This window comes from Podarcis filfolensis (assembly GCF_964270895.1).
Source record: "Podarcis filfolensis genome assembly, chromosome: 3".
NCBI lineage: Eukaryota > Metazoa > Chordata > Lepidosauria > Squamata > Lacertidae > Podarcis > Podarcis filfolensis.
This window is the reverse complement of record NC_139606.1, coordinates 4,559,691-4,848,048: the sequence shown is the minus strand read 5'-3', so window position 1 is coordinate 4,848,048 and position 288,358 is coordinate 4,559,691. Positions and strand designations below refer to the sequence as shown.

General features: G+C 43.1%; 2 protein-coding genes across 3 annotated transcripts in view; both read left to right on the top strand.

The window, feature by feature from the left end:
• Positions 1-2,931, top strand: part of LOC310759478 (interleukin-17F-like) — a 4,809-nt gene extending 1,878 nt beyond the window's left edge. The window contains exons 2-3 of the mRNA XM_083606768.1: positions 106-335; positions 2,162-2,931. Of these exons, the coding sequence (XP_083462894.1) occupies positions 106-335; positions 2,162-2,411 (480 nt within the window). The 3' untranslated portion in view covers positions 2,412-2,931. The remainder of the gene's footprint in view (positions 1-105; positions 336-2,161) is intronic.
• A 45,511-nt stretch (positions 2,932-48,442) lies between these two features.
• Positions 48,443-286,782, top strand: PKHD1 (PKHD1 ciliary IPT domain containing fibrocystin/polyductin). 2 transcript variants are annotated; one of them, XM_083606347.1, is made up of 63 exons: positions 48,443-48,671; positions 52,072-52,224; positions 54,513-54,590; positions 55,982-56,105; positions 58,955-59,054; positions 62,622-62,679; positions 63,440-63,518; positions 64,379-64,453; positions 66,342-66,406; positions 67,151-67,190; positions 69,635-69,705; positions 70,751-70,852; positions 71,045-71,140; positions 71,403-71,541; positions 73,693-73,807; positions 78,396-78,671; positions 79,422-79,511; positions 81,505-81,595; positions 82,711-82,849; positions 82,933-83,069; positions 83,944-84,128; positions 85,640-85,762; positions 86,152-86,257; positions 87,712-87,990; positions 89,851-89,981; positions 90,663-90,798; positions 91,356-91,551; positions 92,690-92,757; positions 93,082-94,710; positions 95,683-95,823; positions 101,929-102,163; positions 105,080-105,230; positions 135,693-135,849; positions 151,683-151,895; positions 162,670-162,877; positions 164,943-165,100; positions 167,028-167,222; positions 169,385-169,510; positions 170,215-170,348; positions 175,266-175,378; positions 177,856-177,961; positions 180,043-180,177; positions 184,997-185,132; positions 185,861-186,107; positions 189,357-189,531; positions 191,459-191,654; positions 198,336-198,401; positions 199,654-199,788; positions 206,319-206,456; positions 211,160-211,273; positions 212,543-212,630; positions 214,269-214,423; positions 215,222-215,368; positions 216,287-217,171; positions 219,017-219,185; positions 221,720-221,877; positions 259,025-260,036; positions 268,291-268,426; positions 270,453-270,540; positions 277,843-277,950; positions 279,219-279,377; positions 280,119-280,256; positions 286,368-286,782. In XM_083606347.1, the coding sequence occupies exons 2-63, from the start codon at positions 52,173-52,175 to the stop codon at positions 286,706-286,708; spliced, it is 11,643 nt and encodes a 3,880-aa protein (XP_083462473.1). In that variant the 5' UTR covers positions 48,443-48,671; positions 52,072-52,172; the 3' UTR covers positions 286,709-286,782. The 2 variants fall into 2 exon arrangements, with proteins under 2 accessions (XP_083462473.1, XP_083462474.1); XM_083606348.1 differs by lacking the exons at positions 48,443-48,671; positions 52,072-52,224; positions 54,513-54,590; ... (10 more) ...; positions 71,403-71,541; positions 73,693-73,807 and adding an exon at positions 75,981-76,045.
• Positions 286,783-288,358: the final 1,576 nt, after the last annotated feature.

Genomic DNA, 288,358 nt, shown 5'->3' with positions numbered 1-288,358 from the left:
TAAACTGTTTTATGCAAAAACCTATTTTATGTCAGTTTCAGATTATACCTCTGGCTAACCTGCACATGATAAAACAACTCATTTTGTATCTGTTCTCCCTTTCAGGTTGGGTTGTTGCTACTGCTGCTTTCGGCTATGAATTTAGCTTCTGGAAAAGCAGTTAAGCCTGGGAAAAACAGCGAGGAACCCAGCGAGAACTGTCCACCCCAGTCTGGAACCCAAGAGGATTTTCCTCCAAAGTCCCTGACATTTCAGGTCCACATTGGCCGCCCACAACCAGCCAGTGAGGTGCCTCAGGACATCAGGAACAGATCTGTATCTCCATGGGATTACAGGTACTGTATTGTCCTTATTCTCATTGAATCAAATGTGTTGGCTACGAAGCAGAGCATGCATAGCAAACCCACCGTGGTTCTTCAATACTTTAAAATGTCTAGGGCTGCCGCAAGAAAGGACACAATTTTGTAGCTATTGTCAAACCCAGGAGCCAGCCAGGTTTTCTGGGAAACAGACTGGAGAGAGAGGGAGAGCTGAATTGTCTCCATGAAGGGAGCAGTTTTTTCTTGCTGAGGTGTTTGGACCTTCCCCTGATCCTGCTTCTGCTACTCCCAGGTTGTGCTTCCTTGATAAATGCCAAGGCTCACCCCTATCTGGAACTGTAGCCTCGGACAGGGGCTCCTCATACAATGAGGGGCTGCTGGTTCAATTTGCCCTGCAATGGGGGAAAGTCACTCTGCACATGCCATGCTTCACATTGCTACTAATTTGTGTCTTCTTGAATGGAGCCCAACCAACCGGCACAGAGGAACTCTTTGGCAACCTGGGTACCTGTTGTGAGGGTCCTAAAGCTTAAATCACCAGAGGTGCATGGGTGCTTGGATTTTGTGCCCTTGCCCACAAAGCTTTCAGAGCCACAACTCTATAGTCTGCACCATGGTAGTTACAGACAACTGCCTTTGAAATGGAAGTTATTTGACTCTATAGCAGGCTTCCTCAACCTCGGCCCTCCAGATGTTTTTGGCCTGCAACTCCCATGATCCCTAGCTAGCAGGACCAGTGGTCAGGGATGATGGGAAATGTAGTCTCAAAACATCTGGAGGGCTGAGGTTGAGGAAGCCTGCTCTATAGTGTGGAACACAGAGCGTTTCTCTGATGGCAGAATGTTTCTGAGAACATCTTTCCCCCATGGCTGCTCCTTTTACTCCCTATGTTTACTGGTAGTAATTGGCTGCTTGGTCTATGCACAGTCCCCTTGGAGTATATCTGCTGCTCAGTTTGAGGGCACTCAGTTTGAGGTGCCCATTTACAGGTAATCATGGTAGCAGTCCCAAGTAAGAGACTCTTGATCAACGCAGTCTGTGCATGTTTCTGATCTCACATTCTTTTCGGCAGCACTTGCTTTGAGAACCTCCCGTTGGATCGCCCTCCTCTGCCTGCTTGAGACCAGGAATGGGTCTCTCTCACCTTCCCTTGCGTCACAGGGCAGGAGTAGAGAACCCTTTGCAGCCCAAGGACCTGATTTCCCTTAAGTTAGCCTTCCGGGGGATATATGCCAGGTGCAAGAGCCTCCTGCCTCCACACAGTCAGGAGTGTTCCCACCATGCAAAAGCCACAGGTTTCTAAACCCACTCACCTCTCCATCCACAATTCAGGCAAGCAAGAGGCATTCTCACATTCCAGTACTAGAGGGAAGTAAAGAGCAGAACCAGTGAGGGGGGTGGGGTGGCCTGGAGAGTCTTAAGAGACCGGAGGGCCACATTTGTACCCCCAAGGGCAGTGGCTGAGGCTCTCGACCCCCGTCATGGAAGAGGTCTGACAGCAGCAGGAACTGGCAAACTGACAGATTACATTGCATATCATGGTAATATATTATTGATATAGTAGTCAATAAGCAGCCATTTCCTTCACTTTCTGATAACTTGCAGCCTCTCTTCCTTGAAGGATTGGGATGTGTGAACCTCTGGAAGTCTCTTCCATGCGAAGAGACCCTACCTTCCCCGCTCACAGAACTTTCTACAAGCCAGCCATTCCTGCTTCTCTTTGGCCAAGAGTCTAGAGAGAAGCAAACATTTAGCTTCCCATTGTATGCAGCCAGTTTCAAGGCTCTACGGTGTTCTGATGAACTAACAGTCTCTCCCTCCTTTTGCCTCTGTATTTGCAGCACCCACGAAGATCCCAACAGGTTTCCCCATGTGATTTCGAAAGCCACCTGCCGCCATGCCTTCTGTCTGGACAGGAAAGGCAAACCAAACATAGCCCTGAATTCTGTTCCTATTCAGCAGGAGATCATGGTTCTTCGACGGAAGCAGGTTGGCTGCCAGCAGACCTTTTGGCTGGAGAAAGAAGTGATTAATGTTGGTTGCACCTGCGTCATGGCGAACACCAGAACCTATGCTAATCGAAGTGCCTGAAAGAAGCAGAGAATTGACCAATGGAGCTAAATGACCCACTCCAGGCTGATGCTTTCCGAATCCAAATCACATTCTTTGATGACTCAAAAGAGAAAGAAACTGCTATCTCAGGGATGAGCAGAAATAAAGACAACATAGAATTAGGAAAGATTTTGTGCAACTTTCTTACTAGGTGACACAACTTTAAAATGCCATTTGTTTCAAAACATTTAAGTAGGCCATGAAAATGTTGAATATATATTCCTCCTGGCCTTAGGCCATGATGACAAAATAATCTCTCCTAGCTAAAATGGCCTCTTCTCTTGACTTGCCAAAAATGTAAAAGTCCTCCCTTGTAACGAGTGTTGCATCCTTTACCCCCATGCTATTGGTCAGTCTTATTGAATTGTATGTTCTATGTCACGATATAAATGCATATGAAATGTGAAACTCATGGAGAAGCAAAGAGAAACTTGCTTCCAGCTGTATTTATAAGACCTATTTATATAACTTGTATTTATGCACCTGCAAATTATAATTCAAAAACATGAGTTATTTGTATTTATTCAGTAACTTAAACAATGAATAAAAAGACAGAAATATGGAGTTGTCTGTTCACATTTTTCGAATTGAAAACTTTCTTAGTGGTGAAATATTTAAGAGAACTGGCGAGCCAGGCCAGGGTCTGGTTTTATGCATTGTGGAGGCAGCTCAAGGCCATAGATCAGTGACTGGAGCATCTGCTTGCAGGCAGAAGGTGCCCAGTACAATCCCCGACTCTCCAGTTTGGGCAGCTTCCTAGGCCATTGAGCAATCAGATGCAGATCTCTTGTGACTTAAATGCAAGCGGAAGACTCCAATAGCTGCCATGCACCTGTCATGCACCACAAACATGAACCTGTTTGCTTTTCCCCAGGGAAAGGCCGAGGGAGGAGCGGGAGTCCGGCCCTTCTCAGTGCTTCAATCCAACCGGCTGCCTCTTCCACCTCTAAGACCCAGCTACAATGCGATACGATAATCTTTATTGTCATTGTCCCATACAGAACAACAAAATTGGGGGGGGGGGACTACATAAGACATTCAAAACCAACAAGCCTAATATCCCAGCTATCCCAACCTGGTTAGCCCCCTAAAAACTCTTGATACCCCATTTTTAAAATACAATATACTCCCATAGAGACGCCTTAAAAAGGTAAAGGGGCCCCTGACCATTAGGTCCAGTCGTGGACGACTCTGGGGTTGCAAAGCTCATCTCGCTTTATTGGCCAAGGGAGCCGGCGTACAGCTTCCGGGTCATGTGGCCAGCATGACTAAGCCGCTTCTGGCAAACCAGAGCAGCGCACGAAAAGGCCATTTACCTTCCCGCCAGAGTGGTACCTATTTATCCTACTTGCACTTTGACGTGCTTTTGAACTGCTAGGTTGGCAGGAGCAGGGGCCGAAAAACAGGAGCTCACCCCGTTGCGGGGATTCGAACCGCTGACCTTCTGATCGGCAAGCCCTAGGCTCTCTGGTTTAACCCACAGCGCCACCCGCGTCCTGAGAGACTTATTACACTGCGTTTAAAACCAAAAGCACATTTGGATAGAAACTGTTTCTCAGGCGGCTAGTCCTACAAATGGCAGCTTTCTTTCTCAAATGCTGCATGCGATTTCACTGAACAGTTGCCATGCCAATGGAAAGGGGAGAGAGACACAATTAAGCAAACTTTCTCTTTCCTCTGATCTCCACTTTGCTCAGCATTCCTGCCAACTCTCTCGAGCTTTGTTCAGATCACAACTTCTTTCTGAGACCTCTTCCCCCTTCTCTCCCTTCAGAAACCATTTCTGACCCCCCCCCTTCTGCTAGACGGCCACTTCTCGGCTTCTGGAACTTTGCCGGAAATTGACCAGCAGCCGACAATTGACAGGCCTGCATTTGCCTCAGTGTCTAAGGCTGCCATACGTCCAGGTTTTCCTGGACACGTCTGGACTGTCAAAATGGTGTCCAGATGGATTTTTGATTAATCAACCAAATGTCCGGGGGGAAACCCAAATGTATGGCAACTAGGGTGTTTTTTTTAAAAAAGAAAAACTGTTGTGAAAATCCAAAAACAACAATAACCACCACAAAGACTACGTTTTTGGGGGGAGATGTCTCCAACGAAAAGCTCAACAACTTTGCTGAGGTGTAAAAAAGAAAGGGGGGGAGAAAGGCAGCCCTATCAGTCTCTCTCTCTTTTGAATGCCTATTTGTGTGGTGTTGGTGAGGAGGAAGAAACGCTGGTGTTTGTGATTTGGTTTGATTTCATTTAGATTCCATACTCCATCCCGGGGGCCCAGAGCAGCTTGTAGCAAGGTTTTTCTCTCCTTCTAAATGCTTAATAGTTCTCTCCCTAAGGGGCTCACAAATATGGCATTGAAGTTAAAGGTAAAGGTACCCCTGCCCGTACGGGCCAGTCGTGTTCGACTCTAGGGTTGTGCGCCCATCTCCCTTAAGAGGCCGGGGGCCAGCGCTGTCCGGAGACACTTCCGGGTCACGTGGCCAGCGTGACGAAGCTGCTCTGGCGAGCCAGCGCAGCACACGGAAACGCCGTTTACCTTCCCGCCAGTAAGCGGTCCCTATTTATCTACTTGCACCCGGGGGTGCTTTCGAACTGCTAGGTGGGCAGGCGCTGGGACCGAGCAACGGGAGCGCACCCCGCCGTGGGGATTCGAACCGCCGACCTTTCGATCGGCAAGCCCTAGGCGCTGAGGCTTTTACCCACAGCGCCACCCGCGTCCCCAGCATTGAAGTTAAGAGACATCAAATAAAGGAAAAAGTGAAATTGTTCCCTTTTTTGAAAAACAAACATACCATCACACAATAAATAACCAATTTTTAAAAAAAGCTACCCAGGGGATAATGCCTTTTGCAATCACTCACCTGCTAGATACTGAGCTGTTACAAGGATGCTGCAAAATGGGCCAGGTGTGGAGCAGAGCTCAGTCCCAGGTGTGATGGTGGTGCCTTTGCAGCTCTGCTTGGGAGGCAAGTGGGTCTTCCCAACTCCCAGCTGCCATTGCTTCAGTCTTCCGCATACAAGGGTGTCCTCTGGAAGCAAAATCGATTTCTGCACCAGCTTACGTGCTGGACATTGTTCCTGAGCACCTCCTCCCTCCTCCTGCGCTTCCGAGTAGAGGTACGTGTGGGCTTCTTGTTAAAGTTATGTGAATGCAATTCCCCGATCTGGACCTTGCGCAGAGTATGACTCGGTAAGCTCTCCACACCAAGAAAAGAGTTCCAAAGTTTGACTGCAAACTGTCCTTAAACTTGTTACAAAAAAGAGGTGTAAATACAAATAAACACATTGCTCTGAAACAACTAGCAATGCAGTCCAGTTTTCTTTAAGTTCTTACTGGTTAATATACCAAGGAGCCTCGCTCTGTGCCCAATAAGCGCAGGGCACCTTTGCTCGGCCGCACTGTGACCCACAGATTGCCGCAAAATACTGGGCAAGGTTTTGCCCAGTATCTTGTCTGTGCAATGGGCTCATGAGAAAAAGCTGTCCCATCAGCCCTTGCAAAGGGGAGGGAAAAGCCTATACAAAGCTTCTTCTCCTGGAGCTCAGAGCCACTTTGCTCTGAGAGCTTGAGGTCTGCTCATCATGCTTTGGTAAGTTACCCCCACTCCCCACCCACCCCAAGGCCATAGCTCAGGGGCAGAGCATCTGGTCTGCATGCAGAAGGTCCCTGGCTCATCCCTGGCCCCCCAAAGTAGGGCTGGATGGGATATGGCATTTTAATTAAAAAAAAAAAATTATTGGAAATTTATTTACAACATAACATAAACCCCCCACCCCCCAATACAGAAATACAATAAACATAACATACAAAAATACAAACAACCAAATAAAAGGCTTCATTTATCCTGTAGCTGACCTCCTTATTTACCTCTTACAAGATGTTTCCTTTATGAATAATTATTAAGATTTTTCTAATTATAACTTAAATATCCTGCAGACATTAATCGAAAAAGTCCAGGTATGTATTTTAGGGCACTGTTTCGTGAAGTATTCTCTGCATTTTCCCCATGCTTTTTGAAACTCTTGTCTAGTGTGATCTCTAATTGCCTCTGTTAATCTAGCCAGTTCAATAGACTCTAACAGTTTGTCTTGCCATTCCATTTTTGTTGGCACAGTTTCTTTTTTCCAGTTTTTAGCAATTAGGCATTTTACATTGGAATACGGGACAATCCTGTATTATACAGGGCAACCCTAGCCACAAGTTTTGGGTTCTCACCCCCCATCTCTCTCTATACTGTTTGTGTGTAAAGGTTAAGGTTAAGGGACCCCTGACTGTTAGTTCCAGGCACGGACAACTCTGGGGTTGCGGCGCTCATCTCGCTTTACTGGCCGAGGGAGCTGGCGTACAGCTTCCGGGTCATGTGGCCAGCATGACTAAGCCGCTTCTGGCGAACCAGAGCAGCGCACGGAAACGTCGTTTACCTTCCCACTGCAGGAGCAGGGACCGAGCAACGGGAGCTCACCCTGTTGCAGGGATTTGAACCGCCGACCTTCTGATCGGCAAGTCCTAGGCTCTGTGGTTTAACCCACAGCGCCACCTGCATCCCTGACTGTGTGTGTGTGTAGCAGCTTTTAATTACGTAAAATGGCTGATTATATTTACAGTGGTACCTTGGGTTACAGACGCTTCAGGTTAAAGACCCTGCTAACCCAGAAATAGTACCTCAGTTTAAGAACTTTGCTTCAGGATGAGAACAGAAATCGTGCTCTGGCAGTGCGGCGGCAGCGAGAGGCCCCATTAGCTAAAGTGGTGCTTCAGGTTAAGAACAGTTTCAGGTTAAGAACAGACCTTCAGAACGAATTAAGTTCTTAACCCAAGGTACCGCTGTATTTCTAATGCGAAAGTGCCACCTTGTAATCTTGGTGGATATTGCGAACTAACAAAGATTGTTTGTATGCATGTGTGTGTGTGTGTGTGTGTGTGTGTGTGTGTGTGTGGTTTGCCTGCTACAGTGTCACCTTGTAGTCTGGCTGATATTGCAGCCTAACCAATAAAGATTTCCTGTGGTTTCCTGTGTGTGTGGCCTGGGCCGTTTTAAAGAGGCCCATTGGCCCGCTAGCCAACTCCTGTTGACTGATTACAGTAAATGAATAAAGACCTAGCAGTTAAAGTAAATAATCATTATTAAATAAATGGAAGTAAATCAGCAAAGAGAGTCAGAGCAACGTCTGAGAGCGACGTTCGATTTCTCTTTGAGTCCAAGGGAGAAGCAAGACCTTTATGGGTGTTGAATGCTGTGAACCCCTCCATTGTAGGTTCAGGTTGTACAGAGCTGCAAATAAACCATATATCATGAAGACCCCACAAATCTCTGCTGCCCCTCCTTCTGAATCCTGCGCGAGTGCCCAAAAGCCCTGGGACCTTGCACCGCTCGGAGATTGGGGTGGCGTCCAGCAATACTTTGGGCCAGATCTGCATAGGGGTAGTTTGGGCAAGTACACATTTTGTACCTGTCCCGGAAAACCCTGCTGGTGGTCCTGCCCTGTGGAAAGCTGATGGAGGGCATGTGGTTGCTTTTCTCTTGCATATTTCCCTGAGTGACTTCTCAGGAGGTTTCTGTTCACTCATAACAGTTAAAAACCATATACAGCTTTTCAAGCTCCTTCCAGGAATGTCTGCTGAAATGAATCTATGGCAACCAACCCAGACCTCTAAAATATGGGCCATTTTGTGTGTGTGTGTGTGTGTTTCAGCCAACAAGTGCTTTTAACGGAGCCCATGTCTAGCTCTCTTCCCCTCCTACGTAGGTGCCTAGCTGTGTGGTTGCAATGCTGAGTCAGCCTGCCCTACATTCAACACTTTTGCAGAACACCTCGGGGTGGAGAAGGCAGCCTTCTTGGGAAGGGGGAAATGTGTGGCATTTCATTTGGCATCGTGGCTGATCTCGTGGGCCACCGGAATGGGGGCTGCTTCGAACATTTCTTTTCACCCCACCCATAATCTGTGAAGGAGACAAGCTTGCGTTTCGAAAAATATGTGCAATGCATGTAAAACACCTGCACAGCAGCCATAAATGGCTTGGACTCGCTTTGCATGCACTCCTTATAAAAACAAGCATTTGGTATCTGCAGAGATGCCATTTTGGATTTCATGGAATTGGGAGGAGTGATTCAAGATGGAATTTGAGCAACTCCCTTGTAGATATATATTCAAGATTAAACGTCAACAATATGTTTCTAAATGCCATTTGCTGAGGTAACATACCTCTTAATAACTATAGCAATGATAGGTAGAAATAACTTTTCCAAGTTATTTTGAAAGGTCTTTCCTATTTGCCTATGATAGTTACCATAAACACCCAATAGTTAGTTATTAGATGCAGTTTTATTGATTGCAAAATTATATAATGCAAGGTAACTGATCTACTCATATAATGCATACTTTCCCATTAAGCAGATGCTGTATTAAACAGGTGATAAAAAAGGAATAGTTCTGAGGCCAGAACTAAACTGGTAGAGGGACGCGGGTGGCGCTGTGGACTAAACCACTGAGCCTCTTGGGCTTCCCGATTAGAAGGTTGGCGGTTCAAATCCCTTTGACGGGGTGAGCTCCTGTTGCTTGGTCCCTGCTCCTGCCAACCTAGCAGTTCGAAAGCACGTCAAAGTGCAAGTAGATAAATAGGTACTGCTCTGGCGGGAAAGTAAACGGTGTTTCCATGCGCTGCTATGGTTCGCCAGAAGCAGCTTAGTCATGCTGGCCACATGACCCACAAAAACTGTCTGCGGACAAACGCTGGCTCTCTCGGCTAGTAAAGCGAGATGAGCGCTGCAACCCCAGAGTCATCTGCGATTGGACTTAACGGTCAGGGGTCCTTTACCTTTATGTATTATTAATTTTGGGTCAACTGGGATGATACCTAGCTCACTGAATAAAAGGAGGATAATGGCAAGGTGATAAAGAACATTATTTTGTCGCTTGAATGAAATAAAGTATAAAACTTTTAGGTATCTCTTGGATGAGGACCAGATTAAAAGACAAAGTCACGTCATCAGCATAATGAAATGCTGAAGAGAAGAACAATGCCATCACAATAGATGTGGAATTATAAATATTGCTGGAATGTTTGGAAGAAAATCGACTGCCTCAGTGTGATCTGAGTAAGGAATTTCTGGAAAAGTAGCGGCCCAGTTGCACTTTCCACAAGGTGATGGGTAGTCAGTGCTATTTTTCTAGAAAAAGAGGTGCCGGAACTGACCATGAACACCTCCCTCATTCTCTTAGAATGATAATGGCGCCCACCTGAGGGTGCCGGAACTCAGTTCCGGTGAGTTTTGGCTGAAAAAAAGCCCTGTTATTGGGGGTGCCTAAACCACAGAGCCTAGGACTTGCTGATCAGAAGGTCGGCAGTTCGAATCTCCATGACGGAGTGAGCTCCCGTTGCTCGGTCCCTGCTCCTGCCAACCTAGCAGTTCAAAAGCATGTCAAAGTGCAAGTAGATAAATAGGTACCGCTCCGGCGGGAAGGTAAACGGCGTTTCCGTGCGCTGCTCTGGTTCGCCAGAAGCGGCTTGGTCACGCTGGCCACATGTACGCTGGCTCCCTCGGCCAATAAAGCGAGATGAGCAACCCCAGAGTCGTCCGCGACTGGACCTAATGGTCAGGGGTCCCTTTACCTTTACCTTTATGTAAGAAATGAAATTCACATAAAAGATGGAAAATTCCATTACCCTGGTTCAGAATAGAATAGAATAGAATAGATTTATTGCGGCCATTGGCCCATATCGAAAACAATACATCAAAATTTATCCATAAACAATACAATTTAAACAGTTCCAAGTTAAAACACCCATATAAAACCAATTTTACTTCAGTTAAGTAAACACTATACACAATAAGCTCCCTCTATGTAAACCGCAATTCAAATCAATCAGATTTTGGGGGGTATGCGTCTTAGTTCTGGCACTTATTGATGCTTCTTAAGTTTAGCTAAGCTGTCAGAGTCATACATTTCTCCTCTTTTGAAATAAAACATTAATCAGGTATCTAGCGATTGCAAGGGATCTACTTGTATCTTCGTCGTTTAATAAGTATATTATTTGGGCTTCCTGAGGTCTGTCAGCACTTCTCGATAAATATGGGTCCAGAAACTTGGACCGTGAAGCCGAATATAATGGACAACAGAAGATTATATGATATCCCTGGTTCAGTTCCTGTTCAATATAAAACCTCTATCCTTTCCTCACTGCTTGTTGCTGATCTCACTTTATGCCACATGCTCTCACATGAGCCTGGCCTAACACTATCTACGAACTTGATTCCGAAATGGAATGTATGCTAGGAAACTTGCAAATCAAGATATGCTGTGGTACGTAGAATTTCTGTTTCACAACTAGATGATCTGGAAGAAGTTAGAAGGAGGCCAACACTTTAGTTAAGATAAGGAAATAACACAGATCATTTGTTTTGTCAGTGTAATTGTATTTTTTAAACGGCTTATGTGGCTATATTACACTTAGTCAAGGTATTTGGGTGTCCCCTAGTTTGTCCTGTATTTCTTGTGTTGGTATGGGTTTGTTGTTGCTATAGATGTCTTTTTAGACTGTGTAGGCCTTTGGTTTGCCAATTTTTTATCTGGAGGTTTTGTGCTGCGTCTTGGAATAGTGGGTGGTGGGCCAGGGGGGTTAGTGGGGACGAGAATCAGGATCGTTTGACTGCTTTTCCTTTCCATGCTTTAAGCATGGACTGTGTGAACCTGTTCAGTGTGGTGGGGATTTTCTTTAGTTTGTTTGGGAGAAATGGGTATGCTGTTGTGGGAATGTTTTCGATGGTGTCTCTCCAAGCGGACCTATTGTTTCGTCTCATCTTCTAGAATATACAATATTATGTGGCGTACTTGGTTGGTGATGTACAGTGGTACCTCAGGTTAAGAACTTAATTCGTTCTGGAGGTCCGTTCTTAACCTGAAACTGTTCTTAACCTGAAGCACCACTTTTGCTAATGGGGCTTCCCACTGCTGCCGCCCCGCCACCATGCAATTTCTGTTCTCATTCTGAAGCAAAGTTCTTAACCCGAGGTACTATTTCTGGGTTAGCGGAGTCTGTAACCTGAAGCATCTGCAACCTGAAGTGTCTGTAACCTTGAGGTACCACAGTGATATGATTCTATGTTGGGGATTCCACATCCTCCTTCTGAGGAGGGGAGGTGCAGATATTTTGGGCTTATTCTTGGCTTTTTGTGTGAGAAAATAGTTTTTTTCTGCCACTTCTGGGGTTGGGTTGGGGGAATCCAGACTGGGAGAGTTTGGAATAAAAAGGTTAGTTTTGGGAGGGTGATCATTTTGATCATTGCTGTTTTGTCTGTGAGGGTAAGGTTGGTGTTGTTCCATTTCCTCAAGTCTCTGTTGATTTGTCGCCACAGGGGCTTGTAATTGTGGAGGTAAAGTTTGTTGAGGTTTTGGTTATTTGAACCCCTAGGTACCTGAATTTGGTGCACCAGTGTTTTATCTTTGTGATGTTGGTGAATTCCTTTTGGGTATGCAGTGTGTGTGTGTGTGTGTTGAAGCACAAAGCCTCAGATTTTGCAAAGTTTATTTGTAGGTCCAACACCATTGCGAATGTGTTGAGTTCTTTAGTTAGGGTGGTTGCTGTGTTGTGACTATCAAGTCATCTGCAAAGAGCCCAAGTTTGTAGGTTTTACCTTTTATTTCTACACCCTTGATATCGGGGTCTGCTTGGAGTCAGATTGCCAGGGGTTCCAGGGCCAAGATGAATAGGAAGGGAGACAGTGGGCACCCTTGTTTTGTGCCTCTGTGGATTGCTATGGTATTGGAGTCCATATTGTTAATTCTGCATTTTGCGGAGGCTTGGGAGTAAATTTGAGAGTTTGTAGGAAGTTGGGGCCAAATTTAATGTTAGTTAATACTGCTAATAGATACAGTGGTGCCTCGCAAGACGAAAAGAATCCGTTCTGCGAGTCTCTTCGTCTAGCGGTTTTTTCATCTTGCGAAGCAAGCCCATTGACGGATTAGCGGATTAGCGCTATTAGCGGCTTTTAGCGGCTTTTAGCGGCTTATCGGCTTATCGGATAAGCGGCTTAGCGGCTTAGAAAAAGGGGGGAAAAGGAAAAAAAACCCGCAGGAACTCGCAAGACATTTTCGTCTTGCGAAGCAAGCCCATAGGAAATTCGTTTTGCGAAGCACCTCCAAAATGGAAAACTCTTTCGTCTAGTGGGTTTTCCGTCTTGCGAGGCATTCGTCTTGCGGGGCACCACTGTATGTCTATTCTAAGCAATCAAAGAAGAAGAAGAAGAAGAAGAAGAAGAAGAAGAAGAAGAAGAAGAAGAAGAAGAGTTTTGATTTGATATCCCGCTTTATCACTACCCGAAGGAGTCTCAAAGCGGCCAACATTCTCCTTTCCCTTCCTCCCCCACAACAAACACTCTGTGAGGTGAGTGGGGCTGAGAGACTTCAGAGAAGTGTGACTAGCCCAAGGTCACCCAGCAGCTGCATGTGGAGGAGCGGGGAAGCGAACCCGGTTCCCCAGATTACGAGACTACCGCTCTTAACCACTACACCACACTGGCTCTCTCTCACACTGGCTTTAAGGATGTCTAGGGATATGATCATCAGTGGGAGTTTGGTTGTTTTGCTGTGTTCTATCAGATTCAGTAGTTTCCTAAAGGGATCTGTTATGTTGTGACCAGGAACAAAGCTTGCCTGGTCCGGGGTGATAAGTTGGTGAAGGAACTTTTTTAGGCCGTTAGCCAGGATTGATGTGAATATCTTGTACTGTTGGTTTATCAATGATATTGGACAATATGGTTCTATTTTGAGGCTATCCTTGAGTTTTTTTTGGGATAGAGACTATTTTGGAAAAGGCCAAGGTTTTAGGGGTAAAAAGGTAAAGGTACCCCTGCCCATACGGGCCAGTCGTGTCCGACTCTAGGGTTGTGCGCCCATCTCACTTAAGAGGCCAGGGGCCAGCGCTGTCCGCAGACACTTCCAGGTCACGTGGCCAGCGTGACAAAGCTGCTCTGGCGAGCCAGCACCAGCGCAGCGCACGGAAACGCCGTTTACCTTCCCGCTATAAAGTGGTACCTATTTGTCTACTTGCACTTAGGGGTGCTTTCAAACTGCTAGGTGGGCAGGAGCAGGGACCGAACGATGGGAGCTCACCCCGCCGCGGGGATTCGAACCGCCGACCATGCGATCGGCAAGCTCTAGGCACTGAGGTATTACCCACAGCGCCACCCGCGTTGCAGTTTTTTTGGGATAGAGACTATTTTGGAAAAGGCCAAGGTTTTATGGGTAGGGGGCCCTTTTTATGATGTTGCTAAACAGGCAGGCCATGTAAGGCATCAAGGGTTCTTTTAATTTTTTTTGTAGAATTCTGCAAAACCTGGGGTTTTGTGTGGTTTCAGATTTTTGAGTACCATCTCTATTCCTCTGGGGTGATAAGGCTGTCCATTAATTCTTGTTCCTTTGCAGTTAAGCTTGGCATGGTCAGCCCTGTTAAGAGTCTTCCAATTTCCTGTTCAGGTAGGTTGCGGGAGGTGTATAGGTTGGTGTAAAATCCAGCAAATTCTGAGGTTATTTCCTTGTGGAGGATGTTATGTTACCGCCTTTTTTTAGTGACACAGTGTATTCTTGTTTTGAGTGATATTTTCCTGCATCTGTTTGCTAATAGTCTGGAGTTCTTCCCTCCATATTCGTAAAAGCGTTGTTTAGAATATAGGATGTTAGTCATTGTTTTATTGATTTCTAGAGAGTCAATTTCCCTTCTTTTTTTGTTCTAGGATTTTATTGAGGTTTTTTGGCTCCTGTTTGTTTGTAGTGTGATGAGAGGGTTGTAATGTCTTGTTCTAATTTACCATTTTTAAGGAGGTTTGTTTTTTAAAGGGATGCCCTCTCCTTAAAGCACACTCATTTGATGACTGCTTTCACTGTGTCCCAGAGGAGAAGGGTTGCAATGTCGCCCACATCATTATCCTTAAAGTAGTTTTGGAGAGTTTTCAAGAGACTCTCTCTAGCTAGTTGGTTTGTGGTTAGGATGGGGCTGAAGGACCTTGATGGGGTCGTTTGTACTTTTCCTATTTTGAGGGTAGCTTCTACTGGGGCATGGTCTGTGATTTTAAAATAACAACAACAACAATTTATTATTTATACCCCACCCATCTGGCTGCGTTTCCTCAGCCACTCTGGGCGGCTTCCAACAGAACATTAAAATACAATAACCTATTGAACATTAAAAGCTTCCCTAAACAGGGCTGCCTTCAGATGTCTTCTAAAAGTCTGGTAGTTGTTTATCTCTTTGACATCCGCTGGGAGGGCGTTCCACAGGGCGGGTGCCACTACTGAGAAGGCCCTCTACCTGGTTTCCTGTAACTTGGCTTCTCGCAGCAGGGGAACTGCCAGAAGGTCCTCGGCACTGGACCTCAGTGTCCGGGCAGAACGATGGGGTTGGAAACATGTTAACAATGTTTGTGGTTTCGACCAAGGGGATCAAGCCTTGTGTTAGTAGAATGCTGTCCAGTCTGGACATTGTGCCATGGCGTCCAGACTGGAATGTGTGGCTGATGTCTCCTGGGTTATTTTCTCCCCAGATGTCATGAGGGCCTCTGTTTTTTAGCATTTTCATTAGTTTGTAGGAGTCTCTAATTGTTTGGGGTTTCCGTCTTTCAGAGAGGTGCCTCTCATATTTAGGTTGAGGTCACCTACTAGGATTGCTTCCCCTTCGGAGGAGAGGAATTTGTTTAGTGTTTTCTGGAAGAACTCTAGTTGTTTTGTGTTTGGGGCATATATGGAGCCAATTGTCAGTTTAGTTTTGCCATCTAGTGTCTCTTTAACAAAAATGAATCTCCCTCTTTTGTCTTTTAGCACTGTTGTGGCTTTGAAGGGTATCTACTGAGTCCTATGGCTACTCCGTGGGCCTTTCCTGAGCCAGGTGCCACCCATTGTTGACTGAAGAGGGGTTCACTCAGGAGTTTGCTTCATTGGGGTGGGTTGTGTATTTCCTGTAGGAAGGCAATGTGTGGTTTCATGGTGTTTATGTACAAGGTGATGCGTTTTCTTTTGATAGGGTTTCCCAATCCCCTCACGTTTAGTGTAATTGCTTTTAAGCTAGTCATTTTGTATGTCCATTTTGCAGGATGATTCCCTGCCAACCCGACAAGGTTGTCCTGTGTTTCTCATTTTATATTGTCTATAGAACCTAGTTTATGGTTATTGTTTTGATATAAAAGTTGTTCCCGCCTTAACTGAATGATCAAGCTGGGTATAATGCTTTTAAATAAACACTCCTGTCATTCTATTACTTACCCTGCATGAAATCTAAATATATCCACAGGAAAGAATAGGTAACTGGAGATGGCATATCTGAACTAAGAATTATTCAAGATTACCGTACCACATTGTTTATCCAGACTTAATTGGAGCATTGTGTAGACGTAATCTACACAACAAAATGAAATCGTGTACAAAATTGCACCCTCACTGCTGCTGTTAATAATAATAATAATTAATAATTTAATACCCCACCCATCTGGTTGGGTTTCCCCAGCCTGGGCCCGCTTGTAAATAATGTAATTTATAGAGGGCAAAATCTGCATACAGTTTCTCTTCAGTTATAAAATGATTTCTAGTTTATTGGAATAGACATATTCTTACTGATGGTATTATTTATGCACTATATGTATGATCCTCCTTTTCTTGCACATGAGGTTGTAATGGAAGTGTAAATCGATTAATCAGAATGCTCACTTTCTCTGAACCAAAGCAGATGTGATGGAGGCATCCACATTTAGCGTACTATACACAAACAACCACACCACCTAAAGCAGCCCACCTATGGAATGTTCTCCATCGGGAGAATTTCTGGTGCCTTCTTTTTGGCACCAGAGGAATATCTTTTCCTTTCTCCTGTCCTTTTAACCTGTGAGGGCTTAGTAGCAAATATTTCTGAAGTTTTATTCCAAAGGTTTTTGGATTTTATTTTCATCTAGTACTGTAAGCCACCCTAGAAGCTTTTGTATTGAAGCCAGGCTTTTGGCGAAGTTTCCCATGATATTCTTGGAGCAAGCTGGTAAAATTGGATTTGTAGCTGTTTGATTCAGCACTTATCACTGGCTCTTCCTCAGCCCAGAAATAAGTGATAAATGGGGTGCCACAAACTTCTGTTTGAAGTTGTTACATCTTCCTGAATGACATGGCAAAGAAAGAGAGTGGGGTGCCCATTCAATTTTCAGATGACATTGAATTGTGTGGATGGAGACAAAGTTTTGCATTTGGGTAGGAAGAATCAAATGCATAAATACCAGATGTGTGGCACTTAGGGACTTTAGCAGATCACATACAAGACACTGGTCAGCTGTGCAACACAGACATTAAAAAGGGCAATGCAACGCCAGGCTGCATCAACACAAATACTGTTCATGAGAAGCTTGGTACTATTCTGTTCTGGAGTGCTGTGTTTGGTTCTGAGCACCATTATTTTGAGAAGGACACTGACAAACCAGGGCATACCCACAGGAAGGGAATAAAGATGGGTGATGGTCTGGAGATGCTGTTCTACAAAGAAAGGTTGAAGGAGTTGGGTATGTTTAGGTTTAAGGGACTATTAAGAGGCAATATGAGAGGGATGCAGGCAGTGCTGTGGTCTAAACCACAGAGCCTAGGGCTTGCTGATCAAAAGGTTGGTGGTTCGAATCCCCTTGATGGGGTGAGCTCCCGTTGCTCGCTCCCAGCTCCTGCTAACCTAGCAGTTCGAAAGCACGGCCAAATGCAAGTAGATAAATAGGTACCGCTCTGGCGGGAAGGTAAACGGCGTTTCCGTGCGCTGCTCTGGTTCACCAGAAGTGGCTTAGTCATGGTGGCCACATGCCGCGGAAGCTGTATGCCGGCTCCCTCGGCCAGTAAAGCGAGATGAGCGCCAAAACCCCAGAGTGGTCCACGACTGGACCTACTGGTCAGGGGTCCCTTTACCTTTAAGAGGCAATATGAATTCAAATATTTGAAGGGCTTTCACAAACATGGAGCAAATTTGTTTTCTGTTGCTCTAGAGGGCAATACCTGAGTCAATGGGTTCAAATTACAAGGAAAATGATTTAGGCTTTGTGTGCACTATACCTTTAAAGCACACTCATTCCCTCAAAGAATTTTGGGCACTGTAGTTTATGCTTCACAGAGTTAAAATTCCCAGCAAGCCTTAAAAAACTACAGGGCCCAGAATTCTTTTAACGGATGTGCCTAAAGGTATCGTGTGTACATAGCCTTATACTAAATATGGGGAAGCTGTTTGACAGTGGGAGAGACTTTCTCAGAAGCTGGTGGACTCTCCTTCACCATATTTTTTTAAAACAGAGTCAGGAAAGCCGCCTCTCAGGGATGCTTTAATAGTAGGTTTCCTGCATCAGCAGAGGACTGGATTAGATGCTAGATGACCTTTGAGGTCTCTACCAGTTCCGACTCTATGAAGGGCAGGACAGAAATTTATAAAGTAATATTAATAACAGTTCCCTCGATGTATTCTTGGAAGTAGTTAGGCAATGCTTATTCATCGTATGTACACTTTTTTCTAAGGATCCTCTAGGCGCCAAGCTTGCTGGGATATGGGCCTTGGCAAATGCCTGATAATCTTGGCTGCCCACCCTTGCTCTGGGGCAAATGCTAACCCCTCTTACCAGCTGTGTGAACGGCTTACTTGTAATAACTGAATATTTCTGCTACTTGGCAATTGGATAATGTTCATAGAATTTTTACTGTTCTGATAATATAGCAATGGTGCTACAATTAACATGTTAAAAATTGAGTGTTTGCATGCACCCAGTTATTGCTTATATTCCCAGTTGATGTAGGAATATACAACTGAATTGTTCCCCCCCCCCCGCCCAACAACTATTTCTAGGAATGTTAACCCGTATGGAATCTGGTAATCCTGATTCTTTGGTTTGGAAACTCTGTTTAACACCAGCCATGTCAAAACTGTGTACCAGTTTACCACATTAGAACAGAAAACACAATTTCCTCTCAAGAGTTCTGAGCAGAGAGGGTAATGGAAACTCTTCCATCCGAGAGAGGGTGCTTTCTCTTTAGCCATTTACGGAAATATTCAGTCAATATGGGTCACATTCTTTCTGGCTAGGAGTTAGTCATGTGAAACCTAACACTCATCCTTCCTATAGGACATTTTCTCATATCATGTTCTGGAGCATCTTATGTTTCCCACGACTGTAAAGAGAATACTGGAGTTTGTGAAATAAGAGTTGCTTGCTTGGTATTTTTGTATATTTTCACGTCCAAATACGCAAACTTGCAGTAGCACAATAAACAAATGAGTGAATACCCTCGTACCTATGGGACCACCTCTCCTAGCATGTCCCACGGAGGACCTTACGGTCTTCAAACAAAAACATCTTGGAGGTCCCAGGCCACACAGAGGTTAGGCTGGCCTCAACCAGAGCCAGGGCTTTTTCAGCTGTGGCTCCAATGTGGTGGAACGCTCTGTCACAAGAGACTAGGGCCCTGCGGGACTTGACATCTTTCCACAGGGCTTGCAAGACAGAGCTGTTCTACCAGGCGTTTGGCCAGGGCACAGCCTGACCCCCTCCTTTGGCAATCCTCACAGAACTCTAGCCCAATATTTGCCATCAATTTGATTTGAACTGATTTTATAATGAAATGATTTTAGAATGTTGTATCATTTTACTGTTGTTAGCCGCTCTGAGCCCAGCTTCGGCTGGGGAGGGCGGGATATAAATAAAATTTTATTATTATTATTAAATGCACTGGAACATCCTTCTCATTGTTCAGGGATTATAAAAAACCAAAAAATGCTCCCTCTGTATGACATGATTTCCTGTAAGTATTTTGTGATAGCAAAAGTGGAATATAAATTTTATACAGCTGAATCTGTCACAGAGCCTCTGATGTGACACGTACCTAGCTTCTTAACTTCTCAGAAGAGGAGGGTTCAACCAATAAATGCCAATTAGCCCCCAGATGAGTCCTATTCAGGCGTCCTGCTTGAGGTTAACTGTACATCCTAGTAGGAATTAGACCCACATTGAGTAGCCATCCCACTGGTATCTATGCAGAGAGCACAGATGTCTGACAGGAGGGAGGGACCTTTCTATGCAGTCTGGAACCCTGGGTGGTCAATGCTTCATCCTGTACGGATGCCAGGACATGCCACGCAACATGGGTCCACTTCCAGCTTGTACATGCAGCTTATCCACAAGTAGGACACCTGCACAGAATCATAGAACTGTACAGTTGGAATGAAGTAATGGGGCTCTTACCTGTTCCATTGGCTCTGTGGGGAAATAATCTCAGGAGCAAACACTAATTGACAACAGGCCAGGAAAGTGCATCAATTCAATATTTATTGGAGACCAGATATTGGCACAGACTCAAGCAATACAGGCTTGAGTTAGTTACCCCTATTCAGAAAGTTCTAACTCACACCGGAAGCTGCCCTAAATCAAGACAGATCATTGGGGTCCATCTGACTCAATAGTCTACACCAGGATTCCTCAACCTCTGCCCTCCAGATGTTTTTGGCCTACAACTCCCACGATCCCTAGCTAGCAGGACCAGTGGTCAGGGATGATGGGGACTGTAGTCCCAAAACATCTGGAGGGCAGAGGTTGGGGAAGCCTGGTCTACACTGACTGGCAGCCGTTCTTCTGTATTTCAGACAGGCAGGTCTCTCCCCGGCCCTACCAGGAGATCCTAGGGATTCAATCTGGGGCATTCTGCTACTGAGCCATCGTTCCCACACCACAAATCAAGAATGCCCACAGTAATGCGCATTGCAAAAGAAAACAAATCGTAAGTATACTTCACAAGGAACAGAGATGAGACATAGACTTATTGCTGTGACACATAATGCTACTTTATTATGTACCTGATTTTTATTTTTTTATTGTCAAGCTCAGAAAAATAGATTTTATACTTCAGGTGTGGTTTGGTGGTAGTGGTTGACACATTTGTTGAGTGGCAGAGTTGTGACAGATACGTCTTCGCAGACAACAACAGAAATGGCAGGAAGGAAACCCTCATTACCCACAGAGCAGCATAATGACTCCTAAGTGCAAAGTGAGTGGGAAATGAGAGTTTCAAGAAAAATTGGATGCATCTTCACTGTATTGTTTGGGCTGGCTGGATATTATTCAATCTGTAGAATAAGCAAGCGTTTGAGTTTCGCTTGTTAACATGCACAAGTTAGGAAAGGCAATTGACTTACAGTCTGATGTGCAGTAGCTCTTCCTTGGTAGCTCAACAATCATTGACAAACTATTTTGCTTCTTGACAATTAACATTAAAAATAGCTGGGGAAATATAATTTAATGTTCCATACGACAGCAGCAAAGCTTTGAAGGACTCCATCCTGATGAAATAGATTGCTTGAGACTCCATGCTGAGAGCAATGAGGTGGAATCAGCTATATTGATTTAAATTTGCTTACTGAACCAAAAATACCTCTTGATCTGCAAAATATCAGTAATATTGCAGAGCCAGGTGGACCTGTCCCTCACATGAAAGTCCACTGTGATCATTTGAATGAGTTGATGGTCACTGTAAGGTCCACTCTCTATCATAAAATCAGGGAGATAATAAAGGAAAATTGATCTAACCCTCTTAGTTTGTATAACAATGTTGAACATGAAGTATTCCAAATGAATACTCTATGCTTTGCAACAGTACCTGTGATTGGCCCCAAATCTCATAAAAAAAATATTCCCCACAAATTAAGAGGATTGGAATTTTTATTAAATAGAGCCAGATCTCCCGCTCTCCAATTTCTAGTTCTTCCTAAGTGTTATAGTACTTTGGATTCTGTAGGGGAATAGAAACATATTTCATAGTAGCCCCCAGTTTAATAGAAGTGTATATGGCTATTCACAATGATTTCTCTACCCAAACCAATTAGCTTCCCCACTGCGACTGAAGGAACTGCTGAGACAGTTTAATAGGATGTTTTAAAATGATCTAGGTGGTTTAGAATTTCGAAATGTAACCAAGGAGATACTTACTTTGTAATTAGCTCATCCTGCAATATTCTACGACAGGATCTTCATCTTCAAGGGGTCTGTTTTCTCAAGGGTTTGCTACCTATACTGGTGGACAATTTAACTTTTGTGTCCGTTACTTATTTCAAAGGTTAGATTTCTTACTCCAGGTGAAGGGATTATAAAGAGGAATAATTTGGATTTTCTGTCATCACAGCACAATAAACTGGCTTCCCTTTGCGACTGAACACATTCATCCCTGCTAAGGATTTGATCGGTTTGTGGCACTGACTGATAATACCTGTGCCCCCACCCTCCCTGACAGCCACGCAGCATAGAAAAAGTAAGGCAAAACCAAACGCAGATAAGGGGAAGAGAGAGAAATCTGCAGATGGATGTGTGATGGCAGCACTGCTATAGCTGGTTGAAGGGGACCAAACCTCCAAGGAAGACGGTCTTGGTTCCATTTGACCAGCCAGAGCAGCACTCAGCGTCTGCTTTTGTGTTTACGCACTCAAGTCGACGTCAGGACCATCTTCAGGATCTCATACCTGCAACATGTAAAAATTGAAGTTTACAGAAATGCAATGGCTATAAAACACAGCCTGGTTGATTCTTACAAGTAAGCATACATCTCGGATCCTTTGTCAGATCAAAGCCCTCATGATTCTTTTCCAACCATGAAGGGAGCTATGATTGGGGCTAACCTTACCACTAGGAGAACTGAAGCAGCTTCTTAAGGCTTTGTTGTTGTCTCATAAAAAGAAGAAGAGTTTGGATTTGATATCCCGCTTTGACACTACCCTAGGGAGTCTCAAAGCGGCTAACATTCTCCTTTCCCTTCCTCCCCCACAACAAACACTCTGTGAGGTGAGTGAGGCTGAGAGACTTCAGAGAAGTGTGACTGGCCCAAGGTCACCCAGCAGCTGCATGTGGAGGAGCGGGGAAGCGAACCCCGTTCCCCAGATTACGAGTCTATTACTCTTAACCACTACACCACACTGGCTCTCAAGACTTTCCTGTCCCAGTGGATTGTGTCCTTTTGCTGCTCAGAGGGACTGATGTAGCAGTCAGTAAACTGCTAATGAATCACCGCAGAAGAAGGAGGGGAGTAGATGAGGAACCCACTGGACCCAAGTTTTAGCAATAGTACATACATGTTTTCTCCCAACACAATAGATTAATCTGTTCAGAAAAGCGTACAAACCTTTTGTGCTAATACTATGGATATATGAATGTTAAAACCCAATATACACCAAAATAGTGTATGTTGGTGGTGAAAAACCTTTCATGCCTTGATCTGTTAAATTAAAAAATGCTGACATTGCAGTTCTACACACAACTACTGAGAAGTAAGTCCTATTGAGTTCAATGAATTTTGCTTCCAGGTGGGAGGGTATAGGTTTGCAGCTTTAGTGAGCTGAATGCTAGAGGCAGAAAAGGTAATAGAATCATTGAGTTGGAAGGGGCCACAAGAGTCATCTAGTCAAACTCCCTGAATGCAGGAATCTTTAGCCCAGGATGGGACCCCGAGATTAAGAGTCTGTTTCTCTACGGACTGAGCCACCCTCCCTACATCATACAAGGAAGTATGGTAGAAGCTGACAGAGAGGTATGACTTACTGTGAGGCAACATGACTAGAAAACGGTTCTAGTAGGCTGGCTGGAATGAAAAGAGGACAAGCCTTCAGCACTTATAAGCCTCAGGATGCAGAACTGTATGTGGATAATAGTTACGAGGCTCTCTGGGATCTCGTGGAGATACTTTAAAGCCGGGACACTTGAATGTTGCTTGGCTCTGGATCAAAATGCCAGAGGCCGACCCTGAACCTTGCTTTCGCCTCTCTGAACTGCAAGCTGATAGCCCCACTCACTTGGCAGCTGGGTTATTTGAGAACATTAAAAACTTCAAGATTTGGCATCTGTGGACATGCAGGGTTCAAGCACACGACACAGCCCCAGTAGCAACAAAACGACACGTTATCCTTAAACAAATAGCAAAGAACTTAAAGAGACCCCTCTTTTGTCATCTGAATCACCTGCCAGTTGTCACTCAAGCTTCAGTTTTCACAAAGCTGCCCAGCTGTACCTCTGTGACAGCTGCCAGGGGCTGTTGAACCAGACGACACGTGGCAATGCCTTAAGCAGGACAAAAGAGGCATTTTTTGAGATGATACCAAGGTGGCATGCCAGGGGGGTGTGGGCGTGCGGCTCACCAGGAGCTTGGCAAAACTAGCTCAAAAGAAGATTTTAATCAGGGAGTTTCACACTCTCTATACCAGGGGTCAGCAAACTTACCGAGCCTTAGACCAGTGTCTCCAGCGCCGATCGCGTGGAGGGCAGGGGAGTGCCTGCCCATACGCGTGCGCACACACTATTTCTGGCACACTCTTGGGTCGGAGGAGAACCGGAAATAGCTTGTGCGCATGTCCACGGGCCTCCTCCAACCTGGATGTGCACCAGAAATAATGCTTGTGCATGCGCAAATAACGCTTGTGCATTCGCACAAGCTATTTCCGGTGCTCCTCTAACCCAAAAGTGGGCAGCTGCGTAGCACAGCGCCGGTAAGAGTGGGTGGTGGCAGCGGGCAGTGGGGGTCACCGCGGGCCGGATAAACGAGTCCCTCGGGCCTTATCTGGCCCGCGGGCCTTACTATGGGGACCCCTGCTCTATACCAGCAGCCTCCTCTTTTCCTAGAGCCAATGTAGCCATTTGTTAGCTATGGGGATGTACCGACATCTGGGGGGCTTCTACTGATCTCAGTAAGGTCTTCGTATTAGAAGATGTTCTTTATGAATGTTTACCTATACCAGGTAGAGGCATAGGAATCAATATTCAGAGAGTCACTGTCATTTTAACATTTGAGTAGCAAACCAGCGGCGTAGCTAGCCACTCGGGTGCCCAGTGCAGGGCGCGCATCCTGCAGCTGGAGGCGGGCTGAGCCGCCATGGGGGCAGGGGATGCTGTGTGGAGCCTCACCGCTGCCCCACATGGCTTGGGCACGCTGCAGGCCCCGCGGTGTGGTGCCCAGTGCCAGCCGCATTTCTTGATGTTTGTTGACTGAACTAAAAAGTTTCATGAACCCCATTTTTATTTTTTAATACTCATATTTTTGTCATTTTGTCACCCCCCCCAATGATGACACCCGTGGTGAACCACACCCCCCACCCTCTGCCACTGTAGCAAACTGACTGCTCTTTTATCTCCACTTATTCCAAGGTTCTGCTGCTCAGGGTTGAAGCCTCTCTAGATCAGCTTTCCCCAACCTGATGCTCATGGTTGTACTGGCTGGCTCTGATATGAGGTGGAGCCCAAAATATCCAGAAGGCAGAAGCTGCTAAAGACTGTTCTAGAGTGACCAGATACAAAAGAGGGCATAGGAGAAAATCCGCTAGGCCTTGCTTCTCTACTCCCTAGAGCACAAGGTGACAAATATCAGATTTCCTGATAACTATCAAAGTGGTGCAAAAGGGTTCAAATATGTCATTCTTCAAATGGAGCACCAATATAAAACATATTAACCATGTTTAAAGAAATCTGAGAACAATCCTTCATCAATGTGTGTGTGCAAAGGGCTCAGCAGAGTCCTCCATGTGTGTTGGTGCGTACATAAGGGAGTGTATCAGAGTGTTAAGGAGAATGAGTAGTTTGTGAGCACCTCAGATCTCTCCTCCGGCTCTCCTCCTCCACTCAGGGCTTATCCCCACATACTGTTTGCCTCTTCTCCTCCTCCTCCACTTCTTCTTCTTCTTCTTCTTCTTCTTCTTCTTCTTCTTCTTCTTCTTCTTCTTCTTCTTCTTCTTCCTCCTCCCCTCCTTCCCCAGAGCTTTCCCCACGAAAGCTCTTTAGTGCTCCATCAGAGCAAACATCAATTTAGGTTTTCCCTGGACTGCCGTTTCCTTTGGTTAGTTTTGCAGGAAAAGCTCTGGGGCAAAAGTAAAAATGAAAGGTGCTTGGACACAGAGCTTTTAAGCGCAGACCATGCCTAAGTGTGGCTAAGCCTTTGGTTAAGTTTTAATAGCACCCCATGGGGCTGGGGGTGGAGCTTAATCATGTAAGGACTTCAGCACTGGTCTTTCCATATATACACCCTTATGTTCCAGAGATAATAAAACATGGCCACTTCTCTTCAAAGTACATTTCGTGGACCTTTGTCCCCCCTCAGGTACATTTATCAGGTCAATTGCACCCATGTAATGCTGTATGTTTTGGTTCTGTCTGATTTCGGTGACTTTCTATTGATTTCAGTGGTAAGTGATTTCACATTTTGCACTTTCTAAATGAAACCACCATTTCCATTCTCCAATTGCAATTGTTCCTTTCCCATTGTTATTGTCTAGAAGTTTGCCAGCAAAAAGACCAGTTAAATATAATTTGCACTTGCTATGTAGTACGAAGGGAAATGATTCAAAAGTCAGCAAAATCAAACAATACATTTCAAAATATCTTGGGGGAGTCTGTTAACAGGTTACAGTATGATTGCATGCATTTCAGTGAATGGAAGCGGTTTTGGATTTTTGAGCAAGTGCAGAAACCTTAGCAGACTGTAACGGACACCTTAAATCTATTCACTCAGACAGATGAACAGGTATGTGTTTGTGTGAAAGAGGACAGACCTTTCCGGTGGTTCATCTTCTTGAAACCACACACTTCCTTACATTCCATAGCCGTATAATTCATATGGGGATATAAAGAAGCATGTCATCTCAGAAAGAGAAATCTGTTGTTCTCCTCTTTGTAGCAGGAAGCCAAAACATGTTCACCTCAGTTTTATTAAGAAAATATTGTTCAGAAGATTGAAATCTTATGCATGCCAATTCGGAGGTAAATCTTACTGAACTTCACAAGACTGAGAGTGCTATTCTATAGATATCTACTCAGAAGCAAGCTAAGTATAAGGAAAGTCACACTAATACCAATGAGTTGGGGTATGTTCACATTACTGCTTGCTCCACATCCAGCGCACTCCCATGGCTAGCTTTGGAAGCCACATTCACAGAACATTAGCCACAATCCATATTGTCCCTGTAGTTTCTCAACAAATATCGCTGTTGGCTTGGTTTCCCCTCAAGCCAGCTTCAGTCCAACTGGAAAACTTAAACCACATTCACTTCATGCTTAAGAAGAGTGTGTGCATCATTTTAGACAAGTGTCGTGCACACATAGATGAGCGCAGATGGCAGCTTCATGAATAGAGTTTCGGATACATGACAAATCTGAAGAATCGTGAATTGTGCAGGCTGTTTATGTTAGCCAGATTTAATATGTTTCCCTCGATGATAGTGAGAGGAAGATATTTTGCTCTCCCAGAATCAGAGCGTCTCTGTAAATGTAGTAAACAGGAACCTGATACTTTGGAGCATATTTTCTTTTCTTGTGATTTTGGCATTTATGCCAGAAGACAATTATTAGAGGCCTTACAACTCAATAGGCTGAATTCTACGATACCAATGGTTCAGGACCTGCTTTCAGACAGGAATGATCAAATTACTTTAATAGTGGCTGAATTTTTGAGTGCTGTCCATGTAGAAAGACTGGGCCATTATAAAGAGATTTAGTGGTTCTTAACTGATCGGTGATGTGGTAGTGTTGTATTGTATTATTTATGCAAACTGATTTCCTCTGAAGTTAAAGAAACCTTGTTATGCTGAGCTCGTATTTTGCACAATTTGTATACGGTGTCTGTTTGATAATGTGTGGTTTGCTATGCCTAATAAAGGATATTTGATTGAGAATAGAATTTCCAGGCAGAAGCAGGGCTGGTGGGGGCAGCGAAGCCAAAGTGCACTTCAGGCGATGAAATCCCCACCCTCTGATGTGTGCAAATGTGTCTTGAAACGCAGTGCAGAGAAAAGGACCATGCTGCATTTTAAGCTGCTAATGTGGAAATACCCTTAACTTTCAGATAAGTGTGTAAAGGATTTCAGATGTCAGTACCAGCTAAGTGTGATAGAGCAGCAGCCTCCGTGCATCAGATCCTATCCCCCCCCCCACCTTAATGTGATAGTTATACTTCCTTTTGTTGACATTGGTGAGAAACAGTATGTGTAAATCTGTACCTACCCTTTTTGGTTACACATACAGTACTGGTTTCCCACATGTGCCAAGTACTTCAGATTCTATGAGAACATTGAGTTTTCATGCACACACAGCAAGTGGAAATAGAACTGGATCCAGTTTTTAAGTGAACTAGTGCATGTAGCATCCCGACGCGATCAATTTGTGCCATGCCCTCATGCCAGAGATTCAGACTGCTGTACCTGCGGTTCCCATCAGTCTACTAGCCACAATCAGACTATGCACAGGCAACAATATTTATGGGACAATTGGTCTAAATTTCCCTATTATTGCAAGGACTGGGAGGGTGGCCATTGCTTGAATACCAAAATGCCCCTCGGTCTATTGCAGCTGTGATGGCATATTGCTAAGAGCTCGTTTCAGGTCTTCCCAGGTTTTGCAGAAATCTGCAAAACTGATTTGGTCAGGAAATGTTAGCTCTACAAAACCACCTTCAAGTATCTGAAAACCAATACCCTGTGCAGAGCTCCAGGGCTTGCTTGCCTTCAGGTGTGGAGCTGAATCATGTGCCCTCAAACTATTCTTCGTGGTTCAGATGTTTTTGGCAGAGTTCTGAGAAATGCAGCTTTCAGCTGAAAGAAGATAGTATGAGCAAAGTCCCTTCAGTGTTGAATTGCTTTTTCAGTGGATGAAGTGATCATGTGAAACAGTCCGATGTTTATATAATGAGGGAGGTCTGCAATTAGATATCCTATTTCTTTAAATTTGAAAATGCAGGGCTTTGCCAACTGGTTTGGGCTTTCTTTGCAGATAGCAATGTGAATTCTTCGTTCCTTATCTAAACTGCCCCATCCACCCCCATACTGCAAAAGAAGCTCTCTCTCTCTCTCTCTCTCTCTCTCTCTCTCTCTCTCTCTGTGTGTGTGTGTGTGTGTTATAAACTGCTGTCAGTAAATCCAAACAACTATTTACAGTGGTACCTCGGGTTAAGTACTTAATTCGTTCCGGAGGTCCGTTCTTAACCTGAAACTGTTCTTAACCTGAAGCACCACTTTAGCTAATGGGGCCTCCCGCTGCCACCGCACGATTTCTGTTCTCATCCTGAAGCAAAGTTCTTAACCTGAGGTAATATTTCTGGGTTAGCGGAGTCTGTAACCTGAAGCGTATGTAACCCGAGGTACCACTGTATGCTATTATCTAGTTTTCACAAAAGCAATGTCAATTAAGGGATTGAGACTCACTCTCACCGTTTTGGAGATGTGTTCCTATGGAACTAATAGTGGGTGAAATCCAAAGTCGCACATGAGTGGACTTCCTCTCCTTGATGGGGGCAGGGCTCCAGGGGGCAAAAGAGCAAAGAGAAACCTTGTTGCAGAAGTGGAAGCCCACTCCACCTGTGCATGGATGTGAGGGGCTTTCACCCAGAGTGACTAACTTCTACTTTAAGCCAAGAGGAATGCTTGCTTGAAGAGCCTATTGAAGTGTGAAATCTCTGCTAGCTAAAGTGCTGCACCCACCATCATTCATGGTATTTTCTTCAAATACCTGGATCCATTTCCTTCCCTTTCTAAGCTGGCTGGGTAATTTTGCATCGCCCACTCGCATCCAGCACCAGCTCTTTCCTTGGCAGGTGAGTTTGTGGAATCCTCCATGCCTTTGTGTGGCTGCATCCTTCTGCTGCACAAGAAGATATCTGGTTTGGGATGCAGGGTTGTTAAAAGATGGATTTAGCAACACACTGAACGCTGTTTTCCTCAACCCTCTCCTAACCACTCTCAGCTCCTGTCCCACACTCAGTTGCAAAGCCCAGAACCAGATTGCATTAAAAAGCCTAAGGCTGAGGTCACATGAGTTAGAAATCTGTGACTGTTCACCGAGTTCACTGCATGTTTTCTATACATATGCAAAAGCATTACTAGACTGCTTTGAGTGCAGTCACTTGAAGTGGTGGCAAGGCTTTCCCCCCTCTATTTAAGAGAAAAAGTTGGGGAAGGGACACCCCCAGCTACTTCACTTTAAATCATAGAAGGGACCCCAGGGGTTATTTTGTCCAACCCCTTGCAATGTAGGAATCTCAACAAAGCCTCAGTGAAATTTAACCAGCTTTGTACAGGTCCTAAAGATGACAATGATGATTTAGATTTCTTACTCATCCTTCACCATGAGGTCCCAAGGGGGGTTTATAGCAATTTAAAAATACAATATAATAACCAACTGAAATGAATTACACCGAAGAGAAAATTATATATTGAGTGTTAACGGCCAGAGTAAAGAAGTGTGTCTTCAGCGTACAATGAAAAATGAATGATTTTGTAAGAAGGGAATCCCACAGCTTGGTGGCTGCTGCAGAGATTGCCCTCTCTTGGGTATCCATCCCCAAACTTTTATGGGTGGTGGAACTACAAAGAGGGCCTCTGCTCACCCACAAGATGGTCTGTAGGAAAGGGGCCAGCTTTTCAGATATTTAGGGTCTAAGTCATTTAGGGCTTTAAACACGAACGTGAATAGGGTCCAGAAATGAACTGGTAACAAGTGCAGCTGGTCATGCGAGTTCTAAATGGAACCCCAGCCAGTAATCTGGTGGCTGCATGTGGCTCTGTAGATATTTCTGAGTTGTCTTCAAGGTGGGCCCATCTAGAGCATGCTGCAATAATGCAGTCTAGAAAGCACCAGAACATGGAATACAGTGGCCAAGTCTTCTCTGTCTAAAAGGGACAGAAGAAACTAGCCAGAGGTGAAATCAGACACTCCAATGCAACCTGAACCTCCAACAAAAATGTTGGCTTCAGGAGTGCTCCCAAGCCACAGACCTGCTCCTTCCAAGGGAGTACAGTGCCCTCCAGAACAGGCTGCCTCCCAACCTTCTGAACTTGGGAACTCCAAATAGATAACATCTCTCTCTTTGCAGGATTCAGCTTCAATTTATTGGCCCACTGCCATGCCATCCCCACCTCCATGTACCAATCTAGCACCTCAACTGCCTCTACTGATTCAGATGGAAGAGAGAAAGAGAAAGAACTGGATGTCATCTGCATATTGGTGGTACCTCACTCTAGTTCTCCTGATGATACTTTCCAGCTATTTCAGATAAATGTTAAATATCATGGGGAACAAGATGAAACCCTGTTGGATGCCACAGGGCAGCTCCTATCATGCTGAACAGTGACGCTCACACAACTTATTTCTGGAAATGGCTCTGGGGATAGGAGCAGAACCACCAAAGTACAATGTCCCCCACTTCAACTTCCCTGTCTGCTGCAGAAGGACACCATAGGCAATGGTATCAAAAGCCACCAAGAGGTTAAGGAGAACGAGCAGGGGCACACTCTCCATCGCCTTCCCTTCAAATGTCCTCAACCAGTGAGACCAAGAAAGTTTCAGTGCAATGGTCTGGCCAAGCTGAAATGGATCCAGGTGATCAGTTTCCTCCAAACATATGTGAAGGTGGGCTGCTGCCACCCTCTCAAGGACCTTGCTCAAAAAGGAGACATCTGCCATGGGCTGATAGTTATGTAACACTTCTGGGTCCAAGGAGGTCCTCTTAAGTAGCGGAAGCACTGCCTCCTCCTTCCAGGTAGATACAAACTTCCATTCCTCCAGTGAAGCATTAATCACTTACTGGGTGTCCCCAGTCAATTCACCATGGGTAGCTCTGAGAGAAGCGAAGATGGGCAGGGGTCAAGGAAGTCCACTCTTCCTCAAGCAGCTTGTTCCACATCCTCAAGCCACAATAACCAAAAGTGACCCAGTCAAATGGAACGGACTGTGCTCTGGACACCTCCACCAATTTGGTCTGACTGTGATGTCAACCTCTGTTGGAATCTGAGAGATTTTGTCCCCAAAGTGCCTTGCAAATTTGTTACAGCAGGCTGTATAGGATGTCAGAGCCACATTCCCTTGGCCAGAGGACAAACTCACAAGTTAGAAAATCTCTGCTTGATGGCTACAACTTCAGGGGCTGTTTTGCGCTTCCTTCCACCTCAACCAACAAAAGGTCTGAACTGAATACTATTGTGCAACTCCCAGAGGTTTTTTTTTCCAGCCAGAACACACCGGAATTCAGTTCCAGCACCTCTTAAGTGACCATTGCCATTATAAGAAACAAGGGAGGCGGTCATAGGGAGTTCTGGCACCTCTTTTTCTAGAAAAATAGCACAGGTAAACCCAGTACCTACCATAATGCTATGTCTTAAAATTACGGTACATTCTTACCTATGAGAAAGGTATAATTCATTTAACTCTTATGCAAAAGCTTTCCACTGAGTGTGAAAACATGTATCCCCCTTTAATCAGAAATATAATCTCAACGTCTACTGAAAGAAAACTTTGCTGTTGTATATTTCTCCTTCTCTTCATGTATCCATGATCCTACATCTTGCCTATGAACACACTTGTGTGACTCTGAGGTTTCCTGTTTCGTAGGACTGGGAAGAGGTTGCTCAGTACATAAAAAACAACAGCACAAGCAGATAAGAAATGGAGATGGGCCTAGGAGGCTGGTAATGCCATAGCTGAACTCTGACCCACAAATAAATGTGTAACAGAGGGTGTTTAATGGGTAATGGATTGAGCTTGATCTGATGACAGTAACCCAATCATCTCTGAGCTATAGAGTGACACATCTGTCCATTCTTGGCATTTAAGATACGATAGGAGACAGATAGGAGCAGCTGTTTCAGTTTTACACTGTTAAGCGTGGTGATTTTTCCATTAACGTTGGGAGATATTTTAGAACTAGGTGATTGTACCCAAACAGAAGTTTATGCATTTGCTTGTCTGTTTGAAAGCTATCCTTTTAATCTGGTGGCATGTGCTTGCAGTATGGTACCTTACATTTGAAGGACGGCAACAGACAATAAATAGCTCATGCACGGGATTAGAATAGTCAGCTGTTGTGCACAGGGACTGCACAACTGAAATTCCTGAAGCCACTGAATTTAAACGTAGCTTAACCCACCTATGCCAGCCCAATAACCTGTACTTATGTGTACCTTTCCCTTTATCCTGCAAGAGCCTGGAGAAGTGGCTCCAGATGACTTAGTAGAGACTTACATGATTTTAACAGCCACCCAACAACTTCAAATTACGCATTAGCAGTAGTTTGTAAAGAGCATGTAAGGCGACTGTTGCAACTATATCATTTCAGACTGTTGGTAGGAGAAATACATGTGTGAAAGCTTTTCTACATGGAAGCGCACACCTGCGCCCCCGCTGCAAAAATCCCTGTATGAATGAAGCTCACATTTTACTGAAACACACCGAGTTCTCCCTCATGTACACCATATGCTGTTATTTTCTGCATGGAGGAGCATTTAAACAGGCAGTTGTCCACCTGTTGTCCAAAGTGATTTCTGAATGTATGGCTTGGCTCTCCAAGAATACACTTAGCTGCTGGGGGAGCAGGGATTCCATCTCTGCTCTCTCAGCCATGATGTTTAAGGCACTCCAACAATCCTTTGAGATATCTACTAGGGAAGTATTGATTGCCAGTAATGAACTTCAGTTTGGGAATCGAGGTACACTCAGAAGGTCTGGAATGGCTCTCTGAAAGAAGGACCTACCACAAGCTGGGACTGGAGACTACACAACAGCAGAAAGGGTCTAGTCTATGCATGCTGTCCTATTCTTGCTTTAAACTTTTCTTGAACTTTTCAAATGGCTGCTATGTCACTGCTCCCCTTGCCTCTCCCTTAATACATCCAGTGTGGTGTTCTTGCCTGTGACTTATAGGGCCCCACTCTTCCTGAAACCAATATGAGGGAAACCTTTTTGAAGCTGTCTTGCCTTTAGAAATTATCTCATGCTTTGTTACTCAGTCCCAGATTTAGGCCAGAGGCAGGAACACTTCAGAAGGGAAGTCAGGAGAGAGGACCAATGCTAACTGTTGCTTCAGTGTTTTGTACACTGCTTAGATATATATTTAATATATTAAGCGGAATAGAAATTAAATAAGCAAAACTAATCTAATCAATGTGGACAAAGGTTTAAATGCCTACTCTCAGATATAGTTGTGATTAAAATGCAGTCTATATTGAGAACATTAGTTGCAGTTCCTTTAAAAAAAGAAAAGAAAAAACCCATAATAAAGCAAAGTAATGATATTAACAGAAGTCAGCCTCCTTTTTAAAAAAGAAAGGAGAAAACAAATTTCTATTTTTTCACATGCACTCCTAATAGACTAATTTAACTGTTTATTATAAATCAGTGCACCAGACAGTGAGCTGACTAGAAATAAATGTGACGCTGACATTGGTCCAAAACACAGGTGGTTGAAGGAACCTTTGTCTTAGCATAACTGTATGTAACAGATGGTGGCAAAAGTAGGTAAAACAATAATATAGCTTTGAGGTTGTAGAGAAGGCCACCAATTAGATCCTGATGGGCCCTTTTACCTCACAAGTTGCCTAGTCAGAATCCATTACTTTACATGCCACCTACATGCCGTTACAGCTTCTTCCTAAAATGGCCACCTGTCTCCAACTCACTTCTGCTACTCCTAAATACTACAACATACCCTCCAACATTTATCCAATGAAAATAGGGACGTACTATTCAATAATAATAATAATAATAATAATAATAATAATAATAATAATAATAATACCATGCCCATCTGACCGGGTTGCCCCAGCTTCCAACATATATAAAAACATAATAAAACTTGAGACATTAAAAAAAAATTCTATACAGAGGTGCCTTCAGATGTTTTCTAAAGGTTGTATAGTTGCTTATCTCCTTGGCTTGGGGGTCATACCTCATGTTACGTTTGCTTCATGTTATGTTTTTTCAGGTTGCGTCCTGCGGCAACCTGGAAGTACCGGTAAGGGTTACTTCCGGGTTTCACCGCTTGCGCAGTAGTGCTAACTCGCGCTTCGCGCATGCGCACAAACACCAAGTCGCGTTGTGCACCTGCACAGATATGGCGCTTCAGGTTGCGGGCTTTTCACGCTGCGAATGGGCCTCCGGAACGGATCCCATTCGCAACCAGAGGTACCACTGTACAGCAAAGCATCACAGAGAAGTAAAAGTATTTTGTGTTTGCCACTGCAGCCGCCCCATGTAAAACCAGCTGAGTGCATTGTTGAGGGATAATGCTGGACCCAAAACAGATAAGCCTAAGACTTATCACCAGGACTGCTTTTAATACTGATGGAACTTGGAATTATAATATGAAAGAACACCAAGCGACAAACACCTTAGAGATGAGACAAATTAGTAGTGACTTAAGGATTCCAATCAGTGCGAAGCTGGTTTCAGAAACAGCACATCAAACAATAGGATGCTGTAACAAAGTACAGGATACACATGCATTTCGGATAATGTCCCGTGAAGGCTGCAGTGCAGTGAGTGCACAGGTAATGGGCGTCTGAGCACCATCTATGTCTGTTGGCATTACCGATGTGGGCACTTAAAGAATACAGCACGGCCACCACAGAAGGGAACCACTGTTCTGTGGGAGGCTGCACTGGAGGATTTACCTAAAACCTGTAAGCAAGAATTTAAATATGATGCAAATCACAATTTCCTCTGAGCCTCTGCTGCTTCAGTCAGAATGCCACCAAAATGTTCTGCCCCAACTTTTACTCTGCCCTGGGTAGAATGCTAAGCTCATGGGGAGGAGCCTTTGACTCTCTGTGAATATTGCAGGCAGAGACTGGCAAACCTTTCCTTAGGTACAAGACGGAAGACTTTGATGTTTAGAGAATGTCTATTTATAATATTTATTTGAAAAGTTTGTTTCTTGGTTTTCAGTATCTAGGTCTCAAAGCAGCTTACAGCAATAAATATATAAATTTAGGGTAATTGATTAATAACTTTTTCATACTAATAATTTGCCCTCAGTCAGGAAACTAAATGAAAAACGGGAATTGTTTTTTAAGGCAAGGACTTCAAGAAGTGTAAATGACAGGTGTTTTTGAGCCCCCTGGAGGTTAATAACACCTGCCATTTAAGATGGTGATCGTGGGACAAGAATTAATGCACTCTCTAAAAACAAAATATGCTTTCCATTGAAAATGTTAACTGATTAATACATTAAAATTCATTTGACTGATCAGCTACAATTTATTTAATTGGCTTAATGCCTAAGAAGAAGCTGAAACAGATATGGTCCTTTAGTTCCAGCACTTGAAAATCTACTCAAAGTGCTATGTCCAGAAAGCAAGAAAGAAAAAGCATGTAGATTTGCAAACAAATAAAAACAAAAAATAAATTCATGCTTGGGATTTGAGGTGAATTTGGGTGCTTTTTCATTAATGTTATGTGTCATGGTTCAGTGAATAATGTTGTTACTCACTGATTATTGAAAACACAATGTTTGCCAAGCCAAGACTCAGGGCTTGTCTATGCTTCTGCCTAGAAAGCAGTTTCTCACTTTCCCCATGCTTTCTAGGCATGAGCCAGAGTGGTTTTGTGTTTGCCTGGAAAACACATTCTTTACTGCTGAATTGGAACTAATCTCTAGAAAATCTGATTTCTGTTTTCAGCAGAAAACCATGGGTTTTCCCAGGGAAAATGGCAGAGCATACCTACATGGGAGTAAGCATACAATGGTACATTTAACTTATAAATAAACCCATAGCATCCCTATGGAGTTATTATATAACTTATAAATAATAACTTATAAATAAACCCTTAGCATCCCTATGGAGTTATTACATCTTTGCTGAGTGAAGAAACACAACCGATTGGCTAATGAAGTTGTACTCCAACCCCTTGTAATTTCACATTGTTTAGCAGATAATCTCCACATTTTCAGGTTTTCTTTTTCAGCCAGGAGAACATTAAAATATTTCTTTAAAATATTTCTAAGGGGAAGCGCTCAATATTGTTGTCACAGCTATCAGATTCTACATTGCAGATGTGATCGTGTTGTATGCTCTTCCATTGTGACTGTGGCCCTACAAACCCAAGATCATGGAGCGGGTCCCTTTGCTTCCCTTTAAAGGTGACTTTTAGTTATAGAATGTACCATTCATCGTCCTAAGATTTCATAAAAACTGTGTTTCCCCTTGACACAGTTTTTCATAAAAACTGTGTTTCCCCTTAGTTTGCCTACCCATGAGACAGCCCAATACAGTTAAGCCATGTAATAAACATTAAATAGGAGGTGGGGTGTGCTGATTTCCTCCTCCACCTCTAAGGCCTGTGCAAATGACCTGATGATGAAAAAGATACAACTTATTTTAAGTTTAAGTACAAAGGAAGCAAACATGTGGTTGGAATATGCTTATCGTAATCCTAGCCAGAGAGTCAGGATTGGCTGCTGTTCTCTATCTAGAGAGGCTTGGTGGTAAACCTGGATTTGCTATTGCATAATGTGTGAAATACGGTTCTGCCTTTTCCATTTGGATGAGAATCACTTTTAAAAAACTTATTAGTGCAAATAAAGAGAGTGAAGCAATGATTTGGCATAATAGTCCAAGAAGAGGTTAAATATGAAAATTTCAAACATTACCTCATAGATCAGCAGAGTCTTCCTGAAGTGCGTATCTCGTTCTGCACGGTGGGCCATCGTTTCACCATCCAAAGTTGGAGGAAGGGGTGTTAGGGGGCATTTGAAAGGGGGTGTTAAGACACAGAGAGGTTTGCTTCTCCCGGGATATTTTTTCCTGAGACGCTTAAAATTCTTTCAACTGGTTTTGTTCAGAGACCTTGATGACCTTTTAAAATTAAAAAAAAGGAAAAGATTCTGTGCAGTCTTTACTATTATCACGCCTCTTGCCTGTTTATAAAATTACTTTTCTCATGCAACTTCCAGCCCCTCTTCCCCAGTCTATCCACACCCTCTGCTTGCCACTTCCTAATCTGCATCTTACTTCAAATCCGTCTAAATTTCTGCCCCTCCTGTGGAATCCTCGACCCCGTCACAGTTTCTTTAAAGAGCGCTGCTCCTTGCAGTATTCCTTGCTGCGGAACGGCTCCATAGTTCTTCAAGCCTCTCTGCTACACTCCCCTGTTTTCATGCTGCTAATGTCATCTCCAGTTTATCCTCCTCCTCCTCCTTTCTCCCCCTGGGTTCTTTTCTTCCTCTTCCTCTCAACTGGGACTGGTCTGGAAAGGCCGGTGCGGTCCTTTTTTGTACTAGATGCTCTTACCCGCCCCTTAACTTGGCCTCCCACCTGTCTGCGTCCTTTACTGGCCGCAGCCGTATCCACAACTCCTGTCCACCTCAATCACTAGCAGTGACAGCAGCACAGAGGACGCTTGAATTACAGCTCTTCAGCTGTCCTAGACTGGGAGAGCAGGGACCCTCTTTAGATTGCATTTCATACATGACATTGCTGCTCTCCTCCCTGCCTGGATGTACAAAGGCAACACATTCCTGGAAATAAGGACTTCACTTGCCACACATCTAAGGCGCTTTTAACAGTATGCTTGTACAGGGATACCCGGATATGCCTTAGCATATGTTCTGCATGCCTGATCAAAGTTACTGAAATAAGCCAAGAAGGCAAAATACAATTTTACAAAGCTGGAAATGAATGGCGAACTATCCCAGTGGTAATAGACCTCTCCCCGCCATTTTTGTGCTGGCAAGTTCTAGTAGTCACAGAAAAAAGGTCATTTGCTATCAAGGGGACCCAGGGGTATATCTATGTCCTAGACCTTAGAAATACCAAGGATTAATAATAATAATAATAATAATAATAATAATAATGGCATAGAATTCATGAGCCTGCTTACAAAGTGGTGGACATCTGCCCTACTTTACAGAAGGCAGCCCTATGTTTGAAGGGCTGTCCAGTCAATGTCCAATTGAAAGATAAAGAACAAGGAGGCAGCTGAAAAGCTTTTTGGGGGAATTTTTATATTGTGCTGCTCAGTTTTTGCTTTATATTTTATTGGAATTTTACTGTGTTACTTTGAAATATTATTTTATTGTTTATTGCTTGTGTATATGTTTCCTTTGAAAACTGCTTAGAGACTATCTTTATTACGTAGCATGTACAGTAAGCCAAATAAGTAACTATAAGTATCATCAGAAAAAGCCAACCACTTCTGGCCAGTAGACTGAGCTGCAACACCTCACCTCATCGTCTTTCCTGTTATGGTAAGAGGTATTGTTTTTCTGTTTAAATTAATAGTAATTGTGGCAACAATGGCTGGGGGTGGGAAAGAAAATCCAGAGCATCCCAATTTGCCCTTTGACTGCCTTTTATTTATTGTAGCGCCATTAACAAAACAAGAACTAAATTGTTATTTAGTCGTCTCTGGAATGAATTAGGTTTATTTGCTGGTTTGCCATCAAAAGATGCTGTGTCCCAGAATCAGGAGCTAAATATTCCATAATCGTGATATTTCCAAGGTAACTTTATAAATCTGGGATGTGAGTTAACTTTTTTATATAAAAAATTTGAGATGCTCTTGAAGCACTGTAGTTATTTTTTTCTTTCAACCAATGAATGTTTAACCTTAATTTGAAATAATTGTTTTCACAGATTTCTCAAACTGCAGTGCCTGTGAAATACCTGCAATAACTAGAATTGATTCATTACATGAAATATTTACATTACGGTAGTTCCCGCTTCACATTGCTCTCACTTGCTGTACATATTCTTGATGTATTTAGAAGTCAAGCTGCACCACAGTCTCTGATCTGGTGAAGGAACCATCCAAAGTCAGCACCGAGCTGCTTCATGAAAGTCGCTGCCGTTGTTCCTCGTGACTGAAATTCTTTGCAGAACAGGTGGGCTGCTACATCTAATGGGTCAGGACTGCAGGAAGGAGGTCAAATATAGGACTCAAAAGGACAAATTACATATTTTTTGTTAGGAGATCAGCAATTTCAGATTTGAATTCTTTAAGATGGTGGGTACCAGTTATGACATATAAAGCTCTGTGTGGCTTAGGTCCAAGCTATCTGAAATGCTGTGTTCCCTCATATGAACTTGCCTGGGTTTTGAGATCTTCAGAGGAGGCCTTCCTCTTGGTCTGGCCACCTTCACAGGCATGTGGGAGAGGACCTTTTTGGTGGTGGCTGCTCCCAGACAACTTTGGAACTCCCTCCCTGGAGAAGCTAGATCGGCTCCCTCCTTGTTGTCCTTCCGCCCGTCGGTGAAGACTTTCTTGTTCCAACAGGCTTTTGGGAACTGACTACTTTTAATGAAAGCATTGTTTTTATTCTAATTATTTGTATAGTTTAAATAGATTTTAATATAGTTTGAATTCTATAAAAGATTAATTGATTTTTTTTTAAAAAAAAATGATCCCCCCTATGTTTTTAGCTGTTTTTATCTGAAATCCACCTTCAGTCCCTGTGGTCACTCCTCTCAATTGGTTCAGTACTTGCATCTCACCCCAGGTCCTGGGTGCCACTCAAGATAAAGTGTTATGTACTGATGTTCTCACCCTGGGCCAGCAGGGGGATACTGTAGATAGTTATGCAAATGAAGGATCGAAAGTGACGTTCAGTGATTGGATAGTTTGTATGCAAATGAAGGATTGAAAGTGACGTTCAGTGATTGGATAGTTTTAGAAAGTTGCAACAGTTACGTTGTTCTGGAGCTCTATATAAGCAGGCTGACTGAGCTCCTCAGTTCAGTTCTGTTCTGGCCTCTGAAATAAACAAGAGCTGTTTGAAGAATCGCTGTGTCGTCTGATATGTTCGCCCACAACTTAACATAAAGTGTGCATGAAACCTTCTAGGGAAAAGAGAAGAGAGACTGTAAAACAGCATCAGCTACTGAACTCGTTTGGTAATTGTGGCTGTTAGAGTTGTGTTCAATCTGTCAGTTTGCATAAAATGCAATTAATTAATTATAAAATGTAGAAACCCCATAAAATGTAGTGTTGGTGCAGAATTCAGCTTCCTAGTGATTTGCTTTCGTTTTAATGAGAAATAAATTTTTTTTTTAGCTCTTTTGGACACAACGATAGATTTGAAAGTGTTTAGAAATCCGAGGAGGGGAGCTTTTCAACTAGTAGAAGCAGCATCAATGATGCAAAATAAATAAATGTGTTTGATTTGCCTAATGCAAACCCAGCATCATATTTTGTACAACTTTGCTCCTTCATTCAGACCCACGACAGGGTCAGAAGCAAGAGTGTTCTGGAGCAATTGTGGTGTCCCACACCTGCTTGCACACTTGTGAGGGGAGTGGAAACAGTTGTTGGTTGATGCAAATTCTAAGAGTTCTTTTGGAATGTGAGGCCTAACGCAGCTGCTCTTTTTAGATGGCCTTTTTAGAATGATGTATAAGTATCTTTGATTTGCCTTAGAAATTAGGAAGATTTCCAGTAGGAACTAAGCCCATCTGTTTACACGGTTTTTATCAACGTTGTATTAATCACCTCCATTACAGTGAATCACCGTGTGTGTGTGCAGGGATGAAATTCACATGGTTGGCAATGTCATTTGGGTAGAATATGAGGAAAGTAGCTTCTTCAAGGATTATAAAGATACTGGTTTATTGGTTTTACTTAAAAGGCATTTTATACCCCCTTTTAAAACATTCAAAATCAGTTCTGTGATTGAATGGAAGGTGTGATTCCAGAATTCAACACCATATGTATTTAATAATCCTTCCCAGTGCGGCTCAACATATATTCATGGATGCATCTGGAAGTGAAGATTAAAACATGACCCACCCAAAGTTCCTACTAAATTGTTGGGTTTCTATTTCCTTTCTCTCCTAGGAGTCTGAAAAAATAATAATTACCTCATCGCAATGCAAAAGAAGGGGGATGCACACATATAATTTTTTTAAATGTACATCATTCTGACCCTGCAATTAATGTTAAACACACTCACAGAGCTTTTTGGGTATTTGTTTTTATTTTTTAAAAACAAGCATTCTAAGAAGCATGCCAATCTGCAAAAGGTTTGAGCTTTTTCTTGCAAGGTCCAAGACGTTGGCGTTGGTGCCCAGCAGCTGTTCTTCTTGAGGTTTATACAGCTGCTGTCGAGGCAGCAAGCAGAGCAGGCAAATGTACAGAATTACCGAAACCGTGTACCGCTGGGACAGAGAAGGTCAAAGGGGAAAACGTTTTGTGTGAGAGACAAACAGGTGAAAATGGGAGGACAAAAGGACAATAATACTTCCAGTGTTTCAAGATGTAACCTGGCTTTATTGAAAATCATTTACTGCTTGAGAACAATACCAGCAGTAGCACAGATATACAACAACACCTTGTTTTGATAGACTAGTCCTTAAATGTGTTAATTTATTTTCAGAAATCCAGCAGTGACACCAAGTCCTTGTTTATTATGGAAACCATGTTGCCTTGAGAATGCCAGCTAAGCAGGAAGAATTTGGATAGCCTCTTTGTTACACCTTCTCTCACATCCGCACAACTGACAAGCCTTTGCACATTTCCCTCTTCACTATCTCCAAATTCTGCCTTCCCCCCTCTGTAGCTATTGCTGTGTGAGTGTGTGTGTGTGATTTGCAACTACAATTCCAGATTGTTGCCTGCTTGGGTTTGTACTGTCACACCTCACATAGTATTTGGCGAGGGAGGGGAGGCACTGCGACTGCAAAAGAGATGCATCCGTAGGCTCTGGGAAACCCAAAGGTTTGCATAAGAATGATTGATATTTGCGCATGCTATGCGACCACAAAATACTCCCTGACTGAATGTTGGCAGGGGGTGGACATGAAAACCAGTAGGATGGAGGAACAGAGTGTTTTGTTAAAGGACATGGCTGGCTGGATAGGATGCTAGACAGAAGTACAACATTTTGCTGCAGGTCCTACTTATTTGATTCTCCAAAGTGCGTTATGAATTCCCTTAAAGATGCGACCAAGAAAGAATCTTTTGGGAAGGCTTCTTCAGTGGGTGGGAACTTTTTTCACCACCCCCCCAGTCCATCTGCAGTTCCTTCTGCCTGCTCTCTTGTGAGGGAAGGGCCTGGAATGTGGGGTATGTCATCAACTGCCAGAGAAAAGAAAATATGGCAATAAACGTTCCCATTGGGATTCACCCCTAGCTGGACCTGAAACCTGGCCTCTCCCAAGAGAAGGAGAAGGAAGCAAGACCCCCCAGAGCAGATCCTTGCCCTGTCCATGGCCATGAGGAGGATCCAGAGCCAGATATCCCAGCTACAGGTCTCCACAGGCGCAGAGGAGAAGAGCCTAAACTGGGTAACTACAAGTTGCTATCGTAGTGTAAATTTTGCATGTTTTTAATTATAAGCTGCTTTGGAAGCCATTCTTGGCTGAAAAGCAGGGTATAAGTGAAATACCTAAATGAATGGGATGTGGTTGGTTAGCCACACATACTCAGTGACCAACACAGAAGGTTGGAGCTGAAACAAGCTGTCTCTCGAAACTGGAGAACGCTCCAACCTGTTGCTAAAGCAGCTGTGCCAGCAGTAAATTTAGCATTTAAAGAAATTCATTGGCTGAAATGTGACAGGGGCAATTTGTTCCAATTGGTCTTACGATGCTTTTTAGAAACAGTGCTCTTAAGACATCCCAAAATATATTTTTCTTAGCATAAATCAGAAGAAATTGTGGTGATAAGTGATATGAAAAACCAGCCATATCAAGTGAAACTGGGTGACCTTGGGCCAGTTACTCACTCTCAGCCCAACTTACCTCACAGGGTTGTTGTGAGGATAAAATGGGGGAGAGGGAGAACCATGTATGACATCTGGGGCTCCTTTAGAGGAAAGGTGGAGTATAAATGCCATAGATCCATAAATCTGTTTGTGCTCAATGATCAATAGACTGAAAATTTAGCATGTCTGCTCTTGCTGACTTGGGCTAAAGCACCTCAGCAGCATCCAACGGTGGAGAGAAATGTTCATGTCAGTTCCTTTGTTGGAACAGAAAGGCTGAAGAGTCTCTGATACAAAAATGGGCCTGAGTGTTGGGATGAGTTATTTTGTGGAGCCTAACCTTGATCCTCAGCAGAGGCTGCCAATCAGACTGAATGAGAAGCAGAGATTTTCCATTGTGAGCAACTGTCCTCTAGTCGCTGAGCTGGATATCGGGTGACAGGGGTGGGGGAAGGAAGGTGAGGAATCCCAGGTCAGGGTGCAGTGCTGGGCTTGGTAGAGTTCCTGGTCCTGAAAAATGGCCGAGTGCTGATCATAATGACTCATAAATGCTGTTTTAAAAATCTGGAGATAGTGCTATACTGCTTTATATTTCCAAGGGAAAAATACCTCAAATCCATTTACAACACATTAAAACATCAAATAAAACATTACAGAAGAAAGTAAAAAAAAGTATACGTTCAAAGCAACACAATAACAGGAAATGAAAATATTAAAGGTTTCAAAATAAAACATTACAAAGGAGTTCAACTGCAAAAGGCACATTGAATGCAGAAAAGCTAGCCAAAAATTGCAGAAAACGTTACTAGAGGAAGTCAAATATAAAATGCACCTTTAAAACAGCACAGTTAGCAAAAGAATAAAATATTATCCAAAGCATAGAACATGGCTGCTGCTGTTGCTGCCAGTCCTACCTACCCAATGGTGGTTCATGGCGATTGGTGGCTGTGGAAGCTCAGGCTCCATGACCTGGGTCTGCACCAAGGGGCAGCCAAGATAGTCTTTGGCCTCTTCAGCAGCCTCAGCTTTTGTAGCTGGAGTCAGTCCGGGTGCTGCCCTCCCAGGCCAGGTGGGAAAAGGCCTGCAAGCAGGGAGGCTATGCCTTGTGAAACAGGATCCCAGCAGGACTCATTGTGCCTCTTCCTCCTCATCCTTCCCTTAGACACCAATGCATTTGTGGTGTTCTGCTGGCAGATGTGTCATAGTGGAATCACGCCTTGTTCCTTGGCCTAGTGGAGTTTAAAACTAAATCCTATGGCATATTTTCAGTATACGATTATGCCCTATAAGCAGTGCCGGATTTACGTATAAGCTAAACAAGGTATAGCTTGGGCCCCACTCTCTTGGGGGCCCCCAAAAAAATTAAAGGAAAAAAAACCCTGGATGTACATTTCCAAAATATAAGATAAAAACAAATAAAATAAAGCCTACATACAGCAACAGTGTTTTGTGTTGTGTAGGCTCTTATGATGTAAGCAATGGCCTGCTAGCTTGCTCCCTAAAATATCACTGGTTTGCTCATTTCTATATATAGGGTGCCTACATCCTGCATGTGCAAATGGCTTTAGATACCTGTTAAGTCCATAAATTACCATATATTCAACACAAAAACCCAACAATTTGCTGTTGACAAAGAACAGCTGAACATATAAAGGGCCCCATTACCTTCAGTAGCTTAGGGCCTCATCAAACCTAAATCCAGCCTTGCCTATACACGTTATTACATTGCAACGCTGCAGTTATTAGTGCTGCACCATGGTGATTCTGAATATTTAGAAGAAGCCCCCTCTGCAGGAGTGCCAAGTTGCCCCACCCTGCAACTGTGGGTGCCCGGGGCTGTGGGTGCCATGCAGCGTGCATGGCCCTGGCACCAAAATTTGTGAGTGCCTGGCCCCTTCACGGGGAACTTTGTGGGTGCTCAGGAACTCAGGGCCCCAGGGAGTTGGCACCTATGCCCGTCCATTGTACACAGTATTTATTGCTGTATTACTTTATAATTATATATTAGGCACAGATCAGACAAGGGTTTCTCCTATCTCTCTTGTTCAGTCTCAGTATTGGAGTGCTGGCTCAAAAAGTGCACGCAGATTCATTAACCTAAAATAAATCAAAATTAGGGATTAATGAAGATGAATGGGGGGGAGGAATATTACAATATCTAAACAGAGAGACAACAGGATTCACTATCTTGGCATTTTAGTGGATAACAAAATTAATAAATTAACTGAGCATAATTTAGCACCAGTAAAAAAATAGCCAGAGGTAGATGAAATATCTAATGTGAGCTGAGATGAAACTTCTGCAAAAGTTTTTGTTCATGCTTTTAGGATGTCCTTGGTTAGTTCTGCAGACAACCCTGTATAAAATACAAACAATAATAATTCCAGTAAATCATGGCAGTAGCTGAGCTATAAACAACTGCCATTTCCCTCTCCAAATCCGATAGCGGCCAGCATTCCCTGCCTGAGATATCTAAGTCAGGGGTGCGATGTCCCTTTAGGATGGAATTCAGATGGAGTGCAATAACAAGAAGAATTTACTGGCAAAGAAATGCACCAAATCAATCAATCAACCAATCAATCAATCAATCCCAACACCTCACCACTAGGCACTGTACAGGAATTAGGTTTAAGCAAAACAAAGCTTGGCTGCTGTCTTACAGTGATCCATCGGCTTTCTCTCTAGTTCTTCAGTGGCTCAGCACTGCCACCCTGTGCCCCAAATGCTCCCCATCATATGGTGTGATTTTAGAAAACTTATTTACCACTGAGATCAAGGCGTTCATTTCCCCCCTTTCTGAAATGTGGATGGAGCTATTTTGGGGCTACTCTTTAAATGTCCACTTGTTTTCCTTTAGATTCTGAATTTTATACTCTTAGAACTATTCCTAGTATCCCCCTGCCCTGCTGCTTTACTGCAATGGCTGAAAATTGCACCAGTTGCTCTTCCCCAATGGATCTGTTAGAAACATAAAATCATAGAACTGTCAAGCTGGAAGGGATCCCAAGGGTCATCTAGTCCAACCCCCTGCAATGCAGGAATCTTTTGCCCAACATGGGGTTTGAACCCACGACCCTGATCTTAAGAGCCTCCTCCTCCTTCTTAATATCTTAAATGAAACCATATGAAGAATACGTAAACGATTGGCTGCATTACTTTCAGATTAATGAAATGTTTAGAAAAGAGGTTGCAGAAAGAGGCTAATTTGAAAAAGAATCTAGGTTTCAACAAGAAGTATTGAATAAGGAAGTTAAAAAATTATCTATGATGTATAAATTATTATTGGAATGGCATTTGAAGGATGAAGAGGTTAAATCAGTTATGATTCAATGGGCCAAAGACTTTGGATATAACATTCAATTTGATGATTGGATAAAATTGTGGAAGGAAGGGATGATATTTACGGCATGTACTACAATTAAAAAAAATGTTATGAAAATGATATATCGATGGTATATAACACCAGTTAAATTAAGTAAGATGTATAAGGTGAGTAATAAATGTTGGAAATGTAAGGAGAAAGAAGGGACATTTTATCATATGTGGTGGGAATGTAAAAAAATGAAGTGCTTCTGGGAAATGATATATAATGAGATATAATGAGATAAAGAAAATACTGAAATATACATTTGTTAAAAAACCAGAAGCATTTCTATTAGGAATATTAGGTGGTGAAATAAAAAGGAACGATCAGAAAGTATTCCTGTATGCAGTAACAGCAGCCAGAACTCTTTTGGCCCAGAAATGGAAACAAGAAGAAATGCCTACGATTGAAGAATGGAGATCGAAATTAATGGATTACGCGGAACTGGACAGATTGACAGGGAGGATTCGCAACCGACGAGACCAAAGATTCACTGAGGACTGGAGTAAATTTACAGAATATATTAAAACTATTTGTGATAATGATATAACGTTTGTAAGTTTTCAAGAAGCTCTGTAAGAAGATTTGGTAGAAATATTGTTTAAACAACATGGTAAGATAAGATATATATAGTGCAATATAAATTAAGAAAATTATCAGACATGTTGATGGAATTCTAAAAGAAAAAAAGATATGTGATGAGTTTTTGATGTTTAATGATGTTATAAATTTGTCTTTATTGGAAAATTAATAAAAATCATATAAATATAAATATAAAAAGATATTAAGAGCCTCCTGCTCTACTGACTGAGCTATCCCCGAGACAACCTGTTAGTGATTATGGCATTCTGGTTCTTCCTCACCCATCTCCATAATTATGGTATTGCGTACAAATGTGCCCATTCCATTATGGGATGTTCTAGGCCCAAAAAATCACAAACATTTCAAGAAAAATCTTTCGGGGGGAGGGGGGCAGTCTGGGCAGCATGTCCAGGAAACAGTTCAGGTCTGTCAAAGGGGCATTTTAGGGGGCGGCGGTGGAAAAGTTCACCTCAGCCTTACACATATTGGATCAGCAGTAAGACTGCCAAGCAAGGAGCTGTTGGTTGTGGGGACTCCAGCACTGCATTGAACAACCCTTCCTCAACCTGAGGCCCTTCAGGTATGTTGGACTGCATCTCCCATTAATGCCAGCCAGCATGAGAAGACATGATGGGAGTTGTATTCCCCCCCCCCCCATTTTATTAAATTTGCTTAATAACAAAACATTATTATATATATTCTATAAAACAAAGAATACAACACAAAATTCATTCATACTACAATGCATAACTACATAACATTAATATATATGGTTTCTGAAAAAGGCTTACATAACAAAATACCATCCGGTTTACCTTAAAAAAAAAAAATCCCCTCCCCCCTGATCAGGCCTTCCTTTTTCATATCTTTATCCATGTACACATTCTGGTCTTTCGAGCTTGTATGTTAGGGTTGGCTTCCCCCCTTTCTATCCAGTTCCTGTAAAATGCCCATTTATTTGTGATTGGCATTTATTTTCCCATCTATCCTCTGCCACTATCTGTGCAAATATTTCTACTTGTACATAATCATTCCATTTTTCCATATTCCATTTGGCCTTTTCTTTCCATCCCAGAGCAATAACTGCCATTCCAGCTAGAATCATAATCTTGTACAACTCTTGCTTATTACGTTTTACTTTGTTATTTCCCAGTATTCCCGAAAATAACAAATCCCTATTAACTTCTATGTTTATTTGAAATAATCCAGAAATTATCTTTATAATCTTTTGCCAATATTCCTTAACCATGGTGGGAGTTGTAGAGCAAAATATCTAGAGGATACCAGATTGCGGAAACCTACGAATCATCTATATGTTCCTCACATGTAGAATAGTCCTCAAAACTAAAGGACTGTTAAATGACAATTGCTTATATTATTTTCATATGTGAAAAATAAAAAAAAGTTAGAATGTATATTTCAAATTGCGTTTTTCTCTCTCTTTAAAATTATTAAATAAGATTATGAGAAATGTCCGAAGCTACTTCTGTATCACCATGAAAAAAAGGCTTGCGGCAAGCTGGCTTAATGGCATAAGTAGCTTACGTTAATAAGTAAGCTTGCCCCGAGAAAAATCACCCACACCCGTGCTATCGCAAGCATTCAGATTGGTCACACACTAGTTTTAGTTACAGTACAGCTTTTTCCAGTTTCTGGAAAAGCAAAAGCTATTGTTGGCTATTTAGAAAACCCATCATCCAGTACCAGTTGAAACAATGGAACAGAACTAAATTATAGGACTTTGAAAATGGTTAATTTCGAAACTCCGTATACCACTGTCTAATTATTGGATCAGAAAACTGGAGGAAGAACAAGTACTATAAAGGTATGCAAAGGCAGAATTTTGAAGCATATAAACTCACTGGTGATTTTGGCATATTGAGAAAATGCTTGTTTGTTGCAGATGTATCTCATGGAGGACCAGTCTGTCTGTCTGTCTGTTTGTCTAACAAAATGTCTATACTGTTTGATTGTAACAAAACATGGAAGTGGTTTAGAAGAAATATTTAAATTGTCAGTAAAACAGCTAAAAGCAAGTATTGAGAAACTTTTGAAATATCTGCATATCTGGATAGGCTTGCATAAAGAAAAGTACTTTAAGCAGGTGCTGAAAAGAATACCATGATGGTGTCTGTTTGATGTCAATGGGCAGGAAGTTGCTGCCACAACAAAAGAATGATTTCTTACAGGTGTAGAACTGGCACTGTGTGGATCTTGTCACATTGCCAGTTCTGCAGAGCCAAGCAGCTGGTCTACTTGATTTCGCTCCCGGTTGTGAGAGCTGGAGAAGTGTGCTTGCACACGAAAACTTATACCCAGAACAAACTTAGTTGGTCTCTGAGGTGCTAATGGACAATTTTTTATTTATTTTGACGGCGTCAGACCAACACGGCTACCTATCTGAATTGTGAGATCTGTTTGCATGCTGAGGTCCCCCAAAACACCCCTACCCCAATAACTCACACATCACTCATAAATTTTTGTTGAAGGTTTTTGGCATAATTTTGGCCACAACTTTATTAAACATACAAATTGTGAGTGGTTGCTTAGGCATTGGTTATGACTATCTGCCCCCAGTGGCGTAGCATGGGTTGTCAGCACCCGGGGTAAGGCAAGTAATTTGCGCCCCCTAACCCATGGATTTGCGCCCCCTAACCCGTGGATTTGCACCCCCTAACCCTAACTCCCAGATGTTGCGCCCAGTGCCGCCGGCCCCCCTGCACCCCCCATGCTACGCCACTGTCTGCCCCCCCCCCCGCCTTGGGGGACAGCACTGACTCCCGGATTCCAGCGAAAGCCAGTGTGGAGGAACAAGATCAGGGATAACTGGAGCTGCGGCACAGACCCTCAGCTTCTCCCCGCATGCTCCCAGGGGCTTACGCGGCCCAAACCCAATTCCAGGGGTTTGGACGAAAGGATGGTAAGCCCCTGAATTCCTTTAACGGAATTCCCGTGCAGCAGCAGCATTGGAGGGGCAGGCACAGCCAATCCATACCCCTCCTCCAACCAATTTAAACCAATGCCTAACCGCCAACCTTACAAGTTGTGACGATTTGCTACGCAGTAGGCAAAATCCAAATGGCACACACTAATCAGCCAAATGGAAAAAATTCCTACCAGGCCCCCGCACCAAGGCGGACGACCCCATGACAGGCATAGCAAGGTCAAAACACAAGCCCAAACAAGGGAGGGCGGGCGGGCGGGTGATCCGGTGCCCACAGCGAAAGAGAAAGCAGCTTGCTGTGAACATTGTTTAAATAACCTCTGTTCCCACCCCCAAATTGGCAACATTAAATTTACCCCAGCTACACCAACCACCAATCCAAGCCAGGCCCCTTCAATCTATCCTGCCTGGCAACTACGGGGTGCTTTGCCTGGCCCCATCCGCAACACGTGCTCTCCTTTAGTGAGAACACGCTTTGTCTTTAATTAAATTATAAGTTAACTATACAACTTCATCTCCAAATGTGTCTTTAAAATAAAACCTATTGTTAACGCATCCACCCACCCATCAATATATTTATTTATATGCAGCCTTTTCCCCTGACAGGAACTCAAGGAAGCTTACAGATCAAATAAGAGCAGTTAAAAACAGAGAACCCCCCCCAATCGATAAAAAACAGTGAAACATTAAAAGAACTAAAACTCTTTCTATATATGAATGATCTATTAAAACAATTTAGATAATTACAACAAAAACATCACAGCACCAGCCCTTTCCTTTAAAGAAGTCAGTTCCCAAAAGCCTGCTGGAACACGGTCTTTTTCATCTGCTGGCAGAAGTACAAGGTGGGAGCCAGACTGGCTTCTCCAGGAAGAGAGTTTCAAGGTTGCCTGGGAGGAACCACCACCAAGAAGGCCTTCTTCGCACCCCCCCCCCCCAAGTATGAGGTACTAACATTCATGTAATTGTAATATACCAAAACAAAAACAAAATGGCAGAACACAACATTCAGTTCAAATCAGCCTAGTAAAGGGTAAAGGTAAAGTAACCCCTGACCATTAGGTCCAGTCGCAGACGACTCTGGGGTTGTGGCGCTCATCTCGCTCTATAGGCCGAGGGAGCCAGCGTTTGTCCACAGACGCTTGGCGAACCAGAGCAGTGCAAGGAAACGTCATTTACCTTCCCGCCGGAGCGGTACCTATTTAACTACTTGCACTTTGATGTGCTTTCGAACTGCTAGGTGGGCAGGAGCAGGGACTGAGCAACAGGAGCTCTCCCTGTTGCGGGGATTCGAACCGCCGACCTTCTGATTGGCAAGCCCTAGCCTAGGTGAACACAAATGTTTGGACCTTGTTATGTACTGAGTTGAATAGGATCCAAACTGCAGCAGTCTAATTCGTCCTAGAACAATAGGATCCAAAATGCAGCAGTCTGATTGGTCCTAGAACAATGCAGCAGTATGATTGGTTGGCAGGAACCACCCAATCATGCTCCAGATAGAAGTGAATCCACAACCTGATTGGCTTACAGTAGAATTCTGGAATTAGCCAATCATGTGCAGCCCATTGTGTAAGTAATGTATATAAAGCAGATACTTTGAGGGGACTTTCATTCATTCCTCCTCACCACTATGAGCTGAATAAAGAGCATGAAATCACTTTGCGACTCTGAGTATATTTCAGACCTCATCCCTGAATGATAACAAAGGTGTTCCCCCTTGGGAAGAGAGTTCCACAAACAGGGCATGGGAGCTGGAAAAGCCTCCTATCCAGTTGCCACACCTCACTTCGGATGGCAAGGTGGGCACCCATGCCCTCAGCAGATGACCTCAAAACACAGCACCTTAAATGGGAGCTTAAATCTACCAGCAGAGTAGATTTCTCTCTCTCTCTCTCTCTCTCTCTCTCTCTCTCTCTCTCACACACACACACACACACACACACACACACACATTCATACAAAGGATGTGGTAACAGACATCTATCTGTCTGTCTATCGTCATCTATCATCTATCTATCTATCTATCTATCTATCTATCTATCTATCTATCTATCATCTATCATCTCCCATATATTCTGATTAAGATAATACAAAAGCTTTCTTTCAGGCTGGTGTTTTTTTTTTTTGGTTTCGTGTAGTAATTCTGAATTGGGTGTAGATGCTCTTAAGAAGAAGAATTCTGAATTGATATTGAAATGTCTTCTGGGCATCAAGCTGTTTGCCCCAAAGGTCTTTAATATTAATAAAGAAAAACAGCATATAAGACATGTTTCTTTTGCAGTGAATACATGTGGGAGAACCAACCCTCTGAGCTCTGATTATGAATGAGGCAGGGATCTCAATGAGAAAGTCTATTGTTGAAAGCAGAGGAAGAGGTTAGAGATGGAGTTTCGGATGCCATCCTTTCTTGAGGCTTTGCTGCTTTTCTTTGGAGGTGAGTCTTATCTTTTTTTATAATTTTTTTAAAATAATTTTTTAAATTAGTTTTAACTTACAGAGTTTTAAAGGCATACCACACAAATTATTACACACATATTCTCATTTGGACTTCCTTCAGCCCCTCTGATAATCCTCCGTCGTAGTCACATCCCCTGCAATTCTTAACTTAATATTGCCTTTACATTTCTTACCAAATCATCTCTCCCTTTTCATTTTTACAATATTTCTTAAATTACTCCTCACAGAACGTAGTTTGATCATCACAAATACTTTTCAAATACTCTGTAAATTTAATCCAGTCGTCTGTGAACCTCTGGTCCCGCCGGTTTTGGATCCTTCCTGTTAGCTTATCCAATTCTGCATAGTCCATTAATTTCATTCTCCATTCTTCCAACGTTGGTAGTTCTTCTTGCTTCCATTTTTGGGCCAATAATATTCTTGCTGCGGTTACCGCATATAAAAAAAAAGTTTACAGTCTTTTCTATTTATCTCATTTCCAACAATACTCAAAAGGAATGCTTCTGGTTTCTTTATAAATGTATATTTCAACATTTTTTTCAATTCATTATATATCATCTCCCAGAAGCCTTTCACCTTTTTACACTCCCACCACATATGATAGAATGATCCTTCTTTTTCTTTACATTTCCTGGAGGTGGTGAGTCTTATCAAGCTGCACTACTGAGCTTCAGCACCGTGGCAAAGAGATAAGAGTTTGCCTGTGTGCTTTGTAGAAATTCTGTCACCAGCTTGGCCTGTCAAACTTGCCTTGGTCAATCTGCTATACAAATTTAATAAATAATAATAATAACAATAATAAGCTTCCAATTAGCGACCTTCTTTACTGCCTCATCATGTATTCAGTTGCAATAGTAAAGAATTTGTTGTTAACTAAAACGTGAAGTAAACCTTGCAATTACTTTTGAAGCACATGCAATTATGATATCCCACTAGATCAAATACTCTTTAATAAGGAAATATGCTGGCATATTCAAGGGATGCTCAGTATGTCTGCGTTTGCTGAAGCATGTTTTTGTGACCAATATCATACAGTACAGTGGTACCTCGGTTTAAGTACTTAATTTGTTCCGGAGGTCTGTTCATACAGCACCACTTTAGCACCACTTTAGCTAATGGGGCCTCCTGCTGCCTCAAGCACCACTTTAGCTAATGGGGCCTCCTGCTGCCTCTGCGCTGCTGCAGCACAATTTCTGTTCTCATCCTGAAGCAAAGTGCTTAACCCGAGGTAATATTTCTGGGTTAGCGGAGTCTGTAACCTAAAGTGTATGTAACCCGAGGTACCACTGTATGTGTTTTGCTTATTGCAGCCCAACATAAATATTTTTCTTTTTTAAAAATGTGAGCTGGGAAGATTTCTGGCTGCTCTGGGTCCACCCCTTGCCCCGGGGGAAGTGTCAGAGATCCTGCTGAGACCCTAGTTCCACTATGGAGGCTTGTAAGGCCATGGGCATGATTGTTCCTGAGTGCGCACTCCTGCACTGCGGAGTCTGTTTTGCCCCTTAGTATACTGAGGAGCGGGACTTGGGTGGCGTTGTGGGTTAAACCACAGAGCCTAGGACTTGCCGATCAGAAGGTTGGCGGTTCGAATCCCCTCGATGGGGTGAGCTCCCGTTTCTCAGTCCCAGCTCCTGCCAACCCAGCAGTTTGAAAGCATGTCAAAGTGCAAGTAGATAAATAGGTACCGCTCTGGCGGGAAGGTAAACGGCGTTTCCGTGCGCTGCTCTGGTTCGCCAGAAGCAGCTTAGTCATGCTGGCCACGTGACCCGGAAGCTGTACGCCGGCTCCCTTGGCCAATAAAGCGAGATGAGCGCCACAACCCCAGAGTCGGTCACGGCTGGACCTAATGGTCAAGGGTCCCTTTACCTTTACCTTTATTCTGAGGAGCTGCAGTTGATGAAATGGACTGGGCAAGGACTGGACTGTGAGAGGCATATATCTCACCCAGGAGCTGGCCAAGCATGTGTTCAGGTTCCTAATCAGGCCTGCCACGTGGCAGTGAGGGTGCAAAGACAACCAGCGCTGCTGCCTCCATTGCATCAATGCTCTGTCCAGCAGGGCTTTGTTTTTTCAGAGGGAGGTATGGAACACGCAGGAGTCTCTTTCATAGGAAGAGACCTTAACAAACCTTTCACGATCTCCCAGTTTTGCTCAGTCTGCATCCATATGCTCCGAAAATCCTTTACAAATAGATTGTTCTTTTAAGAAGAAAAGCGATTTGCTGTACCATTACATAATTCACTGCATGTTTTTTTTTATATATAGTTACGTTGGCAAAGGTAACCATGGAGCCAAAGGAAGGCAGCCTTGGCGGTGGAACCTGGATCACACTGAGATATGAGGGTAGATTTTGGGGCCCCTCAGAAACTGTTGGTGGTATTTCTAGACAAAAAGGGGCAGTCATAAGACTAGCTGCTCTTTGTGGCACCTCAACCCAATTTTTTAAAGAAAATGTTACTAGATTAATCATGTGTGATTTTGTCCACCAATGGTAATTTATCAATTAATCTGCTGATTAAATTTGCATGTGGGTGAAAACAATAGTTTTAAAGCAAGAAGCACACTTTAATTACTGCTCACGTGTGTCAGCCCACATAATCCTAGAGGAGATATTCTCTACTATGTGAGAGACAATGGGAAATACTGCAAACAAAGTATTCTAAATGCAATTGCACTGTTGATTCCTAAAATGGCATTATTATATTGATAATTTTATTTTCAGTCCCTTTCATTAATGTTTCCTAACTTGAAATCCACTCTTTCACAGCTGCCACATTGTGGTTCAACATCCTCATTGAGCTGTCTAGCACAACCCCAAATTCTCTTTCCTGGTCAGTAACTTCCACTTCAGATCCTGTAAGTGAGGTTAGAATTTTTTTTTTTGCCACAGATTGTATCACTTTGCACTTGTGTACACCGAATTGTGTTTGCCATTTTATGGCCAATTTGCCCAGTTTGGAGAGATCCTTTTGGAGCTCCTCATGGTCTGTCTCTCTCTTAACACTGCCTTGAATAATTTGATACCAGCAAACTTGGCTATTTCACTGCTCACCCGTAACTCCAGGTCATTTATGAGCAAGTTAAAAAGCACAGGCTCCAATACAGATCCTTAGGAGAATCCACTTCTTATATCCTTCCATTGTGAGAACTGGCCATTCCCACCCCCCACCACCCCCGTTCTCTGTTTCCTCCTCTTTCACCATTAGTGATGCACAAGATGATCTATCCTCATGTCCCATGACAAGAGGCAAATAAGATTCATTGTAAACATATGTAAAGTGATCCACATTGTGCCCCCAAAAATATTAAATTCCCCTATATGCTCATGGAGTCCAAACTGGCAGTGTCTCACCAGGAATGAGATCAGCAGCTTGATGAAAGGGTTGACCTGGTGTGCAGGAGCTGTGAAAAAGGCTAATTCCATGCAAAGGATAATTAGGAAAAGAACTGAAAATAAAACTGCCGATATCATAATGCCATACTAATCTGTGGTATAACAGCACTTGGAGTACTGTTCACAGTTCTAGTTGCCTCTTCTCAAAAATGATATTGTAAATTGGAAAAGGCACATAATTTATTAAGGGCTTGGAAGTGTCTGGATTGTGATATATGATGGTGCTGTTATGCACAATATCATCTGTGCCCTGCACATATTGATCAGTGTTTATCCCGTTTCACATTCTGTGCCTTAAAATGTTGCTGTGTTTGCTTGTTGCTTGGTTGCCCACCATTAGGCCTCTCATATCCCATCAATTGGTCTCACCTGGAAGTGTCGTTCTTGAATTCAGTGCTGCCTACAGTACTGTGCGACATTCAGCCTGTCAGTTTTGATCTGTCCACCACAAAATGCCAAACAAGGTAAGGAAGGTTCTTTGCAGTGCTATTATCGGGGGCAGAGCACAATAGTAGAGATCCAGATTAGTCAATCTGGAGCCATCCAGATGCTGAACTGCAGGCCCCATCATCCCTGACCATCTCCCTGGCTGGGTCTAATGGGATTTGGCACCCAACATCTGGAGGACACCATTTTGGCTACCCAGGATATATGTATATGTCCTTCTGGTTAAAATATTTGCTGTGGGCCAAGAAGGGATAGTGGAGTCAGACCATCCCAAAACCATGTTAGAGAAGCATTCTGTTTATATATGTGAGTTTACAATGTGCTCTTGTAGGTTGTGGAAATGGACCTACATTCCTTACATGCTTCAACCTTACTAATGAATGTAATGGACATCAGTTCAGGAAGTGCATCTTATTGCAACAAGCAATAGTCTCCTACATGGAGGAAGGGATCCAAACCCAACACGGAGGCAGGTTCTCAAGCAGGAAATGTCCTCATCCACTGCCTCCTGCCCCTTTTCACGTGCCACCGATGATTCAAACTGGGACCTTCTCAAAGCATGAAGAGAAAGTAAACATTGTCCTGAGGCGACTGCTCCATCAGGGCAAGCATTGTGGCTTCCCAGACAGAATGATCCCTCTCTCCCCCCCCCCGCATGATGCTCCTGACAGCCCCCGACAGCCCCCAATTTGAGGCAGCATGGAGGGGGGAGGGGAAAAGGCCCCATTGCGCAAGCAGAAGTCCTTGCTCAGGGTTTTATTTTTCATATATTTATTTACAGCATACTTTTCAGAATTTCTAAGCGGTGTACGTAAAAACTTAAAAAACACACCAATGACTTGTAGAGGATAAAAACAATAACAATTCACCATAAAAGCATAAAACTACACCAATAGAGCTAGACTGACATCAGTAAGGACAGACATATTATAGGGCCTGCAGGATTACTTGCCATATGTCCTCTTTTCCCAGGACACATCCTCTTTTTCATGGGTAGAGTCGTCATAGCGATCCATAGTTACAAGTAGAAGTCGGCAAATGTCCTCTTTTTTGCTCTTCAAAATATGGCAACCCTGGATGGTCTTGCTATGGTGTTAACATTTTTCCTGCTTTTTTGTTATGCTTTAACTCCACTTCTTGATTGTTTTTTTTCTTTCTATGCAATATTTCTCCTTTTTTAATTATTTTCAGTTGCAGTCCTTCTGAAGATATACCATAGGGTTGTACTGTTAACTTTCTATATATCTATACTGTTGTCAGCTACCATGGACATGTTTCAAGGATAGAATGTCTGTCTGTCTGTCTATATCTATAAAACCTCAGCGCTTTTTGGTGTGACCATACTCACTGATATCAGCACCTCTTTCTTTTTTGCTGGCACCATTTTTTGCTGGCACCCTTAGCATATTAAGATAAGAGTACCAGCATTTCATTTTTTACTCAAATAAACTTGCTCTTCAGAGCTTATTGCAAGCCTCTTGGTACCAGCCCTTTGCTTGAAACACCAGCTTTAAATACAGGTCTTGTTACCACTCAGTAACAAATACGAGAGTCATGTACCCCCTATTCCCCGCTTTTATGGCTTGGTTGTGAATTTATTAATTTTTGTCAGACAGTGACTTTAATAGGAAAAGTATACGTGGATGAGAAAAGTTATAAGAAAAGTAGCGTTAGTTTATATTCCAGACCGTAACAAGGATTTCACCAAGTGCCAAGCAGGAAATCAGAATTTAAAATGTTAACGACAATGATTAACAAGTGTGGCGCATACCTGTGCCCTGAAGAGAAAGAGAAAAAAGCTTAAGTTTAAAGACTGGGTTTCTGGATAATTATTACTAAGTTAAAACTTTGACCCGCTGCACTTGGGTGGCAATTTGCAGCTGTCTCCTGCGCTATTCTTCCCCACTCCCAACCCTCCAGTAAAAATATCACACCACTGTTTTTCTGGGAGAGCAGTTTTTCTTTTAAAAGCTGCATAATGAGCAGCAATCCAGAAGGTGAAGATTTTCATGTTACTGTACATCTGTGTGAAGAAAAGCTTTACCTGTTCAATGACTACATGCCCTTAATTGTGAAAGACACAACCCTATTTCTAGAAAAAAAAGGGGGAAACCCTATATCACCACCTGAATTTGCAAAGTGGTGGCGGTGGAGTTAAGTGAATTTTATGTAAGTTTAGAAAGTCCTGTGTTAAGTTGTGGGTGAATATTAGATGACACAGCGATTCTTCAAACAGCTCTTGTTTATTCACAGGCCAGGACAGAACTGAACTGAAGGGTTCAGTCAGCCTGCTTATATAGAGCTCCGGTACAACGTTACTGTAACAACTTTCTAAAACTATCCAATCACTGAACGTCACTTTCAATCCCTTATTTGCATAACTATCTACAGTATCCCCCTGCTGGCCCTGGGTGAGAACTTCAGTACATAACATTCTGGTTCTCAGGTAGCATAAAATAGAAGTTACTGTAACAGACCTAGTCGTATTCTGCAATCCTGCAACCCTCCCCTCCCAGCAGAGGATCAGGCTCTATTAACTTTCCCAGGTTGCTCTCCACAGACTATATTATATCAGTGAAGCACCTGGGAGAAGAGGCAGCCATGTTTTCTTCTCCATGGTCCATGCCCTTCTCCTCCCAGGCCTTCCTTCTCTGCTCTTCTGAATCCATTTTGTGTGTGTGTTTTTCTCCTACAGAAGACGCTGGGGAGTTAATGACTAGATGGGTGGGAACTGGGTGGGAGAAATCATGGCTGCCTCGTTTCTTTCTTCAGATTCAATATTAAGCTTCACATTTTAGTAAGATGAACCCCAGTCTCTCTCATGCTGCTTGCTAGCTATCCTTTGCTCTTATTATTTCCGTTGAAGGGCTTCACAGTGGGGAGGACTTTACCAACTCCAGTTCACTCTGAATGGGCAAATTATCAACAACATGAAGGAGTTGCACTGTGACAACTGCACATTTCAGGTATGTATTCAAGCGGGTGGACGTGTGATTAGTAGCAATCCAGTAGCCAGGACATAGGACATAGGCCATTAATACATTGTTAGAAATAATGATTTTAATGCAGGGTAGAATTTAGACATTTAGAGCTACCTCTGAGCCTTAGCCTAGCTCATCCTTGTATTTATGAGGTGCCCAGGCTCAATGGCACATTGAACGCATCCTTTAACTCCTTGACTACCTAAGCTTTGCAGTACAAGTGATGGTGCAAAGCACGAGGCATTGGCAAGCACGGCAGAGGAAGAAAACCTTGGCATACACTGGATATAACCTTGTGAATAGGAGTGGAACTTGCTCTCATGGACTGGAAGGAATAAAGGGTGCAGGAGGAGGCAAATGCTTAATCTGTACCCAGTTCATTCTCATACAGCCTATGCAATCACACTCTTCTTGAGTGGCGAGTTCCCGACCCCCCCAGGTAGAAATAATGACACGTGACACAATTATTAAGGTTAATGGGCTAAAAAAAGGCCACAACTTTATTGGGGTACAGGTGATGAGCAGTTTTGGCTTAGGCATTGGACCTAACCGACTATATCTGACTCCAGCCCATCTGCTTGAAGTCCGGGAAGGGTTAACTACCAGTAGGGGGAGTCCTGCTGATGCAATTCAACTAGGAGCCCCCCCCCGGGGTCACCGATAGGGGGCGTGCCTTAGGCCCTCACCTCCCTAGGCTTCAGACAGGGCCATGCCCCCCGGAATCCTTTAACAGACTACCCTTCAATATATGGGGCAGGTGATGGCGCTACTTCCCCTCTTTCCATCTACAGAACTATTCCAATGCCTAACCGCCAATACTCGGAAAGTTGTGACAATTTTGCTACGAGGTAGGCGAAAAGCAAGTGGCTGGTGCCAATTTGCCAAGTGGGAAAATTCCTACCAGCCCCTCAGTGGTGACCAACCAAGGTCCATAGCAAGGTCAAAGAAAGAAAACCATAGAGGGCAGGAGGGTGGGAAAACTAGAGCAGCTGGCGGGTGGACAAAGAGGGAGATCCCTGGCTGCGTCCTGCCTTTATGGGGCAGGCCACACCCCCGGACCAACCTGATTGGCCGGCTAGGGGATGACACAGCCGGGAATCCCCCAATTGCGCGGGGCTGGCCCCCCAACTCCCACGCACGTGGAGGGGCCATGAAGCCCGCAACCCCACCTCCTCCTTATGTGGAAGTGGCTTTACTTGACAATTCATTTGGCCCCGGTGAGAACAAAAGTATCTTCCATGTTGATATGTTTGTTAGCGTGTAACATGTGATCGAAGGGACGCAGGTGGCGCTGTGGGTTAAACCACAGAGCCTGGGACTTGCTGATCAGAAGGTCAGCGGTTCAGATCCCTGCGACGGGGTGAGCGCTCGTTGTTCGGTCCCACGTCCTGCCAACCTAGCAGTTCGAAAGCACATCAAGTGCAAGTAGATAAATAGGTACCGCTCCGGCGGGAAGGTAAACAGCGTTTCCGTGTGCTGCTCTGGTTCGCCAGAAGTGGCTTAGTCTTGCTGGCCACGTGAGCTGTACACCAGCTCCCTCGGCCAATAAAGTGAGATGAGCGCCGCAACCCCAGAGTCAGTCACGACTGGACCTAATGGTCAGGGGTCCCTTTACCTAACATGTGATCAGGGCCACATGCAGGCTTGGTGACAGCCGGGACTTATTTTCAATGGAACTTTAACTCAGGAGCATACACTTCTGAGCATTTGCCATGACACAACCACAACATTCATAAGACCAGTCACAGATGTCCAGAGCACCCATCTCTTGTGGTTTCATCAAACTGAAACAGGCAACCAGTCTTACTACATATCTGGACTTGAATTATAAAATCGCCCCTGCTGCTTGGTAAGTTGATACCAATGATCTCAATTCCCTTGGACAAGAGCAGTTTGCTTGTCTCTATGTTCTCTGTGGGTCATCCTGCCCAGAGCTAATGAAAATTTCTCCGTACTTGAGGTAGTGCTGTGTGGAAGAATATTTGGCAAACTGGCTGTGCATATGAGCTTTCTGTCACTGCAACATCAGCATGGAATGGCACTAAGGCTGGTGAGATATGTGTGGTTTGGGAATAGAGAATAAGCTTGCCTTTTGCTCACTGAGCTCGCTCAGCTGTCTCTGCTTGCCAATGAGCCAGAACTTTTACCATGTCGTGTACAAGTGCAACCAAGGGTTTTCTGCAGCATCGAGCATGAGGAGTCCCATGTTTCAGCAAATTGCACATTAAAGCTAAGGTGTTGTTTGGGAGTTCAGCTAGCTTAGAGAGCTGATGAAAAACCACCAGGGGATGCAGTTAATGAGACACATTCCAAGCGAAATAAAACACACACTGCCTCTTTGTTTGGGGGCACGAGAACCTGTGAGCCATGCGCATTAAAAATTAATTTTCTCTCTCTGTGGTAGTTGTAAAAACGTAGACAGCTGCTGGCTGTGACAGGTTTGGAGAAACCTGCGGAAGGTATTCCAAGCAGCTGGCGGCCACGGCCTTCCTCTCCTCTCGCTTCCTCCTCTGCTTCCCCACAGCTTGTGCCCAGTGGCGCAGTCAGAGGCTGACCTCATGCCTCTGATGATCAGCATGAAGAGGAGAAGATTCATTAAGTATTCCGATTGCTTCACCTTCCTCTTAGTGGGAGAAGTGGAAGAGGCAGAGTCTCTAAATGAAGACTAGATCATGGAAGCTTACGGAAAGCCTGCTTTTCAATTCTGATTTGTAAAGAATCCCTGATCTCGCAACTGATTGTGTGCATCCCTTTGTATCTAGAACCTTAGAATTCTAGAGCTGGAAGGGACCCAGGGGTCATCTAGTCCAACCCCCTGTAATGCAAGAATCTCAGCTAAAGCAACCATGGCAGAGGGCCATCCAACTTCTGCTTAAAAACCTCCAAGGAATGAGAGTCCACAAGCCATTGCTTTCATGTTGTCAGTGTAGAGATGCCACCAGCTACATTTGATGTAATGCTAAACTATGGTTTAGCGCTATGTGCATGAGTTGCGCTGGGGTGGATTGCACCCTGTGTCTTGTGGAAGAGTCAGGCCCAGGCTGCCACCAGGCCCAGCACTGGTGGCATCAACAAGCAGCTCCACCTCGCCCAGCCCTACCCATTGCCACCCTACCACCGCACTTGACTGACCTGGGGGGAGAGATGACCCTTGGTGGAATCTACACATATATAAAAAACTCTGTGAAAATGCTTTTTTTTTTAAAAAAAAAGTTTTGAAATATACGTTGAATTTTGCATAGCTCACTTTCGCCATCTAGTGTCACATTTGCATATTGCACTTTACAACACATTTGAAACATTTTATTTGCAGCTCGGTAGTTAGAGGTTATTTTAATCCAGTGACTAACTCCTGAAATCATCAGCTATGCTGTTCAGCTACAAACAGCATTTTCTATACACCACTGATAGACATCAGTCTTTCCAGTATCTTTGCAGGTTAACTTTAGGAACAAAAATAATAAAAATGCTAAATATTAAAATGCCATTTGTGAATGAAACAATAGTTTTGTGAAAGGCAATGTAATATAATATATATTCTTTTCTTAACAGTTCTCTGTTGCACACACTCCTGTGGTCTATTGTGTGGACCCCCCCTATGGAGTCCCAGGTAAAGGATGGACCTTAATGTGGAGACCGTATGTCTTTATTTATACAGTTGATGGGGAAAACAACTTATTTATGATTTACTTGTCAAGAGCTTTTAAGAGTTTTCCTTCTCTTTGGATGGTCTACATTCCTGGGCTGATGAGTCCTATACACAAAAAGGAGCATAAGATAAGGGAATATAGCAGATACCAGAAAGAACAATGAACAGTGTTTTCCTGTATCTTATTTCAGGCTATTATTATGATTTTCTGACCTTCCGATCCCCATGATTTTTTAAATTTGCATAAGCCTACATGCTATATCCTGAATTGTGTCTCCAAGCTATTTCGAAGTCATTAACATTAGTTAGGCTCATTACAGCAATTAAGGCAATAATATTAAGAAGCAGTTTAGGTTAATATTATAATGCTGCAACCCCGAGTTAACTTTAAAATTATATATAATGTTATAATACTGACCTGAAATAAGATACAGGATAATGCTGACTAATGTATTGACCTCTTTTGTTTTAATGTTAACAAATACCACATAAAAATAGTACAGTTTTGACTCCTCTTAACACCAGCCATGGAGAATTTGTTATCTATGTATTATTCTTTATGATTCTTGCTTATAATTTTTAGATTTATAATACTTACAGAGGGCATCTTCTACTGCACTGAAGAAATCAAGGCAGTAAAACCCAACTCCCCGTCTTCCTCTACACAGATTTTCATTTTGCCTTTTGAATAATTCCCCCACCCCCATCTTTATCCTGTTAGGAAATGTAATGCAAGTCTATGGTCTTATCCTGGCCCAAGAATTTGATGCCTACAGTTTTAACACAGATTTTATTGATGGGTAAGTGTGTTTATTGCTTCCTTCAGTTTCTCTGTGCAACTCGATTTAGGGTTATTCCCTTTGCATTTCCAGGATGGGGAACTGTGGTTCTCCAGTTAGAATCATAGAATCATAGAGTTGGAAGAGACCACAAGGGCCATCGAGCCCAACCCCCTGCCAAGCAGGAAACACCATCAGAGCACTCCTGACATATGGTTGTCAAGCCTCTGCTTAAAGACCTCCAAAGAAGGAGACTCCACCACACTCCTTGGCAGCAAATTCCACTGTCGAACAGCTCTTACTGTCAGGAAGTTCTTCCTAATGTTTAGGTGGAATCTTCTTTCTTGTAGTTTGGATCCATTGCTCCATGTCCACTTCTCTGGAGCAGCAGAAAACAACTTTTCTCCCTCCTCTATGTGACATCCTTTTATATATTTGAACATGGCTATCATATCACCCCTTAACCTCCTCTTCTCCAGGCTAAACATGCCCAGCTCCCTTAGCCGTTCCTCATAACATGCCCAGCCCCAGCCAGAATGGCCAATGGCCAGCCATGGTGGGAGATGCACTCCGAGAACAAGAACAGGCCCCGCAACCTGACCAGTGCTGGTTTTAGGGTGGTGCGAATGGATCCCCTGCACAGGGCACTGAGCCAAGGGGGTGCAAAATTGAGAAGATCCATTTGGGGTTGCCATATTTTGGCCTTGCACAGGGTGCCATATTACGAAAGATTTCCAAAGCCTGCCCCTGTCCCAACCCTGGCTATGATTAAATAATACATTTGGATTGTTACTGTGCATGGGGGAGAGAAATGTATTGTGGACTTGCATTATTATGGGTTGCCTTGAACTAGCATTGCTTCTCCCCTCTCTCTGCCCCAGCCCTGTTATCCTCGAGGCAGAAAGAGATGGATGGATAACCATTTGTTCCCTTGCCAATAAGCAGATGCGCAGCATGTAAGTTGCTCCTCACACCTTTGATTGCAATGCTTTTTTGCTATGAGGATTCACAAAGCTTATAATGGTGCAGCATATTTGGGGCTCGTATAAATTAGGGAAGGCACACTAATAGTTTTGATGCCAATGAAATATAATTTCTGTCCTTCCATCCCTACCCTCAGGTACAAAATTGGTCCAAATGATTATTTCAATGATTATACAAGCAGTTTTCTGTCTGAATTTATGGATGTGAATTTGTACATGTGATACCTTTTTTGTGCATTCACCCTTTGTTTTCTCACACGTACCTTCATTAAAATATGTGTGTGAGTGTTTGTTTATATGTGTCCAAGACCAGCACCAGAGTCAAGGGCCCTCACTACCTGACTCATGCTCCTCCCATGCAGCCATTCAGCGTGGCCACACAGTATTTTTCTTTTCCTTTCTGCTGCTGCCATGGTGACAGCAAGAATACCAGCCAGTCTGTGGCAGCTGGTAGCCCCTGGGCTTGGTGGGGCAGCCTGTGTCCAAGGGGGACCATAAAGTCTTACGTGTGCGACCAAGGAGGTCACGTGGGAGGAGCCAAGTTGTTCTGCTCCCATCCTCCTGCCTTACAAAGGTGTGGATGCAAGAGCGTGGCAGCCAAGGAAGTACTGAATGCCTAACTAAATGGAGAAGTGCCTATCCTTGGTTTAGAAGGGGTCCCTGCTGTCACAATTTCTAGTGTTGGATTAGTGTCACAGTAACTCTGTTACTGCCATGGTTGCAGTTGCCTCCAGAATAGACCACTGAGAAGGTAGAAAATGAAAGCAGATTAGGAAGTCGAAATCACTGTTTAGCTGTGCAGTTAGAAACTCAAAGCATGGTTTGGGTTCTGAATGATGGTTCCTGTGAACTCTGCTTTGGTTGTGGTATCTGAGTATATGCATGTCCTTGAGAGGAGTGAGGTTGTTAGTGGTATCGCATCATGCAATAATTCAAACACAATGAGGTCAATCGATCAAGCCCTCTCCTGCTGCTTTTTGATGTAAAGACCTCTGTTTTGAAACAGGAAGACAGTGAAGCTGGCCTGTTAGGTATTTTAATGAATCATTATTTAAAAGTTCCAAGGCTAGGCTGTGACTTTTCTGGCTTTAAAACAAAAGAAAACAGGTCCAGTATTAACTTTATTATACAATTTAAAAGCTTTTTCTAGTCATGCCCTCTGGCAGAATAACTTAGAGCTGATTCAGTACCCATATTTGGGCTCCCTGTCCCTATTCAATGTGATTTCCACCCCTCCCAATTTCATGGGTGGATGATCCAAGTCTGAGATGCGGTAATTTCAGTTCTTCATTAGAGACCCAGTTCCTGAGCTGCTGCAAATGCTTCTAAAACACACAAAAAATGGACAGATAGTTCTCCTAGTTGTTTTCTTTATTAGGTTTAAAGCAGGTGAATCAATATTTGTTGTCAGAGTTCATGTGCTGAAGCTACGTTGTGTCCCTAGACTACATTTTCATGTTTATATTTAAAGCATTTTGATGGGGAGCACTAAAAATCAAAAGTATGCTGTGGCCTTTAGAACCTAAGGAATGCACATTCATTCACAAAATAGTATTTGTTTCTCAATAACCTATTACCACCTTCAGTCAGTCTTCATGGGGACAAATGACAACACAAATTGGAGAGTGGGACACAAAATTAACAGGGCGGGCAAAACTAAATTTCTCAATGGATGTTCAGACATCACTTGCTGAGCATTTGATGTGATGGGTTTGGATTTGGCACAACATATTCAGTCCTTTCCTGTCTTTGAAGTGAATGAACAGTCCTCAGCTCAGCTTCACAAAATATGTTCTATCTCCTTTCCTTTGCCCCAATGCATCTTCATGGTTCATTGTATTTTATTTTCCTTTGTTTGCAGATATCCCATTCAAGTCGATCACGGTCTGGGAACTGTAGCATGCCGAGTGGAAGGGAACCATATTGGTCAGTGGAAAGCAGGGAAATAACATGCAATCTTGATTTTATTCAGTAACATAAAAATCAAGAAGGCTAATATAAAAAAGGCTACCGTTGGGGGTAGGGGCGGTATGGCCATTCTCTTTTCAAAAAGGTGTGAGCTGCTTACAAATTCATTTTCTCTTTGTTCTTGCTACTTGGGGCATTTTCCCCCAGCTCACACTTTTGGCAGCCACGATATACCAAGTGTTAAGTTGTGGGTGAACATATCAGACGACACAGCGATTCTTCAAACAGCTCTTGTTTATTCACAGGCCAGAACAGAACTGAACTGAAGGGTTCAGTCAGCCTGCTTATATAGAGCTCCAGTACAATGTAACTGTAACAATTTTCTAAAACTATCCAATCACTGAACGTCACTTTCGATCCCTTATTTGCATAACTATCTACAATATCCCCCTGCTGGCTCAGGGTGAGAACTTCAGTACATAGCACCAACTGTAAGCAACAAGTGTATCACAGTGAATGTCTTGCTGAAGCTATAGAGAACAGGCACTCCTAGCAAGAGCTATTCCTCCCAAGAAGCACGAGGTGTGGTTTGGGGGGGAAATGGAGCAGAAACAGCAGCTTGTCAGGTGGCTGATGATGGTTTTGAACTGGGTGCAAAAGACATGGGCATTTCAGAGCACTGAGGCACGTTAGTTAACTCTGTATGTACATGAAATGATTCACATTCTTGCACTGAGATGTGTGCTTTTTCTCTTCTTACAGGGTCACATAATGTTAGCTTTACAGTGTTTAACAAAGGAAAGTAAGTAAGGGATAAGTTTTTTTTTTAAATGGCTAATTTTATAGTTATGTTGTGTTTCTGAATGCTTTCTTTTTCATATAAGTACTATTTAAATGCATGTATACCTTCTGCTTTGCTTTGGAAAGTGGTTGTATTCAGAAGTCAGCATTCAAGGTGTCAGTGACGTTTCCTGAGTCTGGGTCTGAAAATATGCTTTGAGAGCTTGTTGATGCTCACCTTAAGGTAGAGATGAGCATTAGAAAGTCCCAAATTGTACCTGGCATTTCCCACCCAGCCCCCGAATGGCAAGTGGAGGAGAACTAACAATTCATCACTGAGCAGGTGGGACAAGTGTTTCCTTTCCACGGGTGGACTGGTGCTTCTCCCCTATGAGACGTTTGGGGAGCTGCAATGTCATTAAATCTTCCCACTGAAATCCATGGAGAACAATGCATCCATTCATTTCAAGATTTAAAGATGCTAAAATTCTAAAATCAGCTGGTAGGAGGCAAACAGTCACCTGTCTTTGTAAACTTGCCTTGCACCAACGTCTTTCAAAGCTGTAGCTAACCACTAACTGCAAAGATGCCTTTTGAAGTTCAGGGGTATCCCTTCCAGGGGACATATTGGGCTGTGCAGGGCTTGGCTGCAAAGTCTTTGGCAGCCAAATATAATTTAATGCCTCAAACTCCCTGACTGCAAAGAGCTAGCTGTGCACAGGTGGGAGGGTTTTCTCTGGACTTGTGAGAGCAGCCTTTGAAAGCCAGAAATGGTGTGAACTCCTGCATTTTCCTGATCCCTGGGTTGTCACTGATTTTGCATGGCCAGGAGAGTCCCCTGTTGTGGTTGCATGAAATTGCCATTTGTACATGGTTGGGATGTTGGCTATTTGCAGTTTAGTTGCGCTGCAGAAAGCTTGCTGGGGAGACCACGCATTACAAGAAACTCAAAAATAACTTTATCAAGGTTTTAATAACAAAAACAAAAACTCCTTGTACATTAAATATATCCACAAGCATGATCCACCAGGGTACTGTGAGAGCTAGGTGCTGCTCTTTATATACTATACCCAATTGCTGACACAGCTTAATTAACACAACTTAGCAGTACCTGCTATACTGTTTCACAGCTGGCCCTTAAAGACATACACATCTTGTGGAACAATAATGAACCTTCACATTTAAAGAGACCATTCAACATGGGATGCCATGTTCTGATCTCTCTCTCTCTCTCTCTCTGTGTGTGTGTGGTGGGGATGGCTCAGCTTATATATGAGCCAGTCTTAACATGAGCCACATGAGCCCTTTCTAGTTGGTTTCAGCTTGGTGGATTCTGGAACCATATCAAGACAGAAATCCACTATTTTATTTTTCATCTGGAGTTCCAGCAAAATCAATTTTTGGAAGGGGGAGCAAGGAGAACAAATTATTTTGACACATACATTGAGTGTAAGCTCAATTTTAGCAGTGTGAGCTTAAAGACAAGTCTCACCTAGCTGATCTTCCAGCAGATTCTATCTCATCAGGAAGTCCGTTCCATGGGGTGTAGGAATTGGACTTATAGTGTGGTGGCACATAACCTCCCATTTCGTATCATGTAGACACTGTCACAATTGCCTTTTTGTCACCTACGGAAGTCCTTTTCCAACAATCCTTCAAAGGGGAGATTTTTGCCTCAGTGTTATATATAGTCTAGTGTCGATGCTCTTATTGTTAAATTGTTGTTGTTTAGTCGTTTAGTCGTGTCCGACTCTTCGTGACCCCATGGACCAGAGCACGCCAGGCACTTCTGTCTTCCACTGCCTCCCGCAGTTTGGTCAAACTCATGTTCGTAGCTTCGAGAACACTGTCCAAACATCTCGTCCTCTGTTGTCCCCTTCTTCTTGTGCCCTCCATCTTTCCCAACATCAGGGTCTTTTCCAGGGAGTCTTCTCTTCTCATGAGGTGGCCAAAGTATTGGAGCCTCAGCTTCACGATCTGTCCTTCCAGTGAACACTCAGGGCTGATTTCCTTAAGAATGGATAGGTTTGATCTTCTTGCAGTCCATGGGACTCTCAAGAGTCTCCTCCAGCACCATAATTCAAAAGCATCAATTCTTTGGCGATCAGCCTTCTTTATGGTCCAGCTCTCACTTCCATACATCACTACTGGGAAAACCATGGCTTTAACTATAAGGACCTTTGTTAAATAGCTATTGTTAAATTTGCTATTGTTAAATAGCTTCAGGATATTTCATGGGAAGCAATTCATGAGTGAGTGAATGAATGAATAACCAAGTTCGCCCTCTGGAGGCCAATAATGCAGCAGATTCCCATGACATACGGGGTGAGTGATGAAAGCGTTCCCCGAACAACTAGCTCATTGCAGCTCTGCACACATTTACTTTTTTCACTCTGCACTGGAATATCTTACATATTCCAGTCTTAATTTCCTTCTGTTGTTCACTCACTCACTTTTGTGTTGCAGGTCAGTGGTGAACAAGGATGCTTGGCTTATCAGCGCAAAACAGGACCTTTTCCTGTACCAGACATTCTCAGGTATATTGCCCTGCAGTCTTTCATTGAAGAGGATTCTGGAATTAACCCCACTGCCATTTCAGTCTACAAATCTGCTGTAATTATTTGTGTAGAAAAGGATAATGAAACAGAAAAAGTGGGGGGAGAAGAGAGGGAACAGGGGCAGCTTCACTCACCCTCGACTCTGTCCTTGCTCATTTTTGGTTCTGGACCTGCCCAGTTTTTACTCCAGATCTCCCCTCTCCCGTTGCTGGTATGCAGCTCCTGACAGATTATCCCTGAGAAAACTGGTCTTTCAGCTGAAAATTGGTTGCCTATCTGTGCCCTAACCACATTTAGCACTAACCACAGTTCTGTGATTAGCTGAAAATGAAAGCAAAAGTTAGATTTCCCTCCTGCTGGAGAAGAAGAGAGGAGAAGGAGAGTGTTATGTACTGAAGTTCTCACCCTGGGCCAGCAGGGGGATACTGTAGATAGTTATGCAAATGAAGGATCGAAAGTGACATTCAGTGATTGGATAGTTTTAGAAAGTTGTTACAGTAACAAGGTACTGGAGCTCTATATAAGCAGGCTGACTGAACCCTTCAGCTCAGTTCAGTCCTGGCCTCAGAATAAAGAAGAGCTGTTTGAAGAATCGCTGTGTCGTCTGATATGTTCGCCCACAACTTAACAGAGAGCACAAACCTTTTGTATAGCATGAAACTGGAGGTTTGTGTTATGATTAAAACACTGTGTGCTTGTGTGTGTTTGTATCTGCTGGAGAAAGGGGGATTAATTTCTAGATTGAGATTTTAAACCTGATCACCATTGTCCTGCAGCCCAAACCATTATTCTTTTATTTGCTTTACACCTTTCCCAGTTAGTTGGAATTTTGCAAAGTTCCCAAAACCTGCAGCTCAGAACAAATGTGTCTAATGTGAATAATTACTTTTGGGCATGGATTGGGGTTGTTTTGGTGCAAGACAGAGTCTATGTGATATAAAACCAGTACGTGGTTGTCCCATTTTACTTTAGCTAACCTACATCTAAATGGAACTAAATTTCAATTATTTCACTTCCTCTGCAGAAATATTTTCAGTGTCTCCAGCTGCAGGGAGCCTGGGTGGTGGAACCGATCTCACCATCACAGGAGACTTCTTTGATACACCTGTGCAGGTCACAGTTGCAGGTAATAATGTTGAAATCAGTCTTCATGGTTCTGGAAATGTGAATTTCTCTGGAGGTATGCCACAACATGTGTTCATTTCCTTTGAAGCATGTGGTAGGTATGTCCGTGCTGGTGATCCTTTAAGAAGCTTGGACTGGCATTTTGCTCTGAAGTGATATCCTTCTCATTCATGCTTCTCTTCCCACTCAACAGGCAGTCCCTGCCAAATTAAGCACATTATTCCACGAAAGATCATCTGTACAACTGGAGCTGTTGGTGTGCACAGAAGACTCAATGGCCCTAAACCAGGTGCACTTTTATTGTGGCGCATCCAAGTGGTAGCTTCCCTCGCAATTGGTTGATGTTTCAGCATTAGCTTCATATTTATTGTATTAACATAATTAAATGATCAAAGCCATGGATTTGTAGGATTCAAGATCATTTGTTCACTTGCAAAATTAAGACTCTGCCTACTTAGCCAAAACCTGCTGTTGTTGTGATGTCCATTTCTGTTGTGATGCATTAACCCATTCATTGCAGATGATAAAGTTCTTGTTCCCCAATTTCTCAGGAAACAGAGGGCTTCTTTTTGAGGTTTGGGATGGATCAGACACAGATTTTACTGAAGCAGCTCCTGGGTACCGCTGGCAGTTTGTCCCTAATGCCAGTTCTCCGTTAGATTCCCAGTTTGGGAGCCAACAAACATTCAGGTAATCAGTGTTCTTTAAGGACTCTGGTGTGTACTACAATTCACACTATTTTAGTGGAGTTCTTTTTACAGGAACTTGGGATATATTTACAATCCACAATGAGTGTTACATGCAGCTTAACTGTCATGGCTTCCTCTAAAGAACATGGAGATTAATTTGAGATTTCTTGGTTAGAGAGAGGCCCCTTTCCCTGAACACATTACCAGGTTAAAACACAGCTAAGTTGTTCTTTTTCTCAGTTTGGATTGAAGCTGGTTTTGGGGAAAAGGTATATAAAGCAATATTTCACAAGAAACCACAGGATAAGTATGGGTTTGTGGCTAATGCCATGTGTGCAGCACGCCGGTTCCCAAACCAGGCGTGGGAGTGCGCTGGATACATAGAAGGAAGGAGTGTGTGCACAGCCTAAGTATGAGCCAATGTTTTTTCATGCAAAGTTTCAAGTGAGTCTGGATTGATAGGTGAGCAGTTGATAGTCAAATTTCCTGCATTTTCATAAACACCTCCATACCAGCTGGCTGAATGAAAGCTGAAAGCCTATTCGTACTTAGATGGGACGTTGCTACTTCCCCATGGACCCAGTACACTCTGGTAACATTTGAGTACTGAAACTATCTAGAAGGTACTGACTACTGGGGGGAAAGGGGGAGAAGTTGATAGAAGGCCCAAACTGAGATTATCTCAACCCCCTCCCACTCCAGAATTAGTAGGAGTGCTGAGTAAGATGTCTATGCTAGAAGGTCAGAAAGTCAGTCAGAAGGGATGAGCTAACTGTGTCTGTTTTTAAACTTGCAGGTTTGCAGGTTGGGCAAGAAATCTGCACATGCTCGCAGTTTGGGGCAGACAGGACAGGAGGGGGGAAAGCTAAAACAAGTTCTGTTTCTCTTGCCTGCATGAGTAAAGTTCCGCTTTTTCTGCCTGCTTGAGTAAGCCTGTAAGAAGTTGTTTGCCCCATACTATAAAAGGCAACCTCAGAGAACAAGAAGGGGCTCAGCCTTTGGGAGAGATCCCGCTGTAGCCCCCGCGCAGATAAATATATCTGACCTTCCTCAGAGAACCCAGTGTCTGTCTTTATTGACTGGGAAAAATACCTGCAACCAAGTATCCCAATTATATTGGTGTAATTCTCGTCCCAGGTGGTTTCATTCCTACAGTACTAGATAGGTAGGGAATCACAATGGCAATTATTATTATTATTATTATTATTATTATTATTATTATTATTATTATTAGAATTTATATACTGCCCTATACATGGGGGTCTCAGGGTGGTTCACAGAATAAAATCAAGATATAAAACCATAAAATGTGAGCATCTTTCCTTAGCATTTATTGACATAGCACATGACCCAGACAGAATTGGCTCAGCTGCAGAATCTTCACAGACAGAATATGGGATTCCATAGATGTTCATTGTATTTGAATATTTAGAACAGAGAAAAAATATGGCTGACCAATGTTGTGGGAAAAGAGAAATTCACTTTATGGAAGAAATGGCAAAATCTCCCCAAAGGTCTTTAATATCCTATCCAAACATTTACCCAATAGAATGAAAACATATATTGGAAAGGTGCCTTGGTTCTGGAAATTGTGATGTAGCTCTCTGGTGCTGATTTAATGAGCACCTGAAACAATCTCCTTAGATGAAAATTTGATAACTTTTAAGGAAAGAAACCGGATTGACTTTCACGAAATCTACCTGAAGACAACATTCCCTCTCAGTTTTTACACTTGCTGTTTCTAAACCTACAGGTGGAACTGGCAGGAGCCATGAGGTTCCCTGGTCAGTTTCATATGTGTAAATAAATTTGCCGGGGGCAGGGGGGGAGGCAATCAATAGGGAGCTACATTTCCTACTTTTTATTTTATTTTTTAGAATCAACTACTAATGAGTTTATTAATTTTCATAACACTAGTTATGCAAGAAAGGATCGTTTTTATAGGTAGTTTCTTGGAGATTCTTTAGTAAGCTAACATTTTATTCTGGGATGAGATAACATATATGTCTCAGTGGTGTTCTATAAAGGTAAGTTTTTTAAAATGATTGTGTAATAACTAAAGTCATTCACGTAACTCATCTTTTCCTCAGAAATGGAAGCCTGTTATGTGTCTGGAAGTTTGCTTCATTCATGTTTTTGTTTTGTTACCCAGGGCACGACTATGTGGTTTTTTTGTGGCACCACAGACAAATAATTACACATTCTGGATCCAGGCAGATGACAAGGCTTCTTTGCATTTAAGCCTGTCCAAAGACCCCCAAAGCAAGGTACCAGTACCATAAATTACTATAAGTAAAAGTTAAAATTCTGTGATCCTTATAACTTTGCATTGTGGCACTTGCTGGCCTTGTCCTTTGTTTAGACTTCCAGAGCAGGATCTGTGTTGATTCCCCCCCCCCTTTGTTAAATATACGTAAATTGTGTAGAATGTTACAGCTTCTTGACATTTATATAGGGCTTTTTGAGTGTTCAAATTGTTTCCCATACAATACTTTGGTAGACAGCTGGGATAGCTCAGAGCATGAGACTCTTAACCTAGGGCTATGGATTTGAGCCCCATGTTGGGCAAAATATTCCTGTGTTTCAGTGGGTTGGACTAGATGACCCTCGTGGTCCCTGCCAACTTTATAAATTCTATGATTCTATCCTTGTAGCAAGGAGCTGGGGCTGGACTCTGAAATAAGAGGAGGTTGCCTAATTTTATCTAGTTAATTCCTGGCCTAAGTGAAATTTAAGCCAGGGGCTTAAATTTACATGCTTTAACTTACTCCTGTGCTACACCGGATGTAAGACTGTCACTTCAGAAGACAAATCACTCTTACTAGCACAGTGCTTATGAATCATTTGCTAACCAGAAAGGAAATAGCTGATGATAACTGATTTTTAAATTGCTTTAGCTTAAGGAGGAAAACAAATATATTCTAAATAACTTATCTGCCACATGCAAGGCAACTTCATTTGTTATGACTTCTCAAATGTAACACTCCCTTGCCTAAACTGTCCCTAAGTAGCCGAGAGAATTCCACCACACATTTTTCAAAAGATCCAGCTTTATTAGTATTTTAAGATGTTCCTTGGGGGAATGCACACCTTGGATACAATGATCCTTTGTTTACCAAATGATGACAAATCTTTTCTCTAGTTTTCGGTTAAAGTGATTGTTCATCTCTTGCTAATAAAGAAATGTTCTCTCACGGGATTGCTTCTTCTGGTTGGTTGTCTTGCCCGTAAAACATGCAAAAGATCAAATATCTTTTTTCAGACATTGATAAAACTAATTTCATTTGTTCAGCAAAATCACTTCTGTTTAGGATTGCTGTGGGTGCAGATGGTCTCCTCAAGGATAAAGTATAAAGGATCTTTATACTGGGATCTTCAAAGCAGGCTGGGGGGTGATTTCCCTTTCCCTTCTCCCATTCCCCCCTTGAGGCCTGCAGGTTGTTGTTCTGAGAAGAGTGGTGGGTGTTCCTCTAGCTTAGCGGCTTTTGCAAACAGACGTGCCTGCATGCCGGCCACGTTTCTTGGGTGTCACTGTTTGCTGGCTTGATTGGTTATCAGTGGAGAGATCTTCCTGTTGCTCCATCTCCTTGTTCTTTGGGTTGCCAGGGGTGGTGAAGCGGACAGACTGTTTCTTTGTCTGCCGGTCCTCTGATGGCGACGCTGCTTTTGGCATGGAAGGGTTGGCCAAACTGTAGAAAATATCATTCTCAGTTCGACGTGGCTTTCTTTGGGCTTTCTTCAGAGCAGAAGTACCTGTACGCCTAGCATGTTTCTTGAGGGCCTTCTTGAGTTTAGCCTTGATCGCAGCCCTCTTCTTTAGTTTGGCATGCAGAAGGCCTGAGCGAGTCCGAGTGTAATGCTTCTTATTCCTTGGCCTGCCCATCCGTGAGGGCTTCCTGCTGTAGGCTTTACTCCTCTGGGAGCACATGGTGTGCTTGGCCTTGTGGGCTGAAAGGACGTTGGCCCTCATCCGCCTGTCAAAATACCGGGACATGGGCTGGCGCCTCTTTTGATAGTGACTCCTTGCATACCTCACTATGCGTCTTGTCCTCGCTTTCTTCTTTCGCCTGGAATGTAGCCGCCTTCGTCTGCTCAGGATCTTCCGGGATCTCTTCTGCCTCCTTCTCTGGTAGTAAGCCTTCCTACGTCTTTGGACAGCAGACATGGCTTTGCTGTTTCTCTGCCTTCAGCTTAGCTGTCCTACTGCAAGTGACAGTGACCTCACTCCAGCTGTGCTCTTATATAGTGGGAGGCATTCAAATGAGGGACCGGCTCCGGGTGCTGTGATTGGCTGGGTGGAACAATAGTCCAGTGAAGTACGTAATAATGCTTAACTGTGAGATATTTCCTTCAGGGTGAAATCACAGTAAGGTCCCACCCATCTAGCCTTGTGTTGAAGGAGGGGGAAATAGCTGTTGTCATGGCTGAAATAAAAATGAATTTCTGGAATTCTGGTCATCCTATAATGAGCCAATATTTGGGCCCCTATTAATGGTCTTCTAAAGGTATCACTGGGATTGGCGCCATTATTATACAGAGAAAATGCTGGTTTCTACTTGAATTAATGTCCCAGCCATGTTTTGATTCATTACACCAGCTTTTTTTTGTTGAAATGGACAAGACATAATAGAGAATGTGCGGACTCTGCTTCTTTCCATGATTGAGAAACTGTAGGAAATAATCACTTGCATTTGGGTAGTGACCATGATCTTCAGGATATGTTGCTATATGAAAATGTGTAGGCAGTACCTTTGGTTTTCAGAAGGAAAAATAGGGCTAAATGCACCTAGCCCGTCAGATTTTATTTTTATAAAATGAGTATACAACATCTTTTTAAAAAAATCTGAGTTGAATAATCAAAATGCCATATATTAAAATGACACATACAATACAATACAAATCTTTATTACGGTCAGAGACCAGCATTTAAAATCTAAAAAGCGCTTTAGAAAGCTAAAAGGTATTAAAACACAAGGTGAATATAAAAGTCTATAAGAATTTAAAAGAAGCTAAAAGAATCCAAAAGAAGGGCCAGGAACATTGGGCAGGTGTGGAAGAGCCCAAAAGGTTGATATATAAAGGCTTTAGCTGTCATTTACAGAGCACTCTGATATGTTCATTAAAACTGATTTGTGGCACATAAATGATACATAAAACCATTTAGCAGCCAATAGAAATGGACCAGCAAAACGTTAAGGAGCAGATTACAGGAGCCTTGTTTGCTTGTTACCTTAAACCATAGTTTGAACTGATATACAGGCGCATGTGCAGTGTGCTGGTGCATGCTGCTGTGAGCACTCTGCTCCTCCAGGGCTACGTGGAGCTGAGCCATGGTTAGTGTTATGTCTGAAACCAAGCTTGTGGTTTGTTTCCACCAAACAAACTGTAAGTGATAAGCCAAGAGCAAACCTTGGTTGGAAGCTCAGCGTTTGGAAAGAAACAAGCCTTAAGCCAATGTTTGGACATAACATTAAGCCCATGGTTTAGTTCAAAGCAGTGTAACAGGGGAAGAGTTTGGCTGAGTTTAACTATGGTTTAAAGTGATGTATGATGCAGGCTAGAAAATAGCAGTTTGAACAGCTTCGCCAATAATTTCATGGAAGGTTTGGTGGAACAGAAAGAAATTGAATGAGAAGGCCTTTAATAGTGTCCTAAAACTCATTAGACATGTGGCAATGTATTCTGCAGTTGTGGTTCAACAGAAGTAGTATGCACTTTCACCATGCCTCTCAATACTTTTGACAAAACATACAATATAAAAAATGAGGAGAGTTAACCTCCAGCTTCTTGTCCTCTTTGGAATGAAAGGGTTTTGGACAAGACCAATATACCAGATATCAAAATAAATTATCAACCTCTGTGATGGAAAGCTCAGCTGGACCAGTTTGGTGGTGCAGTGCCACGGAATTCCACCAGAGGGCCGAGCTGTAGCCTCCCTCTGATTGGCTGCTGGTGCAGCTCACCAGAGGTGGGCGGAGTCAGCACTTTGGAAGGGAAAAGGAAAAGCAGGAGAGAGAGTTGGGCTGGATCTACATTGATCTTTTAAATGTTATTAAATATAATGTTCTATAATGTTTAATGGCAGTTTGCCAGTGGCTCACTGCTCTGCAGCGCCCTCTAGTGTCACATTTTAATATGACATTTCTAACATTATAATCCAAGAGTGCAGATCCGCCCTTAGAGAGAGGACAGTTGAGAGGTGACTTTCTTGATATTCAAGCTGGATAGAAGTATAGCTTCTGAGCATTAAAACACAGTTTTGTGCCTGGAAAGTGCAGTGTGGATGAGCACCTGTCTTCAGAGGTGCTGTCAAAATGTGTGACATGCATGATCCAAAATTCTAGTCTGGTGATGTTTTGTTAAAGTGGTGCCCATTCCCCAAAAGACAAATTCATGAACACAATGGATCTTCTGCCTAATATTTAGTGCCATTCATTTTCAAAATGAGCTGGAATTAGAAAGCTCCTTTGACAGACTGCTGATGTGACTGCTTATGTTTTGAACGACCTTAAGAGCTCTTACGTTCCCTCATTGAGGGATGTAAACCCATTTTTCTTCCAAGCCATTCACAGGTTACTGTTAGCTAAGTAACAGATCTGTTATTTAGCCAAATACACATCTGGCTACTCTGACCACCTACAGGTGCGCTTAGTTTGTATTAGAAACCAGGCTTTTAGTGTTGCATCTCCAGCTGTCTGGAATTAATTACCAGCTGAAATTAAGACAGGTACCCAGTGTCATGACATTTGGGGATTAATTGAGGAGGGAAAGAACCGTCCATGCCACTTTGAGCTCCTTGCAGGAAAAGGTGGGTGTAAATGCAATGAATAACGGCTGTCGCCTACTTGAAAACAGGTGGAAATTGCATCTATTCCTGCTGGGATTCCTGAATGGTCAGCGCATTGGGAGGAGAACTGGAGCCATCCCTGGAAGCCAAAATCTGAGAAATTTGAGCTTACTGGTGGTTCAGTGTACTATCTGGAAGCTGTGCATCATGGGAAGTCGCCAAAGAATGGAATGAGAGTTGGAGTCCAGATTCACAATACTTGGCTGAATCCCAGTGTGGTTAATACCTACCGCAGAGAGAAGCACAAAATACATGCCTGTGCAGTTAGGCTTCCTGAAGTACAGGTTAGTCTCATGGTTGTGAGCTGAGCCTCATATTCATAGGAGTTGTGATTCTGGGCCCTTCCCACAATTTCAAGTGATTTCTAGTCATGTTCCTGAGAGGTGGGTTTTCCCCCCTTTTGGTCTTGCTGCTTTCTCGTGGGAAACCTGTTTTTTTTACTGCTGAACAAATGTTGGTTGAGTTCCCTGTGGATTGACGTTTGTGACCATTTGACCACATACTCAAAAGTAATCAAAAATGGATTGAGCCAGGAAATATCAACGCGTGTTGAAAACATTTAGTTCACTGGTTCCCGAATAAGACAATTTATGGGAACTTTATTGTTGCTGTTTTTTTAAAAAAGATTGTGAAAGAGTTGTCTCCAAGTCTCTTTGAGTTCCTCGTTGGGCAAAATCTATAGAAGAGCTAGGGATCTGATGGGATTATCACATTCAAAACTAGTATTTCTTTGTGCTAGGATTCATGGCTGGCCTGAATTATATAATAACCACTGACTTAATTCTAGAAGTGCTTTTTCAGTGGCTGCTAAATAGAATGGGTCTACAGATTTTATGGAGTTAATTTTCAATGACAGCGATCACATTGATGTTGTAGTTAAGGTGAATGTTGGGAACTCTAAGTGACAACTGTGAAAGGTTGTCTTCGTGGTCCCTTCCAACTCTACAATGTATGAAATAATTTTTTCAAGTTTCCATATTAATACCACTATGAAATAAATACTCATACTTTGCAAGGGTCTTTCTGCTTTATAGATGCTGATACTATCTGGTACAGGATGGTTCAGACTTGCCTGGGACAATGTCACCACCAACCTTATGTCAACAAATATTACAGCTGAACAAGTAAGTCGAATTACAGCTGCAGGTCAATAAATCCTTTTGGTTATAGAATCATTGGGAGGGTATTACAAGATACTTTCTGAGCGTCATTTATCAGCATGGAGAAATTCTCAAAATCCAGCTATGTATGGGCCAATCTCGTTCAGTATTCTTGACCTTCAACGACAGTGGATCTCTTGGGTTTCAGGCAGGAGTCTTTGCAATCCTACCTGGAGATGCTTGGAATTAAACATGGGACTTTTTGGCTCTTCTGAATGTAATAAACTCAGGACCAATAACTTAAGGGTCAGGAAAATATTGTGATATGAAATGTGATTTTCAACACGGAATATTGGGGAAGGTCATGGCTCAGTGGTAGGACACATGTTTTGCATACAAAAGACTTCAGCTTCAATCCCTGACCTCTCCAGGTAAGGCCGGGACTGTCCTATGTCTGAAACCCTAGAGAGCCACAACCAATCAGAGTAGACGATAGGGGGGTAGATGGACCAGTGGTCTGATTTGATTTATGGCATCTTCTGGTCTTCTTGCAAACATTTCTAAGATCATGGTCTTTTCAGTCAGTGCTCTTGTCCAGGTTTGTTAACTGTCTTACTTTAAGTGTTGTGAGGATCGTATGTGAAGTGAAGGCATGAGGCAGGAGTTGGCAATGCAGGTGAGCTGTGCACAGGCAAGCTGCCAGCTAGCTCTGCTGAAGCTCTTTTTATTAGCACAATATGCAAAACCAGTCAGATACATTTTGGGCTGTGCCCTTTACATCTTCCAATCACGCAATCATGGGGAGGTTCAAAGTTATTTTGGCACCTGTTTCCACTGCATCGCTTTCCCCTTGCACAATGTATGATGAAGGAGACAAAGGTCACAGACAGGGCACGGCAGACCACTAAGAGAGCAATGATCCTTTTCTTTTACTTCTTTATTTTTTCTTTGTTCTTTTTTTCTTTTTTCTGATATCTTTCATTTCACTCCTTTATTGTGAATAGCATTTTATAGAGGTATAAATAACTGTAAATATGAAAAGAGGCAAAGTATTCTCTAATTTTTTTCCTTGGTTATATGTGTTTTCTTTTTCCTTTGTATTTTCTTTTGTTGTAAATATGTATGTTTTCTAATTTGTACTTAATAAAAATTATTTTTAAAAAAGAGAGAGAGAGAGAGCAAAGGTTAAATAGAGGGCATGATGTTTAGACAGCTGAGGCTTGTATGCCCTTTTAAAATGTGTTTTTTTGGGGTGGGGAGTTTTTGGGTTGTTGTTTTTATTTTGATTATGTATTTTGTGGTTTTCTATTCTCTGGGTATATAAATTCAATTAATAATAATAATAATAATAATAATAATAATAATAATAATTTTATTTTAAAAATATTTCAAAATATTTCAAAAACTGTAATAAAATTGTGGCTTTCTGATGCCCCGTTACATAGAAGAACAGTACAATTCCTGTCAAGTGCAAAGGCTCTTATGGGTGATAAGAGCAAAGCACAATTTAAAATTTTATTGTTTCAGGAATGGCTGTACAATCAATACATGAATATTTTCCAAAAGCTAAATTACCAGAAACTTCTAAATTGCTAGAAAAGATATTTCATTTTTGTCATTGTTATATGAGAAATTGTAAAAAAAATGCAGAATACAAAGATTTCTCTTGGATTGTGAAAATAAACTATGGTATTTGCTATGCCTCTTAGGTTATGATTTTCTATGTGACAAGTTTCCCTACAAGTCACACTTTCTATTGAAATAATGGGTATGCAAAGTATGCTCACCTTTTAAAACCCAATAAATGTAGAGCAAAAGACATTGTATGTATTGGTCTCTGAAACTGTATTCACATGTTCAAATGAAGTCGCTTAGGGTGATTTTTAAAAAAACAACCTTAAAAGGCATTGTCTCCTAGTTTTAACCCTTACCCCCATGCTGTTTCCCCTATCTAAATTCACCTGTGCGCATGGCTTTGCTCTTATTTGCTCTTCCATTCCTCTTTTAATATCTGCAGCTCCAGAGAGAGCTAGAGGATCTTCTTTCTTTAAAATGTGAAACACAGCCATCGTCTGCCAAAATTATTCTGCAGGAAGGATTTGAGCAAGGTAACATTGTCTTTTTACATTCAAAATATCTTTATGTCAGCAGAATACTTTAGTGCAGGCATAGGCAAACTTGGCCCTCCATATATTTTGGGACTATAACTCCCATCACCCTTGACCACCGGTCCTGTTAGCTAGGGATGATGGGAGTTGTAGTCCCAAAACATCTGGAGGGCCGCGGTTGCCTGTGCCTGCTTTAGTGGCTCTGTAAGAACAATAGAATCTGTGTGGCTGCTCCAAAAACCTTCTGAGCACTCAGAATTCAGGCGGGATGAAAAGTCGAGGCGAATACACATTTGAATATATAAGAGCTCTCCATTCACTGGTAGCTCGTGTTGGTCAGGTCCATAAATATTCATTCCTAATATATTATGGACATTAAGAGATATCTGCAGTATGTCTCTTTTGTTCTGTATACTTTTCACGCAGTGTCCTTTCTATGCCATTGCCTCTGTGGTTTGTACCACTGTATGTGTGGCAAAATCAGTGCATTTTATAATGTTGTAACTTAAGATGCTCACCCATATCCTAATAATGGGTTAGGAGAGCTGGAAATAATGCCAGTATTTTTCACACCTGCCCTTGTGGAAGGCTCAGCTCTTTCAGGCTAAAAAGTCTCATCAAAATGCCTCAATTGGTATCTGTTTATGATGTCACAAAAGGATTCAGTGATTCCCTCTTTGTTAGGCATACTTTAATTCTTCATGATTTTGGGTGGAAATGACATTGGGCAGGATCACGTCATAAGGGGTGACTCCCCCCAATAAGAGGAGTGAGGAGGGGTCTGTCCTTGCATCAACCCCTCCTCCTGGCTGCCCAGAGGGACCTGGATGCCTGGCCGACACCACGTTGGAGTCCAACACTGGCAAACTCCCATGGGTGCTTTGGGTGTTTCCTAACTGATGGCAGGAATAGCATTCCAACAGCAAGGACTGAGTGGAACTGAAGACGAGATCCTTTCCCTACCCCAAATGAAGTCATAGCTTGTTCCAGTGTACGAATGTGTGTTTGCCATGCTTATTCCTAGCGTGATCATGAACCACAACCTGTGACTGCCACAGGAAGTGAGACTCTTGGTTCCGTCCCCTGATATTATCCAAAAATGATTTCCTTTTCAGTTTTTCAAAGAGAGCCAAAGCCAGTTTGTCCTCATGGGAATCTTGTGGAATCCGTGTCAGTGGTTGGTGCTTCGCCTGTATATAACGTGTCCTTCTTAATGGCCGACTATTGCAAGACTCTCCCTCTTTTCTTGCTGAGGTAGGAATTGGTTTCAGAATTGTTCTGCGCCCTCCTGAAATGTTTGAAGCTGTATCTGTTTACATGGTTTCATTCTCACACAGAGGAGCTGTGCCTTGGGAAGGAGCAGGAGGGAACGTGGGTGAGGCCCAAATCAATCTGACCGTACAAAGAATACAGGCTGCAAGCCCACCTCTTGGAGGAACCTTTCGAATCCATCTGCCCAATACTGTGATACCAGGTAAACTGAGGCTATGCAGCCTCCATCTTTGGAAGTTACAGGAAGAAGTCATGGCTAGCTTTAGATTTATTTCTTGGCCTGTTACTCCTGGTTATGCTCTCTACACATTATTATTCACTCTAGAATATTTCACCGCAATACTGCATTTGTCCTATGCTTATTGAATCACTTATTTTGTCTTGTTTGAACGGTTTATTTTTAAAAAATGTTTTGTATTTTGGTTAATGCCGATTGTGAGCCATGTTGGGCACAGTGGCATAGAAATCAGCTAAACTTAAACTTGATAGATGCAGGGTTAAAGAGATCACAAAAGTGTCTCTTCCATGCATTTAAATATGAAACTATTCCAGTCATGTCACAAAGGGGGGGGGGGGTTAGGGATTAGATTTTGGTTTAAAAAAGAACCCTTTCCCTGCTGCTCTGTGACTTACCTTCATCCAGCCTCTGTCTTTAAGTAATTTTCTCTCAGGATCACTTCTGGTTTCAGAGCTCCTGTTAGGAGAACAGTCCTTGGAGCATGGGAACTAAGGGAAAAATAAGCTTTGGGGGACAGGGAATGTGTTCCTCAACTGCACAACCCCTTTGCTTTAAAACCAGATCTCTACCTTCTCTCTAGCCATTCCCTCCTCCAGCTCCCGACTTTCTATCTGATTGAGAGAATTCCATACCTAAATCACTTGTCTAGATTAGCCCTAAAGAGCTGTGTTGCTGCTGAGACACCAAAAAAGCCCTTTCAATATGCCAAACACATCAACCAGTTTCATGCAATATGTTCGCATTTCATGAAACTTGCACTTCATTATTTAATCACATATTCTTCCTCTAAGGTTTCTTGGTTACTGACTTAGGTTACTTTATATAATCCTTTCCCCAGGCATTCCAGTATCCATCTCTGCCCATCACCTCCGCAAGCTCCTGCAAGCCTACAGTGATAATTTCACAGCTCAGTATGTGAATGCCAGTGACTTTTCGGTATCTAAGGACTCAAGCAATTGTTATCAAAGTATATGGACACTGACCTGGACCTCAATGATTGGTGATTTACCCAATTTCATCAGTGTAAGACAATCTTTTAAATATACCCAACTGACTGCTCAGTATTTCTTTATATTCAAGATTAATTCATTCACAGTTTCTGCCTATACATGTGCTCTTGCCCTGGACCTTTATTACTTCAATCCAGAATTTATTTATCATCGATCTCACCCCCTTTTGCCTTGCTATTTTCTATGCTTGTAAATGTATTGTACAACCAGAATGTATCAACAGTGCTTTGCTCCCTTGGCAGGAGAGGGAACTCAAACAAACAATCAGGCAATTACTCGGTGCAGTCCTTTCCTAGCCTCTGAGACGGCCTTTATTCTTCATGTGACCCTGCTGCCTCAGAATGCACATGGCCGGCGGTGGTGCACCTGCCCACTTATTAAAAGCTTCCAAATTGGGGAGATCCTCAGACATGGAGGCATGGCTGTACTATGGCTGTACTTGAACTGGCATTGAGCAAGCCTCATCCTTCCTACCTGCGCTTTCTTTCCGTCTGTATTTTATTTTACCCTGCTTTCCATCTAGAAATTGTGTCCCAAAGCAGCTCACAACATTTAAAAAGTAATGCAAAATATAATTAAAGCACAAAATGTAGCTTTTCCCAAGTTTCATGAGATTGTGACTCATCATTGTTGGGTTGTCAATAGATACTAGGAGAGGATATATTTATTAGATATTACCCTTTCTTCCTCGTGTGTGTGAGTTCAGCACAGTGCCATCCCTTTGCAGCTTAAAAGGAAGCTTAAATAGGGAGTTTTAGCCTTTTAGTTTAAGTAATCCAGGATGCTTTAAGGTAGACTGGATTTTCCTGGTATTTCCCCCTTTTCTGCCCCTTAAAATAACAACCGCACAAACAGTCTTGTAAAAGATAGAAATAACATTTACACACTCGGAAGAGGAACAGATACAGCAGCTTTCTTCAGGCAGGCTTACAATGGTAATTCAGTCATGAAGACATACTTAAGTCTAGCTTAAAATGTAGTCTGAGCTCCAAGCTCAGACTTTGTAGACGTTCTCGTGTTGATGGCACAGCGGCAAGAGATGGAAACAGAGTCAGAGGGTGCATACGGGCACAGCGGGAGTGTCTCTCACAGAGTTTTCTCTAGCAAGTTTACAGGAAAACTGTGAGCTTCAGCTCCTATCATGTGCCTAGCTAACAAAACAGGAATTGTTGGTTTGGCTGCACTTTAAATATCCCACAATCATGACTCCTCCCCAGACCCCCACATTTTAAACAGTGCTAATTTACAAAAAGCCTTCCTTTTCTTTTCCCTGAGGGAAGGGCAAAGGTGATCCGCCAGTCAAGAAGAGGGGGTGGCAGAAGAGGCAGCTGAACTTGGACCAGCTCCATGAAGCCAGAAAATATGGGCGACTGACTGAGAGGGAGGGAGGGAGGGTAAAAACAGGAATTTGTTTTGCATGGGTCCCTATGTGTCCATTATCGGAGTTCTAGTGATAACCAGTTTAGTCTAGCAAACTATTCCCATGTTTGGATACATAAGACGGTTTTCGTTTTTCCCTTCAAGGTGTCTGCTGAAAACCTCACTGGTTTGCGCCCAGCTATTACACACCGTGTAGTATTTGATGGTGGTGTTTTTATTGGTCCAATATTTGGAGACATGCTTGCTACCCCAAATAACTTTACACAGGTATGAAGTGGACAGACACCATATCTCATGAACGTTGAGTGTTTTAACGTATCACAGAACTGACCATGAATTACCTTGCTGTGGATATTCTCATTTTGTGAAAATTGGTAGACACTAGAGCGTCCTTCAGGCATCCAAAAAACACGTGAGATCTCCAACTGGGGAGGCGGCGGGGGTGTGTGCCCTTCTGGGTTCCCCTAGGCCACACCTAACTTTCTTGCTTTAAGTGAGAAGATCTGAAGGGGGCTTCTAACCATCTGTGTTTCTTATCAGGAGGAGTTATCTCTGCACATTCAGTAGAATGCACTTAGAAGCTTCCATTAAAAAAATGAATTCTTTCATCAAACAAATGACAAAGAATTGTCTAATAATTTCCTTTGACTTTCTAGGTTGTGGTTACAGTGAATGATGTTCCAGCAAACTGTTCCGGTTCATGTACATTTCAATATCTCTGGGAATTCACCCCTTTGGTCAGTAATGTTGAATACTTTATAGGTAATGCTATAAGTTTTTTCCTCTAATAACCTTTCTTATAGTATTTCTTTTAATATCTTTGATGTCATGGTTCTTTTGATTGTGGAATCAGCCTTCATCACTCATTAAAGCTAGCTGAGGTGAGGGGGGGCTCCAAGCTTTGGTGATGAACATACCTTTGCATGAAGGGATAGGACCTGCCACTTTGAAGGAGGCAGTAGAGTAGTCTCTTCCCAAAAAGAAATAACCACACCCTGAGTTGAAATTGTCCTCCCTTTGAGCAGCTGCAGACATTTCTTGAAGGAAATCATTTATCTACAAACATTCCAAACTGTATTCAGGCCAGAGTTTGTGACCAAACTTGCTTTTGTTGCCCTGGTGGGATAGCCTTTACCCAGGAGATGGATAGCTGGGCATACCCTTGCAATTTCTGCTTAATCTCCCAGCTTTTGCTGCCATTCAGCACAGTATCTTCCTGGACCATCTCCAGGAGATGTGCATCAGGTTCACCTTATCCAGTGGTCCTGGTCCTATCACTGGAAGTGGTTCTGCATGACCACCTCCTAACTTTATCTGGTTTTTTTTTTTTTTGCATCTTGAGGCCCCAAGCCAGCCCCCCATGAAATAACTACACACAGACACAGAATTAAGGTTGATGGGCAACATTAAGGCCACAACTTTATTGATTGCAAATTAAATGTGAGTGCTATTGCCATAGGCACTGCCTGAAGTCTGTAACGGACTACTGCCCCAGTTGACAGAGTCTATGTAGGTAAACCCATTGGAGCAGCAACATTGGGGTTTTGCCTGACAGAAGCTTACCGCGAGGTTCCTGTGATGGCCCTAGCCCTTCAAGCGGACTTCGGACGAGATCTGGGACCCACAGATTCCTTTAACGGAATCCCTTTTGATCATTGAGGGGCAGGTGAGGGCCATACCTCCCCTCCACACACAAAATTAAGCCAATGCCTAACCGCCAAACCTGGAAAGTTGTGACGATTGCTAAGGGGGTAGGCAAAAAACCAAGTGGCCAGTGCCAATTTGCCAAATGGATAAAAATTCCTACCCGGCCGCTGTCCCAAGACAGGCGACTCACATAAACTCCAAAGCAAGGACGAGAACCTACACTAAGGGCAGGAGGGCAGGTGTTCAGCAGTGCCAATCAAGTGCCTAGGGCACTCTTGCGCTGATGCTTATATAATTCCTTAACCACCCCCACCACTTTCCTGATTGGCTGTGACCCATGATGTCTATTTAGAGAAATGAAACTTAGACCTAGAAACGGAATCTACTTAGTCAGGGGTGTGTCCAGGGGCCCATTCGCAAGAAGGACCACCTTCTGAGGACGATCCCATTTCTCTCTCTCTCTTTTTTGTAAGAAAGAAATGGTAAAATCTTGAGATTTATTTTAATAATAAAAATGATATGTTATTGATACTTTGCTTTGTAGTATAACTCTGAACTTATTCTTTCAGATGATGGAGTTCATATAGTCATTAATATCACAGGTTCTGGCCTGAGTTCAAATAGTAGTTCTCTGCTCATAGAAGTGAACCACACACGCTGTGAAGTCCTGAGTTCAAATCACACTAATGCTGTTTGCCAGATGAACTTGTTGCCGGTTGGCTTGTATAAACTGACAGTACTGGTGAGACCCCATGGATTTGCAGTCAATGCCAGTAGAAAAGGTGACATCTTCCTGAGGATTACACCTAGATTGACTTCTGTTGAACCTCCTACCGCTTCAGAAATTGGTGTGTATGATTCGCTTGCACTTTCTGTAAGCATATCATAGAGCCGGTTTTACACATGTTTACTTCAACTGCTCTTCTTCCAGCTGCAAAGGCTGGAAAACAAAGAAGCAGGGAGAGATCTAGTGATGTTATTTTTTTGTGAAAAAATAATAATTCTTTATTGAAATTCATTAATATCATTACAGATTTAACTTCCCACATACACATACATACAAAGAAAAAAAAATCTTAAATTAATTTACCATACGGTGTTAATTTAAACTTCTAGTTCCGCTTAGATTTCAACTAAGTTAAGATCAAATAATATTACATAAAATAAAGTAACATGTAACAAAATAAAGTAAAATAAAATAAATGTAGACTTCCCATCATTTCTCAATATTGTTGACCTTTATGATTTTGTATGTACTTATAATTATTACCTTACATTTAATATACTTTCTAATACTTTCTTACAACATATCGTACCAATTTTTCTTTATTTCTTAATATTTTACGGCCACAAGGGTCATTCAAACACTGCTATAGATAATATGTCACTGTTATTTTTGTGTGTGTGCCTCTTAAACATTTTCCATTTTTGAGAAAATGATTGTTTTGTGTTACCTCTTAACCTATCTGTTAATTGAACCATTTCCACATAGTCTAATAATTTATTTTGCCATTCCGTTAGCATTGGTATCTTTCCACCCTTCCAGTTAGATGCTATTGGTAGACGGGCGGCCGCTGTTGCATATAAAAAGAGTTCTCTTATATTTTTCGGGATATCTCTGCCTAAAATTCCCAATGGAAAAGCTTCTGGTTTCTTTAAGAATATTAATTTAAACATTTTTTTCATCTCATCATAAACAATATTCCAAAAGTGCTTGACTTTTCTGCATGTCCACCACATATGGTAAAAATCTCCTACTTTTTCTCCGCACTTCCAACACTTATTCAAACTATTTTTATACATCTTGGAGAGTTTTGATGGTGTAAGGTACCACCGAATTTTCATCATATTTTCTTTAATGGTGTAACATGCACTAAAGTTCATGTTAGTTTTCCAGAGTGTTTCCCATTCTCTGATCATAATAGGACGTCCAATATCCTGCACCCACTTGATCATTACTGCCTTCACCTCCTCCTCCTTGACTTCTCAGTCAAGGTGCAGTCGGTATATCCTAGAGATAATCTTGGTGTCATTATTTAACAGGTCTATTTCAAATTTAGAGTGCTCCTTGGTCCTGTCTGAATGTCTCAAAGAGTTGATGATACTCTAGCTAAGAGAGATTGAACAGATGCTTTAAAACCTTTGGAATAACCTAGGTCCATTTAAGGTTAATTTTTTTTGCTTTCAAGTTTCCTTTAAAAGCCTCTCTGAATATCCCGGCTAGGAGATGGCAAACTGAGGGCAGTTCCAGACTGATGCTAATTTTGATGGGATTCAGTCACCAACCAGCATACTCAGGCTAGACAATTAAAAGTTGATTTGGAGCTCTTGCACAACAAATCTACTCCCCACCCCCCAAATTGCACTTTTTGTGATGAGGAAAGCGACACAAAATGGCACTGGAAAATGTGGAATAACATTTGTCAGTGTTGTCTAACCTCTCTACAAACAAATCAGAATGAAAGCACAATAAAAAGCCGACATTGTCTAACCTCCCCACAAACAAATTAGGAGGCTGTCTTGAAACTACCTGAGGTTTAGGACCATGGGCATATGGAAGACAAAGGCAGAGGTAAAGAAAAGAATCCAAATTTTCAGATCCTCCTAATCTTTTAAAACATGTACTATTATAGCAGTGGCACACGTATGAATGGTTTTGCAAATGACATTCCTGCATGTTTGCTGTAATGAAATCCTGGTTTTTATAGGAGGTATTCCAGTAATCATTACGGGTTCCGGCTTAGATGGGATAATCTTGGTGCAATTTGGTTCCCAACCCTGTCCAATTAATGCTGATACCAGCAATTCAATGAAAATTGAATGCAGGCTTCCTCCTCGGGTAAGTAATACCTTCATTTTTGTTGCAAGAGAAGGCAAAATTCATCTAAGCCCTCCCCTCCAACTTTCCCTTGTACAACATGCATTGCATGCATTATTCCTGTGGTGGGTTCATCTGAGTTCAGTTATTCTCTATAAGTTATTTTCAGCAAATACTATTGCACAAGAAGTACAGGTGGATGTTAAGGTATCCCCCACCTCATGGCAAATGCTGTGCAGGAGCTAAAAATCAGAGGCTTATTAGTAAGTCATTGCCTATTTAACTTATTGTACAATGATATACATTTCTGCTCAGAAGTAGGTCCCTTTGCAAAGTATTCAACTAAATAATTGTGCGAGCTGAATGACTTCTGCTTCCACAATGACACCCCCCTGGTGCCCTAAATCTGACATTTGCCCCCAACTCGCCATCTGGGGATAGCGCAGGTTGTGCATGAGGCCAGGAGAGAGGTGAACGTCCCATTGTGCAAGCATTCATGCAATTACCCAGTTGAATGCCCCTGTACAATGGTTTAGGAGCAACAGGATCCTTATTACAGGAGGGATGAGTGGCTGTCATGTAGTGTAAAAGCACGAATCGACACCTGCATGTTACCTCAAACTACATTTCATTTTCCCTGGAGGAAATGGCTTACTAGTGCACAGTCCCTACGGTTACTCATTTTCTGTTCGTTCCTTCTAGAGTGGAGAAGACTATACTGCCCATCTCATGCTGGTTAATGAGCACGAGCCTGTGGTCTTTGCCAATGCATTCACATATGATCCATCACTAAATCCACTCATTTTGTCACTGAGCAGAAACAGAAGCAGCACAGCAGGTAAAAGGGGCAAAAATCCCTGAACATTGTTGTTGTTGTTGTTTTCTTCTCCTTCTCCTTCTTCTCCTTCTCCTTCCTCTTCCTCTTCTCCCATTTTTCCAATGCTTAGGTATTTTAAAATGTCACTGGCTGCACATGACATGTTTTAGAAGTGGTTCTAAGCAGTGCAGTAAGAGGACACAGCAGCTCAGATGCATTGGTGATTCATATAAACAAACTGCTCCTGGTGCTTATGTATGTCAGTGGGGAAACAGGCGCCTGCCCCAAGCAACCACAATGCCTTCTTCCACTGCCTTTGAATATCTGTGGCTGGGAATCACAGGTGGGCAGAGGTCTCTTGTGCTCATGTCCTGCTTGTGAGCTTCCCAGAAACATTTGGTTGGCCAGTGTGAGAATGGGAGGCTGCACTAGATGGGCCTTTGATTTGCTCCAGCAGGGCTGTTCTTATAAAACTGAACTCCGTTTAAGATTATTACAGCGGCATTTGTTACGGGAGTAGCTCATGCTTTTCACTGTATTAATAGCAGCGTCTGCAAGTTGTCTTTCATTCTCTGCAGGGGGTCAGGTGCTCCACATAGGAATATCATCCCTCACCAATTATACCTGTCTGGACGTGCAGTTCAGAATTCAGGAGTCTGTGGGACAAATCCAAGCACTATCAGATCACGGAATCAGTGTGGTACTGCCTTCTCTGACAAATGGATTATACAGCTTTTCTGTCATTTTCAATAACGTCTCACTAGGCACTAGCGGGTAAGCAAATATAATGTAATTTACTGTGGATTCTTTTAAGGGAATGATAAAAAATGAGACTGTAGTATAATCCCTACCAATGAATATTTGTTGACACGAGAGATCTATGTTGTTTGGGTATTATTTAAAAATGTTTTAGTGTTTTCTTGCTGATCAAACTATTATGAAGGGTTTAATATCATGGTTGCAGGTGTGTGTGTGTACGCATACACACAAACATATATGTATGGGCTGTGGTAAATTATTTTAATTCTTTAGACTGAAGAACTAAAAATTATTCGAACAGGTTCTTCTCAAACAGTAAGAAGATGAGCTCAAAGTAAAAATTTAAAGCCTCCAGACAGCCAGGGCTTGTCCACACTTGCTAGTCTTCTGCCTAGAAAGTATGGGACTGAGAGGTTTTCTGCTTGACTTGTGCTTTCTAGGTAAGAGTCTGAGCAGTTTTTCATTGTCCCACCACTTTCTCTGGAAAAACTGTGGAATCGGAACAAACGTCAGTTGGGTTTTCTACAGATTGCCGTTTGTTTCCATCCAGCAGAAAACACCATGTTTTCCCAGCGGAAGCATGAGGCAAGTGGAAGTTTGGGCGAGCCCTTAGTGGCCTCCATGTACAGTGGTGCCTCGCAAGATGAAATTAATTCGTTCCGCGAGTCTTTTCGTCTTGCGCGGTTTTTCGTCTTGCGAAGCACAGTCGGTCGCAACTGCACCGCTTCAAGCGGTTTTAAGAAAAAAGGAAACAAACTCGCAAGACGTTTTCATCTTGCGAAGCAAGCCCATAGGGAAAATCGTCTTGCGAAGCAACCCAAAAAACGAAGAACTCTTTCATCTTGCGAGTTTTTCGTCTTCCGAGGCATTCGTTTTGCGAGGTACCACTGTAGTTTGCTGCCAGAATGTACAGGGCTGTTGGGTCTTCAGCCCAGCAGGGATCACTTGGAAGCACCTACATGCAGCAGTTTGTGACTTGTCCAAAAAAGATGGCAAAAGGCCTCCAAAGATCATGTAAATCACAGCTGCCATGTGCATTAGTCCAACATGGAGGAAAATGAAATTCAATCTTATCAAACACAGAAATAAGACTCTTTGCATATAAGAAAAAATAGACAACTGAATTGTATATGGGTCTCTCTTTTTTTTCTAGAGTGGAGCTATTAATCCAGTACGTCACAGAGATCTTCAAAATGGAGCCATGTTGTGGTTCCTTGCTGGGTAAATGCTATCAATGCATCATACATGTTTGTGCAGTAAGACTGTCAAGGATCACAGATAGATGACACCCATTGTTGGAGTAGGAGCTAAAGTTATACAGTGCTGTTGTTGAACCTTGTGTGCATGGCAGGGGACAGATTCCCCGCTCCCCAACTGTATCCCAAATTGCAGCCCATTTAGTGTGTCCCATAAAATGCAATGGTAGCTGTTTGGGAACTAACTCAGTTCTCATTTGCATAGTTCTACACTGCCTAAGCCTAAATGTAACATTAGACTTTGTAAGTTTGGTTTTAGTGCACTGAGATTTTATTATCTGTTTCCTAGGTGGGACATTGCTCACAATCTCTGGAACAGGCTTTAGCAACAGCCCAGACATGGTCTCAGTCTTGGTAGACTCACAGTTTTGTCCCATTACCAGCGTGAACGATGGGAGGATTTTGTGTCAGACTCCACCTGTCACTCAGCTAGCCAATGCCACCTTAGAAGACTTTCCAGCGCAAGTGGAGGTGCTCATAGGCAACAGGTCATCTGTGGACACACCTGCCTTGAGTTTCTCAAAGGAGAACGTTAACTTTCTTTACAAAATGTCTTTGACTCCAGATATTACAGATATTAGAGTAGAAATGCTGAATGATAGTGTACGGCTGAGCATAAAAGGGACCAATGTGACCATTTCAGTGGCTATGCTGGGAGATGAGGAATGCCAGCTTGAGGTGGAGAACACCAACCATTCTGCAGTTGGCTTTCAGTGCTCTGTACCCCTAAGCACACTAGAACCTGGACAGTATCTTTTAAGAATTCTGCAGAAGCAGGCGGGCTATGCCAACATACCAGCAGAGATGCAGCATGTAACGGTACGCCCCCTGATAAAGATGATTTTTCCGTCTCATGGCTCCATATGTGGGGGGCAGTTGCTCACCATATCTGGCGTTTCTTTAAAATCGTGGACAAATTCAGCTTGGGTGAATCTAACAGGCAACTTCACCTGTGAGATCCAGAGTTCAAACGACAGCCTCATAAAATGCGCCCTTTCCCCAGGTGACCCTGTTCTGAATGACTGGCAGCTGCGTGGTGCATCTCAAGTCCTTAGCGTCACAGTGACTGTGAATGGGATCACTAGCCACTGCCTGGGGGGCTGCTCACTTCATCTTCTTGAAGACCTGACCCTTGTTATTGATGCCGTGACCATAACGTGGAATGGGAGGCTCGCTTACTTGTTGATCAGAGGCCAGCGGTTAGATAGAGCAGGGGATGAAACCTTGATAGAGGTGGATGGTCATCTCCCTTGCAATGTCACAGCTTTGAATGAAACCTGGATCAAGTGCCAGGCAGGCAGCCTTGACGCTGGAGAACACAGCATTTCTGTGCTGAGCAGAAGCTGGGGTCAAGCGTGCCTGAGGCAGAAAGGTGCCAGCATTTTCAGAGTTGTTCCCCACGTCCTCCAATTTTACCCCCAGAATTTCAGCGTCAACGGCAGAGGCCTTCTCACACTCGACGGCCTAGCATTACGAGGCAGGAACGAGACCTCCATTCTCATAGGAGAGCTCCACTGTCCCCTTACCAGTGTCACATACTGGGCTCTTCAGTGCCTCACCCCTCCAGGCACTGGGGTTGCCACAGTGCAGCTGAACATAGATGGCGCCTCGTACCATATTGGGGAAATAAACTACAGCGAAGATTCCACACCTGTCTTTCTTTCCCGTCTACCTTCTGTGAATCAGCATCTGACAATCAGGGTGTCACGGATCCGGCGGACAGAAGACATGTATGTTTTCATTGGAGGCTCTCCCTGTGCCAATGTTGTTGGCAACAACACAACTTTGAGCTGCACACTCCCTCAGCTTTCCGCTGGGGAGTATAACGTCACAGGCGGAGATGCCCTCCAAGGCTTGGCTTCCTCCCATTTGGTGTTCCCTTCTGTCCTGATGGTTATGTCTGTGAACAACGGCTTTGGTAAGCAGGCTTTCAAGATAATATTATTTTGACCTTGTTGGAGCGGCGTGGAATGCAGACACAGGACAATGGCAATATATTATAACAACATAGATATGAGAACTCATGGGCTGCCGTCAATGGGTTCCTGCTTTAATTGTGAGACTACTTGTTACCTCTGCTTTAAAAAATCTTTTTCCTGGTAAAGAGAAAGTGTGGAGCTTGTCTTACAAGAAACGTGTGCTCCTTGCTTAAAGCATACATCCCAATGCTCTCAGGTTTAATACTCTTTCTGCTGAAAGCCTTCTGACTTGCAGTAAATGAACAGGCTTTCCTGCTTTTCTATTGTCTCAGGAAATACTCTAAAGCAAATCTTGAGCAGTTTGCTTCCTGCAGCAGAGACTCTTGCAAATTCTCAAGTTTCAGAAATCCATTATTGACTTTGGAAGAAATGCCCAAACTCCAGTACCTGATCTTTACCACCTCTCTTTTTCTCTCTGTGTGTCTTGCTTTACTCTGGGCACATTCAGAGGTATGCTATGTTAATAGCAAATGGCCAGCGAAACAATGTATTAACTGTTAAATGAAGGGTATCACAGGACTTTAGTATAGCTCATTAATAGCAATATATTGTAGAAACACATAACTCTGCAGGCGCTGAACTAAAAAACCTCTTTGGATACTAATGGGGTATTTAGTCACTGCCTTGTATTCTGAGGCTATGGTGAAGCTTTCTGTAACCTGTTCAAGAGCTTATCTGTTGTATACTCTTTTTGTGTGTAACCACCTCTGTATGGTTGTGGGCTTTCTATCTTGAATAGCTGCCTTGCTTTCCTTGTGGATATATGGATGGCACAAGAGCTGCCTGTATCTTCATCGACTATCTCCAATGGCTGGGTATTTCATATTTCTGGATTGACTGATGTTAACAAGAAGATCTCAGCAACTGGCAATTATTTAGCTCAATGCAAATTTTCTGTTTTTTCCTTCAAGGTTGCCTAGGTGGTGGAGAAATACACATACATGGGACTGGATTCTCTCCAGGAAATACTTCCGTTACCATCTGTGGTGCTGTCTGTGAGATGCTGGATGTCACACCAACTGATCTGCGATGCTTAGCCCAACCCTTGAATGGTCAGTTCAGCTGTATGGACAGAGAGATGTGCTTAGGGAGAAAGCGAATGGGTGAAAGAAAGAGAAGGGAAACGGTTGCCTTTTTGTCTTACGGTTGGTCCTCACCACTGGAGTATCCGGTTTGTTAATTTGAAAATCTTCATTGCTTCTTAAAACAGAATGAATGATAACAAGGAGTGGTGTAATGTTGTGCCTTGTAGTCAGTAGAAGCAAATGAAGAATGGTTTTAAAATATGACAGTAAAACATGCTGTGCAGCATTGGGCAGCTAATACTTCTCCACCTCCTCCTCCTCCTCTTCCTCTGCCCTCTAAATCTGCTCCGGAGGCTTGGGGGAACTCCCAGAACAGGTTTAGGGCATGCACAGAGGATATACAGGGGAGGAGAGGGGGACAAGTCCTGTTGTGCAAGCGAAACTTGTTCGCCGTACACATACCTCCCTTAGCGCTGTAGTTAATTCCCCCCATTCTTGTGCTCTTCCCACATCCTTGGGCGGTGAGAAGTTCACTTACTCAGGTTTGGTTTTCTTTGGTAGGAGGTCCCTGGAGGTTTATGCTGTTTATTTACAAATGTACAAGTTGAGCATAGGTGGTGGCACAGCTTAAGCACTCCAAGTGGACAGCCAAATCGTACTGCTCCAACATTAGATCTCCAGAGAGAAACAGACATTGCCACGCAGCACATTTCAGAGCCCCAAACAAGTCGTGTTTTCATTAGTCTACTGTCAGGAGCGGGAGCAAGTCAGCAGTAACTCACAAGGTGTCAGTGAAATTAACTCTTTATTCAAAGAAACAAAGTACAGTGTTACCTCGAGTTGCAAACCCCCCAGGTTACAAACGCTTCAGGTTACAAACGCCACTAATCTGGAAGAGTTACCTCAAGTTGAGAACTTTGCCCCAGGATGAGAACGGAAATTGTGTGCTGGCGGCACAGTGGCAGCAAGAGGCCCCATTAGCGAAAGCACGCCTCTAGTTAAGAGCAGTTTCAGGTTAAGAACGGACCTCCGGAACGAATTAAGTTCGTAACTAGAGGTACCACTGTAGCTCAGTCCTAGTGATCACACCAACTTTTTCCAGTAAGTCTTGCCTCAATGAGGCAGTTACAAAAACTGCGAAAATTGCCTTACCTCCCCTCCCCTTGCGAAGGCTTCTCCCCTGGGTCCTTCCCCAGCAGCACAAGCCTCCTTCATCTTCTCTCTCTTTGCTCTGCCCTCTTCATTTCTCTGTGTGTTCTGGGAGACCAGTGGTGGAGGGGAACTGGTCTCAGCAGGAGGGGGAGACCCCCCTGGATTCATCAGCAGCCTGCCTCATCTCTGTCTCCTGGCCCCCCTCCTTTCCTGGACTGCTCTCTGCCAAAGGGCGAGCAATTTTCTAGGTTTCCAGAGGTCCCTCCATCACAACATTCCTTCCATCCCTTTGAGGGCAACTATTGGTTTTTACCTGGTATAGGCATTTCATAAAATTAGCTTAATTTTTACCCCAAGTAATACTAAAGAAAGACTTTGCATGCCTTGTTTCACTAATATGAGTTTTGAAACCTGGAAAATATCCTTCATACGTTCATTTATAGGATAAGAATGATGGTTCGATTTGTCAACATAGCATCACTTTATAAAAAAAGAAATTACCACAGAGAAGATAATTTTAGTTATTTGTAGATAAAAGACCAGTTACTTACAAAAATAAAATTAACTAAACTACAGTTATAAAAACATAAAAATGAAATATTTAATATTAAAATTGATTTGTACACAGGAGAGGGGTTGTTGCTTTTGACTCCTTGCAATACTTTAAATTGCCATTAGATGTCAGCAAATGAACATTTGATTCGATCAATATCCTTTAGTAATTTGGCTGGGAAAGTTCGGTTAGATTATGTGCTGCAGATGTGGTATAAAGAATTTACTCATTGTTTCCGGTTGCTTCAGACTAGAGAATGGAAGGTAGTTGTCACTGTTTTTGCAAATGTAATAAAAGACAGCCCATGAGAAATAGCCTGCGTGTAAACGCATGAATAAAATTTGGCAGCAACAGCTGAGATTTTCAGCAGAAACACCCTATGTTACACAACAGCACAGGTAAGCCAGTCCAGAGAGAGGACCTGGCAAGAACAGGAAATCACTCTGTGCCACAGGTGAGTATGAAGGAAGGGCAATAGTTGTGTACAAGAGAAACTGTTGGGAGAGGTTTTGGGTTTATTTTGGGATATCGGCTCCAAAAGGCTTGTATGGATGTTTGCTTACTGTGAGCAGTTGTAGGATAGTCCTTCATGGCACTGTTATAAGGGCCCAGAGTCTTCAAACTAGGGACTTTGGGAGCAAACCCAAGGCATCTTGCCCTGCGTGCCACTGGGGCAGCTCATGGGGCAAAGGAAACCAGCTGTCACTCACACAGGTGAGGAAGCAAAGAGGTGTTGTGTTGCTCTAGGGTAGGGTTCAAACAGCAAGAAAGGGGGCTTTGCCTGCACATTAGGAAGGACTTCCTGATGGTACGAGCTGATTGACATGGAACAGGCTGCCTCTAAATCTTGATTGCTACAAGCTAAGCAGGTAGAAGATGGGGAAAGAGAGAGTTTGGTGGAGGAATGGAATGGGCAGGTGTGATGGCCTCCAGCCAATGATGTTGGCAATCTGAAGTATAGGAGAAAAATTAAAGTGATGAGGGGAAAGGTAAGTGAAAGATTTTGGGGAGCAGACGCTGAAATGCAGCTAAATTAACTGAATGTGGTACCAAGGCAGGTGTGCTGAGCAACATGCAACTTTCTCCTGAAGTTGCCCCATTCTTACATGCCATCAGAATTCCTTCCTTTCTGTTCCTTTGTGGTTTCAGAACAATGGGAAAAGAAAATAATGTAGTGGATAAAAATAAATTGATTTAAAGGACAAAGGATAAAAAAGGTTTCCTGGTTGTATGGCTTAGGGAAAAGAAGTTTATCTCTCTCTGTCTCTCTGTCTCTCTCTCTCTCTCTCTCTCTCTCTCTCTCTCTCTCTCTCTCTCTCTCACACACACACACACACACACACACACAGGTCAGAAAGGAATTACTTTCACTTGCTTTCCAGAACAGTAGCTGTATTGATCTGTTGCACTGTCTCTCACCTCCCACACCCTTATCTGAAACAGCCATGCTGAAAACTGAAACAAGTTGGACTTTATTTCATGTTAGTTAATACAGAATGCTTTTGGATCTGGCTGTTTCCATTATCAGCTCTGACCTTGAAGGAATGCAGAGAGAAAAAAGATTGCCCACCTCTGGTTTATGTGACCCATTAGGAGAATAGCCAGGGGCAACTGAATGTGTGCCACATACATAGCAAAAATGTCCCAGCAGTGAGAGGAGTTTGTGTGGCTATCATAAGAACTTTGGTTCTAGACATGAGCTGCAGTGCTTTCAGTTGATTTCCTTAGACAAAGCCCATGGCAAACATTTCTCTTGCTAATCATTCTAGTGAAGTCGGACACAGGATTTGGCAGCATTTGTAGGACCAGAGCCTGCAAACTAAACATGGAGAGAACACATTGCTATATGCTGATTATGTGATATTGGTGCTGCTCAATTTCTTTTTTGCATGAAAATGCATTTTCGACTCTTAGGGCTGTCATGATGTTTTTGTTAGGACTGAGTGAAAATTGAAGAGCTTATTTTTCTTGCAATTTCTTTGCACCTGCAGTTGAAAATGTGTTTTGGAAGTATAGAAATGATATCACATGTCTGGGACTTAAGAAATATATACAGTTGTACCTCAGAAGTCGAACGGAATCCATTCTGGAAGTCCAATTGACTTCCAAAACGTTCGGAAACCAAGGCGTGGCTTCCGATTGGCTACAGGAAGCTCCTGCAGCCAATCAGAAGCCCCGTTGGACGTTCCAGTTCCAAAGAACGCTTGCAAACCAGAACACTTGCTTCCAGGTTTGCGTTGTCCGGGAGCCAAAATGTTTGACTTGCAAGGCGTTCGTCAACCAAGGTGCGACTGTAGTCCAGTTGAAGTTGTGGCGAATTGCCAGAGCGTTTACTATGGATTACTAGTACTTGCTTCTCATCACTTTCACCCGGTTAGTCTTGTAAATGACATGGGTGAAGGACTGCTGTGTGTGAACGTGACCAGTAGCTAATTTCTGAAAAGGGACTTGAGGGGAAAGTTCCCAGAGACACTTTGAGCTGCTTTACATGTTGCAGGCTGAGGGTTCACCCTTTTCTTTCTTTCTTTTTTGCTACTGCCTCTTTTATGGTGTCTTCAACAAGTTGACAGAGGTTGGTTAAACTGGTGAATCTTTTCATGACATGGAAATTTGAAGGGATGTTTGGGGAGAGAAAAATTCCACGTGTTGCAACGTGTGAGCCTGCCGCTGTCAATGACACCTGAGCTAAGGCAGTGAGAAGGAGGAGGAAGGTATGTGGGTTCAAGCAAGGGCATTGTAAAAAGTCCTTGTCAACTTGGCTCAAGTCTTGTGCGTAAGCCAAGGAAGTGGAACAGGTAAGTTGCATTTTGAGTCACTTTTGCACAGGGCTGTTGGTTAGAGACCTTGCAAGGGCTCAGAGGGTGTGTGACTTTCCTTTCTCTCTCTCCCTGCCCACTCTCTGCAGTGCTGAGATTGCCCTCCCAGAACAGGTATGCCTGGCATCTTTCAGCACCAGACAAAGACATTTGCATTTGCCCAGAGGCTTAAGTCTGTACAGTTATTAAGAGGGCCAACCCAAATGGCACCAAATAGCAAGCATGCTTTGCTCTTCATCAGGCTGGATGTTAAATAGGAGTTGGGAGATGAGGGGAGAGAAACAACAAAGCTTCAACAGTCACACTATTTTTTGTATTTTTGTCCCTCCTCACTGCCCCCAACCCCAAACTCCTAATCTGTGTAGCACCCAGCCCATATGGGCCACCTGCATAATCCAGGATTGCAGGGGGCTGGACTAGACTGACCTTCGGGGTCCCTTCCAACCCTATACCTCAAAGACATTCCCTGCCTATGGATTTTGGACATTTTCTCTAATTATGAATATCTGACCAGCTATAATGCATGTACATCTACTAAAACTATTGTGAATATGGGTGTTATTCAAATATCCAAATACTTTATGACCTTAGATCATGGGTAGGCAAACTAAGGCCCAGGGGCCAGATGTGGCCCAATCGCCTTCTCAATCTGGCCCCTGGACGGTCCGGGAATCAGTGTGTTTTTAGATGAGTAGAATGTTTCCTTTTATTTAAAATGCATCTCTGGGTTATTTGTGGGGCCTGCCTGGTGTTTTTACTTGAGTAGAATGTGTCCTTTTATTTAAAATGCATCTCTGGGTTATTTGTGGGGCATAGGAATTCATTCATTATTATTTTTTTCAAAATATAGTCTGGCCCCCCACAAGGTCTGAGGGACAGTGGACCGGCCCCCTGCTGAAAAAGTTTGTTGACCCCTGCCTTAGCTAATCAGTGACTGAAGGCTGAAGTGCTGGTTGTGTAGTTCTTTTTTACACTACAGATTTTTAGAAAGCAAAATTCAGTTGTTAAGGCCACAGTTTGAAGGGGGGAAGAGAGGCTTCTTTGCCCCTTCTCCTTATATCACCTTCCTACTATTACCTGCAGCAGTTTTTATACCCCTATGATGGAAAACACATAGTATGCACCAATTGTGATAAAAACAAATGGGTTTTTTGGGGGGGGGGCTTGACCTATCTGGATCCATTTCCTCCTCCAAATTGCAGACTCAATGGCTGCATTTTATTAAACAAAAGTCTAGAAAGAATGGTGGAACGCATGTGAAGCGTAGTTTGTTTATTTTCATTGGATAAGTTTCCATGCTGCCCTTCAGTCCAAGTGATACCCAATGGCAAAATACAGCAAAATCATTCCACCCTGAGAAAGCTTTAATGTGAATAGTAACAAAGCTGGGATAAGAAAATAGTTAATGAAAGTGCTTACTTATTCAAGGCTGGCGACTTTTAACTCTCCTTCCTCCTTGTGTTTTTAGCAGTAGCGTGACAAACCAACTGAGTGAGCTACTAAACTATCCCCATCACTTTTTGCAAGGCAAACAGGAGCAAGCCTCACCAAAGAAAAGTGGCGGTGCCAAACTAATATTGATGGCTGGTGATTTCCCTCTCTCTTCTCCAGCTTCCATAGCAGTTCTGTGCAGCTTGACATGCTCTTTGGAAGAGAAGGGAGATGACTGGAAGCAGCCAGGTGCAGCTCTGATCCAGTGTGACATCCGAATCAGAGCAAGCGCTTCTGTTGTGACGGCAGCCACACCGTACCGATACCTTTGTGACGATTCAACGTGTTCCTCTTCGCTACCTCGCAAGGCTGCTGTCAATTCATCTGGCATCCATTTTGCTGGCCTTTTTATCAGGTTAGACATGATCCTTCTGCCCGACAGTGGCTGGACTCCAGCGCACTGTTTTGTAAGGAGCACTCGAGTTTTGTAGGGACGGGTTTCAAACTGGGGAACAGGCATGTCACTGCACTTGCTAGCCTGGCGATAGCAGAGTGTGCTTTGGCCTGCAGAGAGATCTGCCTGACTGAACGTGAAATCCATTCATTGTTGATATCAAAGCATCTCTTTCTTTGTCTTTTTAAAGTATTATTTGAGTCTGAGGGACACCAGCTGATCCATCTAGTAAACATTTTACTTTGTTCCTGTGTGTGTATTCTGATCCAAAGCAACATCTGGTGAATGCCACTGGGGGGGAAAGATTAGGGATTTTGAAAAGCAGAAAAATGACCCCCCCTCACTACTTTAAGTCAACAACCTAAGCAATATTTAGAGTGCCCATTCAGTGTTTATTCATCGCTTACTGACCAGCAGGGTTGCTGTTGGCTTAAGATCCAGTGTTACTGATGCATGTGAATTATTTGGTACCAATTCCTCCTTGTGGTAACAATGGTCGGGTGTTTGGGGAACTGACTACATTATTGACGGATATACACTACAATTTTTACTTGTTCAAGTCCTGTGTTTTAACAGTGCATAAGAAGTAAACACTTCTGATTAGAGTTGCCAGGTTGTAAATCAAGAGACTCCCATTTTGCCTTCAAATCTACTGCTGAAGTTGGATTTTCAGCAGCTGTTGTAGCTCCCAACCTTTTAAGGGTTCTTCCCTCCCTTGCAACTCACCTGAATTCCTGTTCGTAACAAAATGGGAGGGAAATGCCAGAAATCAAGGTTACTCAGTGTCCTTATACAGGAGCAGATTTTTTAAATGTAAAGATGGGCATTTCTGGGTTTCATCTTTGCAAACATACTGTATTTTTCCGTGTGTAACACGCCTGAGTATAAGACATCCCCTACTATTTTGGGGGACTCAAAAAGAAAACGGGGGGAGATTGCCAAGAGTTGTTGAGCTTTTTTTAGGGGAATTGCCCAGAGTTGCTGAGCTTTTTTGGGGGGTGGGAATGCCGAAAATCGCTCACCCCTGCTGAACAGACGCTGACAATCACATGCTGGCCAATTGCCTCAGTGGCAGCCAATCACCCCCCACAACCCTTCACACAACCACCAATCAGCCACTAGATCACCGCATAGAATCTCCAACTCGCAGCTGCAGCCAATCACACATCCACCTCAGCACTACCTGTGCATAAAACGAGCCAACATTTTTAAAAAGATTTTAAAATAAAAAAACCCTTGTCTAATACATGGAAAAATACGCTATATGCTAAATATGTGTTGCCAGGCGTCTGTTGGAAGCACAGTAGCAGGGCCATTTAAAAAGGTTATCAACTCCAGGCACAGTGGCTGCCTCTCACTCCTGCTGCCTCCATGCATGTGACAGAGCGATGGCAGCCCTCCTGGAGAGGAGTGGCCCTGATAGGGAGCTGTTCCCAGCTCTGCCCAAGAGGGCAGGATAAACGCCCTCTGCCAGATCTCCTGTAAGTGGTAGTCAGTGTAATGGCCCCAGGGTGGGCCGTTACGGGGGGTGGGATGGGCCTGGGGCTCTGGCAACTTTAGATCCACTGGATTTTGGCAAGCACTTTTGTCTTGCAGGGCAAAAAGAGCAGCACCTGCCAAATTCTGGACTTTCTGTAACTGTTGGAAGATACGTGAGGCCTGCTTGCTTTGTACCAGTCTCATTATCTGTGGGAGAATTTCCAAAATGTCTGTTTCTGTTTCTCAGGATACTGTTGGGAACACAAGAAGCTCAGTCGGGATGCCAGCTGCTTTGCTAATAGGGCTCCTGTGCATCCCAAGCGACAGCATCCCTGTATCTGTAAGGAAAAAAGTTTTATCTGCTGAAGGTCTGCTCGCCATGTATATACTGTTAAAGCAGACAAATCCTGCAAAACCATCACCACCCAGATGGGCAGCTGTGGCGCTTTTCTCTCTCCTGTGAGGAAAAACGCAGATTTTTTTTTGGGGGGGGGAAATAAACCCCCAAAACATAGAGTGTTAGGGGCAAGTAAATCTGAGGTTTTTAAGGCAGCTGAAAGGAATGAAAATGGTTGCTTTGGTAGGTGGAAATAGATACTAGAACTTTAGAAGTTCCCCACACAAGTGAGCAGCTGTTAGCAAGCCGGCCTAATTAAGAGCACCCCTTTGCTATTTCCATTATTATTACTTCTCCCCACCCCATCTCCCACTTCCCAATGAGAGAAGAGATTTCGGGGGGGAAAGCGGCCTGTTAAACTAACTGGCACATATATCGAATCTGCTTAGCCTGGGCTGTTAAGTAAGTTTAATTAATTTACTAAGTTAATGTTCCAGTGCTAGCAAGAAAACATCATTGCTATCAGCTGGGTAGCAGGAATTGGAACCCTAAATGAGCTCATTTTTTCACAGTTGGAATTAGAGACCAGTTAGCCAGTTGTGTGGTTTTTCCAATTTCTGCGCTTGCCCTAAGGGAGTTGCAAGTTATTCATTCCCCAGGATTAAGTGTGAGTAAGAGAGGGAAAGGAGACAAGCGCTACCTGGGGTTTGCTGCCATTTTTGACTCAAGCAGTGTCTGTTGTCTTTAGTTGTCCGTTCTTGTGTTTGCTCCGTCCTGGAACTGAATGTGTACATACGTTTTGATCGGCGGGCAGAATGGCATCACTGAAAAACATTTCCTATGTGTATTTTTGTTGAGAGGGTTTGTAGATAAAGGGGGTGGGGAGGCAAAACAAATAAACAATAAAAGAATGGAAACAAAATTACAGAAATTTGCAAAGTTTGACAAATGGTGGCCTGCAGTTGCCACAAGCTAATGGCTTGCGATGATTAATAAGAGTAAAAATAATTGCATTTCATTAAGATTGATGACACCCCATTTAACCTCCCTTCTCGTTTCAGCCCTAAAGTGGAAAGAGATGAAGTTCTCATCTATAATAGCTCCTGTAACATTACCATGGAAACTGAGGCAGAGATGGAGTGTGAGGAACCTAATCAGCCAATTACCGCCAAGATTACTGAGATATGGAAAGAGCGGGGCCAGAACACTCAGGTATAATCAAATCTTTTTTATAGACTGATTCAAACAGCTTAAAATTAAATTTGTAATATTGTGTACATTTAAGAGGGAAAAAAAAACAATTTAGGCCAGGCAGAGGCAATATATAATTTTAACCGCTATCCAACTTTGAATAGCATTTCTAATGCACAGCAGTGGAAATGATGGTTAGTCATATGGTTTATCAAATATGAATGAGACCTGCCCTATTTCTTTTAATTGCCCTTTATAGCTTATTGTTATCTTTTTATTTTTGCAAAGCCTTTTCTTACAAATGCAAGCACTCTTCCTAATTCGATACTTCTTCCTGTCTCTGTTGCTCGAATCAGAGATCCTGATCACAGATTATTATGGGGCCTTTTTTGAGCCATTATGGAAACTTATCATTCTTTACGGGCTGCTTACCAGTTGAAACAGGCCAGTGACAACGCTTCTCTTTATGGCTATGTGGGGTAGCTGGGCAGACCTTAAAGACTTCTGCCACATTTATTTATTGAGGGGAAATGACAGTTACAATTCTAGAGAACTCTGTTTTGGTACTGCTCCACACTGGAACCCAAATCAACTTGAAAATCGCATCATTTGATTAATAAATAAATAAATAAATAAATATGAAGTTGGTTTTGTGTCCCTGCATGCTCTGAGAAGAACAGATACCTTATCTCTCTCAGCCTCTCCTTCTTTGCCTTCCCTTGTTCTCCCAGAGATGGTAGCTGCCCACACAGCTGATTTTGCATTACCTGGTTATGGCTCTATCCTCTTCTTCTTTGGCAATCACTCGTAGCTGAGTAAGATTGTCTTCCGTGAATACGGTCTTAACAGCGCGTCCATATGGCTCTATATTCCGTGTGTGGCAGTGTGAATGCTTTTTTAATTTAAAAAATCACCTTTATGAGTATGAACTTACTAGATTTGGTGGTGTTATTTAGGCAAATGTAGTGTAAATGTAATGTAAGGTATCTCTCCTATCAAATAAATGAATAAATAACATTTTACTTGACTCCAGTTGCTTGCTCCCTTACATCTTTTTGCTAGTGCATAGACTGTGAAATACCGTACTATTCTGTGTATAAGACGGGGGGGGGGGGTTACTGTAAAATAAGCTTAAAAATCAGGGGGCATCTTATACACAGATAGTGCATATGCTGGACGGGTGATTGGTTGCAGCTGCGAGCAGGAGCTTATCAGCGGTGATTGGGTGAGTGATTGTTGGCTGCTACTAGGGCTGCTTCGGATTGGCTGCTGGGGCATCAATTTGGTGGCTGATGGGTGGTTGTGTCAAAGGCTGCTGTGGATTGGCATCCGCTGTGGCAATTGTGTGTGCAGTTGGCTGCTGCTGGCGGCTAGCGGGCAGACGCTTGTTTTCTCCTGTGATGCGTGTGATTGGCAGTGTTGGGTGACTGATTTTCGGGGCATTCCTCTCAAAAAAAACCCCTCAACTTTGGCAATCCTGCCCCCAAAAAGCTCAACAACTCTGGGCCATCTCTCCCCATTTTCTTAATTTGGGATCCCCAAAAGTAGGGGGCGTCTTATACACGGAAAAATACGGTAATAAAGTGATATTACTGGTTGGCATCTTGTGTACGCGCTATATCTTTAAAGCACACTTGAAGCACATGCTGGCCCTCAAAGAATACTGGGCACTAACGTTTAGCCCTCACAACTGGCAGCGCCCAAAATTCTTTTAGGGGGAAAATGTACTTTGAATGTGCTCTAAAGCTCTCCCTGCCCCTCAGTCTAGGATTAACATCTGGTCAGTTTAAAATTACTCCAACTGACTTGTCCTCAGTGCAAATTAATAATCTGTTCTAATGTTGCGTATATTTATTTACCTTAAATAGCAGGTGGAGATAAGAAATAGCTTCTCCCACAAAAGCCTGCCTGTTTTTTTAAGATATCCGTGGAAACCCTCTTCTGAGTTCCAAACCCATATTTGGGTGGGACAAGGTTGGTGTTCACTGCTACTGTGCCTAAACTTTTGAATTCCCCACTTAAGGAGTCTTGAGTCGTCTTTGGTGGCCTTCAACTGCACCATTAAAACCTTCTCATTTAGGAAGACCTTTGGCCTGCTGCAGCTGGTTTTTAGTGTTGCCTACAGTAATTGCAAGGGACGCGGGTGGCGCTGTGGGTTAAACCACAGAGCCTAGGACTTGCTGATCAGAAGGTTGGCGGTTCAAATCCCCGCGACGGGGTGAGCTCCTGTTTATTGGTCCCTGTTCCTGCCAACCTAGCAGTTTGAAAGCACCTCAAACTGCAAGTAGATAAATAGGTACTGCTCCGGCGGGAAGGTAAATGGTGTTTCCGTGTGCTGCTCTGGTTCGCCAGAAGCGGCTTAGGCTGCCCACATGACCGAGCTGTACGCCGGCTCCCTCGGCCACTAAAGCGAGATGAGTGCCGCAACCCCAGAGTCGGTCACGACTGGACCTAATGGTCAGGGGTCCCTTTACCTTTACCTTTTACTGTAATGTCATGCTCCCACCTTTCCCCCTATTTGGCATTTGTTGTGTTTTGTGCTGCTCTCCCCCGCCTCCAAAAAAAAACTGCAGCTGCTTTTAAACTCATTGCTGGCTTTTATTGATTTTCTTTTATACAGTACGTCGCTGTTTTAATAGGAAGTATTCAAGTAAATAGTTGTGCTAGTGCCAGGATTAGTGCTAGCGCAACAGGATCCCCCCTCCGTTTGCAAGACATGCCCTGCAAAGTTCCCAGATCTGATCTGGGGGGCTGTGTGGGGGAACCCAGGTCAGATTGAGTGGGGAAGTGGGGGGAATGTTCCATTATGCAAGAGGAAATCCTTGCACTAATGGAAGGTGTTCCCCTTAGTGCTACATTAGATGCAGACAATTGTGTTACATGTCTACTATTTCTGTAAATTGCCTTGAACAATATGAAAAGGGTAGGGTATAACTATTTCAAAAAACAAGAAGCAACTGAGCAATCTCTCTTCCCAGTAGTGATAGTTTCTTAGAGTCTTGTTTGGAAGAATGTTCAGATTCTCCCCATCATCACGGGCTGGTTCATAGGTCATAGATAACAGAATTGTAGTGTTGGGGGACCCTGAGGATCATCTAGTCCACCCCCTGCAATGCAGGAATATGCAATTGTCCCATATGGGGATCGAACCTGCAACCTTGGCATTATCAGCACCACACTCTAACCAACTAAGCCAGGGGTCAGCAACCTTTTTCAGCCGTGGGCCGGTCCACCGTCCCTCAGACCATGTGGTGGGCCAGACTATATTTTTTTGGGGGGGGGAAATGAACAAATTCCTATGCCCCACAAATAACCCAGAGATGCATTTTAAATAAAAGCACACATTCTACTCATGTAAAAACACCAGGCAGGCCCCACAAATAATCCAGAGATGCATTTTAAATAAAAGGACACAATCTACTCATGTCAAAACACACTGATTCCCGGACTGTCTGTGGGCCAGATTTAGAAGGCGATTGGGCCGGATCCAGCCCATGGGCTTTAGGTTGCCTACCCCTGAACTAAGCTATCCAGGCATTCACAGCTTGTTGAATGTAGCATCAAATGCATGTGTGAATGAGCTATCAGAGATTAATAACTGCATATACAACTTTCCTTATTCACTATTTCCAGGCCACCAGTACTTTTCCAGGTTATCTTGCACCATCTGCATGTCAAATAATTTGGAGACAATTTAGGAATTCTGTATTTTGCAGAGTTATATTACCAACCCGCATAGCTCCCTATTGTATATCTATGCAATACTGTTAGCTCCATAACAGCAGAGACATAATTTCTGGATGGGCTCTTGGAGAGATTATTCCTAAATCATACCCCAGAACCTGGTTGATTTGCACCATGAGTTTCCTGAACATAAAATCTGCTTTAGCTTGAATGGCAGGTCCTTTCTGTTCATAGAAGAACGCTCTCTTCTGACCATGGTGCTGCCTAGTGACTAGGCCACCTAAGTGACTGCCTCGTGCGTATTTGTGGCTTAAAGAAACTTGTGTTTGCTAACTGAAACCCAAGTAGCATGTATGTGTGTATGTATGGGGGAAGGGGCAGGTCAGATAAAAGGTTTCCATTTTAGTTGACAGCCCCCTGCTAAGATTTATGACACCATGTGCTATATGCGTGCTTCTTTGTCGAGGCTTAAATCATGTCATGCAAACTGGCCTTACCTTTCCACTGGAAATAATGGTACCAGTCAGAGAAATGCATTAATGGCATCTTGTACATTGGGTTACAATAATGGTGCTATTAGCAAGAGGTGCAAAATGTCAGGGAAGTAATGGGACATCACCATTTCCCTTGCACACTGGACTCCAAGGATTTAATGCACCTCTACATATATTGAGCATCAAGCTTTGTATTATCAATAGACACTTAACCTTGTTGGCTTAAAAGAAAATAATTAATTCAGTTGAAAATTTGATCTCTACTTGGTGATTCTGGGATGTCAAAGTGTAAAACAAATGTTCTCCTGAAACTATTGCCTTGTCACCTTATAAAAAAACCCCTGAAAACTATTTTGTGCATGGGAAGTTTAGAGATGCATTGCTGTGAACGTTTTCATCTCTCCTCCTTCAAAATATTTAATTCTGGGAATGCTGAGTATTCTTCAGTGTTAAAGTACCTAGAGGGCAGGCTGTGGAATATGGTTAGGGTACATATTAAAGTGTGTGTGTGGTACTAAAAATAAGCACACAAGCCTATTATTAAAGCACAAATAGGAGGTGGCTTGTTCTTCTGGAGTGGATGCTAGCTTGCCGCAAAGGTTTAGCACTGAAACCCTGCCCTTACTCCATTCTGACCAGGCAAAGTATACCTATGTGAGGGGGTATAAGTGACGAAGGAAATAGACACTTGTGTGTTTTAAAACTCATTGACAGATTGGTGGCACATTGAAAAGCTCATTGGACTTGTATCATATGCATTGTAGTTCAGTATGATGGCAAAAGCTTGATTTGAACAATGACAATAAATGTTTAGATATGGATTTCTGGAAACACTTTACTTTTGATAGGATGTCCCTTGGCAGGTATTGTGGCATGAAGAGGGAATTTTATGTCAGATGGCTTAGATGGGATTTGGAACATCTCATGCTAAATATAGTAAGAGATGGATGAGACTTGGGTGAAATGGAGTTGGCAGTGTTGAGAGCAGCAGTGGAAGAGAAGAGTGGAAGCCCCACAGATTGTGGGCTGCTGCTGGCTGTATTGCCAACGTGTGAGGAAACATGAAGGCCGACTAAACATCAGGAAGAACTTTCTGATGGTCAGAGCTGTTTGGCAGTGGAAGGGACTCTGGGGTGGAGAACTCTTCTTCCTTGGGTTTGGACAATTAGGGTCCTTTCCAATTAGGGTCCTTTCCAACTCTACAGTTCTATGTTTTTATGAAGTGTGATTCTAATGTTTTATTTTCTGATTTTTAAAAAAATCTACATTTTAAATTTTGTTTGCACATTTTTAGTTTTTTAGTAAGCTGCTTGAGGCATGTTGTGAAAAGTTAGTCAGCTGGACCTCAAATATTCAGTATTTTATTGATGATCTTCAAGAGCCAGTAGAGTGAAGAAGAGAATACAGTGCTTCAGTTTAGTAAAACAAATGGAGGAATACGGTCAGGAAAGTATGCAGAACAGACATTTACAAAAAGAGAGAGCAAAGTTTAGGAAAAGACACCCATTTCCTGAGCATTCACTGCTTGGTCTTTTCCCGTTATCTGCGTGCAGACTCTTGTGACGCACTCTTATCGGAATCAATTTAACATTGATTTTGGCTTCGGGACATACCTTCCCAGATCTGATGCTTTCCAAAAGCCAGCTCTTTTCCTTCTCCCCCTAAGTGTTCCTAAAAATATTTTCCTGTCTCCAAGTTTAGAAAGCGACCTTCCCGTAGGGCAGGAAGGGACAAATTAGTAACTTGCATTTTTAGGCATATGTCCTCATGAGTAAAATAGGGATTTTCATAACATTGTCTGCATTAAGATGCACACACTTCACTTGCAGACATGGCTTTGTGTTTGTGCATCTTCGTGTGAAGGAGATGGGGAACACAAGCACTTGGGTTGTCCCATTCTGTCTGCTCCCGTGTCACATGTGAATCTCTCTTCCAAGTTTCTTCTCTCCTTCTACATTTATTTATTCTATCACGTTTATACCCTGTTTTCATATCATGTCTCAAACAGCTTACCAAAAAACTAAGCATGCAGCATACAAAATTTAAAATGTAGATTTTTTTAAAAAAATCAGAAAATAGAACATTAGAATAGCATTCATGGTGCAAAGCCCCCCGCTGAAATAAAACTACCTTAATATGTTAAATTTCCTCTAATAGGAGGGAGTTCCATAAACAGGACCACTCATAGTGCTTTGCCAGATGATCTCAGTGATTGACTTGAGACATATGTGGTGGGGTAGTCCTTAAGTTATTCTAGGCCTAAGTTGTTCTGGGTTTTGCAGACTGGTACAGGCAGGCCTTGTTGTTGATGGTCCTGCCACTGGGAGCTGCCTGGTTGCTGTTGACCCATGACAGGGCCTATTCAGTGGTGGTTCCCCATTTGTGGAATACTACCCTCCCCCAGTGAGGTGCTTCTGTCTCTTTCATGATTGACTTTTAGCAGGAATTGGAAAATATTCCTGTTTACCCAGGCATCTGATGGCTGGAGGGCACTGTTTCTGGGAGCTCTGAAACAGCTGGATGGGAAAGTGCTTTTATACATTTTAAATGTTTTTTGTTTTATTTTTTTGCTGCGGATATGTTTGCTGCCCTGGGATCCTTTGGGAGGAAAGGCTGAATATAAATTAAATAAACAGCACTTGATGGATGATGCCGAAATGGCTAAAATGACCGGAAGAATCAGAAATCAGGAAGACCAAAATTTTAATAAAGAATGGGGGAAATTTATAACTTATCTTAAAGACAATTGTAAACAGTTAAAATCATTAGTAGGATTCGAATATCACTTGTAGTTTAATAGTGAATTTTGGATATAATGGAGATATAAAAGATCTGAAAAACCAAATAAATAATTTTTTAATTTTTTTTATAAAAATAAACAGCACCTGAACCTTGATCCTTAAATCTGGCTCAGCAGCAGACAGGAAGTCTTTTAACACCAGTCTCATGTGCTGATAGTGGTCTCTTTCCATCAGCAGCCTAACTACAGCATTCTGCACTTAGGCAGCCCTATCTTCTGCACGTCACAGTCATTCAGACCTGCAGTTTTTAAGCAGAGGTCGGATGGCCACCTGTCATGGATGCTTTAGTTGAGATCCCTGCATTGCACTAGATTGGGGTTGGACTAGATGACCCTCAGGGTCCCTTCCAACTCCACAATTCTGTGATCCAGGATATATTCACCCCACCTTTTTGACTGAAAATTCCTCCAAAAATTATGCAAAAAACCAGATTGCATCATTAGGAATTCTGCTGCTTTTTTTCAAGCCAGAAACATGGAGTGGAGGAACCAGATGGCAGTTGATGGCTTTGAGAGATCTGTGAAGGGTTTGTCCCAGTCACCCACAGGCCGACTAAAGAAGCTCTGCTGTCTTATCTACAGAGACATACACTGCTCTTTTTGAGGAGTGGAGCCAGAATTACATTAAAGCCTTGATCTAATATGTCTTAGCATGTGCATGTGCATAACTTTACGATTGCAGGTTAAAAAGAGAATTTCATTAGGAACAAGGCTTTTGCCCCTTCTCCACAAGCTTGTTTAGAGTGCTGGAAATATATGCTGACGAGTGTGACCTGCAACAAAATGTTGCCATGCTCCTGTCAGTGTGTTCATCAACTGTGCCACCGTTCAGAATATTCCTTTCCCACCCCAACAGACAGGCTGTGGCCACTGAGCACGTTTTTCTACTTCTATTCCTAGTGTTCCCTTGAGCATGCTGACACCTCCCTCTCGTATATCACTTGCTCCATTTTGGAGCCAGGGCCGGCCCAAGACATTTTGGCACCTGAGGTGAAAAACAAAACGGCCCTCTCTTCCTGCCAGGGAAGAAGGGGTGAGTGAAGATCTACATCGGGAACAAAGGGGGAAATAAAGATCTACACCAGGGGTTGGCAACGTTCAACCCGTGGGCTGGATGTGGCCCACAAAGACCATTTTACCGGCCCCCGAGCTGCCCACTTGGTGAGTCCCCCACGCGCTGCACTAAACCAGCGGAGTACGGACTCAGAGTGGTGCCGGAAATTGCATCTGCACATGTCCAGACACTGAAAATTGCTTCTGCACAGGTGTGATTTCTGGCATCTGGGCATGCGCAGAAGCGATTTCCGGTGCCGCAGACATGTACAGATGCGATTTCCAGCATTGCGCTGCGCCACTCCGGCCCACGGATGTTCTCCGTGGGAATGATCCAGCCCGTGACTGGTAAACCTTGCCGACCCCTGATCTACACCAACAACCAGGGTGGGAGGAGACTAGCAGCGCCTCCAGTTCAGTAAGAGGCCACTGTAGAGGTGGCTGTGGCAGCAGCAGTGGGCAAGGCATTCCTTGGAAGCTGAATCTGCAGCTCCTGCCTCCTGAGGCAGTCACCACTTCTTGCCTCATGGGTGGGCTGGCCCTGTACGTAGCTGCCATACAGTCACTATTTTTCAGCTCCATCTACCATGGTGAAGTTAATATAGACAACCATGTGCAGTGCCTTGAGCATCTAAGTCTACTATTAGGCTATGTGGTGATGATGATCATGCACGAATGAATTCATTTGTGTAGGACAGAACCTCTTAGTATTCCTTTTTGAATCCACTGCATGTGCAACTTAGCCTGTGATTAACCTGGGGAGTCTGCTTCTGCAAATAATGCAGTTCAACCTTTTTAGAAACGAAGATGCTGGTGGCTTATTAGCTCATGGCTAAATGCTACTCTGAATACAGGGCTGGGGAAGCCCAGAGGAATAACCTGTCCACTTATACCTCTGATATCTAATGAAATGTCAACCACCGAGACACTGATGGGGTAAACATGCTGATGGGGTAAACATCTCAATACGAGATGCTGATGTTCTCTCTGGGCTTATGGGAGGTTTTGACCAAGCTTGGATGTCTTTGAACCTATTATGCTTAGTGAGCCTGCAGATTATTATTCCAGATCACTAGACCAGACCTAATCATCATGCAAGCATGCTGTTTTAACAATGTTTCCCTTGTACAGATTTTCCTTACTCCCCTGGCACCATAGGTGGTATGAATACATCTTTTAGGGCAGATGCCATGTATGTGAAGCCAAAGGCAGGAAAACCGAGCTGGTGGAGAATTGGATATGTGGCAATGCAGTCTCTTGAGAGATTACCATTATGGAACACGCAGGCTGATAACTCTAACCATTCCAGTTCATGGTGCTGTACTGAGTGTACTTCTGCCTAACAGAGCAACCCTAACTATTGAAAGTGGGCATATTCCATATTCTGTTCAGGAGGCATTTGTCTTACACCACCCTTTTTGTGAGCTAAATTGGCCATGGGTGCAAGTCTCTCTTTGCCCTGTTGTGTGTTAAGATCCCTAGTCCTCCCCCAATAAATAAAGACACAATTGACACAGAATTTAGTTTAAGGTTATTGGCATAATTTTGGCCACAACTTTATTGATTACAGATCGTGAGTGGTTTGCTTAGGCATTGGTTCCCGACTAGCTGCACCTGACCTTGGCAGGGCAGCACTGACGACTGGACACCGGCAGAGGTCAGTACAGGTAAACATCGTGGGGGAGCGTTGGACCAGGCTCAGATTCAAGCTCACCCCAAATGCTCCCAGGGGCTCTGGCGTGGCCCTAACCCCTGGAAGGGGCTCAGACAAAAGCAAGGTGAGCCCCTGGATTCCTTTAATGGAATACCCTTTCGCGCATTGGAGGGGCAGGTGTGACAACCTCCCCTCCACTCCACATTGAACCAATGCCTAACCGCCAAACCTTACAAAGTTGTGACAATTTGCTACACGATAGGCAAAACCCAATGGCACCAGCCAATCAGCCAAATGGGAAAATTCCTACTGGGCCCCTGTCCCAAGAACAGATGACCCACGATGGCATAGCAATGTCATAATGAACCCTAAATATAGGGAGGGTGGGTGGATGATCTGATGCACAAGGCGAAAAGAGGAAGCTCAATACAATGTGCAGTGGTATATAGGTCCCTCAGTTAATGCATGAAACGATCCCATTGGCCAGAATTACACCAGCAACTGAGGGACCACCAATCAGGTTGTTGTGGCTATCCAGTTGCTCCCACCCACAACAGCAGCAAGGTCAGTCTTGTTGATCTCACCGCAACGCATTCTCTCTGGGAGGAGGACACGATTTCTGCTTCTCCCATGCCCCCAGAATCACCCTTTTTTGAGACTTAACACCTGGCTAAGCTGGGGTTGAGAGTCTTATGCTGTTGTGTATCTGTCTCAATTGGGAAGGCCCAAGTTTGACTTAATCCAAACGCTCTCATCTCAGCAGATCTTTGGTTTGAATTGTGTGGTTAGTTTGCTCTCCCCACAAAAGAGAAAAAGGTGTTAAGTATTTAATTAAACAACCACTTTTATGACTGAACTTCACTGGTGGCTGTGCAGCTGTGGAAATAACTGAACTTCAGCGGTGGTTGTGGCCAGAGTATTGGTGCCCCCCTTTTCAGTGGGAAACTGGATTCCTCCTTCCTCCAGATATTTTTGTCTACTTGCTGTGGGTCTCATTACTCTGAATGAAGCTTGACCCATCTTTCCTGTTGATGTGTGCTCTGTTCTAGGTGTTTGCACTGTGAGCTGCTTTAGGGGTCTCTGTTGACGGGGAAAGTTTTAAATAAAAAATGTGGAGCAGTGCAGAAGCAAAAAAAGAAAGCAAACCATGCTCAGAACCACATTCTCTAAATAAGAAAAACATGGGGGGCGGATATGGGTGCATCTGGTGCCACTTTCAATTCTGAAAATCTTAAAACCAAACCTAAAGAATGATGTTCATCCTGCTTATGCTTCTTATTTAGTCCAATAAATATCCATTAAATGTGGGAAGGGTAATGGACAAAGTTTGTATTTTCTTTTTTTGCTCCGCCCACACGCTCTACCCCTCGAATGGACCACTGCTTTACCGTGTCTCGTAAGATCAGTCAGCCCAGACAGTAGCTGTGCTGGTTGTTGCTGACATCTCCTTCTATGCACGTATTTACTCTTGACTGTTTGCGTGGACAGGCGGAGTCCCCAGATCCCGCGCGGTCCCCCCGTCATGTGGAATAACAACTCAAGACAACGTGCTATGGGATTAAATTGGCCACAACTTTATTAAATTTCAAATGTGGGTAGACCTTGGCTCAGGCATTGGGCGTTCTCCCTCCCCAGTCCCCAGCCGGGGACCTAGGGAGCATCAGGGTTATCCAGTGTGTGTGGGGGGGGGATGGGCCGGCTCTGGAGAACATATGTTCAAGCAGAGATAGCCGCCCCCGTAACGCCGCCGCCGCAGGGGAGAGCAATGACGACCTTTCGGCGTACGGTCAAAGCCTCCCTTCAGAAAACCCCTTTAACGGGGAACCCTGGTATCGCCGCCGCAAAGAGGAAGATGGACAAAAGGATTCCGCCCAAGGCCTGATACCGCCAAAGTTGTGACGTTTTGCTACGGGAAAGGCGAAACCTGCCAATGCAGGGAAATTCCTTTCCGGCCCTTTAACAGCGACCTTAACGTAGCAGCGCCCGCATACCTGTGAAGAAAAGTTAACCTGCAACTTCTATGTCCCTTTTGTAACCCCTGCCCCCATTGTAAGCAATTCAAAATCCATTTTTGATCCTCCCTTTTCAGGAGCGACGTCCTTCATAGATGGCGCCTCATTTAAATCGCTCTGGCTACTTGGTGATGCATGGAAAAAGACAAGTTTATTCTCTGACACCTTGTCCCCCAGCAGTACTTCTGAAGTTGGAAGCAGCCGACCCTCTGGTCTTCATACTTACACTGATGTTTGTCAGTGATATTTTGTAGGCTTCTCTGAACCTATGCTGCTTCATATCGCCTCATTCTTCTCAATATCTGGACAGCCGTCTTTCAAAATTATATTAAATGACCTCCCACCCCAGGAGAACAGTAAGTCCTGTGTGATCAGTGTGCAGCAGCAGCAACAACTGAAAGTCCAAGTTTAAGTGCAGATGTTATCTTTACGAACAAATGTGCCTTCTGCAAGGTTGTTAAGCTGCGAAGAGAGAGCCAACATGGCTGCCACTGTTACCACAGGCAATGCGAAGAGATAAATGGTTGACCCTGGCCCGTGTCAGGTTAGGATTGATGCCACTATCAGCTCTAGTGCCTTTCCAATGATTTTTATTTTTTTTTAACTCTGATAGAGTGTGTTATCTAGTTACTGCCATGAGGGCAATAGCCTGGGGTAGGGGAAGGGGAAAGAGAGGGGGTGGGGAGAAAGGTCATTCTAAGAGGACAATCTTTGTCAGATTAAATGAGAAAAGGGATCTTGCTTTTAAAAAGGAAGTCGGGAAATAAATAAATAAATGGTGAAAGTAGCTCTGACTTGTAAGGGAAGGATAAGCAAAATTGCCAGCGCTTTCTCTCTGTTTCACCAGGTTAGGCTTGGGGCAGATACAGGGGGTTCTGGTTGTAGCAGTCGTATGAGAGAGGGATTTTGAATAATGTTGCAAGTGCTTTTAGTCCTGTAACTTTGAAAACATTTTAGCTCAGTATGCTCAGAATCAGGATGAATTTTCTTGCCCTTCTTTGCAAGGGAAGATGGGAAACAGAAGGAAAGCTAGGATCCAAGTTGTTGTATTTTAACCATTTTTTAAATGTATGCTGCCCAGAGACCTTTGGTTATGGAGCAGCATGGAAAGACCTTAATATATAAATTAATAAACAAAATAATGGCAACTCTGAAGTGAATTAAAGCTGTGTCAAGCAGATTTAACATAAAACTCCCTCTGCCCCCTGTGATATGGAAAGCTTTAGCCATTGTTTTTCTGCTGACAATCATTGGGAGTTTGGGCATAAAGTTCAGGCAGGCATGTCAGCAAAGGTTGCCATATGCTAAGCCTTGGGCAAAAATGGGGAACTGTGTACAAGGCGCTGATAGCTATATTATTCCTTTTTAATTTGCTGCCGTCAGATAATTGATAAGACATCATGGATTGATGTACATAAACTCCAAATTATTATTATTATTTGCATTTATCCAGCACCTTAGGTGTTCAAAGTATAAAGGGGGAGGTTCACCTGGTACCACCCACCTCTGGCCTCGCAGGTATTGCCTGACCATTGCAACCAAAATATCACTTAATGGAAACCTAAAAAGACAATAGAGAGGGGGCCATATGAGTTTCCCCAACAAAGTCACCTGCGGCTGCTGTTTTAATTTTGTCAGCTGCTCTTACTGCTAGGCAAAATATTTCTAGTTGACCTCTGGGTGGTTTTGGTGCTGGAGCTGTTAGCCCTGATTAGTTAAATTTCAAATGTCAGAGATCATTAGTGGTGATTTTAGCCAAAGAGGGTGTAGAATTTAAGTTCTTCAAACTGAACTGAATAAATGGAGAGCACCTATTTTTATGACTTTATCTCCTCCTCTGACATGGGATAAACCCATTTCCAGTTATATATCAGGTAGTAGGTTGATCACATAGGTAAAGGTAAAGGGACCCCTGACCATTAGGTCCAGTCATGACCGACTCTGGGGTTGCGGTGCTCATCTCGCTTTACTGGCCGAGGGAGCCAGCATATAGCTTCCGGGTCATGTTGCCATTTTGTGGTTGGCCTCTGGGGATTTCCCATGGCCGGATGCAACAGAGGGTAGGAAAGCCCGCCAAGCCTATCCACCAATCAGGAGGCAGCTATTTAGGCCGGTGCCGCCAGTGGTGGGGCCACAGTTGCTTGAAGAGCACCCCCCCTGCCCTCCCGTTATGCTGTGCTTTGTGTTTTCATTCATGGCAATAGAATGCCTGCTGTGTTTAATTGTATGCTATCCTTTTCCTTCCTTGCACCACCCAATTGATCTTGCTATGGTTCATTGAGGCTGGTCATTGAGTTTGACCAAACTGCGGGAGGCAGTGGAAGACAGGAGTGCCTGGCTGGGGTCACAAAGAGTCGGACACGACTTAACAACAACAACATGGTTCATTCTGGTTGCCATATCTGGAGCCGGAATGACCGCTCCTTGCATAAACTGGGGGGTGGTTTTTTCGTGGTCGTGCACAGCTCCCCCCTGGCAAGGTCTAGATTTGCCACCCCTCTGAGCTGGATACCTGGAGGTTCCTGCCTAGCCTCATCAATCAGCCAATCCCGGCTGGGGGGGGGCGTTACCAAGGGATTTGGCCAGGTAGAGTTAGGACCGCCCACACTCACAATAGAGGGTGTAACTTACCTGTTGGTCCTCCATCGGCTCGTTTAGTCTATCTTCCCTCAATGGGGGGGCGTGAAGCCCCCCTGTGACGGTGATCCCAGGGTCCCCTGTTAAAGTGGTTATTTTGAGGGGAGGCACTGGCCATACACCAATGGGTTGTCAGTGCTCTCCCCTTCGATGCGCAAAATGGTGGGGGCGTGCTCTCTGCCTGAACAGACGTTCTCTAGAGTCAGCCGAATCCTCACACACTTTGGATAACCCTGATGTTCCCCAGATCCCCGGCTGGGGACTGGGAGGGATAAACGCCCAGTGTGGCCAGTTTTAATCCCACAACACGTTGCTGGAGCCGGAAGGGAATTTTCCTGCAAACAATTTAGCCCTTTTTGGAGTTTTTGCCTTCCTCATAACAAACTGGCACACCTTTTGGTGGATAAGGCACTGGGTGGAATCCTTAGCTGAATGTTGGGGTGGAGTGAAGAGGTGCAACGCCCCTACACCCAAAGGTGTGACTACAGGGTACCCCGCTAGAGGAGTCCAGTGGGAAGACTCTGTCCAGAAGCCAGGTGTGGGCAGATGCGTCATAGAGCTTCCCCGTGACTGGGTCTGCTATTAAAAAGTTAGCAGCAGTCATTGAAAATTGTAGAAGCAGGTAGTTGCCAAAAAGAAGACATGTTTCTTATACCCTTTCTTCATATTGACAGAGCAAAAAGCAGGTCTTCTGGCACTGATCTCAAGGCTAAGTAATTACTATGGCAACAGGTGGCTTCTTGGCTTCTGAGGTAACCTAGTCCTAATCTGTTTTAAAGGTCAGCACCAGGCCTTTGGGGTGCGGGTGGCGCTGTGGGTTAAACCACAGAGCCTAGGACTTGCCAATCAGAAGGTCGGCGGTTCAAATCCCCATGACGTGGTTAGCTCCCGTTGCTCGGTCCCTGCTCCTGCCAACCTAGCAGTTCAAAAGCATGTCATGTGCAAGTAGATAAATAGGTACCTCTCTGGTGGGAAGGTAAACGGCGTTTCGGTGCGCTGCTCTGGTTCGCCAGAAGCGGCTTAGTCATGCTGGCCACATGACCTGGAAGCTGTACGCCGGCTCCCTCGGCCAATAAAGCAAGATGAGCGCCGCAATCTCGCCGCAAGCGAGAGTTGGTCACGACTGGACCTAATGGTCAGGGGTCCCTTTACCTTTACCTTTACCAGGCCTTTAAATTGAGTCTGGGAAGAAATAGGTAGCCAGTACAGGTGGAACAGAGATCCATGTTCATATGGACACATTTTCTGAGCATCAAAAATATTTTCCACATAACATGCACAATAAAATAAGACACAAAATTGAAAACAACCATAATGAAGAACTCAGTAAATCCATCAATAATTCAAACCAACCCTGTAGTAGATAAAATCCAGCAATAAAATCCAACATAGGTAGACACAAATTAAAAGCCCGGCAACCAATCCAGCAAAATTGAGCCCAGCTACAGAAGTGAAAAAAGTAAGGCCAAATTGCCATTATCCTTCAGAGACTAAGTAAAATCAATAATGTTAAAAGACATGAAGAGGTGTTAAAAGACTTGGGAAAACAAAAAAACTTTCTGCGTGGTCCTGAAAAATAGGTGCACTTTGCACCAATTAAAATTTCTAGCCTCTTTTCAAAAGCAGCCCCACAGCACCGAAGTAAATCACCCTGGAGGTAGACATCTTCAGCAGCATCTTCTCCAGAGAAGGCCCAGCAGGTGAAACAGCTGAAGGCTGGTGAAAAGGATCCCTACCATTTAGGCATCCAAGGAAGGTACCCACAAACTTCTTCCTCCAGGCTGCATTCACTCTTGCCCCAACCCTGAGGAACTGCGCTTCCATCTTAGCTAGATTTTGCACCCTGCTCCTGCAAGCCACTCCTGGAGGAACACCAGACACAGATTTCCCACCAGACACCAGACTCCCACTGCCTTCCTAGGATCAGATGGTGGAAACGAGAAGGAAAGCTCTCTGTTGTCAGCATTTCAACCCGACCCTGAATAACATTTCCCAGCAGTTTCATGTAGATGCTCAAAGGCATGAAATAGAAATGCCTTTGAGCATCCAGCTGCCTGCTGGGACTGATCTTCCAGGAATGTGAGGAAGTACTGAAGAATAGTGCCCTATAATGCCATCTCTTAAGGCAACAGAAATTATACCATAGTTGGTGGTATCGAAAGTCACGGAAAGATGAACTGCAAGGTCACACTCTCCCTCTCTAAATCCTGGCAAAGGTCATCCACCAGGGAAATCAGGGCAGTTTCAGAGCCAAGACTGCCTGGAGATCTTAAATGAATTGTCCTGCTAGAATCTACTAGGTCCAGTGTTTCTGATGCTGGTGGTGTGAGGTTGCTGGAAGAGAGGAAGGAGGCGGATAACTCCCCATTGCTTCTCATCTCTGCTCCGACCATTTATTCTCCATTTCAGGAGCAGGGAAGGGAGGAATCAGAGTGTGTGTTGGCACAGAAGGTGCTATGGATGCCTTAGGGGGTATTGTGAAGGCATGCGGTTTGGATGTTGTGGGGCTTAGAATCATAGAATTGTAGAGTTGGAAGGGACCCTGCAGGTCACCTCATCCAACCCCCTGCAATTCTTCTACTCAGCTTGGTCTTGGGTTTTCCACACTCCGTGAGCCAGGCACCAACAAATGCTTGTACCATCACTACTTTCACATGTTTCTAAAGGTGGCTTATATAAGCTCTGAACTGTGGTGCATATGCTAAATCGTTACTGTTTTGCTTCATAAGGACCTCGGTTTTTGTTTTTGCAACATGAAAACGGAGAAATGGTTCAACTTTGGTTTACTGTGGCATGCTTAAGCCAAAATACAAGAAAACCCCACTTAAAAGGCCTAGTTCCGCTCCCATAGTAAACTCTAAATGTCTTGGACATAGGAGTTGTATTCTACCATTTCTTTTCAAAAGACAATGAGAGCCTGAAGCTATCAGGTGCGAGCCATCAGGTGCTACTGTCAAAATAAGAATGACATCGAAATGAGTTCATGTGTTCCCCTCTAAACAAGTAAAACCCCACAAGATAAATATAGCACTCTGGACACTTTTCTTGAAGTGGTGGCGCAGTCTCGGCTAGAGTAGGTACAGCCTAAAGTAGCCTCTTATGTACTGCAAAAAAAACGAAAAAAAGAACACACAGATTCACATACAAATTTCATATGCTAATTTATATGTCTGGATGGAAATTTAGAAATAATTGCTATGATTTAAATAAAAATACAGTACATCTCACTATGGTGACGACAACTGTGGCTGGATGGCCTGAGTGCCTTCTTACTCTGCTGTCCAGGCGCTAACTGGATGGGCAAGGTGAAGGCCTCTGCTCTCGCTACATGATGGACAGCTCTTTGGATAGAGAATACCTTTAAACAGAGAACTCTGTAAAGTAGAGTACATGGACACCCTAGTGATGGTTGTTTTATAAAAGGCTGTTTACTGACAGCTTTTACCCTTAAATTTATTTTTTTTTCTGCTTTACTTTGTTTAAAATTAAACCTTTTTGACAACAGAAATCCTGCAAAGTGTTTTATTTCCCTTTTTGTTTTGGGCAACCGCTGTGCTTGATCTGAATACTGCAGAGTTTATGCAGCTTACATTATCAGATGGAGGTGACTTTATTTCCTGCATTTATTCTTCCGGACTGAACAGCATTATGCAATTATGCCTGCTTTTAAAACTGCGTATTTTACACGGGGTGATTCTGTAACCAGGCCATGATGCATTATGGCAGTGATAATGTATACAGATAAGCCGAAGGACACATGTTGCTGCTGTGCTAGGACTGAAACAGGATATTGCACTGGAAATGGAATGCTTAGTGCTTGCAAATTAGGCACTCCTTTTTCCTTTTCCTTTTCATTGATGGGGGGCAAAAGAGAAAGCCTTGACAGCCAAGTCTCATATCTAAATAGAAAAGAGAAAGTGCAAAGTCTAATGCTGTCTTGCATGGTGCTGCTCTGTTGAAATGGCTCAGTTTGCACATCATGGTTAGCCATGTTTTCCTGAGATGTGCATGAGCTGGAAGGAGCTGCCATGAGCCACCCACCTCAGATGGAACTATGTACTGGGCTATGCTTTCAGCTGGCAAATACCATGTGGTAGAAAATTCCTTTGTTTAGCTATACTGAAATATACTCAGAGTCGCAAAGTGATTTCATGCTCTTTATTCAGCTCATAGTGGTGAGGAGGAATGAATGAAAGTTCCCTCAAGGTATCTGCTTTATATACATTATTTACACAATGGGCTGCACATGATTGGCTAATTCCGGAATTCTACTGTAAGCCAATCAGGTTGTGGATTCACTTCTATCTGGAGCATGATTGGGTGGTTCCTGCCAACCAATCATATTGCTGCATTGTTCTAGGACCAATCAGACTGCTGCATTCTGAATCCTATTGTTCTAGGACCAATCAGACTGCTGCAGTTTGGATCCTATTCAACTCAGTACATAACACCCCTCCCCTCTAAGTTCCAGTCCTGCCCGGGAGGTCGCATTCATAGTCCTCGAGGTACGCCGGTGGCCTACGTGTGCGTTGCGGCCTGGGGTGTTCCCTGGTCCGGGGTTCAGGTTCTGGCTCATGTTCCAAGGATGCTGGCTGTGATGGGCCTGTTTGGTCTGGGAAAAGTATGCCACCGGTACCTCTCTTCCATCCGGGAGTTGGTGTCCCAGGACAGCGCCAATGCCATAGGGTGAGGCGTCGCATGCTAGCACCACCGGCAGCCTCTCGTCGAAGTGTGCCAAGACCGAGTTTGAGACAAGCAAGTCCTTGACTGCCTGGAATGCGGCCTCCTGGCGCTGGCCCCACACCCAAGGGGCCCGCTTGTCCAGGAGTCTGTGTAGGGGCTCCGCTACTGCCGCCTTGTGGGGAAGGAAGGAATGGTAAAAGTTCAATAGTCCCAAGAAGGCCTGAAGTTCAGTCTTGTTCTTGGGCGCTGGGGCATCACAAATGGCCCGTACCTTGTCCCCAGTCGGGTGGACCCCTTCTGCGTCCACCATAAATCCCAGAAAGTCCACCTGAGGCACTCCTAGTAGACATTTTTCCCGCTTCACCTTGAGACCCGCCGTCTGGAAACGGTGCAGAACGGTGCGGAGGCGGTCCTCAAACTCCTCTGGTGTGGGCCCGGCAATCAACACATCATCGAAGAAGGGGGTGACGCCAGGAATCCCTTTAAGGAGAGAGTCCATTAGGTTCTGGAATATGCCTGGTGCCACGCTGACACCGAATTGCAGCCGCTTTACCCTGAACGCTCCTCTGTGTGTCACAATCGTCTGTGCCTCTGCTGTGGCCTCATCTACTGGCAGTTGTTGATATGCTTGGGCCAAGTCCAGCTTGCCAAAAATTTTCGACCCAGCCAGGGTGGCAAGGACATGGCTGACCACTGGCACTGGGTATGCATGGGCCGTGAGGGCCTTGTTTATGGTACATTTGTAGTCTGCGCAGATGCGGACCGAACCATTCGGCTTGACGGGTGTGACGATTGGGGTTTCCCAGGGGGCATTAGGCACCGGCTCCAGCACTCCTTGCTCCACGAGTCGGTCCAATTCCTCGTCTATACGGGGTTTCAGGGCGAACGGGACCCGGCGGGCCTTGAGCCTGACTGGTCGTACTGCGGGGTCAAGCTGTAGAGCAATGGGGGGGCCCGTATACTGTCCCAATTTCCCATCAAAAACCCCCGGAAATTCCTTGCATATGGCGTCCACGTCCACTTGTAAGGTAGTGTGGTTCACCCCGGTGACGGCTAGCCCCAGTGGTCCAAACCATGCCAATCCCAGTAAGCTAATGTAGGGGCCCTTGACCACAAGCAAGTCCAGTTGCCGCGTCCGCCCTCGGTATTGCACCCTGAAGGTCCCCACCCCCATTGTGGGGACCTTACGTTTCTGGAAGTCCCGGAGGGTGAATGGGGCCGGCCTGAGTTTGGGACCCCCAGTAGGACACAGTTTCCTTAAGGTCCTTGCCGAGATTATGGATAGAGTTGAACCCGTGTCAAGCTCCATGCGGCATGGGGCCCCCTCTATCTGTACCTCTACATAAATTTTCTCTACGTTGGGGTGGGGCAACTGGTATACCTGGAAGTCTGTGAGCTCCGTCGAGTTGCCTTGGTGTGTTGGGCCCCGGGACCTGGGGCTCTTGGATTGGTCATCTGATGCCTGGCGTTGGGTGGGCCGAGCTCGACACACCCGGGCGATGTGTCCCAATTTTCTGCACTGCCTGCACTCTGCGTTGCGGAAACGGCAGGTCCTCCTCTCGTGACTGTCTCCACAGCTTGCGCAGTTCCCTGCTTCTCGTCGAGGCAGCTGTGGTATGTAGGCTGCTTGAGTGCGCTGCTGTACTCGGTGCACCTCCTCCCTGTTGGATCCTGAGTCGTCGGTGAGGTCTTCGTGGTGGACCCTCGGTTGGGACGGCTGGCTCGGCCATGCCTCTTGCGTCGACCTCTCGGCAGCTTCCGTTGCCAGGGCCTCCTCCAGAGCGACCTGGAACGTTAGGTCCTTCTTAGCGTAGAGGCGTCGTTGCAGCTTCTCATCCTTCAGGCCACCGACGAGGCGGTCACGAAGCATGTTCTCCAGCTCTGAGAAGTTGCAGAACCGGGCAGCTTGGCGGAGAGAGGTCACAAACCCAGTTATGGTTTCCCCAGGGGCTTGCCGCTTTGCATAGAAGGCATTCCGACGAGCCACCACAGAGGGCTGTGGCGAAAAGTGCCCCTTCAGCTGTTCCATTATTGTTTTGTATGGAACAGTAGCGACGTCTTCGGGTGCAAGGAGAGCCCGGGCGATTTCAAACGTCTCCTCTCCGCAGATGCTGAAGAATATTGCCCTCTTCTTGGCGTCTTCTTCATCGGTGACCCCTTTGGCTTCTAGGAGGAAGGTGAAACGGGAGGCGTACGCTTCCCAGTCTCCAGATGCTGGGTTGAACGGCGAGAAGCTGCTGTCGGTTGCCATTCTGAGTTCCTTGTGTCCCGGAGCTGAAGCCTGGATACACGGTGCGAGGCAGCGGTGCGGCAGGTGGCGGTGCTGCGGTGCTGTGTGTGGCAGTCAGCTCAGCGGGATCCCACCTTCGTCGCCAGTGAAATATACTCAGAGTCGCAAAGTGATTTCATGCTCTTTATTCAGCTCATAGTGGTGAGGAGGAATGAATGAAAGTTCCCTCAAGGTATCTGCTTTATATACATTATTTACACAATGGGCTGCACATGATTGGCTAATTCCGGAATTCTACTGTAAGCCAATCAGGTTGTGGATTCACTTCTATCTGGAGCATGATTGGGTGGTTCCTGCCAACCAATCATATTGCTGCATTGTTCTAGGACCAATCAGACTGCTGCATTCTGAATCCTATTGTTCTAGGACCAATCAGACTGCTGCAGTTTGGATCCTATTCAACTCAGTACATAACATATACTGTGTGTGAAGAAGCACTTTCTTTTGTTCCGAATCTTCCAGCATGCAGCTCTTTGAATGGTTCCAAGTTCTACAAGGCCCAGGGCTTTTCCCCCAGCCAGAACTCACCAGAACTCCGTTTTGGCACCTCTCAGGTAGGCTCCATTGCCATTATAAGAGAACAAGGGAGGTGTTCATGGAAGAAGAAGAAGAAGAGTTTGGATTTGATATCCCGCTTTATCACTCCCCTTCAGGAGTCTCAAAGCGGCTAACATTCTCCTTTCCCTTCCTCCCCACAACAAACACTCTGTGAGGTGAGTGGGGCTGAGAGACTTCAGAGAAGTGTGACTGGCCCAAGGTCACCCAGCAGCTGCAGGTGGAGGAGCAGTGAAGTGAACCTGGTTCCCCAGATTACGAGTCTACCACTCTTAACCACTATACCACACTGGTTCCGGCACCTTTTTTCCTAGCACTGACAAGGCCTATCTACTTTCCCCACACCTCAGTCATGTCTCCCCACTCTTACTCACCTTGTTTCTAAACTTAAGAGAGAAAGGGAAATGGGTGTCGGACAGGTAAGCCATAAGCTGTTATCAAAAAGGGAGTGGACAGCAGATGAGGGAGCTCTGAGGAAAAGAGGGACTGCAAGCCAGAGAGCCTATACAGCAGCAAAAATGTCAATGGCAGGTAAATAGGAACTGAGTTTAATACACTTGTTTAAAATAACCAGCTATGTCTTTTGCTATTGATCTCTGTTTAGTTATTAGTACAGTGGTACCTCGGGTTACAGACGCTTCAGGTTACAGACGCTTCAGGTTACAGACTCTATTAACCCAGAAATAGTACCTCGGGTTAAGAACTTTGCTTCAGGATAAGAACAGAAATCGTGCTCCGGTGGCGCGGCAGCAGCAGGAGGCCCCATTAGCTAAAGTGGTACTTCAGGTTAAGAACAGTTTCAGGTTAAGTACGGACCTCCAGAACGAATTAAGTACGTAACCAGAGGTACCACTGTACCAGCCAGTCACATCACAGAAGAATTTTTATCTTGGTTTCTGAATTCAGGCTTTGCCGTCTATGCAAAGGGGAAGAGTGTGTTAAAGTAAGGATCTTCCACTTTCTTCACAGTCTCACACAACACAGTTTTTATCTTCCCCCACAATGTTCTATTTCATAAATTAATTACCTCTAGGATGACAAGCCTTACCTCCTGGGTCTCGAAGCTGCTTTATTGACTTCCATACCGAGTGAATTTTCCCACCCTTCCTCATCCAGGATTTAGATTTCCCTTTTGCTTCTGCCCATGTGCAAATTAGCCTCTTCAGCCCAGGAACTGGCTCATGGTGACCTAGACCTGCCCACTCCCCTCCCCAGCTCATCAGCAAGCAGAACTATTTCCACATTGGCTTTGGAGTCTTCCTGCTGCATTTTTAGCTGCCCCTGTCTGAGTAATTAATGATAGTGCTGTTGTTTATGGGCTTGAGTTGCTAACACTCTTGGCTGGAAATGCATTTCTACCTTTGGGGCCTACTAGTTTTCTGTTTCCAGTCCCACTTCACTGGTCCAGGTCAATATTTTCTGTGTAAATAGATTTATCCAATAATGGCTGGTAGGAGAGTGTGTCATTCATCAGTCCCGTAGCAAACACACTAGACCAACTTCCACTAGAGCCCAGGAGGCTGCACTAGTGCAGATTTGAAGAAAATGTTCCTTTTTTCTGTATTGTAGGTACAATCCTGTGGTGTGCTTGATATTGAATGGAAGACTTTGAGGCAATAACCACCCCAGTCCTTGAAAGAAAAGGGTCCCATAAACTTCAGTGGAGTATTTGTATACACAAGCAAGGCCTAGAATTGGGGGCCTAAGCATGAGTTGCTTGAACTGGTTCTACCCCATCCCCTGCGAGAAATATTCCCTTGGTTTTATGTGGAATTCTAGGGCACTAGGTATATTAGAGGTGTATACAGGTGGCAAATTCTCCAACAACAATGGCACTAAACAAAGCAACAGGGGAGCTAATGAGGTATGCAGCACTCATTATGATCTATTAATCCAACTGGTCTATTGTCGTCACAAAAATGATACCCAAGAAGTACCGTATTTCCCGAATAATGTAATATGGAGCTACAATTGCTTGCCACGCCCCCCCCACAATCAGCAATGAGATTTCTTTCTGCTGATTGATAAATCTAGTGTCACCCCCCTCGATCTTACAATAGCTCCTTTTAGAGTCAAACTGGAAATAGTACATAGATGACAGTTCTGAATAATATGCCCCTATGTTGAACGTTTCCTATGCTGACATTTATCAAAATAAAAAACAGGCTTTTAATAATAATAATAATAATAATAATAATAATAATAATAATAATGCCCAAATGACCACATGCAAGTTTAACACAATAGCATCATGTATCCATGTTGGAAAATTGTCTTGCGTCAAGCATTCTGAAGGAGATAACTTGTGAGTGCACCCTGCAAATCTTAACTCCTTCACAAACCATTCGTTTGTGTCTTCCTCCAACCCATTTATGTTAATGTGCTAAAGTGTGTGGCAGAGGCACTGTTGTGCAATGATTCTGTGACATCCTAGAAGCAAGTAAAACAGACCTGCTCAAACTGTGATCCATCAGGCTAAGGGGCTAAGCCTTGCCCCACCTTTGCTCCTGCCTGCCTCAGACTGCACGGAAGAGAAAATTCTTGAGCACCAGGCCAAGCAGAACATCAAATTGAGCACAGGACAAGATGCCCAAGCCAGCTTTAAAACAATGTTTGAGATAGTGATGGCTATGGCAATGCTTTTTGCAAACTGCCTGCTCCAAATAATTTTGGAAGGATTCACTAGCAGCCTTGCCGCTCCTGGTGAGCATCCTTTATAGATCAGAGCACTGGAAGACATAAGCATATTTTGTCTGTAATGTATCTGTTGCTTATATTTTCTGTTAACAAGCCCAAAGGTATACATACGTACTTGGAGAGTGTGGGAGGTTGACGCAGGAATTGCTTCGTCTTTTTAAATTATGGTTCTGTTCGCCTTCCTAATTGCTTCTTCACTAGGAAATCGCTTTTTCAAAAAACATTTCCCTAAGAGCTAAAGATAATCAACTTTTGTTTGTTTCTGTAAATATTTTTGTGTCCTTAAGGAAATAATAATTTCTATTGTTGCAAGAATGTGGTGGTGGCCACTCCTCTAGGAAGAATGAGAGCAGATGGCTGTGAATACATTCCTTGAAAAAAAGGCAACTTGGCAACAAAAATGAAGCCAATTCCAGCCCCTCCTCCCTCTTTTGACATCTCTGAAGATGTGATTTTGCTTCCCTTCAGGTGGGTAAGGGGAGGGCTAGGGGAAAGCAAATCTCTCTGGTGTATTAATCTGAGGAGCTGTCAAGAGTTCACAGCCTGGAAAGTACGCACCGTGTATTCCATCACTGAAATTAAGTGTTCTGAAAGGTGGAGCTGGAGTCCGGGGTCTCTGGCATGGGGAAATATATACACTGCATTCCATCACTTAAAATGTTAACCTTGTCCCTCACTGGTGACTGGGAACAGGAACACTTGCTCCATGCTTGCTAGTTAAATGGCAATCTGTCAGTGCAACAGGGACGGCAGGGAGGCTGTGTTGTGTTATGTCAGTCTCTGTGATTTGGCTTTAATGTTCCATAGTTTCACTTGTTTGCGCTTGCAAGGCTGGGCGAGGGAGTAGTAATATATATATTACTTAAAGATTTCCCATTGCCCCAACAACTTTGTCCCTCCTGCTGTGGACCACAGCTAATTACAGGGGAAAATAGAGTGTTTCAAAAAACTTGTCTAGCCTAAACTATAAAGATGGTGCAGCAAGTGTGGCGCTAGTTGGAGGAGCTAAAATAGTTTCTTTATTCTTTTTATTCAATTATGTTGCATATCACTCTACTAAGGTTCAAGAGCCTATTGATTTCAGTAGTGTGGATGTGTGAAAGATGGTTTCCTGTGTATGCTCTCAGAAAGGTTTACATCTGCAAAATGGAGTCAATGCAATGCTCTTTCGCCATAAAGAATTAGGGTTTGCAGGAAACGTTATGCTGACAAATAAATAGCACAGAACATCTGTAATGTTCCATATGCTCTATGACAGGGGTCAGCAACCTAAGGCCCATGGGGGTCATTTAACCACCCCCCGAGCCGCCCCTGAACCGAGCTGCTTGCTCGGCGAGTCCCTGCATGCTGCACTAAACCAGCGGAGCACAGGGACTCGCTTCCTTTGCGCCGGAAATTGTGTCTGCGCAGATGCAGATGCTGGAAATTGCAGGTGCATGCATTCATGCGCGCACACAATCCAGCCCACGGAGGAATCTCTGCTGGAGTGAACTGACCCGGGCGAGGTAAACCTTGCCGACCCCTGCTCTATGACATCTACACCATCAGTCCTTGCATCTATACTGAGAGTAGGGTCTTTACTATTTTAAGTTTTTTAAATGGAGGGTCCCTCCTAGGCTGGGCTGGTGTTCATTTCCTTAGGCATGTCTGAGCTGATATTTATAATCAGTGTTCCCCAAGTCATATCGTGAAGCCACATCAAACAATTAGTTCAGTCAGCAATATTCCAGGAATGGCACCTATTTTCTTATTTTTCACACCTGTTAATCTACTAATGAGATGCCCTCCAAATATTGGGAATGCAAATGGCCTAGAGACATACCAGGCTTTGGCTACTGAGCAATTTTCTGCCTTGCACCTGTTGCCTTTGGACAGTGTTACTGAAGATGATGACAGATACGTACCTCGCCCTTGTTGAGTTCAGCTGTCTCCATCTCGTATAGGCAGCGCCCTCTTACACACTTCTTCCACAAGTGTAGTTCTGTGGGTTCACAGCTGCTTTTCACCCCCCTCTTCATGTTTGCTTCAGCTGTGCAGGTACGAATGTGTAGTGGACACACTCTCAGACTTGCACAAAAATCTCCACTCCGTGTCCATTCCCAGAAGCCTCCCACAGAGACAGTGGACTCAACGTAGCTTCGCCTGACCCTATAGGGTTTTTAATCAACCAGTTGTATCGTGACTCCTCCCATCTTATTTATATCAATTCTCTGGGGAAACAGGGAATAGGGCTTCTTGATTTAGACACAATCTGGGTGATGATGACTTTCAGTTCTGTTGTATGTGGCAACAATTGCTGCTTGGACAGAGCCCCACCAAGAAACTACTTTCATTTCATTTACGTTGGCTTGGAAGTTTGCTATCACTTGGTGGGTTTTATAAACAGGCAGATTGGTGTGAGGGGGCTGGGAGGGGACTGAGCTAATGAGTGCTGATGTTTTGCTGCATTTTCTGGCAATTTCCCCATGTGCTGCTATAGGGGTTCACCCCACCATCCAAATCCAATTCTGGTGTGTGGGGGCAGGAACGGGGGGCGGGGGGGGGGCAGGGGCGGAAATAACCAACAGGAATCGTAAGTTGAATTCAACTCTCAGTAACATTTAGGATAAACAAAAGCACCCTTTCATTCAGTATTTTACTGAACACTAGAAAGAAATAGGATTACATGTTACTTAGTAACTAGCAATTGTTAGGTGATGTTCTCAAACTTTTCCAAATCACCCACAATGCAATTTTGAAGATGATTTGCAGACTTTATGCTTCTCAGTTGTGGCTTCTCCTAGTTTAGCTTCTCCCTACTTAGCCCATTTTTCCTCTCTGCTGAACAGAAAGTGACAGCCCTTGAGATATTTGAAGATGGCTATCATATCTACTCTCAGCCTCCTCTTATCCAGGCTGAACCAGCTCCCCCAACCGTTCCTCATAAGGCTTGGTTTCCAGATCCTTGATTATCTTGGTTGCTCTCCTCTTCACACCTTCCAGCTTTTCAATATCCTTCTTAAACAGAGGTGCCCAGAACTGGACACAGGACTCCGGGTGTGGTTTGACTGAGGTGAAATAGAGCAGGTCTGACTTTCCTTGATCTGGACAGTCTACTATACTAAATTCCGTATTTTTATGTTGTGAACCACCCTGTGATCTTTACGTAATGGGAAGTATACAAATGTAAAGGAAAATTATAATAATACTTCTGTAGATGCAGCCTAGAGTAGCATTAGCTTTTTTGCAGGTTCATCACAGTGTTGACTCCTGTTAAGCTTGTGGTCTTCTAAGACCCCTAGATCACTGTCAGATGCATTACTGGCAAGCCATCTTATATTTGTGCATCTGGTTCTTCCTGCCTACGTGTAAAACCAGGCATTTGGCCTATTGAAATTCATTTTGTTAGCTTGGGCCCAGTTCTCCAATCTGCTAAGGTCATCTTGAATCCCGATTCTGTCTCCTGCGGCACTTGCTACATCTCAGAAGAATGGTATTGTATATACATATTTGTGTTGTGTGTTTATCACTTCACTTGAGTGTCACAAGAGCACCAAAGCAATCTTTATACAATTTTATCCATACAGTCAAATAACTCAAATGTTTTATCTAATTGTCTGTACACCTTGTTTTATCAAATGTTTTGTCAAAATGTCTGTACATATTAGTAACATTTGCTTCAAGTGAAATGAAAGCTGCAGCAAACTGCATGCTGAAATTAATTTTAGGAATTCTCCCTGTTAAACTGGAATTTGAAGAAAGTGAAATGTAGGGCAGAGCATACTCATGCAGTGATGAAGGAGTGGGGAATGTGTCCAATATTGCATCCACCAGGGCAAAGAAGTCACTGCTCCTTACTCTTGTTAGGAGCATTTATGCATTTCTGTTTCAGTAAATTCTGATGTGAATGGATACAGCTTTGCACCTCCTAGACTAATGTGTGTTTTGGAATATATTAATCTGATTTCTCATTTCTTTGAATTCAATGATACAGTTCCTGTTTCAAAAACCATATTTAAGTGTGGGTGAAATGCACTTAGAAATTCATACATTGGGATAAAATGCATAATTAAACAGCATATTTTGTGATAAAATATGCAGAACAACAACAAAACCCCTACAGATTAGTGTGCAAATGGGATGCAGTGGGTTCACAACATTAGCTTAGGGATGGATGATAAATACATGGACTGATCTTTCCACTTAATGTAGGTGAAGGTTGAAATCTGGAGCAGAGTCCTGTCAGCAGATTTGAAAGAATGGGAAGTATTATAGCAGAAGACATTGAACTTAAGCACCAACACTTTGGACTGGGCTTAGACACTTACAGGCAACCATAATAGCTGAACTCAAATTGGTGTTGTGCAAGTTGCCCCTTGGCCCAGTTGGGACATGAGCCTTGCACATGTTGCTGTTTCTGGTTTGTTTTCAATGGCATTCCCACACAGAGGCCTTGCAGCAGACTTAACAGCATGTTTCTAGAGTATGGACAAGAGTTGCAAAGTATATTTCAGAGCTTGTTTACCAGATTTGTATTCTACTTTTTGACTAGTGTCCCCAAAGCAGTTCACAACAGCCATTTGTTGTTGTTGTTTAGTCGTTTAGTCGTGTCTGACTCTTCGTGACCCCATGGAACAGAGCACGCCAGGCACTCTTGTCTTCCACTGCCTTCCGCAGTTTGGTCAGACTCATGCTGGTAGCTGTCGTCCCCTCAGTGGCGTAGCGTGGGGGGTGCAGGGGGGGCGGGCCGCACCGGGCGCAACATCTGGGGTTAGGGCAAATCCATGGGTTAGGGGGCGCAAATCCACGGGTTAGGGGGCGCAAATCCACGGGTTAGGGGGCGCAAATTACTTGCCTTGCCCCGGGTGCTGACAACCCACGCTACGCCACTGCGTCCCCTTCACCTTGTGCCCTCCATCTTTCCCAACGTCAGGGTCTTTTCCAGGGAGTCTTCTCTTCTCATGAGATGGCCAAAGTATTGGAGCCTCAGCTTCACGATCTGTCCTTCCAATGATCACTCAGGGCTGATTTCCTTCAGAGTGGATAGGTCTGATCTTCTTGCAGTCCATGGGACTCTCAAGAGTCTCCTCCAGCACCATAATTCAAAAGCATCAATTCTTCGGCAATCAGCCTTCTTTATGGTCCAGCTCTCACTTCCACACTTCACTACTGGGAAAACCATGGCTTTAACTATATGGACCTTTGTCGGCAAGGTGATGTCTCTGCTTTTTAAGATGCTGTCTAGGTTTGTCATTAAGAACCATAAAATAAATGAGGCCATTTGTGTTTGTCTTTTAAGATACCGATTTTGAAAACAAAACCACCACAACAAAATTTTAACTCCCGCCCTCCACCTATGGATAATATCTAGTTCTTCTGAATATGAGGGAGGAGAGGAGCTGAAGGAGCTGATTTGTGAACTGAGGCATGGAATGGCATCTCAGTCTCCACCTCCTTCTTTCTGTTTCCTGGTTTTCTCAGGGTTGATAGTTGGCCTTTCCTGGATGCTCTGACGAGATGTCAGTTTGGCTGACCCTTGATCTGATTTGCTGTACCTGCAGTTCATACTTCTGTCTTCTGCAAAATAAGACCATAGAATCATAGAACTGTAGAGTTGCACGGGACCACAAACATCATCTTGGGCAACCCCCTGCAACACAGGAATCTTTTGCCCAGTGATTTCCTTCTAGAAAAAAGGTGCCAGCAATGTGTAGCCCTGAGTGCCCCCAGAAAAAAGCACTGCTTTCGCCCAACGTGGGGCACGAACCCACAACCTTGAGATTAAGAATCTTACGCTCATATTTCTTCCTTTGGTCTTGACTTTATGACTGCATCACCTGGAGGACAGGACACGCCAAAGAAAGATCCCATGATCTACCTAGCTAAACATGCCCCTCCCCCAAGTTTGTATTGCTAACCATTTTTGCTTTCTGTTTCATTTTTAGAGCACCTTCCCTCTTAAATTTTGTGGACTCTGGTCAAAGAACATCAGCTGGCTTACTGGGCACCAACCACAAGATGGCGATAATGTCACAGTAGAAAGAGGCCAGACTTTGTTCTTGGATACAAACACAAGCATCCTTAACTTGCTTCATGTCAAAGGTCTGAGCAAATTTCGTCCTCTCCTATCCCTCCGCCGCCCCCCCCCCCCCCACGGGAAGGAAATGGCATCTATTCATTTGCTATATTCTGTTGCTTTATTAACACTCAAACCTCTTATTTTATGTTTGTGAAATTGTTCAGTGCTGCTTGAGGGGCAAGATACTTTTCTGCTTTGTTTCACTATACACCTGCACATGAAAGAGTAACAACAGCAATGGTCTCACTATTAAGCTGCTGCTGCAGTTAAGTGTGCAGAATTCATGTTGCCCCTTGCAGCTTCCACCGATGAGGCCTGCATGTCAGAATGCCAGTAGCTTGAAACCTAAAATAAATAAACTTAAGGAAGTTCATTTGAGGAAAGTTTCCTCTCTTCTCTGTGCCACCCCTGAAAAGCTTCTCTAGGGGGCTCGGGGGCCTTTCTGACCAATGTGACCCTGGGCAAAGGAAAGGAGTGAAAGGGAAAGGAAGCCTTCTTCCAGGAATTTCCTTAAGTTACACTTATTTTAAGATCCAAGGCAATGTGATTATAGAATCATTTAATGCTACTATTATGGTGGCTTAGCATCATCTACATGCATGATGTTCTAATCTGAAATAGGTAAAGGTAATGGTGCCCCTGACCATTAGGTCCAGTTGCGGACAACTCCGGGGTTGCGCGCTCATCTCGCGTTATTGGCCGAGGGAGCCGGTGTACAGCTTCCGGGTCATGTGGCCAGCAGGACTAAGCCGCTTCTGGCGAAACCAGAGCAGCACATGGAAACTCTGTTTACCTTCCCGCCAGCAACGGGAGCTCACCCCATCGGGAGGATTCAAACCGCCGACCTTCTGATCGGCAAGTCCTAGGCTCTGTGGTTTAACCCACAGCGCCACCTGAATCCCAATCTAAAATAGGAGCAGGTAAGCAACAGTGGAAGGGAAGTGGGTGGTACTGTGGGTTAAACTAGGGCTTGCCGATCAGAAGGTTGGTGGTTCGAATCCCCCGATGGGGTGAGCTCCTGTTGCTCAGTCCCTGCTCCTGCCAACCTAGCAGTTCGAAAGCACGTCAAAGTGCAAGTAGATAAATAGGTACCGCTCTGGCAGGAAAGTAAACGGCGTTTCTGTGCGCTGTTCTGGTTCGCCAGAAGTGGCTTAGTCATGCTGGGCACATGGCCAGCTGTATGCCGGCTCCCTCAGCCAATAAAGCGAGATGAGCACCACAACCCCAGAGTCGGCCACGACTGGACCTAATGGTCAGGGGTCCCTTTACCTTTACCTTTAAGCAACAGGGGAACGGCAGCATGGGGAATAATGTGTGGTTGTTTCAGTTGCAATGGACTTTGGCATAGTGGCAGTCGAGAACAGGGACTAGCAGTGGGCGAGGGAGAAGCAAATCCAGGGGGAAAACAGAAGGTGGAAGAGAGAAAGCGAGTTGGTGCCATTTAAAGAATAATTGGGAGTCCAAGCAGTCAGAGTGAGCACAGGCTCTTTGGGGGCCTTTAGCACTCGCTGGGGTTCTCCTCCTCCTCTATTAAATTTGTATACTGCCCTTTGTCCAACAATCACAGCATAAAAATACAAAACGAGAACACAAAGTGCACAGTATAACAGAAACAAACCAATAAGCCCACTCCACTGTGTGTTTGCAGTGTGGCTATGCCTTGAGGTGGGAGAAACCACAGGGGAGCAAAGGTGTTGCACCCAAGCGCATACACAAGCTCTTACTGTCTGTGCTCCTGGCTGTAATGATGTTGCCTAAGTCTGAGCAGAAGGAGCTGGTTTTATATGAACTGTTGCATTTCTCATTGGACCTGGTTGTGCTTCTCAGAGAACAGCTCCAGTTCTTTTTTTTTTTTTTTTTTAAATATTTTTATTTTTCCATATAAACACAATACAACAAACATAAACATACAAAAACAAAAACAAAACAAAAAAAACATGTATCATTTCATACCCTAATTTCATATCCTATCTTCCCCGACTTCCTCATGCTTCCCCTTTCTGTATTCCAAATTCTTATCGATTGTTCAGCAAATCTTCCCTTATTTTAATTTAAATTTAGACTATTCTTCCTTATTTTCCTTGTCTTAACCATTGCTAATAGTAACCATTTACTTTCCAGTCCAACATCATTCTAACTTTCATTAACTTTATGATATTTCTTTAAATAGTCCTTGAATTTTTTCCATTCTTCTTGCGCTGCTTCTCTTCCCTGGTTTCGGATTCTGCTCGTCATTTCTGCCAAGCCCATATAGTCTATCACCTTCATCTGCCATTCTTCCAGTGTGGGTAGTTCTTGCGTCTTCCAGTACTTCGCAATGAGTATTCTAGCTGCTGTTGTAGCATACATAAAGAAAGTTATATCCGTCTTTAACACCCCTTGGCCGACAATACCCAAGAGAAAGGCCTCTGGTTTCTTGGGGAAAGTATATTTAAATACCTTTTTAAGTTCATTATAGATCATTTCCCAGAATGCCTTAATCTTCGGGCAGGTCCACCAAAGATGAAAAAATGTACCTTCAGTTTCTTTACATTTCCAACATTTGTTGTCAGGCACATGGTAAATCTTTGCAAGCTTGACTGGGGTTATGTACCACCTATATATCATTTTCATAATGTTTTCTCTTAAGGCATTACATGCCGTAAATTTTATCCCGGTGGTCCACAACTTTTCCCAATCAGCAAACAAAATATTATGACCAATGTCCTGAGCCCATTTAATCATGACCGATTTAACCGTTTCATCTTGTGTATTCCATTTCAGCAGCAAATTGTACATTTTGGACAAATTCTTAGTACTGGGTTCTAACAGTTCTGTCTCCAATTTTGATTTTTCCACCTGGAAGCCAATTTTACTGTCCAGTTTAAACGCTTCATTAATTTGATGGTAGTGGAACCAATCTCTCACCTTCCCTTTTAATTTCTCAAAACTCTGCAATCTCAATTTGTCCCCTTCCTTTTCCAAAATTTCCCAGTATCTTGGCCACTTGGACTCCATATTTAACTTTTTAACTGCCTTAGCTTCCATTGGCGACAGCCACCTTGGAGTTTTATTTTCCAGCAAGTCTTTATATCTGTCCCAGACATTTAGTAGTGCTTTTCTGACAATATGATTTTTAAAACTTTTATGTGCTTTAACCTTGTCATACCACAAATATGCATGCCACCCAAAAATGTTATTAAAACCTTCCAAATCCAAAATGTCTGTGTTTTCAAGAAGTAGCCATTCTTTCAGCCAGCAGAAAGCTGCCGCTTCATAGTAAAGTTTAAAGTCTGGCAGGGCAAACCCCCCTCTTTCCTTTGAATCCGTTAGTATCTTAAATTTAATTCTGGGCTTTTTGCCCTGCCAGACAAATTTAGATATGTCTTTTTGCCACCTCTTGAAACAATCCATTTTATCAATTATTTGCAATGCTTGGAACAAAAACAACATTCTTGGCAATACATTCATCTTTATAGCTGCAATACGGCCTAACAAGGAAAGCTTCAAGTTGGACCAAATCTCCAAATCTTTTTTCACTTCTCTCCAAGTTTTTTCATAATTATCTTTAAACAAATTCACATTTTTAGCTGTCATATTTATACCCAAATATTTCACTTTTTTAACCACAGTCAACCCTGTCTCATTCTGGAACCTTTCCTTTTCTATCTGTGTCAAATTTTTCTCCAAAACCTTTGTCTTAGACTTATTCAATTTAAATCCTGCCATTTGACCAAACTCTTGAATTATTTCCAAAACTCTTTTCGTGCTAGCTTCTGGCTCTTGCAATGTAAGTACTAAGTCATCTGCAAATGCTCTCAGTTTATATTGTTTAGCTCCGACCTGAATCCCTTTAACCAACTGGTCCCTCCTAATCATATTAAGCAAGACCTCCAGGACCGATATAAAAAGTAATGGGGAGATAGGGCACCCCTGACGTGTCCCTTTTTCAATCTTGAACTCTTCTGTAACCACATTATTTACAATTAGTTTGACTTTCTGTTCAGAGTATATTGCACCTATACCATTTTCGAACCCTTGACCTACCCCCATCCCCCGGAGGTTCTTCAACATAAAACTCCAAGAAATGTTGTCAAAGGCTTTCTCGGCATCCACAAATATCAAAACAGCTTTAGTGTTTATGTTCACTTCCAGCTTTTCCAAAATGTCAATTATATTCCTTACATTGTTCGACAAGTGCCTTTTTGGGAGAAAGCCCGCTTGGTCCCCGTGAATCTCCTCCATCAAAACTCTCTTCAGTCTTTTTGCCAAAATATCAGCAAAGATTTTGTAATCCACATTCAATAACGAGATGGGTCGGTAGTTTTTAAGTTGGGTCTTTTCAGTCTCTGTCTTTGGTATAAGTGTAATGTAGGCCTCTCTCCACGTATCGGGTGCCCTTTTCCCCTCCATAATCTCATTGCAGACTTCCTTCAAAGGTTGTATCAACCCTTCCTTCAAAACTTTGTAGTATTTGGAAGTCAGTCCATCCGGTCCAGGGGATTTGCCCAGCGTCATGCCTTGAATGGCATCTTCTATTTCTTGTGCTGATATCTCCTGGTTCAATATTATCTTACTTTCATGCGAAACCTTTTTCAGCCCATTTTCCTCGAGGAACTGTTGTATGTCCATTTCTTTTTGCGGCCCTTGTGTGTAAAGTTGTCTAAAGTAGTTCTGAAAACAATTCCTAATTTCCGCTGGGTTGCTTATGTTTTTTCCTTCCACTTCTATATTTGTTACCGTGTTGAGTTTTTGTCTCTTCTTTATTTGCCAAGCCAGTAACTTGCCACATTTATCAGCAGATTCAAAAGTCTTTTGTCTCATTTGTTTGATTCTCCACTCTAATTCTTGATTCATCAGTTCCATATATTGTGTTTGATGAAATTTGATTTCTCTTAGAATCTCTTGGGATTTTGGCTTCGATCTTAATTGTTTTTCCCCTTCTTTTATCTTTTCCAAAATTCTCTCCTTTTTCTCATTTTGCTTTCTCTTCTTTAAAGTATTTTGCTGAATCAAAAACCCTCTCATCACGGCTTTGCTTGCGTCCCATACTATTCTTTTTTCTACTTCAGACCTTAAGTTGATTTCAAAATAGTCTTTCAAGGTTTTTTGGGCCTTCTTACAGATCTCCTCGTCTCTAAATAAGGTGTCATTCATTCTCCATCTGAAGGAACCAGTTGTTGTTTGCCTCACCACCATCTTTACAGCATTATGGTCGGAGAAAGTTTTTGGGCAGATTTCTACTTTTTTTATATTCGGAGCCATACTGCTAGTCACCCAGATTTGGTCAATCCTTGTCCATGTCATTTTGGCTTCAGAAAAGAAGGTTCCCTCTCTTTCTAATGGGTGTTTTGTTCTCCAAATATCAATCAAGTCCATATTGTCAGTCATTTCAAAAAAAGTCTTTGGTAGTCTTCCATCTTTTGTTATTACCTGTCTTTGTGCCTTGTCCATATTTGTTGAAACCACTCCATTCATATCTCCCATCAAAATTAAGTTGTAATCCATATGGTCCATCAAAGTTTCATGCAACTTCTTAAAAAATTCAGCTTTCCCTTCGTTTGGTGCATAGATTCCCACTATCAAATACTTCTCTCCTTGAGATTGAATTTCAATTGCCAAATATCTTCCTTGATCATCTTTAAAAATTTGTTTCGGTTGCAATTTTTCTTTTGCATAGATCACCACTCCTCTCTTTTTTACTCTGTCTGAAGATATAAATTCCTGTCCCAGTCTTTTATTTATTAATAATTTTCTGTATGCTCTTGTCACGTGGGTCTCTTGTAGGCAAATCAAGTCCAATTGGTCTTTCTTTAAGGCATGAAATATATTTTTTCTCTTCCTGGGAATATTTAAGCCATTACAATTCCAGGTTAGAAGTTGCAGAGCCATGATGGGATTATTTACTCCTTCCTCCTACAGCTCCCTGTTTTTGTTCCTCGTCTGTCGGTGGTACCGTGTTCGTGTCCAGTGATGGATGCCCTTGTCCTGGAAATGTCTCTTTCTGTAGGTCTTCTTCGTGTTCTCCCAAGAACTTGTCTTTATCACTTACAGTCTTTATTCTTCTCTTCTTTCCTTTATATTTAAAAGACAAGCCTTGGGGAAATTCCCACCTGAATGGTATGTAGTTCTTCTTCAGCAGTGTCACCAGGTCTTTATAATGTCCTCTTGCGTCCAAGATACTCTTAGGGATGTCTTTAAAGATCTCAATAAAGAAGTCTTCAATTCGAAGGGCTGTTTGGTAGTGCAGGTTCAATATTTTATCTCGCTCCTCCTTTGATCTTAAGGTAATAAGACAATCTCTGGGTCGATTTCTCTTCTGTCTTATTCCCAATCTAAATGCACTTTCTATCTTAAAATCTTCTTTCTTCAGCTCCTGCTTCCAAAAGTCAGAAAATTCTTTTGTCAAATCATCCACCAAGTTCTCTCCTTCCTTTTCCGGCACAAGTCTGATCCTCAGGTTCCTCTCCTTGCGTTGCATATCCTGCATAGAGAGTGCCAGTTCATATTCATCCAATTTCTTGTAAACTGGTGGAAATTTTTCCTCCGCAGCAGTTGCAATTTCCTTAGCTTCCTCGGCTATCTTTCGTGTTATAGATGAATCTTCCAATAATTTCCCAATTGCTTCTGCATTTGAGTTCACTTTATTCCCTAGGTCAGTTATACTTTTAGTATTTAGGTCAATTTTCCCAGAGATTTCTTCAATTTTTTTATTTGTTTCAGCAACTTGTACTTTAGTTTCAGCAACTTGCGATTTAGTCTCCGCACCTTGCTTTTTTAGTTCCTCCAAAGAGTCATTTATCTTCTCCAATACCTTGGCAAATGATTCTTCTGTAGACATTGCTTTCGCTTTTGGCTTTGCAGCCACTATAGTTCCAGAGGCTCCTGTTACAGAAGCCCTTCTTTGCATGTAAGTGTCAATTTTGTATTGTCTGCCAGATCTCAAGGTTGTTTCTTGTAACTCCCCTTTCTCTTTACCATCTGCCATAACAAAGTCTTTTAGTCAAGGTCATTCCCAGACTTTGAAACTCACAAACAAAGTTCTCAAATTTTAAACTCCACTTGTTGCTGAGACAATTTGTAGGTCCTCTAGAGGGCGTAGAGTCAGTTCTATACTTCTCAAAGTAATCCCACACTCTTCAAAAAAGAAGGAATAAAAGTTTCCTAGTCCCTTTCAATTTTTCTTTCCTTTTTCAAGGGGATCCCAGTCAATAGTGTCCTGTAAGTAACTTTGTAATACCACAAAAACAGTGTTTCAAATTGGAAGTAACCAAAGTCAATTTGAGATATTTTTTAGCTTCTTATAGCAACAGTCCTTAGCCGGTTCCTTTTCTCCGGCAGTCCGATCCCAGGTTAAAGAGCAGCGATACTTAATCCAATTCTTTTAAATTGGCAGGGAAACACTTTTAAAATCTTCTTCCCCCCCCCTCCTGCCTTCGGGGGGGGGGGAGTTCTTTGCTTTGGTGGTGGATTTCTTAAATCCCGCAAGTTTCCTCTCAAGCAGTTACAGCTAGAGTGCCTTTCGCTTTGATCTTGCTACAGAACGGAAAGCAGACTTCCTTTTTAGTGCTTGTCCGTCTCGGTGCCCAATTTCTTTACTTTTAGTGTCCAGTTATGTTTTAGCGGTCAATCCTACTCACGGATAGTTGTTCTTTTAATCCAATTTCCCGGGAAGAAGTCAGCGCTCTCCGCTAATGGCGACGCGGCTTCGCTTCGCAGGCTGGGTGAAGACGACTCTCAGCACCGCTCCAAGACCCCTCCGCTCCTCCGGAGCCTTTAAAAAGGCTATTTCGCAGCGTCGGGGGGGCGCAAAGGTGCCCGCCGAGTCTCCAGTTCACAGGCAACGCGCCTGTGATTTTTAAGGGTCCCCGCTTCGCCGTAGCCGACAGGACCCGAACCCACGAAGCAGATCTCCCCCGGAGCTCCGGTTGAGATCCGCCATTAAGCGCCGGCGCTAACCGGAACAGCTCCAGTTCACACACGTCCAGCAACGTGTGCTGTGTAAAAAGGCAACGATGGTGTGTGCATGTTCTAAAACGTATCTGGAAGGTGAGGAAACTCTGCGTTGCTCTGCATTGCTGCATGCCGGCATAATTAAAAGGTTGGAGCAAGACCAGGGAGAGCCCAATTCAAATAGTCACTCAGTCACGAAACTTACTGGGTGACCTTAGGCTAGCTGTTCTCTCCAGCCTAACCTGCCTTGCAGGGGCGATAAGATAAAATGGGGGAGGGGAGAACCATACACACGTTGGAGGAAGGGTGGGGTAGGCATTCCATCAATTTAATGTCCTGTAGAAGCTGGCCGGAGCGGTATCTATTTATTTACTTGCACTTTGACGTGCTTTCAAACTGCTAGGTTGGCAGGAGCTGGGACTGAGCAATGGGAGCTCACCCCATCGCGGGGATTCGAACCACCGGCCTTCCGACCAGCAAGCCCTAGACTCAGTGGTTTATACCACAGCACCACATAATATATACACATGCAAACTTGTGCATGTGGGCGCATACATGCGCCCACTTCACACACTGTTTCAGAGGTTCTCACTGCGTCTCATTTATGGCGTTGTAACTTTTGTTAGAAAAACAGAAGTTGGTGTTTTTCACCCGAAGGAGGAGCCCTGTTAAGGCAGAGTGTTGTGAAGAAATTCAGCTAACTTCCTTCAGTTCTGTTGAAAGATAGTTCTATCAACAGAGTGTGGGAAAAGACACAGAAAAAAAGAAGGTTTAGATAGGGGACAGGGCTTTGAAGGTAGCATTTTAATTCTTCAGTTTTGTACCTATTGATTTCCAGTTTTTCCACGGAGCAATTCTCATCTTCTTCATCTGAAGATGTTAGCAGCTAATGAGGCTTAATTCTACAAAAAAGTTTTATCTGCTGGCATCTGGAGATCAAAGTGCTGTGGAAGGCAGGCTGCTGTTTTGTTTTCTTCCAGTATTTGCTGGCAATCCTTTTAAAGTGAAGTTTCAAGTTCTATATCTAAGTCAGAGGCAGGTTTGTCCTGATCCCACCACAATCCCATTATTATTATTTTTTAAAAATCTGCTCAATATAAAGGTGCATGGGTATGAACTGACGTGTGGTCCATGTGAAGCCAGTAGCTTGACTTAAAAAATAAATGCTTTCACTGACTAGACATCTTCATTATTTTTATACTGCATTGCCTGAATGTAGTTCCCGTTTATCTAATCCATTTTTTAGTTTTGCTCAAACCTTTTCAGATATAATTATGGATTCAGTTTTTAGTTAGTATTTGGTTTTTATCATAAAAAAATGCTATAATTTAAATACCGTCAGAATGATTCTAGCAATGACCATGTTGTATTTTTTTAAAAAAACACACCAAATAAATTCCACCAACTAATGGGCAGTCTACTTCAGTATATATGTTTGTGTGTGTGTGGTTTTTATTATTAAAGAAGGAAACTTCTTTACCTTCTGTTTATATGTTGTATCTAGGATTGTCGTAGTCTTGGAAAAGCTATGTACAAAGGGGAAATACCTGTTTGCTGTTCAGATGGAATTCAGTTGGAATAGGAAGAAAATCCCATCAAATATCAGTTGACTGATTTTCAGTACCTTTGATCTTTGTAAATTCTGATTTGTGACTCAGTACAGGATGCACACATCTATTTCTAGACCTGCCAAGGATGAGGCAACAGCTTGCGCATGAAATTCCTACAGCTCTTATTAGCCAACAGAGTTGATTATATGCATCTTTGGCAGCTGCTAAGATTCATCCCAGGCTTCTCTGGTGCCTCAGTGAAAGTTAATCCTAGCTCTATTAACAAAAGAAATTGCATTCCACTTCTGCAAAGCTTTGGCAAAATGGTTGATCAGTACATTTCCTCTACTTATACACTGTAAGAAGTGGCACAGGTGGAGTTTAATAAGAGCCTTAGTATGATTGCTTGATTTCTCATTGCTTTGTTACATAACCCAATGACTGGCAGTGGAATGGGTAAACTGTGTGGTTGAGACAACATGACAGGTCTGTCTGCACGTGCAAATTGTCACTTGATGCTGCAGTCATCAGATAATGAACATGCATGTGTGAGCCAACTCTGTTTGCTCTCCGAATATTAAAGCCCTTAAATTTTCTAGGAACTCTCCAAAACAATTACAGCTTTGTTGTGCTAAGATTTGTTCTTAGATACCACCTTCGCCAGGCAAGTCACTCCACACATGGGAAGTGTGGATTGATGGTTGCCTTAATTCACCTCATTTCTTACCATCCCTCTATTTTATTCCTCCAGATCTTGAAATGTCGTGCCTTCATTAGCCAATCGGTTTATTGTATTGGCTTTTCAAATATGGACACTGATTAATCACTTCTTCCCATAGCAGCTGCTGCAGAGGAAGTTGCAGAGCAGGTTCTGTGTATAATAAGCAGCCAGGTTGTTTTAGCTTTAACGTTTCAGTTGAAATTAGAAATAGTCCTGGACCTCTACAGATCAGATGTCATCATAATGCGCTGTGGTCTAAACCACCGAGTCTCTTGGGCTTGCCAATTGGAAGGTCAGCGGTTTGAATCTGTGCAACAGGGGGAGTTCCTGTTGCTCTGTCCCATCTCCTGCCAACCTAGCAGTTCGAAAGCATACCAGCGCAAGTAGATAAATAGGTACCGCTCCGGCGGGAAGGTAAACGGCGTTTCCATGTACTCTGGCTTCTGTCACGGTGATCCGTTACACCAGAAGTAGTTTAGTCATGCTGGCCACATGACCCGGAAAGCTGTCTGCAGACAAACACCGGCTCCCCTAGCCTGAAAGCAGAGATGAATACAACTGGACTTAACTGTCCAGGGCTCTTTTACCTTACTTTACCTTGAATTCAAATAGTGATGCTGCCTGACTAACTGCTTAAACAATTGGGGAGACAAGGAAGTGATTGCTTGCTATGACCCATTGCAGGACTGCTGTTTCTTATCTTTCTGAAGGCCATACAAATAAATTAAGGTAAAGGTAAAGGTACCCCTGCCTGTACGGGCCAGTCGTGTCCGACTCTAGGGTTGCGAGCTCATCTCGCTCAAGAGGCCGGGAGCCGGCGCCGTCCGAAGACACTTCCGGGTCACGTGGCCAGCGTGACGAAGCTGCAGCTGGCAAGCCAGCACCAGCGCAGCACACGGAAACGCCATTTACCTTCCCACTATAAAGCGGTACCTATTTATCTACTTGCACTTAGGGGTGCTTTTGAACTGCTAGGTGGGCAGGAGCTGGGACCGAACGATGGGAGCTCACCCTGCCGCGGGGATTTGAACCGCCGACCTTACGATCAGCAAGTCCTAGGCACTGAGGTTTTACCCACAGCGCCACCCGCGTCCCTACAAATAAATTATCTATGTAATATATAGGGAGCCCACCCCCCAATATACAGAACACCCACTGTCATTCGTGCTGTTCCAGAGCAAGCACAAATGCCTGCATGTTATGGTCATAACCTTTCTTCCTCTCTGGCATTTGTTTTCTTTGGCACACACGGCCACATTTGACTAACCACACTGAACGCGATGCTGTTTCATTTCTGTTCATGTGGCGCAGTTTTCCTCCAGAAGAGATGCCTTATTCGAGCTGCTGATTAAATCACCCTTGCTTGGCACTGGTACTGTCAGGAAGGAGTCCAAGCAGCTTGCAAGGGAGCCCATGCCATCTGAACAGATGGGCACACATGCAGATGGCCAAGAAACATGGACATCAGTTTGGGGAGTTGATTTCTGACTGAGAGTGTTCAAGCATCTGCCTGTGTATAACTCAGAGTGAGAGGAAGGCTTTGATCCAGAAAAGTGCTTTCATACACTGTTTGACTTTAAGCACACATTGAGTTCTATGAATTCTAATGGGAGCACTTGCATATTAAAAATCCAGCACCTGTTTAAATGCCTTGCTTAACTGGGACTGGAATTGGTATCCCTAGTGTGCTGTGGATCTGCAGTGGGTGAAAAAATATGTTTAATGCAAGCTGGATAAATGTAATGCAAAAATTGCTATATAGTGCATGTAAGAAATCCTCAAAGTTAGACTGACCAGTATAGCTAATTGTCATTGTATGGTACTGATGTCATCATCCTCCTGTCCTGAATTTCTCATCTGCATTATTTTTTTTACTTTCCTTGAAATTCCTATTGCTGGCCTCAAACACCTGCCCAGGAATCTCACCAATCTTTCTGAAATCATCCTCTCTTTTCGTTATGCACAAGAGCAAATCTCCAAAGGTTTAAGTCTTGCTAATTGTAAGATAGACTCTTCTGGTTTCTCTTTACCTTTACCTCTGTGGGACTCTCCCCTAGGCAACATTAACTTTGTTATATTTTGAGTACAGCAAAAGGACACGGTTGCTACCTCTAGCTGAGGCTTTGTGTAGTCTCTCGTGTCCAATGGAAATATGCAATCTAACAGTGATGCCAATTCAGGAGAAAGTCGCAAGTGATATGTAGCAGAAATAAAAACAAAAAAACCCCAGGAAAGGAGGAATGGCTGAGTGGCCCCTTGTGCAATACCTACAAGGCTAGCATGTTCCCTGGCCGATTTCCATTTACATTTCACAGACTTTTGCAGCATAGCCTCCTCTCGGGAGCAACCAAGTTCTTTCTTTTTTAAAGGGGGAATGCCTGGGAGTAGAGACTAAAGTTTATTTGAGATGACTGGTAATTTCGATGGTTTCTCCAAGCATCAATCAGCCTCAAGATGTTTCTCTTTACCTTCCTCGTATGAGGGGAAGAGTGCGTTGGGAAATGTCTCTCTTGTAACTATATAGAAGTGATTATTTTTGGTATAATTGTATTTATTTTGCTTGGTAGGTAGGCCGTCATTGCTCTAGTTCATTGATATTTTTACAGAATTACCCTAAGGTCACATGTAAGATATTCCTTGCTTTCTTGGAGAGCCAGAACAAACAGTAGAAGAGCTGGAGCCAAACACTTGCTTGAGTAATATTCATTCTTTTCTGCTCTTAGAAGAGGGGTCAAGTGCTATGAAAGCAAGAATGAGCAGCAGCTTAAAAACAAGAAAAAAACCAACCCTGCAAGGCAGTAGCTGAATATTTATTTTGTACTAACAGAGTTCAGGAAGGGATGGGTTCAGAAAACTAGCTGTTAAGACACAGTTGGACCTAAATGCTTGTAAACTTTGAAAGTGTTGTAATTAAATCAGGCAAGGGGTTTGGATTTAATCCTTCCCTTTCATTTCTTTTCCTCATGTTTATTCATTTGGCACTCTGGCTCTTAATAAGTGGCTGGATTTTCAAAAGGACAAAATTTACGGCAATGAGAGAAAGCAGTGCTCCCTTCTTTTAAAGTGGAATAGAACTTTGAGCATCACCTGAAAAGTAGATTTAGGCTTGCATTTATCACATACATTGACAATGGTTGTATGAGCTCTTTATTTCCCCCCATATAGCTTCAAACACTTTCAATTTTATTTTCTTAAAAAACTGTTTTAGTCATAGTGGTATGAACAGTTCAGCATAGGGTTTTTCACATGTTTTCTCCCTTAGCCTTCCTCCCACCTGCCCAGGATTCACACTGGCTCACACAGTTCAAGCAAAGTTACTCCACGAATACGAGAGTTTTACTGCAACCTACTGAAGGAAAAGGGATGTGGGTGGCGCTATGGGTTAAACCACAGAGCTTGGGCTTGCAGATCAGAAGGTCGGCGGTTCGAATCCCCACGACGGGGTGAGCTCCCGTTATTCGGTTCCTGCTCCTGCCAACCTAGCAATTTGAAAGCACATCAAGTGCAAGTAGATAAATAGGTACCACTCCGGCGGGAAGGTAAACGGTGTTTCCGTGCGCTGCTCTGGTTTGTCAGAAGCGGCTTAGTCATGCTGGCCACATGACTGGGAAGCTGTCTGCGTACAAACGCCAGCTCCCTCGGCCAGTAAAGCGAGATGAGCTCTGCAACTCCAGAGTCGTCTGCGACTGGACCTAATGGTCAGGGGTCCCTTTACCTTTACCTTTATTGAAGGAAAAGGATTGCTGGTTGCCTCTTTAAAGATTAGTAGCAGCATATCACTGGATATCATTTTTAGTTGGGCCAAAAGGTCACTCATATATTCCAGTAGTCTAATTGGTTTGCTTTCTGTTCTAATTTTATATAGGCTACAATATTCTCCTCAGAATGCAAATAAAGCATTTGACCTGTGCTGCCCATGTCCATATCCGCTTGCAATTCTTCATGTTCATATTGGACACACACACACTTAAGTCTAACCTGAAATAGCAGTGTGGCTGTTTTTCAGTGCAGTAAAATGATGACTTGGCTCTGTATAACCTGTAGTATCTAATATGGAGTTGACCAGCCTCAAATGATGAAGCATGGGAGTTAAAAGTGAGATCAAATGATGCTGCTTTTGTTCTTTGACAATAGGTACTCACATATTCAGTATGAAGATTTATGCACATCACAAAACTCGTTCAGACTACTGGATCTGGCAAACTGTCTTAACTGACAAAGTACTAGCACAATCCTATACATGTCTACTCAGAAGTAACCCAACTGAGTTCAATAGGACTTACCCTGAAGTATCAAAACAACACAGTTGTTTAGAAATATGGTTTTCTCCTTATTTCATATGTAAATCAGGGCTCTAAAAATCTTTGGTTCCAATTTTGCAAAGCTCCAGGAAAGACTTGCTCTCATGAAAGGTGTTTCTCTTTCTCTTTCTCTTTCTGGAAGATTTTCTCTTTGTGGAAAACATTTTTTATATCAGTATGGGGAACTTTGGCCCTTCGGATGTAGGGAACTGCAGTTCCATGACTCTTACCATTGTTCATGCTTCCAGGGACTGTTGGGAATGGGAATCCAATGACATCTCCATTTCTGTTTTGTATACTACCCAGTGTAAATTGTATACCCTTTAACTGCCCTGTTTTAAGCGGGACATCCTGGAATCACAGTAGCCAATCCCAGTTTTTGTTTGATTTCCGGATGTCCCATGTTTTGGTCCGGTGTTCTAGGGTGAGTCTTTGTGCCTGAGCGCTGGACCAAAAGATTCTGGCACTTGTGAGCAGGGTCACGCCAGAGTGCTGAAGGTCCAGCACTCCAACATGACCCTCTAATGAGCCCAGAGTGCTGGTGCTGTGCTCTCATGCCATGCACTCACCCCACTTTTTTCGGGGTGAGAGGATGCTGCGGGACACATGAGTGGCCCAGGGGCGATGAGTGTCCTAATTTCAGGTAAGAAAACGTTTGAAAGCAAAGTATGTTAGAGTTTTCCTTTGTATTGAAATTTATGTTTATTATCTTCCGGATTTTGTTATAAACAAATAAACAAATAAAGCAAGCAAGCAAGCATAGTAGAGAGTGGGACAAGGAATAAAATGTAGTTGTTTTTATTAAATATAAACTGCAAGACATAACCAATACAAGTAAAAATTCACTTTTAAAGACCAGATTATCACAGTGTTGTAGGTGAGGGGGATTGTGGACAGAGTTGGTGCAGATAGCTTCTTTTTTTACCAACATGTCTTTGAAAACCCTCCCATAATGACCTGGTGAGAGCTGCTTCATTCTTTTTCATTTTGAAGATACAGTGGTACTTTGGTTTTTGAATGTAATCTGTTCCGGAAGACTGTTCGAGTTCTGAAACGTTCGACAACTGAAAATAGCCGACAGCTCGGCCTCAGGATCTTGCACTCAGAGGAAGCCGCATGGCATGTTTGACTTCCGAGGCGTGCTCGAAAACCAAAGCATTTACTTTTGGGTTTATTGCGTAGAAAAACTGAAATGTTCGTTAGCAGAGATGTTTGAAAAACTGTAATGTTTGCCTTCTCTGTTGGGGCAGGGGGATAGTGGGGAGATTATATAATGAACAAGACAGTTCTGCTATGTTGCTGAGACTACACCTTCCTACTGTTAATTATTGTTAATGCTGTTTCTGTTTCAGGAGGCAAGCTTGTGTTTGTTGGCCCTGGGCCAATAGAGCTCCATGCTCATTACATTCTGGTGTCAGATGAAGGAGAACTTCGGGTTGGCTCTCCTGGTCAGCCTTTCTGTGGCAAAGCCCAGCTCCACCTCCGGGGCAGTTTGCACTCTCCAGCATCCTTTCCATATGGGGCCAAATTTCTGGCTGTGAGGAACGGAACCCTTTCCATGCACGGTGAGCTTTAGCCACAATTGTGTGATAGATGTTTCAAAAATGCTCAGCGTTAACAAAACCCATATTTTCCAGTTGATTAAAACAGCTTGCACTCGAATCTCTCTTAAAGAGAACTGTGGAATATTGCAACATCCACTCTCAGTTATAAAAAGGTGTAGGAATTATTTGCACCGTCTCTAGTGCTGTAGCAGAGCATCTCCAGGTAGGGATGGTCTTATTCTCAGGATAAGGCAGCTTCCTGTAGTGGAAGGGCCAGAGTTCAGTGGTAGAACATGGCTTTGCATGCAGAAGGTCCCAGATGCCATTCCTAGCAGCTCCAGAAGACTCCTTGCCTGAAATCCTGGAGAGCAGCTGCCAGCCTGTGTAGGCAATGCAGGCTAGTTCCAGTGTTCTGACTTAGTATAAGACAGCTTCCTATGTACTTTCTACTTAGGATAGAGCCAAAACAAGTGAATTAGGTTCTGAAAATGATGTTTTATTCCCCAGTTAGTTAAGTCCTTCCTTGCATACGTATATGGCAAAGTCAGTTTGGGTAGACAGCTTCTTTTTAGCAAAACCCTGATATGTTCATACTAGTACACTGCTTTGCATTGTGTCTAGAGTGAGTTCTGAATTACTGTGCTCCATCTAGGCACCATAGTAACACCGGTGCCCAGGTTTGTCTCTCATTATCCTTCTCTTTTGTATAATAAGCTATACCAAATATTATATTCATTAATTTAAGAATTTCTATCCTGCCCTTCATGATACGGTCATAGGACGGGTTACAGCATATCAAAATACATTAATTAAATACAACCAACACACATTGATGCTTGAAGGTGCAATATGGTCGCTGCTTACTCTGAAGAGCATCACAAAAAAGAAAGGCCCAAATGACGCAAGCGAAATTCTTGGAGGGATGTCTCCGTTTCCGCCAAGGTCAGGCTGTTCAATTTACATTCCCTAGGCAACTGCTTAATATGCCACACTGTTCCTGTGGCTGGTGATATCTCAAACATCACTCTTGCTGATAATGAATTCAAGTGGTGAGTGCTGACAGAATGAGGTCACTGAGAAACACGAGGGCAGTGTTGGCCTTCTCAAGGGAACCCTGATGTTTCCAGATGTAAATAAATAAATAATAAAACCAAAGGGTGTTAGCCAGCTCCAAACGCGAGCCTTCTACCATGATATGGTACAGGAGGCAGAGGGAATGCATGGGACCTGCACTGGCAGATCCCAAGGTCTGAACAGCATTGGCAGGAGCCCTGAAGAGGAGGACCTTTCTCAGAGGGATGGAGATACAGAGCAACATTTTTTATTGGTCTTCCTTGTTTTCTTGATTGATGATCTGACAGAACTACGGAGTGCCAGCATTTTCTTTCTGCTTGGATTTTACTAGTGTCCAATGCCTTCCCCCTGTTTTGCTAGCAGGAGAAGAATTTGTATGGAAGGCAACAGGACCTTGTCTCCAGAGCATTTGACCTAGGTGCCATAAAAAGACAGACGAAAGGAACATCCACATGAAATACCAATGACTATTTCTAGTCATGCCCGTGGCTGTAGAGAGTAGACTGGGTGATCGAAAAGAGTCAGTAAGGGAGAAGAACTGGGTGGCCTTGCCCATTCTATTGGAAACATCTTTTGGTTTCAATTCTTCAGCAATGATGCAAGAAATATTGGGCTTGCCATCCCATCTCCTGTCCGAGGCGCAGTTCCAGTGCATGGGTACAATTAAGTTTCACTCAAAGCGTGTAATCCACCATTTAGTCGTAATGCAGTTGAGCCTCTATAAGTAAGATGGAAAAAAGAACACATACTTTTCTGCCTTCATGCTGTTTATGTCAAATACAAACACATTTTCCTGGTTCCAATATGGCATCAACCTAGCTTGTAGTATAAAACAAATTGGAGTGCTTGTCAACATTTTTATAGTTTTGAAATAAATGTGTATAGCTAGAGCAGATCTAAATCATTAAACAAACAGGCTTTTGAGGGGGAGGGAAATCAGCTGTCTGAGTAGACAGGGTTGAATGTAATTTAATTTCTTATTTTCCTTCCAAATAGAAAATTTGGAAGGAAGCGTTCTATAGCAATGGCTGAATCCTGATTGTTTAGTAACTGCCTGTCAGCTTCTTCCTTTGATATGTTAATATGACTAAGGGTTTTCCCAGAATTCTCTCCACGCGGCAGTCCTGTGCTCGGGTGGTCGGAGTAGACGGGGAAATTGCACTGTTGCCTTTGGCTTTACCCAGCTCCCCTGCCAATCAGACCACACTCCCCATAAACTGCCTGCCAATCACATGTCAGCTTTAAAGGAGGTCTCAGTCAGCTGGGGTAACTTGAATTTTTGACAATGTAATTATGGCCCTTGTGTCCACAGCAGAAGCCTGAATAGGATGGAGGGATTTTTTTTTTTATTTTTATTGATTGTTCAGAAGAGAAATTTATCAATGTCTCTGGCTCTGTTCATATGTATTCCCCAAGAAACTCTCTTGACAAGTTTCCAAAGAGAAATCTAGCTTGGTGGCCTTGGCCATATCTTTGTCCTTTCCATTATAATCGATCTAGACGGGCTGGCTGTAGTTCCTGAGAGAACATGCAGAATTTCAGGTGGTGCAAGCTTTGTCCAAGAGACAGCATGCAAAAGAATTACGGACGACATGCTGCAAATAAAACAAACCTATCCATTTTTTTCCACTACGGCACAGATGAACTGTTTGACTGTTTGATGAATCTGGTGCAGGATTCAACACTGGAAGTGTCTGAACTTGTGTGTGAACATGACGTATACAGAGTACCTTGATGCTATTCCTGACATAGTCAGGAATTCTCTCACCCTTCACTCTGTCCTTCTGTGCTGCTCCCTGCCTCTCTTGCTCTCTTATGGATAATTCCAGAGTCTTTGAAAACCTGAATCTTGGATGCAGAATAAACTAAACAAAGGCACTGTAGTTCTGAATCCAGTTCTCAGGCAACACTGAGAGCTTTGGGTTTCTCTGAGCTGATTGAGGTGTTTCCATTCTAGGCATTTAGCATGGAATTGCAATATTTAGATAGCTCACTTTGTACAGAGCATTTATATGATGCATCATCCAATTATTGTCATCCTGTATTTTCCCTACCAGAAGAATAGTACAATTTCTCCTGGTGTAGATACCATTAGTGATACTCTTCTATGCATATATTTGAAGGGCAGGAGTTAGAGGGAGGCTTGGGTATATATCTGGTGGCTAAACCAGTAACAGCTTAGCACACAGGCACCATAACCAATTTAGCATTTTGTGGTTTTTAAAAACTTTTATTTAATGTGAACTGCTAATTTTATCTAGTTGGAAATAGCACTAAAATGCTTTTAAAATTTTTATTTTAATATGCTCTATTTATTTTATTACATCGTAATACCAATTTAAATAATAGATAAAGGTAAAGGGACCCCTGACCATTAGGTCCAGTCGTGACCGACTCTGGGGTTGCGGCGTTCATCTCGCTTTATTGGCCGAGGGAGCCGGTGTTTGTCCGCAGACAGCTTCTGGGTCATGTGGCCAGCATGACTAAGCCGCTTCTGGCGAACCAGAGCAGCGCACAGAAACACCCGTTTACCTTCCCGCTGGAGTGGTACCTACTTATCTACTTGCACTTTGAGGTGCTTTCGAACTGCTAGGTGGGCAGGAGCAGAGACTGAGCAACGGGAGCTCACCCTGTCGTGGGGATTTGAACCGCCGACCTTCTGATTGGTAAGTCCTAGGCTCTGTGGTTTAACCCACAGCGCCACCCACGTCCCTATTTAAATAATAAATCAGAAGAAAAAAACCTTTCCAGTTGCCAGTTGCCACAATAAACCACTTTGCTGAAATGACATGGAAAGGGTTCTTCGGTCTCCCCCCCCCCCCCCGCAGCATTATAGTTTGCCGCATCCAGATGCAAGCTGTTCCTTGCAGGGCAATGAAATGGTGTCTACTGCAAAGATTATAGTGAATGTGTGCTTTGCTTCAAATGGTTGTTCAGGTGAATTGGACCTTCCTGTTCCTCATCTTCAGCACTGGATATGACATAGCAGAATGTATACATTAAAAAGTGCATACACCCAGCAGTGTGGAGAGTTAAACACAATTCTTCTTATAGCCAAAAGAAGCCCAGTGATTGGGTAACACTGGGAGCAACCTGTTTGGAAGTAGCTTTGGTTTCTCACCTTATTTTAGCGAGATGAAAGATGCTATGTACTTTGACATAAACCATGAATCATGAATAGTTGTTTAAAAATGTGAACTAGAGCTGAGCTCCTGTTGAAATGTGGACCTAGATCACAGCAAGTAATCTAATCAAGGCATCCTAGAGTTTTATGTATTCCAAATCCTAGGTTTGTCTTTTAACCAAGGAATCATCAGTCTTCCTTTCTTCATACCCCCGCCCCTCCAATTCCCCTTCATAATGACCGACCTTTAGCTCCTGAAGTTATAGGCAACAGATCTTAACATTTGGATGATCATCTTGCCCTACACTGATGTTCCTAAAAGCGCTCAGTCTGTCTCATTCACTAACTGCTTAGGAGATTAACTGGCAATAATGGAAAATGTGAGAAGCTGGTGATGAGTCTGTGTTGTACTTACGCACTTAGCCCTCATGATATCTTCCTCCCTTTCATAGCAGTGCAATCTGAATTACAGGTTCATTGCACTGCACATCACATCTTGCCAGCTTGGCCCCTGATGCTACTGTCAACTGACAATACCTATGGAAAATACTGGCAGCACTTTGCTAGCATTATAATGGTTGCAATATTGTAATGCAGCAGTTGGTTCACCCTAACTTAATTTGCTAGTGTTGGGCGGGACTAAATCCTAAATGTGGTGCTTTTAATAAATGATTTAGGGAAATGGTAAAATAACTGACTAAAAACAAGACTGTTGTTGCCAGTAGCAGATTGCAGGGCGGTGTGGTGGACCTTACCAGGGAGATTGGAAGAGGAAAGGCAGCGGGGAGTTCTGCTCATTCCCCTCTGGGGTGTGGCATTGCTGCCAGGCCTCTGATGCCTCAGCCCTAGGGAATTTCCCCTTGCCTGGAACTCTGGTCAGCAAGAGACCAATCCACTCTCTCACTGGCTGAGGGACTTGGATTCAGCCTGCCTGCAAATTGGCTAATTGCAGGTGAGCCCAGGGGTGGTCTTTTGGGTGGTGGGCGGAGTGGACTGGGGTCCAAAGAGGACTTCACTCCAGTCCACTCCATGAAAATAAAAGGTGGCCCACTCCTTCACTGGCACCACCGGTTCCCCCCCTCTTTTTCCTACCCACACTCTCTTGGTTTCATCTTGTTACCAGAAGTAGTTGTTTGGTGCTTGACCTCGCTATAGAGGCTCTCAGTCCCCATATTCAGGGCCAGGAGGTATTTTTCTGTCAGACTAATTGGCCTTGTCTGAGGGTTTTGCCTTCCTCCCAACTTTGGTGGGTTAGGCATGGTTGGAGGGGATGTTGTAAGCCTCTCCCTGTCCTTCTAGGGGAATGGAGTATCCCATTAATGGGATCCAGGATGAGGGGCTGAAATAGGCAAAAACTTTTATTGATTACAGGTGTAAGTAGTTTTTGGCCAAGTTATTGGGTATGTATCTGGTATCAAGCAATGCACCTACTGTTTAATAAATAAGGCGGGGCCATCCCCTGACATACATCAGATGTTACGATCCCGCCAGGGCCACCATTGGGAAGGGTGCTATGGCTGCTGGACTCCCAGACACCCCCCTTCCTGGACCCCTTTAATGGTGTCTCCAGATTGGCCTGTTCCAACAGACCATTGCCACCAATGCCTGTGCGGTTGGAAGGGGAGACACTGAGCATTCCACCCACGGCCGAATGGGGAGGAAAAAGAATGGGCCCCTGGAGCCCAGGGAAGTGGAGACCCCTAGCTACTGATATACTTTGAGACTTATGGAGAAGAATTGTCTTGAAGGCCTGCTTCTTGGGTAAGAGGAATAACACGTTCTTGAAAATTGCTCACGAGTATAAGCCACAAAACACTGTGATTGATTTAATATTTGTGTTTCTAGGTAGTTATCCCCTTTCCAAAATATTATGTATGGTGAAAAAAGAAAGAAGAAAAGTTGTCTGATATGAGATGGTACAAGAAAAGTTCCAAATTTTGCACCGTGCTGCAATGGGAAATTCTACTTTCCTGCAGTAGGCTGTTCTCCTTCTGAAGTACTTTCTCTTTGATACTAGGAAGCTTCAGGGGGTTTTGCTTAAGGAATTCTCAGTAACCCAGGACACTGAATATTCCTTAGCAGCAAATAGTGATACGGAATAGATTCATTTTCCATGTCTAGAGGACTTAGTCTTCATAAATAAGCAAAGACCTCCTGTTTTATCAGAGGGAACGTATGAAAAGCTTGCAGAGTGTCAACCAGCATATAAGCAACTTGAGAGAAGTTTGCTTTGCATCAACAAGCTGCCTACACAGAGAATTTGGCCTGAAGTGGCTTACGGAGGTGGCTCTAAACTTTCACGACAGGGAACAAACAGCGCCTGATTTATAGAAGTTGTGGAAGCTCCTTCCTATTTCAGCTACCCTGGTGCTCATAATGTTGCCAAAGCACAAATAGAAAAGATAGAAGAGAAAATCCACGTTGATTTTGAATGGCTGCAGTTTGCTCAGGTCAAACTTAACTTATCCAAGAGCTGTTTGGCAAAATGTTTAGAGGAAGATTTTAGGCTTCCAGAGCTGCTGAAGAAAAACTGAATGCAGGCTGTTGCTACAGGGCCACAATTCAATGGTATTGCACATGGTTTGCATGTAGAACAGGGGTAGCTGGCAGAGGAGCCAGGTATAGGGGTATAAGGGGTGCAAGAGGCTTCAGTCGCCTCAGTATTTTGAGGCAGGGGGTCCTGCCCTCCCAATATTGAGGGGGCCGACATTCCCTGCTGCTGCCAGGTGCCCTTTGCAGACCCCAGCCCCTGCCCAAGAGCCCAGGAACTGGGAGGGGGTTGGAATGAGCGAGAGTGAATATCGCCCTCCGCGTGTTCTGCCCCTGCCAGGCACATGCATGGAAATGGAGGCTGAGCACGGAGCCCAGCAGCCACGCTCTGTCTCTCCCCCCCTCCAATGCCATGAGGAGAAGGAGGCCGAGCACAGAGCACAGCTCCACGCTCCCCATTCAACACCCAGCGCCCAAGCACTGGCGGAATGCCAAGTGGCTTGGCCTGCTGCATGGAGGGGCAAGTTGGCGCCCCTGGTAGCTGGTAACCTTTTGTAGACTGGGGTCCATGTTGACCCTACCGATGGAGAGACCACTCTTGAAAAAGCAAAGAAAGGCCAAAGGCTTCTGAAGGCTGCAGATTCACTTGTTGGTGAGTCACAGGGCACTTCGGATGATGCAGAGCACTTACAACTCCAGCTCAGCGGCATGTTACGGGTTTTTGCATTGGGTGGGTGTTGAATTGCAGGATTGAGGACGTGGAAATTGCCCCCAAATTACCCCACTGCACTTGGGGAAGCCCACAGCAGAAGGTAAGAAAATTCATGGGGGGAAACTCCAGGTGTTTTTGGGTAGCCCATGGAGATCTTGGCATTTGATGCATTACTGTATTTTAATATTGTGTTGGAAGCCGCCCAGAGTGGCTGGGGAAACCCAGACAGATGGGCGGGGCATAATTAATTAATTAATTGATTGATTGATTGATTTGATGGTTTCAAATTTGGCAGCATTCTTCTGTGGGGAAGATATGCTTTATTTTCCTCCTAAAACAAAACAGAACAAATCCTATGGCCTTGGCCTAATAGTATGTTGATGGAAAGGGGGTGGCGGAGAAAAATAAAAGCAGGAGCCCTGACTATTTTTTTCTGAGGTCCCACACCCAACAACAGGATTTCCCAGGTACATTGCCTTGGTTGGATCCCTGCACTCCGCTGGCACATGTCCTCCCCGGCAGATGACTGAAAGAACAGATGACAGATGAATGTTGTCCTTGACAGAAAAAAATGGTTGCCAACCTCTGTTTACAGCCATCAACGATAGTTTCAGCATACTTTGCTTGTAATATTTCCCCTCTTTCTTGTTTTATTGTGTTAAACTTCAAATATACAGTTTCAGCACAAGCAGGTTATTTAACACCTCAAAGGATGCATCTATAAAGCAACTTTGTGCACCTAGTCTACTGAGTAGTTACCAAATTTCCCCAAAAACCTTATTTTCTCTTTTGAGTTGAAGAAGAATGGGGAGTGGGATGGAGGCTACTTTCTAACGCAGCTGAGAATGATGATGGCAATGGATTTGAAATGGGGTGCTCCACACAAGTACTGTTGCAGAAGAGTGCAGGTCGCATCCAGTTATTTTGTAGATATTCGGAGTAATACAGTATGCTGCATTGTTGATATTGCAATACATTGAAAGCATTTATGTGTCTTAATTTACAGAGTGCACAGTTATGTTTCTCTTCAAACTGGTGTAGGTGTTGCCTCCAAAAATAGTCTGTGGAAGAGTTGTTTTCCAACCGGCACTAGTTAATAATTAAAAAATGAATTAAATAATTGAGGAGTTGCATTGAGCCAATCCATATTTTAGTACTTGGGAATGTTTCCAGTGGCAGGCCTTTTGGTAAAGAATAATCGGAGTGATTTTAATTTCCCTTGCTTTTGACTGCCATCCTTTTATGAGAAATAGAATGCCATCTCTGGTGGGTTTATTTCTGCCCCCCTCCCCAAGTACTGCTGTGGTGCTTGCGATAGCCCCTTGAGAACAATCTGTTTCTGGTGACAAGTCTTCTTCCCAAAGCATTTCGTCTGTTGCAGAGGGCAAGCAAAGGGGTGATGGATCATCTTGAAAATCGTCAGAGGAAGCATTTGCCCCCCAGGCCTTGTTCTCCCTAAGTTCTTCCCTCATCCCAGTGCCAAATTTTCTTTGGAATTGGCTCAGACTCCAGTTTTTGGAGGAAATCCAGCTTGTTGTTCTGAAGAGGTGGAACTCAGTGGAGGTTTCTCCGGGGGAATTCAAGGCGATGCTAAAATGGCATGGAAGGCGACTTCAGCAACTATTAGTCACTCCTGGTTGGCACAGCTGTTGGAACTTTCAGCTAATGAACCAGTAATTTATGAAAGCTGGGAAAGCTGATGATCTATCTTTTCTGCTTTTGGATTATTTCCACAATTCATGAAGGTTAATCAAGTGTCAGGTTCCCAGTATACGGGTATAGATGTACTCATTAATACTTGTGGTCATAGATTGCTTGTTATGCCATGAGAGTTCAGAGTCCTTGTTTTCTAATTTTGAATGGAATGTGATTGTATTAATGGCAGGAACTGATCATTTGTTTTTCATTTCACTCAGCTTTCCCAACTCTTAACTCCCATCAGTCTCAGCCATTGGATGATGTAGGGGGTAGTCCAAGACTTCAGGAAATCAGTCAGTCTGAGAAGGCTTGTCTAAGTGGGGTCAACGCAGTGTATTTTTCTTTATTGCATTTTAGACATGCAGACTGATGTCTGTCTTTTAGGTTTTTCCTTTGGCATGGCCTGTGCATAACTTTGCCTATTTAACCATCTTAGCTCACAGTAAATAGGAGGCATTGACAATTCCACATGGTTTAAGTTGCCTTATAATATGCCTACAACGTTACTTACAATAAATGGTTTCCTTTCCTCTCTTGTGTGTGTCTAGATGTCATTGTATTCCAATATCTTCTGTGATCTTTGCTCCTGCAACTCCGCCATCCTCAGACTCTTGGAAGCCTCATACTTTTAAAAATGTTTCTGCGCTCTTTTGTTGCCCAGCATCTCTGGACTTCTCTCTGTGTAGATGTGGTGCCCTATAACTCTTCAAAACTCACCTTAACTTGAGATCCCTTCATTGCAGGGGGGCTGGGCTAGATGACCCTTGGGATCTCTTCCAACTCTACGGCTCTATGATTTCTACCAAGCCTAAGTGCATGGTCCAGCGTTTGCTCACACCCCTTGCCACTTTCTTCTTTCCACATTGTCAACACCAAATGTGTAAGTTCATTGGATGTAGGATCCTAAATTTTTGGTTATGGAATTCTTACAAAATGCCATGCATCTTGATGGTGTTGTATTAACAGTAATTTGTAGATGACAAGCTCCCTGAAAGTGTATTGCCGAAAGGTTCTCAGATACTTCACACTGACCTTGATACAGTAATCGATATGCAAAACAGAGTCTTCCGCCTCCACCCACATGGGGACTTTTAGAATCCTTTGTTTGCATAACAGTTGCATCAAAAATACCGACTGCATTGTCGGCATGGATCATTGCTTTCTCTGTTTCCACATCACCCTTCTCTGTTGGCCTCCAAGTGCTTGAGGGTTTTCGTCTTTGTTTTGTTCTACATGATCATTTCAGTGTGCATGGAAGAAAAATGAGTGTGCTGCTCTGTATTTTAACTGGCCTTAAGTTTAAAACAAACACAGAAGAGGGGAGAATGATTATTTAATGAGACGATTCATATTAATACATTAGCTTTAGCTTTACTGAAAGGGAAAGAAGAGAACATTTAAGAAAACTTTCAGAAGAAGGACCTGGGACTTCACTCATTTCTCTGAGCATTGCCACCATTGTGGCATATTATTCATAAATTCATTTAAAAGCTTTGGGAGAATTTCAATGTAGCACCAAAAAGGTTGTTCCAACAGTGCAAGCATGCATAGTTGTTTGTTACTGATTTTGCTTGAATTGTAGGTTTGAAATAGTTGGGAGATGAGATCAGAATGCTTAGTTTGTATGACGAAAATGTCAAGCTACAATACCTTTGCGCTCCGTCTCTCTCTTTATGTCTCTACACATTATGTTGTAGGTTGTGTCCCTAAAGTGACAGTCACACACTTGAAATCAGCCGCACGTCTCAATGATACAAAATTAGTTCTGGTGGATCATGTGGACTGGAAACCTGGAGATGAAGTTGTTATATGTGGAGGAGGGCCTAGAAGTGACCAGAAACAAGAGGAAGTCGTGACTGTCAAGACTGTAAATGGCACAGAACTCTATGTTTCATCTCCGCTCAGGTATTTTTTCAGCAGACCTTGATGTTAATGTAAAGCTCATACAATTGGTCTTGGTATCTGAAGAAGTGTGCATGCACACGAACGCTTATACCAAGAACAAACTGAATTGGTCTCTAAGGTGCTACTGGACTTCTTCTTCAGTGTATCTGAAGAAGTATGCATGCACACGAAAGCTTATACCACAACAAACTTAGTTACCCTATATTCTAATTCAGATTCAATTCTCTAAATATTACAATTGTTCTTGGTTATTCTTCTTACGTTAAGGCTGCAATCCTAAATACAATTACTGTCAGGCTTCCACTGGTTGACTGAGTACACAGGTTTCCGACTTTCTTCTTCTTCTTCTTCTTCTTCTTCTTCTTCTTCTTCTTCTTCTTCATTCTAATTCTAATTCTAATTCTTCTTCTTCTTCTCTTTATTCCAGGATTCCCTACTATGCTTAAACATAGATCAGGTTACATGATTCAGAAGTCACAGCAGAGCTGTAAGATACATGGCCACGCATAAGCTTAGAAGTTGTCTCAACACTTAACACCCCCCCCCCAAAGCTTCCCTTTTGAAGAACGAGGTGGCACAGTCATTCACACTGTTTTCCCCCAAGCCACAGGACTGGGCAAGCCAAAGGGCACTCCTATGAGTAGGCTGGATCTGCTGAGACTTTGCACCAGAGGCAGAGTTGACATGGCTGCCTCAAATGGGTGTTACCTCCCCAGAGGTAGGGAGCACCTCCCTGACAGGAGGCAGCAGTGGAGGCAGGTTCGGTGGCTCTCCTGTGGTGGCCAGATTATCTGATGTCACTGAGCTGGGCCTCTTCTCTGAGAACCCACTCCATCCAAAAACATTATCTGCCTGCTTGCCTGTTACATTTATCTAGCCCCTCTATCTTGCAAGAGACTCAAGGTGGTGTCTATGGTTCTTCTTATCCCAGTTTCATCATCACAACAACCCTATAAGGTAGGCTAGGAGATGGTGGCTGGCCCAAGGTCACCCAGTGAGTTTCAGGGCTGAGTGGGGATTTGAACCCTGGTCTCCCAGGTCATAGTCCAAAACGCTAAGCATTACACCACACTGCCTCTAGATCATCACCTGCCACACCACTGGGCTCTTCTCCAGAATCCAGTTCGGCACCCTCATCCCATTCCTCTGCCCTTCTCTGGCCAATCCTGTCAAGACATTTCCATGTGGCTCATGACATTTACTAAGGAGCAATCCAAACATCTCTCAGGTCCACCTCACGGCCATTGCATGAGGCCCAGTGTGGGGTAATAGGGCGCATAAGTGTGCATAGCCATCTTAACTGTGTCCCTCCCACCAACCATCTGTTTTAGCTGCTGTGCACCAGCAGGGTTGCAAATGCACTGCTCTGTAAAGTCCTACTGGTGTGGAAGGGTGGGGAGATTTGGATTGTGCCCTAACCCTTATTGCATTCAATGGGTCTTCTCATAAACATTTTAAGGACTGAACTATTAATATGCACAGTACTGCTTGTAATGATATAGGAGAAATTACTGTAACCTTGCACTTGTACAGTGAAGCTGCATTCATGTGGTTGCATCACAACTCAAGCGGCCACTTATGTGCATGGTTATATGCGTAGACTGGGTACAATTGGAGAAGAAGGGAAACTATTATTTGCATTCTCAGAAAATCCCACTCTTATTGTTGCAGCACATAATCCAGGGCTCAGCACTGGAGCTAAACATGTGTTCCAAGCCCCAAAGACCTTGCATCTCCTATTTCCAAAGGGGTAGTCTCTGGAAACCAAAACCAACAAAGAGTCTTGTGGCATCTTTAAAGTCTTAAGCAAATTTATCATTGCATAATTTATCACGGCAAATTTATTATCATTGCAAATAATATTATGCTGGCAAATTTAACATCAAACAAACCAAGTTTTTTCCTTGTTTGGTTTGGGTTGAGGTGGGGCAATTGCAAGCAGCTCGTCAGAAGATAATGAAAGGTCAAAAGTTATGGATGACAACTGAATTCTGGCTCTCATTTGTGACTAGATTTATGGTACAAAAATCTAAGCTGGCTACGATTGTTCCTATGTATCCTATAGGTATCCTCATGGTATTGCCAAAGAACAGGTGTCTGGAGAGCACCATGTTTTCAGAGCTCTTGTGGCATTGGTCAGTCGGAGTGTGGTCATCCATGGAAATGTCACCACGGAAAGGGCTTCCCACCTGCAGCAGTGCAAAGAAGCAGATATTTCAGGAGGTGAGAGAGAGGGTACTCTAAGGGTAACATAAAGAGATTAATAGAATCACAGAATTGGAAGGGACCCAAGGGTCATCTAGTCCAAGCCTTGCAGTGCAGGAAGCCTTGACAGACGGCCATCCAACTTTGCTTGACAACCTCCAAGGAAGGAGAGTTTACCACCTCTCATGGGAATCTGTTCCACTGTCGAACAGCTCTTACTGCCAGAAAGTTCTTCCTAATGTTGAATCAGAATCTCCTTTCTTGTACCTTGAAGCCATTGGTTCTGATCCTACCCTCCAGAACAGGAGAAAACAATCATGTTCCCTCTTCCATGTGACAGCTCTTAAGATATTTGAAGATGGCTATCCTATCTCCTCTCAGTCTCCTCTTTTCCAGGCTACACATACCCAGCTCCTTCAACCGCTCCTCATAAGGCTTGATTTCCAGACCCTTGATCATCTTGGTTGCCATCCTCTGCACATGTTCCAGCTTGTCAACATCCTTCTTAAATTGTGATGCCCAGAATTGAACATAGTGTTTCAAGTGTGGTGTGACAAAGGCAGAATAGAGCAATACTGTTACTTCCCTTGCTCTGGACACTATACTTCTCTTGATGGGCAGGGTATTTATATATTTAATTATTTAATGTTTGTGCAGTCTAGAATAATGTTAGCCTTTTTGCTGCTGCATCACACTGTTTACTCATGTTAAGTTTGTGGTCCACCAAGACCCCTAGATCCTTTTCACATTTGCTGCTAGTAAGACAGGGGTCCCCCATCCTATATTTGTGCATCTGGTTCTTTCCCCCTAAGTGCAGAACTTGTCCCTTCTGAAATTCATTTTGTTAGCCTGGGCCTAGTTCTCCAATCTGTTAAGGTCATTTTGAATTCTGATTCTGTTTTCTGCGGCATTAGCTACCCCTCCAGTTTGGTGTCCTCTGTAAATTTGATGAGCATCCCCTCAATTCTTTCATCCAAGTCATTTATAAAGATGTTGAACAACAAAGGGCCCAGGACAGAACCCTACGGCATCCCACTTGTCACATTTTTTTCCACAATGATGAGGAACCATAGCTGTGTTCCAGTCTGCATACTAGTATGGGACCAGCTGGGGATGGGAGGATATGTAAATTTTGGTTTTCTTAGTTTTTCATTGCTTCAATCTTAAATTTAGTACTCCACATTTCTGCAGTGATTTGAAAAAAAATCCTTATTAAGGTTTCAATGCGAATTTCTCCTAATGAACACATTTTTAGTGCAGTTTTGACTAATGCACATATTTTTGCAAGTAATTTATCATAATAAAATGCATGATTGCATTTTTGTGTGGTATTTTCACTAATATATTCATTTTAATGAACATTTCCCCTATATATTTGTAATTATTCATTGGAGACCTGCCTCACAAAATTCAGATAAGTATGAATTTTGAGGGATGTCTGTGTTTTTGTTCTCATTCTTTCAGAAAGTGCAAATTAATAGATTTGGCTTTAAATGTGAATTTCTCTTCCATCCATAGCACCAGTGAATTAAATTAGTTCATTTTAGAATGCAAACCAAACAAACTTCCCTACTCCATCCCTTCTTGTTAGTCACATTTGGGGTAACCTGAACATTTCAGAAACAATTTTGTTAATTATTTGTCACTAAAATTCTTCTTGAGCAGGACTAGTAGAAGAACAGATGTTATTATTTGCTTTGCACATTTATGATTTTTTGTGTGAATGGTCATCATGTGAGCACTCTAATGAACAAACATTGTGCCACCAGCCTGAGTAAGTTTTACCTACTTCACCCCCAGTGAGTGGAGCATGTCATAAACCTAAAGTATTTCATGACTCATGATTACATCTCTTTTTTTGTAATTTGATGGAAGATTGTGAAGATGCCTCATACTTTTTAAACATTTGCCCTACATGCTATACACCTTCACCATTGCTTTTCAGACGTCTCAGACTGTTTCTACAAGAAAAGTGAGAGGAAACTTGGATCGCGGGATATGGGGGCTGTTGTCATTGTGCAGGCCTACAGTGGTGAAGAGACTCAGCTTCATTTAGATGGTGTACAGTTCCGGCATGTAGGCCAAGCTTTCCAGAAGCATCTCAGTGCACTGACCATTGCTGGCAATGCCCACATGACTAGTGAGCAAAAATTATTATATTTTGTATCTTAGCAGCCTTTTAAAAAACAAACAGTTGTTGGCCTTAACTGAGTTCCATCATAAGTCTTGTTTCTGAGCACAATTCAAAGTGTTGGTTTTGACCTTTAAAGCCCTAAACGGTCTTGGCCCAGTATACCTGAAGGAGCGTCTCCACCCCCATCATTCTGCCCAGATGCTGAGGTCCAGCGCCGAGGGCCTTCTGGCGGTTCCCTCATTGCGATGAGCAAAGCTACAGGGAACCAGGCAGAGGGCCTTCTCGGTAGTGGCGCCCGTCCTGTGGAACGCCCTTCCCAACAGATGTCAAAGAGATAAACAACTACCTAACATTTCGAAGACATTTGAAGGCAGCCCTGTTCTGGGAAGTTTTTAATGTATGACATTTTAATGTATTTTTAATCTTTGTTGGAAGCCGCCCAGAGTGGCTGGGGAAACCCAGCCAGATGGGCGGGGTACAAATAAATTATGTTCATGTTCAACTGAGTAGACCTTTATTTCAGTCAGACAATAACACCCAGAAATTTTTTGGAGGTGTCACTTTTTCTGGACTAATAAAAGGAGATTTTTGGTAACCATTGGTCAGTCCAAAATGTCCTTTTCTGGGGTGATGTCACCATGATGCTTCAACAGGTGCTGGGTGATCAACTTTAAATATCTCTGGATGAAGCTGGTTATCTAGAAATATTTCAGTTGGCTTCCAGATTCTTTGGGGGAGCAAGACCAGAACACTTTCTTGGTTACCCTGTAGGATGACATTCACAAGACAGACAGGAATGAGGGATCAGGACTACAGCTCGTGGTTGATCTGCATTTAGATCCAGACAGACTGATTGCTTCCCAAATGCTCAGTTGGCACTTTAACTTGGTAGGTATGCCAACTGCAGCATATCTTCTAGGGGAAATGTGATCAGGTTGTAGTTATCTATGCCCTGGTGGCATCCAGGTTAGATTACAGCAATGCTCTAATTGAGGAGTTGCCCATGAAGACTATGTGGAAACTTCATTTCATTTGGTATAAAGCTGAAAGGCTGCTGACTGTTACTTATAAGAAAGAATGTATGTTTTCAGTTTTTAGGGTTTCACTGGCATTTGATGTGTTCCCGGGCACAATTCAAACTGCTGGTCTTGTCCTATAAAGCCCTAAATAGCTTAGAACCAAGAGCCACCTGGTTCCACAGGGATCAGCTCAATTGTTATGATCTTATTTGGAGGACGGACTTTAAGAACTCACATGCTCAGAACCAAGGTTCTGAGTCTCCCTGGTGGTCTTTATTTAGAAAATGATGGCCTTTATTTAGAAAATGTGTAGACTGCTTAAAATTTTAAATTTCTGAGCAATGTGTAATATAAAAAACAAAACAAAAAACATGATATAGAATTAATAAACACAAGACAGAATTAATAGATACCTCATATGGCAAGATGCCAAATAACAGAACAATCTAAGCATGTTTAGTTTACTGGGACTTACCCTCAAACCCTCAAGTAATGGGACGGGGGTGGCACTGTGGGTTAAACCACAGAGCCTAGGACTTGCTGATCAGAAGGTCGGCTGTTCGAATCCCCACATCGGGGTGATCTCCCGTTGCTCGGTCCCTGCTCCTGCCAACCTAGCAGTTAAAAAGCATGTCAAAAGTGCAAGTAGATAAATAGGTACCACTTCAGTGGGAAGGTAAACGGCGTTTCCGTGCACTGCTCTGGTTTGCCAGAAGCGGCTTAGTCATGCTGGCCACATGACCCAGAAGCTGTACACCGGCTCCCTCGGCCAATAAAGCGAGATGAGCGCCGCAACCCCAGAGTCAGTCACAACTGGACCTAATGGTTAGGGGTCCCTTTAACTTTACCTTTTACTCTCAAGTAAGCATGCATAGGATAAAACCCCTGTTCTTTCCCTAGGTTTTAGTGGGGAACAGGCTTTTAGCTCCAGTTGCTTTTTAAATCTCTGTTTGCTTTGATTTGTTACGCTGCACTTTCGGTTATTTATTTATATATTATTTTTAAATATGATGCAAGCTGTCTTATGAAATATGATTGAAAGACAGGATAAAAACATTTTAAGCGAAAATAAATAGAAATGAAGATACAGCATGAAATTCTACTTCTATCTAATTCTACTGCTTTATACAATTCTTCTTCTTCTTCTAGATTCTTATTTTCGAAACTGTGCTGTATTAGATTCTTTTGCTCGTGGAATTAGCCTGCATGGGGTGTCAGATTTCAGGGTGGAAAACAACATTTTTTACAACATTATGGGCCATGGAGTTAGAGTGGGTAAGTTATACAAAATAAATTTGTGTTATGAAATATTAGTAGAAATTTTCAAGAAGATTCATTTTCCTCAAAACTATATTTTTTCTTAAAAATTTCCATACTTTTTACTTGACATTTCACTCCTTTCATTTTATTGCTTAGTTTCAAAAACTTTCAATTTCCCCTTAAGATGAAAAACAGACATTTTATATAAAACCAGAAAATGTCAGTTAAATAAAAGCAGCAAAACTATTCTAAGTATTTAAAAATTGAAATAATGTATATGGTGCTGATTGTTTGACCTACAGAACCTGATACAGCACTGTGGATTTTGTAATTCCTTCTACTTATTTGTCTCTTTGGTTTACAAGCACTTGAGGGAAATCTTGATCTTTGCAACACAAGTCAAAATGCTGCAAACAAAATGGATGAAATTTTTATTACAGAACTGTAATCTAGTCTCCATCTAAACAAAAGATGGGATTCTCTGGACCATCTCCATCGTTTTTGTCCCCCAGCAGCCTTTTGTTGCTTTGCCCACAAGTTGTGTCCCATTTCTTAATCATGCCTTTGAAACAGTAAGCAAAGTGTCACTGATTTGCCATTTAGCTCTGGGTTACTGAGCGGGAACCAACTAATGAACATCTCAAAGTATATATTATGTGACCACTGCATGTCTTGCCTCTGTGGCACCTTGTTAATGTGTTATCTTCGTTTGTTTTTAGGAGATTCACTGGATCAAAATAACTTATTATGGCACAATACAGTTATTGGGCTTTCTGGAACTGATGGGCTTTCCAGTGTTGAAACCTTGTCACCTGCTGGATTCTATATCCAGGCTCCTGATGATTTGATAGAGGTGAGCTGTAAGGATGTCACAGAGCACCAAGATAAGTGACAGTGTTTTCACAAGATTCCCCTCTTCCTTTAGATTCTGTTTGTTGTCAAACAGTTACCTCTGGGAAGTCCACAAGCACGGTGTGAAAGCAATAGCCCCTCTGCCATTGTGGCACCCCAGTAGCCATCATGACTAATAGCAATGGATAGGCCAACCTTTGTAAAGGTAAAGGACCCCTGTCAGTTAAGTCCAGTTGTGAATGATTCTGGGGTTGCAGCGCTCATCTCGCTTTATTGGCCAAGGGAGCTGGCGTACAGCTTCTGGGTCATGTGGCCAGCATGACTAAGCCGCTTCTGGCGAACCAGAGCAGCGCACGGAAACGCCGTTTACCTTCCCGCCGGAGTGGTACCTATTTATCTACTTGCACTTTGACGTGCTTTTGAACTGCTAGGTTGGCAGGAGCAGGGACCGAGCAACGGGAGCTCACCCCGTTGCGGGGATTCGAACCGCCGACCTTCCGATCGGCAAGCCCAGGAGGCTCAGTGGTTTAGACCACAGCGCCACCTGCGTTATAAATTTGTCTAATTGTGCTGCATGAAAAGGAGTACTTTCTTTTGTCTGATGACGGTGATTTGTACCCCGCTATTCCTCCCAGGAGTTTAAGGTGGCATGCATGTTTCTCCACCTCCATTTTATCTTCACAACAGTCGTGTGAGGTAGGTTAGGGTGGGAGTGAGTGGCTGGCTCAAGATCACCCAGTGAATTTCCGGGCAAAACCAAAACCTAAGCTGGGTTCTTTCCAGTCCTGGTCCAACACACAAGAGTTCTTGAGTTCTTGAGCTATGAGAGAGAGGTGGGGAAATCCCTCCTGCTTTCCCACACCATTCAAGCTATTTCTTTCATGGTAGAGTGGTGATTATAGGGGATTAGGCCTGTTTCTCCTCCTGGGAGCGCATATGAGCGATATATTCTCATTTATTAAATAACCATGGTTTCCCCTCCTGTTTTGGATGTTGGGAGAGGGAGGGGCAATTCACATAATTCTAAGTACTAATGTAAATATTTTTATGCAAGTCAACTGTTATGACTTGCATAACAATGTTTATACAGTGGTACCTTGGGTTAAGAACTTAATTTGTTCTGGAGGTCCGTTCTTAACCTGAAACCGTTCTTAACCTGAAGCACCACTTTAGCTAATGGGGCCTCCTGCTGCTGCCGCGCCACTGGAGCACGATTTCTGTTCTCATCCTGAAGCACAGTTCTTAACCGGAGGTACTATTTCTGGGTTAATAGAATCTGTAAGCAGAAGCGTCTGTAACCTGAAGCGTCTGTAACCCGAGGTACCACTGTACTGGTACTTGGGATGATGTCTCAGAATATGTGACTACATGTACAATCTAGGGCTTAATTCTCACAAACCACAGATGAAGTAGTTGAGTTATGTTTGGAGCACTTTGCTTCAGCCTGTAGTCAGAGACACACATGACTAAGTGCTGCTCCATACATAAAATTCCCCATACAGAAAAATAGCTGTGAGTGTTCTAGCCTAGTCTTCTCTCTGCTTATGATAGTTATCTGTGGGTTGCCATGTTTTTTCATGGGAGCTTCTCTGCTTCTTGTGAGAATTAGGCTGTAACATGTGAGCCAGATTACATGTGAGCTGTTTGATCCACTGCATTTTACTTTGTCAGACCACCTAGGAAGGTGTCCCCCACAATCATGCTAAGGAATGACTTGGCTTGATGATGGTGGATATTGAATAAAGAGTTTGCATTGATGCTGGCTTGTTGTTCAAGCTTCTTAAAATCTGCCATTAGGGAGAAGATAAGGAAGCAAGTAGAGAGACGAGTTTGGATTTAAATTCAGCATTAACAAAATATGTTCAATATCCACATGTGGTGTCTTAATTGCTTAAAAGGTCATATGGCTGTATTCAATTGCTATCAAATACTCATGGAAATAAACCACTTTCTCTCTGGGAATTTAGCTGCAGAGAGATCTATAGAATACAGTGCCCCAAATAATTTATTTCTGCAGAAAATTCTCTGCTTCGCCGAGACCGCTGCTGTCAAGCTACCAGCTGTCTGTATAAATATGCTGGACTCTCGCCCTCACAAATCATCTGTAGAATGCACTACTGGAGTCGTAGGTAAAATAGTCACTGAACTATAATGTGAGTTGACTACTGAAGCTCTGCATTAACTGTGCTGTGGGCAGTGTGGTCTGAAAAGCTGCGTTTCCAAAAAGGTGCCTAGGCTTGTGCTTCCGGCACTATTCTTGTCTCTTTGCTTTGTGACCCTTGTGACAAATGTCAGACACCAGGACAGTGGGAAAATTGTATAGGTCACGAGACTGGAAACGGGATACGGAGCCTCTCTCTTCTAGGTCACTGGCTCTCCTTTGATCTGGGTCACAAGAAATGAACAGTCATTACCTTCTTAAAGCTCTCCAGTGACCTCTGGGAAGTGAGTTGGTGGTCTGGCTTCCAATCCCTGTGGACAAATATCCACCTCACAAACACTTCCAGTGACACAATCGGCCACCTTTTGGCCACTGCACATCTGGACCAAATTTCCACTATGATTTTATAGTGTTGAAGGTCTGGGCAGAAAATTCACTCTTTGCAACTCTGGTTAATTCCCTTTTAGATTCTCCTGACTAATTCTCTGTGTCCAGGGGTTGTTTTTTTTAATCCTGATTTTGTAGTGAAAGTTTTCTTCAAAATGTATAAATTTGCAGAGAATTCCTTTAACTAGTGAGAAACCCACCAAATGGCAGGGTTTATTGTTATTATTTATCACACTGATTTTAATAATGCCACCAATATGCCAGGCACTTTACAGAGTCAAGAAAGTAAAGAAGGTAGGTCCCTGTTCCAAGGAGCTGTAAGCTGCCCTGTGTTTTCCTGTGGAGGAGCTCCATTCGCAGTGGCAGACGTCTTTGATCACACTCAGTCTTCTGTGTTTGATCTGCTAAGCATTCAGTCTTTGCCACTTTTCTCAGTGTCAGGAATGTTGGTTGCTGGGCATTCAACAAGCATGAAATCTCTAGAATTGTAGGAATGGGGAGAGCCATAATATTACCTATATACTTTAGAGAGAAAATGTTTGTTTGTTTGTTTGTTTTAGTACCTGTAAGTCTTGTGAACATTGTGCATGTCTAGTGTTTTCAGCTACCTGGTCATTTATAAGGGATTTTAAAGAATTGGTGCATGTAATCAGCTGTTCTGCAGTTTTCCATTCATTTGCATAAATCATTTTCTTCCCTGGTATGATGGCACATGTATCATAATGGTCACAATACAGTTTAAAAAGTTGTCCCACTTATTTATTTACTTAGGTGTAATATTTAGGCAGGGACGCGGGTGGCGCTGTGGGTTAAACCACTGAGCCTAGGACTTGCTGATCAGAAGGTCGGCGGTTCGAATCCCCGCGACGGGGTGAGCTCCCGTTGCTCGGTCCCAGCTCCTGCCAACCTAGCAGTTCGAAAGCACATCAAAGTGCAAGTAGAGAAATTGGTACCGCTCTGGCGGGAAGGTAAACGGCGTTTCCGTGCACTGCTTTGGTTCGCCAGAAGCGGCTTAGTCATGCTGGCCACATGACGCTAGCTTCCTCGGCCAATAAAGCGAGATGAGCGAGCAACCCCAGAATTGGCCATGACTGGACCTAATGGTCAGGGGTCCTTTCACCTTTAATATTTAGGCCACTCCCCACCCCAACCCCAGTCACATGAAACATTTAAAATACAATTTTTACAAATTACCAAGAGATACAATAAAAAAACCAGCAATAACTACCATTAATAAACAAAGCACAATAGCAATTGAAAAGGCAAGAAACCAGCAGCGTGATCACTAAGAGAATCATGTTTAGAAGTCATCCTCCCCACTCCCCCCCCCCCCCGAGAAGCACTGGAAAGGCCTTCTAAACCTCCCTGCTCTTCTCCTTTCCATCCCCAGTGCTGTCTTCGAAGAGCAGTAATGGAAGACAAAAGCAGTTCGCACTGAAGGGAAAGGCCCCACCTTGAGCAACACACACTGGCTAATGGGTGGGTGTGAATTATCCTGGCATCCTCTGGCTCTTCCAACTCCACAGCTGCTTTTCTCTAGCAAATGAGCAATTGGAAGCCCATGTAAAACTCCCTGTTGGTCCTTTAAAGGCTCACCCTTCCCTGTGTAATGTCAGGTGTAATTTGTTTCCACAAAACAGTCTCACACACTAAATGAGGAGACTTGGCAGGCTGGAAGTTGCGCATCTCTGTCTTAGATGAGAGCCAGGCTTCCTCAAACTCGGCCCTCCAGATGTTTTTGGCCTATAACTCCCCTGATCCCTAGCTAGCAGGACCAGTGGTCAAGGATGATGGGAGTTGTAGTCTCAAAACATCTGGAGGGCCGAGTTTGAGGAAGCCTGGGTGAGACCACGGCTGCACCAGCAAAACTGTTAGAGCTGCTTGAAAAGATGCAGGATATTTTAGCTGAATATGTCATTTTTCTTAGCCAGTAATACTTTTTTGCTTTGCTCTGATACTCATTTGAAAACAAGGAACAAACAGATAGTGGTTTGTTTTTGTTTTCTCCCCTTTACTGTTGGACATGCCATTATTCTGTCTACATGTGGTGCCACACAGAGGCTGTTTGCATGTTGGGAAACTCTTGACAAACCCTGTCAAGCACCCTAGAGAGGCCCCTCCAGCTCTGTGTCAGTTGATGGAGGCAGTGGAGTCTTCTGGCTGGAGGGAGCCCCATATCTGACTCCTTCTGAAGTAAAATTATGTCTCTCAGTTTTCATCCTGAGGTGTCTGAATCTCTGGATTTCCAAACCAACTTGACATGGATGTTCATATAGGTCTGAAGATAAAATGCCACAACTTTTTCCAGTATTCTGGGATCTTAACTGCATTGAGATGGATGTTCTATAACCATATTCTCCTCCTCCTCAGGGTAACACAGTGTGTGCTGCGGGACATGGCTATTTTTTCCACCTTTCTCCTTCAGGACCATCAGAGGCTCCAGTTCTGTCCTTCAGTAAGAATCGAGCCTATTCTTGCACGAGGTATTTTTGCATTCAGTTTGATTGGATAATATTTCCCCCTCCTTCCTCTCTGTCATTCTCTCACGTGTGCAAGCATGTGCACACATGTGTGTGAGCACACACTCACTCTGCTGCATAAATGCTAATTGCAATAGCCAATAAGGGGGGGGGGGAGTGTTTAATGCTTTCTCTGATGTTTCCCCACCAGGATGAAAACATACTGATATGCTATGGTCCATTTCTCATAGACTGTAAATAGGGTTCATTTCGATTACAATTACATATATTCTTCTTTCCCAGTTCTAAACTATTGCCTAGTATTTTCATCTAGTAAACAGCTGTTGCATTTCATTTCAGAGATGTAGAATCTGCATATAGGCTTCAGTATTTGATACATTCCAAGTCAGTCTTACAGGGACACAGGTGGCGCTGTGGTCTAAACCACAGAGCCTCTTGGGCTTGCCGATCAGAAGGTCGGCGGTTCGAATCCCCATGACGGGGTGAGCTCCTGTTGCTCGGTCCCAGCTCTTGCCAACCTAGCAGTTCAAAAGCACACCCAAAAGTGCAAGTAGTTAAATAGGTACCGCTCTGGCAGGAAGGTAAACGGCGTTTCCATGCACTGCTGTGGTTCGCCAGTCATGCTGACCACATGACCTGGAAAAACTGTCTGTGGACAAACACCGGCTCCCTTGGCCTGTAAAGCGAGATGAGTGCCGCAACCCCAGAGTCGTCTGCGACCAGACTTAACTGTCAGGGTCCTTTACCTTTTTAAGTCAGTCTTAAGTGTGCTTTTTGGGAAAATTCATGTTTGAAATGTAGAACCCTGCATATTCTAGTTCAATATGACCCCCAATTTATATATACACACATTGTGTGGCTTATAAATTGACTGGTAGTAATTGTATTAGAAGTACTCGATCCATTCTGACAGTTAAGTACATTTGATTAATAATCTGCAAAAAAGAAAAAAAAAAGAAAAAAGGAATGATCACACAGATTTTGGAACAGGGTGTTTTTGTTTATGCCTGGTTTACTATTCAGTTCCCTGATTACCCACTGCTTTTTCTATTTTCCTTTGTATGTGCTTAGTAATTACTATAATTTAATTCCTGTGGAGTCAGGTACCTGTACTGATGTTTCCATCCTCAAAGTACGTCAGTATAAAAATCCCTGGCTCTGACTTGCAGTTTTCGTTATAGTGTGTGTTTTATAACAACAGCCGATTCAGTAATATTTGCCTATGAATATATGCTGTGAGCTGGAATCATATTTTCTTCTCAGTATGAAGAACATGTACATTTAGGAAGAAACTTGAATTCCAAAGTGAATTCACTTGATTCAATTCAGGCAGATCATGACTGATCAGATCATGAGACAAATTCAGAATCCACAGTCAATTAGATTGTGTTCCTGGAAAATATATTTGTCTTTTAAACTTGCAAAAATTGGTATTCCAGCTGCCAAGAGCCTGGATTGGTTCCTTTCTTCAAATGCACATGTTTATATGCAATATTTCATTAAAAAGATTGCATAGCCATTTCCCATGATATAATGCATTTTTAAAAGTTATTTTCACTAATACTGTGCAAATCTGCTCCACCTCCCAGTGGGAAGGAGTTGCGGTGGACCTTGTGGCCACCCACTGCCCACCAGGGGTGGGGGACTCTGTCCCCCATTGCCTGGGGGATCCCGGCCACGTCACAGCCCGGCCAGCCAACACGCTGGCCGGGGGGGGGGGCATGGCTGGGGCCGTTTAAACGGAGGAGTGAGCCAGAGGACTTCCTCTTTGGCTCGCTTCCTCAATCATATCTTGTGCAGAAGTTATATTTTGGGGATAGTGGGAGCATACTTCCAAAAAAGCATATACTCCAACTGCCTCGGCACAAATACCTTCTGGAGCTGGCGCACTGAGTGGATCTTACCCAACAAGCAAGGCTGTTGCGCTCCCTTTTTTGCTTATGGAGCAAGTCCCTCCCGCTTGGTGTGTGGGTTCTGGGCTGCTGTTGTGAGATTTCACAGGGCTGTCCGAGTTCTTGTGAGATCTTGTGAGAGCACCTGAGAGCCCACTAAGCACGGTGGCAGGCAAGCTCTTTGTGTGCTGAGAAAACTGGTGCAAAAAGAACATTTAAGCTTTCTGCCTTTTGTGCAGCCAGTTTGCACTATTTTAACTGGTGAGCTTTCAGTTGCATAAGGTTGAAATTGTGCAAGTTAATTACGTACAAGATGTGGTTGTACTATATATGCATTTCTATGCTCCACCATATGCATTTTTGTACAGATTGCTTGGCATGAGGACCACATTGCACAATTCAGAGAACTTCAATTTTTGAAGGATGGTTGTGTTTCAGTTTACCTATTGTTTTGGGAAGTGTGAGTTACAGTATGTAGATTTGTCTTTAAATGCAAACTGGGTTCTCTCCCATCCTCCCTATATCTACACATTTTCCCATCTCAATGTTTTGTTATAAAACCATTGTCATTTATTTCAATTTAAACAGCTTTGGACTCCTGATATACCCAGAATATCATCCTCAAAGAGTAAACACCACATTGCCTGTTACATTTGAAACCTTCACAGCCTGGCAATGTGAAGGTGGAGTTAAGGTAGGATAACCATAATTTTTTGCTTCCCCACCACCAAGTCTTCTGAAACACTTTAGCAATGGGGTAGTTTCCCTGGTGCCCTTGACATGTTTAGGACAAGAACTTCATCATCCTTGAGACCTTGTCCATTGACCATGCTGGCTGGGGCTACTGGGAGTCAGAGTTGCAACATATACCATAATATTCATTGGCTCCAACTACTGTAACTTTGTTGTGCAACAATTTATCAATAATTTTCATTGTTTACATGCATAACAATAAATGATAATAAACTGAGGAGAACTATGTCAAAATAGAAACAATGCCTTATGAGGAACGGCTAAGGGAGCTGGGCTTGTTTAGCCTGGAGAAGAGGAGGTTAAGGGGTGATATGATAGCCATGTTCAAATATATAAAAGGATGTCACATAGAGGAGGGAGAAAGGTTGTTTTCTGCTGCTCCAGAGAAGCGGACACGGAGCAATGGATCCAAACTACAAGAAAGAAGATTCCACCTAAACATTAGGAAGAACTTCCTGACCGTAAGAGCTGTTCGACAGTGGAATTTGCTGCCAAGGAGTGTGGTGGAGTCTCCTTCTTTGGAGGTCTTTAAGCAGAGGCTTGACAACCATATGTCAGGAGTGCTCTGATGGTGTTTCCTGCTTGGCAGGGGGTTGGACTCGATGGTCCTTGTGGTCTCTTCCAACTCTATGATTCTATGATTCTAGAACAAAAAACAAAGTTCAAAAACAGATATTTGTTGCTGTTTAGTCATTTATTCGTGTCTGACTCTTCGTGACCCCATGGACCAGAGCATGCCAGGCACTTCTGTCTTCCACTGCCTCCCACAGTTTGGTCAAACTCATGTTGGTAGCTCCGAGAACACTGTCCAATCATCTCGTCCTCTGTCGTCCCCTTCTCCTTGTGCCCTCCATCTTTCCCAACATCAGGGTCTTTTCCAGAAAGTCTTCTCTTCTCATGAGGTAGAATCATAGAATCATAGAGTTGGAAGAGACCACAAGGGCCATCGAGTCCAACCCCCTGCCAAGCAGGAAACACCATCAGAGCACTCCCGACATATGGTTGTCAAGCCTCTGCTTAAAGACCTCCAAAGAAGGAGACTCCACCACACTCCTTGGCAGCAAATTCCAGGTGGCCAAAGTCTTGGAGCCTCAGCTTCAGGATCTGTCCTTCCAGTGAGCACTCAGGGCTGATTAAAAAAACAAATAGATATACTTCCCCTTTTTATGGTAACTATTGGGGGCATGTATTTTATGCCTCTGCTATTGCAGTCTTGATCCTGTATGGAAGTACTGAAAATCCAGTCTTCTGGTTTGTTTCTCATTGTTAATCAAGGAGATGATGAATAAGATAAAAGGGGAGGAAGGCAGGGTGGGTAAATTACTGTGTCAGCTGGGTAAGGGCTCAAGATTGCTATATCACACCTGTTGCTATTTTGGGACAATACGATTGTAGCCAAAGCCCTGTAGAAGCTACCTGTAGAAACATGGCATTCCTTCATACTCATTTCACATACCTTGGGCGGTATTTATTATGGCTCAGAGATGGAACATCATCATCATAGCTAGGTGGCAGTGCCATTTAATCCCTCCACCAGGGCTATTGACTTTATGATGATGTCGCTGGTCCCCAGGAATTTAAAAATTAAACAAATTGAGCCATATGGAAGTTAAGTATAATGCTAATTTTACCATTTAAATAATAATTTACGAATTATGTTAACCCAATGGATGTATCTTTGTGTCTCATTTTGTAAATACGAAGACTTTGTGATTTAACTATTTCACAATTAAAATAAATAAAAACTGGAAAAAATAATCATAGTTAAGTGTCCCTTGTAGCATAAATTGTGGAATGTCAACCAGTAATTCATTCATGCCACGTGATAAAATGTGGGCAGACTGAAAAAACACCATTGTAACTAATGGTTAGGTGATTGGTAAATTCATAATTTTTGTTAAGGCCTGAGAGGTCACTGTCTTCTCGCAGTGTCTTATGGAGCACAGACAACTATTCATTTACCTTATCTATTGATTTCCTTTGTAATAATGTATTAATGTTTAAAATATTCATTATTAACAGATTATTAACTGTAGCAACCTACAGCTTTGGAGCTTCCACATCTCGTCTTGCAAATATTTTGGAATTGACATTGTGGAAAGTCTTGGAAACACCTCTGTTGCCAATAGTTTACTACTTGGTCACTTGCATGAGAAGGTAAGAACTCAAGTTGTCCTCCACTTTCAGAGGCTAACAAAGAAACAAACTTAAAGAGCTAAAAGGGCAATAAAGTTAGAAAAAACAGCTTTTGGGGGAATATTGAGGTCTTTTCTCAGCGCTGTTGTCAGACTTTATAGTCATATCTAGATGTCAAGCTAAAAAATAGTTTAGTGTGATGTGAATGAGCTGTAATGAGACATAGGTTCTTGCGCTGCCCTCTCCAGGGTTGCTAGTTGACTTATGGCTAAGTTTAATGGTGCTTTACCCTCTAATACATGTGTATAGGATTGTAGCCTTATTCTTTCATGGGAGTAAGTGGTATTTACTTTTGAGTAGACATGTATAGGTTTATGAAGTTAGGCATGGTGTACTTTTTATGTTCAATGTATCCCAGTGACAATTGCAGAACTAATAAGGAAAGACCTGACTAGAGAAGACATTTGCTCTCTCATCCAGAGTCTGTCTGAGTTTTATGTTTGGTTCTAATTTTTCCTTCATTGCTTTGGCAATATTTTTAATCTCTTTGTCTCAATTCTCTAATCTGTAAAACAGAAAATAATTCCCTGTGGCATAGTGAGGGCTTATCCGTTCATCTTTATCCGCTGCTTTGAAGCTGAGGAAAACTATGTATCTGTTGTTAACTATTTATTGTATTGTATTGAAATCCCTCTCCACAAGTATACCAAACCAAAAGCCACTCGGATTCCTATTAAACTCTGAGTAACAACAGTTAAGGGTGTGCAGGGTATTTGTGTCTCAAACAGAATGTATTTGGAAGCTGCTGTAAAAAGGTTAGCCAATGTTGCACAAATACAGTTGGCTAGCGAGGAAGAATCCCTTTTTATTCATAGCCAGTATTTCAGGAACCGAATTATGTCAGTATAAAAAATATGAGGGATGTTGTTATTGTTTTGCGTACGTGTTTGTCCAGAGCATGTGCTCTATCCCTGGGCCCAACCCAGAGAAGGTGCCCCACCAACTGAGAGGAGAGGTGGCTTGCAGAGAGTAGAGGAGAGAGACTGTAGAAGGAAGGAGGACCCTATGTTTTTGCCCATTTCCTTCACACATCTCTGTCTGCAAGCTGCCTGGACAGCGGTGACTAGCAAAGGGATGCTGTAGTGGCTTGCACCAGTTACTGTTCTCTGCTTGAAAGGTCCCCAAGAACTAATAGCTTGTGCCAGCTGCACCATTCCCAGAAGTAGAACCCAAAGTTCTTAATACGGGTCAATGTCAGGAGAGGTGCTCCTTCAAGTACCCGGGTTTCTTTCATTTCCATAAGCTGTGTGTAAGGGTGTGTGCAGGTGTGTGTGTAAGCCCAGGGAGCCTTAGGAGTGTGAGATGGTGGAGAAACAATATTCCTTGTGAAACTGAGGCAAAGAAGCTCAGGAGCCAGGAGAGATTAGAATGGTAGAGTGGGGTGAGCAACAAGAAGACACATGGAAATCTTCGGTAGGTGGTTTCCAGTACATCTAAGATACGGCCTTTCGGTTTTGTTTTACTGTCGCTGGATATAGAGCATTGGAGTGCCCCCCACCCCATACTTGTTAAGATATTTAAAGCACTCAGCTATGCTTTGTTCCTCACAGCACCCTGGGGGTGTGATTATCTTCGATTATCTCACGATAAGGAGTTGTCTTGTCACAATTTACATATTAATTTATGTAATTCTATCCTTTAATAATGATGTCTCTTTAACATCAATTAAAACTTTATGACATTAATTTAACAAGAAGGCTAAACCTTCCACTCAGCCAGCCCTTTTATTTTTAAAATATGCCTTTAAACCAGCTGTTACTTCTGTCCTTTTGTACTTCTGCTCTTTACACAGCAAGTTAATTTGTGGGGGGAGGCGAGATGACTCCCAGCAAGGCCAGAGAGCAACGATGCCTACAGTTGGAACTTAAAATTAACATTGCATGTGTAGTTCTGTTTAATAGCTGTTAGGAACTCAGAAAGTGCATAGCTCCCCCTGTCTATAGGTATGACTTGTGAAAGACACAACTTTCAATTCTTGCACAGCTTACGTTTTCACAAGGGCCTAAAGGCAGGAAGAGCATGGAGAGCTTAATAGTGAAGGACACAGAATTTGTGATGGATACTGAACCGAGTGGGAAGCCAGTGGTGGAAGCTGAGAATGGGTGTGACATAGTATGAGCAACGGGATAAATCAATGATTTCAGTGAAGATTTGCATAGAGGTGAGAGAACTGAGGCGTGAGAGAAGAAGACAGAAAGCAGAGAACACAGGACTTCCGGGTTAGCGCCATCGGCAATGGCAGAATTCCTCTGATCAAGAGGAACCCGTTCCGCGAAAATCGGGTCTTGCCGCTGCGGCGAAGGCGGAGACCCTTTAAAAATCCCAGGCGCAGGAAGCCTGGGAACGTGGGATTCGGCTGACACCAGGAGCGCCCCCCCTACTCGCAAGGAAACCCCTTTTTCGGGGATCCGAAGCGATGTGGGGTGAGTGGCGCGGTGTTTTGAATCGACCGCTATTTTTACGGAGTGAAGCCGCACAGCCGTTGCCGGAGAGCGCTGACTTTTTCCTGTGGACAATTGGACTCTAAACAAGCACCCGTGAGTAGAACGGAAAATTGGATTAAGAAACATTTTAATTTGGCACTGAAGCGGGAAGGCTCTAAACAGGAAGTCCGCCTTCCGCTTTTTGTAAATAGACTGAAGCAAAAATTGTGCAAGCTAAAGTCAGGAAAGTCGTATATAAAGGTTTAAAATTCCTTCAGTTTTAACCAGCAAAACCCCTCTTGGAAGCAGGAGTAAAGAGGGGGAATTCTGATTGTTCAAGCCTGCAGGAGAGAGAGTAAAGAAAGAAAAATTTCCACCGTCTCAAACCTGGGAACGGGGTGTCAGAGACAGAGATTTTTGGGGAAGTCCATTGACTGTGAATGGAACGCCTTTTGACAGATAGTTAAAGAAGAGAAACAAATTGATTCCAATGTTGCCTTTTGCATTGAAAAGAAACAGAATTTGAAAAATGAAAGCAATTTTTCTTTTGTTGGACCTGCTTTCAAAAGATGGATACAAATAGAAATTGTCTCCTCTAGAGGGAGCTTGTTAAATTGTTGCTGGAGTCGTTCTGGGGATTTCACAGCTGTGGAGATTAAGATCGTGGGACTAGACTTTGACCTTGAATAAAAATGTGTTTGGAAGAAGTTTTGGTGCTTGCTTTTTGCAAGACAAGTGCTTTGTTGGAGCAGATGCATGAGAAGATGGATTTGATGACTGTTGCAGTTAAAAATTTTGGACAAACAGTGAATATCTATACAGAAACCATTCAGGAGCCAACGCAGGAACCTGTTTTGACAGGGCAAGTGCAAATGCAGAAGATAATGGAGGAGGTTGTTGTTGAATCTCAAGTAACACAAATGTTGAGTTGGAGTATCCCCGAGACCTACTCCTCAACGAGAGAGAAAAGAAATTAAGAAAGAGATCAACAAAAGACAAGGTAAAGCGCAGGTGCAAACAAGAAGAAGATCTGCAGAAGGGACATGGAAAAGACTTAAGAGCCTCGGACATTAGATTACCAGGTTGATGGGCTAGATGGAATGGACAGGAAGGACTGACATAACCCGAGACCAGGAAGAAGAGACGTTGGAGGAAGATTGGAAGAAATTTTTTTAAAATTTTTTATTTTGGGAATTAGTGCAAAATTAATGAGCATTAGGAAAAATGTTGGAATGAAAATATTTGGCTTTAGTAGAAATGATATAAGGAATTATGTACAAATAAATATTAAGTTTTAAGTTTTAAGGTATTTTATGGTAAGATAAGGTTAAAATAAATTAAGGTAAATTGAATGACAGAATATAGTGAAAGATGGAAAGGATTTGCTGAGTTAATTAATAGGTTAGACTGTTAAGTTAAATTACTCAATAAAAATTGAGAAAGATGGAAAGAATTTGCTGAAACAAATAATTAAACTAGAATACAAAAAGGGAGGTGTGAGGAGGTTGATGAAACAAGTAAATGAAAGATAAAGTTATGGAATATTGGATGTGTGTTTTTTCTTTATTATTATTCTTATTGCTGTATTGATTTTTATGTCTTTTTTCTTGTTTTTTTTCCCCTTTTTTGATGTATTGTTATGTATGTTTTGTTAAAATCTTTGTTGTTTCCTTTTTTTCTTTTTTCTGTAATTTTTGAAACTCCTAATAAATATCATTTAAAAAAAAAGAAGAAAAAAAAGAACACAGGATCAAACATAGGATAATTGGGATAGGACCTGGGAGAGAAAGCTGAAAATCTGGGAGCCTTTCTGGACATGCAAATCACTGTGTCTAGTTCTGGGCACCACCATTTAAGAAGGTAGAAGGTGTGCAGAGGAGGGCGACCAAGATGATCAAGGGTCTGGAAACCAAGCCTTATGAGGAGTGGTTGAAGTAGCTGGGTGTATTTAGCCTGGAAAAGAGGAGAGTGAGAAGAGATATGTTAGCCATCTTCAAATATCTCAAGGGCTGTCACATGGAAGATGGAGCAAGCTCATTTTCTCCTGCTCTGGAGAGTAGGACTTGAACCAATAGCTGCAAGTTACAAGGAAAGAGAGTCCAACTAAACATCAAGAGAACTTTCTGACAGTAAGAGCTGTGGAACAGATTCCCACGAGAGGTGGTGGACTCTCCTTCCTTGGAGGTTTTTAAGCAGAGGTCATGGATGCTTTAGCTGAGATTCCTGCATTGCAGGGGGTTGGACTAGATGATCCTTGAGTCCCATCCATCTCTACAATTCTATGTTCCTATGAAAAGAAAAAAAGAAACCGCTGGAGCTATATCACAATATAGTCTCTTTCTATATTACTGCTGCAGGATGGAACTTGTATGCAGGCAGGACTGAAAACTCCCAAAAGGCATGAACTATTGATTTCAAATACAACCTTTATGAATTTTGACATTCCCAATTGCACTGCAATCGCCACCTGTTCTGGTTGTTACCGAGGTCAAGGTAAGATAGGCTTTCTGTGCAAAAACAAAAATAAAAATAAAAATGTGGTGGTGGATTTAAATGTGGACTGTTCTGTGCCTGTGAACTGGTTTCCTTGTAGGGTCAAATAAATGACCACAGCAGGCAGGGAATTCATGCTGGTGGCAGTAGAGGCTGCCTTGCCAATGCAGATAGCAGCCTTGGAGGGTAGAGGATTCAACTCCCCCCCCCCATCCCCTGTGTTTCTGATCCTGCATGAGCTCAACTGAATTGGCTTCATGCAATCAAGGTCGTGTCCAGTTTGATCCAAATGCAACTTCATAAAATAGGCAGAAAACATGGGGCAACAGAATAATGAGGAAAGGGACATGGCATGGGGGATGGAGAGAGGAGAAAGCCCCATTGCATAAGCAGAAGTCCTTGTGCAGGCCGGCCATCCATGGACAGGGTTCATTGGGCAAATCCCACCCTTAGTTTTGAGCAGGCACACAATGTCAATTTCATTGCGAATGCCATGCTCCAAATACATTTATCTCTAGTTACCAACAGTGGATATGTCATAGATTTTCAGTATGAAGTAATACATGCCTTTAGGTTATTAATAAACAAGTAAGCAATGATATATAACTGTATTCTTTCAATATCCCAAAATAATTCTGACCCCTCCCTGACTGAATCAGATTTTGTAGCTTGTTCATCAGTTATTAGCAACAAAACCATATTTCTCTCTCCCTGTCCCTACTTTACAGGCGGATTTGCTGTGAGGTCTGAACAAGTGCTACTTCTAAATGCCCCAAATTGGATATCGTTCCCATTTCCTCATTGTGCGATTCTTAAAGATCTAGATGGCACAATCACAGGGCAAAGGGGGGGCTTTCTCCTCCCTTCTGTGGATACGCTTCCAGATTCCTGCTTGCCGAGTGTCAATGCCAGTCAAGTTGCCAGTGGCAGTCTTTGCCATGGAAATGTTACTTTCCACCGTATGTCTATTGGCCTGTAAGTATCATTCTTTTCTCAAGTTCTTCATATAGCATGGGAGCTCTCAGATGGGAGATTGGGGAAAGATGTGGACTGCTCTATAGAGTACATGCCACATCGAGGAATGTATGCACATACACAAAGAACATCTCTTTCCCAAGACTGACGTCCCCTGGAATGCCCAATTATGTGTTTACATGATTCCCATATGCGAACAAGTGCATCCTTGTTTAAGGGTTGCAAAAAGTGGTGTGGCTGGAGATAGAACTTTTTGCATGCAGGGCAGACGTTCTGCTGCCAAGCTCCAGCATGCGCTGCCTCAGACCTAGCTGAGCCTTACGCAAAGTGAGAGTGAAGATGGAGCTACTAACTCTTGCTGGGCCCAGAACAGACATGGGCCTTGGCAAATGCCTCTGAAAACTGCTGGCAGCAGTCACATGCAGCAGGATCCAGTTTGGATTTGTATGTGCAAAACAGGTGTTCTCTGTGAAAAGTGCTCCTGGTGTATGTGCTCAGTGGAGGTGGGTGGAGGGCTAAAATGGTTGGGATGTGCCCAAGGGAATGGGGGCAATTGGCAGGCCCCCAGCTGGCTCCAGCCCACCAGCCGGTTGTCGGTCAAACTCCAGTCCTTGGTTCTGCATCAAAACTGTGACTCAGAGATTCAGAAGCCTTTCAGAAGTTGAGCACGCAAGCCAGCAGAGATAACAAACTCTTAGCGACGGAAGGGCAGACAGAGGCATATGTAAAGCATATTTACAAGCAGTTTGTTCAGCATAGATCAGGACAAAGAAAACATGTCTGCTCTCCTTCATGTCCAAGCAAGAAGCAGCATAAAGCAAAAGCTATACACAAACGGAAGTTCCCAGCAAGCTGTGCTGGAATGTAAACAGACATGTGACATACAACAGCTCCACACATCTGTTTAGGTGGAACGGAACAAAAATAACAAAAATAACAAAAATAACAAAAATAACAGGTTAACTTTGTGAAACAACTGATTTCAGTATTGAGGTTCATATTATCAGCACTATTTTAAGACAGACTTTTTATTCCTGCTTCATTTTCTAAAGATGTATGATTACAGTAGATTATTTCACAAAGGTACCAAACGAAAAGCATTTAGAGCCAAGCGGTGTGTTTTTCCTTAATACAAAAAGGAGACTCAGAGAGAGACACCCTTAGGATAAGTAAGCTAATGGTAAACATAAACAGGAGACTTAATATTTATTCTCCTCAGAGTTGCTGAATGGTTTAGCAAATCCTTTGTGGGCCGTTTATGCTCAACAGTTCTGCACACTACACTTGAGCTAAATTACATAACAGTTTATACAACCATGATGGCAAATTGTAACCAAGGCTGTCAAGGTCCATCTATTAGTCATGCCAGATTTTTGCAGCATGCTGCTTCTTAACTGAAACTTACATGGACATAAACATTTGGTATTGTCAATAAGTCATAAGTTGGTTTTGTTCTTAACAATTTTTGAAAGGTTCCTGACAGTTTGAGGCGTTAACTTCATCTTATGGCTGTTGCCTTTTCCTGGTTTCCTTTGCATAAAGACAAGATCAGTTCCTAGAGAGATTCCCTCCTCCCTTGGTAATGAAAGCTCTCTCCTCTTAATGATCCATGCAGACTCCCTCAGCTCCTCTGAATTACAAATACTCGTGCCCTACTCTGCTCCATTAACATTAAAGAGAGGTAGATTGGTGGCTATTTAGGGCACAGTGAAAATCACTGGCTATTTAGGGCAAATTAAAATGGTGCTAATTATGGTTGCAGGAATGCTCAATTATGTGGGCAATATAGTAGTTCTATTTTGGTGCTAGCTTGACAGTGTATAAAAACAGAATCATTGTTTGGAAAGAGACTCTGATATCCATTTCCAGTTCACGGTTAACCTGCATGTTTTAAAGGGAGGGAGCATATTGTTGCCTTTTCAAGGATTAAACCAAGAGATTTATTTGGAGGCACCAAACAAGGGAGGCTGAACTGACTACATTTCTTTCTTTTCTATTTTGCTGAGGATACTCAGAGATGGACAAGAACTATACTGCAAATAATACTGTCAAATACTCTTAGTTTTGGGCAGTGAAACTGCAGACGTCTATTGACACTGAGCCTCAATTTTGGCTCCTTGTTTATCAGAAACACTGTCTAGAGCAGCCTTTCTCAACCTGTGGGTCCCCAGATGTTGTTGAACTACAACTCCCATCACCCCTATCTAGTAAGGCCAGAGCTCAAGGATGATGGGAGTTGTAGTTCAACAACATCTGGGGACCCACAGGTTGAGAACCACTGGTCTACAGCATGAGCCATGTGAGAAGCTCCTTGCAACAGCAAGGAACTAGTAGTTCACAGAAGAGAGACTTGTCTAAAAGGGAGGTAGGCTAGAGAACCAGTTCAGTACATCAGAAGTGTGCTCTCTGAAATATTTGATGCAAAAATTACACAGAAGACAAATTCTGGGAAATGGGAAGACCTACACTGGCTCCCAGTACGTTTCTGAGCACAATTCAAAGTGTTGGTGCTGACCTTGAAAGCCCTCAAGGCCTCGGCCCAGTATACCTGAAGGAGCGTCTCCACCTCCATCGTTCTGCCTGGACACTGAGGTCCAGCTCCGAGGGCCTTCTGGCGGTTCCCTCACTATGAGAAGCCAAGTTACAGGGAACCAGGCAGAGGGCCTTTTCGGTAGTGGCACCCGCCCTGTGGAACGCCCTCCCACCAGATGTCAAAGAGAAAAATAACTACCAAACTTTTAGAAGACATCTGAAGGCAGCCTTGTTTAGGGAAGCTTTTAATGTTTAATAGGTTATTGTATTTTAGTATTTTGTTGGAAGCTGCCCAGAGTGGCTGGGGAAATCCAGCCAGATGGGTGGGGTATAAATAATAATAATAATAATAATAATAATAATAATAATAATAATTATTATTATTATTATTATTATTATTATTATTATTATTATTATTACTTTATTTTTCCATCTATAAGACGCCCCCATGTATAATACACCCCCTATTTTCGGGGCAACAACCAATCGCCAGTCCACCCTCGGCACTATCCGTGTATAAGACGCCCCCTAATTTTTGACTTTATTTTTAAGGGAAAAAACCTAGTCTTATACACAGAAAAGTACGGTATCTATATTTTATGCCATCTGAGCTGTCATTAGCCTAAGCCTTTGAAAGACAATGGCAAACTAATAAGCACTCTAAAATAACAGTAGCTATTAGACAATGAAACGTGACTATTCTTAATTGTTTTTCAGAAAGGCCCCGATCTGTCCTTATAATTTAAAAGTGACTGATAGTCGCAATAAGACAACCATGGTCAGTTATGTCTCTGACACTCTGTCAAATGCAAATGGCTGGATGGTTCTTCTTTTGGATCAGGAGACGTATAGTCTGTCATTCGACAACCCTCTGCTGAGTGAAAACCTGCAGGTAACAATTCCCTCCCCTTCATAAATCATATTGGTACATTTGTTAGGGGTGCACACTGCTCACAAGATTTGGTTTGCACTAAAATTGTAGGTAGGAATCCTGCCAAATTACAGACAAATAGATTCAGGGTGTTTTCTTTTCTAAGCACCATTAAAGTTTCTTTTGGCCTGAGCTAAACAAAAAGGTATTTACTTTCCAGGTAAAAATCATTCCCTCTTATTGGTAGATGGAGCTCCTTCACTACTGACAAGTCTATCTCCACCTCTCCATTTTGGTGTCTTAGACTAATAGAATTGTAGATTTGGAAAGGACTGCAATGGCCATTGAGTGTAACCCCCTGAAATGCAGGATTCACAACTAAAGAATTCCTGACAGATGGCCATCCAACATCTGGTTAAAAACAGGTAGTCCATCCTTAAGCAAAAGCATCCTTAAGCTCCCTTCCGTAAAGTACAGTGGTACCCCCAGTTGTGAACGGGATCCGTTCTGGAGCTCCGGCCGCATCCCAAGGAATTTGCAACCAGAGATGCCAGTTCTGCGCATGCGTGCAGCGCGGTTTAGCGCTTCTGTGCATGCGTGCGGTGTGTAGAGTGCTTGTGCACTTGTGTGTGTGGCGAAACCCGGAAAAACCCTGCCGCATTTGCATCCTGAAATATACACAACCAGAGGAGTGCATATCTAGAGGTACCACTGTACTAGGATTGGAGTAGCTGCAAACAGCATGGTGGGGCTAAGTTGGTCATGTGACCTCTGTGCCCCTCTCTCCTTCCATTCTGGTTTGCTGCAGTCTCATAGCCAGACAGAGGTCAAGATAGTGGCACAGTCCCACCTTACTGTCCACTGCTGGATTGGAGAGCATTGATGAAACCATTCCCTTTGATGGTAACATAGACCTGTCAGTCACCACGGAGCTTTCCCTCTGCACGTTCTCTCCATTCTGCTGTTTTCTCCATCATCCTGCCCTCATGTTAGGTTGTTAAGCTAAGATTAGAGGCATTGCTTTCACTTTTAGCAGACACTTATTTTGATGTCTGGAATGTGAAGGTACCAAGGAAAAAGCACACCAAGAACTCAGGTCAATGTAAGTTTCAATAGTGGGAGTGGTCCCTGCTCACAAGTCAATAGTCAATAGTAACAAGGACTAATCCATTCAATAGTATGTATTCTGACAAGAATTACAACTCAGATAGATATTACAAACTCTAACAGAGATTTCAAACTCAAACTCATAAAGATATGTATAACACAATAATTTGTTACAGAATTAGGGATAAGAGTTTATGAGTAGAGATAAGTTTATGTTAGTCCATAGTCAGATTCGACGTGGAGGTCTTAGTTTCAATCATTGAGCAGAAGTCAGGAGTCAATTATGGACCAGAAGCCAGGACAGGGCCCTTTTTCGTGTAAGTTTGAAGACTTTCGGATAAATATATCCTATTATTTTCTATGTTTCTCAGGGATAAAACAACGTGTGGGTAGATCAATATGTATATTGAGATTTTCTGTGCCCATTCCTGGTATTTATCTGTCTTATGAAGAGGGCAAGTTTGTTGGTAGAGAGACATAAAAAGGCTGTGTGTATTTTCATTTTAACAATGAGAGGCATCCCATAGCTCAGGGGAAGACAACCTAAGGCCCATGGGCTACAAGCGGAACACGGGGGTCGTTTAACTGGCCCACAGAGGGATCTCCACTGGAGTGAACCAGCCCAGGCGAAGTAAACCTTGCTGACCCCTGCCATAGCTAGTTCAGAGGGTGTATGTACAGACCATTGGGTTAGGGAAGCCTATATGAAATCATTTAATAGTGGCACTATGGGTCTAGAAAATGTTCCTCATGTCTTAGATTCTTTCTGTTAAGCTCCAGACAAAATCTGGACACAAATATATTGTAAAAGTATGCATTTTCCTTATGTTTTACTCTCTAGTATATTGCTACGTTCGATAATTTCACAGTTGGGAATTATTTATTGCTGGAACATGAAGTCCGATCATCCCACATCAATGTTACAGTGACCTGTGGTACACGGAAAGGATTGCCACTCCTGTCGTTACCTTCACATAAGCACAATAAAGGCTGTGACTGGTTTTTCAATAGGGAAAGAAGGAAGTTAACTTATTTAGGTAAGAACAAATGCATATTCCTCCCACCTTAAGGATTCCTCTGAAACTGGGAGTTTTCAACCATCATGCTCACTGAGGAGGAACAGCTGTATCCAAGCTCAGGTAGTGGTGAGGGATATCACAGGTAACTCCTCAACCATGACACTCTCCATTTGGGACATCAGAGTCCCACCCAATCCTATCACTTCTCTCCTGCCACATAAAATGATGATGATGATTTCCTGTGTGAAGTAGGTTAGGAGGGAGGAGTTACCCAGAGTCGTATAGGAGGACTCCTGAAAACACTGGGTTAACAACCCCCCACAGGAGATATGGAAGGACGTGAGACATGAACATGAATACTAGGCGGTTCCCTGAGGCTCTTTCTCCAGTTTCCTTTCCTTTCCTTGCATAGGAAGTGCAGCTCTTTGCTCTAGGCTCTTTCGTTCAATATTTTTCTGATCTCTCACCTGCCATTATTCAGTTATTTTCTCTAGATCAACAACTCTCCATTTTCCTCCTCAGTTAAATTAAAAATCTTGTTTCCTGACTCTGATCTCCCACCACCACTGCCAATAAGACTAAACTTACTGGGATGGTGAGATTGATGGACAGCCACTTGAAGGTCTTAGCAGAAGGGGCTACTACCAGGCTGCCACCCACTCTCCTGTGGCCTACAGCACAGAGCACATCACTCAACTTGATTTGGAAAACATGCATCTGAACACTCCGCCCACAACTTGATACCTGTATTGGGGACTGTTGGGGCAGAAATGGCACACAAATGGACTCTGCATTTAGAAAACCTGTGAGACAAACGCTGGGTGAGGGCAGGCAGCAATGGTTATCTTGGATTCCCGCATCTACCTTTGTGGGACTGTGTCATTTTGGGCTGAGGACTTGATTGATATTGCCTTCCCAGTCCTTAAAGAGTCACAAATGTCTCAACCAGAACAACTAAAGGCCCGGAGGTGCTGCTCTTTTCAAAAGACACAAAAATAAACCCCATTGTTCAGACCAATCATTTGGCGCTCCTGTTGCCCCTTGCTGTTGGAAGTGGGTTTGCCCAGCATCTCCCTGCAGCTTGTGCAATTTCTAGATTTCCCCCAACTGATTAAGGAAGCCCTGATAACCGATCTTACCAAGCAACTGGGCATTGTGCAACATACTAAGAAATAAGTGTGCAACTCTAAAGAAGGCCCATAAGGTGGAAGCTTTGCCCCTGAGGGCTGCTTCCATGCCCTAAGTTTTTGCCCATTCTTCACTTTTGTAGGTAGAAGATCTCTTGGTGCACAAAGTGGGGGCAGGGGAGGGCGAGGTGCAGAGGGTACTCTTCACCCTCCCCAGCCGTATGATGGGGATCTCTGTGGGGGGCGGCTGGTTTGTGCACCCCTCTCCCACCCAGGACTGTGGACCCCATGCTATGCAGTGGTCAGGTAATGCTTGGACACCAGTCTCCCACCTATCCACAAACAAGAAATCTGTACTATCCTGCTGGTAGCATTTGAACTTGTTCTTTGGACATGAAAGGCCATCTGACGCCTTTGGTCACATGTTGGGACTTAGGGAGAAGTACATGAAACCCTAGGAAGGAGTAATCAGTGTCTGGCTCTCCAGCTTTAGATCTTTGGGCCCCCTTCCCTGGACTAAGCAATGGGAGCTTTTGTTTCCACATACCCCAGCACCCCACAACCATTTCACCTTAGCCACTGTTTAGATTTCCTGACTTCCGCCAGTAAGAATATACCAACTTTTTGGCTTCACAGAACTTCTTTAGGGCAGAAAGGTTGAGAAGGGCTTGTGTTTTTCCTTTTTCCTTTGCTTTGTTTCTGTTTTTTTGCAATGTCCTGTAGGACATCAGCATTGTCGCATTGCTGGTCTTGGCCATTTGAGCCTTCAAAGAAGAAAGAGGGCAGTTTTGTGTTTTAATCCTTGGAGTTCCCCTTGTTACGATATTAGAAACTGGCTTTATTTTTAAGTTACATTAATGGTCTGAAATAATTAGTCAACTAATTAATCCCGTTTACAAGCTTTGTAGGATTCTTGAGCTGCCACTCACTTCCAAGCCCGGGGCTCCCTGTTTAGTGTCTGCTCTCATGTTCATGTGACTTAGTCTCCATGGCTACAGGCTGCATCTGCTGACACCCCATACACTATTTACTGCTTAATTAAGAATTTCACGCTCAGCCCTTATCTGCCACAAAGAACAAGAACACGCTGTTAGGAAATTCCAAATTTAGGCCACTGCATAAGGAAAGCCTTTATTGTAGGCCTGACTCTGTGGAGCCTCTTTAACGATCCTCTTGGCAACTGAGCTGCCACCTTTCAATCAAAAATCATTAAATGGGGCAGAGATAATGAGCATGTAGCATATCAAAAGGAGGATGCTTGCTTGGGCTGAAGAGGAAAAGCTGTAAGAGCCCATAAGCAGCCACCACTTCAAAGGAAGAGGAGGTTGCTCCGTCAGCAGGACCCATAAAGCATCATTTGTTCCTGTTTGACTTATGTAAAAGGTCTGGCATGTTAGAGCCCCGTCTTGCAGACGTGGGTCCCCCGCCCTTTCGGTGCTCGTGTGTCAGCAGTTAGGCAGCTGGGCTCAAACCGTATCAGCCAGAGCATATAATCACTTGACTCTGCCCCAACAATGGACACTTGTAGGGGGTGGTCGAGGGGAGGTCTGTGCAACAATGGGAACACAATTATTGCAGCTGCTAGGGAGGGCTATAATTCTTCTCAGAGAAGCAAAAGGGACCTTGTAGAGGTGGTGGTGGTGGGGAACCTGGGTGTATTATTAATAACCAGACTTTTGGAAGTACTTTCCGATGTCAGTGGGGTTCCAGCAGCTGCTCTTGTCCTGGCCTTCTCTAATAATTGTACATTCTGTTAGGGGTCAACTTACTTTTGACCCTCTCCTTTTGTGCCAGTTAAAAGCCTTTTAGAGTGAATTGTTGGAGAGTGGCAGGAGTGCATTAAACCCAAAATTTAATGTCAATAAATACATATCAGATGCCAGCTCATTCACTGGCGTTCTCCTAAATTCACACACTCTTTTTCTTGCTTCAGTCTGAATGACACAGTTAAAAGAAAATACATTGTGATTCAGAAAGCTGGACATCTGAAGGAAGCCATCCTGGAGTGCAGCAGGGGCTGCTTATACTCTATATTATCCCACCCTGATGTGCTCTGGGAAGGACCGTGTGCCTTCTCAAGTTGGAAATGTCACGACACTTTCTGCATGCAAAGTGGAAACAAAACCCAAATTGATATCGGAAGCAAGCTGACTAACTTCACTCATTGTGCACTGATCTGTTGTTGTGTAAGTCTGCCTTAACCAAACCACACTAAAACAAAAAACAAAAAACATTACACAGTTATGGATAAGCCACATAAAGAGTTTCCTGACATGCAGAGTTTTCAGAGAACATTCTTCAAAGCTCTCAATTAAGAAAGTGTTCGTTAGCAGCTGAGTCTGGTCCTGCCCCCCCCCCCCGTCTGTGGGACGGCACTGGGATGGAAGCTTCAGTGTTGGAGTCTGAATGTTCTCACTTTTATAGCTGTAATGTAAGATTTTAAATCTATTTTACATATATGTTGTACAGGAACGTTGTCAAGGCATTCTTGTGAACTGGTGTATTAGCCTACTTTATAAATCACAGGGGCAGCAGGACACGTCTTTCAAGGTGCCCTTTCACAAACATGTAAAGTGGGATGGGGATGCATGATTTAAAGTGCACACTGAGCAGGAAGGCAGCCCCACAAATTTGCTTTTCCCTTAGAGCCCAGTAGAGGGACCAGCAGTTCAACAGGCAGAGCAGCAAGAGGGGTAGAGTCCCATTTCACATGTCCTTTAGGGGCTTCAACATGATTGACTGATTTGTAGAAGAATCTCTATGCTGCCAACTCATGTAAAATATCAAGGTAGTGTGTAATATATATACAATAAAATAGGAAAGACCATAAAGCAATACCAAAATAATAATAATATAATATAATATAATAATATAATATAATATAATATAATATAATATAATATAATATAATATAATATAATATAATATAATATAATAATATATAATTGCAGCTCACCCCTGCCTTAAACATGACTAGATCAGTCCTGCATCTACACAGACATGAGACTGTTGTTATCTTCTGTAGTTTGGGTGTGAGATGATGATGAAGAAGAGGAATTTGGACTTGATATCCCGCCTTTCACTCCCCTTAAGGAGTCTCAAAGCAGCTAACAATCTCCTTTCCCTTCCTCCCCCACAACAAACACTCTGTGAGGTGTGTGAGGCTGAGAGACTTCAGAGAAGTGTGACTAGCCCAAGGTCACCCAGCAGCTGCATATGGAGGAACGGGGAAGCGAACACGGTTCTCCAGATTACGAGTCCACCGCTCGTAACCACTACACCACGCTGGCTCTCGGTGGAATACCCAGTGGAAAAGAACTGCCCATGAAGATGGATTTCATGTATCACTGTATGCTATAATTACAGTGGAAATGGTGAACCCAGGTAGCAAAAACTCTGAGGTGCTGGATGTGAATTGGTATATTTGCATCTTCTATTCAATTAATAGACTCGTGCAATGACCCTTTGATCTAACATCCTCCTAAAAACCTGCAGTACCTAATATGACTTTTCCATCTAGGTGCCTGCTGAAAAGCCACCCTTTGACCAAATAGTCATTGTGTTGTGGATCCTGTAATGTACCCTACTGGAGAACAGGAGACACTTTCCATCCCATCTATTTTGTTGAGCTAAAATTAATCTATTAATGGTTTACTTGGTTAGATTTGGTCGAAACTCATTTTGTTTCTTTGAAGTCTTAGTGTGTGGTATCCTGGTTGCATTCTCTCAATAAGATTGTTATAGATTACCTGAACATGAAACACTACATAAACCATTGACAGTTCCTTGGATTTGGCAATGATTTCTAAAAGCTTTCAATGTTATTTTTTCATGTGATATATGTTGAACCACTTAATGTTGAATAGAATAGTCTGGCTTGCTGTTTATGTGTGTCTGTTGTGGTCATTTATCCAAGTTTTAGCTTTTTCTAATAACCACAGGCAAAGTTTTCTGTCACCACATAGTTGATGAACATATTGCTCCTCCTATGCATCAACTCCTAGCTAGAAGAGGGGGAAATGATTGGGAAAGCTGAATTAAAGGAAGACTTTTAAATAATAATAATAATAATAATAATAATAATAAAACATCAGCCAGGTGTCCAACAAAGCCCAAAATCAGAGAGGAAACTGATGGTACTTGTTACCTACTCCTTTATTTGGTTTCATCTGGGCCATAGGGTTTTAAAGCTGTACAGTGGTACCTCGGGTTACATGCGCTTCAGGTTACAGACACTTCAGGTTACACACTCCGCTAACCCAGAAATAGTACCTCGGGTTAAGAACTTTTCTTCAGGATGAGAACAGAAATCGCATGGCAGCAGCGCCGCGGCAGCGGGAGGCCCTTTTAGCTAAAGTGCTCCAGGTTAAGAACAGTTTCAGGTTAAGAACGGACCTCCAGAACGAATTAAGTACTTAACCCGAGGTACCACTGTATTTTGTGAAGAGGCACTTGAATTTTGCATTGGGATCCTTTGTTTCTTGGCCTAGATGATAGTGTGGAGTATATACAACTGTTCTATGAACTTCCATTGCCTGAGAACCTTATGGTGTTGCACAGCCAGTATAGCGTAGTGTCTAGATGCTAAGACTTGTTTCAGGGAGGCCAAGGTTCAAATCCTCCTTTAGTAGCAAAGTTGACTGGATGACCTTAAACCTGCTGGCTGTCCCTCAGGCTAACCTGCTTCGGGCTATTGTGAGGATAAAATGAGAGTTAAATCACACATGGGAGGAAACATGGGGCAGGGGGAAATGCAATAAATAAAAGAAGTTGATCCCACAGTGTTGATTGTATTTAGTTTGGTTTTTATTGCAATATATTTGGCTACAGAGAGATGGATGTGGACGTGGTTGCACACCAGCAGTTTAGCAATGGAAGAAGATCCATAGGGTGACAATGGAACAGGCTAAAACTGAGGTTTCCTATAAATATCTGGCGCATCAGATAATTACTGTATGGTGCCTTGAGTGTAGGAGATCCTATCTTAAAATGGAGGTCTTCCTAGTGATATGTCCTTACAACTGTATAATTCTGTAATTATTCAGTAATGATTTCATTTTATCTTCCAAGAGCCTTCAGCTGGAGATACCTTTATATTTTAATATATTTATATTTTAATATAATATAAGATAAATTATGTGCTTTTCACTGTCTGTCTCTGGTAGATACAGTTTCTCAGAGGACAGAATTGGTCACTGAAATCTATAAATGTATTGATTAAATAGTCTGGAATGTAGTTGAACAAAAAAGTTGAACATTTTCCGCTAAATTTCTACTGCAAATGGAGGGCTAATGGTTACCTTGGAGCAACGGGGACCAGAGGGTGAAATTTTCTCTTTCCTTTTGGTTGTTTGTACTTGTATTTAATTGTTTATTTAATGCATATGTCTACAGTTGAACAAAAAAATCAGAGGTGAAGAATCCATGGATTGTTTTAACTGGTTGTGAAATGCCTTCAGTAACTGAGAAGCTTAGCAAAGTTTACAATTGGAAATTATCGTAGAATAATATTTTAGCCTACTTTAATTTGTTTGTCAGTTTTATCTGTAAACTGTTGGCTTCTGAAATTTAGTTGCAGGTCAAGGCCCAATCCAAGTGGCATTCCAAGCAGAAGTCACACTCCCTTTACCAGTGCCCGGTATGTGTTGAAGGTGTGGGATTATTCAGACCACTAAAAATGTTTATCTGCAATGCTTTTGTGGGCTAATGTCTGTACTTGGGTAATTTTTTTTAAAAAAAGAATAATGGTGCCTTCTTTAACTTCAGACTATTTTAAAGATAATTATTCCAGTGCATTAGGCTTCAAGTGCACACGGAAACACATTTTTGTGCACATGAGTCTTTCTGTACAGAATAATTTTGAAAGGAGAAAAGTCTACTTTCCACCACACAGGATATTTAAAATTGACCTTTAAGCTGCTCTTGGCTGAAGATTGAAGTAAGAATGCTTTTTTAGGTTGACATCTCTGACACCCCTACTCCTGCCCTCCTCTAACAGGCACTCAGTGAAATCAGAATTGAAAGGGACCACAAGAATCATCTAGTCCAACCTCCTGCAATGCAGGAATCTTTTGCCCAACATGTGGCTTTAACCAACAAGCCTGAGATTAAGGCTGGATCTATACTGATCTGGAAAACACTGTTTTTTAAAAATGCTATATAAAAAAGCTCTCAATGCAAATTCTCATTGGGACAGATCACAGCTCTACAGCGCCATCTGGTACCATATGTTTATAACGCATAGATAACATTTTAGTTAGTCCAGTGTGGCTGAGTCCTAAGTTTCATCCTCCAAACTGAGCTATCCCACCTTTTAGGGTTGGGGCCAGGCAGGCGAAAAAGAGGAAAAAGCAACATTGTGTTGTGCTATGTTTTTGATGAAATGATAAATTAGTAAAAATCATTGCATTTTGGGGGGAAAACCTGCACTAAAAATAATGAGTATATTTGTAGTTTTTAACAAAATGAAAATCTCTGTTAATTTGTTTTCAATTTTCTCATAGTTTAAGATCTTCTGATCTTTAAGACCACATTGGAAAATTTTCCTTGCTGTTAAGATGGAGTGATTGGGAAAGTAGTCATGCGTGCATGTGGGTGTGTTATTTTTTTTCTTCAAACGCTGTGATTTTGTTGGTCGGTGGGAAGTATCTGTTTTGGTTGTGAATATGTGTCCATGAGAAACATAAATCTGTGATTAACTCTTTTTGTGCTGTTATGAATGGTATGTATTAAATGCTTTGACAGTTGAAACCAATATCTAAGCTTGGTAATGGAATTGCGTACTGTCAATGATCAGTTTTGATAGGAATAAGCATCTTTATTCACACACCTTGGTTATGCTTATAAGGTACTAAAGAGACACTGTTTATAGTAATTTGCCCTGCTTCTAGATCCAGTTCCTCCTCCTCCACCACCACCTCTTCTGAGATGGTCTCTTTCTGAGTCTTGGGATGGTGTGACAAAGGGCTGGGGTGGCTACAATAAGAGCATACCATCAACTGGTCAAGATGTCATCATTTTGCCTGGTAAGTAGAAAAAGTCTGATGTTAAAGTTAGTCTTGCATAAGGAGAAAAACCATAGAAGCATGGGAGAAATAAATAAATACACAGAAAAGCTGGGTCAGGTTGCCCAGAGGCATTCTGAAGCCTGCTTGATTTTATCCTGGTTTGTAAAAAAAGCTCTAGAGGGTCTTAGTAGACCATAAGCTTAACAGTGTGATGCAGCAGCAAAAAAGGCTAATGCTATTCTAGGCTACATCAACAGAGATACAGTGTCCTGATCAAGGGAGGTAGTAGTCCTACTCTATTCTGCCTTGATCAGACCACACACTTGGAGTACTGTGTCCAGTTCTGGGTGCCACAATTTAAGAAGGATATTGGAATGTGTGCAGGAGAGCAGCCAGGATGATCAAGGGTCTGGAAACCAAGCCTTATGAGGAGTGCTTGAAGGAGCTGGGTATGTTTAGTCTGGATAATGATAAAAATAATCATCATAAATTTATTATTTGTACCCTGCGCATCTGACTGGCTTGCCCCAGCCTCTCTAGGTGGCTTCCAAAAAATATAATATAATAAAACATCAAACATTAAACACTTCCCTATACAGGGCTGCCTTCAGATATTTTCTTAAAGCTGTATAGTTATTTATCTCCTTGACATCTGGTGGGAGGGCATTCTACAAGGTGGGCACCACTATCAATAAGAATTTGAGAGGAGACATGATAGACATCTTCAAATTGCTGAAGGGCTCTCACATGGAAGATGGAACAATGGATTCAAGTTATGAGAAAGAAGATTCTGACTCAACATTAGGAAAACCTTTCTGATGGTAAGAACCCTTTGACAGTGGAACAGACTCGCTTGGAAGGTGGTGGACTCTTCTTCTTTGGAGATTTTTAAAGCAAAGGTTGCCTGGCCATCTGTCATGGATGCTTTAGTTGACATTCCTGCATTACAGGGGCTTGTCTGTATGACCCCTACAGCCCCCTCAGGAGCCCTTCCAACTCTGTGATTCTGTGACCCTTAAAATTAAATGTTTATTTGTCATCTCCACATACTTTGTCATGTTTTCTTGCCTCCCATGACATCTACATACATACATAAATACATATATACATGTTTTCTCAGGACATAATGCCTGCAATTTAATCACTGGCATTTTAGTTACAGCCCTAATAGGTAAGCAAAATTATGCCACAGCTATTCCTAACAACCTTCTATGGGTTATGCTGATAATGAATCCACAATTTCTCCTTTTTCATATTCCAAAAGGGGATAGGGCTTTGGTTCATCTAAGATAGGTTGGGGGAACTTGTGTGTTGAAGTAAGAGTAGCGAAATCGCAGCTAAGAAGCTCAGATCGTATATATGAGTGACACCCTTCTTTGGAAACTAAACAAATACCCAGACTTAACATTGAAAAACTTTACTTGCAGAAAATTATAGTTATGGATAAATTAAAACATAATATTTGCAGGCACATGCTTCTCCAAGCATGGACCTACAGTCTCTTATTCTAACTTCCAAATAACTGTATTTTCCTCTCTTTCCAGAGCTCAGCACTCAGCCTTCTCTATCTCTGTTAAGCCATGCCTTAAAGTTCCTATGCGATATTTCCACTTTTCCTCATCCTTCAGCTTTGCTTTCTTTCTTTCAGGCAGAGAAGAAGCACTCCAACACTCTATTCAACTTAGCAGTGTTCACAGTGGATTCTAAAACACAACCATCTTGCTTCACATAAAATGGAGTCTCTCCTTCATTAGATACCTCCCATATGACCAATGTTATCCAATCACATGAGAACTACTAGAGAACTTGCTAGAATTCAGTTACCAACCAATCAAATTTAAACACATAGTAATGCATACAAGCATTTAGAATTTCAGTGAATTAAACTACCATACTTAACATTGTGGCTTTCCACATGTCAGGCCCCAACATTCATCAGTCCCAGCCAGCATGACGAATGATGGGGGATGATGGGAGTTGCAGTCCATCAATATTGGGAGGACTATAAATTTCCTCACTTCCACCTCTGATCTAAGAATGCAAAAATGGAAACACTCTGTGGGTGCAACCCCCTTGCCCTCTAAAGAGGTTAATATGGATGAAACCCTCTTCCTTTCAGAACAGTCACCAGAAAGAGGGTCACTGACTTCCTTGCTTTAGTCAAAGTCTCCAAAAAAAATAAATAAATTATTCCCAGACCTCAGACTCACACCTGGAGGATCTTCCTTTTGGAAGTTTAGTCCTGAGCTCTTCTGAATAAACCTAATTTTAAAAGGCTTAAAGAAGCAACACTACCATGGACTGAATAATGAAACCAAAGCAAAATACTTAATTGGCAAATAGAAACAAGACAAGTGTACTGCTTAAAAGTTAAGTCATTCATGCTTTAGAACATGCATTTTTTTCATTCTGTAGCCCTCTGGTAAAAATATTTGTAACCCTTTCCTCATACCATGAGCATAAAATGAAGATTTTAATATCTAAGATCATGGAAAGATATCAGATATTAAAATCTTCATTTTATAGTCTGCAGTTCTTGCTAGCCATATTCTAATCTTCTTTTTGGATGTGTGTTGCCTGACTCCTTTAATTTTCTTCGTTGCTGATCTCTCTCTCTTAACTTACTCTTTTCTTAAGAATTCCCCACTTTTCCTTCTCTTGACTGTGTGCTTGCGTAAAGAATTCTGTTTTCCACACCAGGAGTCAAAACAATAACCATAGACAAGCCTAACGTGCCAGTGTGCTTCTTATGTGAGGTGCAGAAATTAGGGATGCGTTAATTTATGCCATGCATGAACACAGGCTTCGCTCTAGACAAAATTCAGTAGCTCTCCTTTCTGCTTTCACATTTGTATGCAAAGTTCAAATGAAATGCACCCCTAATACTGTGTGCGAGAGAAAAGCATGTTATAATTTCTAGCAATGGTATGTTGTATAGATATGATATCATGTAGCCTCCGGCAGTTTTGTTTTTTAGTGGTGGAATCTGCTCTGTTGTTAGTGGGCTTTTTTTTATTCTTTCTGATTCTGATTTGCTTTGAAGTTTTTCTGTTTGAAGAGATGAATGCTGGAGCCCTGTATCTCATGTAATAATGCTTCCGTTGTTCCTGATTTCCACTTGGTGGTATATTTATGGCATTTTCTAGTGCAAGAGTCTTGATCAAAGGGATTTTGTGTCATTACTTGAATCATTAGCAAGTTTTGTTTTATGCCAGAGCTGTGTCATTACTGAACTTTTCTCCAGACAAAAAACATGCATGCATGAATGGTGTATCAATTTAGATATTAGAGCTGTATCCTTCTTCGTTATGTATTAGCATTTGCTGATTAAGTGGTGTAGAGTGGATGGAGAGAAAAGAGATGAGTCACACGTGACCTTTCCCCCCAAGGTTTATATGACCTAAAGTATGCAATATTTGGCCCCAAGTTATTTAATGCTACAAATAGATGTATGTTGCAAGATGTGAATAAGACGCTTCAGTTTTTTTCATTTCCTAAAGGAGTGTGGAAAGAGCTTAGCTCTACAATAGAGCCCTCTGCTGTTCTGTTGAATATATTTCTGCATCACTCCAACACCACATAAAATAGAGTGGCTGTGGTTTCACCATTCTGGTTATGCCCCTTAGTTGTTGTTGATGATGATCAGATTCATTCATTCACCAGCAGAACTATTTTTGTGCATGACAAGTTAACAATAAACAAATCTGTGTTGCTGATGTAAGGTCACATTCAAACAGCAGTGATTACGGTATATAGGAAGTTAGTACTTTTTTTTTTAAAAAAAGGCTCAGTTATTTCTAAGGATATGTGGCTTAGCAAATAAATAACAGAACTAGATGAAGTATACACTCTAGGATGACATGGACTATGTTATGCATGCACTTACTGACTTGGATCTTAAGTTTTTATTCTGTAAACGCAAGCTCCTTCTGTTCAGTGAGGGGGGACAAAGGATTTAAGCTAATGTCTTATAAAAATGCTTGTCTTGGGCTGGTTTCCCCAAATTAATTTAGCTACAATGGCTTTCCTTCCTATGCTTCTGTGTACTATTGTGACACTGTATTATTTTCTGATTTCCAAGTCAATTTGTGCAAGGTATCTTCTGTATTATGTCAACTTACTGAATTTTAACCAGTGGCTGGTTTGTTCTAGCATAAAATTATTCTGCTTGTGGCATTTGCTTCCCACCAGGACTGCAGCTCTTTGTGCCAGCTCCTGTAGAGTTCCTGGGGGCTCTTCAAATCTCAAGAGCAGCTTGAGGGAGGGTAGGAGGGGACCCATGGAAATCTAGTACCTTGCCTTGCATAAGCAGGAGTGCTTTCTGTTAGTGCATTTGATAAGAACCTATGCAAATCAACAGTAAAGAAAGAATGATCAATGTTGCTATGGTTCACACTTTTAATGAGGTGTCAGCATGAATGTGGTCTGGGCAATTGCCATTGTAAGGGTCTAGTTCGAAAGCACGTCAAAGTGCAAGTAGATAAATAGGTACCACTCCGGCGGGAAGGTAAACGGCGTTTTCGTGCACTGCTCTGGTTCGCCAGAAGTGGCTTAGTCATGCTGGCCACATGACCCGGAAGCTGTCTGCGGACAAACGCCGGCTCCCTCGGCCAGTAAAGCGAGATGAGCGCCGCAACCCCTAATGGTCAGGGGTCCCTTTACCTTTATCTTTTTAGTGGGAGTTATTTGAGGTGAGAAGAGCAGTAACCCCCTCCTAGGGAGTTGCTGTACTTCTGAGGTATAGGTTCTAATACCAAAGGCTTCTGAGGATGACCTGGAAGTGTTTCCCCATTCCAATGTACTACACAAACCCCATAGTTTTGTGGTCACCTAGATCAGTAGTTCTCACATTTTCTTCCTCCAGGGAAATCTTTCAGCACTAACTTGTCTACCAATAAACCGACTTGCGCTGCTGAGATTAGGGAGCGCGTTCTAGGACGCACACAATGAGTTGGTGTGGAACTTTTCTTAAAGACCAATTGGGTCTCACTTTATTGTCCCACGTGAGCAGAGAGTGTGCTCCAGATAACAGCAACATGCTGCTGTGGTTGCACATCCTGGGGAAATAGCTATTTCTCAGAGAAACAACTGCAATTGTCAGTCTTCTTACTGAGAAGGCTTGGATAAACTTCCCCAAGAGTTTCCCTGTCAATAGTCTGAAAATCACTGATCTGTGTCTTTAGAATGGAGGGTTAAATGTATTTTGAATATTTGAAATTATGCCCCGAGGTTAGAAATGGTCTCCTTTTAAAGCAAAAAACAATTTCTATGTTGTTTTTCAGAGTGCAACATAGAAAAAAAATCTTGCTTTAAAAAAAGGAAGTTTGAATTATTTGTTAATAAAGTAACAGTAGATGACATAGATAGAGTTCACCCAAATGACCTTTCTGTCATTCAAACTGCAGCTATGGATACTTGGCCATTCTGCCTCCATTCATAATCTACTTGACCTCTGCTTCTTTTGTTTATTTATAGCACAAGGAGAGAAAAGAGGCCTTCTATTCACTTTGGAGCCATCTGTTTTCCACTGTTTGTTTGACTAGTAACTTGACCTGATGATAATGTGGTGTCTGAATGACAAAACAGATTGATTTGTTGTGTAACTTTTTCATCCTTCGGAGCTCAGTGGCAGGCAATGTGGAAGAAACACAGGCAGCCCATCTGAAGCATGAAGACCAATCCTTTCGCTTTGTGTCTCTTAAAAAAATATGTTGATTCCCTTAAGCTGCATTCACAAGCAAGTGTTTCACTGAATTTCTTTGCTGACTGGGAGAAAGAGATCAAGGGAGAATTGTCATGTGTTTATTTACAGACTAATTAAATTAGGTCTGTTATTTTAGTAGCAGCAGGAGCTAATGATACAGTAGTATGTTGAGATTCTGAATGCAGTATGCATTTTTTGAAAGCCTCTTAATCATGGTCCAGGTATCTTTGTGTGTGTGTGTGTGTGTGCAAATGTTTGCTGCTTTTCTCTAGCAACTTAACACCAACCTACTGCAATGCCAGCACACTGAAGTACTGTTAAACCAATTAGTTTCGCTAGGAGAGATTAAAGTGTGCATGAAGTCTGGATTGAAAATACAGACAACCACTTGCCATGAGTCTGAGAACAATGAAGAGGCTGTTGTGTGTGATTTGAGGAAGGAAGTGAGCACATTGGTAGCCATGTCAGGTACACCGTGGTATCCTATGTGCAGAGTGAGAAAACCAGCACCTGCCCACTTCCCTTTTAAAGTCACACAGCAACAGCAAGGGGCATTTTTGTTGCTCTTTGGGTCAGCGTTCCATTAAAACGTATGCCATCCCCCCATTACTCTTCATTGTCATGGCAGGTAGGTCATTATTTGAACAGTATTAGGGGCTGCTCCAGAAAGCACCTCATATCTGGCCATGAAGATCTTCTACTCTCTTTTCTTGGTGCTGTGTTATACGTTCTTTCATTTCAAATTTGAAGACTGTCGGAGGCAGAGTGCTTCCTTAAGTGTTTTTATTGGACTGAAACCACAGGCGTCACAGGCTTCTCCCTCCCTTTCCTCCCTCTTTCTCAGGCAGAAGCATCTTTGTGGATACAACTCTTCCTCGTGTACGAGGCCTCTATATCCAGGGCACACTGGAATTCCCATCAAATTCCAGCAATGTACTTAGCGCAGCCTGTATTGTGATTGCTGGCGGTGAACTGAGAGTGGGTAAGTGAAGAAGAAAAATAAGCAGCAGGAAATCTGCATGCTGGGTGCTGGTCAAGGACAAACAACACATCTACACATCCCCACTGCTGTTACTGATAATAACACCAGCAGCAGGAATATACTTTCATGGGGCTGGCAGGGATATCAATAACACTGAGTGGCTGATCCATGTCCATATAAATTGAGATTATAAGGACTCTTTGTGTTGCATTTTTTTCTCTTTGAACATGAGTAGCATTCCTAAAGAAATATTGCAGTATGTTATCCGTTATTTCCTAATTCATCATCATCCCAAGTGTGATTGAGCCCATTGCATTGAGCCCATTCATTCACAATGAAGACAACTAATTATTTATATGCAATATACAAGTCATTTTCCATAATTCATTACATCGTAAGCTTTACAAATCAGGCTATTTTAGTTACTTACAGGGATCCTTGCCTTTTAATACTGCTGTGTTGGTCACTCTTTGACCTTTTTCAAAATTGCTTTTTTAGGAATTTGTAGGGGAATTTGAGTAATTGGGTACTTGAGGAAGGCAACCTGCAACTTTTTTTCTGGTGAATCTCAAGGGATCCATCTAGTTAATATGGCTTTGGAAAAATGGAAACATTTTAGAATACATTTTTGTCTTGGGAATAAAATAACGGTTTAAGAGTTAGTGAGGAGGTTAAGTCCAAAGATGGATATTCTTAATAGTTGATAACTAGCAGTGGCCATGGTCCATAGATCCACAGGATCCATGAAAGCTTATGCCAAAATAAGTCTGTAAGGTACAAGAAGAGTCTTTGTTGGATGTGTTCCCACGAGATTCATCCAGCTTGGCAAAAGCCCTCCTCTTCCCAGAGTTGCCAGACCATAAATGTTCTCAGTCCTAAAAATGCAAGCCTTTCTTGTATTGATTGTATCAGATCCAATGCTGCTTCTTTGGATACAGAACTTTGAAGAACATGGAGACTTTTCTCTCTTTTTTACATACAAAAGTTTCTGGAAGCACTTTCTCTTTATGAATTTCCAAGCCCATCTCATGCTTTTCAATGATCCTGAATCAGAGTTAGGCAGGGCAGATTTTTATCACTTAGAGAGGAAATGAAAAAGCCATAGCCAGCACGAAGAATTGAATTAATAATAGACAATACTTAGTTTAATAGCTATGTTGGGCCTTGCACTTTGTTCTGCCCAACAATAGAAGAAGATGCCATAGCCTCTGTAGCAGGGAAACGTCCGAGACTCAGATTCTGCACTGATGCAAACTGGAAATGCAGGTGAAAACATGGCAGTGCCTTTCCAGAAAGGTAATTCTGTGCTTAGCATAGAGACCCAGACCAGAGCTGCAAGCCTAGAGAGAGAGACACTTGGAAGTGAATTTCTTCCTCAACGTAGTGGGAATTCCAGATGTGGTTTATTTGAAGATAAGGAACACACTGTGGATTCTTTTAAGGACATAACATTTATTCTATCAAGCTAGTTTTTTGTGACTTTCTCAATGGCATCTGGTGTGACCAATAATGGAACTGCTGAGTTACTATCCTTGGATCTCCCTTGAGACTTCTATTCATTTGGCTATACAAGATTCCCCCCTTATGTTCACATTAATTGTCTGCTCTCTCCTATCATACTCATCCACCATCAGTTTTATCTCCTCCAGACTCTCACTATTCACTGTTTAGGCGCAGTCATCCCCATTTGGTCTGCAAGGCCCTTTGGGATAAGCCACTTGCATCCATCCTACAAGTGTCATGCAGCCAAGGGTGGACTTTGCCAAAAGGGTGGAACTTGAGCAGCTTCCAAAACAGCTGACAACCAGCTGATGGTTGGGAGCCTTTGAAGGGCTGCACAAAGCAGGAACTCAGCACTACGTAGGATTCCCCGTCTCCGCATTGGCTGATGTGGAGGGAGGGTTATCTTGCTTGGTCCAGGTGTCCCCCCCCTTTGTTTCAGCAGCTGAGGGTGGGAATAGCCTTGCTTTTAGCAATGTCCTGCTGCTTGCTAGTGCTTTGAAGCCTCAACTTTGGGACTTCAGAGCACCAAATCCTTTGACATCATTTGTGATGACAGGAAATTATCAGGTTGGCCTTGCCCACCTGTCAAATTTGGAGTGTGAGGAAGATCCTAATAAGAATCTGCACAAGGACCAAAAAGATTTCCCAACCCTTGGATTAGGGAATCACTGTACTATGGGAAGTAGTCGTCCCCAGCTGAGAACTGCATGGGAGCCTAATGCTTGAAGAGGTACCAGTCCTTCAGGGTGGCTGTGTCTACTCTTTATTTATTGAGTGGATTTCTTTGCCTCTTAGGGGCCTGCTAGAAGCCTTTTTGTTTAGACATGCCTACCCAGGCATGTAATTTAAACATGCAATTTGACTACTTATAATAGTTTCAGAATTGCTGGTTTTATTTATCGATTGATTAAAAATTATGTCGATTGGTTCTTAACATTTGCTTTTTTTGGTATTTTTTAATATTTCAGAATGTTCTTTGCAAACAGCTTAGAGGCTTTCTATCAATTGAGCAATATATAAACTTTGTGGGGTTTTTTTTGTTTTTAAAACTTCACCCACCCCTCACTGGTAGATTACTGGCAGAAGAGGGGAAAAGATTGTGTCTATGTCAGTCAGAACTACTCATGCAAGTTTGCTAGATGTGGAAGATTTTTTTTGTTCTGTAGCAGTGTCATGTGCATGAAGTGTGGTGCTACATTTCTGGGGAAAATTTTTGTTTGTTTGTTTCATTCACCACATCCAGGATCAGGACCACTTATGCCTATTCTTAATCAGAGCTGCGGTGATGACAGCTTAATAAAAGATTAATTGCACACAATACATTTATTTATATAATTATTTTTTAAGGTTCACGAGGAGAATGCTTCTTAAGGATACATATTATAAGCTTTCTTTTCTTCACCAAATGCATAATTTTTAAAATGTTAAAAGATCATGACATGATGGCTAATTCTGCACAGATTTATTTCTTTAATTCTACATCTGCTGCAGTTTTGTGCTGTATAATTGATTTAATCTCTAATTTTAGAGGAATGCTGAACTCTCTAACTGGACTCTGCTTACATTTCTCTAGGGCAGAAATTGCCCTACTTTCCCCTCCAAGTATCTGTTTCATGCTAGGCCATTTTCTTCTGAGACACTGAACTACCCTCGGTGAAATAAATAGATTCACAGTTGGAATACAGCTTACTGTATAGAGACATCATTGCAAGATAACAGCTACTTTCCTCTGGATTTTTGCTTCATTTTTCTCATCATGTGCATTACCAATCTTTCTGTTAGACTGGAGAATACACTTAGAATTTAGACATTTCATCCGTAGAATATATATGATATGCAGAATACAAGACACAGTGAATTTTCTTCACAGCCACCACACAGTGGGCCAACGTTTTCGTTTAGCTATCCACTACACTCCCAATATCCCTATCCTGGCCAGTGAGACCAGCTCAGACCTCATCAGCATGTATGTAATGTTCATGCATGTTGGTGTGTATGTCTGCATGCAAAGAAGAGAACTATTGTGTTCTCATTAGGGTTGCTCGCCTATTGGATGGAACCAAGATGGAACTGGACTGCTGAAGTGGAGCAGTCAAGTAGTAGACATAGGCAGACCATGTCTGCTTGGAGCCTGGTAGAATCTGCTGTGTCATAAGCAAGCACTAGGGTGGTTTAGGATGGAATGTAGAAAAATCTGTCCAGTCATAGACAGGGTGGGGGGTGGGGCAAAGCAAAGTATCTTGGACTGGGGAAGTCTCTTAATCACGAAACTGCAAAATGCAGTTTTATCAGAGTATTAGAGCAGTGATTTGGAACTGTAGTACACAGAACTGAGTAACACACAGCCATATGCTCAATTTATAGAGAAGTCATTGTATAAAATTAGAGGTAAACTCAACTGGCTTGCTGGCATAGGTGCCAACTCCTTGGGGCCCTGGGTGACTGAGCACCCACAAAATTCCCCACGAAGGGGCCGGATTCCCACAAATTTCGGTGCCACCCACAGTGCATGGCACCCACAAATTTCTGTGCATGGCATCCACGGCCCTGGGCACCCATGGTTGCAGGGCCAAGCTGACTCTCCTGTTTGCTGGGCATGAATGGATTTAAGCAAAATATTCATGGTTTTCAACATCCTTGCTTTATGGAAATTTATGTCCCCCGATCAATTGACTTTTCAAGCCATTAGCTATTGGAATGGCCTTTCTGGGGAGATCTGTTGGGTTTGTTCTCTTCCTGTGCTCAGAGATGCACTTAAAACACCCATTCGCTCTGAGCCCAGCTTCAGCTGGGGAGGGCGGGATATAAATAATTTATTATTATTATTATTATTATTATTATTATTATTATTATTATTATACCTCTAATGCTTAGTTGTGTGCTGTACCTCATAAGTTATTGCCTGTTGCTTTCACCTAGTTTACCTATTTTTACCCATTGCTGCTACAAATGTTACAATGGTCTTGTTTGCACAATACAGTAAGCCAATGGCATACTTGGACTTCACAAGCAAGTTTGGGGATTTACATGTTACAATTTTATTTCCCTTGCCTTTTAGCATTTGATGTCTTTGTTAATGATAACATTTTTATCAAAGTTTTTAGATTTATTAGCAGCGACATGAGATAATTTCTTTTATAGAAAAGTATGCTAAAAATAAAAATCAATCAATAATGGCCATTCATTTTTTCCCCTGTCAGGTACTTTGCAGCATCCATTGGAAAGAGGAAGAAAGGTGCAAATTCTGCTTCGTGCATCTGAGAGAGTTTATTGTGATCGATTACATGGCTTAAGTGCTGATCCTGGAACCATTGGTACGGTTAAGTAACATATTTTGAGTTCTTTAAGGTGCATAGGAAAAAGAAGCCATTCAGTGCTCTTTTTCTAGAAAAAGAGGTGCTGGAACTCACCATGGATGCCTCCCTTGTTCTCTTATAAAGGCAATGGCACCCACCTGACATGTGCTGGAACTGAGTTCAGCTGGGGAAAAAAGCCCTGGTGCTATTTAGTTTGCAACTGGTCAGAAATCCTTGTAATGAGCCTACATGTCCTTTAATCCTGGCCTGTCCAACCAGAGCTCAACTCTGGTATCTCCCCCTAAAAACAGCTCAACAACTTCGGTCATCCTCCCATTGGTGAAGCCTCCCCAACAACTCTGGTCAATCCAATGGGTAGATCACTGCCAGTTTATTTACAGTGGGAGTAGATCACAGTCTCTTGGAAGTTGGACACCCCTGGGCTTATTCTAAGTGACAGAACCCTGTAGCACTCAAGCCCTGCCCTACCATTAGGTAGATCTTGATAAGGAGCCAGACATATCCCCCACCCCTGATGTATATTGAGGCTTTTTATCTCTGTTTTGCAATGGTGCTTTATGTACCGGGCACGGGGGTAACCCGAATAACACGGTCCAGGTCTGGTCCCGAATCCAAGAGTTCTGCGAGGAGTTAGTCTGACAGGGCCAAGGCAGGAAACCAGGCAAGGTCAGGCACAGGATCACAGGCAGGTTCTGGCAAACAACAACGTTGCTCCCGCAACCTGGGGCGGGGTCCAGCAGCCTTTTAACTCTGTCGGGGTAACAGCTGGTCCTGATCCCCCGGTGACACACCTCCCTATCTCCTCCTGCGAGTACTCAGGTCTCTCCTTCTCTCAGACCTGAGTCTCTGCAGCTCAGGAGATGTCGGTGGGTTATTAGACCCAGAGGCCGCCTCAGCCTCTCCTGACCCAACTGGTAGTGGAGCAGCTGCACATGATTGCACAGCAGAGGGCAACGAGGTCATCTCCGCATCTGGAGCCAGGGCAGGCTCAGGCCCCTGACTCGGCCCAGCTGGTGCTTGTTGCAGGGGAGCCTATGCAGACTGGGACTCTTCAGGATCAGGCCCCAGACTAGGTTCAGATGCCGCCTGAGGCAAAGTATCTGGTGCAGACTGAGAGTCCTCTGGCTCCGAGTCTGAGCCCGAGTCCCAGGCCACCACACTTTATGTGGCAAGAGTGGAAATTCCTGCTTAGTGTGCGCCAGACCTTGTAGCTATTGAAAAGGGGGCCCTTTGGATCCCAGCATGGTTTTCTCTTCCCCTTCCAAGGTGTTTATGGGAAGCTGCAGATGCATAGCGCTTATACCCAGAAGTCTTGGACATACCTTGGAAGTGATGCTGCCCCTGGCAATGAAAGGTAAGAGGGGGGCTTCTTTTTGTCCCCCTGCCTTGGAAGATGAAGTGGCTGATGACTGTGGACAGGATCTTTTTCAATTACAGCACCTTATCCTTTTGGTTCATTTGCTTCTTGTAGGCTACAGAATCGCAGCCAATAAGGGATCTTGTAGTGAAAGCGATAACAGGGTAGATTTGTCTATATGATTTCGCTGTTTCCTGGTCTGACCTCATGGGTGATGCTAGACAACTTGGTCGATGATCACTGTTACCCTAAACCACTTTTTCTGCAATACAGTTGCTAAAGAGAAATGCTTGTGGACCCACTTGCGACACCCCACACCCTGGTGGGTGAAAGGCAATCCCACGCACAGGTGTAAACAAACTGCACAATACAACATTCTGGGATTTAAAATTGGCCACTACTTTTATGGATTGAAGGTGTAGGTAGACTTATATCTCTAGGCGGTGGACCGGAGTGAAGACTTTGTTCTTCCCCCCAGACTCCACCCCCCAACCTGCTCATGATTGGACAGTTCCAAATTGAGGATGGCGGGCTTTCATGCCATCCCTTGTGGTCAGGGGGATTCCACAACAGCCAGTCGCCCATGGGAGAGTGTTTCACCCCAGGCAGCCGGTGTGTGTGTGTGTGATCATGAAGGGCTACAACTGCTGCCCACCCTGGGATCAGGTGAGCAGCCATTTTCCTACCTTCTAATCATATTTGGAAAATATGCTCACCTTTTAATAATTTTCAGGTTTATTTGATAAGTGGGGGACAAAAGTATTCTAAAGTGACTAGAGGTAAGCATTGCTTTCAGTGACATTATCTGATCAGCCCTAATATTTGATCATTTCCCTTTTGAGTGCCAGTGTGGTGTAGTGGTTAAGAGCGGTAGTCTCGTAATCTGGGGAACCGGGTTCGCTTCCCTGCTCCTCCACCTGCAGCTGCTGGGTGACCTTGGGCCAGTCACACTTCTCTGAAGTCTCTCAGCCCCACTCACCTCACAGAGTGTTTGTTGTGGGGGAGGAAGGGAAAGGAGAATGTGAGCCGCTTTGAGACTCCTTAAAGGGAGTGAAAGGTGGGATATCAAGTCCAAACTCTTCTTCTTCTTCTTCTTCTTCTTCTTCTTCTTCTTCTTCTTCTTCTTCTTCTTCTTTGTTATATATCCTATATAGATTTTCTTCAGTTTCCTCCATTCCTGGGCGTTTGCTGGTATTTTAGGGGGTGATTTTATTTCTTTTGATCAGGCAATTGACAACTGTGACAATGATGTTTTAGCAGTTTAATGGGTCACCGTAGTTGAGTATGTTAATTACAGATGTTATGATTATGGGTTTTGTTTGTTGTAAGCTGCTGAGGGACTTTTTAGTACTAGGCAAATACAAACTTCAGTAAATCTAAATCTAGGTGTCAGTATCTTTCTGCCATACCATTTTAAACTTTATTTTTTCCCTCAATTGTCCCAGGGGGAAAAAGACTACTAAATTATCTCCTTTACTCTGCCGCAGCATTCTTCATATAATATTATTTTGCCACTTATAGATCATTTGCTTTAGCATTCTCCTGTTTTGCTAAACCATTTCCCCCTATAGGGTTTATTTCTGTATCATTAAAAAATGTGTAGGATCTTCACATTAATTCTGCAGAGGTTTATAGGATTATGGTACAAGACGAATTGGACTGGCATTATGGAGACAATATTGTCATCAGTTCGTCTTCCTATGAAGCTCATCAGGCTGAAATAGTTACTTTGGAGGAAGTCAACCATCGTAGCCTTAGAATCCATGAACGTCTGCTCCACAGACACACAGGTATGCAAACTCTCAACCTTGGCTCGGTGTGTTGGCTGTTTTATCCTTGGGACCCCTGGCACATTAACTAGCTTTTATTTTGTATCATAGTTCCTTATTCCAATAGCCAGAAAGGGTGGAAATTCCATAAGTCATGGATCATTCCTGCTGGCCTTCCCTGTCTTCTTCTTCTTCTTCTTCTTCTTCTTCTTCTTCTTCTTCTTCTTCTTCTTCTTCGAATTTCTCTACTGGCCTTCATCTGAGGATCACAGGGTGGTATACAATATATAAAAAAACAAAGCTACATAACATAGAGTGATCCTTCCTCATATGGTATATGGTATATGGGGATGGAAGTGGGGGTGGATATGGGGCAGGGGCTGCAGGCAGAGTTCACTGAGTTTTCCACATCCTTCCAGAGTGATCTAAACAAAATTTTGGTGCTAAACTGACAGCATCAATGCTTGCCCAATTATTGGACTTGAAGCCCAAGGCATAATGCTCCCAAGTTATTCTGGAAAATGTCTCCTTTTCCTGTTTCATTTTCTCTGGGATGTGATTAGTCCAGTTGGTTCTGTTTTCCCTGCTGCTTCATATGAAAGCCTGAGAAATCTCCCAGTTAGTTCAGTATTTAGTGAATTCTGACAGATAACCCCTTCTCTTAATTCTACTGGTGAGTGAGCAGTCTTCCAACTTTCTTGCTGGTCACCCAGTAGGAGAACCCAGAGTGAAATGGACCTTATTGTTCTGATTTTTGAAGCAGAGACATTTGAATGGCCAAAACTGACCTGCTTTTACCTTCTATTATGTCATGTATAGGACAATCCCACAGATTAGAAAATGGACAATGGATTCCTCTGGCTGCAGAGATTGGCCTTCTCACAAGAAATATACAAATTAAATCTGACATGGATTGTACTGGGGCGATCTTAGTGGGACACCATGCCAGTGGAGCCCAGTATGCAGGTACTCAAATACTCACAGCTGTTTTGTTCAAATTTCTCAGCTAGTGCAGCTGAGAACCTTCCCATGCATTTCGAGGTCTGCAGCCACTGTGCCTCCTCTTATGATGGTGTGTATACGGGACAACACAGATTATGCACATTTGTTTGTATCTTTAATTGTACATAAAATGGGGGGAACGCCATAGCAATTTTCTACCCTGCGAGCTGAAGTGCCATTCTGCCACACCGGGGAGTGCATATGTAAAGAAATATGCACTTGCTGAGGGATAGCAAGGTTATAGTTTATTACAGGAAACACAGTGAAGACTCTTGTGCTGTTTTGGAGGTTGGGGCTTCAAGACGAAATGGACTGAAACATGTTGGGTGAGAGTGCTGTTTCCTCAGCCCCTCGCAATGCCCAGTGACATTTTGACGGGAGTCTGAAAGCAGTTATAATATGGCATATGGGGTTTGGTGCCTGCTATTCAAAGATCCCACTGGAACTGCCTAAAGCAATTTTTGAATGTCCTTTCTCAGATATTGCAGTGTCATCTTCAGGAATACCGTGGAACCTCTACTCACGTACGGAATCCGTTCTGGAGGTCCGTTTGTGAGTTGATCCGGGTCGCTGGTAGAAGTGCCATTCTGCACGTGCGCATTCGGCGGCAGCGCCATTCTGTGCATGTGCAGATGGCAGAAGCCACTTCTGTGCATGTGCGAATGGCGGTAAACCTGGTATTTACTTCCGGGTTTGCCGAGGTTGCAAGTCAAATTTTTCGTGAGTAGGGGTGGTGGTAAGTCGAGGTTCTACTGTATGGGTTTATTATTAAAAAAATAATCCAGCAGGATATTCATTATCAATGTGATTTGTTTTTTTCTCAGGGTTTAATGGTTACAAAAAAGAAACTAGTTCTATGCTCTGTCTTTTTCCGTGTGATAGGTATCCTCCAGCTTTCTAATGTTGAAATTTTGGGCTTTGGATCTTCACAGTCTCCAGCAGTTGGCATTAGGAATGCATCCCATGAATCTTTCATAATCTCCTCCAGCGTTCACCAAAGCTGTGGAGCTGGCATTCAGGCGCTTGCAAGCAGCGGGCTCCTATTACACGGCAATGTGGTATTTGGAACCATTGGTCACGGCATACATTTGGAAGGCCAAAATCATACCCTTACCAGGAATCTTGTTATTTTGAGCAAACAGCCAGGGCAATCAGTACGCTGGGTGACTGGCATCAAAACGAATGTTGCAGAGGGTACCCGCCTACAGAACAATGTTGTGGCCGGATCAGAACGGATAGCCTTTCATATCAAAGGGCAAGAATGTTTCTTACCTGAGACACTTTGCACTGACAATGTGGCTCATTCAAGCCTTCACGGGATACATTTATACAGAGGAGATGGCTTTCCAAACTGCACCAAAATCACAGGCTTTCTGTCCTACAAGAACTATGACTATGGGATCATGTTTCATCTTAAAGGGAACATAGTGGTAGAGAAGGTGATACTCGTAGACAATGTTGTGGGTCTCCTGCCAGTCCTTTACAGCCCACCTGCTGATCTGCAGTCCCACCTGGAAAGGAGGCAGTCCATCATACTACGAGACTCTGTCCTTGTGGCCACAAGCTCTTCTTTTGATTGCATCAAGGACAGAATCCAACCTCTTGCAGCTGACTTGACAAGTACTGATCGAGCTCCACGTAATCCTTGGAGGGGTCGAGTTGGCATACTGTGGCCTTCTTCCACCTCTGATCATAGCTGGTGGCCTGACAGCCCATGGCATAAAATGAGAAATTATTCCGTAGTGCTGGGAATCATGATGTTACAAGGTTGGTGTTACCTTTTTGTGAGCTTATGGGGTCCTACATTAATCAACTTTGTAAAGCGGACTAATATTATTTTTCAAATGTCAAAGACTCTAATGGTTTTTATTTCCAGAAATTGATAAAATTAGCAGCAAATTTAAGAGGAGGGGGTGAGTAGCTTAATTTTTTTCATCAAAACCAACCAACCAATGAAATGTCAAGAGCTCACCCTGTTCTTGAGTAGGACCCTGGCAGAGACACATGCCCAACTGGCATGTTCTCTCCCTCCTGGTCGTTCGTTCGGGAGCTTCAAAAGCTTTCTTCTGCCCGAATATCACAGCGACCGATGCCAACAGACATCGGCACACTTAGGGATCCACAGAGTCTTCACAGCTTGTGTAACAGACCTCAGCAACTCAGCATTTTGGCTAATCTACTTTATTTACATATAAACACACACGGAGCACTGCAACATGGCTCCCTCTCTCTCTAGCATCAAACAGCAAAGAGAAAGAACAAAGGACAATAGTCCCACTTCACGGAACACAGTAACACAAACATCCGGTCTCCGTCACTTCCCACTCTGTGGAGTCAAAACATATACCGTCATGTGATAGACAACAATCCCATGACTGCAATCACGGAGCAGGAATTCTAACATGAAACACCTCAGTATGTTGTGGCACCTTAAATAGTAGCATATATATTGCACAAGCTTTTGTGGGCTAGGACTGCAGTCCTCTGCTCTCTTTCCTAAGGCCAGTTAAGTTTCATTGAACAGTACACTCTTCTTCCAAATAAACATGCACAGGATCATAAGTAAAGCCCATTGCATTAGATGCATGATGATGCAACACTATATATTTATGTACAACTGAGGAATACCAGAAAAAGTTACAAAATTAGTTATTTTGCTAAATGTTTTCTTCTGAAAAGCAAAACAAGAAATTGTGAGAAATTTTTAAACAGAACATTGCGGCATTGATCCAGCTGAGCTTATGCATACCAAGTTCTACTGAACGCAATGATATTTAAGTTAGGTTTCAGTGGGTTTTAGGCATATATCTAACTTTAGATGAACAGGGTCTACAAGTATTAGCACTTTGCAGGGGGAGGATGAAAATCATGAGCTCTTGTGCAAATTAATTTCAGTCAAAACTGAAATTCTAACTCACAGCCTCTGATTTTAAAAGAATATGTCAAAATAGGTAGAAAAAATCATTATGGCATTTATTTGGCAGGATTGCTAAGTCATCTGTGTAACATGCTCACAAACTGTACTATTTAATTAACAGTTACATCTAGGGTCTGCAGTTGATATCGTTGTGCCTTAATTATAGATACTGTGCAAATAATAATAGTTTCTGAGACCAAAGCTGATTATGTTTCCTTTGTCTAATTGTAATGTACATTATCCAAATTCAATTCAGGTTCTGAATTTCAATAATTTTAAGCCTCTTATCCTGGACCCACTGAAAGTCAAAATGTCTGACCCATGTGCAAAGGTCATAGAGGGATCAGGCTGGGTGTTCCATTAAAAAAATACAACAAATATTAGGCAGGAGTTTGAGTCAATGCAAGGGGCTTTGTCAGGTAGATTTGCTGCCCCCTCTGTTCAGATGCTATAATTATTTCTCTGCAATGCAATTTTTTTGGTACCACTGCCCCAGATATTATCTTCCTCTCTTACTCTTTTGTTTCTCATTGTGTACACCACCCATCTATAGAAAGTCTCCATCAATGTTTCTGGTGACTACAGTATCCCATAGACCTGTAACCTATCAATGCAGCTTGTCAAATCCCTTTCTTAGCCTTGGACGATGCGACTGCTGAGCCTTTCCATACAACTCTGCTTTCCTTCATTATCAGATGTCATCTTTGCTGGCTTCAGGAAAACTTGCTACAGTGACGACAGAGACATCTGCATCATGACAAATCCTGACAGTGCAGGCATTCTGCATCTGGTCACATCCGAAAGGGCAAGCATTTTCCATGTCAGTGAAGAAAATATGTTCTACTTTCATCCACTGCAAAATAGGTAAGGGGGCCATTTGGCTGAGGCTTCCTGTCAAGCATTTGGGTGCTTCTCCTCATCTAGACCAGGGTGAGGAACTTGTGGTTCTCCAGGCATTTGTTTATGAAAAAAATATACTGCTTAATATAATAAAAATCTCTAATCAGTTTATGTAAAAACAGTAAAAATAGAACTTTCAATGTTGTTGTTTTTCTAAAAACTAGTTAAAAATGTAATAACAAAAACAACTGTATATGACAAATAAAAGTGACATTTTATGTCGCTGAACTGCAGTTTCAGTGATCCTGGATCATTGGCTGTCCTGGCTGGGGCTGATGGGAATAGAAATCCAAAAACATCTGGAGGTCCACAGGTTCCCCAAGCCTAACCTAGAGATTTCCACAGCAGAAATCTAAACCCACTTGAAAGTCTTTTTGGCTTCCTGTGCAAAGCATTTTGGAAAATGTAATTTAGTGAAGGGTGCACATATTTCTTTATTAGAGGTTCTCTAGCTCCTTTAGCAAAGTCAGAGATTCTAGGATTCCCTGTTTAGGAGCCTTGGCTTGTTTCTAATAGAGTCGTACCTTGGAAGCCAAACGGAATCCGTTCTGGAAGTCCGTTTGACTTCCAAAACCCAAATTGCGGTTTCTGATTGGCTGCAGGAAACTCCTATAGCCAATCGGAAGCCATGGAAGCCTCATTGGACATTTGGCTTCCAAAAATAGTTTGCAAACCCGAACAGTCACTTCCGAGTTTGCAATGTTTGGGAGCCAAAATGTTTGGGAACAAAGCTCTTCGACTTCCAAGGTATGACTGTACATGCAATGCCTTCTACATGGACTGGTCTGCTTATAACGAGTTTGAGTTTATACCTCAGGAGTGGCAGGAAAAGGCCAAGTTAGAGATCCAGACCAAAACAAACCCACGGGCTAGGCACATACTCTTTAATTTCCAAAGGAAATAAATTTAGGCAACTGGTTATGTTTGGGTGTAAAGCTAAATCATGACTTAATGCTGCATGAATGAACTGCAGTGAACTTGAGGAAGCTTTTGATTCCACTCTTAGCAAATCAGAGCTTCCCATTTCTTTTCAACCAGGGACTGTGGTTCAACACCATAGGAAGGGCCAACCACCAGGCCTACTTCAGTTTAGACAAGCTGTGATTCAGGCATAGCTGTCAAGCGCCCCTTATTTGGCGGGAAACTCCCTTATCCCAGCGCCGTGTCCCGCTGCTGTCCCTTATTGATGATGTCCCTTAAATTTCCCGGGTTTCAAAGGAAGCAGTTCCTCTCCCTCCCTCCCTGCCGGCCAGGGAGGAGGGAGGCGCCAATGTGTTGCTTGGCTGCGTTGCTCACCCAATAAGGAGTCTAAGAACGACTGGGGGGTGGAGCTTGCATGCCTTGTGTCGATCAAATCGGCCGCGTTGCCTGGGGACTCGCCTTTGCTCAGCGCTTCCCAGCGGAGAGGTGATGGTGGTTTCCCTTCCTGCATCCCCTTTTCCGGGTTGCTGTGCTGTGGGAACCACCGCTTGAGGCTTCGTTTGGCTGCTGGCTGGGTTTTCTGCCTTTGGCTCGGAGGAGCCCAGAAGTTGAACCTACCTGTGCTCTGAAAATCCCTTATTTTGGCTGCTGATCCCTTATTTTCGAGGCTGCTGGTCTCTTATTTTCAAATCTGTAAATTGACAGCTATGGATTCAGGGGCAAGGAGGCTGGGCACCCATTACCATTGCTTCACCACTTAAGCTGAGTAACCTCTTGGGAACGCCTCCTGTTTAAAGCATTTTACCTCAAACCAGCTTCCACCTGATTTGGAAGTGGGAAAGTTGTATACATTTCAGACAGGTCTTTTGCATGTACAGGTGACAGCTTCAGTGAATTGGAGTTCAGGGTAGGGAAGCAAAATACATAATGGGCATCAGGTAAATACATCCCTGCCGCTCCCCTCTGGTCTGGGCAGCAAAGTCAGAATGTGACTTGAAATGTAGTGCGGAAGAAACTACCTCGCTTTGTTTCAAGCTGCGAATGTGTCCATAGCCTGAAAGTAAATGCTGCCAGAATCTTCCTCCCAAATGTGCCTGTGCATCCGACAGTGGGAGCAAGTAGCATGCCAGAAGGGCTTATTCATGTAGCTCTAAACCATGATTTAACTTTATGTCTGAATGAGGCCACTGTTAACCCACTTGTGACTCCGATGTTGTTTTGTATTGTTCTGGGTCTGAGTAAAAATATATATGAAATGATGCGTTATCTCTGCATGACTCTAGATTCATACTTCATTTAATACATCTTTTTCAAATCTGAGCTCTTGAAACTTTCGTGTTACTAGCTAGAAATATTGCTGAGCTTCAGGTTCACACATAGGCAGAAGACAAACACGAAAACTTAAACAACTGGCGAAGCAGTAGCATCCATTTGTATAGAAGAATTTTTGTCTGTTTCTATCACTTTCATGCTACCCGCTGTTTAAATAATGTGCCTGTCGATAATGGGGAAATTCTCTGAGTTGAGTTCAGGATGGTTTTCTCTCAACTATGATATTTGTTTGTTTTGTTTGTCAGAGAAAATGAATCAAATGAATCATGTGTTGCTGTCATCTGTGGGAGCTCAGGAAAAGCTCTTTTCAAAGATTTGGATGGAAGTGCCTTGAGACTGAATCCACCTGTGTCTGTCTTCCCCAAATCAGAGTTTGAAACAGAACAACCGTGTTTGGATGCTGGTAAGTTGCATGCAAGACCCACACAGTAAGGCTGAGAAGTCTGGTAAGTCGCGAGAGACATAAGGCAGTCCAGTCCCACTTTGGCCGTCTGAAGGCAACTGCTTCTGAACTTATATTTTGTGCTGGTATAAGAAAGATAGCTGCATGACAATAAAAGGATTTGGAGCAGGCTTCCTCAAGCTTGGCCCTCCAGATGTTTTGAGACTACAATTCCCATCATCCCTGACCACTGGTCCTACTAGCTAGGGATCATGGGAGTTGTAGGCCAAAAACATCTGGAGGGCCGAGGCTGAGGAAGCCTGATTTAGAGTCATGTTCTTGGGGTACCACGACTTCCAGTTGTGTGTGTCTTGTCTGCCCTTGTTTCAGGGCAAGTAAATTAATTCAGCATAACCTTTATGTGCATTAATGGCAGCGTGGTCCATGTTTATTCTTCAGCAGAGCAGGGTAATTTTATTCACTTTTCACAAGTGCTTTGAAATCCCTAATGTGAGATGCTTTCTAAACAATTGACCTAATAAGATTTCGCTTGAATCCCACAGAGGAGAAAATGCTAGGCCCCCCGGCATAACACCCTGCTCAAACCTTTTAAACCAAACTGCCTGTTTAAAAAGAACCATTCTGTTACACAGCCGTGTGCCGCAAGTGCATGCGGTGAGGCTCTGTTCTCGTCCTGATTAAGACTCTGTTCTGTGATTCCAAATAAACTCTTTAATTACAATTAGCATCTCTTGAGCATGCTGCTGCTGATGGCAGCCATTTTAACCGAAAAGTTGCATCGTTTATGACTTCTGCAGTATGGGAGCTCGATGCAAGGGACGGTAATTAATCCCATTTTCCAGCCTGCCCTAGAAATTGATTAAGCACAAAGAGAACTTTAATCTTTAAACAAAATGTCTAATCTTTAAACAAAATGTCTAATGTCTTACCCGGTAAAAGGCATTTCTCTAAGGATCCGTGTCTCTGGCTGCTTAGAGGGCTGATTAATTCGCAATGTTGGTACAGACACACTTCTGCCCGCTGCCTTCTGTGACCTGATTATGAATCACAAACCGGTGTCAGAGCCACAGTGGTCATTGCCACACCAAATTGCCCTTTAAAACCAGGTTAATTGTTCTGTGTGCTCATGCAAGTGCATTGCAATAAAGATTGTTTGGTGGGCAGTAGTTTACAAATGTCAGGGAACCACAGGACTTACCTTATAAGTGATATCACAAGAAAGTGATAGGCAGGTGCCCCTTAGCTTGCTTTGGGGATGAATCTATTACTATTGTCATTGGAGAAAAGGTAAAAATAAAAGAGGTTGGGTTTGTGTTCCCCACCCGAAAATTCTAAATTGACCTGTAAATTCTGCCTGTATCTTTTTAAATATATTGTCCAGTCATTTCCATCAGACCCTTAATGTTTATTTGTGATTTGGACACACATCACAACTTCCTAACTTGAGTGCCCTATATGTGAAGGACCTTTACACCCCCTTTATTAGTTCTTCCCATCCTCTGTTTTCTTGATCATTTTAACTTACGGTGAGGCCAAAAGTTTTCATCTTTGAAAATTCAGTGTTGTTGCTATGGACTAGTATTCTCCCAATCAGGAAGTTCAAATGTGTTGTGGGATGGGGGATTATTGGTTTGTCATTGTCATTACTTTTACTACGTACTTTGTGGGTTTTATATTGTTATTTTATGTTGTAAGCTGCCCTGAGATCTACAAATGAAGGGTGGAATACAAATTTAATAAATAATAATAATAGATCTTCCTTTTGATTATTTTAATGTATCCAGCTAGATATTTCCATGTATCCAGCCCATATACAGGGCATTGATTTTATTACCTGTTTTATTCAAAAGTGAATTTCCTTTTGTGATAACCACCCTTAGCAATAGTCCCATCTCTCCCGGCATTGGGATCTGTTTTCTATATCTGCTTAGAGTACGGGGTTCCTTCCCTTTCCCTGCTACCATTGCTCTAGTTTTGATTCAGCAATGGTTGCTTGAGGACTGTGGAAACAGAGTGGAGGAGGGAGCCAAAAGTGGGTACGTGGACATCTAGTTCTGCAGAAACAATATCTAAATTTTGGACCTCTCTTTTAAGACAAATTGAAATTACAAGGACTCATCTGCTGTACATAGTCCAGTTCATAAACTATGACAAATGGAACCAATGGTGACCTAAAGATTTAGCAAGCACTTTTGCATTTGGTGAACACTTTTGAAACCATTGCCAAAGGAATATCTTGTAAAAACATGTTTCTTACAAAGTGAGAGACAAACCACAAGAAAGCTATGGTATATGATTCTCAGTTTAGAATTAGTAAGCTAAAGCAGAGGGCTTTTTGCGGGTTAATGGGTATTGCGGTGTCCTTGCTGATATCAATTGTGTGCAGGCTTAAAGAAGAATTGCATTTCCCCTAAATTTCCCAGGCATATCTGTAACCCAAGCAAACTGCTGAGTGTTAGTGTGCAGTGCTTTACACATAAGTGCTGTGTTTTGCAACAATTAATTTTGCAGAGGAAGCAGCCTGTTTAAAGATGCCTGAAGCGCTCACTGAAATGTGTGTTGTTTTTCAAGGCCACCAGACACACAGTTGGCTAGGCTGGCTAATAAACAAAGCAACAATGCAAAAGCCGTAGCCTTGTAGGGTTTGCTGGAGAAGGGGGATGTGGAGTAAAATGAATAATGCTTACCTGCCAGAGGTGGGTGAAGACAGTAATTGTTTAGCCTGCAGCGGATCTCTGCAAGGGTTAAAAATGACAGATATTAGTTGAAGAGAGCTAAGATTGTTTGGTTTGAAGCTTTCAGCAATACACAGACTGTTATTTACCGGACTTGGTCGATTTACTTCTTAATGCAATAATGACCTGTGAAATGAAACGTGAGCTAGACAATTGTTCCTCATTGTTTCCAGTAAAACATTCTTTCATACCCCATTAAACCACCATTAATTCCGTATGAAAGAGAGGCAATCGCAAGCACACAGATCTTGGGTTTTCTTTCTTTATCACAAATGTCCTTTTCTTTGCTGTAGCCTCTGTTCCTCTAAGGCTGTCATGTTTTACCCTAGGAAAAATGACATGCATATAAAACAAGTTCAAATAACCCGTATTAACGGAGATGTGTGTACACTGCAGTTTTACCTCACTTGAACCAGTCAGGATTTGCAACACGCTATGGCTCAGTATTAATTTATATACAGTATTAATGAATATATATTAAGAGGCAATTAGTGGGAAGATGTTGATGTGATTGTAATGGTGATAACAGTGATATGCTCTTGGGGTGGGCTTTACACACTGGGGGCAGCTGTGGCCAGGAGTACCTGTATCCATTTTAGGCTGAGGGGCCAGCTTCATTCCTTTCTGGGGCAGTCAGACCTGGCTATGGCAACACAGATCTTAGTTATGCCCATGTTGGATTGTTACAATGTCCTCTCCATGAGTCTGTCTTTGAAGAGCCTTCAGAAACTTCAGTTGGTTTAGAATGAAGCTGCAATATCATGTTTCTCCTCTCCTGAAACTGCTGCATTGGCTGCCAATTTGTTTCTGGATTTGGTGGTGATGTTTAAAGTCCTAAATAGCTTGGCTCTAGGATTCATAGGAGTCAATCCACCTGCACAGCCAGCCAATCCCTCAGGATCAGGAGGAGATGCTCTTCCCTGAAGGTGCAATCTCAAACAATTCCAGCAGGGAAGGAAGTGTGAGGCATCTAAAGGTGATTGATAAGGATGATGATTTTACTGTATGGGTTTATGGTTTTATATTATTGTAAACAGCTATGATATATTTCAAGGATACAGAAGGATATAAATACTTTTATAAGAAAAGATAAGCTGTCTTTAAATATCTGAAGAGCTGTCATGTGGGTGATGGAGCAAGCTTGTTTTCTGCTTCTCCAGAGGGCAGGACTAGAACCTGAGCCAATGGATTCAAATTAGAAGAATGGAGATCCTGATTAGGAAGAACTTTCTGACAGTAAGAGCTTTTTGACAGTGGAACAGACTCCCTTGGAAAGTGGTGGACCTTCATTCCTTGGAGGTTCTTAAGCAGAGGCTGGGTGGCCATCTGTCAGGGATGCTTTAGCTGTGATTCCTGCATTGTAGGCAGTTGGACTAGATGGTCCTTGGGACCTTTCCAACACAGTAATTCTATGATTCTCTTCTCTGTGTCCTATCCATCACAGAAGCATTGTTGCATGGGAAAAGAGAGAGAGGCTTCTAAGGGGCCACACCTAGATTCTGGAGCACTTGTCCTGTGAAGTATGGTTGGTCCCCTCCATTGCTGCCTTTTGCCAGGCTTTTGCCATGTGAGGCAGGTATTCTACTGTTGAGTCACATCAGTGCAACAATGTCCACTTGTGTAATGGGATTTCCCCCTCTCCTTGGATGTGCCCTGCACCTTCCCCAAATCTGAGGGTTGGGGAACCCCTAGAACAGATTTAGGGATTGCATGGAGGGAGGGTGATATTGTTTTGTTGTACAAGCAGAAATCCTTGCCTTAAAACATTCCACACAATGTTTTTATACAGCTAATCTGGTTTTCTCAACTGACTCTTTCCTGCATTGGTTATTTTATGCTACTTTAAGTTTTGATTTTTTAAAAAACGTTGTAAAGCATCCTGAGAGAGAGATATTTCTGAAGCTATGATCCTCACCTGATAGTGAAGTAGGTTTTCCTCTCATCCCATATGTATAATTTTTATGTCCCATATTCACCCTTCTCCAGAATGGCACCAAACTGCTGGGAAGACACCATGTTTTCTAGGCATGAATATATACCCTAGGCAAGAACCTCAAATGGAAGAAAGATAACGCTGACTCTGGCCACAGATGCTGTTTTGTGGGATCTGATTGAAGATGTATTATTGCGAGTGAGGCTTTCTTGTCCCTTCACATGAATGTGGCTTATCCTACAAAGGTCAAGTCACTTGCATCTCTTGTTCTAAGGTGCGCTCCTTATGTCCTTGGGATACAGAGATGTGAATTTCTCATTTATGAGAATTTGGTTGCCAGTCCTCGCATTGCATAAAGTCAGTGAAACTTTTTTTTGTTTTGTTTTATATGGGTGTTGCCAAAAGGAACCCAAAGATAGATATCAATTTAAGCCTTAAATAATATACTCTGAATCGAATCAACAGCTTGTGACTGGGGTTTTATTCTCTCTCTCAGCTAATCACTACTGACCACAATAAGCTGGAGGCTAGAAAATAAAGTGCAAGGATAAAGAAAGGGAAATCTGTTTTATTGTTCTTGTCGTGAGATTTTAGAGAAACATAGCATGGAAAAAAATGTCAGCAAAAATCATGACCCAAATCTCTTTATAAAAGAAATGAGTTCATAAAAGGTACAAAGAACTTGGAACTGCCTGCAGGCTGTTACATGTAGCGGGTAAGTTTCTTAGTAATTAAAATGCACACAAGCCCAGTAAGCAAGTATATGTTTGAAGCCTGAGAAAGGGCTGTGCAATGATCATTTTACTTTCTAGGGTGCTGTTTTCCCTCTTTAGCTAGTCTGATCCATGAAGCTATGGAAAGGCAGCTTAGAACTGAAAATTATGTTATTTTTTGTGCAGCCTAATTTCATGATTACTTCAATATCAGCATCAATAGAACTGTGCAGAGTAAGTGTACTGTTATTTTTGTTAGTTGAGTGAAGTCTACCTTTAGCTGTTGTCCTGAAGCTCTGTTCTGAAGTCCTCTCTCCATACTTGGCCAGCAAGCCATTTTCCAGGAAGTTCCATATGTCCAGCATTTAAATACTTGATGAAAATGATATGTTAGAACAAGGTTAAGGCTTTCCGCCTTCCCTGCTATCAGGATGTGTCAACAAGACTTTGATAAGAAATCTGAGAACATATAAAAGCCACTGTTGAGCTTGCATATAAGTACAAAGCGATGCATGTATTTCTATATCACACACACAAATGTAGCAGCAGAGCATGCTTTCATGGTGCCCGCGGTGCATACATATGTGCGCACCAAGGATGGGAGCCTGACAGACAGATTGGTGGTGATGCTTCTGAACCTGGCAGATACAAAGCAAAAGAAGTGGAAGTGAGTGACAGTAAATCCTTACCATTCCTATCTGAAACTTGTGGAAGATAGCAGGGAAGAGGAAACAGCAGCCAAATAGGTAAGACATGGAGTGAGAAACCCTCACAAGTACTGCTAATTTGGGAAAACTTGCAGACATTGTCATTTACTAACATGGGTTTGAGTGGAGCTGTGGCTTAAACTTGTTTGGAGGAATCCCATGATGTTACACTTGGGCTTCTGGTGGAGGTAGCTATTACCGCTTATGGTCCTTTTAGTGTAAAGGATAGAGTTTGCTCCTCTGTGCCTGTCTGATGTGAAGCACCCAGTGCTCTGGCATTGAAGGCAGTGGTGGCTAGTGTTGTTCAGAGATGTCTAGCACAGGCCAAGCATTACAACAAGGACTGTAGAACATGGAGCTATTTGTGAAAAAATTGCTACAGGCGAATGGTACTAATGGCTTGAGAAAGTATCCTTTTCTGTGATGAACGTCTCCTAAGGGTAACACCAAGACTGTGGGAGAAAGGGGGAGAAGGAAGCTTTTGTGCGCAGCTCCCTTTTATATCTGCATTTGGAAGTCTTCCATTATTGTTTTCTCTGTTGTCTTCCAAATATTAGCCTTTAATGAAATACACATTTCCTTCATTTATCTTGAACCTATTCCAAGACCAGCAAATACCAGAATTTCAAATGTTATGATAGGATAGGTTCTTTATTGGTTTGTTTTCTTTTCATTCCCTCTGTTTTCACTGTGTCCTTTTTATTATAAATCCTTATGTTTCCAAATCAAGGAGCCTGACTAATCAGAAAAGCTTCCAACTGAGGTAGACAGCTATTCCTCAGAAATGTCCCCAAGTCCATCCCTTGCAGCCAGCTGTTCTGAAAACAGGAAATTGAGGAAGCCAGGTTCCTCAGAAAGAGGGGATGTTTCAGATAAGCTTTTTGCATCCTGCACATACAGTGGAAAAGGATATTGAGGGAAGGGGCGGGGGAGATAAGAGAATGAGGTTCAAGGGATAGGCTGTGAGTTGCAATGCAAACATATAGTAGGACTGAAGCACACTCACACAGTGTCATAGGTCCATTCCATCCTGTTCCCATGTTAATCTGTGTTTTTAAATATAAACTCTGCGTGAAAAGTTGTATTTAAATGTGTATTTTATCACAAGATAGAGATTTAAGCCAGAGTTTATCAACCTTTTTGGACCAGCGGGCACATTTTTAATTTTGAGAGCACTGTGGCATCATTCACAAGATGTCTGCAATGAGGACGTGGCATAATGCACTTCAGCTGTGGTGAGGGGCATGGCATAACACAAAATTAGAGAGGGTGCAGTCATTGCTGCTCCCCACGCTTGATGACTTCATGATTTTACCATGTGAAATCATCTATGCTTTTCTGGTCCTGATTGTACAGTAGAGATAAAGCTGTTAATGGCACAAGAATTTTGTTTTCTCCAATGACAGCCCTAAACCAAAGACTGTGTTGCCATCTTGTACCATGAATAATAATAATAATAATAATAATAATAATAATAATAATAATAATTTATACCCCGCCCTCCCCAGCCAAGACCGGGCTCAGGGTGGCTAACAACCAATAATAAAAACAAGCTGATTAAAATACAATTTAAAAAAGATTAAAATACAACATTAAAACATTAGGATGTAGCCTATTCACAGGAGGAGAAAGGAAAAAGAAAGAGGGGGAGGGAATCAAACTGATTCTAAGCCAAAGGCCAGATGGAACAACTCTGTCTTACAGGCCCTGCGGAAAGAAATCAGATCCCGCAGGGCCTTGGTCTCATGAGACAGAGCGTTCCACCAGGCTGGAGCCAGTGTTGAGAAGGCCCTGGCTCTGGTTGAGGCTAATCTAACTTCCTTAGGGCCCGGGACCTCTAGGGTGTTGCTATTTATGGACCTTAAGGTCCTCTGTGGGGCATAACAGGAGAGGCGGTCCCGTAGGTACAAGGGTCCAAGCAAGATCTTAATGAATGCCTGGGCATCAGCTCCTGCACAAGCCTAAAACTCCCTGCAAAGTTTTCACATTTTTCACATTTGTCATCGGGGGAGGGAAGTCTTTAACACCCACCTGAACCTATAGTATAGTAGTATTTGCAGATATTAACTTCTAGGGAATAACTGAACTCAGATGAAGCCACCACAGGAATGATGAGCACTCTGGTTGTAGGGGAAAAGGAAGGGCAAATTATGGTGAATCCCAAGGACTAGTAGAGAATACAACAGAAGCAGAAAAAGTACACTAAAGGGGAGGGGGAACCGGAAGCTCCTTTGGCCCCCAGGGATTCCTGTTGCCCGGTGTCACTTCACCCATTGGCTAAATAAACCTGACATGCAGGAACCAGGCCAGCTCATTTCACAGAAATCACCTGGGAGGATACCTGCACATTTTATTGGGAGGATACCTGCACATTTTATTAACACCTTTATTTCTAGGAGGGCAAGGGACTTACTTAAAAAAAATTAAAATAAAGCTCAGCAGGTGCTATGGCACTTGCAAGCACTACAATGGTGCCCCCCTGATTTAAGTACTATTTTATATGAATGAATGCATTTCTAAACATATTTTATTTTAACCTGCTTTTTAAAATGCATTTCGGAAACTTTCTTGAGCTGAAAACCCAACTGAAAGATTAAAGTAACTACTAAGTTACTTTTTAACTTTTACTTCAAAGATGACTAAAGGATGTGTTACAGATATAAACATTTTGTAGCTTTGCAATACTTAATATGAAAGCATGGTCTAAAAATGGTCAAATAAAGAATGGTCAAATAAAGTAAGTTGCTGAATTGCAACTCATTACCAAACTTAAAACCATGGAGAGACCTGGTCTGAATAGAGACATTGGATTCTTATCTCATTTTACATGATAAAGCCATTTTTAGCCATCTCACCCCTTGCTTTTTCCTGAAAACCTGTTGACAACTGTTAACGACCTCATTTGGTCTTACCACACCTATCAGCCAATCACCCATTCCCACCACCCTTCTGAGTAATACCCCTCCCCACCCTCTCACTATCTATAAGGGTCTGGTGACTTCTGTTTCAGTGTATCTGAAGAAGTGTGCATGCACACAAAAGCTCATACCAATAACAAACTTAGTTGGTCTCTTAGGTGCTACTGGAAGGGAAAAAAATATTTTGTTTCGACTATGGCAGACCAACATGGCTACCTACCTGTAAAGAAAATATATTATCTTAACCGATTGCTCAAATACAATACAATCTTCTTCCGCATATGTGTTTAGCTGGAAGTGCCCTCTTATGGGATACTTTTTCAATGTCTTCCCCCACCCTTGCCTCTGCCCCATTTGACCCTCCCAGATTTGACCACTTCATTTTGAAAGGTCCCTCATGTGTTGCTTGGTAAAGGCAAGTTGTAATATTTCTCTGACAGCTATCTCCTCCTCCTCCTCCTCCTCCTCCTCCTCCTCTTCTTCTTCTTCTTCTTCTTCTTCTTCTTCTTCTTCTTCTTCTTCTTCTTCTTCTTCCAGTCTACAATTTAAGCTCTGTTTCTGACAGGTTAATTGGCCAGTGTTTAATAAAACCATCAATTAAGCAATAAAACTGTAAAAGTAATTAAGGTGATCTAATTCATTTCAGGTCTGTTCTGCTCTTGAATTGTCCTACTCTTCTTATGGTGGTTTCTCTAAAATTAAGCCCACTGACAAAATGGGGAAAGTGTCAAGTCAGTAATTAGATCTTGATATGGCTCAAAACGATTTAATAATAGTGTGATAAGAGGAGTTTTGTATTATAGAAGACTGTCAGCTATGCAGTGAAGGCATGGTTTTCAGGGGTCAACTTTAACATGTATATGTTCAGCATTTGTATATCTGACTACAGAAAAATTGGGATTAATCATGAATAGTGGACAGATGCAAATACGCACAACTTCTTGACACATGGATGCAATATTCATGTTGTTCTAATGAGAGGAAGGGGCTGTAGCTTTGAGGGACAAATAGGATTGTCAGGAAGACAGTGGAGAGAGTTCGGTCCTATTCTTTCCACGGTGCCACACTCCTGATCTGGATCAGGGGCCTCTGGAGCTGCTTTTGGTTTTATTAAAATCAAAATCTCAGGCAGGGGATTCAAAGGTGAGGTTAATGCCATGTCTAGTTTGACTTACGCTTCAGAAATGTCCTCCAGACAGTTTACTGTAAGGTAACCCCTGAAAGTCAGTGAGATTACAGTGGTGCAAGGGTCACAGAGACTTTAAATTCATATGTTTGGATTGCTTTTGAAATCAATACTACTGCTTAAAACACTGTTTTAATGCAGCAAGATCTGACCCCAGTTTTAATTATCTACAAAGTTCCAGGTGGAAGTTAAGTACCATTAAAAGACTTGAGACCATTTCAAGTAAAGGTGTTTACGAATGTAGGACTGAACTGTTGCCACTGTAACTATGTACGGAATGGTATTGCAACATAGCAAACGAGATAAATTGGTTTACTCATCACACTCCCTGTTTGACTTGCTTTTCACACAGCATATTGCATAAAGAAGACACCTGTTAGAATAAAGTAAAATGGAAGGCAACGTTGTCTGTTTATGGAGCTATCATTTCTTATTCTTTAAGAAGCATTTTATAACTAATATCTCCCCTCAGGGGTTGCACAAGTTATGGTGCATTTCAGAAAGATGAGTTAATAGAGGGAAAAGTCTGTAACAATTGCAATAAAATAACAATCTTCTTAGATCAAAGGAGAAAGCTACCGAATAAATATTAAATTCAATAAGAAAAGTTTAGAGTACTTGTTAAAATAATTGGATGGCTGTCCAGTTGTTTGCAATTTCCCTCAAGTGCTTATTTTGGCATTCATTAAACACTAGTTTGTACCCCAGGAACACTTGAAAGAATGGATGGGGATATTAGTAGCTTGCTGAAAGGAATACAGCGGCTCTTAATGGAAATGCATATTTACACTGAAAAGGAACTATAATTGGTTTCTCATCATTCAAGTTCATTATTTTGTTTCAAATCTTTATTAAAGTTAAACCAGATTTACTCTTATCCTCTTCCTTGGGAGATAATCCCACCAGTTTATGCCTTACCTTCTGGAACCTGATGTTAATGCATCCAGTCCCACTCAGCTCAAAAGAGCGGTCATTGTTGGCCCTACTAGGAGGCCAGAGGGAGCCTCACTCGTCTGCCCACCAAGTACTAGTGCTTTGCTTAAGCATATGGTTAAGCATATGATTTACACGTGAACTGCCTTAAATTAGGGATTTGATAAGGTAATTGAAATCACCCCAAAAAACAAATACAACAACAACAACAACTTCAGATACTCAAAAATCTATTAAATTGCCTGAGATAAAGATGGTGACATCCTCCCTGGAGTGGGCATCTATGTCCAATATGCCTTCTCAGCACCTCTGGAAAGCACATCTGAGTGGGGATTATCGGAAGATAATTCTTGATTTGTGCTCTTTTAGTTTTAATTGCATTAATTCCAATAATAATAATAAATTTTATTTATATCCCGCCCTCCCCAGCCGAAGCTGGGCTCAGGGCGGCTAACAACACTAAAATAGTGCAACATTATAAAAACATTATAAAAATTAATTAAAATCGAAATTGATGGCAACCATAAACTAAAGTTCTGTACAGATTGCCAAAGGAGGGAGTCAGGCTGCGCCCTGACCAAAGGCCTGGTGGAACAGCTGTGTCTTGCAGGCCCTGTGGAAAGATGTCAAGTCCTGCAGGGCCCTTGTCTCTTGTGACACAGCGTTCCACCAGGTTGGAGCTGCAGCCGAAAAAGCCCTGGCTCTAGTTGAGGCCAGCCTAACCTCTCTGTGGCCTGGGACCTTCAAGATGTTTTTATTTGAAGACTGTAAGTTCCTCTGTGGGGCATACCAGGAGAGGCGGTCCCGTAGGTACGAGGGTCCTAGGCCGTATAGGGCTTTGAAGGTTAAAATCAGCACCTTAAACCTGATCCTGTACTCCACCGGGAGCCAGTGCAGCTGGTATAGCACCGGATGAATGTGATCTCGCAGCGAAGACCCCATAAGGAGTCTCGCCGCAGCATTCTGCACCCGCTGGAGTTTCTGGGTCAGTCTCAAGGGCAGCCCCACGTAGAGTGAATTACAATAATCCAGTCTGGAGGTGACCGTCGTGTGAATCACAGTGGCTAGGTCAGGGCGAGAGAGGTAAGGAGCCAACTGCTTAGCTTGGCGGAGATGAAAAAATGCCGCCTTTGTTATAGCTGCAATCTGCGCCTCCATGGAGAGGAAGGTATCGAAGATTACACCCAAACTCTTAACGGATGGTGCTGGCACTAATTGCACCCCCGCAAGAGATGGGAGTTGCCCCCTCAATCCCATATCGTCCCGTCCCAGCCAGAGGGCCTCTGTCTTCGAAGGATTTAACTTCAACCGGCTCCCACGTAACCATCCAGCCACAGCTTCCAAGCATCTGATCAGTGTGTCTGGGGCCGAGTCAGGATGGCCATCCATCAACAGATAGAGTTGGGTGTCATCAGCATACTGATGGCAGCCCAGCCCAAAACTCCGGACAAGCTGGGCGAGGGGGTGCATAAAGATGTTAAAAAGCATCGGGGAGAGTATCGCACCCTGGGGCACTCCACACACCAAGGAGTGGCGCGATGACAATTCCCCCCCAAGCGCCACCCTCTGTCCCCGACCAGAGAGAAACGAGCGCAGCCATTGAAGGACTGTGCCCTGGATCCCCACGTCGGCAAGGCGGTGCTCCAGGAGTTCGTGATCGACCATGTCGAAGGCTGCTGACAGGTCTAGAAGAATCAGCAGCCCCGACCCGCCTCGATCCAGCTGCCTGCGGAGATCATCTGTTAGGGTGACCAGAGCCTTCTCGGTCCCATGACCAGCGCGGAAGCCGGACTGGAATGGATCCAGAGCCAGAGAATGTGAGTATGCACAGCCATGTGAAACATCAGCTCTACTAACCTAAGCACTGGAAATTGCACGAAGTTCACCAAAGCATGTTTCAAAAGAAAAGAAGTTCTTTAGCATAAATGCCACTAAAACGTCACCACAAATATTGTTGTCCAGTTGCTGCCCTAAAATTTCATATTCAACAATCCCTATAACAAATTGAAAATGGTTAAGGGGGGGGGACACACGTGTCTGCTGTGTATCACACTAAGGCCAAATTCCATGTGGCATACGACATAATGGAAAGGTCACATGCCCTGCAACAGGGACTACTTAAGTCAAGTTAATTAATGGCTCTTTCCCCCCTAACTCAACTGAATACACCTCTGAGAAAAGTGATGTTTGCAAAAGCTCTGTAATCTACTACTATGTGACCTGACACTCTGTAGCTCCACCCTTGCACACTGAGAGTGTTTGAAGGGTTGAGTAGCAAAGGACACACTTCTCAGGCAGAAGTACTATTTCAATGTCCCCCTGCAGGTAAGGAAATGCAGTTTGGGCCACAGAGATCATTCTTGATGCTAACAGCGTGCACAGAGAAAGAGAGAGAGAAAGAAGAAGAAGAAGAGGAAGAAGAAGAAGCAGCAGCTTCCAGATTGTATATTTCCATCTCTGACAAGTTCTCTGGACCTATGCCTGAAAAAACCTTGGAAAATGCGGACAGGATATTACTTGCTTATGAATAGGTGTCAGTTGTGCAGACAGCATGCATTTTGCATGTGCCATCCATCTAAGGAGGGCACAAGATTTCTCAACATATAAGGATGCATTTTTTTGGAAGAAGCATTTGGAGTGAAGGTGCTCCAGAACTAGTGATGTCACTAAAGTTCTAAAACAAAAGATCCAGATTATGAATTTCCACAACTCATAATGCCCAGGTGGAAGCCAAGGAGAGTTTCTTTGTCTTAAAATTCCTGCTATGGTTAGAAAGCAATTCAAAACAAGACTTAAGAGTTCATCAGCCAATTTAACATTTTCATGGTGGGGGTTGACCTTTTTTCACAAAGAGACAAAGTGGAAAAACTGCTTTGGAATCCATGGTTCAGCTGCTTGGCTCTGAGGGTCTGAAGGGAGGAAGACAGAGCAGTAAGCCTCCTAAAGATGACAGCACAAAAGGAGCCTGTGAATCTAATGGAAAGGAGGACGACCTGGTTCATCCAATTCAAGTAAGAGGCAGAACACATACTTCACGGGCAGAAAGCTCCAGGTTTGATCCCTGATATCTTTGGGCAGGGCTCAGAAAGATACCTGTCTGAAACCTGGAGAACCATTGACAGTCACCATTGACAATGCTGATGGACCAATAAGTCTTATTTAGTCTAAAGCAACTTCCTATGTTCCTGTCACAGCAAGATTTATCAACTTTGAACTCATAAAGCACAGCCATCCCTATGCAGACTCACAGCCACACCTGCAGGAATAACAGAAATTGTGCAGGTCAAGACAACAATTTTGACAATGCCAACAAATTCTATAAGCAGGCTAGAAAAAATAGAGAAAAAAGAAGGAACAATGTAACAAAGAAATGGTTCCTGCTCACATTACTCTCCATAAAGAGTTTCCACTGAAAGGAAAGCGTTTTACAGCTTTATTGGTGACTAGGGATGAAGGAGAAATTTGATTCACTTTGTATTTATAGGCAAACATACTTATTTTGCATTTTCTGCAACAATTTGCCAGCTGAAACATGGCTAGCCTTCAAAATTCACACTTTTGCAATGTAATTTTCCAGCTAAGTAGCTTATACGAGAATTCATGCACTGGGATAAAGTGTGCATAAGAATACATAGATAGCATACAATGTGAAAATATCATGCAAAAATGAATTGTTTAAGACAAAATCACTTTGCAGAAATGTCTATATTAGGCAAAAGTGCATGCAAAGATATGTGCTGTATATTAGGAGAAATTCACACTCAAATGCTGCTGAGTTTTCATGAGGACTTGTTCTTTAAAAAATTGCAAACTGACATACCTAGCTGGCTTTGTAGTAATTTGTGGCTGACGTTGCTCCACACCTAACATAAAGCTACCAATATTTAAATATTTCAAAATACACAGAGTATTTGGAAGAGAAATCTGAAGTCTCAAACTTAAAAAAAATGGAGCAAAAGCAGGAGAGGCAAGTTGTTCTTGTCCCATTTCCGCCAGTGATGTGCAGCTTAATTTATGTTCCCAACAAGGCTGGGAGCTGTTCAACAGGTCAGGTAGCAAGGCTCATAGGAGAGTAGCAGAGCTGTCTGGTTAGACAGGGAGCTGAGCTAAATGAGATGTTGGGCAGGAAATGATCTGAAGTGATCTGAAGATTTTAAAGCACAATCAGGAATTGGGAAGGGTTTCAAGCCCATCCAACTGAACATGCTTTCAAACTCTCTTCTTTCAAACTCTTTTCCCACCTGCAATCCCAGCGTCAGGGTTTTATGTATGTTCCCATTCCCAGTTTTACACCTCACATGTTCAAGCAAATGCCTGAACATGGATTGTTTGGGTTTTGGATGCTGTTAATGAACCTGAATGCTTTTTGCTTGATTTTCTTCCCAGTGGTTCAAAGCAAGCAGCTGCTTTTGACAGAGCTGCATTTAGTTAAGGGAAAATGAGGTGGGGAATTTAGTTCATTTCCAGCAGAAGACACCGGTGGGATGAGTAATCTGTGGGAAACTGTGCCATTTATTTCACTCCAATGCAGCATGAACAGAGCAAGCAGTCAGACAAGGCAGCCTCTTATGGAGGTATCTGAATTTAATAAGGCTGTCTGGAAGGGGAAAGATACAGATAGAAGATTAGAAAGATAACAGAGCGGGTGAGGGGAGAGAGAAAAACAAAGGTAATTATAGACTGATCAGAGAACATTGTTCTCTTCTAGGATCAAGTGGTGGGAACTGGAAACAAATAATTTGACTACTATGAAAACACACCTAAACTATAAGAGCAGAGTTCTGAAGATACTTTTCCCACCCTTATCAGAGAGCATGCCATCATAAATCCAAAACAAATTAGCTTAACAATTTATTCACTAGAGGACAAGAGCAAAAGGAAGAACATACTTGATTATCAGGATGCTTTAATTCATTCTCCCCTTTTCTGGTAATGATGAAAAAAATATGTGCTGAAGTTAATTTAGTTATATCTAATGGTAAAACCTTATGGAGCCCTAAAATTATTGAAGGTAATTTTAGCATTTCACTGAGTATCTTATTACACTCACTACAGTCCTATTCTAGTGGTTAAAAGGCAATTAGGTATAACAAACTGCACCAGAATATGGATGAGGAGGTACACCTTCAGATATTCTTTAAAATATACAGTGAAAATAATCATATATTTTGGTACCTCTGGTTATGAACTTAATTTGTTCCGGAGGTCCATTCTTAACCTGAAACCGTTCTTAACCTGAGGTACCACTTTAACTAATGGGGCCTCCTGCTGCTGCTGCTCCGCCACTGTGCGATTTCTCTTCTCATCCTGAGGTAAATTCTTAACCTGAGGTACTACTTCTGGGTTAGCGGAGTCTGTAACCCGAGGTGTTTGTAACCCGAGGTACCACTGTATATTATTCATTATCACTGTTGTGAAAAAAACATGATCCCTGAGAGCAATTTTCAGCATGAAAATCAAAATTATTTTATTTATGCATTTAAAATATTTGTTTCCTTCTCTTGATAAGAATGATACGTTGGATAGTAAAGGTAAAGGGACCCCTGACCATCCTGACCATTAGGTCCAGTCGTGGCCGACTCTGGGGTTGTGGCGCTCAACTCGCTTTACTGGCCGAGGGAGACGACGTACAGCTTCCAGGTCATGTGGCCAGCATGACTAAGCCACTTCTGGGGAACCAGAGCAGCGCACGGAAACACCGTTCACCTTCCCGCCGGAGCGGTACCTATTTATCTACTTGCACTTTGATGTGCTTTCGAACTGCTAGGTTGGCAGGAGCAGGGACCGAGCAATGGGAGCTCACCCTGTCATGGGGATTCGAACCGCCAACCTTCTGATCGGCAAGTCCTAGGCTCTGTGGTTTAACCCACAGCGCCACCCGCATAGCAAACTATAAAATACGTACAATTGTCAAAATAAATCAGGAAAGAAAGCAGCATCTTGCTTCTTTCTGAACATCAACGAAATTTAGCATGGTGAATGAAGAGTGGTCCCAAGGCAAGGCACAACAGATGAAAAGGCCCCATTCCTTGAGCAGGGCCTTTGAAGAATGACCCTGATGGTTGGGCAGGTGGATGTGGGAGTTGAAAGTCCTGAAGGTATCTTGAAGACTAAGGGCAACACTCTGAAAGGTGCCCAGAAGCAAACTGGCGATCAGTGCTGCAATCCCATGCCACTTACCTAGGAATAAGATCCATTGAACTTAAGTTGAGCAGACACCAGCAGCCACCTCCTTAATTGCTCTACTTAGTAGTCTAGCGGCTGTATTTTGCACTAAATTAGCTTCTGAACAGTCAGGACACACATAATTGTGGCTAGGTCACATTTTCCAGGAAAGACCACAGCTGTTGATCTCCTGATATTTAACAGTGAGTTTGATGAAGCCTCAACACAGCCTTAGCACATGTGCAAGAAAATATGAATTGAGATATATGCATGAACATACACAAAAGCTCAGAAGCTAGCCTTCAGAGTGGGTTTCTGTCCTCGACCACCCTACTCCAACGCAGAATTTCGTACATTTAAATTTGGGGAAGTAAGGCAGAGGGTACATGCCAGTAAAACCAATTAGATACGCACTAATTTCTTCTCTGTGAAACAGCAGTAAGCAATTAATCAGAATTTTGATCACAACTCAGATGGCAATTCTAATTGCACTTGCCATTTCCCCAGCAAATATGGAATCATTATCTTTTCTATTTGCCTCCCCACCCTATCTTTCTAATCTTCCGGCTGCCAGAAGCAAAACGTTTTCCAAGAACTATATATTTTCTCTCTCTAGAGGCAGCATTATACCTCTGGACTGAGGGTCTGCGTGTGCTCAGACCATGGTTGCATGTAGTGCAGGCTTCAGTGTAATTTGAATGAATACAGAATGGCAGGCTGGCTGCTTGCCTGAGGGGTGGGGAATTCTGCCTTATGAAATTATGAGAGAGGATGAAAGGTAGCAGCTCACTCCATTATAAACCTTCTGGGAGGGGACTGGAGACATCTGACCTCTGCCCAGTCATCCAGCTTGCATCTATGGGCGGGCGGATGGTGAGGGAATGCCACGGGGCCTTGCTTCTGTTCTATTATTACTGTTAAGGACAAAGCCCCCCCCCCAATACACAACTGAAGGAAAAACAGTGGCAGACTGGGGCAATATGGTGCCCTGTGTGAGGCCAAAATTTGACGCTCCCCACCCAGCCCTTGTCCTGCCTTCCTAAAGCTGGGTACGAGAGGTGTGGGGTTTGGGAAGGAGGTTCAAAGCTCTGGTAGTAGGAGGATTCTGGGACCCTGTGCGAGCCCCTTACCACCTTCCCAAAACCTAGTGCCTTACCAAGCTTTGAGAAGGATTGTCCAGTCATGAGACAGATCATAAAAAGGCTTGGGATTGTAGACATCTCTATGGTGGGCTGTGTTTATTATCAATATTTAAAGAGGTCAGTACAGAACTAGTTTGTGAAACTCATATATTTAATTGGTTACTGCTAGATTGACCAAGGATGGAGAAATACATTGCACTTTTCCCTTCACGTTTGGTTTCAGGAGGACCTACATATCTCAATTTCAGGAAAGTTGACTCATTTGGTGCATGTTTCAGGAGGCACTGCCAAGCCAACGGACAGCACTGCCACATGGTGGATGTTTTTGACATATATTAAGAAGCAGGCTCAGGGCTGACAGGTTATTTTGTATTGATTATACTGATATCTACTAGTAGCTGCCCTTTCTGTTCTTGCCAGAACAATAACCATATTTTCCAGTCTGATTTTAGAGTGAACCACTTCATGTTCTGATGTCATACCCAACCATGTAGCATCTATAATAGCAAGTCACCCCCTAGTTCTTTGAATCCATGCTGGAATTGATGGTGGATGGAGATCCTTGTCTGAAGGAGAGGAGGACTGAAATAAGCCTGGTTTTGCATGCTAGTGTGAACTTGGTGGTAAAGAAAGCAACATTCTCTTCAAACTCAGCATTCTGATGTCGGGGTAGGGGTGGGGAGGATCTTTGGAATATAAGTTCTCTGGGGTAGGGTTACCAGATGTCCCCATTTCCCAGGACAGTCCCCAAATTTGTGAATAAGTCCCCAGACAAATTCCATCCCCGGAATGTCCCCGGATTTCATCTGATGTCCCCGGGAAACATAGCAAATCGGAGCAGCCTCCCAACTTCTGGGAAGGGAGGCCTCACGCTGCCTATCAGAGCTTGCGTGCAAGCAGGAGGGAGCAGGCATCTCTCAGTTAGGCAACGGGAAGCCTCCCTTCCCAGCTGAGGGATCCCGGCCCCCTCCTGCTTGCACACAAGTAGGAATGGGATTGGGGCTGCTCCGAGGGAAGGGAGGCATCGTGCTGCCCGAGCCTGGCCGCCAGACCACTCTCAGCCCTCCTTCTCCATCTTCCATGCCTGACCCACTGGGCACCTCTTCCCCACCACCACCGAAGAACCAACAACTCAGGGGCTGCCCAGGCTCATGGAGAAAGGAGATAGAAGGTTTGGAGGAAGTGGAAACATGGTGTTTGAGGTCAAGGCGGCAGCCGCCATCGCTGCAGCATCAACGTCCCGAACGTGTCCCCGGATTCATTGAAAAAAATCTGGTAACCTTACAGTTTGGGGAGGAAGAACACTTGGCATTTTTTAAATGTATTAGCACACTTCCTTGGAGGGTGAGAACATGCAGGCAGGATTCCGAAGACAGATAAGATAACTAATCACAGGAAATTGCTATATAAGCTTCTTTGCACTGAGTCTTCCCCCACAGAGTTCCTTCAACTGGGGTGGGGGGCAGATCTGGCTCTACTTCTGACTTTCTAGCCAAGTCATTATTCTACCAAATAGCACATTCCATTTATAACTAGGACTGTAAGAGCAACTCGTGTTCCCTTTACATGCATCCTCTCTGATGCCAGAATTGATTCCCCCTTGCGCACTCCCACACAGCTGCAAAATGAAGGAGTGAGCAAAACAGCCACATGGGTGGGTCCAATGTGGTGGCTTTTTTGTACCTGGTTGCCTTATGGTAGCAAATGGGAAGAAACCCCACCAGCACCAGGACACAATTGGTCCACTCTCAGTGGCCACTTCCCCAGCACTGTGAGATCACACTTCATTCACAGAACGATTAACATAGGGAGTTGCTGTATACTGAGTCAGGCCATTGGTGTTGCCTATGCTGACTCCACGATTTCAGGTGGGGAGATTCTTATGCCTACCTGGAAAGACCAGAAATTGAACCCCAAACCTTCTGCATGCAACACAGATGCTCTATGACCGAGTACCACTCGCCTTCCTTTGGCTCACCTCAAAACCTGTTCTTAATTAGTATTAATATTTCTATATTTAATAGTACCACATTGCCATCATATTTCTGAGGAACTCTCAGCTGTTTAGTTGCAGTGGGGTGGCCAAGCTTACTACAGAGGTCTTACTACAGGGGAGGTCTTACTACAGAGAGGAGACACTTTTCCCAGTGTTTTTTCAGCTGGAAACAAACCTCTTGAGCGTGGCTAGAAATGGCATTTCCTGCTGGGAAGCACTGTATCTGTAGTTTTCTATGCCTCCCAAACTGAATGTGGATAGAAGGTAAGAACTAGAAAGGGCGTACTAGCTAGTGGTGGGAGCAAATCCCACTTCAGGCTGGACCTGAATTCAAAGGGATCTGGACCTTCCTTAGCACAGGCTGAGGTTTCCATATCTGCAAATCCACACTTCCACTATTAGACACGAGCGCCTGCCTTGTGCATGGCATCCACCTTTTATGTGTGTGCTGCGGGAAATATGAGTACCCCAGTAGCGTTTCCCACAGCCATCATGATGTGTAGAGCTGTCTTTGAAATCTGGGTCAGCAAAGAATAGAGTTCCAGTTCAGATGATTCATCTCGCATGGCAGAAGGTCACCAGAAGCACCAGCCCGCTTTCAAACCTGGTTTTGTGCATCAGAGAAGAGAAATGCCTCTGTGTTGCCAGGAAATCACCCCCATGCTGAGTCTGGCTGAAAGGTCTGGATGCAGGAAAAAAGAGCAGACAGGGCCAGCTGTACGTTGCAATTTCTGTTTGTGGTCTACTAAAACGTCAGGCACGGGAGGCTTGACTCAGACTTGCCAAGTTGGGCATGTTTTAAAGACTTCACCTGAATGTTCAGCCAGCTCCTGATATGCAATATGGTGAAGCGACTCACATATGCAGAGCAGGCTGCTCTGTGCTGAGAAGAGCAGACAGGCCGCCAAGGGATAAGGGTGGGGGCCGCATTTCTCTCTGCCAGAGAATTGCGTGTGCTGGGCATCAGATGTGAGCATACTGAACTTTAGCGGTATAGGGGCTGCCGCTCCAGAAGGTGACAAGAGATGGGGTCTTTCTTTCAGCTCCTATGAAATAGATGCCTTTCCTTGGCAATGCACTTCCTATTACATTCATCAATGTAACCATAGTGTCATGGAATTTTGCAATCTGAGCACTCCTTTAAGTCCTGTAATTCTCCCTCCTTCAGATCTGGGCCTGGAAATGTGTGAATTATGGTTTTCACACCAGGGATGATGGGAAAAGCCCAGATGGGGAAAGCCTACTGGCTTCTCCCATTATTCAGGGAGACTTCTACAGGTGCTACCTGGCCTCCAAAGTGAGTTCTTTGCTCTATATGAAATGGAACTGCAGGTGACCTGGAGTGGTGCCCAGGACCCAGTGTGAGATGCAAGTGTTGTTTTTTTTTTTAAATACATATTTATTAAAGTTTTAAAAAACAAAGAATTCATCATTTCAAAAAGTATCATTTCCATACATAAAGCTCAAGAAAAACAACAATATATGACAGAAAAAGGAAAAAAAAATAAAAGAAGAAAAATAAAAGCACAGAAAAAAGAAAAACACTCTTTCTTAAATTTATAAAGTTCCATGCCCCTCTGTCTTGACCTCCTCACACCCCCCTTTTTTGTGTTCCATTTTACTCCAATCAGATTCAGCAAATTCAAAACCTTGTTTCAACCATACTTAATGTTATATTCTAATTATTATGTCCCCATTTTCCATTTTTTTTAATCCATGCCTCATCTTATAAAATATGACATAATATTGTTCTATTCATAACCCCTTATCCTTTTTTTTTTCTTAGATTCTTCTTTTCACACACCTTTGGCCAAGGTCACACAAACCCTGTTAATTTTACTTCCCACATCCTATTGACACTCAAAGATTTTACAGTATTTTTGTAGATAGTCCTTAAACTTTTTCCAGTCCTGTTCCATCGATTCTTCTCCCTGGTCACGGATTCTGCCAGTCATTTCAGCCATCTCCATGTAGTCTATCACTTGCGTCTGCCATTCCTCCACGGTGGGTAGATCCTGTATCTTCCAATATTTAGCTAAAAGTATTCTTGCTGCTGTTGTTGCATACATAAAGAATGTTCTATCTTTCTTTGGCACCCATTGGCCAACTATGCCCAAGAGAAAGGCCTCTGGTTTCTTGGGGAAGGTACTTTTAAGTACTTTCTTAAGTTCATTATATATCATTTCCCAGTAAGCCTTAACTCTTGGGCAAGTCCACCAGAGGTGAAAGAATGTTCCCTCAGCTTCTTTACATTTCCAACATTTATTGTCAGGCAGGTGATAGATTTTAGCAAGCTTGACTGGGGTCATGTACCACCTGTAAATCATTTTCTTAATGTTCTCCTTTAAGGCAATACATGCCGTAAATTTCATACCGGTGGTCCACAACTGCTCCCAATCAGCAAACATAATATTATGACCTAGATCCTGCGCCCATTTAATCATTGCTGATTTGACCGTTTCATCCTGCGTGTTCCATTTCAACAGCAAGTTATACATCTTTGACAAAATCTTAGTTTTTGATTCTAACAGTTCTGTTTCCAATTTCGATTTATCCACCTGGAAGCCAATTTTTCTATCCAAATTATAGGCCTCTCTTATTTGATAGTAATGAAGCCAATCTCGCACTTTGTCTTTTAATTTTTCAAAACTCTGCAGTTTCAATCTGTCACCTTCTTGTTCCAAAATTTCCCAATATTTTGGCCATTTAGCCTCCATATTGAGCTTTTTCTGAGCCTTAGCTTCCATAGGTGACAACCACCTTGGGGTTTTACTTTCCAGCAAGTCTTTATATCTTATCCAGACATTAAACAAAGATTTTCTGACAATATGGTTTTTGAATGCCTTATGAGCTTTAACCTTGTCGTACCAAAGATATGCATGCCACCCAAAAACATTATTAAAACCTTCCAAATCCAAAATGTCTGTATTTTCAAGAAGCAGCCAGTCTTTCAGCCAGAGATGCAAGTGTTGTTGAGCCACTTGGGAGCAATGACCAAAGGGTTAGTAAATTAAATGCATGTGAAAATGGCCAATTGCCAAGAAAATCCAACACAGTCACATTAGACTTCAAAAGAAGAAATGTCCCCCCAATGAGGAGATTGATAAAAAAGAAGTTGAAAGGCAACGTCAGGAGGGTGAAATCACTCCAAAACACTTGGCAGTTGTTTAAAAACACAACATTAGAAGCTCAACTGGAGTGGATACCACAGATCAGGAAAGGCATCGTGAGGGCGAAGAAGATGCCAACATGGTTAATGAGGAGAGACACAGATGCTATTAGAGGCAAGATGTCTTCTTTTTGGACTAGATGACTCTCGGAATTCCTTCCAACCCTATGATTCTATAGTCTTGTGTGAATGAAGAGAACAAAAAGGAGCACAAACTTTGGCCAAAAAAAAGTACAAGCCAACAGGAGGGGATGCTTAAAAGGAATTTGAGAAACGCATTGCTATAAACCTGAAGACCGAAAATGAGAAGTTATTTAAATATATTAGTAACAGGAAGCCATCTAGAGAGGCAGATGGGCCCCGAGGGAGTCAAAGGAGTGCTAAAGAAGGATATGGAGATTGTGGAGAAGTTGCATGAATCATCTGCATCTGTCTTCACAGTGGATGATATAGGGCATATCATGGCGCCTGAACTACCTTTGAAGGAAATGAGTCTCAGGAACTAAGGCAGATACTGGTAATGGGATATGAAGTTCTAGGTCTAATAGGCAAAATAAAAACTGACAAACATCCAGGTCCACATGACATCTATCTACCTGAGACTTCTCAAATCAGCCTCTGTACCTGAGGACTGGAAAGTAGCCAATACAGTGGTACCTCGGGTTACATACGCTTCAGGTTACATACGCTTCGGGTTACAGACTCCGCTAACCCAGAAATAGTGCTTCAGGTTAAGAACTTTGCTTCAGGATGAGAACAGAAATCGTGCTCCAGCAGCGCAGAGGCAGCAGGAGGCCCCATTAGCTAAAGTGGTGCTTCAGGTTAAGAACAGTTTCAGGTGAAGTACAGACCTCCAGAACGAATTAAGTACTTAACCTGAGGTACCACTGTATAACACTAGTTGTTACAAAGAGACCCAGGGGATTCTGAAAATTACAGGCTGGTTAGCTTGGCATCTGTGGTGGAAAAACGTGTGGAAAGTAGTAGTAGTAGTAGTAATAATAATAATAATAATAATAATAATAATAATAATAATAATAATAATTTTTTATACCGGCCTATACCCGAAGATCTTATTGTTAAAGATAAAATAACCAAGCATATAGAAGAACAAGACTTACTGAAGCAGAACCAGCATGGCTTCTGCAAGGTCAAGTCTTGTCTCACGAACCTATTAGAGTTCTTTTAGCATGTCAACAAGCATAGGGATAGAGGTGATCCAGCTGGCAAAACATACTTAGATTTTCAAAAAGGTTTTGACAAATATCTCACTCAAGACTCTTGAGTAAGCTTAGTAGTCAAGAAATAAGATGAGAGGTCCTATTGTGGATCATGAATTGGTTAGGTTGTAGGAAATCAAGAGTAAGAATAAACGGACAGTTCTCTGAATGGAGAGATGTAGAAAGTGGAGGCCCTCCCCCCCCCCCAAGGATCAGTACTGGGACCTGTGCTTTTTAACTTGTTCATAAACAACCTAGAATTAGGAGTGAGCAGTGAGGTAGGTTTGCTGATGATATTAAATTGTTCATGGTCGTTAAAACAAAGAGAGGGTGAAGAGAAGAAGAGAGAAGCCAAGTTACAGGGAACCAGGCAGAAGGTCTTCTCAGTAGTGGCACCTGCCCTGTGGAACGCCCTCCCACCAGATGTCAAAGAGAACAACAGACTTTTAATAATAATAATAATAATAATAATAATAATAATAATAATAATAATAATATCTTTATTGTCATTGCCCCCTCTCAGGGACAACGAAATTACTTGACTGCTCCATAAAAACACTAATTAAAACAATACAGTATAGTACAGCAAGGAAGATTAGATGACTTTCAAAGTCCAGGCTTCCCATTCAGGGCCAAGATCGCTCTGGAGAAGAAGCTGTTCTTAAGATGGCTCGTTCTTGTCTTCATCGTCCTGTATCTCCGTCCCGACGGCAGGAGCTCGAAGAGACAGTGACCAGGATGCGATGGATCTTTTACTATGTCCAGTGCCTTCCTATGGCACCTTGTGGCATAAATCTGCTCTAAGGTGGAGAGTGGGCAGCCAACAATGCTCTCTGCTGCCTTAACAACTCTACACAACCCCATCCTGTCCTGGGTAGTACAGCTTCCGTACCACACACATAAGCCATAAGTGAGCACGCTCTCAATGGCACAGTGATAGAAGGCAAGCAGCAGTTTCTGCGGAAGATGGTTTTTCCTTAGAATTCTCAAAAAGTACAGTCTCTGCTGCGCCTTCTTCACAAGCCCCCTTGTGTTGACACTCCAGGACAGATCCTCTTGTAATTCAATGCCCAAAAATCTGAACGTTGTTACCCTCTCCACACAGACCCCATCAATCAAAAGTGGCTGGATATTGCTCTTCTGTCTCCTGAAGTCCACCACAAGCTCCTTTGTCTTCCTTGTATTTATGAGCAAGTTGTTAGCTCTGCACCACTCTGTCAGCCGCTCCACCTCATCTCTATAGTCCGTTTCACCCTCCCTTTCAGGGATGAGCCCAATCACGGTTGTGTCATCTGCAAATTTGACAACCCTATTACTAGGGTGAGATTTTAGATGAAATCTGAAGGTAGCCCTGTTTAGGGAAGGTTTTAATGTTTGATGCATTACTTTATTTTAATATTGTGTTGGAAGCCGCCCAGAGTGGGTGGGGTGGGGTATAAATAATAATAATAATGATTATTATTATTATTAGAGCTACGAAAGGATCTCTCCAACTGAGTGACTTGGCAGTAAAATGGCAATGCAATGCAACATAAACAAGTTGCAACAATGAAACCCTTAATTCCACGCATATATTCATGGGGTCTGAAGTGATGATGATGGACCAGGAAGAAGACTTTGAGGTCATGGTATATAGCTCAATGAAGTTGTTGACCCAATGTGCTGCAGCTGTGAAAAAGGCATATTCCATGCTAGGGATCATTAGGAACGAAATTGAAAATATGGTTGTTGTTGGCATCTGTCTGTTTTGAGAGACAATGGAGTTTGTTACCTCCCTGGAGCGGAAGCCTGGGCAGTGTGTAAGCCTGGAGGTCCTGGGCTGATGGTCCTGGGCTGCCCGGATGACAGGACCCTTCTCTCAGCCTCGCTGATGTGGTCCAAATGAAAGCAGTGCAATATGTTTGGCACCAGCTTGGCTGCAGGAGTTGCCAGAAGGAGGCATATAAGGCGCCATCCAACTGTTTAGGAACTCCACCCTGGATCTGCGCAGGGTTTATTCCTTAGCCCTTTCTTCTTCTGAAGATTTCCTGCAAGGCAGCAGATTTTAGGATCAGAGTTGCCCTTCTCCTAGATGAGCCACCTTCCCAGGTGGACAAGCCCCATCTGCCCCTCACTTCCATCTACAACATGTGCAGAAACCACCTTCTTGACCATTGGACTCACCATAAACTACGTCTGCTCAATCCACTGGAGCCTCTTTTCACATGCAGAGGAAGTCCCTAACTCACTGAGGGTTTGAGACCCATTGGCTGCCCTCACCCAGTTTAACCAGCTGGTTGAAGCCATTCCCTGGTGTGGCCACTGTCAACTTCTAGGAGCCAGAGGTGAGAGCTAAGTGCAGGGAGGTGACCAAAGGTGGTCAAACTACCCCAGAAGGAGCATGATGTGCCGCCCACCAGAGGCACTGCCCATCCTCTAACACCCCACACACCCAAATTGAAAATAAAACCACTGATATCACAATGCTGTTATACAACTCTATGATGCAGCTGTATTTAGAATGCCATGCATAATTTTGGTCACCTCATTCAAAAAGGATATTGCTGAGTTGCAAAAGGTCCAGAAAAGGGCAGTGCTGGAAGATTCAGGACCGATGCTTCCTTTCTGCAGCACATTGTTAAACTATGGAACTTGATCCCACAGGAGGCAAGTGATGACCATCAACCTGGATGGGTGTTGCTTGAGAAATGTCACTGGTAGAATAATACATTGCACCTTGATCCCGAACTGGAAAATTAAAAGTAATGATTTATTATATTTAGAATTTAGTCAATTCTCTAAGAACACTACATGCACAAATTGGTGTTCAGTTCAGGATGTTTCCACAGAATACTCTCTAGACACGTAGATTGGGAATATTGGTTTTGGACCATCCCTAATGAACAGTTTACATTTCAATGAGTTTTGTGGGAAGTCTACAGTATACATGCCTGAGTTCTTATTCATGAGGCCCAAAACTGTTTTAACTGGGAAATGATCATAAATGACATAATGGAATGTTTCTATTTTGGAATAATCATTTGATTTCCAGACTTTGTTTTTGCAAAAGAACAGGATAATTTATTAGTGATGGGACAACACCCCTTGGCTCATCTCAAAATGCAAGCTTGTTTTGTTTTGGGTTTGGTTTTTTTATAGCTTTCCTTGCATATGTTTTGAACCAAAAGTGTGCTTTCTCTCTCCATGTATTCCCAGGCCATGCTTGTGAAAAATGCATGAAGTGCACACACCCTCCCCTGACAGACCCTTTGTGGCCTTTCCTTAACTGGAAATGACGCTGCTGAGCAAGGCTTGGCCCAAGGCATTTTGCCGCCTGAGGCAAAGAACAAGATGGCAGACATATGCCAACGCAGACAATGGGGCACAAGAGAGCAGCAAACTAAGGGACAGAGGACAGGCTGTGTGGCGCTCATACCTCTGCCCAGAAGCACCTTCCCAGAGTTCATAGTTCCTTGGCATCAGCTTTCTAAATTGGTTGTCTCACTACCTAATTTTTCTGCCAGTAGTCTTGGAGCCATAGCTCCTTCTGCTTCCCAATTCAATTTGGGAGGCAAATAAAACTATGAATCCTTTGCTCCCCAGGAAGAAATGATGCCCCTGAACTTGCTCAACAGCTCCTTCTCTTGTATCTAGCAAGCCTTCCTCATCACCAGTTCCTTTCCCCCAGCCTTCTCAAAGGTAAAGGTAACCATTAGGTCCAGTCATGACCAACTCTGGGGTTGCTCGCTCATCTCGCTCTATAGGCCGAGGGAGCCGGCGTTTGTCTGCAGACAGATTCCGGGTCATGTGGCCAGCAGGACTAAGCCGCTTCTGGCGAACCAGAGCAGTGCACGGAAATGCCGTTTACCTTCCCGCCAGAGCGTTACCTATTTATCTACTTGCACTTTGACGTGCTTTTGAACTGCTAGGTTGGTAGGAGCAGGGACCGAGCAATGGGAGCTCACCCCGTCATGGGGATTCGAACTGCCGACCTTCTGATCGGCAAGTCCTAGGCTCTGTGGTTTAACCCACAGCGCCACCCGCGTCCCTTCTCAAAGGTAGCTTTTTCTTTTTTCTTTTTTCTTGCTTGGGAGGTGGTTAGGGGGATGAGTCAAGTTTGAGCCAGGACTCAAACTGAAATAGGCCTGACCTGAAATAAGGCAAGATTTTTCAAACCTGGGAGTTTTATTTTTGAAACCGCTCAGCTGCAAATTTACCCCTTTTGGAATGTGGCAATGGAAAATGGAGAGTAGAAGGATGAAGAACCAAAGACCCTTCCTAATTTGTAACTAGATGAAGCAAAATACTTTGACAACAATAGTCTTAGCAAGTTTATTTTACTAATTCCCCCACCCCCTCGCTTGTCAAAGAACATACTCCCCCCCCCATAATAAGTCCTTTCCTCTTCCATTTCTCTTGCAAATCAGGAGAAGTCACTTGTGGTGGGTACACACTCCTGCTAACTGTTATGATGTTTGCTGTCAATTTCATTTATTTATGCAACTGCTGTGGAAGAGCCCCAGGCGGAGAAGCAGCCATGAAAGATTTCAGAGTCCTGGTGTGGGGTCATGAAAGGGAAAGAAAGGGAACGACGTCGGGGCGGGGGAGTCCACTGGTTATGAGAAAGGAACTGACACAGGAAATGGTCACATATGGCACAGATTTATTGTGTCCGGGACTTCCCATTCAAATCCCATTATATCCACAGCTCAGAGCGGCGCTTGGCACAACCCACATTTGTTTTTAGATCTGGCATCCAATGAAATCAGAGCTTCATTCTGAAAAAGAAAAGAGGAAAGGAAAAATGTGATGTGTTTATCGTGCCATGGCAGGAAAGCCAAGGCTTGGTATTGTGTTTGAAAAGAATGCTGTTTTGCTTTCTCTTGTATAGGGTCAATAGTCAGAAAGGACCGGAGGCAGTTGTGTGTTTGCATGTAGAAATAGGCCTGTGGGCTCCTACGTTCAGCTAATACAGAAACAACCTGAGAGGAAATAGCCCCTTAAAAGCATATAGTGCAGAAAAGATAAAGACTGCTGTTTTCACTTCAAGAGGCGGAGAGCTGTGTTATTTGCTGTGAAATCAGCAAGGACCAGTTGTGTTGAGGCAAGTGTTTTCAATAGGGCTGCGGGTTTAACAAAATGATTGTGATATTATGTAAGTGCTTTAATTTGTGAAACACAGAGAGCAACTACTTGCGGTATAGGTTTATTCAAACTAAGTGGTGTACATATTCAGCTCATATCTCTGCCTTCCAGTAAATTGTGCCACATTCATCCCACATATTCTGCTGCAGCTTGGTATGTTCTCCCATAAACCCATATTTGTGGTACCCTCTCTCAGACCCCACCCATTATTCATCTTGTCACGTCACACCTCTCGGTTCCCTGGCTGACATTTTAGTGCTGGTCCACAGAGCACACGTGGATGGCTGCAGGGCTGGAAGTAACAGACTAGAACACCATAAGAAAATCTCCAGGCAGCTTTCTTGGTCTCGCCCATACACAAATGCCACTGATATCATTGTAGAAAGGATCCATTTTATTTATCCCTCCTATCTTTTTGTGTGTGAATACAATACCCTGATCCTCCTTTATTTATTTTAAAGTGGACAATCAACAGGTATTGATAACTACAGTGCTTTATTATAAGCCATCCTATCCCCCCCCCCCGACCTTTCCAGATGAGTTGCAACATTTATCACCCAGATACAGTGGTACCTCTGCTTATGAACTCAATTCGTTCTGGAGGTCCGTTCTTAACCTGAAACCATTCTTAACCTGAGGTACCACTTTAGCTAATGGGGCCTCCCGCTGCCACCGCACCACCAGCGTGTGATTTCTGTTCTCATCCTGAGTTAAAGTTCTTAACCCGAGGTACTACTTACAGGTTAGCAGAGTCTGTAACCTGAAGTGTTTGTAACCTGAGGTACCTACCTTTAAATCCCTTTCCATTGCCTTCTGCTTCCATTGCCTTTTGATAGCCAACAGCTTTCATTCCAAATATTGGCATATCTCTCCTCCTGTAACAGATTCTAACTAGTTATTTGTGGCAATTGGTTTTGTGTTTCTAGGGTGCCTATAAGAACGGTACGTAAAACAAAAAAATAAGACTCAGGCCCTACAATTTGTATAAGACAACACACACCAGGGAAGGAAAGCGGCAGGGAAAGGTAGATACAGTCATACCTTGGTTCTCGAACTCCTTGTGACTTGAATGCTTTGGCTCCCAAACGGCATAAACCCAGAAGTGAGTGTTCTGGTTTGCAAGTATTTTTTGGAAGCTGAACATCTGACGCAGCTTCCGATTGAGTGCAGGAAGTTCCTGCAGCCAGTTGGAAGCCGCGCCTTGGTTTTTGAATGTTTTGGAAGTCGAACGGACTTCCAGAATGGATTCCGTTCGAGAACAAAGGTATGACTGTATGTGGGATCACTTAAATGCCAGTGCAAAGGCAAGTTTCCCTCCTCCTGTTTACATGTACCGTCAGAAGGAGCCCAACAATTGCCAGGTGGTGAGACGTTCCATCAGCAGAAAACAATGAGGGAGAAAAGGTGCAGTTGGGAAATGGAGGGTATAATGTTGGTTCCAAATAGGGGAGTATAAAGCTGGGCAGGGGCTGTAGCTCAGTGGTAGAGCTCTGCGTGCAGAAGGCTCCAGGTTCAATCCCTGGCATTTCCTGTGCCCCAAACGCTGGAGGGCCAATTCTAGTCCATTTAGAGAGGATAGAATGAAATGGACCAATGGTCTGACCCAATATAATTCAACTTCCAAAGGTTCTTATACACACGTCACTTGCAGGCTAAGCAAAGCAATTGCTGCTGTTGAAATAAGACCAGCCAGAAAGCAAAAGGAAGTGGAAAGAAAATTCCAAGAGTGGAGACTTTCATCCCATAATCCAGAGGTCTTCAACCTTTTTCAGTCCACGGCTCCCTTGACCAACTACATCCTTTCTGCGGCACCCCATGGGACTCAGGAACCCAGGTGGGTCACCCCTTGGCTGCAGAGCTGGCAGCCGCTCACCCTTTTTTGAACACCCTTGTGGAGTGTTCCCTCAGCCTCCCCTCCCCTCTCCTTGGGAGTCCTTTGGGCAGCCGCTGCTGCTGCCCCTGGTCCCTGAGCTGCCCACCACCCCAAAGAGAGGTGCCTCCTCACGCTGCCCCACAGAGGGAAGAGGATACCCCCAGCCTTAGTGGCCCAACGGAGACTGGCCAGTGGTGAACTTGAGGCAGCACCAAGCACTCAGCTCCCAGGCAGGCCTTGCACACAGCAAGCACAAGAAAGGCCAGAGCAGTGCCTGTCTGCCTGCCCAGCCTCCCACTAGTCTGTCCATTCCCAACAGCAAGGGCTGGTGGACTGGCTGGCTGGGCTCCCTTGTCCACTTGCTTGCTTACTCTGAGGCCATCCCCTGGCCAGCCCCAGAGGCACCGTTAACCTGGGGAGCTTGTAGCCAGGGCTGCTGCAACAAACAGCTGTGCAAGCCTTGGGGAGGCAGAGACGCAAGAGGGCATCCGAGGAGGGAGGAAAGGAAAGAGGGACAGAGGCCAGAATTGCCCGTCGCACCCCTGACCATCATTCAAGGCACCCCAGGGTGCCACAGCACACTGGTTGAAAACCACTACCATAATTGCTACATTCACCCCATGTTAACAAACAAGCCACAGACAGTGAGAGCTTTTCTTTCTCTCAGCAAATAAGAGGTTTCTGCCAAGACTGAGTACTCCTTCCCATCTCTGCCTTCTTGGCCTAGTGGAGGGGCTCCAGTCCCACTTTTGGGACTAGGAGGAATGTGTGCTTCTGGACACGGATCCTTCTCCTCAGGCTCCTCAGGCACATTGGTTTGCATGCAGATTTAGTCTGGATGTATTGAAAAAACAACTTGGATTTGCATCCGTATACGCCCATTTATCTGCTTTATGAAAATTTAGAAATAATTGCTATAATTTGAACAGACTTTAAATTCACTGTTGTGAGGAAGGTTGTGACTAGGTATTAAACTGAGGTACTGAAATACTGAGGTCTGGATTAAATATTGCATGCAAACCCATCTCACATCATTCCAGTGACCACCCGCTCACTTCAATCACCTTCAGGAGGGAAAGGCAGGAGGGTTTGGCCAGGTTGAATCTTTCAACTTTGAAATTCCCAAAATGAGGAGTGCTAAAAAATTGTAACATGACTTGGGAATTCAAGAGATATTTGGGTTAAATTACTATAATTTAGTTTTGCTTGTAGGTAGAATGTGTGTAAAACTGCATAGAAATAATTAAAAATGATTGTCTAGTACTTGTTGTTGTTAAGCATTACCTGACATTTTCAGAAGGTAAAATTAATAGTTCTTTGGTTTTCTGAAAGCAGTTTACAGTATGTCCTTCTTCAACAAACGTACACTTATCAAGCTAAATGTTGTCCAATCACAAAAATAATAGCGGATTTGAATTCCTCACACCCGAAACCGTATTTGTAAGATCGATTACTGAAGAAATGTGCAAAAATTAAGTTTCACCCCCTAAAATGACATGACCCAGCGACTAGGGTGGGGGGATTCTTAACCTTTCTCCTTCAAGATGCTTCTTTACTCCATATATATATATATATATATATATATATATATATATATATATATCCCACACAGCATTTGCTTCTCACAGAAGCTCATACAGCAAGTTCTCACAAGGTAGTTTGTGAGATGGCGGGAAACTTAACATGTAAGTTCTCTCAGTTGTCCACTGAATTATTTGTCTTCCTTACTTCTGGAGGAGTATGGTTTATGGAGTATAGTTTGCCCAGGGCCACTAGGCTACAGTGAGTAAATAGTGTGCCATTAATTATGTCCCCACTTTTAGCTTTTAACATGGTAGCTGCATTTATATTAGCATTAGAAATAAGTGACTAGCAAACCTAGGCAGATGGAAACAACATTGCTTGGCATTTATTTTATTTTGATAAAATACATATTAGAGAAACTTGATGACACCTCTTTGTTTTAGTCAAATGCTCCCGAATTTTCCCTTACAAGTATGCAATGTGAAATCTATCATAAACTGGGGAAGAAATTAGTAGAAAGAAATGGTGATGCTAACCTAAAGGGGGAAATCATTAATGTTGATGTATTTCATTCAATTTTAAATGTAGAACTTTTGAGGGCATTGGTGAGGGAGCTGAGTAAAAAACCGAAAGTCTCTGTGCCTTTAAGTAAAACATCAATTTTTTAAAAAAACCCCACAAAAAAACCTTCCCTTTTGGTCCATTTTCTAAATAAAGGATACGAGTTGTGTGGGGTGTTTTTTTTTCTTAAGCAAAGAGGACCCCAACGGCATATTTTTCTTTTCAAATGTGAAATGAGGTGGAAAATCCTCATTTCACGACAGGAAGGACAAATATTGACACAAAGTTAATATTTGTCAGAAACCCTGCAAGCAACCTGAGTGTTTGGAAAGAAGTAAATTAAATAAAATAACAAATTTGGTGTGGAGCTCTTTTTTAGAATTTGCGGGGGGGCAAAGAGAAAAATTAATGTGAAAAGGATTGTACGAAAAGAGAGCACACACAAACTTCCACTTTGCTGCCCTTGAATACCCAATAGGCTACTGTGTAACACATCCATGTGCACATCTGATGCCATTGATCGCACCATACATGGTGCTCAGTGTCGCGTGTTGGCGCATAAACACAACAGCCCCCCCCATTCTTTTTTTTTTAAAAAAAACCTCTTCCGCATATAATTAGTTTTATCTCATGCACTCGCCATCTTCTTGGCTTTTCTGACTTTTTGTGCCATCCATGCACACCCCAATCTGCGAACCCCAATTCTCTCCTCCCCTCACTTTTGCACACGAAATATATAACCCGCTTAACTTAATTTTAGCCATTTAGAAGGAAGGCTTCTGGAATTTATCACTGTTATTGTTCATCTCGAATGTAAATAGCACATGTCACCTCAATACTCAGTGGTCAATCAGTATTTATTAAGGCCTGTCCACTCTGGCCTTTTTCTCCAAGGAGAGCCGCAGGGCAGATTAGACGCTGCCCCTGACATGGTGTGTCACTTATCTATTTGTGTTGATTATGAGAGTCAGCTGTGAGCAGACCTCTCCCCCCTCCCCCCCCAGCCCCGCTTACAAGCACCCCTGCTTGGATTTTCATGAGGAAATAATCAGATTAGGCCTTCAGCGGCGAGTTCATACGGAGTTCTCTTTTCTCCAACGTGCTGCTAACTGAATAAACGTGTTTTGTGGTAAATTGTAAATGACATTATGATTACCAAGGCCAGCGTGGGTTTCATTTTAAAAGTGATCGAAATGGCTGGCTGCAGAAATTGTGACTGGCAGAGAAGGTGATTCTGAAAGGAGGGAGGGCGGAGGAAGAGGAAGGGACCAACCAGGACTCTAGCAACCTCTTTGCAGAAGAAGGAGCTTGCACAAATGCAAATCCTAGCAAATGGCAGAATAGGAGCAGGACCTCTTCAGCAAGAGAAATGCAAGAGGGATGATCAGTGGGAGGGGAACGGTTGACTCAGCTGTTTGCAAGGCATCAAATGAGGAAGGCTGCAGCAGTTCTGTAGCTAGTGAATCACTGAATCTTAGAGCTGGGAGGGACCCCTGAGGGTCATCTAGTCCAACCCCCTGCAATGTAGGAATCTCAATTAAAGCATCCATGACACATGGCCAGCCAGCCCCTGCTTGAAAACCTCCAAGGAAGGAGAGCCCACAACCTCCTGGGGGAGTAGGTTCCACTGTCAAACAGCTATTATTACCGTCAGAAAGTTGTTCCCGGCGTTTAGTCTGAATCTCATTTCTTGTAACTTGAAGCCATTGGTTCCGATCCTACCCTCCAGAGCAGGAGAAAAGAAGCTTGCTCCATCTTCCATGTGATAGCCCTTGAGATATTTGATGATGGCTATCATATCTCCTCTAAGTCTCCTCTTTTCCAGGCTAAACGCACTCAAACTCTCTCAACCATTCGTCATAAACCTTGGTTTCCAGACCCTCAATCATACCGATCGCCCTCTTCTGCACACGTTCCAGATTGTCAATAACATTCTTAAATTGTTGTGCCCAGAACTAGACACAGTGATTTGCATGTCCAGAAAGCCCCCTAGATTTTCAGCTTTCTTCCTTGGTCCTACCCTAATTATCCTATGTCCATTCCTGCGCTCTCTGTTGCATGTATGTGCAGGCACGCCCCCCCCCATGGCCAACGTTCTGGGGGCTGCATTTCAGTGGTTGGTACTAAAATAATAATAATCACAAACGGATGCAAAATATGAAGAACTCAGTTAAACACTGGAAAACTGAGAAACTGAGACATTGGCATATTCTCCTATCCCTACACAGTGGAAAGGTTAGGCCAATCTGCACGAGCCCCCAGACCACCCCACTGGTAGAAATAGGGCAGACCCCTATTAGAACTTAATCCATTTTTTAAAAGAGTTTTATCTCCTCCTTACCACCTCCACCATATAATGCTTTTTCTGGAAAATGTAGTTTGTTGCTTTAGTAATACAGTGGTACCTTGGGTTAAGAATTTAATTCGTTCCAGAGGTCCGTTCTTAACCTGAAACTGTTCTTAACCTGAGGTACCACTTTAGCTAATGGGGCCTCCTGCTGCTGCGCAATTTCTGTTCTCATACTGAAGCAAAGTTCTTAACCCGAGGTACTATTTCTGGGTTAGCGGAGTCTATAACCTGAAGCATCTGTAACCCGAGGTACCACTGAACTGAGAACATCAGATAAGCAATTGGTTGTAGGCCATTGTTCATCCTTAAAGGAATTATCACAAATTTGATTCTTTTTATAGCACCTTTTAAATATTTGGGGACTGCTATAATAACCTCCTCCTTCAGTGAATTTCTTTTCTGGAATAAGATAGCTCAGTTTTGTCCTCCAGATGAAATCTACTGAAAAACCATCTCTTTTTTGTTGCTCCAGTCAGAACCTTCAGTGATCTAATGCTTCACTGATACATCTGTAGAACCTAGATGGCTTCAGCTTTCTGCATTAGTGCCAACTTAGTCAGCAATCTTATGTCTAATCACATTAATGTAATGCAATTATGCATTTTATTACTTTGAAATGAATAAAGGATTCAATCTAAAAAGTGCATTTTCTTTTTTGAAAACAGCATCCAGTTTTACTCTTTAATTTTCCTTGTCATTTGGAGTAGGCACAAATTTTCCCCACCCTTACATCTGGTCTCCCAATCACACTTTCGATGAAAGCTAATAATGTAGCTGTACAATTGTTTACCTCTTCAGAGACTGTGTAAAGAGAAATGTCTGTCACATATTACAAGTCTTGTGACAAAATTACAAGTGTTGGCAAGTCTGTGTTGATGATGTATTATTTATTTAACAGGCATTTACAGAGAAGACAGAAAGTGCATCTACAAACCGTCATCAAATGTGTATTTCTGTAGAGAAACATACTATGCAGTGGTGATTTTAGAAAGTACAGATACAGATGCCAGTAACTGGAAGCCCTCTCCACCCGTGCTGGTGACCGACACCTTCATTGATACCTTCAGCGAAGCCACTTCATGGGGATCCTGTTGTGCCACAGAGGATTCATCAACATTTTACTCAATATTGCCATTGAGCAAGCTCTCAAAAATTTGTTTTAATGGTCCAGTGCCTTGGTCACTAAGACTCTACTTAAATAGTGGTCACAAGGCTACAAGGATTCTCTTAGCTATCTTTTACGATCAGCCACGAAGCTTCCGTGTTTTTGTTAAAGGGAACTATATGCCACCAGTTTTGTCATTTCCCAGACCTTCCTTGGCAAATGCTGTGTCGGGAACCAATTACTTCAGTTTTCACGAAAATCTTCTGTATGTTGCCATTCACTGGGATGAACCTATTGAAATACACACATATAATTCTCTTCATGTTGCTTTCACTATAGCAGAGGCTGAGGCAGCGGTGATTCAAAGACTGGCTATTTTTTTACAGATTGGGTGGGACCAAGTCAGAACAGTCCTCAACTCATCTGGAAGTGAGAGCACCTTAAATACCATAGCAGACAATGCTACAAAGAGGAAATACCAGTGCCCTCCTATGAAGTCATGTATGTTCATTCATCATAGAGCTAGCCAACAGAAAACCCAAACAGGTTCAGCAATCTTTGGGGGCTTGCTGCCACCCCATTCATCCACTGGTTTGAGAGTGGTGATCCTCAAAATAAGTGATCCATTACACTTCCGAAGGTCCAAGCTTGCCTCCTCATTTTCAGTTGACAGATTGACAAGTTTGGCCAATACTCTTATCGATGCCCAACAGACTGGTGAACTTCAGCATGCCCTCAAAATACCAGTTGATACCCTAGTGGTGATGGTTTCTGCCACCTCAGTTCCAGGAGAAGGAAGTTCTAGGTAAGTGGACTTCGCGTCAAATAGTAATGCTATAAATGCTAATGTAAAAGGCAGTTTTCATTGCCTGTCAATGTCATCAGTGGTGAGGGATGATCTGAAGGGCACCAGGTGGGGGGAGCCTCACAAGAGTGGCTGACACAGAAGCACTGAGACCAAAGGCTTACTCTCCTGTATCCTTCATTCACTGAAATTAGTGGCACAACAACCATCATTTTCAAATTATGGCCAAGATTGGTTTGAGTCAATGAGCCCAAACCACTCATCCAACTCTGGCTATGTTATCTGAACAGCCCTATGGAGGCACTTCTTGTTTATAAAAGCATATACAGCTTATCAAACTGTGTGTACAACAATTATAGCTACAATGGAAACAAAACTGCAAACCACTGGCAAATTGTAACACGCACACACACACACACACACACACACACACACACACATTGTCTGTATAAACTAGGTGGCATAGAAAAGTTTTCAGCAAATGTGTAAAAAGTAAAACTGAAGATGCTTGCTGAATCTTTTTATGAAGAACTTTTCACAAGACTAGACTGATTACCCTAAAGTTTTGATTTTGTGTTGACATCAGATAAACCTCACTAATTGGGGACAACAACAACAACAACTAATAATAATAATAATAATAATAATTTATTATTTATACCCCGCCCATCTGGCTGAGTTTCCCCAGCTACTCTGGGAGGCTCCCAATCAAATGTTAAAAACAGTACAGCGTTAAATATTAAAAACTTCCCTGAACAGGGCTGCCTTCAGATAAAAGATAGGATAGCTGCTTATTTCCTACACATCTGAAGGGAGGGTGTTCCACAGGGTGGGCGCCACCACCGAGAAGGCCCTCCTACAGCCACTCCTACAGATGATCTCAGTGATTGAACTGGGATCGCGTTCAAACACATGAACGAGAAATGGGGCCACACTGAGAAGTCCTGCCCCCGATGTCGCATGTGCTATGTTGGGGACATGACTGGGGGACAGTGCATGAGTAAAGTATTTGCAAAGGGCTTAGATGCTTCTCTCTCACCATGGCTGCCACTCCCAATTATACTTTTAATGAGGAAAAGGGATTTGAGAAATATGGCCATGTCAGAAATGAGAGAGTTTGCACAAGCCTTCCTGTACAGTAAGCCTCTGCTCCCTGACTCAGACCCGTTTCTGGCTTCACATTTGTCCAGCTGAAGTGCAATTATCACCTTTTCATAGACAAGGCACAAAGAGACTCTCAGGATCATTGATAGTTAAGTAAGCTGCTTACATAAAAATGGTTGATTACTTGGAATTTTACGTTGTGGTTGGACATATCTCAGGCATTGTGCAAATAAATACATCAAATTCTGACTTAGGTCACAATCCTGTGTATAAATCCTGTGTATACTTTCCTGAAAGTAAGTCCCCTTCAACACAGTAGGGATTTACTTCTCAGCAAACATGCATGTTGCTGGTTTATTATTGCCACTAAGCAATGCATCATCTTGTTACACTTTTGGCTGTCCATAGCTAATTTGGGTTAAATTACTTCATACCAGTGCACAAGAATTAAAGGGTTTGATTCCCACATTACTGATTCCCCCGTGGTACGCCATCACCCTGAAGCTGTGCTCTGCTTTTAATATCTACTGTCCATAGCAAACCTATCTAAAAGGCCTTTATAACTCAACACTGTCACTTTATGCCCAAGAGCAATGGAAATCCACTTATCTCACTAGGGTGAGACCTGTAAATACAAGACCCACAGAATGAAAATTAACATATTTCTCCCACTGTGGCGGCTGCCACAGCAGCATCAATGCTAGCAATAATTCTGAGCTAGCTATCTGATTCTATAGCAGCTGCTGGACTGACCAAGTCAGAAGATGGGCACAAAAGGAAGAGTCAGGAACGTGCAGGAGGTGTGGCAGCAGACCCTGAGAAATGTAGTGGGAGCAGTCCTTTGCAAGCCGGCTTTGCAGGAGGTCACACACTAGGATGCAGGCAGCTCAAACTGTTTTTGAGGGGGTGTGTGTTGTCTTTCCCATCTTGCCATGCACTGGACTACTAAAAACAACCTAAACTATTGAATCATATCAGAGATTAAGGGGCAGCATATCAGGGATTAAAGGCAAGCACATCATACATTCAAACAACCCTGATAAACAAAACACAGAGAAAACTGTGTGCACTTATTTTTGCTGACATTCTGCCTTCTACATGGCTGTTGTGAAGGCATAGAAAGAGGTACAAAATAGTGCTTGCCTCATAGACATCAAATTTTGGTTCCTTTAATCAAACTTATCTATCTTTGTTCTGCGAAGGGCCATGTTTTTCTGCAACACCCCCTAATTAATACAACTCCAAGGCTTCAACCAATATTAATCTGGCCTAATTATTGCATGTTTTAGGTACCGAAATTCTAGTAGAAAACAAAACAAGCAAACAAAAACCATTGTTCCCGCTTTCCAATGTTCTGCCCTGGAAAACAAACATGCCTAATCAAAGGCAACTCAGTCGAAGAAAATTTTAGTGCCACTGATTAGCAATGAGTTTCACTGGGAATTCTAGCAGTCTCTCTCTCTCTCTCTCTCTCTCTCTCTCTCTCTCTCACACACACACACACACACACACACACACACACGGCTAATAGAGCAGATTCCCACCTTTCCACAACAAACAAGAAAAAACCAACATTCTGGGTCAGGACATTGCCAGCATCAGCAATGGTAAGCACACACTTGAGGTAGACAATTCTGTCTACCTAGGTCACACCATAACCAGCAATTTCTCCATCAACGCTGAGCTGGGCAAGTGTATTGGCAAGGCAGCTGTGCAATGGCTCACGTCTCCAAAAGGTATGGGAGAATGTGATGCTAATGGCCACTACCAAGATGAAGGTCTACCAAGCTTGCGTGTTGAGCACACTGCTTTATGCAAATGAGTCACTGGCAACTTAGGCCTGCCAGGAGTGACACCTCAATGCCTTCCATATGCACTGTGTCAGGGAGATTTTGGGCATCATGTGGTAGGACAAAAGCATCTCCTGGAAAATATTCAAAATTCAGGCATGGCCAGGAGGTGTTGTGTTATGAGAACTTTGCAGGCATTTGTAAGACTGTTTCAGTGCACTGAAAATCCATTTCAAAAGTCACTACGTATTAACATCAACATAAATTAAGCCTATGAAAAGTGGGGTTTTGTCTTTGTTCACTACAACGAGTATCTGAGCTGACAGAAAATAACTACCTGGTAGAGAAGAATTAGGCCCCAGAATGCGGAAGTTTTTCCACCCCATTTTTGCCATTGCCCACTGTTTTAATAGAGTTTACAAACAAACAAATACCATAGCTCATCTGCAGGAAGCACAGCAGGTGAGGGGTTAAACGACTTTAGCTGTTGGGCAGGTTGGATTTTTTTTATACTCTCCTTTTAGCTGGAGGACCTTGTGCCCGCAGGCCATAGTCACATTATCAGCTAGAAATTGGATAACGACAGCACAGTGACAAATCCAGGTTGCTTGCAATAAGGTGTTAATCCCTTCGCTTTAATATCGAAGCAGCTTGTAATGATGTTTGGACATCACTCCAGTTTACTGACGACCCCACTGGGGTTTGCAATAGAACCGTACAAACCACCTAACAAGGTGTCAGGTGACTTCCGTCGCCAGAGCAACGGACATTGCAATCTAATCTTGCTTCCATCCCTTCCAGCTCCCAATAAGGCCCAGGTTATAGAAGTGGCCCATCGATGCTTGGTAACTGGAATCAATTAACGTTAATTCGTGCAATGCTATGATGTATTGTGATCACTTTCATTTCAGAGAAGGGGGAAAGAATTGCTATAATTCACCTAAAATGAGGTTGTCTATGGTGCTGAGGTATTAATTGGGTGTCCATATTAAATGGGAAAGGAGCACAGCAGTGAAGGGAAAGTGGATGAGTGACTCTCTTGGCTGCTATTGACCTATCAGAAGAAGACAGTGCCCTTTTCCTTTGCTTTTATCTATTACAGTTTTCCCTATTGCGTGTCAAGTTGATGTATTATAAAAAATTCATTTGGTGACCTTTCACCCCCTTTGCAGATTAAACAATTTCACCGGGATGGCATCATTAAGAGGGCTTTGCATTTAATGATGATTTCTCTAAAAGGCCACGGAGATTCGATTTTAAGCTAACAGATTTATTGCACTATTATAACATATCGTAAAAAACTCTACCACCTACGGTCTAGTTTTAGGATAGAAGCTGTTAAGAGTTTATATGGAGCTTAAAGTGGTATTACCTTGGGATATGCTGAAACAGCCCGTCCGCTGGGTCTGTCCTGCAACACAATGCTGTTTACGTTTCACACGATACTATTCCCCAGGTGCTAAACCTAAGAAGTGAAGAGGACTGCCTAGTTTCAGTCCTTAACCATTCACAGTTCAGGTAAGGAAAGGGCCGAATATTTATGGTTATAATTAATAATGTAAGCCTTGGTTTCATTAATCTGCACAATATATAGTGTGGTTGAAACGTGGTGCTTGGGGGCTGTAGAAAGGACCTGCTGGTTGCTATTGGCAACCATAGGGCACCCACTGAAATGTCAGAAAACCCTTGGGAGTCAGAGGTAGGGAAAGATATTTACTAGGGGAGCTGAGCCATTTGTGACACAGTATAGAAGCTCAGTAGCCTAGGGAAGATTTCTAAGCAAACAATGCAGATTTTGTTACCCACCAGACCTGCTGGGGCTGCTAAGAAGTCACAGGTCTTGGCCAATGGCAGGGCCTGGCTTTCTCACCAACTCCCTTTGCAAAGATACTTTTAAGCATGGCTGTTTCGCAAAGAGTTTAACACCTGCAGTACAGTAACTAAACTGAGAGGTGTCTTACTTTGCTGCAATTGCTCCTTTGCTGGGAGAAAAGTGCTCTTTTCACCTGTTCTGGTATTCTCCTCCTTTGCAAAGAAACAGTTGGCACTTCAAACACTGCATAACAGGTATCCTTTGTATCAACAGTAGGAAGTATAATCACCAAAAGCCCTTTTCCCCCAGCAGCCTGTTCTCTCAGTAACCAAACAAACGTGCACACAGCATTTTTAAAGCTAAAGAAAAACAGGAATGCAAAACCTCAGTACTTCTCTCAAACCTAGACACACACAGAGACCCTACAGTGCTCAAAATTGCGGTGCACACAAAAACCACCCACGATGTCTTCTCCCAGTCGTCCTCCGCTATTCATAAAACTAACTGCAAATGATTAAGCTCCTTTGTATTTTACCAACAGATCCGCACAGGTTTCTTCCGTTACACACATCCTATTTTGGCACAAGGGTCTGCTCTCCTGTGGATCTCAGTATGTTCAGCCGGTCTGCGTTTGCGATCTCCTGTTGCGTAACCTCTTTATAGTTTCCCCACAGGGCCTGCTCTTCCTGGGTGTTGTGAACTTCCCCATTTCTCCTTAAGGGAACTGACAAGCTAACCTGCTTACCTCCTGATATTGCTCAGCAGGAAAGCAGCAAGCCTGCATGTTCTTTTACCAATGCTACAGGGAGGAATGTTCAGGTTCCCATGAACCAAAACGCTGGGCAGAATGGCAATACATTCTGCCTTTGAAGGGAGCATTTTCTTTCCCCTTTGGCGCAACCAGTTATTTTAGACATTGACAATGTCCTGCAGGAAAGCAAGTTCTTTCCGCTATTTAGCAAGCAAGGTTTAACTTGGGAGCAAAATGTGTAGAAAAAGCATAAAAAGGTAAAGGTAAAGGACCCCTGACAGCTAAGTCCAGTTGCGGACAACTCTGGGGTTGCGGCGCTCATCTCACCTTACTGGCCAAGGGAGCCGACGTTTGTCCACACGGTTTTTCTGGGTCATGTGGCCAGCATGACTAAGCCGCTTCTGGCGAAACCAGAGCAGTGCACAGAAACGCTGTTTACCTTCCCGCCGGAGCAGTACCTATTTATCTACTTGCACTGGCGTGCTTTCGAACTGCTAGGTTAGCAGGAGCTGGGACTGAGCAATGGGAGCTCACCCTGTTGTGGGGATTCGAACCGCCGACCTTCCAATTGGCAAGCCTGAGGCTCAGTGGTTTAGACCACAGCGCCACCCAGGTCCCTAGAAAAAGCATACACACACGCATATACACAGTGGAACAGTCTCCCTCACGAGGTGGCCCCATTGGGGGTTTTTTAAGCAGAGTTTGGATGGCCATCTGTCATGGACACTTTAGTGAAGATTTCAGCATTAAAGACGGTTGGACTAGATGGTCCCTTCCAACTCTACGATTCTATGACATGGAAAAAGTAACAAAATTCTTAACAACAGCCGTCTTGCTAGACTTAGAGTTAAACTAACAGATTTATTACGGTACAAAGTTTTGCAGCCTGATGCCCATTTCAGAGGATGCATGAAGTTTGAGCTGTGCTAGGTTTGTGAATTCACCTCTGATGAAGCAACCATCCCCGTCTCAAATATATTTTTTGACTGCCTCAAAACCCAAAGCAAAGTTAGCAGGCTTTGGAGCCACTTTGAAAACTCAGGAGGGTTTCTAGAAATTGTTTTCTTGTTTGGGATATTAAGTCCAATTTTAGAACTTCCTCCAACCTTTTCATAAATGGAAACACAAAAAGCAGAGAGGCAGAGGAGTGGAGTTCTATGAGTGACACTTCCAATCAGGGATGGCTCTCCAAGAGAAAAACCAGTCAGTCTAGGTTTTAATAAGCTCTGTCCACAAGACTTGTTCTCTCTGGTGGGAGCAGCAGGCTTGAAAACTGTGAGCTTGTAACCTTTACTGAGGTCTGGCAGAACACATACTGTACATGTTGATCCTACCAGTTATGCCCAGTGAGGTCATTCTTTTACATTTATTGCTAGCACTGATAAGAATAGTTTTCCTGCTTAGGTAGAGTATATTGTGATGTTGTTGTTTAGTTGTTTAGTCATGTCCAACTCTTCGTGACCCCATGGACCAGAGCACGCCAGGCACTCCTGTCTTCCACTGCCTCCCGCAGTTTGGTTAAACTCATGCTGGTAGCTTCAAGAACAATTTCCCACCATCTTGTCCTCTGTCGTCCCCTTCTCCTTGTGCCCTCCATCTTTCCCAACATCAGGGTCTTTTCCTAGGTAAAGTATATAAGTCTAGTGAAAATATTCCCACTAATTTTCTGCAATCCACTTCTCAGTCCCTGTGCGTTATTTCAGATTAGCAGTATTAGAAAGCAACACAGACTATTAGCTTTGAAATCAGCCACTTTTCCTTTTCCTTCCTAGCATAGTTTGTGAAGGCAAAAGCTTTGCAAAGCCCAGAGTGCCTTTAGAATACAGAGAAACCTGTGAAAGAAATTGAGTTAAACCAAAGTGAATAGGCTCTCAATAAATGCATTGTTTGTACAACACCTTAAAGCAAACACCAGGAGAGATGAATAAATGGTTTTTATACTTTCATTTTGAGGCAATATCAAACCCCAAGTCATCACTTTGTAGCAGTGGTTTAGAAGCATATATAATAAGCATAATGACACAAAGCATCAGGAAGGAAGTCAGGCTGCGTGGGCTCAGAATGAAGTTCCTTCTCCCATGCATTCAAATAATCCCAGGTGCTTGAATTCAAATTTTACTCTTGGAAGTAAAAGTTTAAGGAGGAGCCTACCTGCACAGAGAATTTGAAAAGTAAAGGACCATAGTGTAGTTAAAGATACAGTGCACATATTTGCAGGCACCAGCTTTGAATTATTCCCTGTGCTATAAAGCAGAGAGCACAGAGGATTTACTGTACTAACCTGTTAGGATTAGGGAAAGGTAAAGGTAAAAGGACCCCTGACCATTAGGTCCAGTCGTGTCTGACTCTGGGGTTGCGGCGCTCATCTCGCTTTATTGGCTGAGGGAATCAGCGTACAGCTTCCAGGTCATGTGGCCAGCATGACTAAGCCGCTTCTGGCGAACCAGAGCAGCACACGGAAACGCCGTTTACCTTCCCACCGGAGTGGTACCTATTTATCTACTTGCACTTTGACGTGCTTTCGAACTGCTAGGTTGGCAGGAGCAGGGACTGAGCAATGGGAGCTCACCCTGTCGCGGGAATTCGAACTGCCAACCTTCTGATCGGCAAGTCCTAGGCTCTGTGGTTTAACCCACAGCACCACCTGTGTCGCAGGGAAACTGGTAGATTCCAGAAAACTAGCCGTATGGGTAGAAATTCTCTCACCAATGTGCTCAGTGATTGTTCCAGATGTATTCTGAATGAATAACCAGTAATGGTGGTTTCCTTTCCTCTTAACGTTTTTCCATGTTCAAGAAATGGAAGCAGCCAAACTCCTGGAAGTTGCCTCTATGTCAGGCCTTATAACATCTCTGTCCGGATCCAGCCCGCTAATGGGGTGACGGAAAGTCCCCTTCCCAGGCAACCACAGGTCATCTTCCTGGATAAGCAGGTATGGAACTATAAGAAGGCGCATTTGGGACTGTGGGATAAGGATGCTAGATTTAAATTTCCAATGTAAAACATAATCCTAATACCCCATCCTTTCATTTTATAGGTGAATGTGAAAATGTAGTCTTTTAAATATTGGTAGCTGAAAGAGAAATATCAGAAATACAAGAGAACTGCTCAGAGTGGCAGCACTTTTTCACATAAATCCACTGATAAACACACATGAATAATGGTGCACAAGATTGCAACTTGCATTTTAGTGTCTTTGAAGTTTAATGCATCGTATCACAGAATTTGATGTCCATTGAGCAAAGAAAAAAATATATCCATGAATCCACAGACTTTAATTCATGCACCAATCCTTCTGAAATTTTGCAGTGACAAACGTGTAATACATCCTATTTTCATATTAAAAAACCAAAACACCACCATTTTCCTAAATTGCAGGGAGGTAAGCAAGATCCTTTTTAGATTTTCCTCTCCCAATAATCAACTTTAAAGATGTGCTGCACAAAAAACCCTGTCTATCTTTCTGAAATTTATTAGATTAGTTACTTAAAGGCACTTCTATAATGTATACTGTTTTCATATACATTTCTGACAAGCAAATCCTTTTTAAATCTCCATTAAACTGTAAAGGCCATGCTTACAGAAAATGTCCTGCACCAATTCCTCTGAAACATTCCGGTGCAAGTGGTAAAGGAGTTATAGACTTTTTTGCTTCCAGTAATAGTGAATGGGGAGACACACAACTTTGGTTTTCCTGAAGCAAAGTTCCAATGAAATGTATTTTTGCGTTTTTGTATTGTAAGCCTCTCTGTGATTTTTGGATGAAGGGTGGTATAGAAATAATAATAATAATAATAATAATAATAATAATAATAATAATAATAATAATAATAATAATTTTTTCTGAATTGCTGCATTGGGATCTGAACTGTATTTGGTGAGCAGCCCTTTTCAGGAACTGGAGATGGAGAGTGGGACATCTTAATCAGGAACAGGAGTAGATTTGGACTGCCCTTATCTTCACTTCCTCTCCAATTGCTGATCTCTGAGATCTCTTCCCCCACCCCCCACCCCTTTGTATATTTCAATAGCGGTAGGCTCTGTTGATGGGCATAGCCAGAATGTATGTTAGGGGAGCAGGACTTTTGTTAGGGGGCGGAACCAACGTGATTGGCCAGTTAGTTAATTATTTCTATTGTTTTACTTGATGGGGGGCAGCTGCTACCTGCCCCCCCTTGGCTATGCCCATGGCTCTGTTCAATGCCACTGGCACTTCCATTGCTTATGTGAAAGGAAGTCAAATAAAAGCATCACCCTGATAGTCCTCCTAGAACAGGTGTGAGGAACCTTTGTCCGCCAGATGTTGCTGGGCTAGAACTCCAATCAGCCCCAGCAAGTAAGGGCAATGGCCAGGGCTGATGGGAGTTGGATTTCAGCAGCATCTGGAGAGCCCAGCTATCCCCACGCCTGCCATAGAACAGTGGAAGCAATAGCTTTTTCCCTGCCTGAAGCAACAGGCAGGATGAAGGATGGAGCAAAACAGATGACTCTTCAAGGGACCTGAGCCCATTTCAGAGTCTGTGTGAATGAGACATCACTCGGATCAGTTACAGCTATTCTTCCTATTTTTACAGGAAGGGGGAGGTCATTAATCAGATATTACATGGCTAGCTGGTGAAGATGAGCAGCATAAATGGGTCCTTTTAATACAATTGACCTTTTATGGATCAGCTGTGGCAGACAAGAGAAGAAGAAAAGCAACTGAGGTTGAAACCTTCCTGAACCGTCTCCTCAATGAACCCTCAGTGTGGTTTTCCAATATTTATAGCATTTTTGTGGTCACCACTTGACCACAACTTGTTTTAACTAATTTTAATATTGCGTTTTTAAATTCTTACAACCTGCCCTGGGTTGAAAGATGGGGTAAGAAATCATTGTCAACACCATCATCCCCCCCACCATTAGGAAAAACAGTGGTGACTAACAACAACACGCTATGTTTCTTTTTATTTCTGTAGGGTCGAAGAGTGGCCACAGTAGGCGTCCCCTCCAAACCGTGGGTTGTGACAGCCTTTCTGAAAGACAGTCCAGAGGCTGTGCTGAAAGGTTTGGACCTATTTCTAAGCACCTCTCAGGTTCCATTATAGACAGCATGGGGCCATGTTGCTCACAAATACAGTGGTACCTCAGGTTACATACGCTTCAGGTTACAGACTCCGCTAACCCAGAAATAGTGCTTCAGGTTAAGAACTTTGCTTCAGGATGAGAACACAAATCGTGCTCTGGCGGCGCGGTGGCAGCAGGAGGCCCCATTAGCTAAAGTGGTGCTTCACATTAAGAACAGTTTCAGGTTAAGTACAGACCTCCGGAACGAATTAAGTACTTAACCCAAGGTACCACTGTATGTGAAGAATGTTAAAAGGAGTGTATTTTAGGCAGTGCTATTTTTCTATATGAACATCTCCCTCATTCTCTTAGAATGGTAATGGCACCCACCTGAGAGGTGCCAGAACTGAGTTTTAGTGAGTTCTGGCTGAATTTTGTGGGGGGATTTCACATGAGCCCCAGCATAGCACCTGATCCAAGCAACATCCTTATACACAAAAGATAGTTAACTGTGAAAGAATGGCTTTATATTTCTGGGCTGCTTATGTATATGCTTGTGTATATTACAGAAATGTGTATCTTGCATGTATGTCTTGCTGCATATGGCGAAAAGATACCTGTCTCTCTGGTCTGTTCATGTGGGGATTATAGGGTTAACTAACTATGCCCCAAGGCATTGTCACCATGTATGTGCAGGATGGCACATCCCTTTTCTGAAGGTGGGGAAAAGAAAAGCTCCAAACATTCTTGAATCTGTAACCTGAGGAGAGGAACACATGATTGACAAGGGAGATCTATAAATACAGATATGGCAGACAGGGCTGGTCCTGCTAAGAGCCTTGTGAGTTAGGGATTGTTCATCCAGTTTTGATTTGTTTTTGCTCCAAAGGGTACATTTTGGGTTTCAGTCCTTTTGAGCATCACATTTCCATCTCTGTAACATTTGCATGTCTTTCTTATCTTAGGAAACTAAATTTGTGTTAGATAAACCCTGCTGGTCTCAGCTTTATCAAAACACGCTGAGGCCTAGAGCTTTAAACTTAAGGAGGCTTCAGAGAGACCCCAGGGAACTCTGGGGAGGCTGTTTGATAAGGGGCAGCCTGGTAAATAACCGATCTCTTATCTGGTGGCAGCAGATACCTCAACTGGAGGGAGAGAGGGTGCTAGAGAGAGGCATGCGCTGTTGTGGCCGCATCCTCTTCACCAGGTGTACAGGTCCCAGGTGTTTCAGATGTGGCCTTCAGAAGCTCCCTCCTCCCTCCATAGAATCCTCTCCTTATGCACCTGGACTGCTGAGTCTCGTGTGAGAAGAGGCAAGGCAGAAATGAACAACTGGGATGCATCACAACAGAACTCTGCCCTTGCCTCTGTTGCTTGCTATGGATACTTTGGAAGAGCCCGTTGCCTCACATGGCAGAACATCAGAGGGTGACCTTTCAACTGTTGCTCAAGTTAGTTGCTGACCGTGGTGGTCTTCATTTTAGTTTTACTCAGGGTACAGTCACTGGAATTAATGAATATAACTAAGTAAGGTCCATTGATTTCAATGGGTCTGCTCTGAGTAACACATAGTTGACTGTCACCCGAAGGATTTATTTGTTCTGGCTACGCAGGTTACAGTCGAAGTTCCAAAATCAGAAAGGGCAAAATATTTATAAACTTCCCTAACAGATCCAGGTCTCTGAAGTCAGTGCCATCTCAGAGATAAAGTGACTGGGCCAATTTTCACATTCAGAATAGCACGTGATATTGTTTTTCTGGATCCCTACAGTTTTAGAAACAAATGGAAAATTGCATGATCAACTGTTTCTCCATGTCAGAAATTTGCTGCCTTTGAAGCTAGCGGGCCTAGGAGAAGGATTCTAGTTTACTATGTGCAAGGGTTTTTTTTAAAAAAAACAAATACTCGTGGCAGAGCCTTCAGACACCTGCATTCTGATGTGATGTAGTCCTACGAATGATGTGCAACATGCTTTTCTGAATACTAGCTGAGGTCAGACACCAGTTGATTTTTGGTAAGCCACTGTCCCTCAACCTCTGTTCCCCTTTGATAAAATTTGGCCATAAAGTGCCTATCTCAGATCAGTTAGTTACAAGGACAAACAAGATTCAAACTTGTAAAACACTTTGTACTGCAAATGTATTATACATGAGCTTGTTCTGGAGGTCTATGTGACCTCCTTATCCATAATAACCTGGGATTTGAAGCAAGCGGTATACAAATATGTTATTCCAGAGAATGATAAATAGTGCATTTTTAATTTTTTAATTTTAAAAAGAATTAAGTGGACTTCAGAATTATTCCCATGTAAGAGTAGGTGCATGTGAATCACCACCCAAAGAAATGAACAGGCTTTCGAAAGCAAATGCATTTGGATGACACAGCAGTGATTTCTGTGACTTGCATATAACAGGACAGAAACGGAGAGGTTGCTTAATTAGGACTATCCTAGGATTGTGGAGCCTTTGTACAAATAATGCACTGAAGAATCTGAGGCATTTCTGCTTCTCAGGGTCCAAGGCTGTAAGGCAGAGAGAGGCATCACCTGTGCCCACTGAACTATTGGAAACAGGGGAGCAAACAAACTATCAGTTGTGATGTGAGAGGCTTCCCACCGTGTGCCAATTTGAAGTCACAGCTGAGCTTTGCACGTATGAACCCTGATCATGCTAAATATATCTTTCCAGGGGTTGTAGCACAGCTCACGCAGGTAGGCACGGTTGGCTGAGAACAGAGCAAAGGAATTCACTGTGCAAATGTCTTTCAATTATGGACTTAATGACCCTCGTGGCCCCCTTGCAGTCTTTTAAGCGATGAACGTAATGGACTCATTGCTGTGGCTGACATTAACCTGGGCAGTCGCTCTGCTGGTTTAAATTGGCATAGCTCCAAGGAAGCCAATGAGGTAATTCTGATTTACATGCTCACTGATGACATCAGTAGCAATGCTTGTTCCACAGAGTGGGCATTTGTCTACTGTTAGATAATGGTAGCCACCTGGCCCGTTTTGCCCAGGACAGCTGCCTTATTTGGGGATCTAATAATTTGCCAATGGCTTTGAAAACAACCAAAACAAATGGAAAGGAAGAGTTTATATGTGATCTTCTGAGCTGCTTTGCATTACCCTTCATTGTCAAAGTTCGGCTGTTGAAATATATCTTTGTGAGTTATGAAACAACCTTATTTTTCTCTCTGACCCAAAATTAATTAAGCCATGAAAGGAGGAATATAAAGAAAGAAAGAAGCAAACTAATAGAAGATGGAAGAAGGCTCAAATAAAGGACAGTCACTGAAGAGAAAGAGGCATTATGCATTCTTTAAAAGAAACATACATCAAATTAATAGTCAATAAACTCCAAGAACGACAGACGTGTGCTTTGCAGATGTTCGCTGCGTAATCATTTGCTGTGTTTATTCCTTTGACAAACGTGATCATTGTTAGCAGCATTTAAGGAGAATGTGTCTGCCACACGTATTCAGACTGCTTGGTTTGACAGCAGCCAAACTGCCTCTCACAAAGCAGTTTAGCTCCAAATTAGCTCGCTCCAGCGTTAAATACCAGCTTGCTTTGGAGGTCTTTGTGACGAGCACCATATATATCCATAATATTCTGGTATTTGAAGCATATGTGCCAGAGAGCTGAGAGACTCTCCTTTCAAGAATACAGTATGTTACTCCAGGGTTCATCATAGACTTGAAATGGCAGCTATAAAACCTTCCAGTGTTGCAGCCTGGAAATCTAGCATTACAGTAAACTGAGAACGTTATCAGTAGTCAAGGCACTTAGATGCTCTGTCAAAAAGTTCCATGAAAGCAGCTTAATACAGGTGCCTGGCTGGCAAGCAGGGAAATAATAGAATCATAGAGTTGTAGAGTTAAAAGGGACTACGATTCAGCAGTTTCTGCAATAACAACAAAAATGTCTCAAGGTAACTTGCAAACCCATAAAAACATAAAGCTTACAAACAATGCATCAGGAAAGTCAGTAAAAGACAAATTATCTAAAAGTGCTTATCCAACATTATTATAAAAAGGATGAATTCTACCCCATCCAACTTAAAATGTACACCACAGAGAGGCCAGGAATCATAGTATAGGATGGTCCAAATTAGCTATCAAAGGCCTGGAACAGGAATGCCTTAGCCTGGCATCTAAAAGCTGACAATGAGGATCTTAGGTGGAGACCATTCCACAAATTGGGAGCAGCCACTGAAAAAGCTCGTTGCCGTCTGTCTAAGGGAACAGGTGAATTTTGATTGGGAAACAGCACAAAGTGGTGTGAAAAGCTCCTACTGATACTTTTGTGACATGATCTGATTAGTCTTTGGCCCAGTCCTGCTGTTTTAGGAAAGAATATTTTCCGGCTATGTAATGAAGCACATTGAGCCTCTGGCTCATGGGCTAACCTCTCCTTCTCTTTTGCACATCAGAGGGAAAGTTCAGGCGCATATGCTTCCAATTTTAAAGTGACCACACAGTCCCTCAGATGTCAAGACTTAGAAACTTAATTTTGTTTTCCAAAAATATTTTTGGAACAAGACAGAATGGAACCATTGTATGGCCCTGTCTCATTATCACTTACCATTGTTTAAACAAATCACAGTTCCATGAATTCAGGCATCACTGGGGACTGTGGTTGTTTGAAAAGTGGAAGTGAACACTTCTGATCTCTTTTGCAGGTGTGAAAGAAGGAAGAACACTCAAACTTGAGGCTGGCTTGTTCATGTGACAGGAAACGGATGTTTTGTTAGTCTGAACGGGGCTACAGCAGGTGTTCAGACAATGCAAGTTGATTTCAACACAGTGGTGCTTTGCAGCTGATGATATTTTGATGGTATACAGAGTATTGGTCCCAACGGCAAGTTGTGGCTGCAAGTTACTGTCTCTGATTGTTAGCTTATGGTGGGTACTGAACTGCTGTAATGTGGCATCTACTCATAGATCCTGCAGACCACCTTTGTATTGGAAGCTAATAGTGAATGCAGAGGATGTGAAGCCTGAGGCCAAATGCAGCCATGCAGGCTTCTGTAACTCGCCCTTGGCTCTCTCCTGAGGCCACACCCCGCCTCAGGCCACACCTCTCACTGACCCTGCTGTGCTAGGGCTTTAGCCAGCGGTGGAGCAAGCCGATTGGATGCCTGGGGTGGCGTGCGTGCCCTGCGCCCAGGGGCGGGGGCAGCCATCTGTGGGGCGGGGCCTCTGTGGAGTCTGCTTCCTCCCACTCAGCCGCCCTACAGCTGAGGGGGAGGCGGGGGGCAGACTGTTTGGGGCAGTGCAGAGCCTGCAGGTGCTCAAGCCGCCATGTCACTCCCAGGAGAGATGCATGGCGTGGGCGTGATGCAGGCCCCGTGGTGCGTGCCGTCCGGCATTTTGTCATTCCTCTCAGTGGTGACACCGGAGGCGACCTGTCCCCACCGTACCCCCTTCCTCCGCCCCTGGCTTTGGCAGCTTGATAATTTCTTGCATTGCCACATGGAGGACGGAGAGATGGTTGCGATGGCATGTGCATGTGGAAACCTCTGATTTTTGCATGGGTGAAATGCAACCTTTCTGTACAAAAGGTGAGAGTGGCATCCGTTGTTCCACCCACTTTTGCCTCTGGCCCAGCCCACTGTGGCTCGTAGACCCTGGGAGGTTCCTGGGAGGTTCCCCACAAGGGAATGGAGTCATCAGACTGAAAGGGGGCATCTCAGCTATCCATCTGTCTTCTTTGACCTACTTAGTTGGATGTCAGGGATGGGAAATATAGGAAGGTAGAGACCTGTTTAGATGCTCAAACTGCTACAAGTTATCCCAAGGTCCTAGTGGAACTTTTCCCAGGAAGGACAACTGCTTATGCCACAATGAATTGTGGCATAAATTGTGCAAAATAATTATCTTGATGAGGCATTTAGCTTCAGACTCAGGGCCAAACAATTTCAATACTATATTGGGAAATATATATATATATATATATATATATATATATATATATATAATAAAAAATCCATGTCGGACTAGAGCAGAACTATGAAAATTTTCCTCCTTCCTTTACAGTTTGGCACTCTGACTTCATTTGCATATGAATTACTAACCCTATAAATTATTTGACCAACTGGCTTCCTGACCTTTGGCATCAGGCACCTTGCTTGGTTGTGCATTTGTCTACATGCATTTGTCTACATGCAAGAAGGCTTAATTGAGTTCATTCCAGCTGGATCTCTAGCTTTTAGATGACGTTACAGAAAACAAGAAGTAAAATATTGGTTTGTTATGTTTGCAGCACAGAGAATGCAAGAGGGAGCACTGAAATAGTGTACAACACATTAACAGGCTACAAAATTGATATGTACTGTGCTTAAAAACATGGAGTCTGGCTTTGACTATCTAGAAACTTTTTCCATGAGTAAATGTGTAGTAATAGCAGGGCTTTTTTCAGCCAGAACTCACTGGAACTCCATTCCGGCCCCTCTCAGGTGGGTGCCATTGCCATTATAAGAGAACAAGGGAGGAGTTCATGGTGAGTTCCGGCACCTCTTTCTCTAGAAAAATAGCACTGGGTAACGGTATGTTCATTTCAAATGGAAAGCATCATAATCACATAATTTAAACTCATCATAATCTAATAATTTAAACTCATTATTTAGTGTTTTAACAATGCTGCAGTTCTCCAGTTTTTTAAACTGTCTCCAAGGGGAATTTTATTGCTTGGGAGATAGTGATTTCTAAGACAGGTGTTTTGATTTCTTACACTGGTGATTCCCCCACCCCCCATTTTTTTAAAATAATAATACAATATTATTGTAGCCACAAAGGACATATTTAATGCTGCAAGTAATTGATTTGCTGAACGAGTAAAAATTCTTGTTTTGTAATGTCTGGATGTTGTCCAACATCCTAAAGCGGTTCTGATATCTAGCGCCTCTAACCCTTCCCACCTGAACCAATATTTAGAAAGTTGATTCTCCCTGCATGGTTAAGAATTTTGCCATTATCCTGTGTCAAGTTCAGGATTTGACTAGAGTTTGGTTAGCACTTAAAAGCGTTGTGGAATGAAATGAAGGTATCTAGTCATTAAATTAATAAAACAATATTTCTAATAAAAATAATGTCACGTAGAAAACTGGAATGTTGACTTAACAATGGTGTAAATGATAGGGTTGTACATCAATTCTGTGTGCACCTTGAATAATGAGGCAAATCTAAGTCCCATTGGCTTACTGGTAAATTTCAGGTAAATTTGTGTAAGATTGTGGCTTTAAAAGATGTAGTTTTGGTGAAATTCATCAGATAATCTAGCATAGATATGTATTTTTCTTCAGGTGACACAAGGATAAAGGTCCAAGATGGAAAGGCTGCCTTTCAAAACCTGGTGGTCTCTGGTTCCTGCTCAGGTTGTTACCTCTTTTTCAAAGTGACTTCTCCTCCAGGTAAGATTCGTTATCCAGTGAAGAGTCTAAGGGGGACTGCTTAATGCTGAAGCTAAGCAGGTGCTGGGTAAGATCAGTGCCTTCATAGGAGATATTGGGTTCTGTAACAGAGGAAAGGTAGGATGGATGTACACATAAGAAAATAAATAAGAGATCTCACTTTTATCAGCCAATATGTGAAAAAGTCTTTTGGCTGCATGTGCAGGACCTTTGCTTCTCCTTTCTTACAGGGGAGCAAAAAAGTCAGGAAGGCTTCCATTAACAATAGTTTCCCATTTCATCCAAACCAGAAAACTGTAGCTAATGACTTCAGAACAAGTTAGGATATGAAGTCAACTTCAAACCATAGTTCAGTATCCTGGCTTGCCCCATACTATCCTGCTTTGGATTAATTGGGAAACTATAATTAATGGAAAAATTTTCCTGGTTTGCTTGCTGATTCAAGCAAAGGGACAACTACATGTGAAGCCAAAAGGATTGTTCATACATCAGCATAGTTTGAGATATTGCCATCCAAAGGTAACTAAGAAATCATATTTTTTCAAAAAAAAAAAACCTCTGAAATACATTCCTCTCCCTTCCAAATTCTAATAGCTTAAACATACCACTGAACCAATGTTTTTTGGCTTCTTAGCAACATTGGCTGAACCAGTCTAAAAAACCAGAATGGGGAAGAAGATGGAACTTTTATCGGATCCAGCAGAGCTCTTACCACTGAGCCTCTTGGGCTTGCCGATTGGAAGGTCGGTGGTTCGAATCCCCGCAACGGAGTGAGCTCCCGTTGCTCTGTCCCAGCTTCTGCCAATCTAGCAGTTCAAAAGCACACCAGTGCAAGTAGATAAATAGGTACCGCTGTGGTGGGAAGGTAAACGGCGTTTCCGTGTGCTCTGGCTTCTGTCATGGTGTCCTCTTGCACCAGAAGCAGTTTAGTCCTGCTGGCCACATGACCCGGAAAGCTGTCTGTGGACAAACGCTGGCTTGCTCAGCCTGAAAAGCGAGATGAGCGCTGCAACCCCAGAGTCACCTTTGACTGGACTTAACCATCCAGGGTCCTTTACCTTTTTACCTTTACCTCTCATCTTATAATAAGAACTGGGATTGTGATACCATCTGTGATATTGATAGTGTTTTCTGTGCCTCATCTTTTTCTTTCAGGCCTCAAGCAATCCCAGACACAATGTCCTTTCTTTGTGGCAATAACTACATTTCTGAACCTTTAAACACATGCTCCTCATTATGTTGTTTATTTTATTCTGCTTTTTTTTTAGGTGCTATATTATCTGTCAGATCCAATTCTTTTACTATATACCCCATTACTGTGACCGAAAAATCAGCCATAATCTTCACTGCTGCACTGGGATCGGCAGCCTCTCTGCTTGTTTTGGGATCTGTTGTTATCTGTTGGTCCAAGAAAACAAGAAGGAACAGTGAGTTGCAAAACTGAAGTGAAGCGTCTACCCAGAAAATACCCCATTTGTTCTGCTGGGGCTTACAGAAAAAGAGAAGTTTTACAGTGAGATTGGCAATAGTTGGTGGTACCAAATCATACTCCCCCCCAATTCTAACAGTGTAGAAATATTTCTTGCATTAGTATTGGGCAGATCAGCATGGTGCGGCATTACTGCTGTGTACAGACCCTTGTGTTGTACTTTCTAGTTACTCCAATGCAGGAGTGGCTGTCTTGGAGCCTCCAGATGTTGGGACTCCAGCTCCCATCAGACCAGCCCACATAGCCTAAGGCTTGCTGATCAGAAGGTCGGCGGTTTGAATCCCCATGACAGGGTGAGCTCCCGTTGCTTGGTCCCTGCTCCTGCCAACCTAGCAGTTCAAAAGCACGCCAAAGTGCAAGTAGGAAGGTAAATGGCGTTTCCGTGCGCTGCTCTGGTTTCGCCAGAAGCGGCTTAGTCATGCTGGCCACATGACCCGGAAAAACTGTCTGTGGACAAACGCCGGCTCCCTTGGCCAGTAAAGCTTGGCCAGTAAAGATGAGCGCCGCAAACCCAGAGTTGTCCGCGACTGGACTTAACCTTCAGGGGTCCTTTACCTTTTTTTTTAAGGCACTTCTTATGTCCAACTAGGTATGGGCTATTAGTTGTTTCTGCAGGAGGTCACTTGTATATTTCACTGAAAAATTGCAGTTTAAATTCCCTTGTAATGTTTTGCTACAGAAAACAGGATCAGAAAACCTTTGAAGAATAAGAAGAATAAGAAGCATGCCCATATTCAGGCAAATCAGCAGATACTTCATGCCCAACCCTGCTTCATCCAGGAGGAGAATAAACACAACATTACTGCTAGGAGAGAAGGTGAGTCTCTTGGATACAGACTTAATCCTATTATAAAGCACCTTTTTGCACATCATAGGTTGCAACCTTAGCAGGTCCCTGAGCTGGTCTTTTCAGTGCCTCAGCCACAAATACTGTTTGTCAACCAGTTGTAGCCTGGTTGGATTTTCTCAAGAGAAGTTCCAGGCAGGCTTTGCTTCAGGAATCCAGAAAATGGCTTCCTGTAATGGACTGTTGCTTTGGGGTTTGAGGCTGGTCTCTGCCTGAACCTCCAACCTTCCAGCTCACTGGAATTGTGACCATGACAATATTTGTCCTATCTTTTATTACACTGTTCCCTTCTTGTAATTTCAGCATCACCTACTTCACTTTTTCTTTTCTCCGTTCATATGCCAACCATTTCCCAAGTTTATTAGCAAATTGTAAAAAATGTTTAGCATATTTCAAATGTTAGCATATTCCTGCATTGCCCCCCCATTTTAATATTTTTTATTAATATTTTCTTGGTTTACAAAGGTATGCGCAATGTCTCTTTTTTCAAGTTACATTTTTCATAGGTCAGTTTCATTTGTTGAGACATTAGGGTTACATTAGGAAGAAATGGGGGGAAGAGGTGGAGGGGGCCATGGTTGGTGGGGGTTGGGTCAGGAGGCGATGTTTCTATTTTGCTTAATGTATGTGTGGGGTTTTGTGTCAGCATCGTTTGTGCAGGTTCTCTTTGCTTGTGTTCCTTTGGTGGTGAGAGAAATTGGGGTTGGCCTTAGGTGTGGTTGCTTGTTTGTGATTGGCTGTGGTGAACTTTGTTTTTGTGTGAGAGTGGGATGGGTGGGTGTTTTTGGATCAGGTTAGCCATATTGATTCATCTGCTGTTGGTGGATTCTTGTCGTTGTCTTGTTGGGCTGTGTATGTGATAAAGGGGAGCCATATCGGGGTGAAGGTATCTTCTTCTATTTGTCCCCATGTCAGTTTCAGTTTATTGGTTTATTTTTCTAGTAGGGCTGTTTCCCATACTATTTGGTACCATTGGTCCATGCTTACTCCTGACAGGTCTCTCCAGTGTCTGGTTATGGTGTTTCTGGCTGCTGGGAGTGGGTGGGTTATGAGTTCTTTGTGATGTGAGTTGGCATTATTGTCTTGGAATATGTTTAGTAGAGCCAGTTCTGGGGTAATTTCTAATACTTGCTTAGTTATTTTACATATTTCTTCAATGGCTGTTGTCCAGAATAGTTGGATTTTGGGGCATTCCCACCGCATGTGTAGGTATGTGCCTGTGGAGGTGCACCCTCTCCAGCATTTTGGTGAGGTTCCTATTAGCATCTTAATTTTGGCAGCTAACATTTGTTTTTGTTGGTGATTGTTCCAGCTCTCTTTATTTTTGTCTAATTTCACACAGAATCTTTTGTATTTTCTCCTGTGTCTCTTTTTAAGTCGAGAGTTACCAATATGTTGCATAAAGTAACCTCTTATATATGTTCTGCTTGCATCCCAGACTGATATCTTTGTCTAAATTATTCTCAAAAAATTCTTTTGATTTTTGCTTTCAATCTTTGATGATCTTGTTGTTGTTTAGTCGTTTAGTCGTGTCCGACTCTTCGTGACCCCATGGACCAGAGCACGCCAGGCACTTCTGTCTTCCACTGCCTCCCGCAGTTTGATCAAACTCATGCTGGTAGCTTCAAGTTGATGATCTTACCTAGGCGTAATAATGTTTCATTAAGTCTCCATCTAAAACACCCATTATTTTTTTAAATTTTTGTAACTGGATTATGATACAAGAAAGTTTATATTTGGTAGTATATCAACTTTATGCACCCCCGTAGCCAATGTCTTCATTACCCATATCATATCCTATCTTGATAGGGCCCTCTGTTTCTCACTAAAATACAAAAATTGTTTTGTGTCCCCATTTTTATATCTCCAAATGTCTAGAAGTTCCAGATTGTCCACAATTTCAAAAAATAAAATAAAATGGGTAACTTACCTTGGGTAATTTTAATGTTTCTTTCTGAACTTCTATTCTCCACTCCAGTCTCCCATAAGCAGGGCTTTTTTTTCAGTCAAAACTCACCAGAACTCAGATCCAGCACCTTTCAGGTGGGCACAATTATCATTATAAGAGAACAAGGTGAGTTCCAGCACCTCTTTTTGTAGAAAAATAGCACTGCCCATAAGACACCAATTTCCATATGAGACCTAGTATCTGGATAACTTCTCAGTTATGTTACTGTAGGGACTGGATGGGGACTAACCATCACATAAATATGCATTGAGCAAATGTTGATGGACAAAGTAAAGAGGAAAGAATCCCTTACACCCCTTTCGTGTAAAGGGGTTATAAATCCTCCATGGTGTGGTAAATATTGAGTTGAATGTTTTGCCTTGACACCTGCCATCATCCCCACCCCTGGACTCCTCATATCAGCCACACATGAGAAAGACCCTTTGATCTCAAAAAGCTAGGCAGAATAGACAATGCTGGACTAAATGGTTTGTCTCAGTATTATATTCCTAGCGACTTTGCTGAGAATATGCTTTTAGAATATTGAATATTTGGACTTCGATTTCACTCTGTTCAGGAGGCCTTTTCATTTTAATCTAAAGGTTCCACTATTTTAAAGCTCCATGTGAGCAGAAAACTTTTATCTTATGAATGAATAAGCTACGGATGACCTCTTATAAATAATATATACTGCAGATGACAAAGTGAAGTCTTGTGAGATGTAAAATAGCTGCTGAGGAAGACAAAACTTCTAACGTATTTGGGAGCTTTTCTTGCATTAAACGGACTGCTACAATCAAACGTGGGATTGTTTGACTTGCAGATTATTGCTTCATCCATTTTCATTGGATCAAATCATTTTTAAATGATATTTAAAATAATGTTTGCAATGACTAAAAGACCCCAATGCTGGCTTGATGGGTTTTCTCTCTCTTTTATTGTATGCTTATTTATGTATGTGTCATTAGGCTGAATTTACTAGATCAAATTTTCATGAGTATAGCTGCATCAGGGGTTGTTTGGGTTGTATATCTATTTATATATAAGCAGGGTGTGCCTAATCCCAAAAGTTGATCAGGGACAAATTATATGCAAAAGGCTACTTTTTAAAACTTAGCCGGATCAAATCTCATCATTGCAATATATACAAGCATGCCACATTATCATATCAGCAACAGAAATTAAGAGAGATTTGAAAAGGTTTAAATATTTCATTGCAAACATATACTTTAGGTTTAATTTATGTTATATAGAGTAAGAGTTCAATTAGACTTTCTTCACCATACCTTACCATACCTTGCATTGCCGTATACATGTGTGAAAGCTAGAGGATGCAGGGCAAAGAGAACCTACACTCAATATATTTTGAACATAATTCATATACCTAGTTGACTCTCGAACCAAGTATGGTCCAAGTGGTGTCAGCCCAAATTTAGTACCAAAAACGCATTGCGTGTTAAGATCCCAAGACCTCCCCCAATAAATAAAGACACAATTGACACATAATTTAGTTTAAGGTTATTGGCATAATTTTGGCCACAACTTTATTGATTACAGATCGGGAGTGGTTTGCTTAGGCATTGGTTCCCGACTAGCTGCACCTGACCTTGGCAGGGCAGAACTGATGACTGGACTCCGGCAGACATCAGTAAGGGAAAACATTCTGGGGGAGCAATGGACCAGGCTCAGACTCAAGCTCACCCCACATGCACCCAGGGGCTCTGGCGTGGCCCTAGCCCCCAGAAGGGGATTGGACAAAAGCAAGGCGAGCCCCTGGATTCCTTTAACGGAATACATTTCGCACATTGGAGGGGCAGGTGTGACAACCTCCCCTCCACTCCACATTGAACCAATGCCTAACCGCCAAACCTTACAAAGTTGTGACAATTTGCTACGCAGCAGGTGAAACCCAAGTGGCACCAGCCAATCAGCCAAATGGGAAAATTCCTACTGGGCTCCTGTCCCAAGAACAGATGACCCACGATGGCATAGCAAGGTCATAATGAACCCTAAATATAGGGAGGGTGGGTGGGTGGGTGATCCGATGCACGAGGCGGAAAGAGGAAGCTCAACGCAACGTGCAGCAGTATATAGGTCCCTCGGTTAATGCATAAAACGATCCCATTGGCTAGATTTACCCCAGCAACTGAGGGACCACCAATTGGATTGTTGTGGCTATCCAATCGCTCCCACCCACAATAGCAGTGAGGTCAGTTGATGATCTCACCGCAACGCGTGCTCTCTGGGAGAAGAACATGATTTCCAGACCTTCTTAGATTTATCAGGTTCCCTTGCCACATACATGCTGAGCATTCGGATCTGCATGCTCTAATATTTCCTTGACCCATCTTTCACTGTTTGATGGGGGCATGCAGATTAAGCTATTCTTCCTTATGAACTGGCACAAACGGTGCAGTCATCATGCGAAGCCCTTCCTTGTGTGCCTCCTCCATGAGAGGTCTGGAGAATGGCAACACAAGAACGGGCCATTTCTGCAGTGACTCCCTGCTTATGGGATGCTCTCCCCAGGGAGGCTCACCTGGTGACTTCATTACATGTCTTTAGGCACCAGGCGAAAACATTCCTCTTCTCCCAGGCCTTTGGCTAATTTAATTTAAATCTATGGCCTTTTAAACTGGGGGGGGGGGATGTTATTGTTTTGTTTGCTATTCTGTTGTGTTTTTTTGCTTTTAAATTGTAAACTGCCCTGTGATCCTGAGATGAAGGATGGTAAATAAAATAAAATAAATCTGCCCTCATTCACCATGTTTGCTGTGAGTCCCATGGAACCAACTGGGGTGGAATGGTCTAAAGGGGAGGAGGAGGAGGGCTCTGCGTTGGAGGGTGGGGTCAGCCAGGAGAGTGAGCTGGATTTAAGCTGGCTCCATCCCTCGTGGCCACTGTGGCGGGGCATCTGTTGTGCTTGGGGCTGAAAGGGTTTTGGCTGCCCCAAAGTGCAGACCTCAGCTCTTCCCCCACTAGAATGCAAATAAGGGACTGCGAGGGGTTCCCCTGGTCCTAAACTTGTTGCTTATGTAAGAAGCAGAAAGAGGTTAGTTTTGAGTTTCATCTTATTTTAATTAATATTTATCACAGAAAAGCAGAAGGAGCAAGAGAGGAAATGCTACAGTTTATATGTTTTGATATTTGCCATACTCTTTCAAAATACAGTGTTCAGCTGTATGCCTTAGGATACATATCTGCTATAAATTCATTTTTTATCTAATTTGTCTGAGATCTAAGCTTCCTGTGGAGGTCTGAGATCAAAGGATCTGATTCTTTCTGATGTTGGCTCTGACACGTAATGTGTGCTGACTTAGTTCTGTCTATAAAATCGCAGTGGGAGGCTGCCAGTCTCCCTTGGCACCTTTACATAGTGAACTTTCATTTCGACTGGTGAGGATGACAGGTACCACATTGATTGGAGCCACCGTGTAAATAATTAATAGGGAGAATTTTCTCTGCAAAAGGAAACCCAGTCCTTCAGATTCTTCTTAAAAGGAATTGTTGCAAGATCATTAAAAATCCCCAATATGTTCAAATTTAAACAAGAATAACAACATCTTAAGCAAATATAATATGCATGACATGGAATGTCTAATCTTTGCATTCCCCTCTATTTAAAGTGATGTTGGTTTTGAAAACTGAGCAACCATCAAAGTTAGTTAGTTCTATTTTGTTAATGCCAGCTAATTTTATTTCCCATGAACAAACCCTAGATTTTTTTATGTTTGGTATTTTAAATTTGGTTGAGGATGAATGGTATATATAAGACAACATAAACCAGCTTAGAACTTAATATAACATAAATCAAATGACAGATTAGATGTGCTTTGATTTACCAATCCAGCTGTACAAAGACATAGTTTTAAATGATCCCATTGCATGTGGGAAGACAGTATCCTCCTTATGGATAGTGGGATATAAATGTAAGGTTTTACATTGGGAACTATGTAAAAGGCAAGGCCAGCCTGGAACATGATACCAGTCCCTGCCAGTCCCTTTTTGGTCCTGGCTTTGCTCTGCAGGGCATTTCCTATCATTCATCCTTACAGTAATTGTTGACCAGCCATTGAGAACACCAAGAATTGGGCCACAGTCTATCAAATGAATGCTTATATTTTCTCTAATAGACCTGAAGCTGCATGAAGAACATGAAGACACAGCGGGACCATTAAGGAAGTGCCATCAACAAGCATTTAACAGCACAGCAGTGGGAGCAGTGAACAGGACCAAGCAAGGCCGTCGGTCCCACACGGGAACATCCACATGGGGGTCTCTGGAACTTCAGCAGCTGAGCATCAAGGAGCTTAATGACTGGAAGGATACCAAGCAACATTTCTCGGACTATGCTCAGCAGAAGGAAACGAAGAAAGGGCAATTCACAGATAAAAGATATAAAAGACCCTCAGAGAAGCCTGCTTTGAGGTCAGGAGGGGATGTGAGGGAGAAACAGCAAGTTGCAGTACCATAATAATAAACTAGTTCCTGGGATAGGATTCATGATAAATAATAGGGAAGTTAAGAAATAAATGGCTTTAAAAACTCGAATACTTTCACTCATTGACAATCCAAGAACCACCAAGCTTTTTAAGTCCACGGGCATATTTGGATTTTTGAGTGAGTGCCATGCGTGTTACTCCCTCTGCTCAGTCAATCTCTAGCTTACCCCCCCCACCCCAACCTGAGAGGAAGAAAGAGCAAAAGCACATGTGGGCCTATTTTATACGCGTAAAAGTCAGATCTTGTAGAATTAAACTGAGTCTTGAAAAGCACCTAGCACCTAAAGAAGAACTGGGAAATGGTGTAAGTCTCCACTTCTTCCTTCAGCAAGGGAGAATAAGCTATGCACCCACACAGTATCCTTATTGGGGCAGTGGATGGAGGGCCCCCCCCACAGGCTTTGTGAGTACAGTCATACCTCAGGTTACAGACGCTTCGGGTTGCGCGATTTCGGGTTGCGCACCGCGCCAAACCCGGAAGTACTGGAACGGGTTGCTTCCGGGTTTCGGCGCTTAAGCATATGCAGAAGCACTAAACTGCACTTTGTGCATGCGCAGAAGCGCCGAATCACAGCCCGCACACGTGGCACTGCGGGTTGCGGATGCTGTGGGTCGCGAACGTGCTTCCTGCATGGATCACATTCGCAACCCGAGCATCCACTGTACAAGGGGAAGAAGCCTCATGGGCAAATGCCATTGAAATACCTTCTGTGACCCCCGGTGCAGGCAGGAGGTGGAGCAAATTGTCAGCTCTGAAAGAATTCACATATATTTGCTTATGGTTGCCTAAATTTGAACATTCAGATTAGCTGGAATGTAATTTAACAAGAATATTCCATGGTAAAGAAGGTGAACAAAAGGCAAAAAATAAATAATCAGTAATTTTGTTTTATATAGTAAGAGAATAAAAGCTGGTTTGGTTGTTACATTTGCTGTAGGGATCAGCTTTCTCAAGGCAAAGGCCATTCTTTCAAACTTGCTCCACAGACATACCATCTACCAGAACTCACCACATTAGTTGGGGCAATGTAATGAGATCCCCACTTCCACCAGTAACTGTCATGGAGCAAAAGTAGAGAAACTCACTATGTGAAGGTAGTAGTGATGGCTCATGCAATGGTTTCTAATCAATGAAGCCCAGCAGTGGGAATTCTTACTACCATGTGCGCCTTGGGAGGTGAAGTCAAACCAATGGGAGAGTTGCAGTGCCTGCTGTGGCGGTAGAGACTGCTACAGGAGAGACATGTTTTGTTGCAGATGAGGGCTGGTGCAGACACCCCAGTGTGTTTCTTCTCTCTGTGCTCCTCCCAGCAGTCATTTTTACCATGACACATGTAACATCTAGATAAGCTCTAAGAGGATGGGTGTAAAGGGTCCAGAATTCAGTACATGCCCACATATCTTGGATATTGTTAGCTATTTAAAATCTTTGCAGAAGGTTGTAGGCAGTGCTCACAGTTTGATGGAGTGTGGCCGCACTTCTGGTTTGTGGGCAAGGATTTCTTTGCAGACCACTATGCTCAGCTTGCTGGTGTCAGAGAGTAGGGCAAGGGTGTCAATCACTCGGAGTTGATTGAGAAGCACAGCCCCACTCCTGCTTCAAGCACACGAGTGCCCTACAC

Excerpts from the sequence above, each read along its gene's own strand:
- PKHD1 (XM_083606347.1), top strand. The coding sequence starts at position 52,173 with ATGGAGTTTCGGATGCCATCCTTTCTTGAGGCTTTGCTGCTTTTCTTT. Across the intron at positions 87,991-89,850 it reads TCCTACCGCTTCAGAAATTG|GAGGTATTCCAGTAATCATT; the intron begins GTGTGTATGATT and ends TGGTTTTTATAG. Across the intron at positions 221,878-259,024 it reads ACAACCGTGTTTGGATGCTG|GCATTTACAGAGAAGACAGA; the intron begins GTAAGTTGCATG and ends TTTATTTAACAG.